At 42.0% G+C, this 235,914-nt stretch overlaps 4 protein-coding genes and 1 pseudogene across 16 annotated transcripts; 2 read left to right on the top strand and 3 right to left on the bottom strand.

Annotated features, from left to right (window-relative positions):
* The first annotated feature begins 35,110 nt into the window (after positions 1 to 35,110).
* Positions 35,111 to 101,424, top strand: RAF1 (Raf-1 proto-oncogene, serine/threonine kinase). The gene is made up of 17 exons (XM_081160050.1): positions 35,111 to 35,555; positions 74,445 to 74,677; positions 79,241 to 79,353; positions 81,158 to 81,260; positions 81,567 to 81,724; positions 83,645 to 83,743; positions 85,567 to 85,720; positions 89,203 to 89,230; positions 89,340 to 89,467; positions 89,826 to 89,943; positions 95,655 to 95,739; positions 96,539 to 96,715; positions 97,771 to 97,817; positions 99,223 to 99,341; positions 99,755 to 99,886; positions 100,028 to 100,162; positions 100,396 to 101,424. Exons 2-17 carry the CDS (start codon positions 74,471 to 74,473, stop codon positions 100,537 to 100,539), a joined length of 1,947 nt encoding a protein of 648 aa, XP_081016176.1. The 5' UTR covers positions 35,111 to 35,555; positions 74,445 to 74,470; the 3' UTR covers positions 100,540 to 101,424.
* LOC308567921 (ATP synthase F(0) complex subunit C2, mitochondrial pseudogene) lies at positions 47,280 to 47,762 on the bottom strand (annotated as a pseudogene). The gene has a single exon. The product of its transcript is annotated as an ATP synthase F(0) complex subunit C2, mitochondrial pseudogene (transcript).
* Positions 96,085 to 136,921, bottom strand: MKRN2 (makorin ring finger protein 2). 3 transcript variants are annotated; one of them, XR_014000399.1, is made up of 9 exons: positions 136,764 to 136,921; positions 117,820 to 117,948; positions 116,529 to 116,710; positions 114,757 to 115,058; positions 113,052 to 113,266; positions 111,245 to 111,355; positions 102,959 to 103,103; positions 102,559 to 102,785; positions 96,085 to 96,769 (listed from the first exon to the last, which is right to left on the bottom strand). XR_014000399.1 is itself a non-coding variant. In XM_081160055.1 (8 exons), exons 1-8 carry the CDS (start codon positions 136,787 to 136,789, stop codon positions 102,648 to 102,650), a joined length of 1,248 nt encoding a protein of 415 aa, XP_081016181.1. In that variant the 5' UTR covers positions 136,790 to 136,804; the 3' UTR covers positions 101,326 to 102,647. The 3 variants fall into 3 exon arrangements, 1 of the variants encoding a protein (XP_081016181.1); XR_014000400.1 differs by lacking the exon at positions 96,085 to 96,769 and adding an exon at positions 101,326 to 101,535; XM_081160055.1 differs by lacking the exon at positions 96,085 to 96,769 and having other exon boundaries at positions 101,326 to 102,785; positions 136,764 to 136,804.
* Positions 136,922 to 140,658: 3,737 nt separating this feature from the next.
* On the top strand, positions 140,659 to 148,559 carry MKRN2OS (MKRN2 opposite strand). 4 transcript variants are annotated; one of them, XM_081160334.1, is made up of 4 exons: positions 140,659 to 141,133; positions 143,575 to 143,624; positions 144,874 to 145,036; positions 145,810 to 148,559. In XM_081160334.1, the coding sequence occupies exons 1-4, from the start codon at positions 140,916 to 140,918 to the stop codon at positions 146,045 to 146,047; spliced, it is 669 nt and encodes a 222-aa protein (XP_081016460.1). In that variant the 5' UTR covers positions 140,659 to 140,915; the 3' UTR covers positions 146,048 to 148,559. The 4 variants fall into 4 exon arrangements, with proteins under 4 accessions (XP_081016460.1, XP_081016459.1, XP_081016458.1 ...); XM_081160333.1 differs by having other exon boundaries at positions 140,864 to 141,133; positions 144,826 to 145,043; positions 145,817 to 146,224; XM_081160332.1 differs by having other exon boundaries at positions 140,866 to 141,133; positions 144,826 to 145,036; positions 145,810 to 146,231.
* Positions 143,834 to 191,795, bottom strand: TSEN2 (tRNA splicing endonuclease subunit 2). Of its 7 annotated transcripts, none has more exons than XR_014000426.1 (13): positions 191,697 to 191,787; positions 184,775 to 184,961; positions 182,994 to 183,075; positions 179,238 to 179,274; positions 173,974 to 174,493; positions 172,843 to 172,920; positions 167,022 to 167,072; positions 164,600 to 164,738; positions 158,867 to 158,903; positions 158,045 to 158,156; positions 156,912 to 157,001; positions 155,786 to 155,921; positions 143,834 to 145,155 (listed from the first exon to the last, which is right to left on the bottom strand). XR_014000426.1 is itself a non-coding variant. In XM_081160327.1 (12 exons), the coding sequence occupies exons 2-12, from the start codon at positions 184,946 to 184,948 to the stop codon at positions 155,862 to 155,864; spliced, it is 1,380 nt and encodes a 459-aa protein (XP_081016453.1). In that variant the 5' UTR covers positions 184,949 to 184,966; positions 191,697 to 191,779; the 3' UTR covers positions 153,306 to 155,861. The 7 variants fall into 7 exon arrangements, 5 of the variants coding, with proteins under 5 accessions (XP_081016453.1, XP_081016454.1, XP_081016455.1 ...); XR_014000427.1 differs by having other exon boundaries at positions 184,775 to 184,966; positions 191,697 to 191,737; XM_081160327.1 differs by lacking the exon at positions 143,834 to 145,155 and having other exon boundaries at positions 153,306 to 155,921; positions 184,775 to 184,966; positions 191,697 to 191,779.
* Between the last annotated feature and the right edge of the window lie 44,119 nt (positions 191,796 to 235,914).

Below are 235,914 nucleotides of genomic sequence, written 5' to 3'. Positions count from 1 at the left end.
TCAGAGAAGGGGTTTAAGTGGGTCACGTTGTCGGAGCCCCTTGTGCCCTGGGAGAAAGCCCCACCCTCTCCAGATCTCAGCAGAGGGTCTGTCTCCCGTGGGGCCCTGGCCCCCAGCACTGCCCTTGGACCCTGTCACTGCTTCTCTGCCCAGCTAGAGCTCAAGGTCAGTGCCAGCCTGGGTCTGGTTACACCTCAGATGTCAAGTGGATTCCTGGACCTGTTGGAGCCCCAGTCCAACATGTGCACTAAAAATAAAGTGTTGAATCCTGAGCCGAGGAAGGCAGAGTGGCAAAGTGCAGGGGGGAGGTGGAAAGGGTTTGATTTGGGGGGGGGAGGCTTTTATCTCTGAATTCTCTGGACTCTGTGCACTGGATTTCTGCTTCAATCAGAGTGGACATTGGACAGGGGTATGAGAGTATTTTGAGACCATACGAAGCCAGCTTGCACTAAGAGGAAAGGCAAGAAGCCTGAGAAGACTGTGCCAGTTGCTTGCCCCGTTCTCTTGACACAGCCCCAGGAATCCTCTTGTCTACTCCGGGGTACCTCATCCTGGACCAGAGACAGAGCCGGACTATGCTGCTGACTGACCCTGGGAAGCTGGGGAAAGCATTTGACATTGAGCTAGGCTTTGATGGGGGGGATGGAGGAAGGGCTTTCCAGGTAGAGGGCACAGCATAGGCAAAGGCCTGGAAGAAGCAAAGAGGATACATGTCAACGGAGCAACAGGCAGCCAGTCCAGTGTGGCTGAGGCATAGAAGTTGCACCTGTGAGTGAGGATTAATGGGAAATGGAGCACAAAGGGTAAATTGTCCCCTCTCCTCCAGCAGAACCTTGAGACCTGGGATATGGAGCTGGATCTTTAGCCTGAAGACACTTGGGAGCCATGGAAGGTGTTTAAGCGGAGGAATAGCATAGTGAGATGGCATTTTAGAAAGATGACTCTGGTAGCCTGGTGGGGGCTGTGAGGGCATGAAAATGAGATTCACTGACCTCTAACTACAAGGGACTGTAACTGCCAAGGGCTGCTGGGCTCTGTTTTTGCCTTGAGGCCATGCTTCCCATGGGATGCTCCCAGTCAGTGACTTAACACTAAGGCAGGCCCATTCCTGGGAGACACAGGACTCCCCAGCACCTGCCTCACCTTCCTTAGACAACCTGGCAGACTAGATATTTCCACCCAACCTTCCTTCCCTTTCTTCTCCACCTGGGGCTAGACTTATGTCACAGCTTGATGGCAGCATTATTCACAATAGTTAAAATGTGGAGAAGACCCAAGCGTCCATCAACTAATGAATGAATGAATAAACAAAATGTGCTCTATCCATACAATGGAATATTATTCAGCCATAAAAAGAATGAAATTCTGACACATGCTACAACAGGGATGAAACTTAATTAAGGACATTATGCTAAGTGAAATAAACCAGTTGTAAAAGGACACATATTGTATGATTCCACTTATATGAAATTCTAGAATAAGCAAATTCATAGAGACAGAATGTCTAATAGAAGTTATCAGGGGCTGGGGGAAAAGTGGGATGGTGAGTTATTGCTTAATGGGTGCGGAGTTCTGTTTGGAGTGATAAGAAAGTTCTGGAAATGGATAATGGTAATGATTATAAGATCTTGTGAATTTACATAATGTCACTGAACTATATACTTAAAAATGATGAAATGGTAAATTTTATGTTATGTATTTTACCACAATAAAAAAAAAGTTTAAAAAACAAAACCTGGAGAGAACTCATGGACATGGACGACAGTGTGGTGATTATGAGGGTGGGGTGGGGAGTTGGACATGGAAGAGGGCAGAGAAGGGATAAATGGTGATGGAAAAAATAAAACAAAACAAAGCAAAACCTGTACCCAATGGATTTTGGAAGGGTTGACCCCACCTCTAGTTCTAGGGGTAGGTTATGATGGTCATTCAGCATATTTCAGTCACTGATTCAGGGAGGAGTATGTAGCAGTTATCCACGCCGCCTCCCCAATCTTTTCTTCCCATTTTCCTTTTTAGGTCTCTCAGCAGCATTTGTAAACCAACTAATTTAATCCAAGCTCAGAACTCAATAGAACCCACAGTCACCAAATGACTAGTCTTTCCAGATGGGCCCCAACCATCTCTCCCCTTCTTGTATGCATGCCCTGTTTCTACCATCAGGGGGTGGAGTCCATGGCCTTGCCCACCCCCCCAATCTCAGATGGAATTGTGACTTGCCTTGACCAATGAAATGTCGCAGAAGTGGCATGTGACTGTCCCTTCATTAAGAGGCCTGGCAGCTTTTGCTTTTCCTGCTGGAATTCAGCACCCACATAAGAATCTGACTATCCTAAGCTCCCGAACTATGAGAAAGCCCAAGCTAGGGGAAGCCAAGTAGAGAGAGGTCTGGACAGCCCTCAAGTTTTTCAGGCATCCCAGCTGAGACACCAAAAACATGTGAGTGAAAAAGTATCTTGGACTTTCCAGCCCCTACAGACACCACACGAAGCAGAAAAAACGCCCAGCTGAACTCAGACCATATTGACAAATGATGAAAAATAATAAACAGTTGTGGTTTTAAGCCACCAACCTTTGTGATGGTTTGTTATACTGCAACAAATAATTGAAACAGAGATTTTTGCTGAGCATATTAAGGTTCTCCAGAGAAAGAGAACCAATAGGAGATATATAAAGGGATTTATTATAATTAACTAGATTATGTGATTATGGAGGTCCGAAGTTGGCAAGCTGGAGACCCAGGAGAGCTGGTGATGTAGTTCCAGCTTGAGTTTGAAGGCCTAAGAACCAGGAGAACAGGTCAAGAGGGAGTAAAGCAGAGATGTCCTGGTCCCAGGAGGCAAATTTAAGGGGTATTTAAGGTTTCAAAAAGCAAAGTAAGTGCTGGTTTGGAATGGTTTAGAATTCCTGTGTGTAGCTGTATGTAACTTGCTCGTCTGATGCTGCACAGCAGCGGTTCTCTAAGTGTGGTCCTGGAACCATCCTCCTCCTCCTTTAGGAACCTGTTTAAAAGGGAAAGGCTTGGGCCCCGCCCCAGACCCACTGAATCAGAAACTCTGGGGGGTGGAACCCAAAGTCTGCATGTGTGATTTTTAAACAGCTTTATGGAGATATAATTCACATGTCATTTATTCATCCATTTAAAGTGTACGATTCAATGTTTTTATTATTTTATTTTATTATTATTTTTAAATATATCTTTATTGATTTCAGAGAGAGGAAAGGGAGAGATAGAAACATCAATGATGAAAGAGTCATTGATCGGCTGCCTCCTGCACACCCCCGACTGGGGATCAAGCCTGCAACCCGGGCATGTGCCCTGACCGGGAATCAAACCGAGATATCCTGAATCCTAGGTTGATGCTCGACCCCTCAGCCACGCCCTGCCAGGCCAATTCAACGTTTTTAGTATACAGAATTGTGCAACAACGATCACAATTTAATATAGAACATTTTTATCACCCCCCAAAGAAGCCCCCAGTAGCCGTCACTCTCCATTTCCCTTTCCTTTAGGCCCTGCAACCATTGATCGACTGTCTGTCTCTGTGAATTTGCCTATTCTAGATATTTCCTATAAATGAAAGCATACAATATGTAGCCTTTTGTGTCTGGCTTCTTTCACTTAACATATTTTCAAGGTTCATCTATGTTGTAGCGTGTGTCAGTACTTCTTTCCTTTTTATGGCAGAATAATAGATTGTGTAGATAGATCACATTTTGTTTTCCATTCATCTGCTGATGGAACGCTGGGTTGTTTCTACTTTTTGACTATAATGAACAGCACTGTCGTGAACATTCACGAACAAGTTTTTGTGTGGACACCAAGCCCCCAAGGTGATTCCGAAGCACGCTTAAATTTGAGAAACACTGCTGTAGAGTATTCTACTGGATAAATACATCACAATTTATTTATCCCTTCTCTCACTGATAAACAGCTTGGTTGTTTCCAGTGTTTTGTCATTACGACAATGATGTAATGAATACTATTGTGTGCCTGTACTTCCTGGTGCAGGAGTTTGCGTTGGTGGAATTGCTGGATCAGAAAGTGTGCATATCTCGAACTCTCCTAGTTTAAAGGAACACTTTTTCCTAAGTGGTTGACTAATTAAACTCTGGCTCATCCAGTAGCACTGCTACCTCACTAACACTTGGTATTGAAGTCCTTTTCATTTTGGCCATTATGTGACGCATATTATGTTATTTTGTTGTGTTTTAATTTGCATAAACGGGTTTATTAATGAAGTTGAGCACTTTTTTACATATTTAGTATCCGTTTGGATTTCCTTTCTTAGGAAGAGCTAGATGAAGTCTTTCGTCCATTTTTTCCCTATTGGGTTGTCTGCCTTTTTTCTCTTTTCTTTCTTTTTTTTTTAAATGTATCTTTATTGACTTCAGAGAGAGAAAGGAAGAAGGAGAGAGAGGGAGATAGAAACATCAATGATAAGAGTCATTGATCAGCTGCCTCCTGCAGGCCCCCGACTGGGGATCGAGCCCGCAACCCGGGCATGTGCCCTGACCGGGAAGCGAACCGCCATCTCCTGGATCCTAGGTAGATGCTCAACTGCTGAGCCACACCCCGCCGCGCTGTCTGCCTTTTTTTCTATTGATTTGTAAGAATTCTTGATTTTTCAAAAGAAATTTTTTTAAATTACAGTTTACATTCACTATTATTTTGTTTTAATTTCAGGTATATAGCATAGTGGTTAGACAATCATATACTTTACAAAATGATCCTCCCAATATTTAAATACCCACCTGGCACCATACATAGCTATTATAATGTTATTGACTATATTTCCTATACTGTAATTTACATCCCCATTTTTTATATCCTGTTTAATATTTGATGTCTAATATGCATGTTTCAATGATCTTCTCATATTCTGTGGCTCATCTTTTCACTTTTTATTATGTTATAATCCCTAATATTATACTCAATAATCACTTGTGTCTGAAAGAATAGATGAACAATGTATTAGGTTGATTTTAGGACTTAAGATAACGTTTGGAGCACAACATCTCTTCTGTGATATTCCTGCCTAAATGCATAAGCTGAATTTGATCATAAAGAAATATCTGACAAACTCAGATTGAGGGACGTTTAAAAAGTAACTGATCCATAATCTTTTTTTTTTTAACCCTCACCCAAAGATACTTTTTCCATTGATTTTTAGAGAGAGTGGGAGGGAAGGAGGAAAGGAGAGAGGGAGGGAGGGAGGGAGGGAGGGAGGGAGGGAGGGAGGGAGGGAGGGAGGGAGGGAGGGAGGGAGGGAGGGAGAGAAACATTCATGTGAGAGAAACACATAGATTGGTGGTTGCCTCCTGCTCGCGCCTGACTGGGGCCAGGATCGAACCTGCAACCCAGGTATGTGCCCTTGTCCGGAAATCAAACCCCTGCTCCTTCAGTGCTCAGCCAACGCTCTAACCACTGAGTAACACCGGCCAGGGCCATACTCTTAAAGGGTCAATGTCTTGAAAAACAAAGACAGAGGAGTTGTTAACAGATTAATAAATGATCAAAAGAGATATCATAAATGAATGTAAACGTGACCTCGAATTTTCTTCAGTTATAGAAGACATGATTAGGACAACCAGCAAAATCTGAATAAGGTCTGCAGAAAAAATATTAACTTGTCACTATTAAAACACTATTAATGTATCCAGGTCAGTTTCCTGGTTTTGACCATTGTACTGTGTCTATGTCAGAGAATGTCCTTGTTTTTAGTAAACACATACTGAAAAATTTAGGGCAAAGAGGCATCACGTCTGCAACTTGCCTTCAAATTTGGGGGGGAAAGGTAGTTACAGAGAGGGGAATAAAATAACTGTGGCAATATGCTAATATTTGGGAATCTAGTGAAAGGGTTATAGCTTTTTTGCTTCTATTCTTACAACTTTTTAAAATAAATTTTTAAATTACAGTTGATGTACAATATTATATTCATTTCAGGTGTACAACATAGTGATTAGACATTTATAGAACTTAACTTCTCTGTAAGTCTGAAATTACGTCAAATAAAAAGTTGTTTTTAAAAATTCGTTCACCATAATAGCTACTGAAATCAGAGATTAGCCAAGAGCAGAAACTAGAGGCTTCTCCTACAAACACAACCCAAAAGAAAACAGACAAAATTTTTGAATAGACACTTTGAATAATAGGAAATCCAACTGGCCCAATAAACATGAAAATGTGCTTGGCCTTATTAATGATCAGAAAATAAAAATTCAAATGGCAATGAAATGCCAGATTGGTGAAAATTAGTGTCTGACAATACCAACTGTATTGGCGGAGCCCCATGGAGCAGTAGGAATAAATAACCAATGCTGGGTGGGAGTGTACATTTATTTGTTCAACCACTTCACAAAGTTGTTTGGCATTACCTAGTAAAGTTAGAGATACACATTCTGTAGCCTGGCAGTTTTATCCTTAGATACACAACCTAGAGAAATGCATGCATATGCGCAGCCAAACGTGTACAGGAAGGTTCATAGCAGCACCGTTCAAAATAAGTTCAAGCTGGAAAAGAAAAATAGTTCCAAGCTGGAAACAGCCCAAATTTCCATCAACAGGAGAATGTATAAACTGTGGTGCAGTCATATAGTGGAACATTATGCAGCAATGAAAACAAATACACTATAGTCTTCTCGTATGCACCTACATGGATGAAACTTACAAACATGATATTGAGTAAAACCACAGGGCTTTTTTATATAAAGTTCCAAAGCAGATAAAACCAACGCTATATTTTTAAAGGTGCATATACAGGTAATAAAATCACGAAGGAAAGTGATAGAGGAATAACCAAAGCGACGGGAGAGTGTTTATCTGTAGAGAAGGTGTGTGATGTGGTGGAGGGTACTGGCTGTGCTCTATTTCTTTACCTGGCTGGTGGTTACTCGGGGGCTATTTTATAGCTATTTTTTGAGCTGTATGTAAATCTTGAATACGTTTCTGTATATTGTATTCCACAATAAAGAATGATTGAAAACAAAAAGTAATCTTTGCTCTTTGCTCAACTGAAGGTGCTATTACAGGCATGGACGCAAGGAGGCGCTCTAACCAATGAGCCTTGGGGAAGCGGCGTTGCCTAGCAACAGGAAAAACACCAAGGAGAAAACTTCCTGAGAGTGGTTAACTGATGCATTCTGGCTCTTGCACCTGCCAGGTTAGCATGAGGTCAGCTTCTGGCACCTGGAGCGTTTCTGTTGGGTCTAAGAGCGCCCTTGACCTTTCCTGATAAGAGGGGCTCTTCTTCCAAACGCAAGGTCGAGTCTGCAAAGAAGGGGAGGCTGCACCTCGGGTTGCTGAGCTTGCTTTTTCTGCTAGTGTCAGATAATGACACCCTCAAGCTTTGATGGAGGCCCTTCTCCGTAAAACTCCAGACACGTCTATTGTTTCCCCTCAAAATAAAAAAAAATAAAACTGAGGAAATTGAGAAGGGACTTTGCTCACAGCTTTCTAAGGCACAAGGTCACAAAATTTAATAATAATGCCTTCAAGAGTTCAGATGTGGTGGAAGTTTTCTGGATTGTTGACAAAACAGAGCTTTAATAAAAAGTAGGTAAGTAGGTATATTTGAGGCTAGATGGGTTGAGTAATGATATTGAATACATGCAAAATACAGCTTTCCCAGACTTTATTTCATTTGATTTCACAATTATTCTGGTGTCATTCCATTTTGTAGATGAAGAAAGAGATGTTAAATGGTGAGATGATATTAAATGGTGAGAAGTCCAGAGCTTCCCTCTCAACCCAATTTACAAAACTATTAATTTATTTTGAAAGGTGATTTATTTTGCCTTTAATTTTAAAAAGTGAAAATTAAAAAAACAGAGATAACTTACTTTCTCCATTAAGTTAGCAAAACTATTTAAAATCGTAATGCCTCATACTAGGAAGACTGGAAACTGACAGTCTTGTTCAATGTTAGTGGCAGTGGAAACTGGTAACTGCTCTTTGGGAGAGCAGTCTGGCAATACCTAGCAGGAACCATAAAAATATTTCTGTCCTTTTATCTAGCAACCACATTTCTGAGAACCTACTTGAAGGACATAATTTGAAATTTGAGAAAAGATGTATGTGTAAATATGGCAGTGTTATTTATAATGGCAAAAAATTGAAAACACAGGGGAACAGTTAGGTGACAAAGGAAACAGCCATTAAGTAGCATTACTGCTTGCATTAAAAAAATTCTGATTCTGAAGCCTTGGCATCATGGGAAATGCTGCTGTGTAATATTAAATGAAAAAAAGGAAAAATCAAAAAAGCAGCTACAAAATGGCCTAGATGCTAACCAAGCTTATAAATATATAACATCCAATTGATGGGAGCAGAGGGAGGGTAGAAGTAAAGTGGGGGAAAGAAAAAAATCATTTAGGAGTTGGGAATGTTTTTTTTTCTGTGTTTTTTAATGTACCTTTTTTCTCCCCTTTCACTGACCCTCAGAGTTCATTTTTTCTTCTTTTCTGTTTTTTTCTATTATTGGATATCTTTTTTCAAGTCAATTGGCAATGTAATGTTCGCTTGCTCCAGGAAAGTCAGAAAATATAAGAAAATTAAAATACTCCCCACTCACAAAGAAAATACACTCTAGTGACACCTCAGAGCAGTGGCTCAGAAACTTGAATGTGCATCAGCAGCACCTGGAGGGCTTGTTAAAACCCAGTTTTCTGTACCCTACCCCAGAATTTCTTTCTTCTTTTTTTTTTAATCCTCACCTGAGGATATGCTTTTATTGATTTTAGAGAGAGAGAGAAACATCCATGTGAGAGAGAAACAGCAATAGGTTGCCTCTCTACACGCCCCAACTGGGGATCGAACACACAACCTAGGGATATGCCCCGGCCGGGAATCAAACCCGAAAGCTTTTGTGTGTACTGCACCACGTTCCAATCAACTGAGCCACTTGGCCAGGGCCCAGGATTTCTGATCGGCAGATTCAGGGCGGGGCTCAGTAATCTGAGTGTTGAACAAGTTCCCAGGTGATGCCTATCCACAGACCACACTATTTATCATGGCAAAAACTGAAAACACGGAGGAACGGTTAGGCGACCAAGGGAACAAAGACCACTGCCTTAGTGTATAGCCTTAGGAAGTCTTTCTAAATTGAAAAATAAATTTTAAAAAATAATAAGTAAGGATAAGAGTGAAAAAAATAATGAAAGGGGGAAAAAATCCCAGCTCTACCACTAGTTATCTGCGTGATCCTGGGCAAATCATCTCTTCTCTCTATGCGTATTACCTCATCTGCAAGATGGGAATAATATTAATGCTTACCACAAAATTTGTTGGAAGGCTAAAAGGCATTTCCACACAGTAAGTGCTCAGTGCCCATTAGCTCTCACAAGAAAGGGAGTCGTGTTACTTTTGGCACCTAGATCCTTTTCAGAATCCTTATGATGTTTGAATAGTAATTTTATTTTCTCCTGATATATCAAATCCATGTCAAAATTAAAATACGGTGTTTCCTTAAAAAACAAGTCTTTTCTATGTGTCACACAGATTTCTCACCAAAAAATGATGGACATTTAGGCTGTTTTTCCATGAGAATTTTTGTAGCTAAATATTTGGTACATTTAAAATTATTAATTGTCTGAATAATTAAGCTGGTCATATTATTAATTCATTATCTTAATTATTAAAGTTAGTAGGGCACTGGGCAGTTTTTCTCAGTGGTTAGAGCATGGGCCCCTCGGACCTAAGGGTTGTGAGTTCGAGTCCCAGCCAAGGGCACATACCTGGGTTGCAGGTTTGCTCCCCAACCCCCAGGGGCCATGTGGTAGGCAACCAGGTGATCAGGCGATGTGTCTCTCTCACATCGATGTCTCTCTCTCTCCCCCCTTCCCTCCCCTCTACTCTCTCTAAGGAAATCAGTGGAAAAAATATCCTTGGGTGAGAGTAAAAAAAAAGAAAGAAAAGTTATTAGGATTAAGTTTTTCAGGTCCAGAAATAAAATTGTTGGGTCAAAAGACCTGTGTGCTTTTCAAGCTTTTAATATATATTGTAAAATTACCACTACAGAATCTAATATATGCCCTGTGCTATGCATATGTATTATCTCATTTAATCTTCAAAATTTATTCATTCATTCAGCATATATTCACCAAATGCTCCTTTGTGCCAGCTATGTTAGGGACTCAGAGATGAACAAGACCCAACAATCTGATGAGGTAGACACTATTATTAATTCCATTGCATGGATGAGGAAACTGAGACCCACGAGATGTCTCGCCTGCCGAGAGTAGCTATGCCTTAGAGCTGCTTCATCGTTTGCACAAGAAGGTCACTGTTGGCTCCAGGAGGCCTCATGCTCCATTGTTCCATATGAAAGGCCACATTTTAATTTTGGGTGGCGACTCTTTCCTCTTTCTTTTTTTTCCATCACGATCCTGGAAAAATTAAATGAGGAAACATCCTGGCATAAAGCTTAGGAAATAAAGCTCATCCAAAAGCTGCCAGGAATAAAAGCTAACAAAACTCTCTCCACTGAGTTTGATGTACCACTCTTAAGAAATTAGGTAGAACTGGCCCCCTTTGATCCCAAAGTTAGACTTGTCATGAAAGCTTGTAGCAAAAAGCATGATAGATGTTGGGGGACATGGAGCAATTCATTCAGGTTGTTTTTCACTTTCCTAGATTAGCTCTAATTACAATTATTGTCTGGGTAGCTTAGTGGTTAAGTGCAAAAAATTGTGAATTAAACAGATTTGACAAAGTGCAAAGTTTACAATAAATATACTATTTTAATGAATCTCTAAGCTTTAGTTTCCTTTTTGGCAAAATGGGTCCAGCAATACTTTCTTCAGAGATCTCCATATAAGATCTAAAGGAATCGAGAGCAGTGGTCACTACCATTCCCCTTTTAATTCACTAACCTGACCCATGCAAAAACCAGATGGTGGACTACTCCAAACTCAACCAAATAGTAGCTCCAATTGCAGTTGCTGCATTGGACATGGTAGCTTCGCTAGACAGATTAAGAAAGCTTCAAGTTAACGGTATTCAACCAGGGACCTGACATACATTCTTTTCCACCTCTAATAATGACCAGAAACAGTTCACTTTGATATGGGCAGACAACAAAACACACTTATGATCCACCTCAAGGCTATGTTAACTCTCCTGTTCTCTGTCATTACATATTCTGAATGGATTGAAACATCTGGACATTCTGCAAAACATCACATTAGTTCACTTTATTAATGAAATACTGTTATTAGGACTAGATGAACAGGTCATGGTTTTGGAGAGCAGGAGATAAAACCCTGCAAGGATTCAAGGGCTCCAGGGGATGGTCAATTAACCCTACTGTTAGGTGCTCACCACAACAGTGTAGTGATCTGGGGTATGCTGGAACAACCCCTGCAAAGTAAAGAACATATGATTGCATCTTGTACCTCCCTGGTAGACCTCTGCAGGCTGGAGTCAGCATATTTTATACTTGAGAATACTGATCCAACCTATTTTCTGAGTGACGTGGAAGGCTGCCAAGTTTAAGCAGGTCCTGGGCAGAAGAGAGCTCTGCAATAGATCCAGGCTGTACTGCAAATAGCTTTGCCTCTTGGGCAATATGATCTGGAAGACCCTGTGGTATTAGTGGTAGCTGTGGTGAGAAAAGATGTCATGTTTTTATGGCAAGCCCCAATGAGATAACTACAGTCTAGAGCAAGGCCATTCAATGTACAGCAAAGAATAATCACCTTTTGAGAAACTCCTCCTGGAGTGGGTCCTGGTAGAGATGGAGCACCTGGCTTTGGAATATTAAGTGACCCTATAGCCAAAACAGCCCATCATCACGAGCTGGGATCTGTCAGACCTACCAAGTCACAAGGTCAGGTGGGCTTAACATCAATCCAAATTAAGATGGTACATCTGGGGCCAGGCACAAATAGAGCAGAGGGCACAAGTAAGTGGCACAAGCAGTTGGCCTAAACCTCCATGTCATCCACCAATGTTGCACTAGCATCTATCCTTCATCTCACACCTGTGGCTGCATGGAACTTTTTTATGGCCAGATGACAAGGAGGGAAAATGCCAAGCTTGATTCACAGTTGCATGTTTGGTAGGTGGGTATAAGCTGAAAATAAACCTCACTCAGAAGTGACCTTTAATGACAGTGATGGGACGGAATCTTCCTAAAGGGCAAGGCTTTGGGCAATGCATCCAGGCATCCACTTTGTAGACAAGAGAAGTGGCCTGAGGTAAGAATAAATACAGACTTATGGGCAGTGGCAAAAACAGGAAAGATAAATATTAGAAGATTGGGGTCAAGGAGATCTAGAAAAGAGGGCTGTGTGGATCCATGGGAATAGGCACAAAGACTGAAGATCTTTTTGAATTACATGCTGGTTTCCACCAAAGAGCATCTATCATGGAAGAGGTACTAATCAACCAAGTAGACAGAGGGACTCAGCCAAGTCAGTAGTCAGCCTCTGTCATTGGCTGCCCCAATTTTGGCACAATGAACTCATAATGGAGAAGCTACGTGGCAGGGATAGAGGTTTGCATTCATTAAGAATGCCACAGCTGAATGTCCAATTTTCCAGCCATAAAGATCATCATGGAGATGTCAATGTGACATCATCCTTAGAGGAGCCTCACCAGCCACTTGGCAGCAAATTAATTACATTGAACCTCTTCTACCTGAAAGGAGAAGCAATTCATCTTAACTGTAACATCTATTTTGGTTTTTTGTTAAGCTTCACCCAAAGATATTTTTCCCATTGATTTTTAGAGAGAGTAGAATGGAGGGAGGGAGGGGGAGAGCAAGAGAAAGAGAGAGAGAGAAACATTGTTGTGAGAGAGACATATCGATTGGTTGCCCCCCGCATGGACCCTAACCAGGGCCAGAGATCCAACCTGCAACCCAGGTACATGCCCTTGACCGGGAAGTGAACCCACGACCCTTCAGTGCCAGGGCCAATGCCCTAACCACTGAACCGCACTGGCCAGGGCTGGAACATCTATTTTGGGTATGAGTTTGCCTTTCCTGGACACTGGGTCTCAGCCATACTAAAGACTTGCAGAGTGTTTGATCTGATGACATTTGGTCTCAGATAACATCACTTTAGACCAAGGAGCACACTTATAGCAAAGGAGGTACAGCAGTGGATGCATGACCATGGGATCCATGGGACTTATCACATTGTGCATTGCTCAGAAGCCACTAGCCTTTGGAGGACTTTGGACCTGAAACCTACATCTAAGCCAGTCAATCTGGGCCCCAAAGAGAGAAAAATTTTGGGTTTCTCTCAACCTCAGCCCAGAAGTATCATCTCAATTCTACCCCACAGACTTGTAAGAAGTAAGTACTTCTTAATTCTTTAGTTCTTAATTCTTTCTGACTTGTGTCCTTTCTCTCTTCCACACATGCAATAAATTCTGCCTGAAAGCTATTGTACTGCTATGCTCTCTTGAGTACTATTGGCCAAAAGCTGCTTCCCACAGACCTCCCTGGCCTGTCTGAAGTCTTTCTTGGTCAATAGCTGGCAAAGCTCCAGCCCCGTTGGGCCAAAGGCCCTGTCATTCCTTCCCTTTCCCAAACATCTGAGCCGATCCAAGACTCTAGCTTTCTAGAATCACAGGCAAGGAATCCTGGTAGGAGGTAGACTCAGATTCCATTTCTGTTCTTCTCCCAGGTGGCTTTTACCCCTTACCTATCTCCCAATCTCTAGAAAGCTCTAGTCTATGCCCCAAAAGTGTGATCCACAGAACACTGAGAAATGATAAAGTTCCTCTCAGTAACAACCACTTTCCTACTATCTCCTAACTGTATCTGGCTTTCCCTAGAAATGGAGATGAAGTCATGTTGGAGGTGTCTACTGCACTCACGCCACCTTAGAGCAGAGTCTAAGACCCCTATGCCTTTGGCTGCTGTGACTTCTCCTCTGTTAAGGCCATGTTCTCATTGGCAACCAGGGTGATAGCAGGGTCAGGGACCTGAAAATCTGCCCTTCCCTCTCATAACCCACCCCCACCCTCACTGTTCTGAGGATGCTGTTGTGATTGAAATTTGCACATTAAAGAATTCTGATATTAAAAACATTGGGTAGATCTAAAAATAAAAAGCACTTTAGCTAGAAAAAGAGATGCAACTGAGGCACCAACTGGGAAATGATAGCTGTATGGATAAAGCATCACCTTCCAGGATGCAGTATTCACCCTAGACCAGCAACTATGAGTGAGTGTTGTCTACAAAAAGTAGAATACAGGCATACCTTGGAGATATTTCAGTCCAGTTCCAGACCACGGCAATACAGTGGGTATCGAAATAAAGTGAGTCACATAAATTTTGGTTTCCTGGTGCATGTTATGTTTACACTATATTGTAATCTGTTAAGTGTGCAATAGCATTATGTCTAAAAAAGCAATGTGCAGCTGTGGCTGGTTTTGCTCAGTGGTTAGAGCACAGCTGGTTTTGCTCAGTCAGCCCACAGGCTGAAGGGTCCCGGGTTCGATTTTGGCTGAGGGCAGGTACCTCGGTTGCAGGCTCTCCCTGGCCCCCTCACTTCAATGTCTCTCTCTCTCTTTCTTTCTCTCTCTCTCTCTCCCTTCCCCTTTCCACTCTCTCTGAAAAAATATCCTCTGGTGAGGATTAAAAAAAAGCAATGTACATAATTAAAAATACTTTATTGCTTTAAAAAATGCTAATCATCATGTGAGCCTTCAGCGAGTCATCACCTTTTTGCTGGTGGAGGGTCTTAGCTTCAATCTGTAAAAAAATGCAGTATGAATCTGCAAAGCACCATTAAGAGAAGCACAATAAAACGAGGTATGATTGTAAATGGACCTGGGAACAGGGGGTAGAAGTAAGAATGATTCCTCTCACCGTACTCCCAGTGAGCCTCTGGGAGAAGCTGAGCTTCCCGCCCCCACAACTCTCCACTCTGTAGGTCTCAGAGATCTTGGTTCCCAGCAGACAATGCTTCCACCAGGAGACACAAGAGTCCCTTTATACCTTAAGCTATAGTTGCTACCTGACCTCCTGATGTTCCTTGTGCCAGGACACTAGCAGGCAAACAGAGGAGTCACCCTCCTGGCAGGTGAATTGACCATGACATCAGAGAAGGCAGGGCTGCTGTTACACAACAGGACAGGGAAGAATACATTTGACTCTGCAGGTGACCTACTCCAGTGTTTCTTTGTTCTTGTCTGACAAATTTTGAGGGTAAGTAGGCAGATACAGCAACCATGGCTAAGACAAGCATGGTGACCAGGGTCTTAGACCCCTTAGAGAGGGACGTCTGGGCCGTCTTGCTAGGTAGGCCACCTAGACCAGCAGAGGTGCTAGCTGAGCGTTAGGGGTCTGGAGTGGGAGGTAGAGGAGGGAGATAATGATAGACCAGCTGTAGCGTGAGAGCTGTAGCTCATTCCACCAACTCTTTCAAGTTTCCCAGAAAAAGGAAATGAATCAGAATCCAGGAGGAGCTGTTCTCAGACTGCGTTAACTTATTTTACAAAGCAGGGGGTTCAAATGCTACAGAACTGTAGTGAATGCTGTGGTGTGTGCCCAGATGTTCCCCTCCAGGCCTAAGGCAGGCACTTCCCAGCTGCCAGGAGTCTTGCCCTCTAATAGACGGCAAACCTCCTCTTTAGAGCTTGTTTCCCAGGGAACCTGGCCCAACACACTGTGCACATCCTCAGTCACACTGGTTAATGTCAGAGCGTTTCCCAAGAAGGTTGTACCAACTTAGACATTCCTACCAACAATGCACGAGAGCTCCGTTCGCTCAACATCCTTGCCAAATCCTGGCATTGTTAGGCTTTTTATTTTTAGCCAACCTGGTGGGTGTGAAATGGAATCCCATTGTGGTTTGGGTTTACATTTCCCTGATGACTAATGAGGCTGAGTACCTTTTCTTGGGGGTTCCTGGCCATTTGGTGTCACTCTTTGGGAACAGCCCCAGCTCCTTTGCCCATTCAGTGTCACAGACCCACTCATTTAGTGCTAATAAGAGAGTAAGTGCAGGGTTAAGCCCAAGTAGAATTTAAATGGCTTTCCTGAAGGCTACCAATCTTGACAAATCCTTTGGTTCTCTTCTCAGTTGACCTTGGAGCAGTGTGAGATTTGGTGGGCCACTGTCTCCTCCCATCACCTTCTTTTCTTGGCTTCCCTGACAATACACAATCCTCTACCTCTGTCTCCTTGGCAGCATCGACCTCCTGCAAAGGTGCAGCTGTTAAATTTTGGGGGGTCTTCAAGTCATAGTCCTTGGCGCTCTTCTCATCTTATTCTGACTTTCTGGGCAAGCTCACGCGTGCCCTCAACTACGCTTACCATAGTTATACACTGAGGATTCCCACATTCCCCTCCTTTGGTGCTTCCACATGACATTTCAAAGCTCCATCTCAATCTATCCAAACTGGAAATCATGACTTTACCTCTGTTGGGAAAATTTCCTGGGGCTGAGAGACAAGAGAAAGAGGCTGACAACTCCAGTTTTACATCAAGAGTTTATTAAGGGAACTACGTAACGTATGTAACAAAGCTTGTCTCAGGGAGCAGGGAGACGACACGTGGCAGGTGCTAAAGGGTTATATAGGGCAGGGTAGGATGAATGGTGTGGCCCACCCCAGATGAGGGAGAAAACGCCTTACATACTTGCTCATGGCAGAACAAGAGCCTGTTCCAGGGACCAGCACATCTGGGGCATAGGAAAGGGTTGGTCAGACACTCTTGGGTGGGATTTATGGGAAGCAATCTCTGTTCTGGCATGGATCTAGCTAGATCTAATTCCAGGGTTCAGCAGTGGCTACATCTTTGAACACGTATGTGTACTATTATTAGCTTCTATTCCATGGGTGAGGAAACAGAGGCACCGAGATGATAAATGAATTCCCCAAGGCCACACAGCTAGGAGTGGCAACGATATGATTTAAATCAGGTGGCCTGGTTCCCAAGTGTGACTGTAATCACTACACCACACTGCCCCTGCCAGAAACACTAAGCACTTTTCTCTATTTACTTTTCTCAAATTAGTGCTTGTTTTCTGATAATAAAAAGATACATGCTTATAAAATATATATATATATATTTTAAAGAAGCAAATAAAAAATATTTCAGACTTTCACTCCCCAGCCCTCCCCAGAAGTAGCATATTGGGTCATCTCCACAGATACACACAAATGTATGTTATACAAAATGAGACAATATTCATAGGTAATAAAAACCAACAACCATCTGAGAATGACCCAGAACTCATACTTGGGAGTCATTTAGTCTGGGTCCAGACCTTCCAGCTCATCCTCTGCCTGCGTGATCCTGGGCAGTTAATCTAAGTTTCTGTTTTCCCTTCTGTAAAATGGGATGGATGGTAGTCCAATCTCATAGAACAGGCCTTAAAATTCAGTGAGATAATAACTACAGGAGAAATGTGTAGTATGGTGCCTGGCATCCAGTGAGCGCTCAAAAAAATTTAGCTAGTGATGATTACTCACGGCTGATGAATGCTCTTTAGGTCAGTGAGCCTCAAGCCTAAGGAATATGTGAATTCTGGCCACCAAGAGAGAAGCAAAGGGTGAAGGCTGCAGACAGCCTGAGAGCTGAGGTGAGGCCCCTTAGGTAATCCTGACTGTGGTCAGTGATCCAGGAGCAGTTTAGAAAGTGAGGTGCACAAGGGGCCAAGGTATGGATTATGTACTAGGGTTTGGGGGTAAAAGGCTTGTGATGCTATTGGAGTGAAGACCAAACAGAACCTGCCCTCTCATGGGGAGGATTCTCTCCTATGTACTGAGTGTAATATTCTTCCGGTGCTGAAATTTGCCCTGCAGTCTCCTCCCTCCAAGTAAATAGGTGTTGCTATTCTGAGCAAGGCCTGTGATAAAAATACTTGCTTTGCTTTGGAGATTTTTTTTTTAAGCCATGAAAATAACAGGGCAGTAGGCTGTCTATTTTAGGTTGGGACCTTTGGCTCGCTTTCAAAGTCACGGCCCAAATGAGATCTATTTAGAAACAGGTCACTGCACACTTTGCACGCGTTGATCGTCCGGTAGAACAAGCCTGGATGGATGCACTCTGGGGCCTGTTCCTTAGGGGCAGCGTTGGAGGGAATTTCGGGCCATTGTTTACGCCAGAATGTAAATATGAGTCCTGGCATCTTTCCCTGGGCCTCAGAGCACGCCCTTCGGCCCTCCCACCCCGGCCCAGCTCCGGAGCTCTTAGGAGGCGGAGTCCGCCTGTCTGGTCTCTCTCCACTTTAAGAATCCTGGGTCAGGGTGGCGCTGGGGTACGGGAAATGCTCCCCAACTTCTCTATAAATCAGGAGGGCATGCTATAGCGTCAGAACCAAGCAGAAGCTCTGGTTGGGTTGAATTTTTACATCCTCAGTGGACTAAAGGGTGCCTTTGGGGACTGAGAAAGACAATCTGCAGAGAATGGTCTGGGATAGAGTGGAAAGAACCTGTGCACACTTGAATTTGAATCTTGGCCTTGGCCCTCACTAGCCACGTGATCTTGGGGAGGTAACTTCACCTCTCTGATCCCTTGTTTCCTTACTGAAATGGAGACAATAAAGCAAACCTTTCAGGACTCTAGGGAGAATTAAAGAAGATAATATATTTTAAAAAGCACCTAGCACATATAGAGTGGCCATCAAGTCTGAAAGCACAGAGGACTTTTCAGAATAAATGGCTTATTGATAATGTATAATGAAATTCTTTATATTTCCAAACTTTAAGGTCACCCTGTGATAATAATAATTGCTAGTACTTATATTGCTGGTAGGTACCATGTGCCAGGCACTGTTCTAAAGACTTTACATATATCAACTCATTAATTCTTCATAACAATCCCACATCATTCTCATTTGACAGATGAGAAAACTGAGGTTCAAACATTAAATGACTTAACCAAGGCCATGTGGCTAGTAAGTGGCAGAACCAAAAATCAAACCTAGGCAGTTAACCATTATCCTGTAGCTAAGTATTTTTGCTATAGTTGCTTTTTCTAATACAACTGATGTCTTGACACTCAGATAATGCTAATTGATAAAAATAAAAAATTAGAATGACCCTTATTATGGTCACAGAATCCCAGCATTGCAAAAGACTCTTAAGAGGTCTTAACCCGTCTGCATTTCTCAGTCAAGAATACTCCCAAAAAATCAAAATAAAATAAAATAATACTCCAAAAATACTTGGGAGGTAGTTAGCAAATTTGACTTTGCCCAATCTGATAGGTGAGAAGTGGACTCTGAGTGTGGTTTCTCTTATTATGATGGCTGCTACCTTTCAACAAGTTTGATTTATTTGCATGTTTCTTTCTCTGAATTGTCTTTTCATAACCTTTGATTATTTCTCAGTTGGGCACTCGGTGTTTTATTGATTTTTGGAGCGCCCTTTTTATATTATAGAAACCAATCCTTTGTTTGTGAATTGAACTGCAAATATTTTTTCCCAGTATGCTCTCTGACCTTTGGTTTTGTTTAAGGTATTTATTACCATGCAGAAAGTTGACTTTTATGTGGTTGAATTTATCAACCTTTTTTTCCTTTTACAGCTTCTGGCATTCATATCATGTTTAAAAATGTTTCCCCTGCACTGAAAAAAAAATTTTTTAAATTTTCACATGTTTTCCTCTAGTATGCATATGCTTTCATTTTTTATGTTTAAATTTTGAGTCATTTGCATTTCATTTTGGTGTAATTTACAAGCTAGATATCAAACTTTCCCCCCTTTTTCTAGGTGCCAGGAAAACAGCACTTTGAGTCCCATTCTTCTACACGCTGGGTACTTCCAAGTTCAGCATGGGATAATTTCTGTCCAGTTCTCCTTGGTTCCAATTTTAATAGGAAAATTTGACCATAATTTTGTGTGCTAGTTTCCAGGGCTGCCATAACAAAATAACAAAAACTGCATGGTTTTTTTAAAAAGAAATTTATTCTCTCACAGTTCTGGAGGCTAGAAGACCAAGATCAAGGTATCAGCAGGGCTGTGCTCCCTCTAAGACTCTGGGGAGAAACCTTCCCTGCCTTTCGCTTAGCTTCTGCTGGTGGCCTGCAATCCTTAGCGTCCCTTGGCTTGCAGCTCCACCATTCCAGTTTCTGCCTCTGTTGTCACATGGCATTCCCCCTATGTGTCTCTGTCTTCTCTTCTTATAAGGACATCAGTCATATTGGGCTAGCACCCACCCTACTTCAGTAAGACCTCATCTCTGCTTGATTACATCTACAAAGACGGCATTTCCAAATAAGGCCACATTAAGAGGTTGTGGGGCTTAGGACTTCAACATATCTTTTTTGAAGGGGGACACAATTCAGCCCATAAGAGTTGTTCTTCAAAGTATCTAACCTCCTTAAAAGTTATAAGATAAATCATAAAGAAAAACATCAAGCGGGAAGGGGGTGGGTGGAGGTGGAAGAGGGTATGGGGGATAAATGGTGATGGAAAACAATTAAACTTAATTTTAAAAAATGAAAGAAAAACATCGCCCTAGTCAGTTTTCTCAGTGGTTAGAGCATCGGCCCTCGGACTGAGGGGTCCTGGATTTGACTCTGGCCGATGGCACGTACGTCGGTTGCAGGCTTGATCCCCGGCCCCAGTTGGGGCATGTGCAAAAACATCTGTTTTCCTCTCTCTCTCTCTTCCCCTCTCCCCTTCCACTCCCTGTGAAAAGCAATGGAAAAAATGGTGAGGATTTAAAAAAGAAAAGAAAAACATCAAAATACAGATGAAAGGCTTCTGTGGCTTAAAAACATCCAAAACTACCACAACCACAACTATAACTACAAAATCACTAAAAATAAATAAAACAGTTTCAAAATGAAAAGGTAAACAAAAGACTAGAAACAAAAACTTGCAGTCAGCGTGCAAGACACTAATTGTTTTCTCATAAAAAATAATTCACACATATTGATAAGAAAAAATGCCAATACCCCAGATAAGTCAGAAAGCAGGGAATATATATGTGGGGAAATATTCACCTGCACAATTAATCAAAGAGATACAACTGAAAGCAGTAATAAGTACTTTTCTTTTTCTAATAACTAGCAGAAAAAAATTATAATATTTTGTGCTGACAAAGGGATAGTGAAACTGGCAATCTCAGATGCCACTGGTGGCAGCACCCTTTTGGGAAACAAATTGGCAATATAGATCGAGGGCCATAAAAAAGGTTTATTCCGGTAGATCCAGTGATTCTTCTTCTGGGACTCTGTTCTAGAGAAATAATCTAAAGTATTATAGCTATTTGAAAAGGTAGAGAAAGGGGACCAACACTTAGTAGATTCCTACTAGATGCCACGCTCTTTACATATCTTATTTCATTTAATTCTCTCAATAACCTCATGAGGTCTGTATTCTGTGCTCCATTTGCAGATAAGAAAACCAAGGCTCTGTGAGGTTAGGCCCCAGTCCAAGGCCACAGGGCTTATAAGTGACAGAGCTGGCCTTTGACCTGAGGTGATCCATTTCTAAAGCCACTGGGCTCTCAGTTCCCCTTGGCTTCTAGGGAGTCAGAGCACCCTGGCCCTTCCTTCAGGCCAACTCACCCATCTGCCGAATGTGGGGGGTGGGAGGCCCGAGGGTAGGGGGCAGTTTGCACTGAAGAGTCTCTAAGATTTCTGTAAGCTCTGCGCTTTTATGAATCTATTGCTGTAAGTAAACCTCAGGAAGGATAAATACAGACATGAGTAAGAATTGTGCAGAAAATATTAGACACACTTCATTTTCTCCTTCAGCTTAGTGACTTTCAGCCAAGATTAATCTTTGTTTTGGATTTTCATTTTGGGTATATTGATGTTTTCTTAATTAAAATTAGCTACTTACTATGTTTGACCACCTATTTATTTATTGAACAAATATATTGCAATGGTTAAAAGTGCAGGTTCTATATATGTGAGTTCATTATAGTACTATAGCATTTTCTCTTTAAAATTATATTAAAAATAAGTAGCCATTTTTAAAAAATTAAGGAGGTGGGGTTGAACTATTTGAATTAAATCCAGAGCTCACCCTTGTTAGCTGTGTATCCTTGCCTCAGTTCCCTCATCTGTGAAATGGCTGATGATGTTATCTATCTCACAGGGTTGTTATGTGAATCAATTAAACAATCTACTACCTACTACATGCCTCATGGCATTATGCCTGATATATAGTTAGCTCTCGATCACTGATAGCTATTGTTAATATTAACTTTCTTTCTATGTTAACCACATTGCTTTGGAGTTATTTGGTTTCTTTTTTAAAAAATATATCTTTATTAATTTCAGAGAGAGGAAGGGAGAGGGAGAGGGAGAGAGAGAAACATCTATGATGAAAGAGTCATTCTTGATCAGCTGCCTCTTGACCTCTGACTGGGGTCAAGCCCATAACCCGGGCATGTGCCCTGACCGGGAATCGAACCACAAACTCCTGGATCCTAGGTCGATGCTCAACCACTGAACCATGCCCAGCAGGGCTGGAGTTGTTTGTTTCTGAAAATGTTTTCTAACAGAAAACATTGCCTTTCCTGGTAGAGCAAATGTGGACAGGACCCCAACATTATTAGAAAGAATCTGGAGAAGAAGATAAAACCTAAGTTGCCCAGAACCATAATGAGGGAAGAAACTAAAACAATCTCCAGAATTTTGAAGGTGTAAACCATATCTGAGATTGAGAAAAGGGCTGCACAGATTAATATTAATCTGGTGTCAGAAGCTTCTAAGGTTGATCTCTTTTATCACCTCTAAGTTTCTCCCTTCTAGAGAGGTAGGTGAAGGGGTAAAATTTTAAGCTGAATCCCAGAGAATCCCATCCACACCTACTAAACAAAGTTCCTAAATTCTCACCTACTCAAAGTTATGGGGCTAATGCCTATTGTAAAGGATACAAATATTGCTAATAATTAGAAGAACACCCAAATTCTCACAATATAGTGAACTTAAGTCTGGTGAAGGTGGTCAGTTGGCCTCTCCAGTACCAAACTCTGTGAATCCACAAGAGCCTCGGAGGTTGGAGGGGTGAAAAAGGCCATCCAAGGGTACAGAGCTGCAGAAGGAAGGCTGAAAGTTATTGGGTAGACGTCTTCCAGGATAGCCCTTGGGGCCTGGAACACTCCTTCAGGTCAAAGACACTCACGCTCTGCAAGGGTGTGCATAGCTCCCCAGTGATTTCCATGTTCTATGAGATCTCTTTTTAGAAGAAGATAAAGAATGACCTCAACTGAATGTCAATATTGCCAGAGAGGAAATCAACAGGTGATCACCAGAACATCTTTTAGGACTCTGTTTCAAGTGATAGAAAAATTAGCTCGATGGTTTTAGGTTAAAAAAGAAAAAAAAAAAGGAATGTAATGCTGTATGAAACTGAAAAGCCTAGGTCTGGCTGGTTGCAGGTCTGCTGGTTTCAGTGCTCGACAGATGTCAACAGGACCCTGCATGACTTCAGGTTCAGCAACCATTGTGTAAAGGTAGCTGAGGCAGCCCCAGCTTCCTTCCCCTGAAGGTTCAAGTTCATGGGAAAACTCAGGAGACATTTGGGAGCTTCCTCAAAAATCCTGAGATTCACTTTGATTGAATCCAGTTGGGTATGTGTTCATCCCAGAACCAATTACAGTGACCAGGGACATGTGCACCCTTGGCCAGGTCTGAGTCACATACTCTGTGTAACACTAAGACCTGTATAGATTATTATGTTTGAGCTCCTTGTATATACTCCTTGTATGTACTTCATTTGTCTTCAAAGACCCCTCACACATAAGGGCAGGGACTGCTCTGGGCATCTCTACATCTCTAGTGGCTAGATCAGTGCCTGGCTCCCAGCATGCAATACACACTCAGTAAATGTTCTTTGAAATAAACTGAACTGTAGATAATGGAGTATGAACTGGAGAACTGAGATGATTGTCCATATGACTTATGCAAAGCAAAGCAAAGCAAAGCAACACAAGCACACCTTTGGCCCTGATCATCAGGCTTTCATTCTCCTTTTGGAATCATCCAACCCAAGCCAATGAAGGAAACTACCTGTTTTAGACGCTGGGTAATGGTAACAATGAAATAACCTGAAATTAAAGTTTTAGTCATCCATAAGTCTTGTTCCTTTAGAATTTGCCTCAAAGTCGGAACCATAGTTTCTCTTCTTTCTTAGCTAATAGTGAAATAAGTGTATATTAAGCACCAACTATATGCTCAGTTCTTCATGCTGGGGGATCATAGTGGTAGAATATTACAAAAATAAATCATAAGGCTCTCATTCCAGAGAATGAGAGAGGACAGAGACACTTCCTTTTTTTAATCTTCACCTGAGGATGTTTTTTCCGTTGCTTTTTCAGAGAGAGTGGAAGGGGGAGAGAGAGAGAGACCGATTTGTTGTTCCACCTGTTTATGTATTCATTGGTTGATTCTTATATGTGCCCTGTGTTGGCGTATTGGGACGATGCTCTAACCAACTGAGCTACCCAGCCAGGGTGCCACTTCCTTTTTTTTTTTTTTTAAATGTCTTTATTGATTTCAGAGAGAGGGAGAGGGAGAGAAATAGAATCATCAATGAGGAGAGAGTCATTGATCGGCTGCCTCCTGCACACCCCCTACTGGGAATTGAGCCCATAGCCCGGGCAAGTGCCCTGGTCGGGGATCAAACCTCGATCTTCTGGTTCATAGATTGATGCTCAACTACTGAAACCTGATGGCCGGGCACCACTTCCATTTTTTCAAGTTCCTGGTATATATACATATTTTTTAAATTTAACATTTTAAAATTTATTGCGTTTAGAAAGAGAAGAAGGGAGAGAGAGAAAAAAACCACACACATCGGTTTGTTGCTCCACTCATCCATGCACCCACTAGTTGACTCTTGCATTGCCCCAACCGGGGATTGAATCCACAGCCCTGGCACATCAGGATGATGCTCCAGCCAACTGAGCTACCAGGCCAGGGCTGCTCCTGATATATTTTTAAAAATATAGAATGCCAAAGCAGGTATTTAAAATGGCAATGATATATTTTAAATGTTTATATTCAACAAATTATTTTAAATCATAATCCCGTTACAACCACAACAGAAATTAATGATGCTTTTTGAAAGATAATTGCAGGATTTATTTTAAAACTTAATTCATAGTTGCAGCTGATTGCACTTTTTAAAGATGGCTGCAACAATATGTCCCTTCCCACAGGAGTTTCTGTAATCTTGACAGTTCCCCATCAAGAGACTGAATCTGTTTTCCCTGCCCTTGTTTCTGGGTGGGCTTGTGACTGCTTCAACCAGGAGAGTACACTATAAGTGACTCTGGGTGACTAGGTCTTAAATGACTGTGCACCTTCTGCATTGTTTGCTGGTGCTCTGAGTTGCCGTGTAGAAATTCTGACTACCCTGAGGCCATGCTGGAAAGGCCAGATGGAAGTGCTTTGTCAGATAGTCCTGGCTAATCATCACACACACACACACACACACACACACACACACACACACACACCCCTTCCAGCCAACCCCATGGATGCCAGGCATAGGAGTAGAGAAACCATCTTGGCAGTACCCCTCTAGCCTCAGCTGGTCCAGCCCCCAGCCATTAGAGTCCCTTCTTCTGAGGGCGCAGACATCATGAGGCAAACTGTCCCTGATAGGTTCTGTCTGCATTCCTAACCCATAGAGTTTGTGAGCATTATAAAATAGGTGATGTTTTATACCCCTGAGTTTGTGGTGACTTGTTATGCAACAATGGGCTATTGGAGGAATGGTCTACCATAGGCAGTGGGGGTCTTGTGACAAGGCTCCAGGGTAAAACTATGCTGGATGGTTTCTCCTTTTATTCTCATTAGTGTACTTCTGTAACCTTGTTTGGGGAGAGCTGGCAAATTTTAAGACCCTTCCAGGGCCACATAACCCTCCTGGCCTCTCTCGAGGGCCATCTATGTAATTTCTGGAGCCCAGTGCAAAGTGAAAATGTGGGGCCCCTTATTTATGAAGCAGGAAAAAAGTATTATTAAAAGTACTAAAAGTAGAACTTCTTCCTTTCTCTTGACCCGTCACAGTGTTTTGTATTTGCTATTTAATGCTGTGCTCTGTGAGGTGCAGGGATCTTCACAGGGTGAGTGCAAACCCCAATAGGGGCCCATGCGTGCCTGCTGGCTGCTAGGGTCCCTCCTAGGGCCCTTGGTTGGGGGAGAGAAAGGGAGGCTGGGCAGGACTTGGCAGGCAGGTTTCAGGTGAAGGGAAGTGCCAGAAAGGAAGGAGAGCAGGGAGCTGACGAGAACCCCTGGGAGGCAGGAGGCAGGACCATATGTGAGCAGAGGTTCCAAGCCCATTTGCATGCTCCATTGTCGCATCAGACTTAACTTACAAAACACAAATTCAGAGATAAAATTATCAAGAATTTCAAGACAGAGACCACAGAGCATTAACCTCCAAGTTTTGGGCCTTCTGAGTGCAGGGGTCTGCCCTGGTCTCATGCCCATGAAGCCCCCCTGCTTCTCACCAACACAAGACAAGATGCTTTAATAAGGATCTCAGGCTCACCAAAGCCCTGTGAGGTGGGCTTTATGATCCTCATTTCACAGATAAGAAAACCTCTCAGACAAGGTGTATTAGCTTGTTGGCCTGACCCGAATCACACAGCTAAGAGGAAAAGTAATGGAAACTCAGTGTCTGCCCTGGTCGGTGTTGCTCAGTTGGTTGGGCATTGTCCTGGGGAACTGAGGGGTTGCCCCTTTGGTTCTGGTTGGGATGTGGGCTCAGTCCCCGTTGGGGGGCATGCAGGAAGCAGTTGGTTAATGTGTCACTTTCACATCGATGTTTCTCTCTCTCCCTCTCCCTCTCCCTTCCTCTCTCTAAAAATCAATTAAAAAAAAAAAAAGGAATTCAATGTCTGATTCCAAAACGTGCCCTTTTCTGCCAGTTGAAGCAATGAAAGGCTGAGAAAAGGAAGCATAATGATCTGTGAGCTGAAGTGGGAAACACAAAAATTCAGAGAAAGGACAAACACCGTAGGCTGCAGCTGCCAGAGGAGGCTCCATGGAGATGTGATCCTTGAGCTGGGATTGGAAGTCGGGAAGAGCATTTTCAGCAGAGGGAATAGCATGAGCTGCTTCCTCAGGTGCACTGGGTTCTGCAGGCCTGAGAGGAGAACAGGCACCTTTCCTGGGACAGGAGGAGTCAGGCCAGTGAAATAGGCGAGAACCTCAGAGGCAGGATTTCAACGGGAAAGGGATGCCCTTTACCAAATGTCATAAAGGCTTGAGGCCTGGGCTTGGGAAACCCTCCTGGAGGGATGTTTCCATGAGGAGAGGCGTTCAGGGGTGGCTGTGGAAGGCAGGCTGTTGGGACTTAGTGGAGGGATGGGTGAGAAAATTAAGCCTGAGTCTACACTATTTTTAGACACATCTGGCCCTAAAAGGGAAGAAAAAATTAGGGTGGTAACTGAAAAGAGGAAAGAGATGTTTGAAAGTGCTGGCATTTTCTTCTTCAAGACCTGGCAGACTTGTTTACTTAGGGCAGAAAGCAGTAAGTCAGGGGGAGGTGTTGGAGAGGAAGGAGATGAGCAGCAAGACTCCCTGAGCACCTACTGCGTGCCAGGGCCTGTACTCCCCGGTTTCATTTCCTCCCAATAACCCCTGAAGGCAGGTGTTCCTACTCCTACATCACCTGAGGGAGAGGCCAAGAATCACAGTGGTGAGGGCCCAGCTGGCATTTGATCTCCTACTTGTCTGACTGCAGAGCCCATGCCTACTTCTCTGTGCAGAGGAGAGAAGAGGGATTTTAGCCACCCCTGGAATGCCTCTTTTCACCAAAATGTCCTCCAGGAGGGTTTCCCAAGCCCAGGCCTCAAGCCTTTGTGGTAAAGGGCATCCCTTTCCTGTTGAAATCCTGCCTCTGAGGTTCTCCCCTATTTCACTGGCCTGACTCCCCCTGTTCCAGGAAAGGTGCCTGTTCTCCTCTCAGGCCTGCAGAACCCAGTGCACCTGGAGAGGCAGCTCATGCTATTCCCTCTGCTGAAAATGCTCTTCCAAATTTTTAATCTCAGCTTAAGGACCATGTCTCCATGGAGCCTCCTCTGGCAGCTGCAGCCTGTTCTTCTCTGCAGCTGCTGAAGCAGGAATCCAGCGGAAAGGCGGCAGCTCAGGCTCCTGTTGGAGGCGCTCTTCAGGCTGCGGGTATGGTCTGGGGCTGGGAGGAAGCCAGAGGAGGTGAGCCATGGCGGTGGTGGCAGAGGCCCTCCCTGGCTCTGTGTCGGCCACGCCTGAGATGCAGGGGGACCTTTTCGGTCACTGTAAGTGGGGCTGCCTAGTCAGGGTTCTCATTTGCCTCTGGCTCTGCAGCTGAGGAGCTAGAATGGCAAAGGATGTGGTACCTGGATGCCTGGAGAGGCTGGCCGGGTGTCAGGGGCCCAGCCAGCCAGAGAGCATTGCCAGAGGACTAGCCCTTGGAGTCCTGGGAGGGTAGTGTCCTGGTGGGTAGTGTCACACTGAGTGTGTGGGTGAGGGGGGAACTGAACAATGGAGAAGGTGGTAGGGCTGGGGAGCAGACAATTAACCCCTGCTTCATCTCTTACTCCCCCATTCCCGATCTTCATTTCCAGTGTGGACCATTTCATTTGACTTCCAGGTCTATTTCTTTTTGTTTTAATTAAACTTAACATTTTATTTATTTATTTATTTATTTATTTATTTGAGAGATAGAGAAACATCAATTTATTGTTCTACTTATTTATGCATTCATTGGTTCTTTTTCTAAAAAAACAACAACAAAAAAACCACTTTTTTTTTTTTTTTTATTGATCTTAGAGAGAGGAAGGGAGAGAGAAACATCGATCAATTGCCTCCTTCATGTGCCCTGCCCAGGATTAAACCCACCACCTCTTGGTGCAAGTCGATGCTCCAACCAACTGAGCCACACTGGTCAGGGTGGTTGATTCTTGTATGTGCCTTGATTGGGGATCTAACCTGAAACCTTGGTGTATCAGGACGATGCTCTCACCAATGAGCTACCCAGCCAGGGCCTTTTTAAAAAAATAAACTTTTAAGTGGTTAACACACATAGGTTAACAATGAAAAATTATAAAGATTTAGCTTAAGAAAGAAAAAAGTTAGAAACTAAATGAAAAATAAAATATATAAAAACATTAAAATCAAATTAAAAAGAAAAGAAACAACAAAAATTAAATAAATAAAAATGAAAAGTTGGGTAGGGAAAACTATTTTTCCACTCCTGTGCTCCACCTACCCAGTTCCCACCCTCCTTGTGATTACTGTTAATAGCATTTTGTGTGTTCTTCAGACTTAATTTAAGCCTTTACAAGCAATATTTCCCTTCCTTTTCACAAAAAGTAGCAAGCATGCTATTTACAGTTTTGTCCCTTGGTTCTCTTTTTTCTTTCATGCAACAGTGTTCCTTGGACGTCTTTCCATATCAGTACGTACAGATTTCATCGTTCTTTCTTATAGCTACATGATATGTCTTTGTTTAGATTACAAGCAATGTTGCAAGGGAATAACCTTTTTACATATCATTTCACATATTTACAAGTGTACCTGTAGGATAAATCCCCAGAGGAAAATTTCTGGGGCAAAAGGTATACACATTCATAATTTTGATATTGCCACATTGACTTCCATATAGATTGTTTCAATTTATAGGCCCCAAGTAATTTATGACAGCCCAGGTCTGAATTTTTAACTGTTTTCCAAGATGACTGCACTGGACTTTTCCTGCATCTGACACCTCAGTAGCTGGCCCCTCACCCCCCATTATGGACTTCCCATTATGACTTGAGGAAGATTCCCTGGGTCAGACCTGTTTTGCCCCTCCAGACCCCTCCCAGGGAGGCAATCTCCAATCCTGGCAACAGCTTGCTGTTTCCCAAACATATGTTAAGTCATATCTCCTATGCCTTTGCCCATATTGTTCCCATCTCCTGTCCTGCTCTCCCTCCCTTCTCAGTCTGGAAAATTCTGACTCCTCCTTTAAGATTCAGCTTAAATGTTGCCTCTGCACAGACCTCTCTGACCCTCCTGGCAGAACTGGTCGCTCCCGCCCTCTTCTGGGTGCCCTCCCACAGAACTCAGCTATCAGAGCACATTTGGATTACCTGGTGGAGTAACTGTTTGTTTACCTGGCTCGCTCTCCAGCACTCAGTCCAGGCCAGGCCCACACTTCAAACCCACCTGTGACTAAAATTAAACCAGAGAGGGAGGATGGTATGGAAAGACCAGGGCATGGGAGTCAGCCTGGATATGACTCTGTCCTCTGTTCCCTTCCCCCCTCCCCAGCCTCATCTCCTCCCCACCGTTCTCTGTGCTCTAACCACACTGGCCTGCACGCCTTTCCCACTTTATGGCCCTTCAGTGCTGTTCCAACTGCTTAGAATGCTCTTCCCCTGGTTCTTTCTCATCCTTCAGTGCCTGGTATAACTACCACCTCCTAAGAGAGGCCTTGCTCTAGTCTACAGACATGCCCTTTCCCATTCTATCATTCTCCAGTCATTCCCTTTATTGATTTATCACAATTCTAACTCCGGTGTTGATATATTGGTTCACTTGTTTGCTGCTTGTCTCCCCTGCTAGACCTTGAGGGCAGGAACTCTGATTTGTTCACTGCAGGATCTGGCACATATTAGGCACAGCATTAATCTTTATGAGGAATAAACAAATGAACAGGTTCAGATCCCTGTTCCACCGCTTCCCAGCCTTGTCCTTGGATTAATTACCCTCTCAGAAGGCTTCCTCATTTGAAGATCAGGCCTTTCAAGTTGAGATGAGTAATGGAGATTGTGTAAAATGTCTGATTATATGAAGAGGTTCCATAAATGGTAACTATTATTTGTGAAGTTTTTCTTTCCTTCATCTGAAAAATGCACCCTTTTGCCAGGCTTAGAGACCTGGTGTTTTCCCAAAGAATTTTTAATTGAGGTGTAGCAAATGTATAGAAAAGTATACACACCAATTAGTAATATATATATGTAGATACATAGAACATACACACACCCATGTAACCACCTCCCAAATTAAGAACATTCCAACACCCAGGCAAGTTTCCATGTTTCCCCCATTCCCTCCTCCCACCCATGATACCTCCGGTTCTTTCCTCCGTTTGACCCGAGATCATAACATGTCCAGTATTCCTTCAAGCTGTTTCTGACTCATTCCTTTCCCCTTTTTCTCTCCTGAGACCTTTCTCAATAACTCTAGCTCTCCTGACCTCTCCTACCACTAGTGGTCAAAAAAAGGGGTTCTATGGGAAGTAACCTCACAGGGCATCCGATCATAAATTCCTAACTGGGCAGGTCACAGTGGGTAGTCATGCCCCAGGCTTATAACTTCTCTACTAAAAGGCTTATCTTTGCCTTAAGCAAGCCCTGTCCCTCGTTTCTGTGCATCTAGGTTAACACACCTTCGCAATGCCCCCTTTCAGACCCCTCCTGCTAATTTGAGTCCACCCTCAAAAGTTCAACAATCTTTTTTTTTAATCCTCACCGAAGGATATTTTTTTCCATTGCTTTTCAGAGAGAGTGGAAGGGGGGTGGGGGGGGAGAGAGAGAGAGAGAGAGAGAGAAACATCAATGTGAGAGGGACAAATCAACTGGTTGCCTCCTGCTTGCACGCTGACTGGGGGCCTGGGATTGAGCCTGCAACTGAGGTAAGTGCCCTTGGCTGCAGTCGAACCTGGGACACTCTAACCACTGAGCCAAACTGGCTAGGGCGAAAGTTCAACAATGTTTTAATCCAATCCCCACCTTGCTTTCTCCCTCCTTCATGTAATCTTCCTTACAGAATCTCCTTAATTTTTCAAATGCATAAAAAAAACTGCAAAACTGTTATTCACTGGAGCACTTGAGATCTTGCTCTCCTGTATATGTCTTCAGCTTGGCTCCAATAAACTCTTATAAAAATTCTTTACAGGTTTGGACGTTTCTTATGTCAACACACCAAACCAGAGGTTTCAAAGTGGGACATGCAACCCAGTAAAATGCAAGATAATCCCTGCTATTCTACTCTTGGGTATATGCCTAAAAAAATTGAAAAGGAGTCCTCAAACAAGTACATATACATGCATGCTCATAGCAGCACTATGCATAATAGCAAAAAGATGGAAACAGCCCAAATGCCCATCGATGAATGAATGGATAAACAAAGTGGTATATACTTACATATTCAGCTATAAAAAGGAATGAAGTACTGATACATGCAACCACGTGGATGAACCTTGAAAACATTGGGCTAAGTGAAAGAAGCCAGACACAAAAGGTCACATATTTTATGATTCCATTTATATGAAATATCTAGAACAGATAAAGCCGCAGTGATAGAACATATATTGGTGGCTGCCAGGGGCTGGGTGGGGCTGGGATGGGGAGAAACTGCTTAATGGGTAAGGGGTTTTACTTTGGAGTGATGGGAATGTTTTAGAATTGGTGGTGGTGGTTGCACAACATTGTGAAGGTACTGACTGCTACTATAAAATGGTTAGTTTCATGTTATGTGAATTTCATCTCAAAAATTATTTTTGAAAAAATGAAGTGCCACTCTTATTGGTCAGCTGAGAAGTTTGAATGAGGCACAAGCTCCTTAAGCTTTCTAAGCTGTGAAGTGTTGGGCAAATACCAGCTGGGTCAACTGAAAGAAATGGCCTAGGGGTCAGCAGGTGTGGCTTTGCTTCTCTGCCCTAAGTTGTAATGATGATGAGAGATAGCTATAGTAATTACAGCTGACACTTTTATGTTTAATATGAACCAGGCATTATTACAAGTGCTTTCCATCTTAAACTCACCAAAACCTTACAATGATAACAGGTGGGTATACCATGTTTTCATTACAGATGAGGAAGCTGAGGAACTGAGGTTTAAATTACTTGTTCCAAGTCACAGATGAGGAAGTGACAGAGTCCAAATTTAACGACCCTTCTAGGTTGTTAGACTCCACAAGCTGAAGTCTCAAACCTAAGGCTCTGTGCTAAGTGCTTTTCATGTTTTATCTCATTTAATCCTGTGAAGTAGGTGTTGCTGTTATGTTAAAAACAAAACAAAAACTACAGGCCCAAATGTGTCATTCCTGCTAAAAGCCCAAGATACCCAACCTAGATTTCATACTCAATCTAATTACAGATTCAACCTCTTTCAGGCAATCTTAATTAACCAGTCTGGAATTTTCTGGTCAAGCACCAGTAAGGTAAATCTGTCACATAGGCCTTCTCCATCCCCCCCCCGCCCCCCCCCATTGAAAGAAGAGGCAATCTGCATGAGAAAACCCTTCCCCTTTTCCTTCCCCTAAAGAAAAGATGTCCCTGCTTCAAAATAATCCTTTCTTTTCTTTCACTAGTAGCTCCCTTGCCCCACCCTTCTTCCTATAAAAAACCCTTCCATTTTGTACTCCTACAAACACCCTTCTAGTTGCTGGATATGATGCTGCCTGATTCATGATTCATTCAATAAGGTCAATTAGATCTTCATGATCACTCAGTTGAATTTTAAAAAAATATATGTTTTATTGATTTTTAGAGATAGAGGAAAGGAGAGGGAGAGAAGCATCAATGTGAGAGCTCAACATGGATAGGCTGCCTCCTGCACACCCCCTATTGGGGATTTGGTCTGCAACCTGGGTGGGAATCCAACTGGCCACCTTTTGGTGCATGGAAGGATGCCCACACTGGGCTGAATTTTGTTTTCTTAGTAATTCCTATTTTAAAAAAAATCCCTCATGGCTCCGCTATATTCAATGCCTTTGTCTTTCCCCTGCGTTTATTTTCTTGTTGGTCCACATACTTCTGTCATTATCTCCACATCTTGCTTCACTTCATTTTTCTTTATACTGCACATATTACTACCTGAATATTATTTATACTCCGTCTCTCATCACTAGGCTTTTGATTATTGTTTATTTCCCAATGCTGAGAACAATATGTGGTACACAATAGGCTCTTAAAAATTTAAATGAATATTGTATACAGTAATTGTGCTCCTTTCTTTGAATATCATACTGTGCATGTTCTACTTTTTAAAATATATTAATGTATTGGATTTTAAAAAAATCAGTACACAGATCTGTTTTTTAAAAAATGTTTTATTGATTTTAGAGAGAGAAGGAGGGAGAGAGAGAGAGAGAGAAAAACAATTGGTTGCCTCCTACAGGCCAACTCAAACCGCTGCCTAGGTGTGTGCCCAGGCAGGGAATCAAACAGGCCATCTTCTAGTGCAGAGCAGAGGCTCCAACCAACGGAGCCACGCTGGCCAGGGCTAGCTCAGTCTTTTTCAGCAGATTAAATGACAGCTCTTCCATACTGTGGAGGCGGCTCTGTTTCTTTAACCAGTTTCCTACTTAATCCACATTTTCCCAAGTGTATCTCTAATGCAAACAATATGGCAATAAACATCTTGGCACATGCCTTTTTGTGCAATGTGTACATTATTTCTCTAGAATTAGTGCCTAGGAGTGGAATCGCTGGGAGGAAGGGTATGTACATTAAAAATGTCAATAGCGCCCTAGCCAGGTTGGCGCGGTGATTAAGGCGCAGGCCCTCGGCCTGGAGGGTCTCGGTTGGACTGTGGTCAAGGGCAAGTACCGGGTCGCAGGTTCCATCCCCTCCCCGGTCAGGGTGAGTGCGGACGGCGACCGATGGAGGCGTCTCTCTCACCCGATGTTTCTTCCTCGCTCTCCCTTCCACTCTCTCTGAAAAGCAGTGGGAAAAAAATATCCTTGGGTGAGGATTAAAAAAAAGGCAATAGATAATCAATGCCCTCCCGGCACCCATCCCTGCCCTCGCTGACTGAGGGAGGATACACAGGAGGATTTCATCTACTTTGGACCAGACTGGATATTATCAGTCTTTTTAACTTTTTGCTAACCTGACGGGGGATAAGGAACCACCAATTTACAGATGAGGAAACTGAGGCTCAGATGTTTAGGGACTTTCCGCACATAACCAGTATCCCAAGTGTCGGACTCCCGAGAGGATGCGCCAAAGCCGGACAGTCCACGCTGAGCATCCCGCGGTACTTCTGGGCCGTGTCACGCTGGCAGGCTGGCCTTCGTCCCCTCTAGGCCTCAGACCCCTTGGAGGCGGCCAATCGCTGGCCCTTCTCAACTACCCACAGCTTCTCCCCAGCGCCGGTCAGGGTTCGCCCTTCCGCCTGCCCCTCTCCGAAATGGCGACCGGCTCCAGGGGGAGGCCACGCCCCTCCCGGGAGGCGGGGCCTAACTTCAGGCCAGAGAGATAGATGCCGGAGCCAGGTTTGAAGCCGGCGGCCAGGCGGGCTCGCGCAGAAGCAGAGAGCCTGTGGCGCCGCAGGCCGAAAGGAGGAGCGCCGAGCGGAGGGCAAGCTTGCCGGGGCAGCCCAAGAGTTTCTTCATCGCGGGCTCTGGGGCCGCCATCTTAGATGGCGGGAGTAAGAAGAGAACGAGCGTGAGACGGGAAGGGTTCCCTGCCGCTCTCCTTGGGCCCCAAAGAGGGCCAGCTGGCCGGGCTTTGGGGCGTGTGCCCTGAGGCGCGGAGCGCGAGTGCGACAATGCGGGGGCTGCCCGGGGCCCCGTCCCCTGGGCTGGGGACGCGCCGAATGTGACCGCCTCCCGCTCCCTCACCCGGCGCGGGGAGGAGGAGCGGGCCAGACACTGCCCCCGGACGACGGGACACGGAGGCGGCCCGGCTCCTTCAGGTAGGCGGCAGGGCCGGGGCCTGGATGCCGGGGACGCGGGGCTGAAGGGGTCGGTTCCCCAGCGGCCGGGACTGGGCGGTGCTGACGGAGTGGCCCCACGGCTGGTGGGTGGAGGGCCCGAGGCAGGCCGCTGTCACCCAGGTGGCGCTGGCGGGCGGGGACCCCGGGGCCCGGTGTCATGGCCGGCGAGCAGAGTTCCCACATCTCCACTCAGATTTCCTTGTGTTACGGGGAAACGTGCCAGCGCCACCCCTGTACCTGGTGCACGTTCCTCATATTTTGGCAAGGGGAAAATCCGCCCAGAGCTGCCCCGGATTGTGTTGTCACTAAGATGGGCTAATTCCCCCCCCCTTTTTTTTTTCTGGCCGCGGAGTGTGGGACCCGAGCTCGCATCTTCTCTCAAGGTTTGTCACTCAAGTGACACCCTTTTTAGGGAAGACGAGAGGAACCCGGGACAAGAGGAGGATATGGGTCACTGCCCCGCCACAAAGGCATAGGCACCTCGCCTTGGGTTTCAGGACTCTCTGGCTTACTAACGAAAGACGTGGGATGTTCATACTGACCGTGGGCCTCGGGATGCTTTGCAGTGAAGGTCCGCGGCTGTCTTTTGTGTGGCGTGAGAGCCGCCAGGACGTTTCAGTTCTGCAGCTGCATCATCGGCTCTGCAGCGCTAGGCGATACCCAGAGAGGAGTTTGGACATCAGGAGAGGCGAGGCGGCTGTGTTCATTCATTGTTCTCTTTCCAGGGCTCTGGGTGTGCCTCTGGTATTCATTCTCTGGTGGGAAGAATGATAGGATCTCCTCTGTCTCCTTGAGACGTGGCCAGGCTCTAGAGGATCACCTAATCTTTGTAGGGATGAATTCAGCGCACGTTCATTGAGTATTTCTGCTTGCCTTGTCCTTTGTGGGCCGAGTGGAGGGAGTCTGCCCTCCATTGGCCCCCAAGGCGTGAAAACTGCGCTGTGATAGGGGTGGACTTAACCTAAGTGTTGCGGGAATTTGGAACAACTGGTTTTTCCTTGGGGGGATTGAGGAAGCTTGTCCACTGGAGGGGACTTTGGCGCTGAGTTTTGGACTGATGAGTAAGTGCTCACCAGGTGAGGAGGGCAGAGCCTTCCAAAAAGAGGGAACAGCTGGTACAAAGGCATAGAGAGACAGGCGGGGTTGGGATGAGTTTGGGGAGCAGCAAATAGTCTGGGGTGCTGGAAGGAAGTGGTGAGAGATGAGAGCCTAAAAGAAAAGTTGTCTAGACTGTGAAGGATCTTTGTTGAAGATAGTGAACTAGTTTATTTAATTTGGATTATTTTAAACGTGTTGCTTATTCTTGGAGAGCATCACCTTCGGCGGGACAAGGAAAGCCTGCCCAGCCGTGTTCTCTTACTCTTTTCTTCTTGTTGATTACTAATCTCCCCCCTTTTCTTGATAATGTTGACACTGATAGTAATAGAAAAGATTTACTTTGTTAAACCCAGTTAGGAGTATTTTTGATAAGTGCTTTACACAGTGAATAAACTGAACTCATATTCCTAAGCGATTCTCGAAGATTTTTCTAAAGCAGTGATTTTCAGCCGGTATGCCATGGCACACTGTTGTGTCTCAAGAATTTTAAAAACTTGCCATCGCTGGGTAGCTCAGTTGGTTAGAGCATCATTCCCATACCTAAGGTTGCCATTCTTTCCATCCCCTGTCAAGGGCACACACAGGAGCCAACCAATGAATGCATAGATAAGTGGAACAAGTAGTCTATGTCTGTCTGTCTCTCTCCCCCCCTCCCTTCTCCACCTCCCACCTCCCTACCTCCTTTCTTCTCTCTCTAAAATCAATTAAAAAAAAAAAAAGCAATACCTGACTATTTAGTCAGGGGTACTGTCCCTTAGATTGTCAAATAAAAAAGACAACAGCCAACACAATAGCTGTCCTGTGTGAATGAATCAAAATCATACCTATTTTTTTTTGTCAGATCGGCAAAAATTATGATGTATTTTTTGGTGTGCCTCAGAATTTTAGTAGTTTATGTGTGCCATGAGATGAAAAAGGTTGAAAATCACTGTTCTAAATTTATACTTGCTCACAAAAATGTTGACTTTATAAATGTAGTACATAAATGTAGTACACTGCACTCATACTACATTTTAAATGGCTGTTGACAATAAAAACCATGCTCCACAGTCATAGAAATTGGCAGGTTATGTAAAGCATCTGAAAAAATGTAGAATTGCAAGTGAGTACTTTTAGTTTAGTAAGTGTGTTTTTTACAGTAAACTGTTTTTTTGAATTGATTCCATGAATTCCAATTCTGTTATAAAGTCTTTAGCTTTATAAACATGATTTCTTCAAAATAGCTGTATTGTGATTAATTCTATGCGAAACTGATGACTATTATAATACTAGACTTCAGCTAACACTTCCTAAATCTTTCTTGGGTTGTGATGCTTATATACCACTGAAGAATATTAGGGTTCTTTTGATGTTGATGGAAGGAGAGTAGACTTTGGGTGGTGAGCACACAGTGGAATATATAGATGATGGATTATAATATTGTATACCTGAAACTTATAATATTATTAACCAATGTTATCCCCAAAAATTTAACTTAAAAAAAAGACTTTTGACTTGTTTTCACTTTTATCACTTCAAGGACTAAACTGTTTAAATTGCAACAGAAGCCTTTGACCCATCTGAACACTGAATACTTGAGAAAATAAACCTGTTAGTTTCTGCTGTAACAGCTTATCTTTTAGGTATGTGGTGTTGATGAGTACAAATTGTAGTGGAATTGCTTAGTCTTGTTAAACTCTTGTCAATAGTTGGGGGCGGGGGGGAAGTATATGCTTTCAAAGTAGAAGGCTTGAGTGAAATCCTTTAAAACATTTTATGGGATTTGGTTTAGTAGAAGACCGTGAGAAGCAGATTAAGCTGGTCATTTATGATGTAAAGTATCTAAAAGATGAAATGGAGAGTGGTTAAACATCAAGTGTTGTATACAACTGCTCTGAAACTAGTTGCTTTCAGTTTAAAACATGCAATTTGTGAAATCCACAGTAGGTGGTTTGCTCTGAAGATTAAACAACTTTGTGGAAGTTAAATTTGACTTTTCCAGAAGCACTAGATTACTTATTAAATGGAAAATATAATTAATAACTTCAAATTACTATTTCAAGTAATCTGTTAGTGGATGTATGATTCTATTGCACTTTTAATTTCAGATAAAACTTTGTTGGTAACTTACTGCCTAAAAATAGAAAAATGTTACATGAGGGAGTGCTTTTGTTTGCATGTTAGGAACGTAATAGGCCATACATAATAATCCTGGTCTTGGGAGGAGCTTGTTAGCCAAACAGCATGCCTTAACGTTGACTTGCAGAAGAGAATTTTAAATATTGCTTTTGAAAGGCAGTGGACTGATGTGACAGTAGGGGGTTTATGAAACCACAAAATCGTGCTTTGATTTGAAAAGTTTTTGTTTTTTAAATTGTGCAGGTCATGGAAGTTTGTTTTCTTCAAAACAAATGACTATAGTTGGTAAATTGCTCACCTTGACTAAATTAATTGGAAATCAAGGAGCACTGGGCTCATTTAGGATGGGTTTGTAGGATTTAGGTTGTCTTATTTTGTGTATATGTGTGTTCATGTATGTGTATGGCTGCATAAGAATTACTGTTTAACAGACAGACTAGGTTCAAAATGTAATACCAAATATTTATGTTAAATTCAGTTAGTATTTCATGTGTAGGGCTAAATTAACCTTGCCTATAATCTTCATGATATTAATGGCTGGGTATGTTATTCTTGCCTTAAAGTTGTGAGTAAAAATTCCTTAATTATGTATTAAAGTTTTCATCTTTAATTTTACAGTGGTTGAGTCATCTGTTCCTTCATTTCTCCCAGAATGCTTGTGTAGCTCTCAGTGATTTTAATAGTTAACTTCAGATGTTAGCCTTTCTTCAAAAATTACTCCTAGGATCTCATTTTAACCAGGGAAACTGTCAAGTGGGTGTTGTTTCTTTGTTACTGGTTTTGGCCCAGGCTATCTGAAGTCTCTGGCAAATCACTCACAAAGTGTATTAATTGCTTCACATTCCAATCAGTGTACATAGTTTTTCTTGAGGAACACTTGACACATAGTTTTATTTTTAGACCAGATTCTAAGGGATTTTACTGGGTGGGGATTAACAATTCTGAAACTTAATTTAGAATTTTAAAACTTTTGTGATTTAGAAATTGTTTACATTTTTGGTTAATGAATGAGAAGCAGCAGGCATTGGTAATCAATGGCAATCAAAACCCAGTGTGTCTGATTGCTTATGAGGACCATGTGGACTACACCGGTGTCATTTTTCTCTTTCTACTTGTTGGAGGATTTCATTTACTGTCATTTAGTAGCAAGAGTAAGTACATCTTTACTGTTTTAGTTAAGATGTGTTTTATTTCTATTTGCTTTCAATCTGCTATGGAAAGCAAAAGTTTTCTAATTTCTTTGAAGCTACTTAATACTAGGCAGCACATTTGGACAAAGTATATACCTTTTTCCATACATGTACATTTCTTATGGAAGAGTTAGGCTAGTAATGTTTAACTATGCTAATATGTCTTTAAATTTATGAGTTTTCATTATTAAAATAGATATTTTTGGAGGCGTCCATTTTGGCCTCAGATAGCTTTTAACATTTGTCCTTTACCTAGGCTTGGGATAGATGAAACCCTGAGTTTTTCTTGGAAGAACGTGACTCTTATCTGTGGCAAATCTCATTAGGAAGCTCAGTTTCTGGGAGAGGCATTTCTCTGGATCCAGATAGATCATTCATAAAGGAGCTCCCATTTGATTTAACAAAGTTTGTTTACAATAGAAAAGACTGGAAAGAGTTCAAATATTCAACAATAATAAAATGATTACGTAAACTGTGATATAGCCACTTGATGGGGCATTATGCTTTTCATTAAATATGGCATATATGAAGCATTTCTGATATGGAAAATGCTGAACAGAAAATGATATATCTGGAATATAAAAACAATACAGTGGAATATTATTTAGGAACAAAAGAAATTATGTGCTGATATATTCTCCAACATGTGTAAACCTTACAAACATTGTTAAATGAAAGAATCCACTCAGAAAAGACCACATATTGTATGATTCCATTTATATGAAATGTCCAGAATAGGCAGATCTACAGAGACAGTAAATTAGTGGTTGTCAGGAGCCAGAGGGAGTGGGGAATGGGCAATGATTGTGATAGGAGTTTCTTTTTGGGGTGATGAAAATGTTCTAAAATGACTGTGGAGATGGATGTACAACTCTGTGAATATAATAACAACCATTGAATTGTACAGTTCAAATGTGTGATTTGTATGATATGTGAATTATATCTTAAGCTGTTAAAAAAAATTTAAAACCTACACATAGGAAGAAAATATATGTAGGCGTTAACAATGGTTGTTAAACAGTAGACATAAGGATAATGTTCTTCTTTATACTTTCCATATTCTCTGAATATATTGCTTTTATAATAGAAAAATACATTTAATAAAGTTAAATCAATTCAGTTTATGGTATGGGCCCTTACCTCACTCCAGACATTCACTGTCAGATTACATTGACAACTATATTTTTGAACTTTCAACTGCTTCCTACTTCAGATTAGTTCAGGCTTTTATTACTATTTGCCTTGATTGTTAAACCTCTGAAATGAACTCCTTTTTCTTTATGTTTTTAATCCTCACCCGAGGACATGTTTCTCTCTCACATCAATGTTTCTCTTTCTCTCTCCCTCTCTCTCTAAAAATCAATTTAAAAAAAAACATCTATCTGCTGCCTACCATACAGGCATCGACTGGGGACAGAACCTGAAACCTGGGTATGTGCCCTGACTAGGACTTGAACCAGGATGACACTCCAACCAACTGAGCCATCTGGCCAGTTGGACTCCTTTTTATTTTTCCTCATACCAGTGCATTATCCATACTACTGCCAGATTCACTTTCTTAATGTGTAGATTTTTAAAAATTAAGTTTTAGTAATTTTTTTTTTTAATCCTTGCCAAGGATTTTTTTCCATTGTTTTTCAGAAAGAGTAGAAGGGAGAGAGAAACGTCAACGTGAGAGAGATACATCGGTTGGTTGCCTCCTGCACAAGACCCAATGGCCCGGGGATGGAGCCTGCAACCAAAGTATATGTGCCCTTGGCTGAAATCAAACCTGGGACCCTTCAGTCCGCAGGCCGGTGCTCTAACCCCGGAGCAAAATCAGCCAGGGCAGTTTTAGTAATTTTTTGAATAGATAGTCGTAATGCCACAAAATTAAAGGGATACAGGAAGTTATGCTGTGCAGAGCAATGCTACCTTTTTGTTCCCCAGTTGCCCAGCTTTTTTTCATGGAGGGAAATGTTGTGGGATAATCTTATGTATCCTTTTTATGATAATACAAGAATATTCAAGTGTAGATGTCCTGGCCTTCCTTCTTTGTGCAAATCTTCCAAGAGTCTCCTCTGTTGCCTATCAGACTAAGCACAGACAGTTCTTGCTTCTATGTCTTACTAACATGGATTCCTCACACTATCTTTAGTGAAATTCAGAAACCATTTTTTAGCCCATAAGTAGGTGCAGGCTACTGTGCTTGGTGCAGGGCAAATAAGGCAAGCTCCTGCCTTCAATGACTTTAATGAAGAGACTGGCATGATTTCCTCGCTTTTATCTGTTCCTCCTTTAAGAGCCATTTTGAACACTCTTCTAAATATCATTTCCTGATCTTTTTCTCCTCTTCTCACTTGTTACTATTTACTTGACCTCTGCCTTAAAACCCTTTGCATTTACTTTTTTATGGCCTTTATCATATAGTCATTTGTGAGTTTACCATTCCATTAGATTCCGTTAGATTATAAGCTCAAATTAATGCTTCCAACTCAATGTTCAACTCCTTATTTATTGATATTTGTGAAAAAATTTTTCCTTTGAGAGGCTGAGGGACCAGACCTGTGGGTTTTGAAAGTGTTGAATCTAAATTCCAACACTTAGCCCTGGCCCATGTCACTTAGTGGTTAGAGCGTCAGCCTTCCCTCCAAAGGGTTGAAGGTTTGATTCCTGGTCAAGGGCATGTACTTGGGTTGAAGATTCAATCCCTGCCCAGTCCAGGCACATGAGGGAGGCAACCAATCGATGGGTCTCTCTCACGTGGATGTTCCCCTTTCTTTCTCTCTCCCTCCCTTCCTCCCTTCCACTCTCTCTAAAAAATCAATGGAAAAAATCTTCTCCGGTGAAGATTAACAAAAATAAAATAAATTCCAACACTTAATAGTAGGTTTTACAAGACCTTTTATTTAAACTTAAGCGGTTTGTATAAGTACTTTTTTGGTACTCTGTACTGTAGGCTTTATATGTATTTATTGTGGCACATATTTTGTTAAGTATTTACGTCTCTCCTTTTCATAGAGGACTGTATGTAAATCACCTTTGAATACCCACAGTTTAGTACAGTGGCTAGCCCCGATTGCAGCTCAATTTGTTGAATGTAAGATGCTAATAATGTTTATTGAATTGAATTTTTTGTATAGATGTCTTACATCTCTGGCTAGATTAAGCTCCTTAAAGGTGGAGCATGTCTTACTATTTTTTTTTTTTTTTAAATCGTTACCAGAGCATATTTTCCCATTGATTTTAGAGAGAGTGGAAGGGAGAGGGGAAGAGAGCGTCAGCAGGCTGGTGGGCAGGCTGACACTCTTTAACGATTGAATAACACTGGCCAGGGCTAAGTGTTGGAATTTAGATTCAACACTTTGAAAACACACAAGCCTGGTCCCTCAGCCTCTCAAGGGGGGGAGAGAGAGAAAGAGAAACACTGATGCATTGCCTCCCACATGTGCTCCAATCCGGGCTGGGAATCGAACCTGCAAACCAGGTACATGCCCTTGACTGGGAATTGAACCTGTGATCCTTCAGTCCTTGGGCTGCTGCTCTAACCACTGAACCACACCGGGCAGGGCCATGTCTCCAAGTCTTAAAAGTTTGTCTTGATTATATAACAAACATTAATTGAATGAGTGGAGATTGCAGAAATTAATCACCTGTGAATTTAGTTCCCTCCTACTGCCCATCACACACAAATGCTTACAATTAAGAGGATATACCTACTAAACTCATACTCAGAACTCTAACTCAGGACATCTCTTGAAAGTTACCTTGCTTAGTTAGCTTCCCCTCTTTTGGGCATTATCTGTAGAGTGCTCTGGGTTTTTACTATCAGCTCCTGAGGACATTTGGCGGCTTTAGCAGCTCCCTGACTAATCATTGGCCCTAGCTGCTGGCTATTTCCTTCTGCATTCATAGACTTTATACATGGAAAAACATTTTAACCAGAAATAATGAGGGGGATAAATGATACTTTTCGATCTTCCTTGATTTTATTCTGGACTGGAATTAGAGTGGGGATGTGAATGGTGAGAGTAGAGATCACTACCTTCATGACTAGTACTTATCTAGCTGTTTGACACTACAGAATGGCCCCTAAAAGCTTTTTTTTTTTTTTTTGGTGGTGGTGGTGGGGTAAACTATACACAACATAAAATTTACCATATTAATCATATTTATGTGTACTGTTCAGTGGCATTAAGTACATTCACAATATTGTGCAACCATCACCACTATTTCTACAACTTTTTTGTCATCCCAAACAGAACCCTGTACCCATTAAACAATAACTCGCCATTCTTACCCCAGCCTCTGGTAAACTCTTCTACATTCTCTCTTATGAATTTGCCTATTCCAAGTGCCTCATGTAAGGGGAATAACACAGTATTTGTAATTTTGTGTCTGGCTTATTTCACTTAGCATGTTTTCAAGGGTCATTCATATTGTACCATATGTCAGAATTTCATTATTTTTAATTAAAAATTAAAAAAAAAGTTTTTATTGATTTCAAAGAGAGGAAGGGAGAAGGAGAGAGAGATAGGAACATCAATGATGAGAGTCATTGATTAGCTGCCTCCTGCACAGCCCCTACTGAGGATCGAGCCCGCAACCCAGGTATGTTCCCTGACCTGGAATAGAACCAGGACCTCCTGGTTCATGGGTCGATGGTCAACCATTGAGTCACGTTGACCAGGCGGAATTTCATTATTTTTTATGACTAAATAGTATTTCTCTGTATGTGTATATAATATTTTGTTTATCCACTTATCTGTTGATGGACTCATGTTGTTTCTACCTTTTGGCTGTTGTGAATAATGCTACTATGAACATTGGTTTATAGGTGCCTGTTTATAATTTCTGCTTTCCTTTGAGTATATTCCTAGGAGTGGAATTGCTGGATCATATGGTAGTTCTGTTTAACCTTTCAAGGAAGTGCCAAACTTTTCACAGCAACTGCACCATTGTACATTCCCACCAGCAATGCATGAAAGTTCCAATTTCTCCACATCCTTGCCACCACTTGTTGTTTTCATTTTTAAGAATACTAACTGTCCTAATAATGAAGCGATCCTAGGCTTTTTTCTTTCTGCTAGATTTAATAGGCAAACCAGTAGCTTAGGTGTTGGCTATATTTGCATCTGATGGACTCTTTTCTCCATTATGAATATATCTGTATATAATATTCTTTAAAGGGATAAATTAATTAACACAATTAATGACTCGTCTTTTTTGAAAAGAATAAAGTTTTTTGATAAACTGGTACATGTAGTTGTTTTAACCACCTTTCTTTATTTCCTCACACCCCCCCTCATTTTTTTTTTTAAAATCATCACCTGAGGATATGTTTTTATTGATTTTAGAGAGAATGGAGGGAGAGAGAGAGAAACATCTGTGTGAGAGAGAAACGTTGGTTTGTTGCCTCCCTTATACACCCTGGGATGGAACCTCCAACTTAGGTTAATATTGGCAAGAGCCATCTATAGGTTATTTATTTATTTTTGTATTTTCCCACTCCCTATCCCCCGTGAACATATATTCTTTAATTAGTGTAATCAGTCAGTGTATCTTTTTAAAGATTAGTAGATTGGGAAATATAAATTACTGCTAACCTTTATATGTGTATATGACATTTGTATGGGATTACAAGCCTGGAGAAAATCCCCAAAGAATAATATTAGGCTGTTAATATAATATAGATTACTTGATGGGGTTAGACAGGAGAGGAAAGGGAAGGGTAAAGTAAAGAAGGGGTTAAAAAAATAAAGACCAGTAATTTATATATCATTTAGGTCCTAAAGAAAAAAATAAAGCAGGGCAAAAGTTTTATAGGGAACTGAGGATGGGGACAGGTTGTTATTTATAATGGGTGTTTTTATAAAGTCATTAAATTTGAAGATTTAAAGTAAAAGGAAAACAAAGTTGTATAAAAAGTAAAAATGCCTGTGCTCTTTATCATTAGGTTCATTTCCTTCGAGACTTTTCCTCTACTGTCATTCCCTGTAAAGCAGTGACTGATTTGGAGATGAAAAGCAAAACTTGGGTTAAAAAAGAGTTCAGACAGAGTGACTTAAAATAAAAATAGTTACAGACATCTTTCACTGTAGAGCTGATTACTTTTAACATAATTGTTTTGAACTAGCTGATTTTTAACTTATAATTTAAAATTGATCACCTTTTTAAACAGAATCTTTTCAAAACTTGGGCAGCCCTGCTTGTTAATTTTTAGAAGGGTAGCGTGTCACATTTCTCCATGTGCGTTTATGCTGGCAAGTCATCTGATGAAGTTACCAGTTTGTGGTCAGAAATTGAGAAAGAAGAGTAAGGAAACTCAAAATATTGACACATACACACACACGCACTGCTTTGCAGTGCATCAGAGTGCCCTTTTGGACTGGTTGGGAAACTGTAGCCTAACCCTTTTCCAAACTAGACATACTATTGTTTCCTAGCTTGGATGAGATGACATTTGATTTTTAAGTCTTTAAGCATGTCTGTTCAGCAGAAACTGTTCATATATGAGGGCGATTTTTCCCCCCACGGTGTTGTGTGACCAATTGAATTTTAAAAACAACAACAACACTTATTTCCTAAAGAAAATTGGGGCAATCTTGAAAAATTGATTATCCAGTCTCTCAGATGGACCAGGGCTGAACTGAAGAAAGGGATGAGCTTAACGGAGAAGTAAATAGTGAAGTTGCATGACAGGCACATTCAAATACTGTGAATATTCAACCATGTTTTTGCTCTGTCCCAAAACAGTGTTTTTTAATAGGACAGGCAATTTTAGCCACCATTCCTCATACTGAATATATATTTTTGTGAGATTTTGATTGCACTTGAAGAAAATGAATCTGTTTTTTCATCCTCACTTCTCACAAGCCCTACAGTTTGACCATCATCTTACAGTTGAGTGTGATTCTTTTGTTTGGGGTGGGGAACATCTGGCCCTCGGGTCATATACAGCCTGAGAAATCATTTGGTCTGGCCCTGCCAAGGCAACCGCAGGCTGGACTTGAAATTCAATAAATCTAGCAGCTTTTTTCATAGCTAATTTTTAAGTTGATAATTTTGTATGGCCCGCAAATGATGTTATAAATATCCAAATGGCCCTTGGCAGAAAAAAGGTTCCCTACCCCTGGTTTAAAGAAACATTTTTTTAAAAAGTGATCCCTAAAGATAATAGCTTATCTTTTTTTTCTTTTCTTATTAATACAGTGTTTATTTGTCTTCCTTCCGTCAAACCCTGAGCCAACCACTCTCCCCAGGCTGCCTGGGGAGGTATAGGAAAAGGAACATACAGGGCAGACAAGACACAGGAGAAAGAACTATAGGAGGTGGAGACAGCTCCTTCACATGGCGAATAGGATGAGAAAGGCCACCATCAGGCAAAAGAGCTTCATGGCCTCTGAGAGGGCAAAGCCCAGAATGGCATAGGAGAAGAGCTGTTGCTTCAGAGAAGGGTTCTTGGCATAACCAATGATGAGGCTCCCAAACACAGTCCCAATTCCAGTACCAGAGCCTGCCACCCCTATTGTGGCAGCCCCAGCGCCAATGAACTTGGCTGCTGTGTCGATGTCCCTTGAAATGGTGCTGATTTGGAAGCTGCAGCTAGAAGTAAGCAACGTCAAGGGATGTGGGGCTGCCAAGCTGCTGAGGCTCTCATCTGTCAGTGTCTCTGGTCTTTTCGGCACCACTGCAGACAGTGACTGGCTCAGCTGAGACTGCTCCTGACCAAGGAGCGGGTGGAGACAATCTTGGTGTAGGCGTACATATTCAGGGGATGAGGGGAGCTGCTACCAGGGCAGAGAAGACAGAGCAATAGCTTATCTTTATTGACTGACTACATTTAAGATTTTTTCTTAATACCCTTAATCTTCCCAACAACCTGGTGATGTAGCCACGTACATTATGATCCTATTTTAAAGAGGAAGAAATAGGCACTGCAGAGGATCTCTGGGAATATGGAGACAGTTTACAAAGAACAAATGAGTAAGATAGTGCCAGTCATTCCTCCAAGTAATGTGAGAGCTAAACAAGGTCTTTCAAAGTTGATCTGTACTTTGGAACCTAGAATGTAGTTTTTGGTATACAGTAATATAGTGGTTAAGAGTTTTAGGCTTTGGACTCAGAAAAACCTGGGCTGGAGGTTTAAGGGCCATCTAAAAGAGCTCCTGATTATTTTAATCGATAGAACCATCATGGTTGTGTAACATGATAATAGGTAGCATTTACTATCTCAGGCTAACACTGTGTGCTTCCCAAGTATTATTTAATCCTCACATGTTTTAAACTTGTCAAGTAGAGGAGGAGAAATAGAAGTAAGTCTTAAACTTAGATGTCAATAAGTAAAATGCTATTTAAAAATACAGGCATCTTAGTGTATTCAGGTCATTTATGCCATACATAAATGAAGGAGAAACTCAGTGCAGCTAGATAATATTACAACAGAACTTTAACTGGAGGGCAGTGCCAGGTTATTTTGATGTATAGTAATTCTTTTATATTGACTAACATTCAGAATTAGTGAGTTTTTAGTTGAGCAGCCTTCTAATTGCATGGAAATTTTATTTAATCTGTATTACCAACTCTGGGGGAAGATTTTTTATAATGAGGATATAAAAGAGCTGCTTAAAAGAAATTTATAGAATCTTCATTGTATTTGTCTTAAGTCCTTTTCCATTTACTGCGGATTATAAGAATTAGCTTTCTGAATAAGATATTTTTCATACACCCTCTATTCTATATTATTTAGTGGATAAGAAGAAAGACCAAGTTAGAAAAAGCATTGGGAATGCTAGGGTAATGAATTTTGACGAAATCATTTATTATTTGGAAATGAAATAAACATCAGATATGAAGGAAAATGTAAATTTATGATATATAAGACATGGTGTATACCCAGCCGGGCGTGGCTCAGTGGTTGAGCATCGACCTAGGATCCAGGCAATCGGGGTTCGATTCCTTGTCAGGGCACATGCCCGGGTTGTGGGCTCAATCAATGACTCATCATTGATGTTTCTATCTCTCTCTTCCTCTCCTTTCCTCTCTCTGAAATCAATAAAGATATATTAAAAAAAAAAGAAAAAAAAGACATGGTGTAAATGTTCCTTATCTCCACATACAGGTCTGATGCATTACTTATAAACTGTTTAAAAGGACTACAATAGTAACATCACATAATTAAATCAGTGTGTTATAATAGAGTCACAATTTAATGAGGATCTGAATTTTTTATTTGTTTTGCTTCTCTTGAATTGTCACTAAACCTTTTTAACTTCACATTTTCTTTATCTAAAAAAGAAGTAGGAATACTACCTTGCTTTACCCTGTTTAACAGCTCCGTGAAATAGTGGTGAGGAGAGCTGAATAAACTGTAAAGTTCTGTAAAATTGTAAGTTCTCTTGACTAAAGTAAACTTTCTGGAATCTATCCTAACCACACAGAAAGCATTGCTACATTGTCAGAAACTAGGTTTTAGGTAGATTGAGTCTCTGAAAACTGCATTTAAATACCAAAGTTCTGGCTACCTTAGGTGTTTTCGTTCTACCACTTTAATGTAAGTGAAATATAATATTTGAAGAAAAACTAAAAAGGAGATTTTTCAGATTATCTTAATTATAAACACTGATTTACTGAGGCATTTTTGAGGAAAATTTAAAATGCCTGTGTGTAAAGTATTTACATTGTTTGGTGTGTATGTGTTTCCCTACGCAGAAATGGTCAGTAATAAGATTTACATATCTGCTTCACCTGGCTGAGGTAGGCAGAGGGTGAAACAAAGTCAACCTTAACCCTAAATTTGTGAACTGCTTCTTGACTCTTTTAGGCAGAAGTTTTAGGACGTTTTGGTTCTTGTACATTGACCTCCTGAAAAGCTTCATGGATTAATCAGGATTGCTATAATTGTGTTTTGTGTGTGTGTTTTTTGTTTGTTTGTTTTTTTTTCCACCGAAAGATGGGGTCATCTTTTAGGAGAGGAGCTATGTGACTAGAAAATCAATGAGAAATGTTGAGTGAGTGCTCTAGTATGGTCTTTATCTCCAGAAGTTGGTAGAGTAGCATTAGGCTTTAAAGTGGGAGATAGAACTTAAAGCATAGGGCTCAAATCACTTAAAATTATACACTGAATACTGCTAGTTACATTTACATAATTGTAGTCTTAACAGATTTGACTTGTCCTGAGGCTACTTAATAGTATTTTGTATGTGTTCTGTTCCCTAGTAATATTGCACCTTAAATGTAATCCTGCTTTCAGAACTTCTTTTTGTAGCATTTGGTAAACTCAAGCAAAAATAACCAGACCCTCCTTAGGTTTTTGAAAAGTTTATTTTGTTTTCCAACTTATATTTTATTAATCTGGCACTAGTAATTCATTTTTAGAAATGCCTCTGAATGCAGCAATTCACTGAAATTATTACTAGAGCTGGGCCACAGTTTGAGCAGGCTGAAATGAATGTGTTGAGTTTAAAATGTCTTTATCACAACTCTGTGTTCTCCTGGATTATGAGCATCAGAATAAGTTATACAAATGTAACATAGTATGGCCTCTATATTTACTACCCTCTTACTTGGTTCGATCCATCACACGTTTGCATACTTGAGTGTTCTTACGTGCTATAACCGGTTTCTCAGCCACATGGTGTTTTGTGTAGATTGGGGCACGCAGATTGTGGGAACAGTTTTCAGAACTCTGCAGACTCTGGAAATGCAGTACAGCTTTTTGCCTTAGCCAACAAAATGTATGTGACTTCTCTGCTAATGCCTGGGGGTTGAGTGGTAGTACTCTGCTCTTACTGGCCATTTGATTTGTTGCCTGAGGATGGAAGTGCAATATTATGGGAGATCTCGTACCTTGCCTTACCAGTATTTAGACTTAAAGATAATTCATCTTATTTCTTGAAAGTAAGGTGATGAAAATCACTGGCCTCCTGCTTCTATTCTTTTTTCCTCAGAGCTTTCCACTGGGCATGTAACAGAAAACTCATTGGCTGTACTGGTGCATGCTGTTTGTGGAAACCCTCAGGAATGCATTCCTGGTTTTAAAAAAATCTGATTTACAGTGAAAGTTGAGTGTTACTTAACATTTCTATATTTTTGAGTTATTCAAGAAGGAGTTTGAGAAATTTATGCTGCACCATAGAAATCAGCTAATTAGCTGTGGCCTATAAAACTTGTTGACATTCAGCAGTCCCTGTTTTTATTTATTGAGAAATTGGCTTCACTCTTTTACTAGAATGGAGAATTATTCTTAGGGCTACATTGTGGCCTGTGATGGCCATAACAAATACAGAGGAAGTAGTGACTGCCGTTACGTTATAGAATTATTTGTAAACATGATGTGAACATGTAGCAGTTCTCTCATTATTTAGCTTTTGCTAGTTTTGGAAATTACTGAAAGCATTAACAAAATTTTAAGCTTGTTTTACAGAATTACTCCTGTTGTTTACTCCTTTATTTTACTGTATTACTTTTTAATTATTTATTAATCTTACTCCTTAATTATTTACTCTGTTAATTTTACTGAATGTCTGGTTTGTCTCATGGTGGACAGTTTATGTACATGAATCATATTTCAAATTTATACCTAAGAATCTAAACTCTAACCAGCATAATGCTTAAAGCATTTCTGTTTTGAGACATGTACCCAAAATATTTGGGAATTATTGTATTTCCTTTAAAATGAACTATCCTCCCAGAATCTGAAATTCTTTTCTTTCTACACATCTTTTTGCATTGTACATAATCTTATTCATGTTTAAAAACACATTTCTACATTTCTTGAGTAGGGGCACTGTGGTTTAAAACCACTTTTTATTTTCAGCACTGTATATTTAAGACAGATTGGATATGTGTGTGCGTAGGTGGAAAATGTTTACAGTTTCATGTGACAGAGCAACTGAACAGAAGTGGTGCTTAGTTTTATTTTTAAAATTAAAAAAACAAAACCTATGGAGGGAAATGCCAAATACTAATAAGTCAAACTTTGGAAATAACTCCAGCATATTTGAATTCTATAATGGCTTCAGTTGGGTATTATCTGGTTTTTGTCTGTGATTTGTCTGATGAGTTGTTAAATGACTATTTAGCTGTCAGTTAACAGTTGTACTGTGCCGATTGTACAGTTGTAGAATTTCACAGTTTTATTAGTACTCTAATTCTAGAGTATAGTCCTTCAGCATAGTGTGGTTCCTAAATGACTACACTGAAGATTTCTGTTAGAACTCAGCACTCATGGGACACAGATGACAGTATTTGTTATTCATTCAGGAAATATCTCAAGGACCTACTGTATGCTAGACACTGTTAAAGGCAAAGGGGTTATAAGGGTGAAATGAACTTAGCTTCTTGGAGCATACTATCTGTAGTGGGGTAGGAGACAATAAACAATAAGTAGGCAGATATCTAATACAATTTCAAAGTATTAGATGGTGTAAAGTATTATGAAAACCATAAAGCTGAGTACAGAGAAAAGAATGATGGGCAGGGGCAGGATACACTTGAACAGGATGGTCAATGAGGTCACCTTAGGGGAGTGACATTTGAGTGGAAACATGATTGATAAGAAGTGAGCTAGCAGCAAGAAGACCAGTATGACAGAAATAAAGTGAACGAGAGAGAGGGGTAGGAAATAGGTGGGAAAGGGAGACAGGGGCCAGTTCATTGTGTTATAGGTCAGAGTTAAAGAATTTGGGTTTTATTTTGAGTGTGATGGGGAACCTGTGGAGGATTTTGGGAGAGGAATAATGTGATCAGATTTGTGTTTTAAGATGACTCTGAGATTAGATTTAGAGGGGTTGGAAGTGAACATAGTGACATTTGGAGTTATCTAGGCAAGAGATGATGGTTGGCTGGGGTTAGGTTAAAGCAGTTGGATTTAATTTTTTTTTAAAGAGTATGTTTTTATTGATTTCAGAGAGAGGAAGAGAGAGGAAGAGAGAGATAGAAACACTGATGAGAGAGAAACATCGATGGGCTGCCTCCTGCACACCCCCTACTAGGGATCGAGCCAGAAATCCGGGCATGTGCTCTGACCAGGAATCGAACCATCAGCTTCCTGGTGCTTTCGACAATGTTCAACCGACTGAGCCACACAGGCCGGACTAAAAGTGATTGGATTTTGAGGGAGGAACTGGCAGGACATGATGGATGATTCAATGTGGTGGGTGAGGAAAATAAAGGAATCATGGATAATATCTTGGTTACTTTTTTGTGCTGATAAGCACTGTTATATTATCATCAATAATGGTAATATAGCTAATCACATAGTAATAGCTATCATGGATTAAGTCCCTTCTGTGTATCAGACATTGAGGTTTGCATTCTTTGTAGTTTTTCATTTACTTCTCACAACAACCTCTTAAATATAGTTGCGCTCATTTTACAGGTGAAATTGAGGCTTAGGTGTGATTTGCCCAGGTCCACACAGCCAAGAAGTTTATTTAACTATAGGTTTTTTTTACTTCAAAGTACATGCTCAGTTTATGTAGTCATTCAACAACTACTTGCCAGGTATTTTAGGAGTTAAGTTTACAGAGGTTAGCAAAACTGAGTCACTGCTCTCACAGAGTTTAAATAAATTGTATTTTGTGTGTTAAAAAAAAACAGACTTGCTCGGCTGGTGTGGCTCAGTGGTTGAGTGTCAGCCCATGAACCAAGAGGTCTCTAGTTTGATTCCCAGTCAGGGCACATGCATGAGTTGTAGACTCGATCCCAGCGGGGGAGGGGTGCAGGAGACAACCAATTGATGGTGTTTCCATGTCATTGGTGTTTCTCTCTATCCCTCTCCCTTAGGCTGTCTCTAAAATCTATAAAAACATATTTAATTTTAAAAAAAGTCCTCACCTGAGGACATTTTCTCCATCGATTTCTAGAGATAGTGAGAGGGGGAAAGAGAGAGAGAAACATTGGTGTGAGAGTGACACATTGATTGGTTGCTTCCCACATGTGCCCTGACCAGGGCGGGGAACCTGCAACTGATGAGGTACATGCCCTTGACTGGGAATTGACTGGGAATCGAACCTGCGACCCTTCGGTCCACGGGCCGACACCCTAACCACTGAGACAACCGGCCAGGGCAATAAAAATTTACCAAAAAAACCCAAAAATCTTGCCCTGGCTGGGTGGTTCTATTGGTTGGAGTGTTGTCTCATACACTAAAAGGTTGCGGGTTTGATTGCCACTCAGGGCACATAACCTAGGTTGTAGGTTCAATCCCCAGTTAGGGCGTGTGTAGGAGGCAACTGATCGATGTTTCTTTCTTTCTCCTTACCCCTGTTCCTCTCTCTCTTGAAAATCAGTAAAAACTTGTCCTTGGATAGTGATTTAAAAAATAATAATTTTACCATAACAGTGTTTGCAGTTTTGTGGTCCAGTTGTGTGTAGGGAGGACCTTGCTTACCTGAATGTTGGATTTTTGGTAGCCTTAATCTTCTGGAATAATAGCTCTGATCTTGCAAGCAAGCCCATACTAAAGCCTTTTCTCTTCCTGTTGTGCTCCTTATACACAAACTTGATTATCCCTTTTTCTGAAATCAGGTTGTCATTAGCATATGCTGAGTAGGCGAATCCACAGAGGCAAATACAACAGCGGTAGTCAGAAGTGGCACTGGCAGCCAGGTTGCAAGAAGTAGCTAAGAATACAAAGGAGACACAGAACTCTGTGTGTTACGTTATTATTGTTTTTGAAACTTTTCCACTAAATAGTAAAGAAGATTAAATGCCTACTCTTTAAGCCTGAAAGTTCTTTGAAGTCATGACTTATCTTAAATATTTGGTTCTTGGATTTTACTTCATAATAGGTATATTTTAAAAATAGTAGTTTACCTTATTAGCCTCCCTCACTAAAGTCTGAGTAAAATTTTTAGAAATAACAAATTAATCTAAAATCTATATATTGTCAGTAACCAGAGTTTACTCATTATAGTAATTTATAAATCATTTAGAAAAGGTTGCTTGGAAAGCTAGGGAAGGAGTATTCTGTATGAGAAAATTTTAATATATGTTAGATTTTTATAACACTAGAATTAAAATAAGAGTTTAGAGCTAGAAGGATCGTTACAGGTCACCTCATCCTTATTTTGCAGAGGAGGTAACTTGAGGTCCAAAAAGGTAGTGACTTATTTGTAGTTGGTTGTAGAGCCTGGATTTAAACTCAGGAAAGGCAAGTTATGTAACTTTTTTGAGTCTTATCTTTATCTACCTCAGAGTTATGTGGATTACGTGAAATAGCATATAAACACCTATATGCTCAGGGCCTAGCTCATGGTAGATACCTAAAAGGTGCTGGTTTTCTTTTTCTTTCTTTCTGTTTTTTTTTTTTTTAACATAATTTTCTTTATATTCAATATAAGGAAATCAGGTATATACTTGTCTTGTTCAAACTCTCTGTTCCCCAGCTAAGAAATGTAATCTTTACTAAATCAATCTTCAAGCCCACCCCTTTCTCATTATTTTTACTGCCATTTATTAATTGAATTTATTGGGGTGACATTGATTAATAAAATTATATAGGTTTCAGGTATACAATTCTGTAATACATTATCTGTATATTGTATTGAATTCACCACCCCAAATCAAGTCTTCCATCACCGTTTATCCCCCAATTACACCCCCCCCCCTTGGTCCTAGTGATAGATGTATTTCTGAGAAGAAACTGAACAAGAAAACTGGTGTCATGTACCCTGTCTGCTTATCAGTTTATAGTCTTGCAAGGATTCCTCCTTGAGTTTTGCTAAAGAAGGAAGAGAGTGCTACAAGGGCTTAAGATCCATGTTGTTTGCATGATTTTTCATGGGTAGGTGTTGTATGAACAGTAGCAATGCCTGAAAAGTTTGAAGTTAAATGTATTAACCTGAGTTTTGATTGTACTTTGTAAGAGTATGTTCACTAGGCCAATTTAAAGATATCTCTGTGTTGTGTCTGCCCCGCACACCCACCCTCTGTCTGCCCATGGTTTTGCTGTTAACTACTTTTTTCCCTGAGGAACTGTCAACCCTTATTCCCTATTACATAGTCATTCTGTTTTAATGAGATCGACCTCATCAGGTTCTATAGGAAAATTAGCTTAAACCAATGAGTAAAGCCCAGCCCTTTCAACATTATGATGATCTGTTCACAGTGACTCACTAAAGGCCAGTGAGATGTAAAGTCATGTTTGGTGCTTCCTTACTCCAAAGAACTTCCCTGAGAAATGCTCTTTACCTGCTAGACTTAAATGAGAACACATGTAGCTCTCAAAATCTGCTTTTAGTCATCCATGTTGTGACTTGTGGGTGTGGGAGATTGCCAGCCTTAGAACCAAGTGAACTCCAAGGAAGGCAGAGAGGAGAAAAAAAAAGAAATCAGATCTTTAGTGACATCATTGGGCCTTGGAACCAAGCCTTCCTGAAAGCCAGCCAGTCTACCTTTGGTCTTGTCAGTTGAGAACCATTACATTTTTTTTTATTTATGCAGTTCAAATCGGGTTTTCTGTTACTTGCAACCCCAAAACTTAAATAATAACACTCAGCTTACCCGTAAACCACTTACACTTCACTTCAAATATCCAGGAGCCTAGACTTAGGAAAATCAGCAAAAAACATTCTTCCAGATGAAATTAAATTTGTCAGCAAGCATTGGTTGAGCTTCTTATCCATTCATTTATTGAATACATATTTGAGTCCTGCTCTGTACTAGACTCCGTGCAAGGTGAGGGAGCTGAAGATTAGTTCTTGCCTTCAAGGAACTTACAGTTTAGAGGAGGCAAGCTGCATTCAAGTAATAATTAAATATAATTTTTCTTAAAATAAGCTCCTCCAATTGCTTTAATCTTTGTTTTAGAATGTGCTGTTGTGTGTCTCATTTGTATTTATTATATTTCTACCTTACGGTATAGTATATAATTTTACTACAGTTATGTATATATGTCTCTCCTACCTCATTTTATTACAATGTACAAGAGTTCCAGTTTCTTCATTCTTGCCAACACTTATATATATATAAAAACAGTCATCCTAGTGGATGTGAAGTGGTATCTCATTGTGGTTTTGATTAATTTCCCTAATGATTAGTGATGTGTACTTTCTCTTGATGTTATTGGCCGTTCCTATATCTTCTTTGGAAAAATGTCTATTCAAATCTTTTGCCCATTTTTAAATTGGGTTGTCTTTTTTATTATTGAGTTGTAAGAGTTCTTTATTATATATTCTACAGAATATTTATATTCTAGATGGAAGTCCCTTAGGTATATGATTTGCAAATATTTTCTCCCATTCTTTGGGGGTGTCCTTTTACTTTCTTGGTGATGTCCTTTCTAGCACAAAAGTTTTATATTTTGATGAAGTCCAGTTTATCTGTTTTTCTTTTGTTGCTTGTGCTTTTGGTGTTATTAAAAAGCTACTGCCAAATTCAAGATCATGATGATTTATTTAATCCTATGTTTTCTTTTAAGCATTTTATAGTTTTTAGTTTTAGCTCTTACAAAAGGGTCTTGATCCACTGGGTTAATTCTTGTACATGCTGTGAACTAGGGTTTCAGTTTAATTCTTTTGCATGTAGATAATTCAGTTGTCTCAGCACCATTTTTGCTCGGACCGTTGTTTGGCACCCTTCTTAGTTCTGTTCCATTGAACTATATGTCTATCCTTATTCCAGTACGATACTGTCTTGAATAAGTTCAAAATTGGGAAGTGTGAGTCCGCAAACTTTGTTCTTTTTCAAGATTCTTTGGGCTATTCAGAGTCCTTTGGTTTACATATGAATTTCAGAGTTAACTTGTCAATTTCTACAGATAAACCAGCAACGAAGGCTGTTCTGATAGAGATTGTGTTGAAACTATATATCAGTTTGGAGAATATTGCCATCTTAATAGCAAAGTTGCTTTTACTGCTTTGGACATATACTTGGAATGACATTCTCCTCTTATAGCTCCTGAGTTTACATGTTTCATTTCATAGGACCATTCAGTCTATCTCTATTTCAAATCAAATTGCCTAGCTTGGATCATTGTTCCATTCCATTATAGTGGGGCCTGGAGGGTAGGATCATGAATAAATATATAAACATCGCTGCTTGGGGCTTATTCCTATGGTGAGGGAAGGAAGCTCTCAAAAGAGGAGTAGTGTGAGTTTGTGATATTGTCTGTTCATCTTGGAAATGCCAAGCAGCTCTTTGTTGTTCAGTTGAAAGCTGTTCATCAGGCACTGTCATTGTGGTAGTTGGTTCCAGCAGCTCTGTGGGTGGCTCCAAAGACAGTTCTAGAAGAAAAGAGGTTACCTACTTGTGGGTACGGTGGTTGCCTTCTTGCATCCCCTAGGCAGCATGCTCCTTTAGAAACCATTTCCATTTTATTATGGAACTCTTATGGGCACTGCCTTCTTCATTAGTGTGTTTCTTCAACATCACCCAAGACATTATGGATATCTCATGTTTCATGATTATTTTATATCCGTCAGTCACTGAGGCAGTCTTAATTCCCAAGCAGGCTAATACTGTAATTGTCTCTCAAATGGTGTGTACCTAGTTGGCAGCATCTTGGAATTTTCTTGTCCAAAATTCCAGCAGTCACCGCTGGGAGGCACTCAAGGGCTTTTGCCATAAGCTTTAGTCTGTATGAGCGGATGACAGACACTTCCAAAATCATAAATGAGTGGTGGTCATAAGGTCCCAAAGGTGTTGAGAGCTACAGCCTTTTGTAATTCAGACATGGCCTGCTTTTGTTCAGGTATCCACCCCAATATAATGTTCTTTTGGGTAGTCTTATAGGTGAGAGCTCACAGTACTCCCAAATGTGGTATATGCATTCTCTAAAATCCAGATGAACCAATCAAACACTGGTCTTCTTGTTTGGGCCTAGGGGTGGGTAGCGACAGCAATTTACTTTTAGTCTGTTGTGAGATATCCCTGGTGGCTCCTGCTCAGGATATTCCTCAGAATTTCACTGTTGAGGCAGGCCCTCAGATTTTTGCTGGATTTATTAACCAGCCCTGGTTGGTCTTGTGCAGCACCATTGCATTCAAATCAGTTAGCTTGCTCTTCAGTTTCCAATATTATCATGTCTTCAATATAGTGTACTGTCAGACTTGAGACCTGCATCAAGTCCAAATCCCTTCAGACCAAATTATGACAATAAACTGGGGAGTTCAGATAACCCTGGGCAGCATAGTAAAAAAAATTTGGGGTCCTTCCTGTGTGCAGGCAAGTTGCGGTTGGCTCTCTTTAGAAAAAGATGGTGAAGCATTTGCAAGGTCAGTGACTGAGTAGCAGCCTCCTTTAGCCTGATGTATTTTCTGTATGGTTGAGACCATGTCTAGAACTACTGAGGCTATGGGCCTTATAACTTTATTTAAGCCTCCGTAGTCTACTGTTAATCACTGTGAGCAATCCACCTTTTTCACAGGCCACACAGGGCTATTTATGCCCAATTCGTTGATACCAGCACTCCAGCTTCTAGCATGTCATTAATTAAAGCGATACTCTTTTTTTGTCCACCAAGTATTCTATATTGCTTTTAAGTTAACTACCTGTGTGGGCTCGGGCACTTCCAGTGGTTCCCATTTAGCATGCCCAATTAAAATTTGCCCCCAAGAGCAGACTTACATGCTTTCTGTTTTACAATATCATATTAAGCAAGGGAAGCAATCCTTAGTCAGACATAATATCCATCCCAGTAATACATTGAGGTAATGGTGATGTGACCACTTCACACAAAACCTGTTTAAAAAACCCAGTTTTTCTACAAACTTAATTCTGTCATCCCTTATATTCCTAACTGTAGCCTTCTTACATTCCAAATGTAACTTCATAAACAGGTTTTGGTTTTACAGTTCACTGGGCTCCTGTATCATGGAGTTTCAGAAAAGTTCCTTCTTCCCCTGGCCATTTTACCCACTTATGCACAAATGGCCTTGCTTCCCTGGCTGGCGGTGGGCCTGAAGACCCTGGCCTTGATTAATCTTCCTAGCCATCGCCTCGGAGTTCCTGGTCAGATTCCTCATCTCACTGAGATAAATAGAACGGACTTGTTTGGGGCCCTGTGATGTTGGGGTCCCATTGGTTCACCCAATCTCATGTAGTGCTGCATCAACACCTTTGTTTCAACTTCATCAGTGTCCCCTTTATTCATCCTGCTTTTCAATAACCATCTGAAGATTTCTACTCTGCTGGATCTGTCAGCGGTTTTGAGTTTGAAATCTGTTCTTTTCTTTTAATTAAAAAAGGAGTTTAGGAAGTATTAAAGAGTAATATACTAGACAGACATTTTCCTTATTATAATCGTTGTCTGATTGATTCAGTGTTATTTTATGTCTTGTTCACAAATCCTCTAAAATCATTTTGTGAACCATGAACTAATATATGGGCCTATGCTTTGGGAAACCCCATGCTGCTAGACTATTTTTTTTTTCTTTATTTTTATGGTTGACACTATTACAGATGTCCACGTTCCCCTCCCCCCACCTTTGCTTGCCTCCACCCAGCCCTACCCCCGTCCCTCTGGCCACTGGTAGACTATTTTATTCATGCTGTTCAACCACCTAGAATATCTCAAGATCCAGAACTGATCTTACTACCTCCCTCTTCAAGGAATAGTGTACTTAAAGGGGGTGGGGGTGGGTAATAGGATCATGTTAAACTTTTTATTTTTAAATATATTTTTTATTGATTTCAGAGAGAGGAAGGGAGATGGAGAGAGAGATAGAAACATCAATGATGAGAGTCATTGATCGGCTGCCTCCTGCATGCCCCCTACTGGGGATTGAGCCTGCAACCCAGGCATGTGCCCTGACCAGGAATCAAACCAGTGACCTCTTGGTTCACCATCAGTTGACCCTCAACCACTGAGCCACGGTGGCAGGGCCAGTCTGCTTATTTTTAAAAGGATAGTATTAAACAGCTGATTGGAATCTTTGAGTGCTTGGGTTAGGCTTGTCTTTGAGCTTCGTTTTAAGGTAGGGGAACTCGTGTCAGTTTCTTTAGTGTGGTTGCCCAGCTATAGAAGAGGCTGTTGGTCTCTGCATTTGAGCATTTAGTTAACATAGTTTTTAGAATGAGATTTATGCTTTAAACTGTAAACCAGTCTAGAAACTTTCTGTTTGACCTTTTCCAGTAATAAAAGGTATCGGGCCTTTTTATTAGAAGCATTTCAGGCCCTGACCAGTATAGCTCAGTTGGCTGGAACGTCATCCCAATACCGAAAGGTCATGGGTTTGATTCTCGGATTTATTTATTAATTTACATACATACATATATATATATATATATATATATATATATATATATATATATATACACTTTTTTTTAAAGAAGCATTTCAGAGAGCTTTTGGGGATTAGGCTATTGAGTTATATTTTTCTTTGAAGGAGTATAAAAAACACAAAATAAGCTCACTTAACCTACTGATGGAAAGTTGACCTGATGTGAAATTCTTATAAAAGTTATACCCACTGGTGTTGCCTTTATCAATCTGTGTCTTTACCCTTTCAAAACTTTTAGAACTCTTTGTTACTTCTTAGAAGATGAAGTAGTAGCACAACCTGCCTTTTCCGGGTTAACCTCCCCCCCCGCAATAAAAAGATCAGAGAAAATAGATAGCAACCAATTGCTTTTAGAAAAACAAGCTTATATTAAAAACAAAAATTCACCCAAGTCCAGTTTAAAAATATTAAAAACATGACAGTAGCAACACTCACATAATTCTTACCTTTTGACCCAGTATAATCCCAAGCCTAGGGTGTGAAGCACAATGCCTGTATTCCAGAAGGTATTTATTTCAGGTTCTCTCTTAGAACAAATAAGATGATTTGAGAAATTTTAAAATTTGAAAAAATGTAAAACTGTGTGATAATAGGTAAAAATAGGTAAGAATAAATTACATCCAACACAACAGAGTATGATTAGGCAAACAATTATCAAATATTTAAAATTAAATTGGAAGAATAATGGAGCACAGGATTTAGATTATGAATGTAGTTGTGCATACATGTGGATAAGGGTTAAGGCCACACTAGCCCCATCGGCTCCATTGCCAAGTAACAAAAGGTCCATGGCTCAACTATCAGGACTGCCTCCATGTGAATTAGGAGAATCCCCTTCCTCTAGGCTCATGGTGTCTGTGTACCAGGCACATGGCTGGATTTCTACCCTGTCTCATTTTCTATGCTGGGTGCCCTTGTATAAGTCAGAAGTTATAACAGTATCATTTCATATGTGTCAGGCATAGTAATAAGTGCCTTACAAACATTTTTGAACAATTTTCATAACAATGAGGTATTATGCCTTTTTTTTTTTTTTTTAACAGTTAATTCTTCAGCCCAGACATTCTCTGAACTCCATAATTCTGTATCTATTTTCTATACAGCTTATTTGGAAAAGCAGCTGGAGCAATCCTTGTCTCTTCTGCTCAAAACCTTTCCATGGCTTTTTGTTTCACTCAGTAAAAGGCAAAGTCCTTAGAGTGATCTACAAGGCAAGGCAGTGTGTTATCTGCATTGCCTCCCTTGCCCCCAACTGTGCTCTCAGTTCACTGAACTCCATGATCTCTTTAGTATTCCTTGTATACAGGACACTCCTGCTCTAGGGTTTTCACTGGCTGTCCTCCTAGATATCTGCAAGTTGAACTCCCTTACTTCCAAGTCTTGGCTCAACTGTTACCTTCTTACCGAAGCCTACTCTGACCTCACTTTGTAAAGTGCAACCTGCCTTTCTTCAGGACTTATCACACACTGTTGTATTATTATATAACTTACTTTATTGTGTGTTTCTCTGCTAGAATATATGCTTCTCCTGAAATCAGGGATTTTTGTCTCTATTTTACTGAGGTACTGAAGCATCTAGAACAGTGTCTGGTACATAGTAGGTACTCAGTAATGTTTATTATTGCATGAATAATCAAGTGAGAAAATTGGCATGGGGAAGTCAAGCAATTAAGCAAAAGGCCATACAGCTAATAAAAGATGGAGGTAGATTTTGAACTGATATCCATGTATTGTGCTTCTAATATTAGAAGATATTTTTAAACTGTTGTTACAATGAGTAAGATTATGGGTAACTTTTTCCCTTTACCCTTCTTCCCAAATTTAATTCTTATTATATCATATTTTAAATAAAAGTATAATTTTTAAAAAGTTCCCTGAGTGGAAGGAAAGAGCCAGCTATCAGGAAGCTAGAACACGCAGGCCACATGGTTGAAATCTGGCACCTCATCTGAGCAACAGCTTGTCTCACAAATGCACTGATCTTATTTCCCTTGAGAATAAAGAATGATGGTGTGATAAAACCCTACTAAAACTTGTGAGTGCTTTTGCCCTTAGGTATTCTCTCAGTAATATTGGTTGTTCCCTGTCTGACTATGTAACCTTGGACAATTTTATTTAACCTTTTTGGTCCTTAGTTGCCTAGTTATCAAAATACAGTAATCGTCTTTTTCATAGAGTTGTTGAGAATATTAAATGAGATATTGTATATAAACTTCTTATGTACATATTGAAAAAAGAACTCAATATTATTGCCCAGCAGGTGTGGCTCAGTGCTTGAGTGTTGACGTAGGAACCATGAGATCACACTTTGATTCCCAGTCAGGGCACATGCCCAGGCTGCAGGCTTGTTTCTCAGTAGGGGGCATGCAGGAGGCAGCCGATCAGTGATGTTTCTCTCTCATTAATGTTTCTATCTCTCTATCCCTCTCCCTTCCTCTCTAAAAACCAGTAAGAACATATTTAAAAGAAAAGAGGGTAGACCCTTAAATAACACATTATTAATGCTGCTGCTTAGTTGGTACAGAATTTTAAGAAAATTTTTTTGTGTGGTTGTATCTTGTTGCATAATGAGTTGGCAGGTGTTAAAATAGAGAGCAAACCAGTATTGTTATTGTTTAGGTAGCCAAACAGTCTTTGTTAAATATTTGTGTTTTTTAATGGATGCTTGCTTTTGGTTATAATTTTATATTACCAGGTTTCAAGATGGCAGCAGAGTAGGTGACTCTTTCTTGCACCTCCTCCCAGAACCAAACTAGAAATAAAACTAAATTGGGGCACATTCACCCTGAATTACCAACTGAAGACTAGCTGAAGAGGAGACTTTTAAAAACAGAGAAGGGCAGAAACCATCTCGAGACTGCACCTGCATAACAGCTCACACATTGTGGTCAGTACTGAGCCTCACAGTTAGCTAGCCTGAGGGGAGATCCCACCCATGAATGGAACAACAACAATCAAGACCCTGTTACAACAGAAGAGCCCAAATAACCTATACAAGGGACATTCCTAGAGCATCCACCTCAGGAGATCAAATGACTGTACCACTGTGTCCCACAGGACACTTACTACATAAGGCACCCCATGAAGACTGGGAGTCATAGCAGTTCTATCTAATCCATAGAATCAAACACAGAGAGACAGCAACAATGCAGAGACAACCCCCAAATAAAAGGGAAAAAAGGCATCTCTAGAAAAACAGTAAAATGAAATGGAGGCAAGCAATTTATCAAACATAGAGTTCGGAGTAATTTTTATAAGGATGCTCAAGGAACTTAGTGAGAACTATAAGGTACGTAATGGGAATTATAAGGAGCTTAGTAGGAACTATATCAGCATGAAAAAGGACATAGAAACCATGAAAAAGAAACAGTCGGAAATGAAGAATACCATATATGACATGAAGAATACACTGGAAGGAATTAAAAGTAGGCTGAATGAAACAGCGGATAGAATCAGCGATTTGGAAGGCAAGGTAGAAAAAACACCTAATTGGAACAACAGAAAGAAAAATTTTAAAAACAAACCGGCTAGTTTAAGGGAACTTTGGGACAACATGAAATGCAACAATATCCGCATCATAGGGGTACCAGGAGGAGATGAAAGTGAGCTAGAGATAGAAAACCTGTTTGAATAAATAACAACAGAAAACTTCCCTAACCTGGTGAAGGAAAAAGTTACACAAGTTCAGGAAGCACATAGAGTCCCAATCAAGATGAACCCAAAGAGACTCACACCATGACACATCATAATTAAAATGGCAAAGATTAAAGACAAAGAGAATCTTAAAGACAGCAAGAGAGAAACAGCTACCTACAAGGGAGTTCCCATAAGGCTTTCAGCTGATTTTTCAACAGAAACAATTCAGGCCAGAAGGGATTGGCATGAAGTATTCAAAGAACGAAAAGCAAGGATCTGAAACCAAGAGTACTGTATTCAGCAAGGCTAGTACTTAAAATTGGTGGTGAAATAAAGAGCTTCCCAGACAAAAAAAGGCGAAAGAAGTTCATTACCACCAAACCAGCATTGCAAGAAATGTTAAAGGGACTGCTTTAAGAAGAAGAAAGAGAGAGAGGAACATAGGTATAAAGAAAAAAATGGCAATAAATAAGTACCTATCAGTAATAACCTTAAATGTAAATGAATTAAATGCTCTAATCAAAAGACATAGGGTAGCTTAATGGGTAAGAAAACATGACCTATATATATGCTGTCTACAAGAGACACACCTCAGGACAAAAGAGTCACATAAACTAGAAGTGAAGAGATGGAAAAAAATATTCCATGCAAATGGAAAAGAAAAGCTGGGGTAGCAATACTCATATCTGACAAAACAGACTTCAAAACAGAGGCCGTATCAAGAGACAAAGAAGGTCACTACATAATATTAAAGGGATCTATCTAACAAGAGGTCATAATCCTTGTAAACATATATGCACCCAATATAGGAGCACCTAAATATATAAAAAAAACTCTTGGACTTTAAGGGAGAGATTGGCAGCAATACACTCATAATAGGGAACTTTTAACACCCCACAGTCATCACTGGATAGATCTTCCAGACAAAAAAATCAATAAGGAAACAACTACCTTGAGCTACACATAGGATTAAATGGATTTAATTGATATTTACAGAACATTTCATCCCAGAGCAGCAGAATATGCATTCCTTTCAAGTGCACATGGAACATTCTCAAAGATAGACCACATGTTAGGACACAAAGTAAGGCTTAACAAAATCAAGAAGATTGAAATCATGCCAAGCATCTTCTCGGATCACAAGAGCATGAAAGTAGAAATCAATTTCAATAAAAAACAAAACAAAACAAAACATGGAGGCTAAATAACATGTTATTAAACAGTGAATGGGTTACCAAGGAGATCAAGGAAGAAATAAAAAATTACCTGGGATTAAACGAAAATTAAAAGGCAACAACCCAAATTCTATGGGACACAGCTAAAGCAGTCCTGAGAGGGAAGTTCATAGCGTTATAGACCTACCTTAAAGCAAGAAAAATCTAAAATAAACATATAATTTTATATTGTATCTTAAAAATAGCCATTTTACTTAATAATTTACGTAAATTTTAATATATTGTGTATTCTACAACTACCATTCCATTGGTTTTGAAGTCTTGGTTGAATAATGCCTGTGGGTCAGGTATCATGCTAAATTCTGGGAGAACAAAGAAGGCATGTATTCCATCCTCAAGGAACTTGTAGTAGTGGGGAAGCAGACATGTAAATAAGTAAATTATGGCACAGGGTGAGAAGTGCTGTTAATATACATGTAAATAAAATAAATGTGAAAAAGAGGAGGGAGCAATAAATTTTTTATGAGTAGGGAGCAAAGAAGGGAGATTTTATGAGGGAGAATTTCAGGTGCTTTAACCTGAATGACCTTGCAGAGGACCCAAAGCCTCATTAAAGGCATACAGAATTCTACTTAAGGGGATGCCCTCAAAGAAGGACTTCCAGAAACCCATTTTGTACATTTTCAGACTTTTGTACTGTTTAAAGATTGGATCTCTCAAACCATCTAGAAAGAAGGTAAAAAGTTGCTAGACTAAATAAGCACTGCAATCTTTGTTGTGTACGCTTTAGACAAGGGTTTAAATTGGGGAGGGAACTACATTAAGTTCAGTGAAATGGAGTTAACACCACCCTCTCATTTGGTATTTCATTTGAAAGCAGAAAAGAAAATCCTCTCATTAGGCAGGAAACACAAGGCCCTGCAGCAACAAAGATCTTAAATGGTAAATGAGAAAGTAAAGGAAGGCCTAATATTGAGAGACAGATAATATTAGAACTACACATAGGGCAAAATAATTTAGTAAAGAGACTATATATATAATGTAAGAACCATGGGTATGTAAGTTCCATGCCTTAAAAATGTCATTGTTTAAGTTAGCGAACAGTGTAACCTAATCAAGTGTTGGAGAATGGTCTCAGGTTACTGTCAGTGTATCCATTTAAGTCGATATCTTCACAGTAAATTTGAGTGATAAATAAGGTTATAGAATAATTGATGTACTTGAGGAAAAGAAAGAAAACAATATACCATTTTTTTATTTTTTTTAGTCCAGATAGAAATGGAATACATGAAACTGGAAGAATTACATGAAGTAGGGGAAATAACTATTTTCTAAAAATGTAACATAAAATGAAATTAGCACATACATGGAGAGAGTTCATTGGTAGGACTAATAAAGACACTTTAAGACTAGATGGATCTTTAAAAAAGTATTTTGTATGGATAACTGTGTTTGGAGAAGTTGATTACAATTCTCTTTGGGATTCTAGGCTTGAGAATGAACATTGGTAGCTTTCAAATTTAGTAATGATCCACACTAAGAAATACATTTTATAATGTATGTACCTAAATCATACTTCTCAAAATAGTACTTACTTGTCCTATGCGAGATACATTCTGCCCTAATTTTTAAACAAAGCTGGTCATAACTCACCAAAATGATTTCCTAAGCAGTAATGGGTCATTATCCCATAGTTTGAAAGAAAGACTTGAGTATTTTAAGCCTCTTCCCTGAAGAAGCTGACTGTTAGGAAGGTACCTACTCTGTCTTTGTTTGTAACCGTATTGGGTGCTATTTTATACCACCAAAAGGGCTCAAAGAAGGCAGCTGACATGGATCTCAAGATCGAGCCTATCAGATTACTCAGGGGCTTGGCCAACTTCTACTCTTTGTGGAGCCCCTTGCTGCAGAATTCAGGGCTGTGTGTCTTTATACTATACTTACTTTGTTTGCTCCGAAACTCAGTACTATTTAGAATTTATAAACCTCTTTTAACTTAGATATAGAAAGTAGGATGTATCTCTAGCTTTCTAAAAAGGAATATCCACATAGAGGATAAATGAGGTTGAGCAGTTATGACAAGTGAACTGTGATAATAAAAACGGACATTTTTGTGTAGAAACATAAAGCTTTAAAAAAACAGTTTAGACTATAAAAATCTTGAATTATGTGACTAAAGTGAACATATCTTCAAACTCCAGTATGGGAGAATGAAGCATAAAGCCAATGAAAGGCAAACTTTGGTGAACCTATGGAATCTACCACCCTCAGAAATAATGTAGGCTAGAAATAATAGATTCAGAGAAATATAGAGAAATTGATGATGGACAAATATAGAGTGAATGACTACAGAAAGCTAAGATATCTAGCAGTAAATGAGTTCTCTCCTTTCTCTATTGTAAAATATCCGTACTCTGGTGTCTTCCAGAAACTGGCTTTGGGGTTAGGCCCATTGTGGCAGTTCTTTAATGGAATAGTAGCTAAAGTGGAGGAAGCAGAGTAGAGTTAGGATCTAGGTTTTTAATTTCTGAGGTGTTCTTTGATGCTGTGGGTGGGTTAGGAGGGAGGGGGTCTGGAATGCAGAAGGAAGCAGCTTAGAACCAGTTGAACCTGAATTCTAGAATAGGCTAGAAGAATTCATATTAAATAAATTGTAAGCTTCCTAAATAATTTATGGAATGTAGCTATCACAGTAAATTATGAGTATGCTGAGTCTTTTCTGGTGAAAGGTAAATGTTTAGTTTGTAGAACACAGATTGTCAGGCTGTTTTACCAAGTAAGTGTTTAAGGTCAGGGAACTTTTGCAATAATAAATGCTACTGTTTTATTAGGGGGTGGGGGGGATTTATTTATTTTTTCCTTTTTATTGAATTTATTGGGGTGACACTGGTTAACATAAATATACAGGTTTCGGGTACACAGTTCCACAACAGCAAAGCTACTGTTTTGTATATGTGAAGAGTGTCATCTAAAAAAAAGATTAGTCATCTATCATTGGACTTTTATAATTGGATTATCTATAAACTTTTTGTCACCAAAGTTATCTTCAAATGGCGTATTTAACAATCTTCTTTTAAACAACACACTTTTATGTAAAGATTGAATACCAAGAAGTACTTTGAACATTTTAAACTTATTTTGATATTTGATTTACTTTTGATACTACACAACATGTATAGTTCTTTAAAAGTATTTTTGACGGATAGATGACATTGGCCCCATTCTTACATTATGGAAAGTAATTTACAATTTTAGCAGTGACATCCAATAGTTTTTCTACTTTACTATAAAAGTATAAAACACTCCCTAATTAAAACTTAAAAAGTTTTTTGTTTTATTTTTAATAAACCAAAGTATGGTTTTTCATAACTTTAGGTAATACTTTTTCTAGACCAAAAAAGTCTAGCTAAATATTCTTTAAATTAGACCTTTAGCCAGTGTGTTGGAGCAGCATCCTTTCCTGGGAGGTGGTGTTTTTGTAAACCAGTCTTGCTTTAAATTGTGCCTAGTTTAGTTCCACAACTTTGGCTCTAAAGTAGTTTACAGTTTATTGATATTACAAACGATGCTGCAGTAAATATCCCAGTGTTCAGGTCTTCCCACCCCAACACCCCCTTCCCCCCAGGATAGATTGTCAAATGGTATGTGAATTTAAATCTTTAAATAGTTAATAGACACTATTAGATTGTTAGACTGTTGCGGTTTATACTATTACCAACAAGTATAATGAGAGGTAGATTTCTTCAAATGCTTATGATGGATGTTTTCAGTCTTTTAAGTTTTATAAATCTGATATTAAAAGCAGTACTTTATTTAAAAATTTTTCATCTCTCTTAATACATATATATATACACACACGTCTATGTTTATGGCCTTTGTGTTTCTAGTCTGCGAATTTAATTCCCTGGGTTTTTTCTGTATCATTTTTCATCTTATTGTTTTTCAGGAGTTCTTTGTGTATTATGAATAGCAGTCCCTTATAGGGGGATATATATGTCTTTTTAAAAAGGATTGCTTTCTTCCAACATAGTGAATTTCTCCATTTGCAAGAGAATGCCTTTGCATTGAAACTTTTCTTTGGAACTGTGAAAGACCTTTCACATTCAGAAGCTGATTTGTACTTTGGAGTATCTAGTTGTAGTATGTCTCTAGGTGTGTACGTGTTGGTGTATGTATATTTTTTTTACTTAGAGCATTAGTCAACAGGTTAGAGAGATCACAGTACTAGTAGATTGATTTACATTTATGTCACATCTATGTTTATATTTGAGAGTACTGTAAATGGGGTATCTGAGTGTCTCCATTGAAGATTGAGTGTTGCTGCTGTATGGTTTTTCAGATGTGTACCCTTTAGTAAATTGATTAAGGAATACCCTAGCATAGAGCTTCCTATGATGAACAGGTTAGAGGTGTACCCATTAGCCCTGGGGGCCCTTGGCCTTTCTGGGCTTGTCTGCTTACCTCAGTGTGCCTTTACAAGTATCTTTTTTTTTTTTTTTAATATATTTTTATTGATTTCAGAGAGAGGAAGGGAGAGGGAGAGATAGATAGAAACATCAGTGATGAGAGAGAGTCATTGATTGGCTGCCTCCTGCACTCTCCCTGCTGGGGAGCAAGCCCACAACCCAGGCATGTGCCCTGACTGGGCAGTGAACTTCGATCTTCTGGGTCATAGATCAGTGCTCAACCACTGAGCCACAAGTATCATTTTGTATGAGTGACACGAAAAAGGTTGGTAAGAACTGACGTAGCATGCTTCTTAGCTTGTAAGTGGTCTTGATACAGCATGGGAAAAGAAAAATTATGAATGATAAATAATCTAAACTGGAGAATTAAAGTGGATTTGCTTTTATTTCGTCACTTTTTATTAACAGTTATTGTAGTATGTTCTCTACTAAGCATGAGCACTGTTATTTTCTAAGTGCCTACAAGACTTAGACTTCATCATAAAATAACTGTTCTTGGATGTAAGCTACATTTAAGTCTCATAAGTGGGTTCTTTAGCCAATAGGTTATATAGGGTGGGGCAAAAGTAGGTTTATATTTGTTCATATGGCAAATAATACAATAATTAATAAATAAAAATGCAAGAATAAACTGTTTCTCATACTTACAACTGTAAACCTACTTTTGCCCTCCCCTGTAATGCAGTCCTCACCCACAATTTAATACAGAATGCAATTTGTTGCCGTTTTGTCTTTTGCTCAGTAGTAGGTGTTTTTTAAAGGTATACTACCAAATGGAGATTTAATTCACATTTCCTAGTTCTTGAAAGATCTTTTCTATAAAAAATTATATTTTTACAGCATTATTCTGGTTCCTGTCTTAATTCATTTAATAAATATTTGCATGCCTTCATGTTCTAGGTACTGTAATTTAGGACTAAGAATACAGCAGTAACCAAGATTGGCAGAGTGTTGCCCTCATGAAGCTGAAGGAGGGGTGGTGTATTGACCAAAATCTATAAACAGTCTAGCATAGTAGTAAGTGTCATGAAGAAAATAATACAGTATTATTTGATGGGGCTAGGGTGGCTAGGGAAAGTATCTCTAAAGAGGTCCTTTAGGTGAAGAACTTAGTAATGGGAAAAGGCCAACTTGCTTATTTCTGGAGGTTTCAACCTCCAGGTGAAGGGAACAGGAAGTTCCAAAGTCCCAAGGTGTGAAGCTTGGCATATTCAGAGAGAAGTAGTTTAGCTCTTCTTACCCTGAGTCTAAAATGGGAGAGATGAGTTGCATTATAAAAATTGCTCTGGCTGCTTGATAGCTATAGGAGTAGGAGCAGCATCATTTTAGACTAGTGAGGTACTCAAATGAGTCTTCTCTCTCTCATCTGGTTGTAAACTCCTTTATCTCTTCCTCATTAGTTGGGGGGAAAAGATCGAGGGAAAACAGGAGCTGTCGGTGGCCCTAAAAAGAGACCTCATGATAACCAAGGGATAGAGTTAGGAAGGTGTTGGGACTCAGGTTTAAGTGCCAGAGGTGGAGGCAGTATGTCATGGCCTTGCCACTTGAAGGCTGTGGGATCTTGGCCCACGCTTCCCCCCTTACAGAAATAAAATAGGCATGTAGAAGTTGATAGTGTAACAGTAAAATATTAAGAGCAAGAAGTAAATAGATAATGTATAAAAGTAAAAATTCCTTACAATTCTGCTGAAATAATCACTTTTAATATTTATTCTAGATTTTCTCACCTCTTTATGATTTCCTCCCTCTTTCTGGATTAATATAAAAAGATTCACACTATATTTTTCATTTTTTGTCTGTCTTGAGTAGTGTTATCCATCTGTGCACATATAAGGGTACTTCATTTATCACATGGATATTAATATGATTTAATTCCCTATTGTTAGGTATTTTGTCTCTTTTTCATTTTCAAGGATATGAACGCTGTTATAATAAAGATTCCTGTACATATATCTTTAGACACTTACACTGCTGTAGGATAACTTCCTAGAGTAGAATTGAATTACTAGATCAGTCTTTAGGACCATTTCATAAGTTTAATAGTTATGACCACATTCTGCTCCAAAAAAGTTATACTAAGACTGTGAGAGTAAATGCCGTGTGATATTGAGTAAGTCAGTAAACCTCTTTGGTTTTCTCAACTGTCAGCTAAGAATAATGGTTAATATCTATCATCCCCTTTTGATTTAGACATGTGATATAAGAGAGAGCTTAGCATATAGTGGGTATTAAGGTAAAAACTTCTGGTTGAAAACAAGAGGTTGAATTAAATGGTCTTTAATTCTAGGCCCATTTCAGCTCTGACTAAATGATTTCAAATGTCATTGTTATATGTGAGAAGGTAAGGGCTCTGGAGTCAAGGCTGCCAGTTTTGAATCCTAAAGCTGTGTGAGAATTTTCTCAACTGTAAAATAGGGATGTAATTCCTGCCTAGTGTATCGTTCAGGATCAGATTGGATAATATGAGTGGAATGTAAGCATACTGCCTCATAATAGTAGGCACGTGGTGAATGATAGCTATTGTTAATAATAAGACAAAACAAGTTCCCAAGGAGGAACACTTGAGAAGGATGGGGTTCTCTTTCGGCCTCACTGTTTTCTGCAGGAGGAAACGGACCTCTCATTTTTGCATAATTTCTGACTCCCTGTCAGTGTCAGGGCACTGTGTCCTCACTGCAGAGTATCTGACTTAACTGTCATCGTGTGACTACCCATGGACTTCTATTGCAGATTTCTTGTTGCCTGAATAAAACAAATGGTTATTTTTGTTTAGGTGACTGTCTCTGCTTGCTTCTGTTTATAAGCTTTGTTTCTGTAACAAAACTGAAGTCTGAATAGTATGGTGGAAAGTTCATGGACTTTAAACAGATATAGAACCTGTTGTACTTATCACCTTGGTGCTCTTGGGCAAGTAGCATGATTCTTCTGTGCCTTATTTGTTTTTTAAAAAAAAGAGGGTGGCTAGGTAAGAGATTTAAAATTTAGGGGGTTCTTATTACAAATTAAATGAAGTAGTTTATATATAAAGCGTCTAACACATCCTAGAAGTACTAATTTCTTTTCCTTCCTTGAGGGCAGAAAATTATGGCTTACACTTTAAAAATAATTTCTCATAGTACTAATGTGTTACTCATACTTAAGTGTAGTTGCTCTTACTTAATATTCAGTAACTAAAGAAGAGAAATGTAATTGTAAAAGCATTAGACTAAGAGGAGACCTTGGCACATGTTCCTGGTTGGCTTTTAACTGATGGTATAACCCTTGATAAATCTTTTGATCTCTATTCCCCACTTTGCTAATTTTTTTAGTTATCTATGAAATATTTTATAGAAATACACTAACATAGAAGTTTTCTGATTATTTAAGCAGAAAATATCACTTATAAGAAAGCTCTAAAATAGTCAAATATATAGAATAAAAAACGGAGTGGTGTTTGCTAGAGGCTGGAGGAAGGGGTAAATGGGGAGTTGCTAATCAAAGGGCAAGTTTTACTTAAACAAGATGATGAATAAGATCTAGAGATTTGTACAACTCTGAACCTGTAGTCAACAATATTGTATTGTACACTTAAAAATTGTCGAGCTTGGCTCAGCGGTTGAGCGTTGACCTAGGATCCAGGCGATTGGGGTTCGATTCCCGGTCAGGGCACATGCCCAGGCTGCAGGCTCGATCCCCAGTTGGGGGTGTTCAGGAGGCAGCCAATCAATGACTCTCTCATCATTGATGTTTCTATCTCTGCCTCTCCCTCTCCTTTCCTCTCTCTGAAATCAATAAAGATATATTTTTTTAAAAAAATTGTCGAGAGTAGTATCTCATGATGTGTTCTCACCACAGTAAAATAAAAATGAGTAAAATGAAGTGCTTAAAAAAAAAGCCTACATACCACTATTTCTACAATTTATATATTGTGTTGTTGAGTTAATTCCTTATGTTTTAGAATTATAATTGTCTTTTTTTTTTTTTTTTTTTTTTTAACCAGGTTTAAATATTGTGTAAGCTGCATCAATGGAGCACATACAGGGGGCCTGGAAGACGATCAGCAATGGTTTTGGATTCAAAGACGCAGTGTTTGACGGCCCCAGCTGCATTTCCCCCACAATAGTTCAGCAGTTTGGCTATCAGCGCCGAGCATCAGATGATGGCAAACTTACGGATTCCTCTAAGACAAGCAGTACTATCCGTGTTTTCTTGCCAAACAAGCAGAGAACAGTGGTACGTGAACATTCCTCTCAGAAAATTTAGTTTTCCATCTGCCTATAGGAAACATTATGGATCACGTTGCCCACCTTCTAAACAGGCAAAATCTTCACTGTCACTTAGGATCTTTATTAATTGGCTTTCCAGTTGCAGATTTTATTACTTTATATGGCTGTGTTCCTTCCACACTCCCTATTTTTTCCCAACCCTTGGCCTTTCTTCTATTATCTCTTGCCTGGTATGTCTCCTTTTCTGTGGTTCATTCAAACTGATAGTACATTCTTAATGGGGATATATTTCAAAGACTTTCAAAGCTCCCTTAGACCTTTCTAGCTAATTTTAAATCATTAATAATTAAAAAATTATTTTTTCCTGAATATTAAAACAAAATATTCACTTAAATTTTTTTTGATTTTACAGTCAAGTATTTACAAGAAAATAAAATTACCTAGAAAAAATTATTTTGTTAGAGTTCATAAGCTCTGGGACAAAGCTGGAGGTAGCTTAGAAATCAGAGCATCATCATCTTTTCCAGAGCACTGACACTAGCCAGTTATTTCTGCAGAGCTTATTTTTGTAGTACCAGTGACAGATCTCTATTGTCATCATGGCAAGACACTGCCGCTGTTTTTTGACGAAAACTCCAACTTAAAAAAAAAAAAAGACTGTTCATAAAAGTTTCCTACTATCCTGGGGAGGGGAAAAACCCCCAGTTAAAATAGAAAAATGAAGTTGTGCTAATTTTGCTTGGTGGGACATTTGAGAAAACCTTAGTTCAAACTTCTACACCTTCTCCTTTCCCACCCTCCATTCTTTGTGTAAAATCAGCGCACTGTGTTTTACTCTTTGTCCTTAGGGAGAGGCAGGGTTCTGAGATTGGGAGGTCCAGTCCAGAGTTTTCTCAGTTTGTTCTAACAGTTCCACTCTCCCCAGTTTACTAATAAATTCCTTTATACTTCTTTTGTGAACCTAAGGAGCCTCCCAGTTATATTACAGTGGTGCCTCGGTTTTCGAATGTAATCCATTCTGGAAGACCATTCAAGTTCTGAAACATTCGAAAACTGAGGGATCCACAGCCAACACCTAGGCCTCAGGATCTTCCCCTCAGTGGAAGCCGTGTGGCATGTTCGACTTCCAAGGCATGTTTGATAACCGGAGCATTTCCTTCTGGGTTTACGGCATTTGTAAACTAAAATGTTTGTCAACTGAGACGTTTGAAAACCGAGGTACCCCTGTATTTTATTTAGGTACATTTGAACTGAAGGCAAAACTCAAAATGCATTTAAAGTTTAAGTAAACTTTTTTGTTTCCTTTCCTAAAAATGAAAGTTTAATGACTGGCAAAATAAATAGTAATAATCCCCTTATATTTCAACAGTGGTCTTTTATTTGCAAAGTGATTTTTACCTACTATTTCAATTTTCTAACTTTAAATGGAAAGCCCAGGTGGGAAGTAGGAATGTGATGGGAAGCTGAAGATCATTTGTTGCTGCTTCTGGATGTTACTGTAGCTATCTTCTCTATCCCCGTCTACTATTAGTTTGCCTGGGAGACTGGGAAACTTAGTTGGCACAATGATTAAGTATATGGACCTTTAAGACAAGCAGGCCCAAATTTAAATCCCCGTGTTGCCTTTTATTAGCTGTGTCATTTAGACAGGTTACATAATATTTTGAGCCTCTGTTTCCTGACCCTTATGAAATGAGGCTCATACTGAATACAGTGGCTAATTCATAAGTAAAATTGTAGCTATGATTATTTCTGAGTTTTTTCTACATCTGTGTAGTCCTTGGCAGTCTTCATTTGAGCACAGCTGGTAGTTGGGAACCAGTGATTTGGACACTTGATTTTAGTTTCTATTTCTTTGACCAGAGATGGACCATCTATCTCTGGAAGAACCAACTTCTTTAACCAGGCACCCAGCTTTTGGGGAAGCACTGAAGAGGAAAGGAGCCGCTTGCTGGCCAGCACCATCAGTCAGCTGTTTCTAATCATCTCCAGGTTGCTTCATTGCTGGAACCCAAAATAACTCTCATTATTACTTAGTGGGCTCCAGAAATTAGTCTGATTTAACCGATTTCAACATGTATCTGTGGGGAGTTGTAGAGAGGAGAATGACAGAAGATGTAAATAATTTTAGAAGCAATAATTAGTAGTTGCTTATATTTTTTCTTGTCATTTGTTTTATAAACATATGTCTCTTTGACTAAGTGCTGCTTATTGTTGGATGAGTGATTGGACCATAGCTGAGGACTAGTGTTTACAGTTAGAATCACCTGACAAAGCAGGTTAAAATGCAGATTCCTGGGCTTCATTCAAGATTAATTGAATCAGAATCCTTGGATGTGTTTTGGAGGGAAGAGGCCTGGAATCTGTATTTTACAAGCCCCTCATATGATTCCAGTGGAAGCCACATTTGGACCCCACTAGATTAGAAGATATTTAAAGAACTGTCTAGTTCTTGGAGTCTGTTACTTTTAATGAAGATTAATGACCTAATACAGGCATCACTTTGCAGCTTTCAGAGCACTGCTGTGCAGTATTTGATGCAGGTCACAATACTGCTGGGTGTGTGTATTGCTCTTTGTGGTGCTCATTCTTGCTGTCTTGTCCTCATAGTTTAGCTCATTATGTTTCTTCTAGCATTTTGTCCTTTTTTCCTTTCAGTCCTCACCTGGGGACGTGCCTTCATAGATCCGAGAGAGAGACACCAGTGTGAGAGTGAAACATCAGCTGGTTTGCCTCCTGCGCTTTCCCTGCCTGGGAATCGAGCCCGCAACCTGGGCATGCGCCCTGACCAAGAATTGAACCCTTGACCTTTCGGTGTGTGGGAAGATGCTCCAAAGACTGAGCTACGCTGGTCAGGGCTCAGGCTTATTATATTTCACTTGTTTTGTTCTGAAAAGCTGGAAGTTAGTTAATGTGATCTTTTTAAGGGTATCACTGCTTCAGGAAACCTTTAAAATAAACTTGTTATGGAACATTTTAAATGAGTGTTTTAAAATACTTTAAACCTTTAAAATAGATACAAAATACGCTCACACCCCTCTGAAAAGAGGCTGACTGGCATGTTACACTTTCACCTAGTGGGGGAGCTCTACTTTAGGCTGTTCACAAACCCTGCAAATTTACATTCTGCTCTCCTTACTGGCCATACTGCCTCTAGTTGCCTTACGTTTTGTTAACTTTATTGGCTTTAAAAATAAAGTGTATAGGGCTATTATAAAAACTCTTAAGGTTTTAGCCCAGCCAGTGTGACTCAGCAATTGAGCATCTACCTATGATCCAGGAGATCGAGGTTCGATTCCCAGTCAGGAGACCCATGCCCAGGTTGTGGGCTCCATCCCCAGTAGGGGGCGTGCAGGAGGCAGCTGATCAATGACTCTCATCATTGATGTTTCTATCTCTCCCTCTTCCGTCCTCTCTCTGAAATCAATAAAGATACATTAAAAAACAACAAACAACTCAAGATTTTAGTTGAAATTTTTATATAGCTGCCATTATTAGCAGCCTGGGCACTCACACTTTCTACTAGGCCTCTAAATGCCTGCCTAGCTTTTGAGGATTAGGTACAGGGGGATGTGGAGGGGCATATAATGCTAAGGCTACCTGACATGTCGTAGTGGTGTTTGTCCTTACGGCAGGGCAGAATCTATCCCTTCCACTTCCTGCTTGCCCTCACTAGTGTGAAGTGCATGTGAGATGGAAATTTTTGTTTTTTAATCCTTACCGGAGAATACATTTTTATTAACTTGAGAGAGAAACATTGAGAGAGAAACATTGATCTGTTGCCTCTCTCACATGGCCAGGGTCAAACCTGCAATCTAGGTATGTGCCCCAGCCGAGAATTGAACCCCCAGCCTCTTGGTGCACGTGATGACGCTCCAACCAACTGAGCCACCTGGCCAGGGCGAGATGGAGATTTTTTTTTTACGAAGATCAACTATTTGGTTGAAATACAAATTTTTAATAAGAAAAATTCATGTTTGCTTATAGATTAGATTAGTTTATTTTTCTTTCTGGTGGATATTTATGCTTGCATGTACATTTTAGTGAGTCAGACAAATTAGAGATGTGTAAACGTAAAGTTTATTATTTTATCTTTCCCAGCCTCTCAATGTTAAAAACTAGGTGTATATCTTTTCACATAGATATACATATATATGTACACACACACACTCACACACACATATATACATATATACACACATGTATGTATGCATGCATGCAGCATATGGTCCCTACCCTTTAAATAACCTTACTCTTTGTATTATTCTGAAAAATATTTCTCCTCAGTTAACATATCATGGGCACCCTTCCCTCCAGGTCATTATGAGTAATGTAGTGGCATAATGTGACATATACAGATTTTCCATGCTTTATTCAAGCACTCACCTATTGCTGGACTGTGTGTGTGTGTGTGTGTGTGTGTGTGTGTGTGTGTACACCATTATAAGCAATGCTGTCATAAATCTCTTTCTGCCTGCACCCTTACAGACTGGTGCATTTATTTCTGTGCTCACCTTTCCAAGGGGGTATGCAGCCTGTGTTGGTCCTAAAGATGGTCCTTTGTTTGTAGGTCAATGTACGAAATGGAATGAGCTTGCATGACTGCCTTATGAAAGCACTCAAGGTGAGGGGCCTGCAACCAGAGTGCTGTGCAGTGTTCAGACTTCTCCACGAACACAAAGGGTAAGAACTCAAAAGTTAGTCAGCTCCTCATTCATACTAGTAAGGATCTCCAAGCTTCAAATAATAACTATTTTCCATTTAAAAAAAATTTACTAGCTTGCTATAAAATATTGTGTATTTGCATATTCTTGTGTATAAAGCGGAAATTGAGAAAAATAAAATACTAAGAGCTTGAAATTATTGTTTGAAAACATTGCATTGAAAAATAAAATACATTTAGGTATTTCCATAGATGGAAACAGTAATGTCAGATGGTGTATTTCTTGAGAGCAGTTTTCTGTGTTTGCCATAATGAAGGGCACACATTAGGCACAAAGTGTTTGCATTATTGTTCATTGTTAAAGAATGCTATTCTTAAGAGATTGATTCATGTAACTCACTCATTTATTTTTATTCAGTTAATGTTTATTGACTCCCTACAGTTTTACTGACACAAGGCTAAAAGATGCAGAAGAATTTCTGCTTCAAGGAAGATCCATAGTGGCAAGATAGAGGCATCCTCTCCAAGGCTAGGAGTAATACACCAGAATATCAGAGCCACTCATAATTATTCGTTATGTTATTATCCTCCCAAATGTGGATAAATAACCTTATCTTTACCTTCTTGGAAAGTGCTAGTTCTGTTACTGAGCTTCAACTTACATCTGTTATATTTCAAGGAGTCCCCCAGTTTGAGAGTATAGCCCAGGGAATGAGTCTCCTCAAAGAGAGGAGTATAAATTTCTGTATTTATGCTCTTCCTCTCAGCTTAGGAGGCAGTGCTGAAATGTGAATCTTCAAAGCAATTGTCATCTTTATCTGGGTTTAGCCCCAGGTTGGTCCCCAAGCCAATCTGTAGTGCTTCTTAAAGACTAGAGATTCCACCTATGCAAGGATACAGTGAGAAGGCAACCACCTTCAAGCCAGGAAGAGGGCTCTTACGAGAACCTAACCATTCTGGCACCCGGATCTTAAGACTTCTAGCCTCCAAAAGAAAAATCTCTCGTTTAAGAAAAAGGCCAGAGAGATTCTGAGACAATGAGGAGCTTGGTTCATTCTCATCTAAGGCTGCATTGTTTTAGACCTATCCTAGGTTCTTTCTTGGATAGATAGCACCTGACGACTGATCGGAAAATAGGGCTGCCCCTCTTTTTTATTAGGGCAAAACAAGACTTCCCAGATCTTGTATAGGGAATTATATTAAGGGATCAATTGCTTACTATTGGATAACAAAAATGAAAACAAAAAGGCTGGAATAGTTTTCTGGTAAAGGGAGAAGTTTGAATGATGCTATATTATGTATTCTCTTCCTACTTGAAAGTATTCATCATTCAGGACAATGGACCTGATTAATTAGAAAAGACATGAGAAAGGAGCTGGGCATTACATTTTACTTCCATGTATCGATTTTTCTGTCTTGTATACTCTAGGCACAGAAAGAGTGGTCTCAGAGTAAATATTAAGACAGTCAAGTCTCCTGTCAACTTACAGACTTTGCAAACTACAGATTTGAGCCTATTATTTTTTAATAGAAAATTGCATTTTACTTGTGATTCCTTTCTTTCTTCTAGATTGAAGTAGGCAAGTGAAGAGTAAATTTTGCACTTAGTAGTATTTATAACCTGTTTTATAGGATTTTTAATAGGATTTTAATATCACAAAGTTCAGTTTATTGCATATTTACATTATCATGAGATTGTTCTATTTCATTGTTTAAACCAACCAATCTGGATTCCAATAATAGGCCCTATTGTTACTATTGGTATTGAACTCTTACCTTGTTTAAACATTTCCCTTTCATACTGTTTTTTTTAATCCTCTTTAGTAAAAAAGCACGTTTAGATTGGAATACTGATGCTGCCTCATTGATTGGAGAAGAACTTCAAGTAGATTTCTTGGATCATGTTCCTCTCACAACACACAACTTTGTAAGTTGCAGATCTCTTCTCTCTGTGTGGCATGTTTAGTGTTTTGGCCAGCAGGAATTTCTCAAAGGCAATAAGCATATATGTTGTTGGATTGTTTAAAGCTCTAGTTATGCCAGTGTTTTATAGTAAGGCAATTTAGGCTTCATTAGTCACAGATATACTTTAATTTCTATGTATGAATTTTACAAATGGAAGTATGATTCTTTATTCTGTGAAACTGCTTGGGGGTCAAGAAGGAAATTCTTTTGCCTTTTGTCACCTTTCATTTATTCAGCATAATTTATACCAGTGTTCTTGTTGCTCCAGGCTCGGAAGACCTTCCTGAAGCTTGCCTTCTGTGACATGTGTCAGAAGTTCCTGCTAAATGGATTTCGATGTCAGACTTGTGGCTACAAATTTCATGAGCACTGTAGCACTAAAGTACCTACTATGTGTGTGGACTGGAGTAATGTCAGGCAACTCTTGTAAGGCATCATTCTTTTTTAAAATAATATAAGGGGTGGGAGGTATAACATCTTTGGAGGGTGCTTATTGTATATTTGACCAACAAGTCGGGGTTTTAGACTTGGTAAATGAATTGTCATGATCCGGAAACCATCTACTTTAGAAACATGACATTTCTGAAACCAGTGAGTTTTAGTGTGGCATAACTCTTTAAAATGAGCAGGTAGCCTGGCTGGACGTGGCTCAGCGGTTAAGCTTCAACCTAGGTTCGATTCCTGGGCAGGGCACACACCCGGGTTGTGGGCTTGATCCCCCAGTCGGGGGCGTGCAGGAGGCAGCCGATCAGTGACTCTCTCATCATTGATGTTTCTATCTCTCTCTCTCCCTCTCCTTTCCTCTCTCTGAAATAAATAAAGATATATTTTTAAAAAAATTAAAATTAAATGAGCAGGTAGGACTGTTACCTGTCATACAGAGATTGTCCTACTGTGACTGAGTACAAAGGGATATAAAAACCAAAAAGACAGTATCAGCTCTTAATTCGCTAGTAGACACTATCTTCACCTCAAACTGCAGAAACAGTCTTGAAATGATTTGAATGTAAAACCTTAAAAGACATTTGTATCCCTCAGGAGATCAGTTACCAAAATATATTTCATATATCAAATAACTTTTAGTAATGTTTAAATTAAAAGTACATATTCCTGCCTGGCCTGCATGGCTCAGCGGTTGAGCATCGACCTAGGATCCAGGAGATCACGGTTCGATTCTTGGTCAGGGCACATGCCCAGGTTGCAGGCTCAATCCCCAGTAGGGGGCGTGCAGGAGGCAGCTGATCAATGACTCTCATCACTGATGGGTTTTTTTGTTTGTTTTTGTTTTAAATATATCTTTATTGATTTCAGAGAGAGGAAGGGAGAAGGAGAGAGAGAGAGAAAAACATCAACGATGAGAGTGTCATTGATCAAGCCCACAACCCGGGCATGTGCCCTGACTGGGAATTGAACCGTAGTCTCCTGGATCCTAGGTCGATGCTCAACTGCTAAGCGACACCTGGCCGGGCATCACTGATGTTTCTATCTCTCTCCCTCTCCCTCCTCTCTGAACTCAATAAAGACATATTTTAAAAAGTAAGTACGTATTCCAAAGTGCCTTTTTAAAACTGTTAAGAGGGATATGAAAAGTCAAAATCTTACCCTTTTTTGAGCGATAAGCTAAGGCAGTATTATTAAGCCACAATGGGAACATCTTTATTACTTTTGTGGTAGTGACATGTTGTTTTTGCAGAGACCCTGTGTAGGATAAATGGCACAAGCTTTGGAGTCCAGCAGACATGGGTCAAAATTTCAGTGTTGTCGTTAGCTAACTATATAGCCTCCTCTGAGCCCCTTAGTTTACTTGTCTGAAAAAACAAGGTTATTTCCTTCCTTGCAGTGTTCTTGTGAGGATTACCTAAGGTAACATGAAATTGGGGAGCACAAGTGCTCATCTCATGGAAAGAAGATGCCCAATTAATGTCAATATCATTTTTCCTCTTATTTATGACTTTTGGTGCTGAGTGACTTATTCTTCATATTTCAGTCTTTTCATATATGTGTTTCCAAGACAAAATGTTTCCAAAAAAGCTCTTCATGATTTATGTTATAAAGTGCCCTACTGGAGCTTTAAAAAATGTTATTTTGGCATAGCCGGACATTGGGCCAGTATGTCCTAGAAACACATAGAGCCTCTATGTTCATTGGCAGGTCACTGTTGTTCACAATATGTAGTCACTCAAATCAAGTCATTTGGGTTGGTGGTCTCTTTACTCTGGGTAGCCTAAAGTGGTTGAAGAAAATGTGAAGAGTTCACTTTGAGGAGCTGTTAATTTACAAGGCAAGGCAGGCTGACTGTAAAATTACTGCAAGTCTATAAACTAGTCTTTCTCTGATTTCATTTAGATTGTTTCCAAATTCCACTATTGGTGATAGTGGGGTCCCAGCACTGCCTTCTTTGCCAGTGCGTCGGATGCGAGAGCCTGTTTGCCGGATGCCTGTTAGGTAATTTTTTTTTTACCTATAGCTTTCTTTTTGGGAAAATTACATTGGGGATTTGGGGAGTGGGATTGAATCCTGAATACAAAAGAAAAGGGTTATGTTGCATTCTCTTCTTTTTCTGTGTAAACCCTTTGCTGCTTTATTGGTGTTACAACAAAACATCGAACTTACTTTTTGTGGTCCTGTAGTTCTTACATACTGGAAAGTGAGTCTGACTAGAGGTTTCTTCTATTATCATAGTATGCCCCTTAATATCTCGTCATATTTTTAAAACCTTGAGATTTTGCCTTCTTCAGTATATAGTGAGGTGAGCCTCAGGGAAAGGGTCCCAAAACTTTGGAGTGTGATGTAATAAAAATGAAACTTTGAAATGCTTATTATGGCCTTGCTTTGCTAAGACCATGATATTTAATAGACTGCTATCTTTAAAAATAATCTAGTTATATTTTTAATATAAATATTCTTTGTAATGTAGCTGTGCATTTGAACATACCTTGTCTTTACTACTTTCCAGCTTTAAAATGAGAGTTTTGTTGACTTCACATCTTGCTTTAGTGTTACACGTGAATTTGGAACCTAAAATAAAATCTACATCTTTGTCCAAAATCTGACTTTAAATGTATATATAATTGTATAATATTTAATGGCCTTTATGAAACTGCCATAGAATTGTTAAAAGCAGATTTTAGAACAAGGAATTTGTATTGGAACAGTATCTGAATATATACTTTGTGTACGATTTTATTTTTCTTGATAATTTGAAAAGGAAGTCTGACCAAAAAATCTGTACTTGCTTCTGAAGATTTCAGTGAAAAAACCAGGCCTCTGAGGGCATAAACATGGAATTACCTGGGAAGGCCATTTTTCAAGGCAATGGAACAATTTCCATTAGAAAAACTAGCCTTTTATCCCTTGAAGTCATGCATGGTGTTACTTGAGTCTGAACAAAACATGTTAAGAGCAAATAGTGAAAATATTATATTTAATGTGTGTTTGCAGTCTGGTTTGTGGGGAGTGGCATTGTAAGAGGCCAGTTAGGTATTGCAACCTAAAAACTGAAATCACATTAATAGAGACTTTGTGAGCTAGTTACGGGAGGAGAGGATGCACAGTAGATAAAATGCTGGCCTTTTTGTAGACATGCTTAGCAGGTCTAACCATCTGTTAAATAATTTTCCTTGAAGTTCTCTGATTTAGTCTCTAAACTGGGCAAGTTCCAGCTAGCTTAGTAGGTTGGCAAATGCTAATATGTTCTTCCTCATAGATGATCTAAAGATTTAGAGTATTCATTCTCTAGAGGTGATTTATTAAAAAAGAAAACTTACAATGTGTTGTTCTTTTCATGTGAATTCCAAGAGCATATATTATTTCCTTTTCAAAAATTTGCATGCAGAATTACCTAGACAGAAGAAAAATTTTAAATGGTGCATATTGAAAGAAAAGAACATTTTGTAAAAGGTGTTGTATGTAGTAGAAGTAGGGATTGCCCCAGAGTATCTTTCCTTAAAAATATTTTTTTAATGATTTTTTTTTTTTTTTTAGAGAGAGAGGAAGGGAGAGGGAGAGAGAGAAACATTAATGTGAGAGCTCATCATTGATTGGCTGCCTCCTGCATGCCCCTTACTGGGGATCAAGCCCAAAACCCAGGCATGTGCCCTGACCAGGAGTACATTCTGCCACCTTTCAGTGCACGGGATGATGCCCAGCCAACTGAGCTACACCAGCTAGGGCGCCCCAGAGTATCTTAATGAAGTAGGTAGTTAGGACTTTTCTAGCGGGGAGGCATGAATGTCAGTCATGGAATTGTCTTTCTCCTCCTCACCTAGTTCCCAGCACAGATACTCCACGCCCCACGCCTTCACATTCAACACCTCCAGCCCCTCCTCTGAAGGTTCCCTCTCCCAGAGGCAGAGGTCGACGTCCACACCTAATGTCCACATGGTCAGCACCACCCTGCCTGTGGACAGCAGGATGATCGAGGTAATTGGGCCCTTTGGGGTGGTGATGGGAATCAGTCAGCTTATTTGGGTGGGATCGACTGTTGTGCCAGAGAGTTTTGGGTTTCAAACCTGGTAAGGAATGTTGCAGCACTTTCTCAGATCTCTAGACTTTGAATGTCTTTTTTATCCACTACATCTTTAGACTGGTGAACAATCCGGTTGGTGTGTCATCAAATGGAGAGTTAAGATTTCCTGAAGTGATGCTAACACTTGAATTCATTTTTTCCATGTCAGATTTGAGTGGGATTTCAGTGAGCTAGTGAATAAGCTACATAAAGAGTAGTTTCATTTTGCTGTGGGAAAGGAAATAACAGTGATGGAGAACTACAGACTCTCTGAAAGACTTTAAATGTTTTTATTTAGAAATCAAAGGGTGGAGTCATAGGATTTTAATAAGCAGGTATTTAGGGAGATGGGAAAGTGCCTAAAGCTAGTGTTTTCAAACTGCTTTTTCTTTTCTTGGCTTTTTGGTATGTTCTGTTTGTTTGGTTTGCTTTCTAGTTCATCTTTAATAACAACTGAATACACTTAAAAAATACTTCCTTTGTTCTTTCTTCTTCTTTATTTCTCATTGCTTTGGACTAGCATAACAGCCTGAATGCTTCTCCCAGGGCGTGGTCCAGAGGATTTTGTTTGAGGGGAAGAGTAGGTATTCTTCTTCATGCCTTTGCTTTCTTGTCAATTAACAGGATTGCTAAGACTGTCAGATAGTAGACTATCAAAAATGAAACAATCATTAAGTTAAATTTTATATTTATTGTCAGACTTGTTTTCATGGTTTATTTTCTTTTTTTGGTAGTAGAGTACGTAGGAGTAAAAAGAAATACTGTTTGTGGTATTGCTGATGGGTGAAATAAGTTTCTCAAAGTGTGATTTTGAGGCTAAAGGCATTTAAAATTTTTTCTTAAAAATCAATTCCAACCCAAGACCAATGCTAGATTTATTCGGTTGGTACAACATCACTGTTCTCTTTATTATCCTTGTTTAGACACCAAATGTGTCAGTTTGGTGATATGCCCTGAAAATCCTTTGTTAAAAGCTTATCAGACACAACTGTGCTCTCTCTATATCATGATTTGTTCCTTGAAAAACCTCCGGGACACCTGCCATTTCAGGCACAGTTTACTTCACTCAACCCTCAAACCACTTAGGCGTACTTGTGCTACCAATCAGAGGTGGCAGAGACTCAAAAAGTTGGCTTCTGAATATGGAGTCTATAGTAGTCATTTGTTGAGCGAGAGGGGCACTTTGAATATCACAGTATTATTGTGAGGAGGTCATGTGCATGTAAGTTATGACTTTAATTTCTATTTATCATAATTAGCCCTGATAATCATACAGTAATATACCAGTTACTTTTTTTCTATTATATGACTTATTCCTGTGTAATTATTCTTAGAGGAAACATTAAGAGTGAAAAATCTTGAGTTTTTACTATAAAATGACTAGCACTACTGTTATGTTTAATCCTCCCTGTACTTTATTTAATCCTCACCCAAGGATATGTTTTTATTGATTTGGGGTTGTTTTGTTTTGCTTTGTTTTTATTGATTTCAGAGGGGGAGAGAGAGAAACATCAATCGGCTGCCTCCTGCACTCCCCCTGCTGGGAATCAAGCCCACATCCCAGGCATGTGCCCTGACTGGGAATCGAACCTCAGTCTCCTGGATCACAGGTCGATGTTCAACCGCTGAGCCATGCCGGCTGCGCTGTTTTTATTGATTTTAGAAAGAGAGTAAGGGAGAGGGAGAGAGAAACATCAATTGGTTGCCTCCCATATATGCTCCAACAGGGGATCAAACGCCTAACCTGGGTATGTGCCCTCACTGGGAATCGAACCCTCTCTGCACTTTAGAGACAGAGCACATTTTGATTTGTTTTTTTAATCACAATTCAGCATTTTTTAAGTATACATTCTTGTTTTAAGCCATTTATATTTCTCTTTAATATTTAGATTCCAAGATGACTGAAAATCCCTTCTAGGATAAATCAGTCCAACTGTAGAAATTAGCACAGAATAAAATATGAGGTATATAATAGATACAGGAAAAAAATTACTGTGACATTAAGAAAAAATCCTAGTGCATGGGAATATAATTCTGGTCAATAAAAATAGATTGTGTCATGCTTTGACTAAAAACAAGTAAGAGATTAATTGGATAATAAAGCATAGCTCCTGTGCATTCTAATAAAATTCAGGTTTATTTTTGGCCAGTGTTTTTTCCACCTGGCAGTCATTTCTACTTAAAAACATAGAAATTCCTGGACTTGCCACCTGCTCTCTCAGACATGCTTATTCAATCCTAGTGGGGGTAGGAAGGGGTGGGAATCTGTAATCTTAAACACCTCTCTAAGTGATTCTTGAAGACCCACCAGGTGTGGGAACCCCAGAACCAGGCTTTACTGTAAATTCTGAAGATGCTTTGGTGGGGCTACCAAAGGCAGGGAGGGGCAGCTTGGTTTATGATTTTTCTTTTAATCTTGTAAAGATGTCATAGAGTGGGAGCATTCCAGTAATAGTTTTGTGAAAAAAGTATCTTGTCTTTACTGTGGTGACACAAAGAAAATAAAGAGAATAGGACTTCCCAGAAAAATATCCTTTTTGAGGATGTGAGGCCAAGTGGTTTTATATTGTAATTATTTATATACTTTTAAGTGAAGATATATAAAATGATGATTTAGGTGTTGTGGAGGGCCTTGTAACTTAAACTGTTTCACCCAAACAGTTTGTAATAAATTCTAAAGACAGCATTTGACTTCTTACCTGAGTAGAATGTAACTAATTTCAGAGCTTGCCCATAAGGTCTGAGGAGCATTTTGTGGTGAACAAAGCTGAGATCCATGCCTATGGTTTCTTGTTCTATTTCTGCCACCTACTGTCAGTATTACCCTGGCCAAGTCTCATGACCTGCTCTAATATATTTTCTTATATGTAAAATGTAGGTGTTCGACTAGGAGATTATGATCCTTTCATCTTTCCGTGATTTTAGGCTCGGAAAAAAGTGATATAGTCATGGTGTTCACCCATATCAAATCCATCTTCTGGTCAATGTGCCCTAATGAACTCCCAGAAGAGTAAAAGTGAGCTTGTCAGCGAATCCCCCACTTTTTTTTGAGCCTCACTGGAGCAAGATCCCCAATCATTGGAAAGATCTGAGCTGATAGTAACTTTGCTAGTCTTCCTAAAGAGTATGTTTGCTGTGTGCATTGCTTTCTTCTGAGATAATTTGGTTTTCATTGTATATGAAAAATTAACATCAGTCCTCCTAATATTTGATGATAACAATCTTAGAGATATTAGTCACTGACATTTGATGAATTTAATCAAAGGGAAGTGTGTAATTAGACTGTTTGTGTTTTAGAGGTTTTGTAATCTTTGTTCCTGCAAATCCTCCCTATCCCCTTCCCCAGAGAACATCTTTTTCCGTGCAGAAATTGACCAGCTTTCCTTTTCTGTTTCAGGATGCAATTCGAAGTCACAGTGAATCAGGTACTTGTCCAAAGTCATTTAGCGAATAGTAATGGGCTTTTTCTCTTTATGCTGTGTATTTTCTCTTGGCTTATCCACGTGTGGATTCTGTTTGTCTTGTCCATTAAAGCCTCACCGTCAGCCTTGTCCAGCAGCCCCAACAATCTGAGCCCAACAGGCTGGTCACAGCCCAAAACCCCTGTGCCGGCACAGAGAGAACGGGCACCGGGATCTGGGACCCAGGAGAAAAACAAAATTGTGAGTATGACCAACTGTATCTCCTTTAGGTTAGGGTTCAGTAAGAAAAACTTAAGTCAGAAATGAGAATGCTTTTAATTTGGGGAAGGAGGGGACTCTAATGAAAAAACATTTGATGAATCGTATTGTAAATGTCTGTGCCATTTTTGGTGTGCTTGCATTGGGAAAACTTGCTGGTTTGTTGTAAGGGAGGGTGCAACTAAAATGATATTTTCGGAAAAACAAAAATTGGAATTATAGTTAATATGTCTATCTTTAAAAGGTATGAAAATGTATGGAGTTGATCTTTTCTTTGAAACCCTTGTTAAACAGACCTTTACCATTCCGTGGAATAGATTTAATGACCTGATTGTTTCAGAGGCCTCGTGGACAGAGAGATTCAAGCTATTACTGGGAAATAGAAGCCAGTGAAGTGATGCTGTCTACTCGGATTGGGTCAGGCTCCTTTGGAACTGTTTATAAGGGCAAGTGGCATGGTAAGTTGGGCCTTTACGTCAAGGGGTAAAATCAAGTTTCAGTCCAGAGAGCATCAAGGGGGGAGGATTCGATTCTGCGGCTCACAGCAGCACTCTCCAGGGATACTGGAGTGCATCTGAAGATTGAACTTAACGTTTCAGTGAGATTTCATAGCATTCTTTTCAGACTCCACAATGCTATAGTTGGTTATAAGGGTTTCAGGATAATTGAAAACTGGTGAGTTGAGCCCTAAATGTCAAGTACTCTTATAAACTGACTAGATACAGGTTGCACGTGGGACATGCTTTGAAGCTTCTTAAATGAGTAAGAGTCTGCTGCTGTGAGGGGAGCATGGATTCTAGAAACTTAAAGCTGGAAAGCACCTTAGAGATTTTACATGCAAGAAAACTGAGGTCCCTAGAGGGGAACCAGCATACCCATGGTCAAACAGTTGGGCACAGGAGAGCCAGAAGCTGCCTGCAACAGCTTCTCTTTGCTCTGCTCTGGGATTGGCTATGGGAATCCCTATCAAATAGGGAAGACACAGGCTTAATTCTTGAATCTGTGGAGTGTTAGTGTTCTTATTCTAGAATCGCTTTGTCACTTGGAAGAAATGTACCATTGTAATGTCTGTAGCCACAGCTTGTGTATTTGGCAACTAAATACTTAGCATTTTTTGTCAGGTTTTTAATGCTCCTGGCTTTAGGATGTTAGCATTATAGGGAGTATTGCCTTGAAAATGCTACATGTTCCTAAGAAGACATCTCTTATAAATTCAGATTTTAATAAAGCAAAAAAATCAAAACAAAAACTAAAAATACCTAAAGTGCCTAGGTGCCTATATTTCTACTTTGAATGCTACCATATTATCTTTATTTGTAAATGGGCAAAGATTGAGAGAAGGGTCTCACATGAATGGAACATTATAATTAAAAGTTCTGAAAACTGAGAAATGCCTCCAATATTACGTGTACCTTACGTTCATGAATATATGGGTTTGCCACTTGTAACTAATCATCTGACAAATTTCTGGTTCTTTAAGGGACTAGTACAGGATTGAACATTTATAAATTACACGGAGGATGATTCCTTTTCCTTTGAAAATTCCATCTAGTACACTAGTGGCCTGCCTGTGGGTCTCTGAGAAATTATACTATTGCAGAATATTATCCAAATAGATGTCACGAATGTCTAGGTGACCCCTTAGGAAAAAGAGTACAGTTATGTGGGATGCTGTATAATATAGAGGTGCTTGTATCTGAGACAAAAGGCTGATAGTAATTGTAGGAGGTGGAGCAGTGAATATTGCTTTTAATGCTTCCATTAGGAGCATTTAATCATTTTTATACCACATTTCTAAAAGCTTCAGCTAAAAGCCAATAGATGTATGCCCAAATTTAAGTTTCCTCTGATCGAGCACATGTTAGATTTGCCACAATACTGCTTATGAGCTTGTGTTTATTCTCAATGTGTGAGCTTTTAGACTGTGACAAGATGTATTTGTTACAGTGTTACTGTCATAAAGACTCCTGTTAGAAGATAGATAACACTCTAATGCTTTTAAGATTCTAATTTTTTAAGGAGTCTCAAGTCGGAGGAACGAGGAGCAATGGACTTTCATGTTAGCCCCTCAGAGTGAGCTATGGTCTCTGAATAAAGAAAAATGGGAGAGTCACGGAAACCATAACTTCTAGATTGAGGTTCTGTGGTATACCTCCCCCGCCCCCTTTGTTACTGCTTTTCTGGTTCCTGTATACAGTGTTTTATTCAGTTTGTTAGTCAGAACTGTTTTGGTGATTTTTAAATTTTTTATTCTGGCTAGCAGCTGTGAAAGTAAACAGAAGGATCTCAAAGCAGCTGAGATGGAGACCTCAGTTCCATGAACTAAAGCTCACCTTATGTAAAGAGGCCCTTGAGCTCAAGCACAGAGGCTCCTTTTAAGCATAAGTTTGGGATCTGATTTGCTAGTCTCCACTAATTACAAACAACACGTTAAAAGGAATGAAGACAGCAGTAGAGGCTGTCAGACTAATGGCAGGGACGATCACTGACAGCGTGAGAAGGCAGCAAAACCCTGGAGCAGATCTACTTAGTGTGAGGCAAGCAGTCTGGTGTAACCCTTGTCTGGGGATCCCCATCTCAGCTTAAGGCTGAAGTTTGTAACTTTAACTGAGTCAGTAAAGAGGTGGGATGGTGTTCATTGTATTCTGTTACAGAAAGCAGGGTATGGATAAGTTGTAGACAATCCCAGTGGTTAACCGGGGAAATGAATTGTTTACAAAGGTTACAAACATTCACAGTTTACCAGTGAGAGCAGCTCTTCCTTCTTCACTGATGATGAAAGAGATATCAACATCTCATTAAAAACACAATAACCAATAGGAACATGTCTTAACTTGTTGGTACTATTTTTACTTCTGACTTGACTGTTAAGGGAAAGGAAGAAGTTCTGGTTAACTACTACCTGTAGCTACCCTCCATAAAAAGTTCCCTGGCTGTTTACCTTTGTCATTTATATTACTTGCTAAAGTAAATAAGTACCATTCTTTAGATGTTGTATGATTGCCAGCTACAAAGGTATTTGGATAGTTTGGAGAGCAGCCTTTGTTTTGGGCCCAGACCTAATTCTACAAATTGGGGGCTAGGCAAGGCCTGGGGACCTCAGGCTGGGCACTGAGTCCTGACTCATCCTCCCAGAAATGGATTCTGGACCTGGGCTGCATACAGCTAAGTCTTCAGTATTCCCCACCAGAGGCTGTACCCACTCCCCACTCCAGAGCCTCGGACAGCTTATTGAGTCATAACTTATCTCGCTGACAGTTGCATTTTAAAATTCATTCCTTTGCAGTGCTTTCTGAGCATTCTTCTAATACCAAGCATTCTTTAGAGGTTAGAAATGAAGCAGTGAACAAAAGAGATAAAAATCCTCTTAATGGAATTTATATTCTGGTGGGGACAATAACCAAAAAAAGTATATAATGTATTTTAAGTGCTAAGCAGAAAAATGGAGGAAAGCAGGTATGGAGTGGCAGGCCCAGTTCAGTGTTTGCAGATTGGAAAGGGAGGAGTCTGCCGAGGAAGTGGCATTTGTATGAGGCCTGATGGTGGTGCAACTTGGGGAAGAAGCAACAGCAGGTGCAAAGTGGATCACTCACCTGCCCTGTTAGAGGAACTCAAGGAGGTCTTGTTGGCGTCAGTAGAGTTAATGAGGGGAAAGGCTAATAAGAGTGAGGTCTGGGGGTAGGGGTTGTAGGATCCCATGAGAAATCATTTTAGCTCTGAGCAGTTTGACCAAGTAGAAAACTGTTCTTTATATGAGTTGAAATGAGTTTTCCTATGTTTGCCTATTGTTCCTAACAGAATGAGTGCCTATCATGGCAGTTCTCTGAATATTTACATGTAAATGAGGAAGTGGGGTCATATGGAGTGTGGGTTTCAGTGAGAAATTGCATATAATTGTTGTTATAACTGTTCACTGTAAGCCAGCTGGCAGATGGGTCCCTGTGGGGGCCATAGGGCTCTGTCCTTGGTTTGACTCTGTTTAGTCTTCCTATCAGGGACTTGCATGACGACTCTGGTATTGTGGATGACACGAGGAGTTGTAATGTTTTTTTGTAATGTATCTTTGGTTAATAGGATTTAGATGAGAGGATTTGAACTGGCTGTGATGACAGAACAAAGAAAAGATAAGCTTTTTAATAGGGATAAGTCCTGTTCACTCTTCCAAAAAATGGAGTCTAGAGGTGGAAGAAGTTCAGCTGACTACCGGGCCAGAGTGAGTCACTGTGAGCAGCAGGCTTTGGCTCCCAGTGAAGCCTCTGAGTTCTGAGGTTGCATCATTGATTAGGTCCAAAAGTGGTTCCACTGGGGATGAGTTCAGTGACAACTGGAGCATGTCCAGAGGAAAGCTGTAAGAAGGGGAAGGGCTCATGAACTAGGAAGTTCCTGAGAAGCCACCCCTTCTGAGGAACAATCCAGCATCTCCCCAAGCCTTCCTCCTGCACCCCCACCCTGGCCTGTCCCTTTAAAGCTCTGCACAGTGCCTGGGCCACCAGCATCCTAGCCCCACTGCTCAGTTGACTGCCACATTGGGTCATTTTACCTTCATAGGGTTTCTTGCCTCCACCCCCTCCTTTCTGTTCCCATGTCACCACTATGCCTGCATCTTACCTGGGCTCTTGCAGCAGGCTTCTCCTTGGCTTCCTTCCTATCCTGCAGGCACCCAAATCCCATGCCAGAGTTTTCCAAGCACAGCTAGTATTCTCCTCCCCCCCCCCCACCCCCCCCCGGCCTCACCTCACCTTTGTTAATCCTTCCCTCGGCGTCTATCCCATTCCCTTTAGACCTTTCTGCATCCTCTCTCCCAAGAGACTTAACCCTCCCCATCTTGGCTCAGACTGCTCCAGAATGAGCAGTTATGCTGAAGACTGTCCTACTCCATCATAAGGAACTTGAGGCTGGGGCTGCATCTAGCTCCATCTTCCTAGATAGAAGGCAGCTCTGAATATAGTGTGCATCTCCCATCCCAGGTCAGCAGCCCTGGGCCCTTGGTAAATACATGTGCCATTGAATTGGATGAGAACCTACTGTGGAAGGTGTTAAGTGGGGACTTTAGTTTTAGTTGATAAACCAGAGATCACAGTACAACAATTTAGGACCTATCATAAGAACTATCAGTTGGTGCTCCCCAAAAATGAAGTGAGGAATGCGCCAGTAGAGGTTGCAAGGATATAACGTACTTGATATGTGGAGGAACTGTCACCTCCAAGGTGCCTTTCCACGAACTCCTACTTCATTTGATCACCAGAAAGCTGTTTTAGTAAATTCGCTTGCCATGAAAATCTGAGCTCCTAAAAGGGCTTCAATTTATTATAATTTCTATGATAAATGACATAAAAGCACTTCTGAAATTGGCTTCTAAATTGGTAGCACATATAAAGTAGAATTGATCCATGGATATTCTAAGGTTGTATAAAGAGGCGCCTAGCAATTGACAGTGATGAACAGCCACTTGTCAGTGTTGTGGTTAGAAGTAGCCATTGGAGTCAGACTGGGGTTCTAATCTTGGTTCTAGCACTTTGGTTTGTGGTTATGTGACCTGTGACTAAACTTTATTTTCTGTAAAATGAGGCTAACTGTACTTATGTCATAGGGCAGCCATGAGGATTAAATGAGATAATGCCTGTGAAAACACAGACTGTCAGGGTATAGTAAGCAATGACTATTAATCCTAAGAAGTCTTTTGAATGGTACTGAAAGCAAAGCAGCTTAATTTCAATATATATATTTGATTTTGTACAGTGGACCATCTTAGGTCTTATTGAAATGTAGCTGCTGAGTTTAACAACTGCTTGCTAAGTGGGTTCCTTCCTAGCACCAGCCTTCTGGCCCCAAAGATTCAGTATCTGCTGGGACATTCATGTCCACCCACTGATGTCATCCTCATAGGCCCAGGCTGTGACCTGTCACACATCACCTTACCTCAGGATGCCAGATTTAATAGGAATAGTTTAAACCAAGTCTGTTCAAGCCTGTGGTGTGGTATTTTAAGGACAGGAGTGTAACTTCTGTAACTTTTTTCAGCTACTTGAATAATTTAGAAATTTGCATATTTGTTCCATCTGTTTAGGCACAAGATTCTTAAATGATTCACTATATTTCAAAACTAGGGTATATGAAAAATAAAGTAATATCATTCAACTGATTGTACTGACTACACACTAATTTGCAGGAGACGTTGCAGTAAAGATCCTAAAGGTGGTTGACCCTACACCAGAGCAGTTGCAGGCCTTCAGGAACGAGGTGGCTGTCCTGCGGTGAGTAGAAAGCTGGCCTGTCCGGCTCCCCTGGAGTGGCAGGTGTGGGGCATGGGTGGGGCATGGGTGGTGGTACACAAACCACAGAGTAAGTGGGCTTGCACTGTGCAGACCTGTCTCTGAAGACCTATGGCTGGGACTAGTGGTTAGTGATGTTCACTGTGGAGGCCTGTGGTTGAAACTCCTCCCTTACAAGTGAAAGGGAGTGGAAGGTTTCCTTCCAGTGTATGTGGTTGTGAAACATTTAGAAGAGCCCCTTTTGGTGAACAGACCCCCTTCCACTGCTTTAGTTCTCTGGGCATACTACACTCAGTAGCCCAGGTTCTCTCTCTTGAGTTTTGGTTTGAGGTTGGGAGAAATAGGTTTTATTTTCACATTTATTTCCATGAACTCTTTTTATGGCCAAGTTGACTTATTCTGGATGTCAGACTTTAAGTTTTCAAATCTTTGAGTCGCTATTTAGACTTGTAGCAGGAAGTTGAATAATGATGAATTCCACCAATGACGGGTCCTGCTGACCCCTGTGGGGAAAACCGTGATTGTACACTGATAAAGAGAATGTCCTCTCTACAAACAAGGCAGCACCGAGGTGAATCGTGAATCATGGTGGGCTCCTTTGACAGCCCAGAATACCAATTGGATTATCTGTAGTCATGTGTGTTTGCTTTGCCAGCCACTCAGATTGTAAGCACCGGTGGTGTCAAGAACACACAGGATTTGTCGTCAGTGGGGAAGCAGAGTAGATCTCTCTATTCTGAAACAAGGGAAAGTTCAGAGCCTTCTCTCCTCCCTCATCCAGCAAAACACGGCACGTGAACATCCTGCTCTTCATGGGGTACATGACGAAGGACAACCTGGCCATTGTGACCCAGTGGTGCGAGGGTAGCAGCCTCTACAAACACCTGCATGTCCAAGAGACCAAGTTCCAGATGTTCCAGTTGATTGACATTGCCCGGCAGACTGCTCAGGGAATGGAGTGAGTAGATAGTCTGATGACTACAACGTCTGGGCTCCAAGCATCAACTTGTCCCTAAATTGGGATCAGGGTTAGGAAAAGCCAAGTCTGTTAAGTGATTTCTGTGATATTTTTGCACAGCTGAAAATAAGCCTCTGGTATGGGCGGAAGTGACACTTCCATGTCCCTCGCCCAAGCTGAGGCTGCTCCCTTGGGGCTCAGATTCAGTTTCCAGGCACTCCCCTCAAAACCCAGCCAGATACCCAGCCTTACAGCTATGGCAGTGCCCTCTGTGGGCATCAGATGTCACTTTTTGGATAATGCTTAAAGGTCATCCTCACGCTTCCATTAAATACTACTTTTGTGTGTGTCTGTGCTTGTCACATTTCTTTGTGAAAGGTGTGTGTGTTCCTTCCATTCTCTGCTAGCCCAGAGCAGTGCTTCTGAAACTCTTCCTTATGTGGAGGAGCGAGAACTCTTCACACCACCACATGTCTGGGAGTTGAAGCTAAGCTGTGCTTGAAAGTGCTATATAAAATCTCATTTTCTGCCTTAACATTTTAGGAAATAACTAGTCACAATTACTTTTTAGGAAAAAATTAAAGAGATAGTCACATATCAAATTTGCTGCTTTAAAGTGTACAGTTCAGGTGGTGTTTTTTAGTATATTCAAAGTTGTGCAACCATCACTAATTTTAGAACATTTTCAAGATATGAGGGTTTTTGTGTCGGACTGCTTTCACTTAGCATGTTTTTGAGAGGTTCATCCATATTATAGTATATATCAGTATTTCATTCTTTTCTGTGGCTGAATAATATTCCATTGTATGGATATATGCCGCATTTCATTTATTTGTTAATCGGTTGATGGACATTTTGGTTGTGAGAATTACTTCTTGAGTAAAATTGATGCTTAAAGAAGTGTCACTCCATTTTGCTGTAGCACAATGTGGCCCCCCACCGAACCAGTGCAGTGGGAGCCAGGCCTTTAGGTGCTTTGCTTTGTAGCTGGAGTTGGAAGCTGCTTTCTAGCTATGCCCCATAAACTGTTTTTAATTGTTATTTTCCCTTCACAGCTATTTGCATGCAAAGAACATCATCCACAGAGACATGAAATCCAACAGTATCCTTTGGTGGTGGTTTCATTTGACTGCTCAATTCTAAATTTAGGGAAACAGAAGGGAGACTTTGAAAGTTATCTCAGCGAAAAATGGCCTTGGGAAGATTTCCACAAGAGTTGAGATAAGTGTTTGGGTTATGCTTGAAATAGGTCGTTTTATTATGCTGTTTATTACTAATTTAACTTGGCGTGGGGGGGGTGGCGCTTTTTTGCCTTTCATGTTTTTTTTCCTAGTTTGTGGAGTGTGTGTGTGTATCTGGTCAGAATGCAGCTGTAAACCAAATACAAGATTTTAAAAATTACCACGTATAATTGTCTGTCTTAAATGTACAGAAATAGTTTCCTTTAGAGGTTACTATTAGAATCAACCCTTCCCCTCTCTAAGACTTCATGTGCTTTTGTAGAAATAATGAATTAAGGTATTTTACATCTCCCTCCCTTGGAAAGGAGTGTGGCATTACAGCTGAACTTTGCTTCTTGGCCATGACAGGCACAACAGTTGTGTTGAGGTCGATTGTGGGACATGGCTTACTTGGGGTACATGTCTGAGGCATGGAATACTTTAGTAGTTTTTTTGGGGACCAACACATGCCATGAAAGCGGACACCATAGACTTTAAGGAGGTGTGAATTACTGAGCAGCAGCAGATCATAAGACAGCCTTAAACTGACTGACTCCTTTCCCTAGAAATGAAGGGAGTTTGGTTCTGATTTTGAAGTGACTAAGTGTCTTAGGACAGCATTCAGCACTCACTGAGGGATTTTCTATTTTGCTATTCACATGTCATTTGAGGGCAGAATGCAGGCAGAAGTGAATGTAAGCAACCAGCAGGCTGTGCGCACTGGAAGGCAGCCTGCACTCTTACAAGTCTTGGGTTTAAGGCACCTACATTACGTGGGAAGGTCACAGGCCAGGGACCTGGCACCTAGATGTGTAAATGGGGAGAAGCAGCAGGGGGAAAATGGCCGTTTCGGGCTGGAGCCAAGTCATCTTGCACTCCCGAGCATTCCTTGTGTATGAAGAAGGGACATTCCAAAGGCACTTAGATTTTATTGATTTTTAGAGCGAGAGGAAAGGAGAGGGATAGAAACATCGATGAGAAACATCATTGATCAGCTCCCTCCTGCACACAACCCCACTGAGGATTGAGCCCTAAACCCAGGCATGTGCTGACTGGGAATTGAACCAGTGACCTCTTGGTTCCTGGGTCGACACTCAACTGCTGAGCCATACTGCCCAGGCTCAAAAGCACTTTTTAAAACTTCAGAAATCCTAGCAAATCCAGTGCAGAGAAGGCTTGGGGGGCAGGTGGGAAGTGGAGAGATGCTGTGCTAATAAGAACTTTGGTAAGTTTTTCAAAATTAACTTGACCAGTGTTTTGAAACCAGAGTCCTTAACAAGCATTGAGATATATTTCTCCATGAAGGCCTGACAGTGAAAATTGGAGATTTTGGTTTGGCAACAGTAAAGTCACGCTGGAGTGGTTCTCAGCAGGTTGAACAACCCACCGGCTCTATCCTGTGGATGGTGAGGAGGCGAGGCTCCCACTAGGAGGGTGCAGGGAAGAAGGGGTACCCTGGAGATCTGTGTGTGTGCAAAACTTAAAGCATTGCTCCACATTTCTCCCAAGTCCAGGCCACCTCAGTGATGCTTTCGATGATGTCAGACAGGCTGGGGTGAATTTGGGTTTCCTGGAGGAAGCTGATCAGAACCATGCTGAAGCATAGCTTGGAGGAGAGTTAGGTGAAAGTGCTGGATCCCAGAGACTAGGATTCCTGAGCTCGAATAAGCCAGCCCCTGAGGGCGTTGGTGGGCCCTTTAGGGACAAGGTATAGAGGGCAGAGGAAAGGACTCATACAAAATGGAATGGAAGGGAAGGGAAAGTTTGGCCCCTGGATGTGAGGGGCCCAGATAGTGACAAATGCACTTTGTCCTTGTAGGCCCCAGAGGTGATCCGAATGCAGGATAATAACCCATTCAGCTTCCAGTCTGACGTCTACTCCTATGGCATTGTGCTGTATGAGCTCATGACAGGGGAGCTACCTTACTCCCACATCAACAACCGAGATCAGGTATGCGCACTGTCACTAAAGGAACGAACTTGCTGTGGAAGCCCCTGGGCCTCCTGCCAGTCTGAGCAACTAGAGGGTTGGAAGCTGCTGCTTTCAGTGTTGTTTAATCATCCCTTCCCTCAACTGTTTTCGCTCCCTTAGATCATCTTCATGGTGGGCCGAGGGTATGCATCCCCAGACCTTAGTAAGCTGTACAAGAACTGCCCCAAAGCAATGAAGCGGCTTGTAGCCGACTGTGTGAAGAAAGTTAAGGAAGAGAGGCCCCTTTTTCCCCAGGTAAGACTCAGCTCAAAGATGCTGGGACTGATTAAATTAAAGCAGGAGTTCTTAATTACGCGGAGGAAGTATGGTGTTTGTTGTTTTTTCAAATAGGGAGGGGCTCGTGTTCTCCACAAGATGTTACAGGTGGGGTGAAGAGAACAGCCTGTCTTTGGATTCCTGATGGAAAACTGCTGCTATGGAAACGCCAAGGCCCACATAAGGAGACCATTTTTGTGGCTTTGTTTCAGATCCTGTCTTCCATTGAGCTGCTCCAACACTCTCTACCGAAAATCAACCGGAGCGCTTCTGAGCCATCCCTGCATCGGGCGGCCCACACTGAGGATATCAATGCCTGCACGCTGACCACGTCTCCTAGACTGCCTGTCTTCTAGCTGACTTTGCACCTGCACTCAGGCCACCGGGGGAGGAAGGAAAGTCAGCAGGCACCACCTTTCTGTTCCCTTTCTGTGGGAGCAGAAAGCTTGTTTCCAGAGAAGCTGCTGCTAAGGACCTCTAGACTACTCACAGGGCCTTACTTCATGTTGCCTTTTCTACCCTTTCTGGTCCTGGGAGAAGGAAGCCATTCACCATGCTGGTTTGTCCTGTGTCCTCCATGCTCATGAGCTGAGCCTTCTTCAAATATACCAGTGGCTGCTGATGGCAATATATGATCTGGGACCCCGGCCATTGGCTAAATGAGTATTTTTAGGGCAAGAAAAAGCCCTCGGAGGTGAAATGAAGGTAGGCAAACCAGCCCTGATGGGGGGACACACGGATTTTGGATTTTGAATATCAGCTCCTATGAGGAATGCTTATCACAGAAAGGACTTTTTCTTCAGAGATAGTGGTGTGGCGCCAAACAGGTAGTTTTGCACATAATGCACCAAACAGCCCAGGACTGTCGAGACCACGGCCGCCTAAAGGAGTCTGCTTTGGTACTATGGAACTTGAGTTTGGGGACCCTTCCTTTTCTTGGAGGTCTCCAGTGCATTGGATGGTTTTCCAGAAGAGATGCCTGGCCTGCCCCTCCCGGTCTCCGCTCTCTCAGGGAGCAGTCTTCCATCATGCTGAATTTTGTCTTCCAGGAGCTGCCCCTATGGGGCGGGGCCACCGGCCAGCTTTGTATCTCAACAGCCACGTCATGTGTATGCAAGGAAGCCAAGAATACAGGTTTTCTTGATGATTTGGGTTTTAATTTTGTTTTTATTGCGCCTGACAAAATACAGTTATCCAATGGTTCCTCAATTATGTTATTTTAATAAAATAAATTAAATGTAGGCTTACTGGCTGTTTCTTCCTTTTAGAATAATATTAAGCTCACAGCTTGAACTCTCCATTTGTTCATCCCTTCTGGAACAGGACTCAAGCAGGAAATGGGCCCAGAGCCTCTGCCGGGAGTGAATTTAATTCAGCCTTTGCCTGTGCTCTTTGTCACCCTTCACTAAAGAGTTAACTATAAAAATTATGCATAAAGCACTCTTAAACTCAGGTAAGAATAGACCTTTTTTTCTACCCACACTTTAATGCATTTTACAAAATATCTGATATCTATAGCTGTTTTATAAAAATAGGTAATTCCGGCTTAGAGTGAGTTTGTTCTGATTCACAAGACTATGTTCCTTCACTTAAAACCATAACTGATGATAAAAGTCATGCTCAGGACCAGTGTTGTTGGGTCAGAACAAGAAATTTTTTTACAGCTTAAGATTAGATGGCTTGGGCAGGAAGCGCACACAAGAGCATGTGTGTACGAAGCCCTCAGTAGGATTACCTTGGAGCCCGTGCCCACAGGGGAGAGCTAGGGACATGTTTCCCTGGAGGCACGCGTGCAAGGTTTCCTCCAATCGTGGCCACGCCAACCAGAAATGAGGAGCTGTACTTCCTGCTACTTCAAGAGCCTCCACCTCACCCCCACCCCCACCCCCAAGGAAGAAGGTTTATATTTTGCTTACTGACTATACGACAACAAGACTCCTGCTCTGATTTGGGACACTAAGGGGTACAGTGCCCATTTTTTGTTTCTGAAAAAGCCCTGTATAGATCAAGTTTTGACCACACACTAGTTAAGTACTATGGAAATTCACTATAGGAATCATTTTTAGGTGTGAAGAATCCTTTGGTAAGAAAAAGAAATCTACTTTAGGGGCAACTGCAAGTTGACTAGTTTCTAGTGAGCTAAGGCTCATAAAAGACAAGAGCCAAGTTTGTTTTAAAAGCAATCAATCAAAACTCAGTCTGACTATTTAGCTGGTCCCCCTGAGGAGCCTGAGGTGCAACTAAAATATCAACTATAAAAGTAGTGATTCCATATACTTGTTATTTTACATCCTTCACTCTTTGCATGGATGTAATGGAGAATGGATGAGACCAAGGTTAAATACAACCCCACTCCAATCCAATCAACACACTACCTGGGGCTGCAGTAAAGGAAGCTCTGCACACCCTAGTTGGGAAAGGCTCTGCTGCCGGAGCCCAAAATGCAGGGGCGACCATCTGTTCTTCAGGGTTCTGATGACTCTACTCCAGACAGGTGCATGAAGAGGTCCCCAAGCTCTGTCATGTCGACATCTTCAGTATTGGGGACATGCTGGCTTTCTCGGTTCTCGATGAAATCCCAGAGCCGCACTGAATTGAAGAACTGCAGAAATAGCCAGCAAACATGCCTGCTTATTAAAAATGGCAATATGAAGGCTGGGTAGCTTCTTTTTTCTTTTATTTCTGGTTGCCAAAACTATTAGAAAAAGGGCCAGGAGCAGTAACTAGAAATGCCCACAGGTAAGTGTTCCTGACTAGAGACGGCAAAGTCCTTACCCTCACAGTGCCTTCAGAACTGAGCTGTTTCCGAGGTTTCTCAGGCTCTGCTAGCCGCCCATCAGGGTAAGCGTGGCGGTAAAGACATTTGCTTCCAAATGGGCAGGTCCCCTTGCCTTGCTCAAAGTACTTACAAGCTTTTTTCCTGAAAAACAAAAAATCCAAGATGTTGGGAGAATCTAGGGTCCCACTGAACCACTGCCTTCCTCCATCCCTGCCTACCATGCTAGTACTGGGTCAACGTCATGTTATAGGTAGGGAAGCTGAAGCTCAGAGGTTGGGATGCTGATTTCCAAGCTGGATAATATACCCATATGGGAATACGGCTTCACACAGAACTTAACCTGCGCGGAGACTCTTGTTTTGAGCCTGCAGTGTTCCAAAAAGGTCACAGGAAACGTAGGCTTGACTGTTCGGTGCTGAAGCTGGGCTACCTGCCTCAGTCCCAAGTCCCCAATGGTAGCTTCCCCCAGGGAAGTTTTCCTTCCTCCGGGCCAGCAATGATAGGAGCCACAGAAAAGCAGTGAATTTTAGCAGCCGCCTAAAGTTACAGGTCTCATTCTAATTGTCGTTGGGCCCCACCCTCTCGAGCTATGGACCCCTATGTTAAGAACCCCTGCTCCAGAGGAAAATCACAACCAAATGGAGAATTTCCATTTCTTACTTTCACAAATGATCCCAAGTTGAAGAAGAGGAAGAGCCCTCCAAAACCCAGAGGGCCAGCTGGGAGTGCTGAGGAAGGGAAGTTGCAGGAAAAACAAATTACAGCAGAAAGGGTAGGCTGCTGCCAGAGGGCAGCCAGGGTATGTGATAGTGCCAGATGACAAAGAAGGGGGACTCCTTAATTCCTTTTGTTTTTCTGCAAAAGACCAGTGGTGAAGGGCCCTTAGGCCCTAACAACTCCCCACAGAAAAGGAAGGAACTACCTGATTGCCTGGGTGCTACTCCCACCAGGTATGAATCCAGTATAGGTGGCTGGGGAGTACATTCAAGCAGAGGTGTGTGAACCAGACACCTTCCATGGCCCCCCTGCTCCCAAGGTTCTGAGCAGATCTAGAAATGACTGCTCAGGCAGTGCATTCTTATGAGTCTGTTAGACACAGGCTTTAATAAACTCATCTGGTTAAAAAAATTACTCTCTAGTCCCCACCCCAAAAATAAGTGTTTTTCTTCCCCCAGCCTTACCTGGTCACCTACAGCAAAAGCCTCTACTTTACTTTCACTCCTTTTGTTCTCAGCTGTCAGATCCAACTATTCTGCTTACAGAGCACCTCCCAAATCGGCCTGTCCTTTCAGTTCCCACACTGTTAAAGCTAGTAGGGGTGCCATCCTCTGGTGCCTGCCTGCCTTTTTTTTTTTTTTTTAAATACATACATCTATTGATGTCAGAGAAAATAAAAGAGAGGGATAGAGGGATAGAAACATCAATGATGAGAGAGTCATTGATCAGCCGCCCCCTGCACACCCCCGACCAGGGATGGGGCATGTGCCCTGACCAGGAATTGAACCCTGATCACCTGGATCCTAGCTTGACACTCAACTGCTGAGCCACGCCCAGCCGGGCTGCTGGTCATTTCTTAATTGGCCTCCCCTCCCACCAGGTTCCAACCTCTTTACACTACCACGGTAACATCTCCAAACAGTGGGTTACCTGTTTTGCCACCTTAGATTTGACTCCAATCTGTCTCCTAATTCCCTTGTGGTGGTAGATCCTACCTACCGCATCCTTCTACATACCTCTTTCAACCTCAGTGACCACTCCCACTGCTCCCCAAACACAAAATTTGTGCCATTCTGCACCCATGTCATTCTGTGCACCACCCCCAGCCTCCAACACACATGGAGACGCTATTCATACTTCACAGCTTTCCCCAACACTCCTACCCAGGTGGATCCAAGTGCATCCTCTTGTGACATCTGGTTTGGGCCTCTCATGAAGATTTGTTACCAGAAAACCTGTATCATAATTGCCTTTTGGCAATTTCCCATGAAATTCTCCTTACTAATCTACAGCCTCCATTGGTGCTTAGCTTGAAGGTGCCTGATCTGTAGTGCGTACTCAATAAATGTCTGTGGAATGCATAAAAACACTGTCATCAATGGAAACTAAAGCCAGGGAAGATAGAAACAGTGATAATGAGAATTTTTGGACAACTCCAGTAGAGCTCCTTCCTACAGGCTGAACCCGTTTGCCTTGCCAATCCTGCCCTCTGGTGGACACATGGTAACATCACATGAGGAAAAAATGGGAAAATACCAAGCCTTTAGTAATTAATGTACAACTTAAAGGAACCATTAAAAAGGGTAACATATAGTTCTGTTTTCAGTAAGTTTCTCCTAGACCTGACCTTCCTGCAGATATCTAGAAACACAAATATTTTAAAAAGACCTGAAGGCACTGGAGAATGAACAGTAGCAGGAGGATTCTTCAAGAGATTATACACCTGGAAGAAGGAATGGCAGAGGTGATTTATCTTTATAGGAAAAATAGCTTTTAGCCAAGAGGCCAAAACCGGGTATGTCTATGCAGGGTGGTTAAAATTGCCATGGGAAAATCCAGTCCTTCTGGCCTGAAGAACCAAAAGACAGAGCTGGAAGAAATCAGCCACTGGAAAGTGAGGAAGCCATCCCACAAAGAAAGGGGCTGAGAAGCAGTGCTCCAAATGCTATGCATTAACTCTGCCCCCAAAAAGAATGAAAAGAAATGAACAGAGCCTGAGACCTGTGGGACAATATTCAAAAGTCCCAGGGGGGAAAAAAGAATGTAGAGAAAATATTTGATGACCAAAACTTTTCTAAATTTGGTGAATGACATAAACTTACAGATGCAGAGAACAATGACCAGTATAATATGAAGAAAACCACTCCTAGGTAAAATATATAACTGAAGAAACCCAGGAGAAAATACTGAAAGAAACCCCAGAGATATGATATATTACAATCTGAATTACCACTGACTTATCAGAAACTACAGGGGGTAATAAGCTCCTAGACACGGGTCTTGCCAATAATCTTTTTGCATTTGGCAACAAAAGCAAAAAGTAAACAAGTGGGGTTACCTCATACTAAAAGCTTCTGCACAGCAAAGGAAACCATCAACAAAATGAAAAGGCAACCTGCTGAATGTAACAAAATATTTGCAAATTATATCTGATAAGGAGTTAATATCCAGACTATATAAAGAACTAATACAACTCAGCAACAAGAACAATCCATTTAAAAATGGGCAGAAGGGGTGGGAAGAGATTAACCAAAGAACTTATACGCATAACCCATGACACACAATAGTGTGGTGAAGACCTCGGTGGGCCCAGGGAGGGGGGTTGTCAATGGGGAGAAAGAAAGGGGGACATCTGTAATACTTTCAACAATAAAGATAAATTTAAAAAAATTTTTAAATTGACAAAACATTCTTGTTACTACTCAAACTGCTAGTCTAATTATGATTTTTTAAAGAAAGATAAGATCTATTTTTATAAGTGCCTTGCTCTTGGGGAGAGAAAAGCAATGTCCTATGTACTTTTTTAAAATTGCAACTGAAGTCATATTAACTCAGAAAAATAAATAAAAATGGGCAGAGGAACTAACTAGACATTTTCTCAAAGAAAACATACGAATGTCCAACAGGCCCATGAAAAGGTGCTCAACATCACTAATCAGCGAAATACAAACCAAAATCACAATGAGATATCACCTCACGCCTGTTAGAAGAGACATCTGCACTAAGAAGTTCACTGCAGCTTTATTCACAATAGCCAAGATACAGAAATAACCTAAGTATACAATGCAGTATTATTCAACCATGAGAACAAAGGAAGTCCTGTCCTCTTGTGACAAGATGGATGGTCCTTGAGGGCATTATACTAAGTGGAATAAGAACGACAAATACTGTGTGGTATCACATGTAGAATCTAAAAAATAAAAGTCCCACTCGTTAGAAAAATGGTTGCCAGAGCTGGGGTAGCAACTGGGGGGTAGGAGGAGGTTGGTAAGAGGCCTAATCATAGTGGAACAATATTTGCAAAGTGCTAAAAGAAAAGAAACATCTATTAAACCAGAATTCTATTCACTGAAAGAGGAGGCAAACTGATCAGACCAATACCAGGTGGGGCAAAAGTAAGTTTAATAATCAATAAATAATACAAGAATAAACTATTTTGCGTACTCATGACTGTAAACCTAATTTTCCCCTACTCTGCATATTTTTTGAAAATATAGTTTAAGTTGAAAAATATTTCTGATAAGTAGAAAAGAATTCATCACCAGCAGATCAACGAAATGCTAACGGCAGTTCTTGAGGCTGAAGAGAATTACACCACTTGGAAGGAATTATGTACCAAAGAAAGATAGTTACTATTTCCAATGCCCTAAGTATAAACAACTTTTTTCCTCTTTAAAAAAACATACATGTTTTTAAAGGTAAAAATCATATTAGTAACTTGCAGGGTTCTAATGTATATACAACATTACACCCATACATTATAACAGTAAAGTTGCAGGGTATACAATATACAAATATTAGTTGACTTTCTATATACTAACAATGAACTATCAGAAAGAGAAGTTAAAAAAATAATTGCATTTACAATTGCATCAAAAAGAATAAAATATCTAGGAATAAATTTAGCCAAGGTGGTGAGAGACCTGTACACTGAAAACTATTAGGATACTGATGAAATAAAGACCCAAATAAATGGAAAGATAGCATGTATTCATGGATTAGGAGAATAAATATTATTAAAATGTCCATACTATTCAAAGCAATCTACAGGTTCAGTGAAATCCCTAAGGCACTCTTCACAGAACAAACATTCCTAAAGTTTGTATGGAATCAAATAGTCAAAGCAATCTTGAGACTCTTGAGAAAGAACAACAAACCTGGAGGCATCACACTTTCTGATTTCAAGCTATATTACAAAGCTACGGTAATCAAAATGGTACAGAACTAGCATAGAAACAGACACATAGATCAATGGAACAGAATAGAGAGCTCAGACATAAACTCACACATATATGGTCAATTAATCTATGACAAAGGAGCCAAGGATATACAATGGGAAAAGAACAGTATCTTCGATAAACAGTGTTGGGAAAACTGGACAGCCACATGCAAAAGAATGAAACTGGACTACTCTCTTACACCATGCACAAAAATCAATTCAAAACAGACTAAAGACTTGAACATAAGACCTGAAAAAATAAACATAGGGGGTAATAAGTTTTCAGCTATGAGATGGATATAATATAAAACATGGTGACTGACTATAGTTGATAACACTGTATATATCATTGACACTTGCTATCAGAGTAGAGCAAAGTTCTCACACACATACACACAAAAAGATATATGGGATGATGAAGTGTTAATTAACTAGATGGGGGAAATCCCTTCACAACATATATTCAATCACCATGATGTACACTTTAAACATCTTACGATTTTGTCAATTATACCTAAATAAAGTTGAAATTTTAAAAAATTACATTGCTACCTTCTGGGGTTCTAACGTATATAAATATAACATATGCTCATTATATCTGTAGTGCAAAGGATGGTAATGAGGTAACTGCATATTACATAAGACAATAGGAATATTAATTCTGCCTGTGAAAAAATTTAAGATTATATTGTAGCCCCAAGAAAAACCATTAAAAAAAAGAAAAAGCTAAAAAGCTGTAAGTTAAAATGGAATTCTAAAAAATATTCAGAATAGCCAACAGCTAGAAATAGCATGGATATCCATCAAAATGGTACAGGCAGCCCTGCTTTACAGTCCTGATATGCATAATTTCAGTTACCATGTGCTATGGTTTGAATGTTTGCATCCCCCTAAAATTGACAAGATAGGATTAGGAGGTGGGTCCTTTAGGGATGCTTTAAGTCAAAAGCATAGAGCCCTCACCAACAGGATTAGTGTTCTTATAAAAGAGACCCCAGAAAGCTCCCTTGCACCTTCTACCGAGTAATGACACAATGAAGAAGGCACCAGCTATGAATCAGGAAGTGGGTCTTCACCAAAATCCAACCACGTTGACACCTTGATCTTGGAATTCCCAGCCACCAGAACTGTGAAAAATAAATTTCTGCTGTTTATAAGCCACCCATCTAGAATGTTCTTCTCACTAACATCATGGCTTGTTGCCTCATCATCTTTAGGTCTTTGCTCAAATGTTACCACACTGAGGCATTCTCTGGTCTCCCACACTAAAATTGCAGCCCCCTTACTTCCTGTCCCCCACTTCTGGGTATATTTCACTGTGGTATTTTGTTATAGCAACCAGAATGGACTAAGACACCATGTACAAGGAGTTAAATAGTGGCCCTCAAGAAGATAAATCCTAAGACCTGGTACCTGTGAATGTGTCTTTATTTGGGAAAAGGTGCTCTGCAGATGAAGGATCTCAAGATGAGATCATCCTGGATCAATTGGAGGGTCCTAAAACCAATCACACTAGTCTTACAAGGGACGGGGGGGGGGGGTACGGGACTGGGGGTACGGGACAGAAGAATACAGGGTGGGGCAAAGGTAGGTTTACAGTTCATTTAGAAAATAATACAATAATAAATAATAATACAAGAATAAACACTGTCTTTCAGGTACTCACAACTGTAAACCTACTTTTGTCCCACCCTGTATAAAGGGAGAGATGGGAGTTACATTGCCACCTGCAAAGGAACGCCAAGAATTGCCAGCAGCCACTAGAGGCTAGTAGAAAGGCATGGAACAAATTCTCCCTCAGCCTCCAGAAGGAACCAATCCTGCCCATATCTTGATTTTGGACTTCCAATCTTCAGAACTGTATGAGATTAAATTTCTATCATTTTAAGCCACCCTGTTTGTGGTAATTTGTTATAGCACCCTAGGAAACAAATCTACCATGGTTTAGTTAAATAACACTAATTCTTCAACAACACAGTTCAAATTTCAATGACCACAATACATTAACTGTGAGTACCTGCATATAGTACATACTCTGCTGTTAGCTCCTCAGTCCACATCACTATAAATAACAAACAGGCACCATGGTCAGTGACCAACCATGTAACTTTCTTCCAAAGTCTGTGGGTGACTGGTCACTGCATCTGTAATAACAGTTTACAGGCAGCAAAATGTGTAGTTGTGTTGCCTCGTCCCCCAGTGATAAGCCCACAAGACATTTTACAAAAATATATTTGAAAGAAGAAAGTGGCCAACAAATATGAAGTGCAGCAAAGAATGCTGAAGTGAAATTTGGATCCTCAAGCTCTCTGCTCTCACACTTGTGCCATATCCAACACATCAGCGATTCTAAACATATCCAGAATCCAACCACCTCTCATCACCTCCACACCTACTGCCCTGTCATATCTTGCCTGGATTATTATAATAGCCTAACTAGTCTTCCTATTTCCACCTGTGCCTCCTTTTTCAATATATTCTCAATGGATCCACCAGATTGATCCTTTCAGAATATCAATCAGTTCATATCACTCTTCTGATTAAAACTCCTATCTCATTCAGAATGAAAAGCCTAGTCCACCCAATGACCTACAAAGCCCTACACAATCTGCCCCTCCTCCTGCCCCAGTACCCCTGACCCCTGCCTTGTTTCCAGTATTCTCTCCAATTTGCTCCTCTCACCCAGCCATTCCTTGCTGTTCTTCAAACAAGGTGCACATGCTTCAGCCTCAGAATCTTTGCAAGTGACTATCTCCTCCATCTAGAATAATGTTCTCACTCACATCATGGCTTGTTGCCTCATCTTCTCTAAGTCTTTGCTCAAATGTCACCACACTGAGACACTCTTGGGTCTCCCACACTAAAAATGCAACCCCCTCATTTCCTGTCCCCCATTTCTGGGCATATTTCCCTCCCGAGCCCTTGCTCACCATTTAACATATTTTTTCCTTATGTCTTTTTTGCTTATTATTCTTATTTTCCTCCACTAAAATATCAGCTGTGTGATTTGTTTCATGCTGTATCCCAAGCAACTAGAAAAGGCCTATCATATAGATCTTTAATTGGTATCTGTTGAAAGAATGAACAGATAACAAGTCAACCTCAGCACCAGAAACAGGATTTCTAGGAGCTAGTGCTCAGCTTAGAAACAAACAAGTCCACTGCACCATGGCTCCGCTCATCTCTGCATCTTCAAAGTCCAACATGATGCCTAAGAAAAGAGCTGAGTGGCCTCAGCCCCCAAGACCACATTCCCAGTGGGAAGGGGAGGCTCTGCAGTTGACGCAAAGACCAAAACAAGAGCCAAGGCAGGTATCAGGATCATGCCCAAACTCAAAGCACTTACCCCATTCCCTGTTTGAAAGCTTCAATCAACTCGTTCTTTTTATTCTGATCTTCTACCCAATACACACTTGGAATTACAAACTCTGATATCACACGGCATTCTGGACAAGACCTGAAATAAGAATCAGATTAGTATGGAACAGATTAAGTTACAAATCCTGTGCACAATATACCACTAAACCCCTTGCTCAAATGCATGACCATTCCAGATGTTTCCCAACCAATATATTTACTATTAAAAACATGTTTTACACAACAATAAAAAGACCACTCAATTTTAAAGTGGGCAAAGGATTTGAGTAGGCATTTCTCCAAAATGGCCACAAAGCATAGAAAAAGAGGCACAATAATCACTGGTTATCAGAAATGTAAATCTAAGCTACAATACAATATCATTTCACACCTACTATAGAATGGCTAAAATCAGAAATAAAAACAATAACAAGTGTTAATGTGCATGTGGGAAAACTGGAATCTTCATGCACTGCTGGTGGGAATGTAAAATGATTCAGACACTTTGGAAAACAGTCCGGCAGTTTCTGAAAATATTAGATGTAGAGCTACCATATGATCCAACAACTCTACTCCTAGGTATCTACCCAAGAGAAATGAAAACATGACAAAAAAACTTGTACATGAATATTTACAGCAGCACCACTCACAATAACCAGAAGGTGGAAGCAGCCCAATGCCCATCACCTGATGAATAAACAAAATGTGGACATCCATACAATGCGGTATTTGGCCATAAAAAACAATGCAGCACTGGTACATGCCATAACACGGCTGAACTCCAAAACCACCATGCTAAGTATAAAATTTAGCCAGACATAAAAAGGCGAAATACTGGAAGATTCCACTTATTTGAAATGTCTAAGACAAATCCATAGGATAGAAGGTAAACTAGTGGTTGCCGGGGGCTGGAAGTAAGGAGAGATGAGCAATGACTGCAAATAGAGGTTTCTTTTTGAGATAATAAAAATACTCTAAAATCAGATTGTAGTAATGGTTGTACAAACTGTGGATACACTAAAAACCACTAAGTTGTACACTTTTATCTCAATAAAGCTGTTATTTTACCTCACAAATGTGTAACTTTAGGCAAGTTATTTGATCTCATCATACCTCAGCTTCCTTCTCTGTAAAATGCAGATCGTAGGGTCTCTGAGAGAAGTGTAAGTTAATGTGTGTGAAGGGTTTCTAAAACAGTTCACAGCATGCAGTGACTTCTCAATATGAGTTAGCTCTTCCCCCTACCCTGTCCTACTGTAGAATGTAAGAATCCTGTGTTGTTATATGTCGATTATATCTCAGTACAGCCTGAGGGGGGGAGAACTGTGTTGGCTCCATGGAGCACATCCCGTTTGCCAGACATGTGAAATGTTTTATGTGCATTAGTCCATTTAATCATCAAATTACCCTATTTTACAGATAGAAAATAAAGCTTAAAAAGGGGAATAAGCAATCAGCCTAAGGGCAGCCACCTGTAACTGTTAGTACTGGAGTCAAACAGGCCATTGCCATTAACCTCACACAAATGATCCCTGCTGAGTGTCCCTCCAATACCCTGAAGCTTGGCAGGAATTGTTACCATATGTCAAAGGAAAAGGTACTTGGGCTCAGGAAGGGTAGTGATGTGCCCAAGTTCACACACCAAGGGGCCAGCACTCACAACTTAACTTATCCTCTGCACTGAAACACCTCTGGAAGACAAGGGAGGGATTAAGAGCAGATGAAAGGTTCCAAATCAAACTCCACCCCCCCCCCCACCCCCCGCTTCTACAGCTAAGACTCCTTGCTGTACTTACTTAATGATTGGGTTCTCAAATTGCTTAGCACACCTCCACTGTCGGATGCAGGACAAGCAGTATGTGTGATTGCAGTTGGAGAGAATCCCAAATCTCCTCTCAGAAGCAGACGCCTTCTCGAGGATCACTTCCATGCAGATACTGCACACTTTGTCCTGACTTGCTTGGAAGGCGAAGGCCTTTTCCATCTCATGTTCAAATGTTGACATGCAGATCTGAAGTACCGAGAGGGAGGAGGAAAACCTTAGGTTCTGGGCTGCTGGGTAGTGCCGAGAGCTGGCAGCAGCTGCCAGCCACACTGCCACAACCAAGATCAGGAAGGAACACAGACCGTGACTGCTTTAGGCAGGGCCCAGCAATCCCTGGATTCAGGACACAAAGCTTTCTCAGACCACAAAAAGGACTTTATTAAAAGCCATTACAGGCCCAGCCCCTTGTGTTCCTAGCATGATATGGTCTCCTCCAATTTAGAGCTGAGACAGAGGAGGTCCCAAAAGGTTAGAAGACCACTGTGGGACCACAGAGTTCACAAGAACTGGGACCCTGATCTCCTGGCTCCTCTAGGTACCAGCTTTCCCCACTCTGAACCACACTGATACCAGAAATGCCGAATAATCCTTAACTTGAAACATCAGGCTGGCAGTCCAGAGTCAGAGGTAAGCAGCACCACTTCTCAAGAGAACAAATTACTTAATGAATTCACTTACTCAGTAAGCAGGTGATGTACAGTACTGTGTACCAGGGATTAGAGTCAATGAAAAGAATACAAAGACCTCGGCTCTGCCCTTGGGAACTCACAGTGGACACAGATGTGAGATAAGTCAGCATGCAGAGCGCAAAGACCCCAGCACACCTGAGTGAAGAAGGAAGCTCTAATTCTGTGCTCACCTGAATACTCCCCTAGGAAAACAATGGAGGGTGGCAGACTCCACCTCCACATACCAGGAGCTTCTCCTCATGGGTTCTACACTGCAGCCTTGGGCTCCTCCCCTGCTCTCTTACCCATCTTCAGAGCCCTGAACCAAGCATAGGGCCCACTCTGAGGCAGTGCCTCCTAAACACTGGGACCTAATGACCGGAAAGGCCCTTTCCAACACTTGGCTCCTCAGATTCTATGATTTGGGGTCCTCAAATTCTCCAGAACTCAGCCTGGCTAGATTGCAGCCACAATGATATGGAAACCTAGAAAGAAGGGTGTGTATGTTATGTGTGTGACAGACACACATACACACTAGGCTCCTGAGCTAGATTTATTCTCTGAACTTTGCATAGCTTTATGTTTCTGATGTCTCTCCTTTTTCTTTTATTCTAAATAATCAAGAATTGTCAGCCCAGCTGGGCGTGGCTCAGTGGTTGAGCATCGAGCTAGGATCCAGGTCAGGGCACATGCCCGGGCTGCAGGCTCCATTCCCACTGGGAGGGTGTGCAGGAGGCTCTCCATCAAGATTCTCTCATCATTGATGTTTCTCTCTCTCTCTCTCCTTTCTTCTCTCTCTGAAATCAATAAAGATATTACTTAAAAACACACACAAAAACATTGCACACAAAAAAAGAACTGTCAAATGACAATAGGAAAAAAGGGTATAAATATTCCAGGTACATAATATAGGTATTATTGGCAGACACATACTTGCAGAAATACCAACAATTTTGTCACTTAGTGCATTTCAAATTTCTTAAAACAAGTTTATACAAAGGCTTGTACCTTCTCGTGAGCTTTCCTTTGTTCTGGGTCGAAGGGGTGCAGGACTTGTAACCTACAGATTTCACACATCTCCCCATGCAGGTAGACACAAGCATCCCCAAATCGGCACTCCCCGGCGGCTGCATAGGGGCACAGCTGCTGCTCGCTGCTGTAGGAGCTGCTGGCTTCTAAGTAATCAAGACCACTCCTTATTGCATCTAGGTAGGAATTCGGCTTCATCTCTGGGCTACTCTGGGCGTCATTGCCTCCAGGATTACTCACCACACTTGGGCAAGCCTTTTCTTCAGCCATGCCAGAGAGATCTTAATACAAAACACACAGCACACACATAAATGAAAACTGGCCCAACCACTCTGGTAAACTGCTAGTCAAAACCTAACAGATTAAGCAACTCTGACCTCAGGAATTTCACTCTTGGGAACATATAGGAAGAAACGGGCCAAGAGGGAAAAATAAAAGGAACGGCAAAAATGTTCATAGTGACATTAACTTAAAAATATAATTAGCAACATAGGGAAATAGCAACAACAGACCATGATATACTTATACAAAAGAACACTAAAGTTGCTATTTAAAAATAGCAAGTATGAAAATGTCAACATTTGGACCTGTTAATACTAAAATATGTATATCAGTATGTGTGTGTGTGTATATATATATATCTATCCATATATATATATTCATACATATATACAGTCAAAAGGAATTTAGAATGTGGTCAATAGAATACAGTGGTTTCCTTTATACCAGTAAAGTTACCTATCATTTTAAAGTGAACTAGAGCCCGGCCGGGTATGGCTCAGTGGCTGAGCGTCGACCCAGGATCCAGGCAATCGGGGGTCAATTCCCGGTCGGGGCACCTGCCTGGGTTGCAGGCTCAATCCCCAGTCAGGGGTGTGCAGCAGGCAGCCGATCAATGACTCATCATTGATGTTTCTATCTCTCTCTCCCCCTCTCCTTTCCTCTCTCTGAAATCAATAAAGATATATTTTTAAAAATTAAAAAAAAAAAAAAGTGAACTAGAATTAATGAAAATCTGGAGTGAGTCTTGGGGTCCTGAGGTCAGTGTTAAATTGTCCTATGGCCTCCCCTTCTCACACCTAGAACCCTTCCCTTCCGATCACACACACTTCTGCCTTTTAGAGGGGCCTTATTTAACTGGATCAATTACTCGTTGCTTAGGGTGGTATCTGCCTATCTTATTTCCCACAGTTCCGAGAACTAGAAATCCGTTCACCTTCTAAGGACCAGCCAACAAAAACAACTTTTATGATTTGTAGCCTTCTTCCTCCCCAAATCCTTTTCCAGGGTACAGACCACTCCCCAAACCCCAACATGCTATTCTTATTACCAAAGGTACAACCTAAAATGGCAAACACTGGCTCAGCATAAGAACTTAGACTATGAACTGACCTAGAAGTAAAACAGTGATATATGCTCTTTATCAAAATATGTAGCTTTGAAATGAACAGTCTGGTGCTTCTCAGAACTGAGCAACCACCCTATGCAGATGGCAGTTACACACTGAAAAAAAGCCACTAAAAAACTTGGGGCTCAGTCCAGACTTGGGCACAAGACCAAATGCACCATCCAAATACTCCGCAGGAAAATGAAGCCCATTTTCAGGACAGATCTGGTGTCTCTACATTCAGATAGGTTGGTGGGGTATTAGGTTATCAACCCTCTTGTCAAGAGAAGACCAGAAAGGAACATGAAAAACGAGACAAGACTGCTTTTCAAAAAGAGGAAACAAAAGGATTCTGCTCACTCACTTCGGTCTCTAAGTACCAATGTTCTTTTCTCATGTTTCCCAGGCTCGTGTAAGTTAGTTTTCACAATGGGTGCAGTGAGGTCAGAAGGAGGGTGAGGACTGTGGAAGCCCGGGGAAGGCACACTGTGGGGCACGGAGCCCACAGCACCACCAGCTGCAGCAGAGGGCCTTGTGTGATCATATCTAAACAAAACACACAACAGATGTATTATGGACACACTACAAGCACATGTCTCCCACATTACCCAGACATGGAAAGTCCTTCCTTGAGCTCCATTTGCGGAGGTAGAGAGTGAAACAATCTTTCCCCATATTTTAATTGATAAAAGGCTCATCAATAAGTAAGAACTGCCTGGCAATTCAGACTGAGTGGTACACTGCTGTCTACCTCCTATACTTAAGTGTCCTTGTAGGACTTGTGTGGCACAGACATACTGCCCCAGACCACACAAAGAAACCCTGAAAATTCCAGACAGATGTTGAAATGAAATCTGACATCCAATCCAGTGTTCTTTCAGGCAGGGGCCCCCACAATGTTAATAATGGCCAATGTAACAGCTGGAGACCAGCCTTTCCTGGGCTCTCTCTCTGGGGCACTCACTGGCAGGAGTAGGGCAAGGTGGGCCAACTTCCATTATCCCCTAGGCAGCCAGAGGAAAGACTGAAGGGAGCTTTGCAGCCCAGGAAAGAGCACAGCAGCTATTCATTATAAAAGGACAGAAACAGGTTTTTGGAATATTTCCTTGTTTAGAAGTTACAAAATTGCCTACAGATGTCAGTGATAAAAAGGAAGACTCTACGCACATGAATGTTCACTGTAGGGGTACTCATAGCAAAAAACTGGAAGCCACTTAAATTTTTAATGGAGGCATAGTTAATAAAATTATGGTTACTCACTTCGGTCTTGAAGTACCAGTGTTCTTTTCTCACGTTTCCCAGGCTCATTTTAGTTGTAATGTTAACAATATGTAACATTATATAAAGAGCAGCATAGGAAAAAACTTAATACATGTTAAATGTGGGGAAAAAGCAAGATATAAAATCTTATATATACTATGAGTGCAAATTTATAACTAGAGACTCATAAGAATAAGGCCTGAAAAGTGATTCTGAAAAATTAGTTTTTGGGTACCAAAACTGAGGTTTCAAAATCATTTGCTATACTTCTTGTATTGTCAGATTACTTTTAAATTTAAATTTTCCCCTCAACACCCATGTTCCACATGAAGGATCCGAATCCCCTATAGTATTCAACTCAGTGTAACAGTTCGGAGCAGTGGCAGAGTTCTTGCCTGCAACGAGTTCCATAGGCGCAGTAGCCCTTCTGATAATACTTGCAGATGGTGGATGGCTTGCTGTTTGCCAAGTCATGTGAGAACAGGCATTGGTTTCCTTCCCGACACACGCCATGCATAAAATACCTGAAGAGACAAGCAGAGGCATCAAACTTTTAGAAGCACACTTTGCTGTATAAAATCGCTGTACTTTGTAATCTAGTATACAAATATTATGCATAAATTATGTATCAAGGCTCTATTTAGCACTAGAGATATATTTCATTGATTCTAAGACACACTGATTTTTAGATGCACCACAACTGATTCAATGACAGCTTTTCTGAAAGAAAAATGACCCCATAAATTTCTATTTTAAGATATAGCCTCTTGATTTGAGGGAGCTTACAGGGTATGGTTATAATGGAATCAAAGAGATCTGGGCCCAGCCAGGCGTGGCTCAGCGGTTGAGCATCAACCTAGGATCCAGGCGATCGGGGTTCGATTCCTGGTCAGGGCACATGCCCGGGTTGTGGGCTCGATCCCCAGTCTGGGGTGTGCAGGAGGCAGCCGATCGATGACTCTCTCATCATTGATGTTTCTATCTCTCTCTCTCTTTTCCTCTCTCTGAAATCAATAAAGATATATTTAAAAAAAAAAAAAAGAGATCTGGGCCCAAGATCCAGCCTGCCACCTTTGAGCAAGTCACAAAATCAGCTTCCCTGGGCCTCGCTATCTTTATCTATAAAATGAAAATCACACTACCTACTTTACTGGGTTGTGGTGAGGATCAAATAAGATAGTATAGCACCAAAAGATACACACACACACACACACACACAATCTCAGAAAGCTTGAAGACATAGCAATAGCACGGAAGGATGGAGGGAGGGAGGGAACAGATTTTTGCTTCTAGCTATGAAGGAGTATGGAACTTGCCCTTCAAAATAAAAAGCTAGAAAACAGAACAAAATACATCAAACAGCAGCTTTCGGACATGGAAAAAGGCAACATAATACTGGTCCTTGAGAGAAGAGAAACAAGGAGGTGAGCCCCATGTTCAGCTTGACTTTCTGCCTGGAGGCATATTCTGGACCTTGGTGTAGGGAGGGGAACCCCAAATAAAGAACAGCAGGACTGCTGAGCTAAAGAGTCAGAGTGTGGAGTTCAAGGAGGCTGACAGAAGCTTTTGAGGAGCCAGCAAACAGAATCACACATTCATGATAAACTGACTCCTAATAAAGGTGTCAAGGTAATTCAATGGGGGAAAAGAACAGTCTTTTTAACAAATCATGCTGGGAGGATGCTTGCTGCTTGCCCTTCATGGTCCTAGTTGCTGTGCCACAGCGTCTCTCCTGCTGTGATATGTATAGGAAGGATTCAGGGAGGCCCAGGAAACCTAGAAGTGGACTTAGTGGCCTTTGAAGATGCAGCTGTGAAATTCACTCTGGAGGGGTGGGCTTTACAGGATCCTTCATATAAGGAACTCTATAGAGATGTGATGGGAGAAAACTTCAGGAACCTGGCCTCAGTAGGAAAAAAACAGGAAGATCACGACATTAAAGATTAATACAAAAACCAGGGCAGAAAACTAAGAAATCATATGGTAGAATCTGTGACAGGAAAGAGGATAGTCAATGTAAAGAAAACTTCGGCTTCATTCCAAATTTCAACCTGAGCAAAAACACTCTTCTAGAGTAAAACCATGGGAATATAGTGGGTGTGCAAAAGTCTTTATGCATTATTCATCCCATAATATGCACATCAGATGTCAAACTGGACACAAGCCGTGAGTACCAGAGTTATGGAGAGAAGCCATATAAATGCAGCATATGTGGGAAAATCCTCAGTTATCTCCAGTGTTTTCAAAAACAAGAAAGAAATCACAAAAGAGGAAAAAACCTATACATGTAAGGAATGTGGGAAAACCATTAGTTCTTCAATTTCACCTCAAATACATGAAAGAACCCATACTGGAGAGAAACTCTATCAATGTAAACAATGTGGAAAAGTCTATGGATATGATCAAAGTTTTCAAACACATGAAAGGACTCACACATGAGAAACCCTACGAATGTAAAAAATGTAGTAAAGCCTTCAGTTTCTCAGTCTTCTCTCTTTTTAAAGATCAGTATTTTAACGTCGTAAATAATCTCTTATCCAATCCCCTACAAATCTGTGTCCTTGGGGGCATCTAACATAATGTGCAGGGCAAAGAGGTCCTTACTAATTTCCCTATTGGATTAGATTGGACTTAAACAGCTTCAAGCATATAGCCTATGCTTTCCCTTTACTTGGCATCTCCCTGAGACCTGCTATACTGATACCTACATAACAGTGCCTCCATGAATACACTTTGAACAGGGGAAGGGTTCACAGTTGATATAGCAGACTGAAACGGCTTCGGCGATGAGAGTGATAAACCACAGACAGCCCTAGAAATCACTGTTACATAGGGTTGCTAACCCAGAGCAAGACCATTTAGCTGAGGGCGTGTGGGAGGGCTGGAGAGTTGGTTTCCTTTTTCTTTAAATTCTATTTTATTGTTGATACTATTACAGATGTCCCCGAATTCCCCCGCTTACCCTCTTCCTCCCAGATCCTGCCCCCCCCTCCCCCGGCCTTCATCACACTACTGTCTGTGTCCATTGGTTATGCATATATGTATGTGAGTTCTCTGGTTAATCCTCCTCCCACCTCCCCGAGATGTCGGTTTGTTCCATGTCTCTGGATCTATTTTGTTCATCAGTTTATTATGTTCATTAGATTCCACTTATAAGTGAGATCATGTGATATTTGTGTTTTTTCTGACTGGCTTATTTCACTCAGCATAATAATCTCCAGGTCCACCCATACTGTCTCAAAGGGTAAGAAATTCTTTTTTACAGCTGCGTAGTATTCCATTGTGTAAATGTACCACAGTTTTTTTATCCACTCATCTAGTGATGGGCATTTGGACTGTTTCCAGATCTAAGCTATTGTAAATAACACTGCTACGAACACAGGGGTGCATATATTCTTTCTGATTGGTGCCTTGGGCTTCTTAGGATATATTCCTAGAAGTGGGATCACTGGGTCAAATGGTAGTTCCATTTTTAACTTTTTGAGTAAATTTTCATACTGTGTTCCATAGTGGCTGCACCAATCTGCATTCCCACCAGCAGTGTACTAGCATTTCCTTTTCTTCAGTTCTCTTTGAATACATGAAAGAACTCATGCTGCAGAAAGCCTTATGAATGTCAACAATGTGGTAAAGCCTACATATATTGTAGTGTCCTACCAACACCCCAAAGGTGAGTCACAGGCAAGAACCCTATGAATATAAGGGATGTGGTTTTAGCCTACAGAGATCACATTTCCTTAAAAAGACACAAAATAATTCATACTGGAGAGAAACCTTATGAATGTAAGGAATGTGGGAAAGGCTTCAGATATTATCAAAGGTTTCAAACACATGAATCACAGTGGAGAGAAACCATATAAATAAAAAATATAGTGAAGCATTTAGGCATCCCAGTGATCTTCAAAAACAGAAGAAATCTCACTGGTGAGAAACCCTTTGAATGTAAAAAAAATGTGGTAAAGCCTACAGAGGTCCCAGTTCCTTACAAACACATGAAATAACTCATATTGGAGAGAAACCCTATGAATGTAAGGAACATGGAAAAACTTTCATTTATCACACAATTTTTTGAAGACATGACAATGCACACTGAAGAGAGACCATTTAAAATTTCAGCATTTGGGAGTTTTCAGTTATCCCAATTTCTTTTGAACACATGAAAGGACTCATTGGATAAAACCTCTTAAATGTAAATGACTTGAACTGGCTCAGACCATTACATGTGAAGACTCCCATGGAAAAAAAAAAAAAATGGAAGTAATGTGAGAATGCCTGATAGAAATTAATCCATGGGTATACAGGATGGGGCAAAAGTAGGTTTACAGTTGTTTGTATGGAAAATAATACAGTAATTAATAAATAATAATACAAAAATAAACTCTGTGCTTCACAGACAACTATAAACCTACTTTTGCCCCATCCTGTATAATGGACCAGGGATACAAAAGGCTGCCACAAGGTTGTTAGGAAAATTCAAATACCGAACTGTTAGTTTTAAATGGCCCCTTAACACAAAACAACAAAACATTATAAAAAGATACTTAACCTAACTTGATATAAAAAAATATACTTCAGTTCACCCATGGGTCTCACAGACTTCAAAATGGAGAGAAAATATTATTAAACATTTTAAGGAAAAAACCATTATTGATCTTGTTTTATTATTTTATTTTTTTAAATAAAACACTATTAATCTTATGTACTATTGTTGAAAGACAATTCTTAGAATTATCTCACATGAATATTTGCTTCTTAAACTAATTAGTAGAAATCCACAGTCCAATGATATACTATAAACAGAGCTCAATAAACACAATATATTTACAACATTAATAAGAACTCTTTCAGGCTGTAAGTTTTCTGGCACATTACAGTGTAATAGCATGTTAACAGTGGCAATCTGTGATGGTAAGGTTTATGGTATTTTCATTTTCTTATTTTTGCTGATCTGTACTTTCTAACATTTCTACCATAAACATAAACTGATTTTGTAATAATAAATGGCTGTTTTAGATTTTAAAAATTATAAATACCATTCAATACTGGTGATATGGTTAAAAAAATACATAAAATGCTCCGTACAGTACCTATCACACAGTAGGTACCCCCCAAAGTTCAGCTCTTATTAAAGTCTAGTAAAGAATACTGACAAACTGACAGTTACAAGAGTGACCTATGCCTTACCACATGTATGCAGAGTGCTGAGGGACAATAGAGGGCAATGTCCCAGTGGAGGCCATGCCTAAGCTGAGTCTGCACAATGGAGGGGGTGCCAGTTGGCGAGAGGAGTATGTGACAGAAGAGAGGACAGCAAGAAAAAAGGCAGGGAAGGGAGATGTGGTGGGGCAAGGACAGGCCTGTTGAGAGATGAGACTGGAGTATCATTACCCTAATTGTGCTCCAAGATACCTCGGTATCAGCTGTAATATTGATGAGTGCATGCTCAAAATAAGAGATAAAGGGCCCACAGTCAAGTCAGCTTAGGAAACCACAGTCTAGTCTGTCTTAGAGATTTACAACAGACAGCAGAGGAAAAGCTATGAGTGTCCTGTTGTAAAGAAAACTGTTTACTCTTATTCAACACACCGCTTCCCAGGTGTTTTTTTTGTTTGTTTTCAGAAAAAGCCACTTGAGCTATAGGATGGAAGACAGATTGGAGAAGGCTGAAAATGTAGGTGAGAAGCTTATTATGAGGTTGCTTTGTAAAGAAGCTTTATCCATGAGCTATCTTTTAACTTATTTAAAAAACATTATGGAGGACAGGAAACAAGATGGCGGCATAGGTAACAGCTGTACCTGCCACCTCCCGCAACCACATCAAAATTACAACTAAAATACAGAACGACCATCAGAATCTCCTGAAATCTAGCTGAACAGAAGCCCTATAACCAGGGAACTAAAGAAGTATCGAGATCGGTAGGAGGGGCGGATCGGGGCTGAACTGTGGAGATGCAGCCACGGGCCCACACCCCGTGCTGCTTAAACCCGGGAGGGACATCTCGGCGGTGGAGGTTTCCTGGAGGAATGAGGGGCCCCAGCCCAGGGCTCCAGGGCCGGGAAGAGAAATCCCCACAACTTCCAGCTGTGAAAACTAGTGGGACTGTTGCTGAGGGTCGTGCAGGCTGCAGGAGCCCCAGCAGCTCCTCTTACAGGGCCCCCGCACAGACTCACTCTGACGTGCTCCCTCTGAGCCCAGCGCCGAGCAGCAGCTTGAAAGGACCTGGGATATTTGGGAGGAGCTAATCTGCCTGAAATTGGGGTGAGAGGTGGAGGGGCAGCTTCCTCCCAGGAAGAAGAGCTGGCAGAGGCCACTGCTGCTTTGGGGAGTCCTTCCCCCACAAAGCCGGCAGGCAGGTGCCGTATTTGAATCACCAGCACCTGACTCCCACCTTTGGCCTCGCCCTGGTGATTCCTAGAGGCCCGGCCCCTCCCCACCTGCAGCTCATCCAGGCCATTTCCAGGGGCTTTTCTCTGCAAGTGACCTCTCAAGCCTCATGCTTAGGACTTTCCTAAAATCTCTCAAACAAGCAGCAGCGTGCCCCATACAGCTTGATAAGCGGCCCCAGGCCTGGCACTAGCGGCAGCCTGCATTGGTTCATAGCTTGGCCTCTTCTGGACAACGCCAAGCCCAGCACAAGTAGCAGCCAACTATGGTTTGCTGTGTAACTCATGCTGGGTGGCCCTGGGAAATGCACTAGCACAGGTTGACTTTGCACCTCCCGGGAGGCCCCAGAGACAGTGCACCTGGTGCCCAGACTCGACCATGCTGGATTACAACCCTACCACAGCCACAAGTGACACTCAAGGGGCGCACTTGGTGAACACCAAACTCTACTGAAGTAAATCATGCTCCATAGGGGTGTCTCCAGCACAGCAGCTCTTTGGCTGTAGTTGCAGCTGGTCGTCACAGCCGATTGGCCAGGGGTCAATTCCTCCCAGGGACGCCAACAGCAGCCAAGGCTCAACTATAACAGGACAGTGCACACAGCCCACACAGGGGAGCACCTAGAAGGCCCGGCTCAGGTGACTGGGGAGGCTGAGCCACTGGACCCTACAGGACACCTACTACACAAAGCCACTCTACAAATTCCAGGAGATATAGCAGCTCTACCCAATACCTAGAAACAAACACCTGGAAGCAGCCAAAATGGGGAGGCAAAGAAACATGTCACAAAGGAAAGAACAGAAGAAACCTCTAGAAAAGGAACTAAATGAAATAGAACCAAGCAAGCTACTAGATACAGAGTTCAGAATTTTGTTTATAAGGATGCTCAAGCATATTAGTAAGAGTATTACAAAAACAACTGAGAAAATCGATGACATAATAAGTACCAATTTGAAATGAAGGCTACATGAACTGAAATAAAGAATTTACAGGGTTTCAACAGTACAGTAGAGGACGCCAAGAATCAAATCAGTGATTTGGAACATGAAGAAACAAAAAACACCCAACCAGAAGAGCAAAAAGAAAAAAGAATCCAGAAATATGAAGATAGTATAAGGATCCCCTGGGACAACTTCAAGCAGCCAAACATTCATATTATTGGGGTGCCAGAAGGAAAAAGAGAGCAAGAAATTGAAAAACTATTTGAAAAAATAATTACAGAAAACTTCCCCTACCTGGATAAAGAAATAGACTTAAAAGTCCAGGAAGCACAGAGGGTCCCAAAGAGGCCCACAGCAAGACACATCATAATTAAAATGCCAAAGGTTAAAGACAAAGAAAGATTCTTAAGAGCAGCAAGAGAAAAGCAGTTAGTTACCTACAAGGGAGTACCCATACAAATATCAGCTGATTTCTCAACAGAAACTTTGCAGGCAAGAAGGGAGTGGCAAATATTCAAAGTGATGAAAAACATGGAACTATAACCAAGACTGCTCTACCCAGCAAAGCTATCATTTAGAACTGAAGGTCAGATAAAACAGCTTCACAGATAAGAAAAAGCTAAAGGAGTTCATCACCACCAGACCAGCACTACAGGATATGTTGAAGGCTCTTCTTTACGAAGAAGCTAATGAACAAAAGAATCTGAAGAACTAAATAGATCCAGAGACACTGATGCATGCAACAGACGATCATATTTCAGAGGAAAGAGGGAAGGGGGATGGAGGATGGGAAGAGATTAACCAAAGAAGTTATATGCATATATGCATAACCCATGGAAATAGACAATAACAGGGTGAAGGCCTGGGAGGCGGTGTGGGAGCGAGGGAGCGGGAGTGAGGTGGAGGGAGTCAATTGGGGGATCAAATGGGACACCTGTAATACTCTCAATAATAAAGATAAATTAAAAAAAAAAAAAACATTATGGAAAACTGCAAACATATACAAAAGTAAACAGAATGGTAGAATGAACTCTCAAGATGTACCAGCACCATCTTTCACATTATCAACTCACAATCATTCTTGTTTGACCCCTTCCTCCTGCTCTGACCCTATATGATCTTGACAATTTATCTTTTTTTAAAAAGAGGGATAACTCACATATCCCTTGAATAAAGATTTTGGGGCAAGGTGTTCCCTCACCCCTGCCACCAAACAAGTGTATTATGAGAAATATATAAAACGAGAAAAAAACCCAAAAGATCTGATGAACAATACTATCAACACTCCAGCACTTTCACTTCTTTATCTCATTTAATCCAAACAATACCGAGGAGTATTATTATGCCCATGATGTAGAGAGAAAAGGTGAGGTTGAGAGAGATGTGATTTATAGAAGATCTAATTGCCAGGTAGGGGACCCCAACTCTGGTCTTCCCAGATAGCCCTGAATCATTTCCCACCAAAACTGACTTCCCTGTCACTCGGACCTTGTTCATGTGTCCCCTGTGTAAAACACTGTACCCCATCTTTCACTGCACTAAATTGTAATAATCCACCTCCCTTCATGGTCTAGTGTGAGTGAAGCCCAGGATTCTTTTCTTCCTCCAACCCCACTGATTCACTGGTGGCAGCCACTGGTATGAAACTTTCCAGTATGAGGCCCCTAAACCAAGCAAGCTAGTGCTCTTAACACAAAGTCGGGAACATCTGATCACTAATGAAGAATGCCTGGGAATAACTTCAGGAAGGCTCAATCAGAAAATTATTAAATGCCACTGAATGCAGAAAGTGTAAATCTAACCATTATATGGTTCTGCCAGGAACTGGATAAAGGACTGACAACAGAAGGCAGGGAATGGTCTCTAAGGTAGGCCAGGAAGACCTAAGAGGCCCAGACTGCCCTTTCCAGAGAAAGGGTGCTAGAGGATACAAGTAACAATTTATGCTGCACATCAGCCCCCTACAATGGGTGTGGGAGGCTGCCTCAACTGGAGGCCATAAGGCTTAAAGACTTTCTATCCTTCCCTGCTCTCCAAGCATACTTCTTTCTTCACCTTTTCATCTCCCCAAAAGCAGAGAAACCGTTGACTAGAACCTGACAGTTTCTTTTCTCCCAGGAAGATGAAAATGATAGTTTTTATGGCAGTCTTTCCTGCATTTGGCTAACATGTACCATCTTTAAGGACACCAACAGAATCAAATTTCTGAGCCTACAAAGGTAAGAACTGGACCCTGAGACTTAAGTGACTATATGGGGGTGATACCCTATAGAGTCTTTTCTAGGTGTTCAGCTAGGCTTTTCCCAGGCAACACCCTGGCTTCCTCTAGATCAGAGACTGTACAGTAACTTGCTATAAGTCTGTTGTAGGTAAAGAAAGGAAGAGAAGGGAAGGGGGGAGGAAAGGAGGAAGGAAATAGCACAGAGTCTGAAAAACTAAGGTATTCTTTGTTAGAAACCTAAGAGGAGTCTGGTCAAGATAGTAGGCAAAAGCATGACTGCCTCCTCCCATGACCACATCAAAATTACAAGTAAATTATGGAATAACCATCATTGAGAACCACCTGAAGAGTTAGCTGAACAGAAGTCCTGTAACTAAGGATAGACAAAAGAAGCTACAACGACACAGGCAGGAGGGGTGGAGATGCAGAATAGGTAGATCTCACACCCATGGTGTGGCAATTAAGTACTGGGAGGGATATCTTGGTTGTGAGAGCCCCACACCGAGCTCCCAGGCGGAACATGAGTGCTGGGAAGGTGTCCCCATAACATCTAGCTGTGAAAACCAGCAGGGATTGTGTCTAAGTGAGACAGAGATCTAAGAGCGCTGGAGATCTAAGAGCTCACTCTAAGCCCCCCCCCCCCCCCGCACAGGGGCAGCAGCTCAAAAAGCAGCAGGGACATACGAGGAGGAACTAAACAGACCAGCTTCAGGATGAGGGCAGGACGACTAGGGGTCAGGATAGCTCTCCCCCCATGGAAGTGCTGGCAGGGGTCATAGTCCCTTTGTTGAACTCTCCTCCCACCCAGTCAGGTGCCAAATCTGAGGTCTCCATTAACCTGGCCAACATTGTTTGTCCTACCCTGGTGATTCTGGGACTCTGACCCACCCAACTCGTGCACCCAGCCCACCACTTCCAGCATCTTTTCCACAAAAGTAGCCTGCCTCAACTTGTACTGTGGACTTACCTAAAACCTCTAGAAGGTCCACAAACCCCAGACAAGCAGCAGTTGGCTTTGGTGTGCCCTCTTGCTAAGCAGCCCCCAAGCCCAGCACAAGTGGTGACTGACTCAACTTTCATTGTAATTCCCATCAGATGACCCCAAGCATGACATAAACAGCGGCCAGTCTTGGCTTAGAACATGCTTCAATTAAGTGGCCACAAGCCTGGCATGAATGGAGGCTGACCTTGAGGCAGGATAAGAGGGAAAAGGGAAACTGAGGCAGATGGTTAGACAAATGGGGCCAAACAATTTGAGTAATTTACAGCCAGCTAGTAAATCACAAGATCTCAACCAAGGACACTTGAGACCAAATAGCTTCCACCTCTCCTCCTAAACCAGAGAATAAATAGCTTAAATCACTCTAGTCAGGGTGACAGATAACAGAGACTCAATTAGTGCCATTTGTGCCAGCCAAACCCAAGGACAGATGAAGTCAAGGGAATAAATAAAAAAATCTCAATTAGAACCAAACAAATCCAGGACAGAGGTAAAGCTTACCAGAAAATGACCGTGGTCCCTCCATGTGCTCATTTTGGCACATCTGCATATTAAAGAACCTGGAAAGCTGATGAACATTCTGCTGAGACCCTCCCCGAGGGTTCCCACCTTTAAGAAACAGACAAGAACCCTCAAAATAAAGAACCCAATGTGCTCTCCTTGGAGCATGCCTGCACCCCTCCTTTTCTTGGGCATGAACTTTTACTTTGTCCTAATATCTAAATGTCCTCAAAAGACTTGAAAACAGGGGGAAGAATGGGCAGCAGCAGCTCATCCTGGGCTAACCCCTTGAACCTGTCTCCAAAGTTCTCTTTTTTTCTAACTTTTCAGCAGCCCCACCTTGGCTCACTTCTATCACTGCGACTTTTACTTCTCAGTGAGTCCATGCAGCCAGCATGGCTCACTTCTTTCCTATAACATTTCTAGAGGGCCAAAGCAGTGCACTGTCTAGGCTCTCTCCTGTTGCTTCTTCTAGCCTAAGCCCTTCCTTTGTTTCACTGTCTCCAGATCTAATAAGCATACTCTCAAAATCATCTGGACTCACCCTGGCCAGTGTTGCTTGATGGTTAGAGCATCAGCCCACACACTGAAGCGTTACAGGTTCAATTTCTGGTCAAGGGCATGTGCCTGGGTTGCAGGTTCAATCCCTGCCCTGGTCAGGGCGTATGTGGAAGGCAACCAATCAATGTGTATCTCTCTCATATCGATGTTTCTCTCTCTATCACCATTAAACCTGTATTACAAAAATTGTGGGGGTTTTTGTTTTGTTTTTAAATATATCTTTATTGATTTCAGAGAGAGGAAGGGAGAGGGTGATAGAAACATCAATGATGAGAGACTCATTGATTGGCTGCAGCCCGCAACCCAGGCATGTACCCTGACTGGAAATCGAACCCCGATCTCCTGGATCCTAGGTCGATGCTCAACCGCTAAGCCATGCCTTGTTGGGCTACAAGAATTGTTAAAGGGAGTTCTTTAAGAAGAAAAGATAAAAAATACGAATAAAAAAATATAGGAAAGAAAAAATCCTCAAAGGCAAACAATAAAAGCAGTAGATCAGTCAACTATAAAGCTAATACAAAGTTTAAAAAGTAAAAGTGGGAAGATTATGTATAATTAAAATAAATTAAGGGATACACACAAACACATGCACAGAAGAATTAAAAAATGACAAAAACATAAATGTGTAGTGAGTGAGCAAAAATTGTAGTGATTTTTAAGATACATTTGAAATTAAGTGACCACCAACTTAAAATAGACTGCTATAAATATAGCTAGATATATATGAAACACATGGTAACCACAAATCAAAAATCTACAGAAGATATACAAAAAATAAAGAGAAAGGAATCCAAACACAACACTTCAGAGTTGTCAATACACAAGAGAGCAAGAAAACAAAAAACTAAAAAACAGAGAACTACAAAAACAATCAGAAAAACAAATTAATAAAATGGCAATAGCTATATTCAATAATTACTTTAAATGTAAATGGACTAAAGGCTCTAATCACCCTAAGACATAGGGTAGCTAATATCCTACTTAAACAATTAATGAATGGGTTAACAACGAGATCAGGGAATAAATCAAAAGATACCTTGAGACGAATGAAAATAAAACAACCCAAAATCTATGGGACACAACAAAAGCAGCACTAACAGGGAAATTCATAGTAATACATGCCTACCTCAAGAAACAAAAAAAATCTCAAATCAACAATCTAATCTTACACCTAAATGAACTAGAAAAAGAACAAACAAATCCCAAAGTGAGCAGAAGGAAGGAAATAATAAAGATCAGAGCAGAAATAAACAAAACAGAGTTTAAAAAAACAAAAGATCTCTTCCCCCTTCCTCTCTCTGAAATCAATAAGATAAAAAAAAAAAAAAGAAATCTTGCCATTTGAGGCAACATGGACAGACCTAGAGGGTATTAAGCTAAGTGAAATAAGTCAGACAGAGAAAGACAAATACCATATGATTTCACATATGGAATGTAAAAAATAAAATAAACAAACAAAACTCATAGATACAGAGAACAAATTGATGGTCGCCAGATGGGAGGGGGTAGTGGGGATAGGTAAAAAAGGTGAGGGGATTAAGAATTACAAAAAAGCAATTATAAAAATAGTCAGAGGGATGTAAAGTACAGTGTAGGGAATATAGTCAATAATACTATAATAACTATGTATGGTGTCAGATGGTACTAGACTTATCAGGTTGATCACTCTGTAAATTATATAAGCATTTAATCACTATGTTGTACACTTGAAACTAATATAATATTGTACATCAAGTGTAATTGAAAAACGAAAAATTTTAAAAACAGAAACTTAAGAGGAACTTTATTTAAAAAGGCCTATCTCAAAGGGATCTTGTTATTCACAATATTGCTTTTAAGTGTGCAGAAAAGAGTTAACACAGCAGGTCTGAGCCTGCTATCCTTAGAAAGGCATGTTTACAAGGCTGGTCCCTGCTAGCATCTGGAATGTGGCTGGTAAACTGTGATATAAAATTTCCCTAAGTGATAAGACTGGCTCACTGTGTCTTAACTGTACAATGTAGTTTATGCTGAACATCTGCCTTCCTTCTAGGAGTCTAGAATTTTGGTAGATGCTAAGTAGAGGGTGACCAGTTAGGGTAATGAATCTCTAATGGGCTTCCCAGGACACATGTTGCAGCATTTCTGTTGCTGGGGGCAAAGTATGCTGCGTGACCTTTCATAGGAGAGAGTGAAGTAGGAAGCCTGCACATGGGTTCCTCCAGATGCTGCCTGTCTTTTTCCCTTGTGATCCAGCTGTGACTCCTTACAACATCACTGTCATAAATCTTAGCCCTGAATACAGCTATATGCTGAGTCCTGTGGGTCTTTCTAGCCAATCTACAGACATAGGGGTGGCCTTGGGAATTCTGGACACACAAGTGTATTACACTTCTAAACAGTTTAATAATTCTTTCTGAAAAATTCTACTCAAAATCAAGACTGAAATACTATTTCAATAGTCCTCAAATATGGTAATCTCTGATCTTTGAAGACATAAAAGTTAAAAAAAAAAAAAAAATCAGTGCCAAGAGCCAAGCCTGAAAGGCAGTTATCAGAATTAGTAAACTCATAAATACTAGAAGAGAACAGGCTCAAAGTGGGTATACAAACAGTTGCACAAAAGTGAGATCTAACAAATACTTCATTAATAGTTTCTTTTGGAGAAACAAGACAAGATGATTTCCTGGAAAAAAAAGCAAACCAGGGTAGAAGATGGCCAGATGTCCTCTACCAGATACTATTTGTTAACCAGGCACGTAAGAGGGAAGTTTTTTTGCACTGGTTATACAAGGATGCATTTTATAATTCTACCACCACATCCCACAAGTCATATTCAGAAAATCTGCCTTCCAAATTGTATTCACTAATTATTTCCCATTAAGAAAACAAATATTTAACTACCAACCAGAGCCTCTAGTGAGTTTTACTACTAATAAGCTGGTGACTTCATGCAGCCATTTCACTTCGGCAAGTGACTGAGCTCAAATTTAAAGAGGTTCAAAAATAACTTCCAAACCACCATCACTGCCTTCAAGAAAGGTGAGTATGAAACTAGTTATGTAAGAGGCAAAGCCAGCCCAGTCTTCTTTTTGTAGCGTATGTTACCATTTCCACTCCCCAGTGACAAGCACAAAACTACCTTGACTACATCCTGCCTGACCTTTGGGGCATCTTTGTCAACCACTTATAGCCATTCCTCCCCATCTATGTTATACTAAACTTAATACAGGCCTCTTTCATATTATACCTTATAGTGAATTTCCCACTGTCCACCCTTCCTGATGGCCAAATCATCCATCCCTTATATCTTCCTTAGAGATATGAAGTGGGGTGGAGGATGGGGGGTGGGTAGTACCAGGGCTGGGAAGTACATAGCTGGAGACTCAAAAAGAGGAGGGAGATTCTTTCTGGGGGACACTCCAAAGGGGTCTGCTATTCTGGGTGATCCCAAAAGACTGTTTCAGACAGTATGGCTATTATATGTTGCAAAGGATATCAGTTCACTATGAGCCCAGAACAGCCAGACATGCTAGCTATGGCTGAAGGCTGAAAAAAACAGAATCAAATCTGGTTTCTTTTTTTTTTTTTAAATAGACTTTATTTTTTTTAATCCTTACCAGAGGATATTTTCTCCATTGCTTTTCAGAGAGAGTGGAAGGGAGAAAGAGAGACAGACAGAGAGAGACAGAGAAACTGACTGGTTGCCTCCCACACACACCCCGACCTGGCCAGGGAACCTGCAACCCAGGTACGAGTCCTTGACTGGAATCGAACCAGAGACCCTTTGGTCTGCAGGCTGATACTCTAACCACTGAGCAACCCCGGCTAGAGTCACTCTGGTTTCTTGAAGGCCTTTCAATGGTGCCTCTCTGCAGTAGAACACTTTTGCAAATCATCTCCAAGTAAATGGATAATTTGCATTCTCCCTTTATATTTTCCTACATATTTTTCCAGGCTTAAAATTTCTGGCTGTACTGCTTGTAACAACAGATCTGTCAAGGGGGAAAGGAGGTAGCTAATGCTAGGCATGGTAAAAGGCTTGAAATAAACATACTAGAATACTGTGTAGTGGTTCAGTGAAGACTATGAAGTCAGACAGCTTGCTATGTGACCTTGAGCAAATTAAGTCTCCAAGCCTCAGTTTCCCCATCTGCAATATGATTATAATAATTGTACTTCATAGACTGCTGTGAGGTTTAGCTAAGACAATGCATGCAACTGCTTATCCTAACACGTTATAATTGCTCCAAGATGGTTTGTTGTTATTATGTAGTATTTTAACCAACCCTGCCGGTCAGGCATTACTATCCTTATTTTACAGATGAGGAAACTGTGGCACAGATGGTATCAGGATCAGAATCCGGAATTGTCCAACTCTGGAGCTCACAATGTTCCTACCCCTTACTGAACAAGGTGCCCCATGTTTTGTGACTTTCAAAGAATAAAAAACTCTAGGCTTGACTCAGGAAATTGAAATTCTAGGTCAACTAGTAATAAGTCAGAGGGACTCGAGGAGGAAAAAGTGGTTATCAAGCTATAATAAAGGCCTGCACCAGTGCTTTGAAAACAGATTGGAAGACATATGAGATGGTTAGGAAGGAAAATCAGTAAAAATGGTCCTCAGATGAGATTTTTGGATAGAGCAGCATGTCAAGGAATCATTGGGGAGAGCTGACTAACAAAACTATGAGCTGCCATTCTTGCCATTCCAGACAATAAACATATAGTCTTTGTCAGTAAGTTTGGGAATTCTAGCACTTCACATTCATCTCTTGGAGATATAATGCGTATGGAAGCAAAACTAACACTTTGTCCTGCTGTCATTCAGAATAAGTACACCACATTCCACAGTCAATAACACAATCCGCAAAACACTTTGCACCCTGAGATAAATCAAAGCAATCTGTTTAGGTCTGTCTTCCAAATAAATAATACCTATAACATTTCCTATAAGTTACTAATGTCTGGAGAGAAGACATTTGTGATTAAAGCCCTGACGAGGTCGCTCAGTTGGTTAGAGCTTTGTTTGGATACGCCAAGGTTGTGGATTTGATCCCCGGTAAAGGCACATACATGAATCAACCAATGAATGCATAAATAAGTGGAACAACAAACTGATGTTTCTCTCTCTCTCTCTCTCTCTCTCTCTCTCAAATCAATTTAAAAAAAAAATACTTTAGTGAATAAGATAATAAGCCGAGAAAAGCTTTTCCACCACGGACACACTAATGTAAACTTGGAACTCTTGGTAATACTGCAGTTTTCTTCCATTTAAACATGTGTTCTGTTTTTACTTGGTTGAGCAGTCCTTACAAGGGCTGATTCCTTCACACCCATTTGGAAAGTAAATTTCCTTTACTTCCTATATGTTTTCCTTTCATATTAAAAGCTTTGAAAATTCCTACAGTAAAGAAACTTTCATTTAGCATTTCCCTAACTTATTTGGAAGCCATGCAGTCTACAAGAACAGGGACTCTGATGCCACAGCTCTGCCACTTGGAAGCCGAATGACATGAGCCATCTCTTCAAAGCTGAGGCTTAGTTTCACGATCTATGGAATAGTCCTGGTTGCTGGACTACACGCAACATGGATGGTAGAGCAACTCAAAGAGCACCCAGCACATTGTAAACCCAACAAAATCGGATTGTACTTAAACAGAAGTGATCCCTTCTCAACATTCCAACCCTCTTAGTTTACATGCAACATCCTGCAGGACATCACTGTTTGGGAAACACAGACTAAAGCTTTCAGGTCAGGCCATCTGGTGCAGAAGGAAATTACCAAGATGATGCTGATTTAAGTTCTTGTCCCTGCAATTAGATGTGAAGTTTGGGGCACATATCAAGTCTTTCTGAGCATAAGATTTCCATATCTGTATAATGAGATACTACAGAGTTGAGATTCGATTATAAAGCATACATAAAGGTGTATTTTTTTTTGTGGACCCATCTTAGGAGCAGTAGCCAGAATCTGCTACAGTCCACAATGACTAAGAAATTGCTCCAACAGGGGTGTAAAAATATATAAATAGAGCCACTTTAAACTAGAACTGGAGCTGCCACCCCAGAGGAACTGCCTTGCAAGTTTTATGCCACAAGCCTTTGTAATGTTAAAACAGGGCAAAATAACCTTTATTGGGCCTAAAGCAACACTGTGCCCCAAGGAACTGTTTGCAAGGATAACAAGAAAGCAGATATGACTAACGACTTAAAATTAAAAACACTGTCTAGAATTAGCATCACTGTTAGCTTACCTGCATCACTAGAAATGCCTTCCTTCTACAGATGTAATTGTTCCCCTTCTCTTTTTCCTAAATACCCCTTGTCTGTTTCCTAACAGAAACACTACTTGGGTTTCTGCCTGAATCAGTGCTTCCTGAACAGCAATTCTTCCTTTTTAAAAATCTCAAATAAATGCGTATTGCCTCTCGCTCTGAAAAGGCATTTTAATTTTAGGTTAACACAAAACTTTATACAAATAAAAATAAATACACACAAATCTTCACAAAACACTTCCTAGTAAAAGTCTTTTGTGAAGACGTGTATGTGTGCGTATATACAAGTCTTTCCTATAGACACTAAGTGCAAATTTCTGATGACTGCTTAACACAAGTCATCTGAGCCTTGGATAAACTGATTGAACAGTTAATTATACACTAATGCTAAAAGGAAAACTTTTTCATAGTCACTTTTCAATTACTCATACTAATGAAGAGAAATAACATAAATGATACCTAAATAATCAGTTTATTACATAATCAAACTAACTTTTTTTAGCAATGTTTCCCAGACAAGTTTTACTGAAAATAGTTATTAAAATAAAATTTGCACCTTCCAAGTATCAGTTCAATCAGACTAGGATCCCAATACTGGTAAGCCACAAGCTTACCAAGAAATAAGGGTGTTACACAACCAAGCTATTTCTATTCCACGGCAGCAATCACAGTGTAGTCATCCGTTCTGAATTTTCTACAGCCATCCATCCATTATCGTTATATTTCTCCACGAAAATGGGTGTCTCACTAAGAGAACAGTACCACTTAACTTCTGTTTCCTGCACTGTAAAATGGGAATATCTGCCTAATAGTGTTATTGTAAAGTCTAAAGACAATGAATATGAAGGACTTGGAAATATGCGGAGCACGTAAACTTTCAAAAAAATCCTACCTGCCGTTATTATTTTCCGCACAATGCTTACTTGCTTATTTTCTGTAAGTTTAGGTTGCATCGGTGTTCTTCTAATTTTCGGGAAACGAAGGCCGCTTTTGGGCCTCAGCTTCTTTGAGGCTCTCATCATCGATTAACGACCTACTCCTGCGTCGCATTCCCATTTGTAAACGACCTTTTAGCGTACCCTTACTCAAATCAATTCCAAATCTCCTTTTCCAGATAAACTTTAAGTTCCAAGAGCCCTTCTCCCAGGGCCCAAGCATCCCGCACGGCCCTGGCTAGCACGTCCTTCCAGCCCACGGGAGCCACGCTTCCAACTCGCAGCACAGCCCCCGCGCTGGCCTCATCCCGGGTCTCGGTTACGAAACACGGCCACACACCGCCGGGCCCCGGCTCGGGCCGCAGCGCTAGCTCCCCCTGGAAAAGCCCGACCACGAAGAGCCGAGCAACCTTCCACAAATCCGCTCCAGCCTCAGTTTCCCTGGCGGCAGCACCAGCGCGCACCGGTCGTCCAAGGGCCCCGGGGAGAGGCCCCAAATGACCCGGCGCTCCGAGACCCCGCAGAGCCGCACACTCACCTGCAAGTGACCTGCTTGGTGCTCATGGTGGTCGAGATACAGGCCGTGGGCGCACTGCAGCCTCTCGCTCCGGTCGCCGCCGTCGCCGCCTCAGCCCTGCCCCTCCCGCGCAGCAGCGTCACGACCGCGCACACCGCCCCCGCGTGTTGCACCTTTGTAGCGCCGGCCGGAAACCTCGCCGCCGTCACAATTGGTTCCGCCCCGGGAGGGAGGAGGAGCCGACCCCCAATCCCCGCGCTCCTTGTCCCGCATTTCCAAGCCTCCTGGGCCTGGCCTAGCGAGCTGCTTAGATCCGCGGGTCTCATCCCCGGTGCCCGCTGTTAGTTCCTGCGGGTCTGCCCCCATCGCCGAGGGCATTACTCCGACCGGTATCTAGATGCACACTCTCTGAGGCCCTGTCTCCACTGTTCCCGCCCAGGCCTCACCTCCCAAGTGCGGAATTCCGTCGTCCTCTCTCGGTTGCTCTTTTCAACATCTCTATTCCCATCCCGAGTTTTAGTCATTTTCTTTCCAGGCATTCCTCTGCTACCTGTCTTCTATTTCCTTCCAGAAGTATACAGGGTGGGGCAAAAGTAGGTTTACAGTTGTGCGTATGGAAAATAATACACTAGTTAATAAGTAAGAATATAAGAATAAACTCTGTGTTTCGCATACGCACAACTGTAAACCTGCTTTTGCCCGACGCTGGACTCTGGACCCTTTCCCCTGGTTCTCTACATCCTGCAGATCCTGCTTTCCAACGCATCCCCTCGTCTCCATTTCCACCTTCATCGTTCCAGTCTGAGCCCTAATCAGCCCTCCTTGCCTGGGCCCCTGCAAGGGCCTTTTAACTGCTCTTCTAGTCTGTTGCTAAACGAAACCTATTTTTAAAATGTCAGATGTCATTAACCTCCTCTAACCCTGGCTCCCTATTGCTTTTTAAAATATTCTTTAAAAAAATTATTAACATTGAGATATAACAGAAAAAACACATATGCCTGTATGAATTTTTACATATGTTTACACTCATAAACCACCACCCAGATCAAAGAACATTATCAATACCCCAGAGGGCTCTCTATGCCCCTTCCCAATCAATATCTCCCAAAGGTGACTGTTATTCTCACCTCTATCACCACACATTAGATTGTTCTTGACCTTGATATAAATGAAATAATTCAATATGTACTGTTTTGTCTGTCTTCTTTTGACCAACACTGTATCTGTGAGATATATACGTGTTGTGAGAACAACATATACCTGCGTGTTGTTCTTTTGCTGTGATGTAAAAATATTGGCTTCCAATGAATGAGCACAGTATATACTTCCAACTAGAACTTTTGAAATTTTTCTCAAATTTAGGAAATACATTGGGAAATTTGTAGTTTTCAGTGTATAGGTCTTCGACAACTTTTATTAGATGCATTCCTAGGTATCTAGATTTTTTTTGTATGCTATTTTAAATGATATTTTTTAAATGTCCTGTTTGTTGCTTGTTCCACGCTAAATTCATGTATTAATTCAAATGGTTTGTTTGTTGATTGTTTTGGATTTTCTACACATACAATATGCCACCGGCAAATGATGACAGTTTTACCTCATTTTCAACCTTTTTATCTTTTACTTCTTTTTTAAAAATTTTATTTATCGATTTTAGAGAGAGAATTGAAGGGAGGGAGAAGAGAGAAACATCATTTTGTTGTTTCACTTATGTATGCATCCATTGGTTGATTCTTGTGAGCTCCAACCGGGGATCAAACCCACAACCCTGCTGTGTCAGGATGAAGCTCTAACCACCTGAGCTACCCAGCCAGGGCACACCCTTTCTTTCTTTTTCTTGGCTTACTGCGCTGCTGAGAATCCTCACTGTAACCCTAAATAGAAGATGGTAATAGTGGACAACCTTGTCTTGTTCCTGAATTCAGGGGAATTACATAATATTTCACCATTAATTAAAATGTTGGCTCTAGGATTTTTGAAGCTATACATTATCAAATTAAGGAAGTTTCTTTCTCTTTCGAGTTTTCTTAGAGTTTTTATTATGAACATGTCTTTTGATTTTTTTAAAAAAATCAAATCCTTTCTTTCCCATATATTGAGAAAACTGTATTGTTTTATCCTTTGTTCTGTTAGTGTGTTGAATTATATTATTGATTTTTTAATGTTAAGTCAACCTTGAATTTCTCAGATAGAACCCATTTGGCATGATATATTATTTTTTTTATAAATCATATACTGTATTCTATTTGTTAATATTGTGTTTAGGATTTCTATATCCTTTGTCTGTAGTGCTCCTTCCTTGGAATGTCCATGACTGGCTTTGGTATCTGAGATATGCATGAGTTTGGAAGTCTTCCTTCTTTTCTATTCTCTGGAAATGTCTGTAATATAGGTATTAATTTTTTCTTAAATGTTTGGAAAAATTTACCACTGAAGCCATCTCAGCCTGCAGTTTACTTTAGCTTGGTTTAGTTTCTGTATTATACATGTGATTGTCATTTCAGATTTCTGCTCTTATCCTTACTATGTCTCTTTTTATATTTTTTTTAGTTTAAATTGTTCTTGTTTTCTAGCTTCCTTTTTAAGTAAAGCTATAATTTTCCCTCTAAGCCCTTTAGTTGTATTCCACAGAAATATTTTTCTAATTTCCACTGTTATTTATTCTTTGATCTGTAAGTTATTTAGCAGTGTGCTGCTTAATTTCCAGACTACTGAGAATTTTCTAGTTAGCTTGTTCTTATTGATTTCTAGTGCAATCCCACTGTGGAATTGTCTATTCACCTTTTAGTTTGGCCAACATTTGATATATATTTTTTGAGGCCATGTTTTTAGTTAGGCTCAAATAAATTTGAGGTTGGCTAATGTGTTTTGCCAACACATTATAACTAATAAATGTCCCTCTTTGTGCTGGTTGCAATGTGATTCAAGACAGTGTTATATCAGTGAAGGAATCTATTTACCTCACTATTGTGCACATAATACACTATGTAAATTCATGTACAAAATCTGTTTCTAAGAATGCTAGTTGTTCATTACATCAGGGTACTGTTTTCAGTGAAAGAATGCACTGACCCCAGACAGAACGGTGCATGTAATACGCTATGTGAAAGATGTTTCTGAGGGTGCTAGTTCAAAAAAGGAAATGTCTCTAGAAGCATAGAACAGACTGACGAATCTCAGAGGGAAAGTGGGGGTGGGTGGGGAGAGATTAACATAAGAATTTATATGCATATATGCATAACCCATGGACTCAGACAATAGTGGGGTGAAGGCCTGAGGGGAGGGGGTACTAGGGGGAGGGGATCAATGGGGGAAAAAAGGAGTCAACTGTAATCCTTTCAACAATAAAGTTAAATTTTAAAAAAAAGGAAATGTCTCAGAATTATTATTCTTTTGAAGTGTACTTTGTCTGATACTAATATAATTACATCAGCTTTCTTTCAGGTATATTTTTTCCAACTTTTTATTTTCAACTTACTTGGTATTTTTGTATTTCAACTGTATCTCTTGTAAGTGGCATATAGTTGATTGATGTTAAAATACAGTCCGAGAATCCCTCATACCCTCTCCCAATCAGTAACCCCCACCAAGGGTAACCACTATCCTTTTATTTTTCTTACTGTGCTATTTTTTTATAAGCAAGATTATTTCTATAATATAAAACATCAAAAGAGAATAGTCTCAAAGTAAGAATTTACTTATTCAAAACCAAAACAATATAACCTTTTGTAGAAACACAAAAATAAGTGTAGGTCCCTAATTCCAAGAGGCTCACAGGCTTATGACTAATTAAAGAACAGAGCTCTGGCAGAAACTTGAATCCAGCGCTGCTAGGGCAAGGGGATGCTGGAGGAAGTGAAGAAAGTTTTTACAGAAACCTAGGGCTTTAAAGGATGTGTTGGAGCTGGCTGCCAACAGTTGCAAAATGTACAAAGGCTCGGGAAGAAATTTGCAAGCAAGCACAAATGAAAATGAAAACGAAAGCGCCTTTGGATACTAGTTTATGGGGCGGCCTGGTTACTGGTTAATTCTATCCGATTTGGCTTCTGTGGCCGTCAATCAGAATGACGTCATTGCTGATCAGGTTACTCAGACCGCCTGAATTTGCTACCTGTGCAATCAGGAAAAGGAAGCCTGGGGAAACGGCCCCCGGTTGTGCAGCAGGGGAGAGCCATGCAGTGCGCAGAGGCCGGAAAGCCTCTAATTAAATTCAACCACTGCAGAAAATGCATCTACAGCTTCAGCGTGCCCAGACGCTGCCCCCTCTGCCGGCAGGACGTGGGCTCCAGGAAGCTGGAGGAGGCACCTGTGAGCATCTCCAACCCGTTTACCAACGGGCATCAAGAAAAATGTTCATTCCTCCTCAGACCAACTCAAGGGACGTTTCTTAGGTACAGTGTTTTTTGTGTTACATTGAATTGTGCAAACTTTGCTTCTGTGTTGTAGTCACTAAAACCTTCCTTTACAGTGAGGTGTGGTGCATAATTCTTTCGTTTTTTGGGGGTATTAAATTCTAAAAGGCAGGCCTACTTTCCCAGAGCGATAAGTGTATATGAAGGTCAAACCTACATATACAATTTTAAGAGAGAAAAATCCATAGTCTGGAGATTGTTTTACCCATAGATTTTGAGCTAAGAAGCTAATTGGAAAAATTACCCAGCAGCCAATCTCACCAAAATATTTTTATTGTGAGTTTGTAATTTCTGTGACAAACAAGTACAATGTAGAGGGCCTGAAGGATGACCACTTATAGGCTATTTTGCATGGAGGTGAATTAAATCGAAGACTAGAGCTGGTCTATTTCAGTTGCAGGCACCACCTGACTTTAAGATTTCAGAAATCAAAAGAAAGGATTGTACCTCCTTAGAGTCCTCGTGGGGTTTACAAATGGAATTGGGACTGGCTCTGCACAAGCCAGATTGTGAGAGAGCAGGGACGCTGCCGAAGGACGGCACGTTTCAGGAAGCGCATCCATGCCTATCGTCCTGATCTAGCGCAGAGAACTTGCCGCCTTGAAATCCACCCTCCCAACTCTCTCATGCCCTCAAGAGTGCTTGGGATGAGAAAAATTAGAGTTGGCTATTCACTCCCCTGCTAAGTAACTTTTCTTTTTTTTAATCCTCAGCAGAGGATATTTTTTCCATTGCTTTTCCTAGAGGGGGTGGGAGGGCACACATCTGTTGGTTGCCTCCTGCACGTGCCCCTGGCCTGAGTCATTGAGCCTGCAACCGAGGTATGCGCCCCTGGTGGGAATCGAACCCAGGGCCCTTCAGTCTGCATGCCAGTGCTCTAACCACTGAGCCAAACTGGCCAGGCCTAAGTAATTTCTTTAATCGATTTCCTTCCTGTCCCTATGAGGCTGAAATGAACCAAAGTGTGTAAAAGGTGCTGCCCCAAACTGTTTTATAAGAGCCCCTCATTCATGCTGGCCTGAGGTCATTAACTGGTTGGATTCCAAAAGCTTTTGAATAAAGTGGCTAAAGTTTGGAATTCATCTGCCATCATAACATGGTTCATTCAACAAATACTGAGCGGCTCTGTGTGGAAGACTAGCGATGTCACAGTGAACAGACCACAGCCCGCACTCAAAGGACACACGACAGGCTTTCTGGTTGGCCCCTAATGACCTTTACTTACTCTACAATGTGGAGGTGGTACTGGTGGCCCTGGCCCTGGGTGGTGTTGAAACAAGTCATATGTTTTGGCACCCTTCCACCCCCTTAACCTCTCAGGTCAGGATCTGCAGTCTTTAAGTAGCCCCCTGCCCACCAGACCCTCTAAGGCCAACTTCCAAACTATTTCCTTCCTTTCCATCCAATTTCCAAGCCCTCAGGATTGACTCTCACAATCACTTTGAGACGATCTCACCTACTTCATAAAAGAGAACCAGCAGTGACCAAAAGGAATCACTAGGGCTCTGATCTAACTAGGTTAGGATCCCTTGGGGCTGCCACAAGATGACCTGGGGGGACTGCTCTGAAGAAGGCGGGGTAGCCATTTTTGTCCTCGGTCATTTAAAAACCTGCAACTGCTTGCTTTAATGAGGAACCAAATATCCAGACCTGTGGTCTGATAAAGGAGCTTTATCATTTAAAAATAACCTCTGATTTATTCAACACCTCTGTGTGGCAAGCACTCAACAGACATTTTATTCGTACAACCAGCTCACTAAGAGGCTTATGATATTCCTATTTTATAGATGAGGAAACAGATCAGAGAGTAAGTGACTTGCCCAATGTCCCAGGGATAGTAAGTGATGGCTTGGGACTGTAAATGAAGGTTAAATTATATGGACTTATACATCTAATGTCCAGTCTCAGGTAAATAACTTCAGGAAACAAGGGCTGTCCAAGAGGAATGAGTGTGGTCACATGCTACGAGACCAAAATGGGCTATAATACTTCGGAAGGTAGCGGTCTGCTGAGATGCATTCAGGACCCTCACCCACATTTGCCTGAGGAACAGAATGTCACCTCACATAACAGGAGGAAAGAGTAAGGAGCTCCAACAACTGACCGCTGGGTGGGCTCCTCTGCCAGGTGTTACGCTGGCTTTCTGCTCTAGCAGGACTGGCCTTCTGGCGCATTCACCTTTAGTATTGGGGGTGGGGTGTGTGTGCTGGCAACAAAATCCAGACTGGGGGCGGGGGAAATTTTAGGTTTCAAATGTAGTCTTGGCCTAACCAGCTTTGAAACAGGGCTTTCACTACCCTGGACACTGATGGAAGGTCTGGCACCAACCAAGAGAGGAGGCCCATCACTCTCCCGCTCTAAGTAGCAACTCTTCATGCCAAACATATGCAAACGAGAGAAAAAATACTTGTTTCTTTCAGGGAGTATGACGGAAGGTCTGATCTTCATGTTGGAATAGCCAACACAAATGGTAAGTGCTTTTTCATATATTGTTTTAGCTTAAAAAGTCCCCAAAGTACCCAGAGGAGAGCAGTATTTCTAAAGTGATCATGCAACAATTAGTAATCCCTCTGGTCCCTGGGATCTCCTGCTGCATCATGAGGTAAGCGATGCACCATGAGGTAAGCGATGCTAATACTTGACTTTAGAGCAAAGTATTACTAATAAGACTAAGTATTTGAAAAAAGGTCTTTAATATTTTCTCAGCCAAGAGCAACAGAAACCTTTTAGTTTTTTGGTGTTTAAAAGGGGAAGAAACAGAATTCTGAAGAGACTGAGTTGCCTAAGACCTCATCTTGTGTGGGACCAGACTCTGGACCCAGGCCTTCTGCTTCCCAATCATATTCTCACTCAGCCCACTGTGCTCCTGGGTCTCCAGGAGGTAGGCAGGAACCTCATGGATAAGTCAGGGGACATAACTCCTAAGTAAGTGGTGGGGCCTGCAGTGGCTTGCTTTAAAAAAACTTTTTTTAAAAAAGAAGCATGTTTAAATAAAAGTTCCTTTGGCCAGATTTAGTTCTGAGGGCACAGAGTCCGCAGCACTTGAACCCAGAACATTCTTGTCTGCAGGAAAAGGGCTCGGGTGAGCCACTTGCAGGAAGTTTCAGGCCTGGGAATGGTGAGCAAGGCCAGCCAGGTGAGGTATTGCTCACCTCCTTGAGGCAGGAGAAGTTGACATTGTGAACAGAAACCTGGGACCGGGTTTTTGAACTCAGAGTTATCCACATGAGCAGTAAAATTTACCACCAATCTGATCAATGGAAATTTATTGCTGATTTAAGGGACGATAGGCCCATTTATAAATAGAGAACTTCAACAAAAATATTTGGAGATGATTATCCTGGTGCCTGATATTGTCCGTTTCCTGGGGGTGACTTCAGAGTGCTGAAGAGCAGGTGGAGCAAGAACTGGGTTTCCCTGAAGGAACTGCTTTGCAGAGAGCAGGGACGTGGGGGCAGGAGCTCCATAGCCTCTCAACTCCAGGCAAGACCCTCTCTAAACCTCCTAGGTGGGTGGCTGCCTCCTGAACTTGATGATCCTGGAGGGAGGAGGTTCTGGAGCCTCTCATGGCCTATTGCTAACTGGCAGTAATCAGAAAGTGCAATTGTAGTTTCTGATATGTAAAGTTACTGTGGTGGCTGCTTTCATTTTCTGACGTCCCCTTTTCACAGAGGTGCACTTCCCCTCAAGCTTCTGCACGACTCTGGTTTTGGTTGCAGGAGTCGTCTATAATTACACCATGCACGGTGTCCAGCGAGATGAAGCAGGCTGGGAGCAGAGTATAAGTATCCCATTATTGCAGCCCGGCATGTTTGGACTGATGGACCAGTGGGACAAGTACCTGGAAGACTTCTCCACCACGGGGGCCTGGCTGCCTCACAGGTATGAGGCTGCAGAGACCACCTGCTCCCTGGCCCTCATTTGCCATGCAAGTGTGATCTCAACTCACAGAGGACTCTAAGCTGCATTTAGTTGATCCCATACCAAGATAGTAGTAGCACCTGTAACAAAATTTAAGCAGGGGTTGATTTACTTTAGGGTTTCTGCAGAGGTGAGCCAGTTTACATTACATAATAGAATCAGAGTATTTTAAGAACTGAAAGGACCAGAACTTAGAACTCCAGTTATTTTAGTTATTTGACACTTAATAATCATATCTACAGTCATAGTATATTCCCTAAAACAAAAAAATTTTAAATGGTATTCAAAATTTATAAATATTTCAAGGTCCTTTTTTTGGTTTAAGCAATTTTGAAATGACTTTCTCAATTCCTTGCTCCCTTCACACTTTACATGCGTATTTGTCAATTTAAATTGTTTTCAGGCTACGCTTCAGGTAAGTTTAGACACTGTGGAATATCCTAAAATTTAAGGTATGAAATTCTACTTCTAGAGTCTAGAATTTCAGTGAAATTAAGTTCCCTAAGTTGGGGTTTATATGCACCTTCACTCACCACTCTGAACATTTAGTTGAGTCTCATCTGTACTTAAGTTGAAAGCAGAAATAGCCCAAGATGCCAAGTGTCCCTGCACAGGGTGGGGCCCAGCTCGCCGAGTGCGCCCAATTTCAATTATGAAAGGCCTTCGGCAGCTTTGTGGCTTGCTGCTGAGCAGCTTCTAAAGCTAAGCCTCTTCTCCATGTCCTTGTTTTGAAGGTATGAGGAAGACAGCCACAACTGCTACAGTTACACCCTCACATTCATTAACTGCATTCTGACCACAGAAGGAAAGGAGCAACTGGACAAGAATGAATTCACGGAGAAATTTGTGGTCCCAAGGACTAGGAAGGCTTCTAAGTACATAACACTCTACCGGGCGATAGAAGAGCGTGGCTTCTATGCAATTGACCATCCAGACCAAGAGTCAAGCCCTCCTCCGGGAAGTGGTTTGTGATGAGAACGCTATGTAATTGCAGAAGGGACAGGACATTTGGGGGCAGCTACCTTTAGTAGATAATAGGGATTTCTAAATACATTAAACTGTGCTTAATAAAAAAAGTGATAGGGCTTTCCTTTAAGCATACTTCAGCACAAGAATTTGCAAAATTAATAAATATTGCCCTAAGTTTTCAAAATTCTTTTCATAGCAGTATGGTTTTCAAACTGAGAATCCATGTTAAAGCATAAAGTGGCAGCATCTTTTATTCCCAGAACAATGAAAACTCTTCCTATAAATTAATCAGAGCTGAATAAATTCACCTTTCAATATGAATCCAGAAGGTGGCGGGGTTTGTAACAAGGTGAACAACATATTTACAATGTATGAAGTAATGAGTATTTTCACGTCACTATTTTTCTTTAAAAAGCATAGGGTGGCCTCTTGATGGTCAACAGTAGGGAAAAAAAGAAAAAGAGAAAGGAAAGGTCTTAGACTCTAAGTCAGGAAATGGGCCCTCCTGAATTAGCCTTCCTAATCCATATGCACAAAATGGACTGCCAATTCCTGGGAAGTGGAACACCAGTCTGTTTCCTCATTCTGGCTGACCTGACACGAGGAGATCGGCTGGGTTTACTATAGCACCTTCTCTTCCCATGTTTTCTTTCTTTTTAAAAAAATTTATCTTTATTCTTGAAAGTATTACAGATGTCCCCTTTCCACCCTGCCTCTGCCCCACTCCACCCTGCCTCCGCCCCTCTCCAGGCCTTCACCACACTATTGTCTGTGTCCATGGGTTATGCATATATGCATATAAATTCTTTGGTTAATATCTCTTCCCACTTTACTTTTATTATTACTATTATTTTTAATCCTCACCAGAGGATATTTTTTTCCATTGCTTTTCAGATAGTGTGGAAGGGAGGGAGAGGGGGGGAGAGAGAGACAGACAGACAGACAGACAGATAGAGACACAGAGAGAAACATACATCAATGTGAGAGAGACACATAGATTGGTTGCCTCCTGCATGCGCCACGACCAGGGCCAGGGATTGAGACCGCAACTGAGGTATGTGCCCTTGGCTAGAATCGAACCCAGTCCCTTTCAGTCCGAGGGCCAACACTCTAAGCACTGAGCAAAACTGGCTATTAGGGCTCTCTTCCCACTTCAAATGCAGACTTCAGAAAGGACTTAATGAAGGGTTGTCTTGTTTCTCTAATACTCAGGAGAAGGAAGGGGAAAGCTGGAGTGGACAACCATAAAGAAATGAGGTGACTTTAACAAGCATGTCAGAATCTGTACACCCAAATAATCATGAACCTTTAAACTGCCAGTCAGCAAAACATTTCAGAATTCCTCTTTGGCGCCTGCTTCCAGAACTCACATTTTGGCCAAATGTGATACACGACTCCACCTAATCTTATTCTCCAGCCTGGCCACCAAGTGACGTCTAACTCCAAAAGCTAAACCTACCCTCAAGGTACTCAACCTCAAAGCACCAAGCCCATCTTCAATGTTACCACCATCAAAGTACCAATCATTACTGAGTAATACAGATATTCAGAAAACTTGCTACAGATCCTTAAAGCTTGTTCAAAAGAGGTGTTTGGTCAACATTTCAGCACTGGCAGCTGCAGTGGGAAAAAACGCAGGGCACACTAATGTTTGTACTTGTAAGTTCTGGTACTTTTCTCTAAGAAAAGCGAAACTTCCCATGGGGAACATGATACCACTTTAAACAGCACTGTGACTGCTATTCTGTAGTGTTCAAGAATTCGTGACGATCTCAGCAGGTAAAGATAAAAATGTGTTGAGTTTGGGGAAGAGTATTCCAATTTGCCCACATGCTCTTAGGACTGCCCTTCTCTGGTCCCATTCTTTACCTGGCTACTGGTAATCACAGTAGCTGCAGTTAGCAAGTATTCATACAGGTCTCCACACCAGAATAAACACTCCCTATTCTTCCCTTTCACTCAAGACCACCCTGAGAAGTAGTACTAACATTATGCAGACGAAAAGGGAAACTGAGGAAATGACTTGCCCAAAGTCGCACAATGGCAAAACCAGTGTTTAAAGATGTTTGACTGCAAAGTCCATGCACTTAATTCCTGGGCCACCTGGTAACCTGAAAGAGACCAGTGGTACCTAGGACGTGTGCTGCAACTGGGTCAGCAGTTTTTGTACTAGATAAGATAAAAAAGACAGTAAGGATTTTGCTTTCATCAATATTCAAATATAGAGAGGAAGTAAGTAATATGTCACAAAACAATGCAAATAAAATAAGAATAAGAATTGTTAATATCAGGAATGCCAATTTCATGCTACTTTTTCTTAGTGCTGCATCCCTTCCTTTTCAAAGCGTCAACAGTCCTCTTTTTCTATTTTAGGGGCTGCTACCCAACCTGGAGGTGACACTGGCAGTAGTCGACCTGTTATATCTTCATTTTAGCAGGCTATAAATTTCCTACTCATAAAATCACAGTACTAGGTTTTACCCCTAATAAAGGAAATTAAACATCTCATAACACCAATAGATGGCAATGTTGTTCTGTTTTCAGAATTATAAACTGAGAATTTGATTGTTTCCTGTATCATACCAGACAAGGGCTAACTGAAGGACATGGAGATTCAGCACTGGCACCAGCTCTGTTTCCCAGATGAAATCTGAGTTCTCCCTGGCACCTCCCAAAACACACTTCTTCATCTCAGCACTTAGCACTGCCCCATGCACACAGGTGGTCCTCCATCAATGCTCACGGAATGACAGACCACTGGGCTCCTTTTCAGAGAGGTCAGAGTTTGCCTCAGTGTTACTGATTTGAAAGACTAAAATGACCCACACGAAGGTATTTTTCCAAAGCCTCTATAGTATGCATGGATTAGTATTATAACCAGGAAAATAAAAAAAAAACATTACTTTTTAAAAACTCCACAATGGCCATATCTACCTCCCTTTATTCAGGAAGTGCTTACTGCCTCATCTCCCCATCTTTAGAGCTGTCTTCAATGACTTTACCTCAAACTATTTTTCTATCATCTCCATTGTGTTACCTACCAGGGCATAAACTAGGCTTTGCAATCCCTAGAAAGAATGGTTATAGCAATGCTTACACTTTTGGTTTATCTGAAAGGGGAAAAAGTATACCTACCATGTGCCAGACACTTTCATATGTCATCTCATTTAGTCTGCAAAACAAACTCAGGAGGTAGTAATCATTTCCATTTCACAGTTGAGGAAACTAAGGCTCAGAGTGATTAGGCAGTGCTTCCAAGGTTGCCACTGTTTTGCTAAGCTAGACTTGGAATTTGGACCAAGTTTTCCTGATTCCACTGTTTCTACCCTATCAGAATGTACATTTAAGTTAGGAAGATCTACCTTTGCAATATTGTTTCAGAATATGTAAACATTCCAAAATATTTAAATACTTAAGGCTTTTTGCTTAAAAGAAATAGACTGAATTGCTTTGAAATAAAAAATATTACCTCTTAATTTAACAATTTCACAAATGTGCTCTTCCATATCATGTATTCTTAAGTGAGGCATCCCTGTATTTTGCAAAATGGTAATAAGACTTAAAATTTTTTTAGTATATATCTATATCTATATCTATATGTATATAGCAAAGATTTAAGCTAAATTGATGGGTTTAGACATTTCAATCCATTTTAGAAATGGGCCTCAGTTACAGTTTTAAGGAAGTTAACATTCATGGGGTAATTATTTGAGTTTGTAATCAGATTTCTAAAAATTCAATTTGGTTGGTGAAATCATAAATGGAAGGTGGGTGGAGGAGAGGAGAGACATTTCTTTTTAACCCAAGAACTCCTTAACAAGGGGAAAACTAAATTAAAAAACACATTCAAGTAAATGATAGCTTTTTTAAAAAAAGAAAATGAAAATGCTTTAACAATAAAGGCAAAATAATTATGATAAAATGAAAACTAATAAATAACAAAGAACTTTCAGATTAGTATACTATGTTCAAAATCATAGGGAAACATGATAAACCTGGTAAACCCGCCTAAAACCATTTCCCATTCACGTTGGTTTATCCCTGCCAAGTGTTGCGTTTGAATCAATTACAGAAGTGAATCCCTGTATGAGAGAACTCTGGATGCCACCATTTCCCCTCACAGTTTGGGGATGAGGTCAGAAAACGTTAGCCTCTAAAACTGAAGCTAAGAGAATCAACATACAATAACCAACTGCACAAGTAACTGCCTTAATAGATGACAGGTATCTGTGGTTCTTAGGACACAAGTGCTTCCTCATTCCCCTCCATAACGAATCACCACAGCTGCAAATTACTAAAAGTACACTATGAGCCAGACACTGTGCTAATAAGCACCTTGTAAGGACCAACGCACATAATCCTCCCGCAACCCTCTGGGGTTGATAACGTTATTATTTTTTATTGAGTTGAGATTCATATTACACCAACCTGCTTTAAAGTGAAAAACTCGGTGGCATTTGGTATGTTGTGCAACCACCTCTGCCGAGTTCCAAATCATTTCATTGTCCCGAAAGGCAACTCTGTACCCACGAGGCAGTTGCTCTGCAGTCCTCCCTCCCCACTGCCCCTGGTAACCACCAATCTGCGTTCTCTCTCCATGGATTTACCTACTTGGGGTATACAATTGGAATCAAACAATATGTAACATTTTGTGCCTGGCGTCTTTCACTTGGCATGTTTTCGAGATTCATTCACGTCGTAGCATGTCAATACTTCTTTTTGTGTGTGTGTGGCTGAATAGTATTCCATTGTATGTGTATGTTGATAACACTAACTTCATTTCGTTGTTGTTGTTGTTAATCCTCACCTGAGGATGTTTTTCCATTGATTTTTTTAGAGAGAAGGGAGGGAGGGAAGGGGGGAGAGGGAGAAACATTGATGTGAGAGAAACACATCCATTGGTTGCCTTCTGCACCCGCTCCGACTAGGGCCGGGGATCAAACCTGCACCTCAGGTATGTGCCCTTGACCAGGAATCAAACCCACGACCCTTCAATTCACAGGCCAACACTCTAACCACTGAACACACTGGTCAGGGCACATTAACTTCATTTGATAGATGAGGGAAACTAAGGTTAAGATCGTATAGCTAGCCTGGCTGGCGTGGCTCAGCAGCTGAGCACTGACCTATGATCCAGGAGGTCAAGGATCGATTCCTGGTCAGGGCACATGCCCAGGTTTTGGGCTCGATACCCAGTAGGGGGCGCGTAGGAGGCAGCTGATCAATGACTCTCTCATCATTGATTTTCTATCTCTCTCCCTCTCCCTTCCTCGCTCTGAAATCAATAAAGATACATATATATATGTATATATATACATACATAAAAAGATTGTATAGCTAGCCTTGGCCTGTTTGGCTCAGTGGTTGGAGCGTCAGGCTACAGATCGAAGGGTTGTGGGTTCAATTCCCAGTCAAGGGCACATACCTGGGTTGTGGGTTCTCCCCGCCCCCAGTCAGGGCATGGGCGGGAGGCAACCAGTCAATGTGGCTCTCTCACATCGATGTTTCTCTCTCCCTCCTTCCTTTCCATTCTCTCTGAAAAAGCAATGGGGGAAAAATATCAAGTGAGGATTTAAAAAAAAAAAAAATCGTATAGCTAATAAGTGGGTGCAAACCTAGGTCTGACTCCAGACTAAGGAGCTCTTAGCCATCCTGCCCTCCACCCAACGCTGATCAGAGAGACCAAGGAATTGCTGAAACTTAATACCAAAACCAGAGTCATAAGCACTTCAAAAATCCTGAAAACTGTAAGCTACGGACTCTGAGGTGGTGGTGCCTTAAAGGCAGGAAAGGTCTGCAGTTACAGAACCACACACAGGTGCCCTGCTGCTCCCTGGGCACTTCCAACGGTGACTGCCTAATTCTAGCCACAGGCTCTTCAGAAGGCAGGCTAAAGGCAACTCAACTCACTCCAAGGACAAATAGCCCTTGGCACACAGAGGCTCTCCTTGAAGTCCTCTCACCTCTCCACTTTTTCTGTGTACAATGTTTGCATTTGTTATCAGATGAGCCCAACTTCCACAAACACATTTCAGTTCTCAACCCAGATTTAGCTTTGAGCATGGACACTGTCTTCTTGGTCTCTTGCTAGTTTGGGTTTGAGCCACCCCTTCCAGGAAGGGAGGGGAAACTCCTGTGTCAGGTGTTTTTTCGTTCTCCTTTGTTCATATAACCACGACAGAAATATTACCATCGGCCCCATTTTAGAGGTATGGAAACTGAAGCTCATAAAGGGCAAGTTGTCCAAGGTCACATAACCACTGAGAGGCAGAGCTGAGATCTAAATGGGTCCTTTCTAGAGGCTCATTCCACAACCTAGCCTTCAATAAAATTATCTCCAGGGAAACTAATTAAAAGCTAAGAACTGTCCGTCCGGGTGTGGCTCAGCAGCTGAGCAAAGACCTAGGATCCAGGAGATTGTGGTTTGATTCCTGGTCAGGGCACATGCCCAGATTGCGGGCTTGATCCCCAGTCGGGGGTGTGCAGGAGGGAGCTGATCAATGATGACTCTTTCATCATTGATGTTTCTCTCTCTCTGAAATCAATAAAGGTAAATTAAAAAAGAAAAAGAAAAAAAAAGCTAAGACCCACACATTGTTCCCAGGTTCTCAATCCTGGATCCACAGATAGTCCTCACAGAATCTGTGAAGCTCCTGAAGATGTATGCAGAATTACATGTACAAGGGGGTTCTTGGTGAGAGGGATCTCAGGTTTCACCCCTACCTTTGAGGTAAGAGACCACCACCCAACTGTGCCAGCACATACCCAGCCCTGTGTGGAGTGGAGGGCAGCCTTCCTCTTTAGCCTCCAAATGGACAAGCCCTACTGGGGCTGGATTTCTGACGTCATGTGATTTTCTAGGCTGGTGTCACTTCAGTGATGGAGATCACGTAAAGGCACTGAACGCTGGAGCTCTCAGGCCAAGTCTTCTGCTTGCACTTCTGCCAGTGGCCATATCTCTGAGCCTCAAACCTTACTTTTGTGGAGGGACTCACCACCTAAACTCAAAAGGCTGTTGTGGGATAAACAAGAACATGGGTGTCTGCCCCATCTCAACTCTCACTATCTGAATATTTACTGTAACAATTTGCAAAAAATGTTATCCTACATTGGTTATCTAAATTAAAAAAACAACAACACCAATATGCAAGAGTGTGCAGCAAAATCATTCAAGCTGTGTATGGACCGGAAAGAGGACAGGGCACGCGCTGCTGTTTTAGGTGACTGATGCTTGCGCTGTTTGGGAGGGTGGTCTATTATCACATCATTTTCCCAACTTTATTAAGTAAAAATGTCTCCTGTGGAAGTGGAAAAGCCTATGAAGAAGTAGGTGTTACAGAGGCCTAGGAAATACCACTGCATTAGGAAAAAAACAGTTGGAAGTGATAGTGTATTGAGAAAAGTGATCATGTAAAAAGTAGGATCTTGGCCAAGCAGGTGTCTGCCTTTGTTTTTTCGCACTAGGTTGACAAGATTTAGCTGTGAAAAATGTTGGTTCCACAAAGTTTCATGGTGTTCTTGAACGTGGTGTGCTATTTTTAGTGAGATTCTTGTGCAGCTGCTCAGCCTGATGCCATTTGAATACATCCTGGTACAGCGGGTGACTTTGAACGCTTTGGGAGAACTGGAAAGTGATGGAGGAAAGAGAGGATGGGTGGAAGGATTTCAGTTTGAAAGCAAGTCTGGAAGGTTTGAGAGATTTAAGGACCATGTAAGACTGACTCTTTGAGGGGTGTGGGTGAAGCAACTTCTGCTCAGTGAGGCTGTAGCATCTCCCCTGGTGAACTGGAGAATCTCCGAAAGGTGGTTTTATTGCTGAGTAAATTTCCAATCTTGATGAACTTGCGTGTTTTCTTTTTTTTAAAAACAACTGCCATCTGGTACATTTATTTCAGAAGGTAGGAAAAAACTGCTAGGAACTAATACTTCCAAAGATAAGCTAATACTGCTTTTAGCTGGGAACTGTGAGGGTGATGTAAACCAAAACTGTTGCTGGTGTACCATTCCAGAACCCCCAGGGCCCTCCGGTAATGCTGAAGAGGGTATGGCCTGCTACATGGTGTCCAAACTTATACATAAGGAAGGAAAATTTTCCATACAAGGCTTCTTTGATTAAAGATGTTGTTTTGGACATTCTTCTAGAGCTTTCAGTTACAAATATCTGTGTGATCTTTGGCTTCTCTATGTCTTTATTGTAGCCTTTATATCAAGGAGTCACCACAGCCTTCAATTCACCTTAGTTGATGACAAAGCACCTGAGGTGCAGTGTTGACAGGAGTACTGAACTTGGATGAAGGATTCATGGAAGAGTTTTTACCATAAAGGCACTTGATGCACTGATTAGGCTTTGAAAGAAGTATCACTACAAATGACAAATGAAATAGGGAAGAAATGCTTCCTGAAATTTTTTGCCAACATTAGTTTTGAGAAAGTGATGATTCAAAGTGAAGTCTTTCACTTTGCTAAGGAGCCTGGAGTAAGCAAAGTGAACAGTAAAAATGTTGAAGAACTATTGGTATCTCTAGTAAAGAGCAAAGAAGTTACTAAGATGACTGGTCTGAGGCAGGGGAGGAAGGGGAGCTCCATTAAAATGTAGAGCATGCAGACACAATGACTGTTGCGAGAGCAGGAGTATGATGTGAACGGAAGCACCGCAGAAAAGCACAACTATAGGCAGAATCTTAGGCTGTCAGGGGCTCTAAGATCACCCACCAAGGCAATGCAAACAAGTGCCCATTTGGTGTGTTTTTCATCTCAGCTTCCAAAGAGTTCTTAACCATCTACTTCTGGAGTATTTAGTGCCAAGCAGAGGACTGTCCATCAGTGTCTTGAATTTGGAAAGTGGATGAGTCTCAGATGATGGTTCCCTCACTCCTGCACTGGCTCCCTCTTGCTCGTTCCCCCACCCCCATGCCCTCTGTCCGTTTCCCTCCTCTTGCCTCCAAATGCCACTCCTCAGGCAACTCTCCATTGGGATATCACCAATTAAAAAAAGGTTTTAACTAAATGTTAACTGCACTCATTATGTATCTTCCTTCATATACTACTTCACCACCTATTTTTACTTTGTAACAAGTTCACTAAAGCAAGGTGCAATTTTTATCTAATACTGCATGATAGTGTTGTGTATTCTGCACAAATATGCCCACCAATTAGTTCACTGGCAAATAATTAGGTAACTGATGTTTTAAATGCTTTCTATGATACAGAAACCCTTGTTAAATATTAAATGGATTGTTATGTGTTTGAGTAATTGGTTGCAGTTCTTGGACAAGCAGAGACACATCATTTTTTCCATTTAAAACAATGGAACATAGCATCCTGCAACCCCAGACATGTTCTCCAGCTCTCGCCCAGGAACGGATTGGAAGTGGGCAACAAGAGATGCCTGAGTATGAAAGTGCTGCTTTGGAAACTGTAGAGTGCCACATAAACGTAAACTATTACCATTTTCAAGTAAAATCGGAGTGAAACAGACTTTCCCTGTTGCTGGACCAGTCTTCTTGGGACTCATCTACCCAACCTCCTCCCTGAGCAGGCGAGGACACGATGGGGCCTGGGGGCGAGGAGCTACGGCCAGTCCCGGCCAGTGCCGGTTCAAGGACAGAATCTGAAGTCCCGCACAGGGCTCTTCTCCTGTGTAATTTTATCTTTTAAAACACTAACAGTTTTCTGGTTCTGGGAGCGCCATGCCCTTTAAAACTTTTAAATTAATGGCCAATTACAATAAAAGGACTCTACCTCATCCTGAACTTGGCTTATTGTAGGAGACTTAATAAATATTTGTTGGTGAAATTGGAAATCTGAGGTTGAATTATTAAAGTTCGTCTTGGTCACTCCTCTCTCGTGAAGAAACCCAACGGCTTAGAATCACCTCCTGTAACCAAACCAAGCAAAAAAGGGGAATGAATTTCAAAAACAGAAATAAAAGAACATGCTAGGCATGGGACATCGCAGCTACATTTCACAAAAAGCTGTCTATATAATGAGGATACCTGTTTCCACCTTATAACTGAACATTTGGAGGAAATGTGAATGTAGCAATACATACACCTTACATGCAAATAGTATCTACCACAACCGTGCAAAGGTTTTAAAAGCTGAACTGGCCTCAGCTGTGGATTTCCACTAGCACTTTCCAGGACTGGGCGTACCAGTACAAAGGCTCATATTTAACATCAGAACTAGGTCTATGATGGTGCTGCTATATCCAAGTCAGCACTGAGAGGACTGAAGTGGATCTGGATTGCATTCTGTAAAAAGCTAATCTAGGGGGAATGGCAGGGCAAATTGAGGGGATGGGGAGCTGGGGCTCTCGAGCAGGTCTGCAGTGGGATGGGGCAGTGAGACCGAGAAGGAAGGGTGCAATGTCAGAGAAAAACAATGAGGTGCTGGATGTGCTGGAGGGGTCAAAGTAAGGGCAATGGATGGGAATATTAAACACTGAGTGACTTGACAATGAACCTGGCAGCACTGGCAGTGAAAATCCTGCCGGGAAGATGAGGAGATTGAGCTCAACACAGAGCCCCAGAAGCCAGAGGAGAAGTTCAAGGAAGGAATGTCAACAGTGACACTTCCAGTCTCTGGGAATCAGACTGAGAGGTCCTGGCCTGGCCAGAAGGTCCTAGGACATCTGGGAAAGCAGTTTCAGCCGAGTGGTGAGGACAGAAACAAATCATATCGCAGGTAAGGAAGCAGCAGGAATTGAGGGGAGTGAGAGTGGGTTTAGCAGGGAAAGGCTTGAGAAGACCTTCTTTACCAAGGCAAGATGGTTTTCACTTGTTTTCTTGAGAGCACATGTTCAAGAGGACACAACACAATGGAAAGAATCTTTGGGATAACATGAATTATCTCTGAGCTTACGCACCTGAACTTTAATTCTTTTCATACATTCTGGTGACTCCATTTCTTTGTCAGTCATGGTAGAAGGTTTAATCAAATAGCACAGCATGAGTTCCTATTGAGAAATGAAAAACAATCTCCATATCCCACAAAATAAGAGTATAAATCTGGGTGTGTCAGCAGGAAATGCAGACAATCTCCATTCCTGCCCACTGTGTGCCCCTGGGAACATCATAGCTGGGCTCACACTCTAGACTAAGGAACTGCCATTTAGACACTGTTGACATGTCAAGAGAATGCAAATAAAGTAGATATACTGGTTATAAACATATAATTTAAAATATTAAATATATGCTAGAAGTCTCAAAAAGTGGGCATAAAAACACTAGAAACAGTAGCTAAAGCCTAAGCAACTTAACTGGCACTCAAGACAGCTGTTGCCTGGCCCCTCTGGATCCAGTCTCAGCTCCCATACCTCCAGCAGCAGTGGGACAGAGAGGGAGGGGGCCCACAATTCATTTTAGTTAGCAAATTACTGAATCACAGAGAACACTCAAAGCTTTCATCCTTTATAGTCCTGGTGACTTCCCTCCTATCTTGATGGCAGCAGGAAACAGAACACAGCCAGGCAGTTAGCAGGCTCTGGGTTGAATCCCAGTTCTGCATTTGAGCTGCATGATCATGGGTTTCTCACTCAACATCTCTGACCCTTCAATTCCTTGCTCTTAGGATGAAGATAATAAATGGGTGGTGAGAAAACATGTAAAGTGTTTAGCAATAAATATTCCCTTCCTGCCTTTTCAAGAGATCTGCGAACTTTGGAAAGAAATGTGTCAATGTTTGGATTCCTTTGTGAATGTGTGGGTGAATTTTGAGCAGGTGCTGGCTGTGCTTACCAAGGGCACCCAAAGAAGAAAGGCAATGCCCACCAACATCAACCACTACAGGAAACTTCAAAGCTCAACTCCTGGTGCTTAGTACCAATTGGTGGTGGGAGGGGACATGAGAGGAAGAGAGCTTCTAGCCCAATCTTCCAGAACTTCACTGGTAGAAACACCTTGAAGTTTCTACAAATGACTTTTCTATTTCTACTACATTAAAAAAAAAAAAAAAAGCAACCATTTAAGTGATAGGTAGTGTCAGAGCTGATGTTGTTACCTTGGAGACATTTACTGAAACTCTGCTCAAAGTAGCCAGTGACTTCCAACTGAAAGGTCTTCGAAGAGAGCCCTCAAAATGGTCATCAACTAACTCAGTAATGACAGAGTAACTGAAAAACACACAAAAGGTATTTTAAAGTACTGTTTGTCCTACCAAGAACAAAGAAACAGAAAAAATAAAATGTACATCATCTGATCCTAAATTCCCCTAGACTGCTAAGAAAATATTAATGAAAAACTCATACTTTATGTTATAAAATTTTAGACTGATTTCAACATGTATAAGAAAGGAATAGAAATATTCTTCTGCCTGGCCTGTGGTTGAGCATCGAGCTATGAACCAGAAGATGGAGGTTCGATTCCCGGTCAGGGCACACGCCTGGATTGTGGGCTCGATCCCTAGAAGGGGGGGTGCAGGAGGCAGACTCTCTCTCATCATTGATGTTTCTCTCTCCCTCCCCCTTTCTTTCTGAAATCAAAAACATAAAAATTTTTTTAAAAAAGAAATATTTCTCCCAATATGAAAGCTGAGAATTCACTCAACTGTTTTAGATACTAATGTTCATTGATATTAAGATGAACAGTTACTACACAGATTAACTGAATGTTTAATACTAAAAGACAGATTATCGTAACCTATTTATTATTTTATATATAATGTAACAACGCTGGTGTGTCAAAAGGCACAGACATACAGTACTTATCCTTATCAGGCCAATAGGAACATGACTAATTGTTTCTGTGGCACTGAAAATTAAAGTGGAGGCCAAAAATTTCATATCCCTTTAAGCCATTAACTTATTTAAAAATCACTCCAAACCTTGCATGGTAAAATGGAGGTCCTTTTCGATACAGCACTGCAAAGAAAAAGAAAGAAAATGTATAACCACCCGAAATAAAAATCTTATTTTATTACTTAAGTTTTTTCTTCTCCACAGAGACATAAACACCCAATTATCCGTATGTGGGTAATCTGCAATATGCCCTGTAGTCTATTTTTAAAACCCAAACTGTTTTTCCCCCTGGGACAAAATGCAATTAGTAAAGCAAGTCTGTTGCCAAGACCCTAACACCCTCCTCCCACCCTCACCCCCACCCCACAAATGAATTCCAAAGTCAAGTACAAGTGATTCTTGTCTTGCTGCTTCTCTTATACTCTCTGGGGTCAGAGCTTAAAAGTGTATCAAGAATGTGAAGTTTGTGTAAAGTGGAGGAACATTTTGTTATTCATGTTGAATCAATGTAATTCAAAGTGTCTGAGCTAATTTGGCCAGGTACTGATTTAGGTGTTGGTGCTAGAGATGAATAAGGCTCATGCCTATTTTTAAAAAAATTCAAAGTCAAGTGGGGAAAAGAAAGTACATAACCGTACACACCACTCAGAGACCGGTCTGCCCTACTACAGGAGTCCTCCCACTTATGCATGAAGGATATGTTCCAAGACCCCCAGTGGATGCCTGAAACTGTAGACAGTACTAAACATTTCTACATGTTTTTTCTTATACATACATACCTATATTAAAGTTTAATTTATAAATTAGGCACAGTAAGAGATTAATGACAATAACTAATAATAAAATAGAACCATTATAATGGCTTTGGGCCATTATTAAGGTAAAATAAGTGTTACTTGAACACAAGCACTACGATATCCCAACAGTTAGTCTGATAACCTAGACAGCTACTAAGTGACTAATGGATGGGGATCATCTACAGCATGGAGATGCTAGACAAAGGAATGATTCACACTTTGGGTGAGATGGAGCGGGACAGGAAGAGACTTTATCATGCTACTCAGAATGATAACTTAAAACTTATGAATTGTTTATTTCTGGAAATTTCCATTTAATATTTTTAGACTAACAATGACCACACATAACTGAAACCAAGAAAAGTGAAAGATCGGATAATTCAGTCTGTGGCGGTCAAGAGCTGCTGCCGAAAGCATGAAGCTAGGGACTCTGCCATGTGGTCCCTGGAACTGAACAGGGAACCCTTCAGAGGCACAGCCTATGGCAGGAAGGAGAACACCACACACCTCCCAGAAGAATAAAGATTAAATAAAACGAGAGCAGAAAAGCACCAAGGCAAGAAGCCTGGTTGCCAAAGGAGCCAGCAGTCACGGGAGCCTCTGGGTGGGAATGTGAAGAAAGGCTCCCCTTAGTTTCTAGTCTCCCTTCACCAGTGGGTGATCAAGGTCAACCAGCTCCACAGCTGCACTTGATTTGAGATCCCTATCACTTGTTCCAAATACTGCTCCTGGAATGAAATGTGATTGACAAGATTTATTCAAGGAAGAGTTTCTCTGATAAGATGTGAATTTCATAATGGCCCTTTGTCATGAGTCATTAGCTCTGTAAGCAGAAACAACTGTTAAGAGAATGTCCTGGATTTAACCCATGTTGGCAGATCCAAGGTACATGTGATTAGGTCACCAGCCTTCAAAACTAAAATAATATTGTTAAAAACCAGTGGCACTGAGCAGCTGTGCCTGGAGAAGGTAGTTTAGGAAGCCGTTCCTCCCGTTCCAGGCTCGCACCGCTTGTGAACTCTTGCTAAGCAGGAACTGGGAAGACACTGTCATGTGGCTGCTGGGCCAGAGGCCTGGCCTCACATTAATTACGCAGGCAGCTCCAAGTGCATGATATGCCCCAGCTGTGGCAGAGGCCTCCGGGGAGTTGGGAAATAGCAGCTGATTTTTTTTTTTCTTTTCAGAAAATCTGTCTGCTTGTTCATTCCTTCATTCATCCTTATAAGGCAGTTTATTTTTAAATTAGGAAAGTTCTCTCTACTCAACATCCACAAATATGGCTTGAATACTGAAAATACGTGAGTAAGGCAGACTTAGAAGGCACTCAACAAAGGTCTCATTCCCCTGAAGCTCATCTTTTTTTTTTTTTTTTAATTTTTATTTATTTTATATCTTTATTGCTTTCAGAGAGAGGAAAGGAGAGGGAGAGAGAGAGATAGAAACATCAATGATGAGAGAGTCATTGATTGAGCTCGCAACCCGGGCATGTGCCCTGACCGGGAATCGAACCCCGATCGCCTGGATGCCAGGTCGACGCTAACCACTGAGCCACGCCCGGCCGGGCTGAAGCTCATTTTTAAATAAAGATGTTTTTTAAAAACAAGGTATTGTTATCCATGTGATATGATGAGCAAATGAAAGCTCAGAGAGAAGAAATTTGCCTGAGGTCACACACTCACACACCTCATAGGAGTATAAAGATTAAATAAGAAGTAGAGCCAGCTGTGAACCCAAAGAGTACTCTTTCCATCACCCCATGCCATCTCTTAAATGTTTTTTTTTTAAAATTGATTTTGGGGAGAAAGAAAGGGAGAGGGAGAGAGAGTGAAACATGGATGAGAGAGAAACATCATCCATCTCCTGCCTCTTGCACGCCCTGACTGGGAATCGAATCAGTGACCTCATGGTGCATGGGTCGACAACTCAACCACTGAACCACACCGGCCAGGCTCATGCCACCTCTTAATGCATCACTGTAGCCTTACCCACTGGAAAAATCTACTCAAATTTCACCCATACAATGAGAAAGTTGGAGAAGACCTAACAAGCATTTGCACTGAGTGGCAATTCTTTTTTTTTTAACCCTCACCTGGTATGATTTTATTGATTTTAGAGAGAGAGAGAGAAACATTTATGTGAGAGAGAAACATTAATCAGTTGCCTCCCATATTCACCCGACTACGGATCAATCCCTCAACCTGGGTATGTGCCCTGACTGGGAATGGAACTCTTGACCTTTCAGTGTGGGGGATGATGCTCCAACCAACTGAGTCACACTGGCCAGGGCCTGAGAGGCTATCCTTACAGGAACATGAAAAGAAGAACAGGGCAGGAAGCCAATGAGGAAAAATGAAACTGGCATGTCACTTATTTAAGCTACATGACCTGTGGCCAACACAATTATCTGGAAACCTAGCAAACTAATCTCAGGCTAATCCTAATCATTTGTAAAGGTAAGTCTGAGTTAGGATATCTGTACTGAAATCCAGGCATGGAAGAAACAAAATAAACCATTTATCTTAGAGAGAGGGGTGATACCTAACCTTTATTTTAAATTGCTCACAATCTACAAACATAGTATTTTGAGTAAAATTTCAGGGGGTACAAGGGGCCCCTTGAAGACTATCCTATAAGTCTAGGTAAAGCACACTCAATTTTAGAGCATTTAAAGATTTAAAAGCTTGAATTGGCTTTCTTTGGGTACTTAAGGCTCAAAAATATATGGAACAAGTAAGTGACAGAGCTCAAAAGACCTCAAGGGCCATGACTTCTCAGAAGGCCTCTCGAATACATTGAAATGTTTGTTTTAACCTCAGTAACAATTCTGAAAAGCATCCAGGAAGCACCCTCACTTGGCAGATGAGGAAACGAGTTTGGGGACTTACTGAAGGAGTGACACTAGTGTGGATCATATTCACTCACCCAGGCCTGTGGCCTTAGGTTCCAGTTACATATTGATGACTCCACATTTGTATCTCAGTGGTCTCCTGTGCTCCAGAACTATCTTCGCAGTATCTCCAGTGTGCTTACTTAATACATCCAAAACATTAAGCCAAATATCTAGGCACTATCCCTGATTCCTCTCTTACCCACAAGTCTCGCATCCACTCCATCTGCAGGGCTGGCTGGGCTCAGCTTCCCTAACTAGTCACTCTGCTTCCATTTTTGCCCTCCAGCAGTCTATTAGTAAGAGAGCAGAGGGTCTTGTTATATTAAATCATTAAATTTAAGTCACTCCCTTGCTCTAAATCTCCTAAGACATCCAATCAGCAGAATAACATCCAAAGTCTCTGCCAGGCCCTATGTGACCTGGCCCCAGCCTCAGACCTCACTTATTGTCACTCTTCCCTGGATCTCTAAGTTCTAGACACACTGTCTTTCTGTTGTTCCTGTGACCTGCCAAGCTTGTTCCTGCTTCAGGGCTTTGCACTTCCTGTTTTCACTTTACCTATCAGGTTCTTCCCCAAATTCTCAAATGACCTGCTCCCTCACTATGGTCACATATTTGCAGAGAGTGCTTTCCTGTCCCCTTTACTAACTTCCTATATTCTCCCTTTACTCTGTTCTGTTTTTCTCATAGTACCTATCAGCACCTGAGACTGCATCATGTACGTATCTGTTTGCTTGACTGTCTTCCCCTCCAGAAAGTAAGCTGCCCCATTAAGGTGGCTGTGTGTCTGCCTTACTTACCTTGGCATTCTTGGCACCTAGAAAGACCTGGCCCATAGGAGACCACAGCAACTCTGTTGAATTAAGTGCTCACCTAGCTAAGACTCCTCACTTTAAGTAAGGATCAGTGGAGGAAGAACTGTGTAAAAGTTTCTAAGAGTCTGGGGTTCAAAATTCAAAGTCCAGCTCTATAAGTTACTGGCCCTGAAAACTGTTCAGGGCAAATGACCCATTCTCCTAAAACAGCAGTCTCCCTCAGAAAAACAGGGGGAACAAGTATCTCCTGCACAGGACTACTGTACGGACTGAATGAGATAATGAATGGAAAACACTACAGCCCTGGGCAGTCTTGCTCAGTGGTTAGAGAGTTGGCCCGAGGACTGACGGGTCCCCGGTTTGATTCCAGCCAAGGGCATGTACCTTGGCTGCAGGCTTGAACCCTTGCCCTGGTTGGGGCCTGTGCTGGAGGGAACCAATCGATATCTCTCTCTCATGGACGTCTCTCTCTCTCCCCCTTCCACTCTCTCTGGAAAGCAATGGAAAAAAAATCCTCGGGTAAGGATTAAAATAAATAAATAAATAAAAGTAAAAACACTTAGTACAATGCTTGGTATATACTAAATGCTCAATAAATGAGAGCTGTAATTACCATTACAATGATTATTCTCATTTGCGAGGGGAGGCAACTGAGGCCCAGAGGACAAGGAACTGCCCAATATCACATGATCACATGGCTAATGAGAGGTGGCGGTGGGAGGGTGCTGTAAAACTCTTTTCTTTTTTGTTTTTAAATATGAGTGGCTACTATGTACCAGACATTTTTATTTTTGAAAATATATCTTTATTGATTTCAGAGAGAGGAAGGAAGAGAGAGAGAGAGACAAAAACATCAATGATGAGAGAGTCACTGATCGGCTGCCTCCTGCACACCCCCTACTGGTTATTGAGCCTGAAACCCAGGCATGTGCCCTGACAGGGAATCGAATCGAGATCTCCTGGGTCATACAGAGGTTGATGCTCAACTGCTGAGACACACCGGCCAGGCTACAGAACTACTCTTTCTAAGATTCCAGGGCAGATGAGAGGAAAAGCCTGAATTGGGACTGCAAGCTTCTACTCCTGGGCTTTTCTCCTAGATTACCTTTTCATTCATTCTGGACATACCCTAAATCTAATCCAAATATCCAATATTCTTCCCTAAACCCAATCCAAATATCCACTATCCTTACCTAACCCAGAAGGAAGAACTTCTTAGCAAAGATCAGCAACAGCACATATAATCAAATCTGATTTTCATCCTAGGATCTGATGCAAACCTTGGTTCTCACACCTACCAAGCCATGAATTACTTACATAAATCTGTTCCGTACTTAAGTCCCACTTTGGGCACCCAGCCCTTGCTTCGGAAGTAATGATATGCCATGTAGGTAGTCTTGAATGTGGGCTGAACCACGGTGAAAACTTTCCAGAGTTTTACAATTGTTAAAGGCTCCTAAAGTTATTGAACAAAAATAGGCATTATTATGTTGTACTCCTCTGTGAATCAACATCTGTAAGTGTGAAGCTGAAGCAGTGACTAAAATAAACCCGGTACCCATCACAGAGGGATTTAACTAGATCTAGACCTGTGCTGTCCAATGATGTGCCTGGACTGAGACGTGCTACACGTGTAAAATATACGGAATTTCAAATCTTAATATATATATAAAAAAAACTATCTCAATAATTTCAGATATGTTGGGTTAAATAAACTATGTAATACATTATAAATTAATTTCACCTGACTTTTTTTTTAAAAAAAAACCTTTAAATGTGGCTACCAGAAAATTTTAGATTATACACATGGCTCCTGTCTGAGGTTCCCATTACATTTCCAGTGGACAGCACTGCTCTAAAGGACTTGGGAAAGGCTGCCCTGAGATAGTGACATTTGAGATGAGAAAGAAGTAGCCAAGTGAAAGGGGGTGGTGGAGGGCTCAGGAGGAGGTGGTGGTGGAGGCTGGGGAAGAACATTCTGGGCAGAGGAAAGAGTGTGTGCCTAGGTGCTCAAATGTAACAAGTCCACAAGGGAAGCATGTTCCAAAAGACCCTAAAGAATAGCTAATGTATGTCAGGCCATGCTCAGAAAAGCCACAAATAATTTTGTAAAAGCTTTAAAAATATGCTCCATTTAGTTTTGGAACTAGAGGATTTGTTATCTGATGGCACAAATTAATAATCCACTGCTTATAAGAGAATTTTGTTTCTAATGTAGGACTTGAAAAGACAGACTGGTTCGGTTCAGAGAACATTTTGATGTATCAATACAAAAAAATACAACAAAAACTAGGTAAGTTTGGAAAATTTTCTGCTTCATTTCAGTGCTTAGTAAAATGGTCAATTCTTCAGTTGGTTTAGGGTTCAGTCACTAGAAAAGATTTGCTCAGTTGGCTCAGATGAAGATTTTAATACCATAAATATGAGTTAGAGTTGTGGCTTTTTTTCTTCTTTCTTTTACTTTTCTGGAGTTGTTCCTAAAGTGGAAGCTCCATATGTGTGTGGCCTTCAAATCCCACTGCGAGGAAATACTGTACTCAGCTCCTCCTCTGAGAAGCAAGTCTTACAGAGAAGGCTAAACTTCCAATATGGATAGCTCACCATGTTTCAGATTTGAGGTTTCTATGTAACAGCTGGAATATTCTGACAAATTTCAGCTAAGGCCCAGGAGAAGAGGCAGGGTGGGCTAAGAATGGCCACCATCTGGAATAATGAGTCACTCATCAGCCAGACACCCATTTCCAAACCAATGGAATACTCGTGAAAAAGACTTATATAATTAGAATCTGATGATGATAAAATTATGTACTTCCAAGAACGGAATAAAATATGCTTTCTCTGGTCTATTTACAGTTCTGCTTACATTTTTCTTTTTAATTTAAGTTTCATTTTAATTATTTTGAATATGTATTATAATCACATGGTTCAAAATTCAAACAGTAAAAAAAGTGTACAGTGGAGCCTTTGCTGGTGTGGCTCAGTTGGTTGGGTGTCCTGTGCACCGAAAGGTTGCTGGTTCGATTCCCAGTCAGGGCACATGCCTGGGATGGGGGCTCAATCACCAGTAGGAGGCATGTAGGTGGCAGCCAACTGATGTTTCCTCTCACATCAATGTTTCTCTCTCCCTCTCCCTCTCCCTTCCATATTCTCTAAAAAATAAAAAACTATTCTTTAAAAAAAAAAAAAAATGTACCCAGAGCTCCACTTCCTCTACTAGAGGGCAAGTGATGGTATCAACTTCTTATGGGGTGACCTTTCTTCTAAGGGAAGCAAGCTATTGTAAAATCATGGGCTTTGGAGCTACCCTGGCCTTGGGCGACTTATTTAATTTCTCTGAGCCTCAGTTACCTTTTCTATAAAATTCTTACCAGATGGAAGTGAGGATTAGAAGTATTGTATGTAAAGTGCCTAATACACAGGCTAAAGTAGTGCTAAAAGCTGGTAGCTTTTATTTTTGTTGTTATTTTTAGTACTGTCCTGACACAGATTTCCTGGTCATCATGTAAGATACTGCTCTTCTCCTAACCTATGGGAATAAAATTCAACCTAAAAAGGTCAAAGCTGGCTTTTGCCTGAGCAGTTCCAATTCAGGACCAAAAGCTGAACTTAGAGAAGAAGCCAATTCCTGTTTTATCTAGTGAAAGTAGACACATTTGTATTGAAGCAATTGAAATGACTACAATCTGCTTTTAACATCAGGAAAGTTTAAAGTAGAATACACCTAAATAAAACTTCTTACCTTTTCATAGTAAATACTTAGACATCCCAGAGCATAGACCAGGAAGAAGGCCTAAAACAGAGCAAGCAAAAAATGCTCATTAGAAATTATTTCACATTGCTGAGAAATTATTTTATAGATTGATATGTCTTTGCCACAATACAAATTAATGTCCTTGAGTCAACATCAAAATGGTCACATATTTTTAACAGAAAGTTTGTATAATTTTTCAAGGATTTAAAAAAATCTAAGAAAATATAAATGTCACAAACTGGTTTAAAATCAGTAATAAACACCCACTTTCACCACTTTTACTCAACATAGTACTGGAAGTCCTAGCCAGAATAATTAGGCAAGAGAAAGAAATTAAAGGCACATAAATTGGAAAAGAAGAGGTAAAACTGTTGCTATTTGCAGATGACATGATATTATAATAGAAAACCCTAAAGAATTCACCAAAAAACTATTTAAGCTAACAAATTCATCAAAGTTACAATATAAAATACCTATAAAAAAATCTGCTGAGTTTCTATACACTAATAAAGAACTATCAGAAAGAGAAATTTTTTTAAAATCCCATTTACAATTGCATCAAAAGAATAAAATAACTAGGAATAAATTTAATCAAGGAGGTGACTTGGTAAACATTGACAGATATAATCCACATAACAATGTTCCTTGGAATCCTCGATAATTTTTAAGAGAATAAAGTGGTTTGAGAACTATTATAGTTTTACCCAGATCCAAATTTAGAGCTTCTCTGAAGGTGAAGGTGGTTATTTGCTGGTCCCAATCACCGTGTCCAGCAACCACTTCCTGCCCAGACTTCTGCCAAGGCCTCTCTGCTCTTATTTAGCCCCTTACAGTCTATTTTCCACAGGAGCCAAAGCCATCTTCTCAAAACACGAAGAGGTGGCCCCCATGACTAAAACTCTCCAAAGGGCTTTATTGCATTCTTGCTTCTCACCATCTGTAGCCCCTGTGTCTGACCACCACTCACTCTCTAGCCACCTTGGCTTCACTTCTGTCCCCTGAACACACTAAGCTCGTTTCTGCTTTTGTAATTGCTACTCCTACATCTGGCATAATCTGCCTCAGACTTAAAGGTCACTTCTCAGAGAGGTCTTCCCCAACCACATGGTTTAAGTAACCCCTATCTTGACTGTCTTCTTCAAAAGAGCACTTATTTTAGTCTGAAAGTATCCTTTTTATATGTGTTTCTACGAATAGAGCGTAAACTCTGTGAGAGCAGGAAGCTACAGAAAAGGAGCTAGCACACTGTGGGCCCTCAATGCCTGTGCTGAAAGAATAAAGAAATAGGTCTCTGGATCCTGCCCTTGGTTTAGGCCCAAACTGCCAGAGCCACCTAGAGCAGGCCGAGCCCTTTCAACTCCTTTCTCCTCAGTGTGGACAGTACTGTTGACAGCCTTCCTGGTGTCCTACAATCTTATTTTGACCTTTCCCTTCCCATGGCGCAATACTTATTAATACAGAATACTTTTTTTTCTCAGATGGACACCTATGGTAGCCAAAAGATGCAATGGAAAAGAAAGTTGGTTCCTCAAACAGCCAACTCCTTTTTTTCCTTTCATTTTCTCACTTCTTGGTTCAGAATGGTATAACAGGAAGAATGAACTTTGAGATATGACAGATCTAGGATGGAATCTTCATTAGTGGCCAGGGCCTTGGAAGTCTCACTTAAACTCTCCTACCTCACCTATAAAATGGATTAATAATGCCTTCTTAAAGATTTAATGAGATTAAATCTCATAAAGATTTAAAAGGCTATGAAATCTAATTGCTCGATTCATTTTAGTTTCGTTCCCTTTCTAAAAATCATTTAGATATTTTAATCTGGGAAAGTTCAATCCAATTGTTGCCTAGCAAGAAATGCCTGCCTGCTATCAGTTAGAAGTTAAGTTCTTCAGAAACTTTCCATTATTTGCAAACATATATTTCCCTAAGAACTGATGAAACCAATGCCTCATTTTAACTGGCCTTAGATGGCTTTATGAATCAATGCAAACTGCTCTTAGGCACTTGTTACAGATGGAGAGGATCTCAATTCAATTGAATTTATTTTATTTAGAATTAAAGCATCAGTAGACTGGGGAGGTCTGTGGAGGCTGGCGATTATGTCCCTTGAGATCTCATTGATAAGTTTTTGCTTTGACAGTACTAATAAGATAGAGGGATGAATTTAACAATGATTTTGATGTCATATCACTAAATCTTCTTAGGGCCCAAATCATTATAACAGAAAAATAGCTCTCAGTAACAGACCTCTAAGAAGCAGATCTTTAAGTCAGCTGTTGTACTACCATTCTCAGTCCCTAAAAAGAACTGCTCTGAGTCACCACAGCAGGGCTGCTTGTGTTCCTTATAGACATTTACGAAAATACATTACACTGTGCAAGTGGTGCACCAAACACCAGTGATTCTTTCAAAGGCAATCTGCCAAACAGAACTGAGAAGCAGAGCCAGGTTTAACTGCGTGCTCCTTGAAAACTTCTACAACACATTTCTGGAATGTTCTCAGGAGCCAAGCAGCTTCCAAGAATACAGAGCAATCTCATCTGCTATCTCCTATTACTCTTCCCTTTCTTCAGGGAGTATTTGGGGGGAGGCTTTTTTTCATTAAAAGCAGCAACTGACCAGCCTCCTGGAACAGTAAGGTTGAACCCCCAGGTTCTACACCTGATGCTCTCTCCAGCCCTACTGCTGCTGCCTACTGGAGCTGAGAGCTGGGAGGGTCTTCATGGCCTCAGCTCTCCAGCCCACACTCATACTTATGCCAACTCTAGTCCCTGCTACTCCCCTACATCACTGCCTGCAATGGCCTGGTGCCACCATGACCAGGTCACACCCCTACCCATAGATATGCCAGCCACAATCTAGCCATCCTGTGTTGTGTTGCCACTTCCAGGACTGAGCTGCATGAGAGTCTGTGCTGTCCCCTGAGTCCATCTGGCAATCCCTATTTATCCTTTAACATCTGCAGATATCACCAACTCTGTAAAGTCTTTCCAGCTAGTGCGTGTCCCTTTGGACTCCAGAAGTTCCTGTGAAAATTCCATACCTCGTACATATCCATTTAACAAATAATTTTTAAGCACCTAATAAATGTCAGGCATTGGGTACAAGGACACAAGAGAAGGAACACTAGGACAATACATATATATCACACTGTGCTTATCACATAGAATTGTAATTATTTTGGGGCTATCTCTATGATCAGAGCCATATTCTATTTATTTCTGTATTATTAGCACTTAGCCCAGCGCCTGGGACATAGTAAATACCCAGTGAATATTTTTGCAAAATACTGATTGCATATACCTGAAACTGAAGAGAAAGAATGAAAATACATACAGAACAGAAAGCACTATATGTTATACAGAGATCACATTTTTTAAATAATTTTTTTAAATCCTTACCTGAGGATATGTTTTTATTGATTTAAGAGAGAAAGGGAAGGGGAGAGGGAAACATCGATGTGAGAGAGAAACACAGATTGGCTGCGTCCTGCCACGGCCAGGATTAAACCGAAACCTAGGCTGGTCTGCCCTGAATGGGAATCAAGCCTCTTGATTTCTGGTTGAGGCTCCAACTGTGTCACCGGGCCAGGGCAGGAAATCACATTTTAGAATAAACAATTTTCTGCCCAGCTGGGCATGGCTCAGCGGTTAAGCATCGACCGAGGATCCAAGCGATTGGGGTTCGATTCCTGGTAAAGGCACATGCTTGGGTTGTGGGCTTGATCAATGACTCTCTCATCATTGATGTTTCTGTCTCTCTCCCTCTCCTTTCCTCTCTCTGAAATCAATAAAGATATATTTAAAAAAAAAACACAAAAAAACAAAAAATTTTCTTACAAATATCACAGATTTATACTTGTTGGATTCATGCTGTTAAAAAATAATTTTTTATTAATATAATATTATATACCAACTATACTTAAATTTAAAAAAATATTGCTTGTGCCTTGGCCAGTGTGACTTGGTTGGAGCACTGTCCCATGCACCGAAGGATTGAGGGTTCGATTCCCAGTCAGGTCACATACCCAGGCTTTAGATTAGATCCCTGGTCAGGGTGTGTACAGGAGGCAACCGATTGATGTTTCTCTCTCTCTCTCTCTCTCTCTCCCTTCTTCTCTCTCTAAAATCAATAAAAGTACATTCTCGGGTGAGGAGTAAAAAAAATGCTGATTGTGAAAGAAAGAGTTCCAATTAGCTACTAAACAGCGTTTCTAAGGAACTAAATGATGATGATAATGACAAGAACAGCAGGTGCTAACACTTACTGAGTATTTACTATATACCAGGCACTGTGCTGAACCCATTACATGAGTGATTTAATTTCCAGAACATCTTATAAATAAGGTGCTATATTCGGCTTTTACAGAAGAAAGCTGAGACTCAGAGAGGTCAAAGACCTGGAGAACAGGCATACACAGTCTGACCAACAGGGAGTATTCTACACGTGTGCTATCCAGTACAGTAGTCACATGTGGCTGTTGAATGTTTTAAATGCAGGTGACATGACGGAGAAACAGAATTTTGAATTTTGTTCAGCTTTAATTAGTTTAAATTAAATAGCCACACACAGCTAGTGTCTACTGTATTCAACAGTAGACTAAGCTGTCTCATTTGTAAAATGAAATGAAGTAAATAATTCGAAACATCCTTTCCTACTCTGAAAGTCTGTTCTTTGTACCACTGGCTTCACTGCAAGGAAGGAAGTGCAGACCAGGAGATCAAGAGGCTATGGAAACACAATTACTTCTCTGTGAACACATCTATGAAATGACCCACGTGGGTGCATTTAACAAGCACTCCTTGACACCTACATATACTCCAAGAACTGTGCCAGGCACTGCAGAAGGGATCTAAGACAGGCTGGAGTGCTCCTGGAGAGGAGACACACCCATGGAAATGAGCCTGAGGAAGGGGTGCTACCCTCAAGGGCAGAAAGGATATTTCTGTGTACAGTATAAATGTAAGCAAAAAAGGAAGGACTGAATGTTACATGAACACAGGCTAGAGGAACTCCAAATCAGAGGAAAAACATGATGCAGTTGTTTAGTCAACTTTTGAGAAAGCAGCTATGTCTTAAATAAAGAGAGCAAGTATTGGTAGTTCTGCAGAAGGAAATACCTAAAGTGCCTTTAATAATTATCAGTCTTTACATAACTTGAAGTACGCATCACAGCTTACTAAAAGTTGGTGAAACTCCACAAATACACTAAAAATCACTGAACTGTACACTTTAAATGGGTGAATGGTATGGTATGTGAAGTCTATCTCAACAACCTTTTTTTAGGACTTGGTAAAAACTAGTAACATAATATTTGGCCAACCTGAAACCTTGATGAAAAGAAGTGCTTAGCCTTGGCCAGGTAGCTCAGCTGGTTAGAGCATCATCCCGATATGCCAAAATTGTGGGTTCAATCTCTGGTCAGTGCACATATAAGAATCAACCAATGAAGGCATAAATACGTTGAACAACAAATTGATGTCTCTCTCTCTCTCTCTTTCAAATCAATCAAACAATAAATTTTTTAAACAAAGAAGTACTTAGACAAACTCCTTGATACCTCTGTGGAATGATATAGGTAAGGTCCCCAAAATGCACATCTTAGAATTGATCAAATGCAGGCTAAGGAATGAAATGTAGGCAGGCCTACTTTGGAAGCTGCCTAGGGTGATCTCAATACCTAATTGTGATATTCAATTACTGAATACTCAGTTACTGAATTACATACAGAACTGCATTTAGAGGTATACAGTGTTGCCCAGTCCCAGAGACCAATAGCTGAAAAGGGAACAAGCTGGAAACATACCTCTTCTAGGCTGAGTTGCAAATACTCGAAGATTCTATATGGATTTCTTCTGCATCTTAGTCTCTTCTTTTGTACCAACTGAAGAAAAAAAGAAAAAACATATAGAACAAATGGGAGCACTACGTTATACAGAGAAAACTGCATTTTAAAATGAACAACTTTCTTATAAATTGCCCAAATTCACATTTGTTGGATTCATACTGTTAAAAAGTAACTTTTTATTACTTATATGGAAAAGGTTGCTTTTCTACTATTAACATTTTATTTCTTTTTGACCCGTGAATATTCCCATAGTAATCATTTTGTTGGTTGATTTTACGTGCTTTTTTTCACAGTACCTCACAAGCATGTGTCTAGGTTCTTAATGAGACATCATAAACCTCATTCAAAAGGTTAGATAAGCCTGGCTGGTGTTGTTCAGTGATTGTCGACCCATGAACCAGGAGGTCATGGTTCGATTCCTGGTCAGGGCACATGCCTGGGTTGCGGCTAAATCCCCAGTATGGGGCATGCAGGAGGCAGCTGACTGATGATGTTTCTCTCATCAATGTTTCTCTCTCTCCCTCCCTCCCTCCCTCCATTCCTCTCTCTAAAAGTCAATAAAAACATATATTTTTAAAAAAGGTTAGATAATATTTCTCCAAGTAGGTGTTTCACATACCACTTAGCCATTAGATTGTTTCTCATTTTCAGCTATTACAGACAATTCTAGGGTAACTCTGACAGTGCATCCCTTAATGAAGTGGCTGTTCATCTGCTTCCCATGTGACAGCTGACTTCTATATGCAGGACCCGCCCCTTGGCTGTGCTCCAGACTATGTGCAATCACCACTACATTTCTTTTCCTCCTTGAACCTGCTTTAATTTATACATTTAAAAAAAGTTATTCACAAACTTCAAGGTTTTAGCTGAAACAGCCCTCACAACTACTCAGACACCAGGGCAGGACCCAGTGCCTGCTGGTAACCTTGGAGTGTCTGCAGTGTGGTGTCCTGACCACCTCTCTCATAAGCTGGGTGCTTAATATGGGCCTGCTACCAGTTCCAAGCAAGGGACATCCAATTAGCCAACATCTCCTATGGGCCACAAACAGATGGCTTTGGAGGAAGTGATTCATTTTCTTCTACTTACTTCCTTGTTTAGGGCATCTTCCTTCTCACTCCCATCACACACAACTTCCTCCACCAGCACATACTCATCATCAGGCCCTCTCTCTCTGGCACAGACGAGACCCGCTGGTTGGCTGCTGTCCGGAGTGTCACACTGGGGGAGGAGAACATCTTGTTTGCTACAATGGACTTGGGGCAGAGGTACAGTGCCCTCTAACAGGTGTTCATCCAAGCCATTTGCAGTTAGTGGGTCATGCCCAGAGCCTTCCTGCAGGCAGTGTGATGGCTTGCTGGGATCCTCCATATCGTCTGACTTTCCTGAGTCCCCATTCATCACAGACAGTTTCTCTCTATCTGCTGTGGCTTCCATGTTGGAAACTATTTCAGAGTTCAGTTCATCATGCAATGGAACCTTTTCGTTCCATTTTATGCAAGGATGCTCAAGTGGTTTTGTGTAATCTTCAAGGATTCTATGCACTGTACTCTCATCCTGCCCCTGTCTTCTCATGAGCTTTGTGGCCCATTCTACACTATGTTGATACCTGCAAAATAGAAATAGTGTTAGTTACAACACTTGAATTTCAGTATTTAAAAGACAACAGAGCACATAAAAAAGATGGGAAGGTAGTATGCCAAAATGTTTGCAGTGGTTTTTCTCAATGGTGGGTTATAGGTAAATGTTTTCTTTATACCTTTCTGCATTTTTTAACTGTTCTGCAATGAGCAAGTATTACTTTTTGTTTGCTTTTATTATAGAGCTTCATTTAACTTGCTGAATTTGAAAAAAAAATTAACCTCAGTTTAACAAAGTATGGAAATGTATGCAAATTTATGCAACCCCCCCCCCACCAAAGTATGCAATTTAAATCTGGTGGAACAAATGATTTTGGTAAATATAAAGAGAAAATGGCCATCCTTTGTCAGAATCTGTATTATTTTCAATTTTAGGCATCATATTTTCAGATATATATCCCATTCATACCATAAAGAGCCCTTGCTTAGTATTAGAAAGCAAAAATGAAAATTTCAATATTTTTCACAGTACTTCCTAATGTCTCCACTACACATGGAAAAAAATGATGATGGTTATGTACATACAGCCAAGCATCCTAATAGAAGTGGCCCCTTTTTCCATAAGAATTTTAAAACTATATTTTAATGAGAAAATACATGCTTAGTCTCTTAAACTTGAAGACAAGCTCTGAACACTTCCCAGTTTCAAAAAGTTACGACAAGACAACAGGGCTCTGCCCCAGTAAAGAAGTGTCAGCACCTAATGATGCTGCTGGGATACATTCATGGAATGTGAGATCACTGCCACATGTGGGAAATCTAATCAGTGGAAGGAAAAGACACTGTGAAACTCAAGCACTTTGGCCTCTACCTACAGCAATTAGTGTAAAAAGCACCTAAGAAAACACATAGCTTCTGAAAAGACAGATGTAATTTCACTCTTCACTTGAGTCCTTTGTCTGTGTATGGATGACTGAGTATGTCATAGCTTATAAACTGCTACATCTCACACACAGTTAAACAAGGAAGGTTGCTTCTGCTGCATTTAAAAAAAGAGACCTGTGGCTGCTTAATCCTGATTCATCAGTAGAATCTCCAACCTGCCAACATCCTGTTTATCCTACATGGGGATAAACATGCATTCCTATATATTGGGAACAGTCTCTTGGATATAAAAATTAAAACTTGGCAAGACTTCTTTAACACTGAAGGATGATGCACTGACTACATGTATGGACTCCCCAACACTGCACATTTTGTGTTCAGCCCTGACTCTGTGACTTATAACTGTGTGACAAAGCCAGTTACTTAACTTCTCTGTGCTTCTCAGTTTTTCCACCCATAAAAAGGGGAAAATGGTACTACTGCCTCAGAAGGGTCATGTTATGTACCACTTTTTTTTTTAAAATGTTTTTATTGATTTTAGAGAGAGAGGAATGGAGAGGGAGAGATAGAAACATTGATGAGAGAGAAACATCAATCTGCTGCCTCCTGCATGCCCCCTACTGAGGATTGAGCCTGCAGCCTGGGCATGTGGCCTGATAGGGAATCAAACCAGCAACCTCTTGGTTCATGGGATCACGAAAAAAATGTAGCTGCCCATATAACAGCAAGATGTCTTTCATCTGTATGAAAAGTATGGCCACTGTTGCATGCAGTTAAAAGACCTTTCACTTGAGATATCTAAGAAGAATCTTTGTTCTTCATATCACCTAAAGCTTTATGGGTTCTATGGCTTTATGGGTCTATGAATATTCTTCATTTGAATACAAATTTTTGTGTCAATGTGTATTTTTCTGAGGAAGGGATCCACAACTTTTATCATATTCCTTGACTCAAAATATATGAAAGAATCACCAAATTAAAGATTCAACAGTTCCCCCTTTGAGCAGATGATCTGGAGTTGAGAGAGCGAGCACACACAGGTCACTACTCTGATCTTTGCAAAAGAGTGGTCAAGGCAGATGTGAGTTCAAAACCCTCACTCCATCATGTTCTCATACTAGCTATATACCCTCCTCTCTAAGGCTCAGTTCTTCCTCTGTGAACCAGGGATAACTACCTGCCTCATGGGGTTGTTGCAAGGATTAAAGAAGATAACACATGTAAAGTGCTCAGAATGTAGAAAGTACTCAATAAATACTTGTTACTATATGATTGTGGGATTTTTAGGGAGACTCGAAAAATAAAAACATTTTGACTCAATATATATCATATTAAAATGCAAATGACATTTTAATGAATGGAAATGTGCACCTTAATTAACTGCTCTCTGAGAGCAGGGGCAGCCATGTGGGGACAAGCGCTAAACCACGTGGGTTCTGGAGTTGGCTCTTCTGTGATTCTCAGCTAAGCCACTTAGCACCTCTAGTCTCTTTTTGCTTTTCTGCCAAATGCCAGAATCATGCCTGCATTTCTGTCTCATAATGACCTCAGATGTTCATTTATGAAAGCGCAAATGAGACTGTGGCCACAAAAGTATGTAGAAGAAAGCCTCTAAATAAGACTGGTGATGAAAACAGACAGATGCACAAATGACTAAGACATATGGGTTATATAACAGGTGTCCTCTAAAGGGCTGGCAATCCAAAAGCCAAGTCCTACCGCCATTAACTCCAAACACTGCTGGAGAGAAATGGCAGGAAGACAAAAGTGAAAGTCAGAAAACATAAGGGGGAGAGTGGCAGAAAGAAAAGGTGGCGACGGCTCTGATTAGAAACAGTAACAAGACTGATGAAAAGCAGACTCATTTTAGGGCAGCAGGAACACAGATGATACCACTTGACCACGCATCAGCTGCTCATGTTTCTACGCCTTGATCACACCTCTTCCATTTACATAGAATGACCTTCTCCACCACCTTATTAATTAATACCCATTTATCATTGGAAGTTCACAGCAAAATTTTGAGTCAGTTTGCTTAGGTTCAGGTATTGGCTTTGAGCAAGTTACTTAACCTCCTCTGATCCTCTGGTTGTTTCCTCATCTGTCAAAGACAGATAATAACAGGACCTAGCTCACGGGGGTGGTGAAGGACTTAAGGAGACAACCCATAAACCTGTTATCAGCATAGTATCTAGCACAAGGAATGCCCGCATATAAAACTATGTTATTATTCTCATTATGTGTCAATTCCTCTCAGGCTCTGGAGCTGAACTTCCTGGTTTAAGCTCACGTAATCTTGGGCAAGATAATTACAGATTCCCATGTACAGATGGAAATGACTATACCTACTTGAAGATTTCTTACGAAGATGAACGGAGATGATAGAGGTATACAGACCAGTAACCGGCACTGTTGGAACAATCCGTATCACTGGCTATAATGATGATGATAGTGATGTTGGCTATCACCAGAAGCTAACATGGAAGGATCCTAGAGCTGCTAGAGGGAGCATAGCCCTACTGTACCTTGATTTGGGATTTCTGGCCTCCAGAACGGTGAAAATAAATTCCTGTTCTTCTAAGCCACCCAAGTTTGTGGTACTTTGTTAAGGCAGCCCTAGGAAACTAATATAAGGATCAATAAAATTCTAGGAATATTACATTGCAGAGCTTTTAAATGGATAACCTAGCTTACAAAAGGATAACCTTCAGGCAGGCAACAATCTTACATATTCAAACTAGCTTGACATCGTGTCGTCATTACTGCCAGCCGGATCAGGATGCAGTTCTGAGGGGCAGGCTTCTCTTTTGTTTCTGAGTCTTAGTGTTGGTTGCAGCAACCTGCCTATACTGCACCCTCCTGTGATGGAGGTTCTGCCAGGTTCTTTGCAGGCCCCTCCCACAGACTGGGACTCTAACCCTATGCCCAGCCTGTGGTTTTAGCCAAAGCAGCCACTGAGATCTCCCTGGTGCCACTGCCTCCTGGACACTCCTCTGGCCCTGGGGTTACTGGGCATGTAAACAAAAGGACCTATCAGATTCTGCCAGTACATGCAGAAGCAAGATGAGATATCATTGTGAACATGAGTGGTTTTAAAAGGCTTCCTGGAAGAATTGCGACTGAAGCTGCACCTTAGGGATGATAGGATTTAGATGGGTGAAGATTAGCCAACAAGATCCTACCAAAGGGCCACTAAGTGTTGGGGCTGCCAAGAAGAACCAGGCATGGTCCCTGCTCTCCAAGACCTGACATTCTAAATCTATGTGTACGACAAACAGTACAGTGAGGGGCTCTGAAGCAGACTCCACGGGAGCTGGAGGAATGACCCACAACTCAGCGGAGGGAAGGGCGGTGGTGAGGAGAGAAACTCCGAGAGAGCAGCAAGTAAACTATATGTGGAATGTGCAGAAATAGGCAGTGTGCATTTTTCGGGGTCAGGGAGAAATGATCCAGGAAACAGGTATAGCATAAACAAGAGCCCAGGGGAAGAAGTTACACTATATGAGTGGACCGGAAGAGCCTGTGAAAGCCTCTTTCTCTAACCCTATTAGTATAGAGCAATGAAGGGGGTCAGGGTGTGTATGCCCACACAGCCCAGGAGGCCAGGTCTAAATCTAAGTCTAAGCATCTTAGCACTTAAAGACATATACATTACAGGGTAGTTGTTCATATTTGGGAAGGAATCCAACTTGCAAAAGATTTGGTTTAGGATTATTTTAAAACATAAACTTAGTACATTTCAAATATGATTTGATTCACTTCAAGAACTCATCTACTCAAAAAAAAAAAAAAAAAAAGGTATAGACTATCACATTAGAAAAGCTTATCTAAAAATAGACCTGACTTCAACTATAATTTTGACCAAGGCCACAGTTCAGCATGACTTACTTCTTTGATGTGATTATAGGCATATTTGTCTTCACATCTGTAACAACAAAGAAGTTCCATTAATTCAGACACATTTTCCTTAAGGAGAAAAAACACTGAAAACCTAGAAAAGACTAAGAATTTCAAAATTCACAAAATCATACACCTAGAAGATTGACTGTCCAACCAGCAATGGCAAACGTGCTTTATATTGCCATCACTCCCTACACCCAAACCCTGCACCAAACCAATCAGTGCTCTTGCTGGACTCAGGTGTGACCTCAGAATGCTTCTCAACTCAATTCTCCAGCAGCAATGGCATGCAAGAGGAATTCTTTCTGCCACCTCTGAATGCTCACGCTCTCAACTGTCAGATGAGAATACTGAGGCCCTAAAGTTTCACACTTTACCCTCATTGTCCCGTGCTCCATAAAGCATTTTCAGTGAAAGCTGTACCTATAAGAAAGGGTTGTTAAAGTAAGTTTCATGGCAGTGTTTGGGTGTGAATTTGGCATATCGGAACAATGCTCTAACCAACTAACATAGCTGGCCAGGGCTTTGGGTGTGGATTTAGGAGTTCTGAGCTCTACTTCTAGCTCTGGGCATCTGGCTGGAGAAGTCTTTCCACTTAAAATATTTACTGGGTCACCTAATGGTGTGGGTTTTAGACAACATGGAGGGATCTAGAGGGTATTATGCTAAGTAAAATACGTCAGACAGAGAAAGACAAATACCATATGATTTCGCTTATATGTGGAATCTAAAAAACAAAATAAGTGAAAAAACAAAACAGATACAAACTCATAGATACAGAGAATAAGTTGATGGTTGCCAGGTGGGAGGGGTGTTGCAGGGCTGGGTGGAAAAAGTGAAGGGATTAAGCAGCACAAATTGGAAGTTACAGAAGAGTCATGGGGATGTAAAGTACAGCACAGGGAATACAGTCAACAATACTATAATAACTATGTGTGGTGCCAGCTGGGTACTAGACTTATCGGGGGGATCAGTTTGTAAGTTATATAAATATCTAACCGCTATGCTGTATATCTGAAACTAATATAATATTGAATGTCAACTCTAATTGAGAAATAAATACACACACACACACACACACAAAGGACTTTGGGCAAGTCATCTCTCCTCTCCCAAATTTGGCCTTCTCTCTGGTGGATTAAAGGCTTGAAATAGATGATGTTCAGCTTTAAAACCCAAATAAGGCCCATACACTGTAACTGATTGATGTATCTTCAGTTGATTCTAATATAGGTTTCTCTGAAATTCATTTGTTGCAGATCTGGGTCCTCTGTCCTGCAGAACTTTCCCCGGTCTGGCTTCAGATGAACACATCCCCATTGTGCTGTTAACAAAGTGCCACTCAAAGGTGGCCACAGGCCCGCCGGTTCAAGAAGACATGAAGTAACTGACTCACTCAGCACACTGCTTGTTTGTTCAGCTCACCTTGTTTTCATAGCCAGATTTTCATGGAGAAGGAAGTTGCAGGTAAATAGGTAAATAGCTGTAGCTAAATGAAATGGGATCTATTTCCATTCTGTGCAAAGGTCTTACCTTGCTGCACCTGAGTACTTTGAGCAGCACGGGCTTAACACATTCCTCTGTTTCCTGCATCTCCTGTGAATTGGTGGAACTAGAGCCTTGATTAGACCCAGGTTCGATTTTGGGGGAAGCTTACTTGATAGGTGGTGCTGTGTGTTTTCATCAGAAGACACAAAGTGTCTTGTTGGCTCTTCTTATGTCATCAGCACCACTGCTGAACAATGCCTAGATCTAATAATTCATGAGAGGTTGCAAAATGGTAATATTCTAATCCAATTATTTCTTCTTTATTAGTGAGATTCTTCTATAAAGAGAAATCCCTCACTATTTGGCTACCACATATTCCAGTTTTCAAAATGATGAATCCCCCACAGGTGAACAATGAATTTCTTCTGGCATGTATCAGTATGAACTAAAGGATTCAAGCATTTTGGGGGTATTATTATGAATAAATTTTAAAATAAATTGTAGTATTCTTATTGATGTTCAAATGCTTCCACGGCCAGTGGAAGCCTCTTTTGAAACAAGCCTAGTAGTTTTTCATAGCTTCCTTGCTTCCTGGTACAAGGAGTTTCATCTAAAAAATCCTGGCTGCTCTCAGCCACACCATCAAAATTATTCATTTGCTTAATCATACAGTATAGATATAACAGTCTCAGCATAACAGTAACAACACTACCAGCCATAAAATAATTGCTGAAAACAATGAAAAGATTATTTTGTAGCTCTTTCTTTCTTTAGAGTATATGGCAGGTTGACTGCCCCAGTTCTTCAGGTCTCCCACCGGCCAAGCCCCTGACTCTGGGCCAGTGAAATATTAGCAAACACAATGACAGCAGAGGCCTGGAAAGTACCGGCACACTGGGGTGTGCTCTTGATCCTTCACCATAACCACGAGGACGAACCTGGGCTAGCCTGCTGGAGGGCTGGGGCACACGCGGTGCCCGCCCTCATCCCAGTCAAGGCCCTCCTAGGCCAGCTGACAGCCAACCGACAGCCAGGCACCAGTGCGTCCAGCTAGATCCAGTACTAGACTCGGCCCATGAGACCAGCCAGCTGACCTCTGACTAACCAGATGGATGAGCACATCCAGCCAAGATCAGCAGACCTACCCAGCAAACCTGTAGACTTGTGAGCAATTTGGTTGCTAGTGAAAGCCACTGAAATTTGGGGTGGTTTGTGAGATAACACTGTGGCAGGAGATAACTGGCACAAAGTCTATCGGTCAAATGATCATGCTTTGAAGTCACTCAAAACAGTTTACCCCTTGTGGCTATACCACCAACGTGATATACAGGTTCCTTTTTTTTTTTTAAGAATTACCTTTTAAAATTTAACTTTGTTTTATAATCATGCAATATATTTACAAAGTTCCAAAGTCAAATCTATAAAGTCTCACCTCTCTCCATCCTATTCCACCCCTCCCCCATAGGCATTAAAAAAATTATAGTTTATCCTTCCTTATATTTTAAACACATATTTATGCCCTGGCAGGGTGGCTCAGTTGGCTGGGGTGTCATATGGTACACCAAAAGGCTGTGGGTTCTATTCCTGGTCAGGGCACATACCTAGGTTGCGGGTTTAATCCCCAGTTGAGGCGCCTATGAGAGGCAACTGATCAATGTTTCTCTCTCGCATCGATGTTTCTCTCTTTCTCTCTCTCCCTTCCTTTCTCTCAAAAGTCAATGAAAAGCATATCCTTGGGTGAGAATTAAAAAAAACAACCCATTCGTTTTAACCTGCTGATGGTGCTTATTTAATTACCATGAGACTAGAGAAATACACTAAGATAAAAGATTTATAAATTAAAGAGGATCAGCAAGTGAGAACTAAACACATTACTATGTTTTAAAATATCCATCAATGTCATAGTTAATGTTATAAATTCTAATTCTAGAAATGAAACTCATTTTGCATATAGGTGAGCAGGAACCTAATTATCAGTACCTTCCACATGCATAGTATTCTTCTAGGCAATGCTTAGCAACAGAAAAGCCGAATAACACTTTTGATAATTCCAGAAATTAGATAAAACATATTTTCACCCATTGTAAGAACACTTTTACCTTCATCAGAATTATCCTAGTTACTACTTTTAGTAGTAAAATTGTCAGTGTGCATTTTACTTCTCCACTAAAATTTTACTATGTAATCTGAGGTGGAAGATCAAAACTGAAAGAAAATAATAATTTGCCAAAAGAACTGAGTGATGGTCAAGTTTACCTTTCCATTTAGCAACCAGCTTAGGATCTGAAATTGTGAAGTTAGGACGGCTTCGAGACAGGATTCCTTTTCCAAAATAACCCTTCCAGGAAGAGAGAAAATAAAGTTAGTTCACCTTTAGTTACCAATTTTTTAGTTAAGGAAGAATCACTATTTGAGTTAATAAGAAATTTATTCCACTTTTCACAGCTTTACATCTTCCCTCTGATTATCTAATGAATACTAATGAAGATCTTAGCATTTTCTCTCTCTGACTGAAGAGAGCTAGTAAGTTTTTAGTACTTCGTTTGTCTCATAACTAATGACTTCATTCTTGGTCTGATAAGCTGAAGGCAACAGGGTAGGCAGAGGCAGGGATTCTCCTTCACACGGGGGTCAGGAGTAGTGTGTCTAAAAGCAGGAGCCAAGTCTGCCAGGTATAAAAAGCTTCCTGGATTCTCCTGTACTCCCTTCCTGTTGACACAGATTCCCCCCCTCCACTTCTTAATTTAAGCCCATAGAAATTTGAGAGAATAATAAAATGAACATCTTTCACCCTCACCTAGATTTAAAAATCAGAATAAATAATGTGTATAGCACTTTACGAAGCTCTTGTTTAATGTTATGTATTGCGACTGTGGAGAGGCTGCCTTGACCTAGACTGCCATCTCACCAGGGTCAATGCCACCCACTGTATCCCACTTTGGGAAGGTGGTTAAAACCTACATGTTTCATAAAAATGTCAAGACAGGGCATATTTGAAGAGACAGAAGTGGATTGGTGGGTGCCTCAGGCTGGGAGTGGGAGCAGGGATTAAGTGCAATGGACATGAGGGAACACTCTGGGCCGATGGGAAGGCTCTAAAACAGGATTGTGGTGGTGGTTGTACAACTCTATGAATTTATTGCAATCACTGAATTGTACACTAAGAATGGTTGAATTTTACGGATGTAAATTATACCTCAATAAAGCTGTTTAAAAAGTGCCCCAGTGGCCCAGGTCAGGTAGCTCAGTTAGTTGGAGCATCATCCCATGCACAAAAAAGGTTGTGGGTTTGATTCCTGGTTAGGGCACATACCTAGATTGCAGGTTTGATCCCCAGTTGGGGTGCATATGGGAGGCAACTGATCGATATTTGTCTCACATTGATGTTTCTCTCTCTCTCTCTCTCTCTCTCTCTCTCTCTCTCTCTCAGGTAAGGATTAAAAAACAAAAAGTGCCCCAATGATGAATTGGCTATGGAGAGGGGGTGTGGGGTGGACTACACTACCAATCTCAACCCAAACCTATTATCAATGCAAAACAACAAAACTATAACTTGTCCTCATCTAAAAAGAGGTCCCCAACTTGGAGAGAGAGCAGATAAGGAGCCAGAGTACATGCTAAAGCCTCATCTGATCTGTCCATGAGCCTGAAGAACATGCCACTCTGTGGTTACCTCTGGGGATGGAACAGTTACTTTTTACCCATTAATTTAATTTCTGTAAATTGCTTGAATTTTTTATTTATTTATTTATTTATTTTTACAATGAACATGCATTGCTTTTATAACTGAAAGACAAGAAAGGTCAATGTTACTGACCCTACTCCACTGCTGAAATGTGGGTTCAGGGTGGGGGAGTTATCCTCATGATATATGGCTTCAGGGCAACTGAGTCAAACTGTAGTGTTCCTATATGAGACTCAACAGCAAGGAGAGAATATGGGTCATTTATGGTTTGTTTTGGGAGTGGAGGAGGAAAAGAAGGATGGCTGGACCTAGCCTGTCAGGAAGCAGTCGTGCCAGGGTCACCTATACTTACTTTCCCATACAGCTGCTCAATATCTTCTGCGTTCCTCACAATTACACTGTTGTTTATCATTTCAGCGCGGAATATTTTGAAGTCTTTCTGACCAAAAGGGATCGGAAATGGAGACTCATAATTCTCATACACTCTTCTTTTCCTCTTTGGGGCATGGAAAACTGCTTCCGCCATTTTTCAAGTGTAACTGTTCTTTAAAGAGTATAATAAAGATAAAGAAACAAGATAGTCAATCAATAACTTCATTGATAAAAAATGCAAGTACATTTATACCTAGGCTCAGAAAACTTTGTGGTCTGTGGGAAAAATAAAATATTTATAACGCAGTGAACTAAAAGACACAGAGTCATGAGAACATTTTGTAAAAGCAGTGAAAATCTCATTCACCTAGAATATCTCAATTAATTCCCACAACAATGCCCAAGAAGTCAGTGGCATTATTTCTAACTACAGCTGACAAGACTGTGGCCTAGTGACATGCCCTAAAAGTTACAATGCTATATAAGCACAATAGGATTTCTGCCTGTTACTCCTATTCTTTCACTCAGCCAATAGACTTTTACTGTGTACCTACCAGGGGCTCCTAATATCAGGGGTGCTGGGAATATAAAGATAAAAGAAACTTAAAATACATTCCAAACATTATGTCAATCGTCTTCCAATTTTAAGGCACTGATAAATAAAAATGACAGCAGCAGTTCCTCAGAACAGAAACCCCAGAAATCGATCCACCTCATTATGGTCAATTAATATTTGACAAAGGAGGCAAGAGCATATAATGGAGTAAAGACAGTCTCTTCAATAAGTGGTATTGGGAAAATTGGACAGATACATGCAAAAAAAATGAAACTACATCACCAACTTACTCCATACACAAGAATAAATTCAAAATGGATAAAAGACTTAAATGTAAGTCGTGAAACCATACAAATCCTGGAAGAAAACATACGAAGTAAAGTCACAGACATCTCACATAGCGGAATTTTCACCGATACATCTCCTAGGGCAAGAGAAACAAAGGAAAAAATAAACAAATGGGACTACATCAAACTAAAAAGCTGCTGCACAGCAAAAGAAATCATCCTCAAAATACAAAGGAACCCCACGGTATGGGAGAACATATCCACCAAGGATACATCTGATAAGGGGCTAATCTCCAAAATATACAAAGAACTCATACAACTCAACAAGAGGAAGACAAATAATCCAATTAAAAAATTGGCTAAGGACCTGAATAGACACTTCACCAAGAGGACATACAGATGACCAAGAGACGTATGAAAAAATGCTCAATGTCACTAATCATCAGAGAGATGCAAATTAAAACCACAATGAGGTATCACTTCACACCTGTCGGAATGGCTACCATGAACAAATCAACAAATGACATGTGCTGGTGACCATGTGGAGAAAGGGGATCCCTGATACACTGCTGGTGGGAATGCAAACTGGGGCAGCCACTATGGAAAACAGTATGGAGTTTTCTCAAAAAATTGAAAATGGAACTGCCTTTTGACCCAGTGATCCCACTTCTAGGAATATATCCTAAGAAACCCAAAACACTTATCAAAAAGAAATTATGCACCCCTATGTTCATAGCAGTGTTATTTACAATAGCTAAGATCTGGAAACAGCCCATCAGTATATGAGTGGATAAAAAGCTGTGGTACATTTACACCATGGAATACTATGCAGCTGTAAAGAAGAAGGATCTCTTACCCTTTGGGTCAGCATGGATGGGCCTGGAGAATATTATGCTACTCAAAATAAGCCAGGCAGAGAAAGACAAATATCACATGATCTCACTTATATGTGGAATCTAAAGAACAAAATAAACTGATGAACAAAATAGACCCAGTGACATAGAAGCATGGAACAGACTGACTAATCTCAGAGAGAAGGTGGGGGTGGGTGGGTTGCAGGGAGAGAGATTAACTAAAGAATTTATATGCATAAATGCACAACCCATGGACACAGACAATAGTGTGGCGAAGGCCTGGGGCAGGGGGTGGGTGTAGGGTAGAAGGGGTCAATTAGGAAAAAAAGGGGCCACCTGTAATTCTTTCAACAATAAAAAAAAATTTTTTAAAAAATGACAGCAGCAGTTCCCAATTAAGGGTCTATTATGTACCTCCAAGTGGCTAAGAACTGTAAAGCAGAGTGCCAGGATAGGAATCAGCTTCACTACTTCCTAGCTGTGTGATTGTGGACAAAGGTTACTTAATCTCTCTGTGCTTTGGTTTCCTCATCTAAAAAATAAGAATAAAAATAAATTCTATCTTATAGTTAAGACTCATAAAGTGCTCAGAAGAATACCCGGTTCATACTGAGCGCTATGCATGTTCGCTGTAATTATTATGATGGGGTAGGCCCTACTAACACTATACAGATGAGGAGTCAGATTCAGGTTTGAGAGACTATATAAAAGGCCCCAGAGAGTTGGGCACTAGACCATCCCAGGTCTGCTGAATGCCAAAGCCCATGTTCTTCTTTCTAGCTTCTGCTGCAAGCACAGGTAGCATCTGTCCCCCTTTGTCTGAAGGCTATTTCTCAAGGTTAGAAGCTAAAGGGTTATTGTGGAATTACTTACTGTGCACCCAGCACTAGGAGGGCGTAAAGGAAGCTGAAGTCAGTACCTCTCCCTTCCAGGCCTTATACTCAGCTTGAGGAGACAAAACAGGCACCTAACGCACAACAGGCTGCAATTCAATAACGGCTAAAGGAAGGAAGTGGAGTTGAGTGTATTGTGCGATAAAACATAGAGCCATGGTAGATGCATTGAATTTAGGAAAACTCAACCATACGCAAGGGGGTAAAAATGTAAACAGTGCAAGAGATTGGGCCAGCCGCTCCAAGTGACGAGCAGACGCCCTAGAATGAGACAGAAGACTTGAACCTGCTGCTCCCTCCGTCCTGGGTCTAGACTCCATTTAAGCTGAGAGCGTATCTGTGCTTGAAGATACAGTGGAGCTGTATCACACGTTTAAACTACATGGCTCCAAACCCTCACAAAGAAAGAAGGAGGACTGATTATTGAGGTGCCTCCTGCATTCAATACCAGCATCCCACTGGGCAGGGGATGTAACCAAGCCTGACACCAGCCAACAGAGGTGGCCAAAGCTGAGAAAGGAGGGTGAGTGGTTGTAACTGCTCATGACCATTCAAAAAATTAAAAGCTTTGTCCACTGTGCGATGTCTTTATCTACCCGCTCAAAGAAGTTGAGGAGTTAAATGAGGATAAAGAAAAACATAGACCAAGGAAGAGTTAGAGAAATTGAAAGATCAGTTACAAAGATAACTATGAAAAATAAAAAAATAAGTTGGAACCTCCATAAAATTGCCAAAGTATTCCAAGCAGCAAAATGCTAGAGTAATTTCTAAGTTAGATCCCTCAATATAATCACATACTGAGCATGACTGTACATATTACACACACACACACACACACACACACACACACACACACACACACACGGTATAGCATTCATAACAAAACTATGTATACTGCATGCTAATGGGCAATTAAGAGATTTTCTTCCAAGGGCATTTTAACTGGATTTTCACTTGCTGACCTATCCCTCAACCCAAGCATTTACTATTTAGTTGTCGAAGTAACTATTCTAAAGCTTAAACAATGCTGTGCTGGCTTTTTTTGAGGCAGGACATTGATCTCCAGTGAGGAACTTCCTAGGGATTTCCAGGAACAATTCAGACTTTTATGAGATTTTCACTTTTATAACTTAACCTCTGGTTAGTATTTGATTTGCATATATTACATATGGAATTGTTTTTAAAAGAAAATATTTAATGGCTAACTTCAAGAACTTCCTATTTAAACTCTCAAACAAGCAAAAATGAAAAGTTATGTCTTAATTTGCCTGGTTTGTTTAGGATATTTCCTTTTCTGATGGCTAATGTACTCTAAAAAAAAAAAAAAAAAAAGCAATACTGAGCTATGACACTTGATGGCAAGAACTCTGTACTCCAACCCAAGTGTGTGTGATAGGTTTCTTGCCACAAAAACAACAAACAAAACAGTTTTTTACAAGACCTCAAAATCAAGAATCTAGTGTCATCTCTCCCCATGTGACAGCATGTACATGAAGAATTTGACTCATTAGTAGGCCTTCCATATATAAAAGATGCCAATATTATCCTGTGACCTACACAACCCATTTAAGCTCTCTGAGCCGTTTCTTCATCTTCGAACTGGAGTAGATACCCAGCCTGGAAGTTACTCAATGGTAGCCACAGAGTAACCATATGATCCAGCAATTCCACTATAAGGTATAGATACAAAAAAAGTAGAAATACGTTCACGTAAAAATCTGTACATGACTGTTAACAGTAATATTATTCATAAAAGCCAAAAAGTAAAAACCACCTAAATGCTCATCAACAGATAAATGAATCAACAAAATGTGGGATATCCACATAATGACATATTATCAGCAATAATAAAAGAATGAAGTACTGATATATACTACAATGTGCATGATGAACCACGAAACCATTATACTAAGTAAAAGAGGCCAGTCACAAAAGACCACATACTGCATGTATAAGACCATTAATATGAAATGTCCAGAATAAGCAAATCCATACAGACACAAAGTACAGTGGTACCTTGGTTTTCGAATGTAATCGGTTCCAGAAAACCATTCGAGTTCTGAAATGTTGGAAAACGGAGGGATCATCAACAGCTGACAGCTAGGCCTCAGAATCTTGCCCTCAGCGGAAGCCGTATGGCATGTTCGACTTCCAAGGCGTGTTCGAAAACCGAAGCATTTACTTCTGGGTTTGCGTATTCAGGATAGCAGTACCCACCATGCTAGCATGTTGTACCTACCAATGATGGTTACCTCCTTTAATTTTACTCACATCCCACATCTTACATCTCCTGTCATGGCACTAATGTTCGAAATGTTCATCAACACAGACATTCGAAAACTGAGGTACCACTGTAGATTAGCAATTGTAAGTGCTGGGGGAAAGGAAAAATGTTGGAGTGACTTCTAATATGTATGGAATTTATTTCGGGGATTATGAAAATGTTTAGATTGCAGTGATGATGATGGTTGCACAACTCTGTGAATATATTAAAATCACTGAATTGTACATTTTACAAAGGTGAATTTTACGGTATGCGAATGATCTCTCAATAAAGCTGTTATTTAAAAAATTAAATAGGATGAACTAGATGTTCTCTAGTTTCATAGTTTTGTGGAAGAGTTGCCTTGTGCTGAACTTGGAAGGCAAAGAAGGGGAGAAAGGATTGAATTTTATATTCTCCGTATCTGCAACAGGCATTTAGGATATGTTTCTTTAGTGCCATGACAGGAGATGTAAGATGTGGGATGTGAGTAAAATTAAAGGAGGTAACCATCATTGGTAGGTACAACATGCTAGCACGGTGGGTACTGCTATCCTGAATACGCAAACAAGGAAACCCAGGCGTAGAGAGCGCAAGTCATTTTCCCAAAGCCCCATTGTTAGGGAAGATGTGAGGTTAGTAAGGCGGGGAGACAGGGCATGGTAAGAAGATGGGCTAGATGAGGACCCATGTCTGAAGCACACACAGATGTATAGGAAGGACTGGGTCAGTTGCCAGGGTTTGGGATGTGAAGGCTGGTTCAGACTTGGAGACAGTGTAGGTTATGACAACTGAAAAGAGATCGAGAAAATTAACCTGGGTTGCCATATAACAGTGGTTCTCAAGCTTGGCTGCCCTTAGAATCACCCGGGGAAAATTAAAACTCCTAATGCCCAGGCCTTACCTGCAATTATATCAGAAATTCTGGGGTGGAACCCAGGTGATTTCAACCTGTAGCCAAAGATGCCAACCACTGGTTACAGGATGGCCTATTCAAACACAATTAATCCCAACAGCCCCCTATCGTACAGATGAGGAAAGGGACTCAGAGGGGCTCAATGCTATGTACCTGTGAGGTTGTTACTTTTCCTTTCCCAAAACGCCGGCAGTCTTAAGTACATTTACTTGTCTATTAAAAGCAGGGCTTGTTCTTTCTTCTTCCTTTGAGCAGATAAGCTAACACCTTTTAGGTGATCAATAAATGTTCATTCCAAACAAAACAAAGCAAAACCAAAAGCGGGTTGGTAGCTACATTTAATTTTCCAATTCCCTGGGTCCACCTTGCCTTAACAAGCCCGATTAAAACCTCCCACCCAACAAATCTTCTCCCAATTAAAACGTTTGAAACTCCAACTGCTTACCTCCCGGGCTAGGGGAGGCAGGGATAAAAGGGACAAGACAGGCAATCGTGCCTCTGGGGAGCTTTCAAGTTGGAACCGAAGACTAAGACAGTATAAACAAACGATAAACCTTTGAAGGCTGTGCGAGGATTAAATGGGTAATTGTGCGAAGGCGCGCAGTACTGGGCCAACCACGGGAAGTGCTAGCCAGACGGTAGATGCAACTGCAACACACGATGGCACACAGGCCCCAAAATGCTAAGGGGCCCAACAGGTTCCTAACTGTCTCAGCTTATCCCTTTGCTGGTTTCCTTGAGTCCCGCCACCCTCCAGCAGCCTCACTAGCGGCTGAGGCTCCTCTCGGGCAGACAGAGGTCGGACGCACCCCAACATCCCCAGCCCCGGGACGTCGTGTTAATATTTCCAGAAAGAAGAAAGAGAAGTACGAAGGGCTACAGGTGCACGAGTAGGAAGAGAGGAGTTAACTCCGGAAGAACTAGGAGGCCTAGCTCCTCCTCCCGGCCCAGTCAGTCCGGCTGCGGAACCGGGGGAAAGTCTCCGGGTCCTTTTCACTCCCGGCCGGGAGGGCTTTCGGAGGCGGCTGCCTCCTCCAGCGGTCAGCGGTCAAACCCCGCCCCGGCGCGGCGCGCTGCAGACCGCCAAGCTCAGCGCCCCAGCGCGCCTCCCGCCTCTTGCGCGGGCGCCTTACCTTCATCGACCCCACGCGCTGGCCGTTACCCCGACAACGCCGGTCAGGGGGCGGACGCTGCTGCCGTCAAGTAGTGCGGCCGCAAAGCCGCGCGTGTGCGCAGCCGCAGAGCCCGTGGGCACGCCCGCAGGGTCTTGGCGGAGCGCGCCTGCGTACAGCCTGAAGGCGGGGGCGGGGGCCGGGGCGTTCTGTGCTACGGCTGGCCCCTGGCGCGCGGCTGAGACTGCGCGCCCTAGTGTGATGCGGCAGCCTGCTGCGCGGTTGCTCTTCTCGTTTAAGTCTCACGACCGTCCCGCATGACCCATTTTACAGATGAGATCCGAAGTTACTTGTTCAATGTCACATGGCTGGGAGGTAGTGGAGCTTAGACTTACGTCCAGTCTAAAGACTTAGAGGCCTCGCCCCTGCGAGATGGGAAGTTTGAGGCTACCTGGCCCTGAACTGATGTCAGCTTTCTCAGTGCCTACGTATAAGATGCAGCGTGCAGGGTGTAGGGAAGCAATCTCGCGGACACAGCTGACCGAAAGCCACTGCGCACTGGCTGCCCTGTGCAGTGTAAAGGACAACAGGCCAGGAGTCAGACCTGCATTTTAATCCCCACTTCCTACCTCGCTGGCTGTCTTCAGTGAGTGACTTAACCTTTCTGAGCCTCAGTTCCCTCTACTGAAAAATGGGTCATCAGGATGATGTGGGATGAGTGAAACAAAAGTGCGTTGGGAAGTGTAAAAGTTTCTCTTGACCTGGTTATTTTAAAGGAGGCCTGGTAGGAAGTACAATACATACCTTCCCAAATGTGAACCCCAGGGTCCCCAGCGCACATGCTGGGCAGTTGGGGAAGGTAGGTGACAGGGAAAGGTGGGGCTAGGTGTGACTATCTTTGAAATTTGGACCTTTCCCAACTGTCTCGTCTCCGGGCCTTTGAACACGCTGTTGCCTCTGTCCTTCCCCATTCTGTTTGCAGCAGTAATTCCTGGTCACCCTTTAGGTCTCAGTTCAGATATCTCTTCCTCCGGAAGACTTCCTCTTGCCTCCCCAGGCTGGCTTGGGTGACTTTCCTCTGTGTTCCCTGTTTCCTGGTCCTCCTTAACTGGACTTTGAGCTGTTACTAGAAAGAGCACAAGACACCATGTGCCTTAACTGCTCAGCTAAGGAGTTCAGATTTTAGACAGACCAAAATCAGAAAAGCTTCCTTTTGGAGTGTTGCAAAAAAGAATTTTAGCAAGATTCAGAGAAGAGTGGTATCAGGATGGATTGGGCAGGGAAGAAAGAGCTATGGGGAGGCTATAATATTGCACCAGAACATGCCAATTTAGGAAATATTGGTTTTAGAATTAGAGGGTTTTAACAATAAAAGGCAACTCATGGGTTGTCTAGTTTGACTTCCTTATTTAACTGATAAGAAAAAAGGTTCAGAGGCACTGTGTGTTGCCAGAGGTAGCCAAGCAAGTCAGGGGGATTGCTGAGGCTACAGCCAGTCCCCTGAAACTCAGCGGGGCGCTCCACACTCAGGGGCTTGGGATTCCCCCATAATGGGAATCTCAGGTAGCATCATCTGGAGCCCTGTCCCCACAGCAGGTCCAGAATAGACGTTACTGAATAAGATCTTTTTCTCCCAAGATTTTCTCTCAATGTGTATTTTAAACCTTTTGTTATGGTCTTTTCAAACATATACAAAGTAGAAAGAATTATGTAATAAATCGTCTCTTCCACAATCTTCAGTCTTTGGTATCTTGTTTCTTTTACATTCTCCACACACACACACCTTTATCCCACTGCTGGAGAATTTTAAAGCGATCTCGGACATAATAATTTTACTCAGAATATTTCAGTATGTATCTCTAATCTTTAAATCTTACTACACACATACATACCTACAGAGAATTATATATACACATATTTAATAAGAATTATATATACACAGTAGTTCTACAGAGTCACTGTGAACACTGAACCATTGCTCCTAGGGGAAATACAGGGTTAGGTTCCTGCCAGTCTCTGGCCACAACATTTTCATCAACCAATCAATACATAACTTTCTTTTATGTGTGTTTCTGTTTAAAGATAATTCATTTAACATTTGCTGTTGATTCATTAATATTGAACTCACGGCCAATAGCACTATAATGCACAATCCTGGGGCACAAAAGGGAGTCAACTGATTGATGTTTCTCTCGCTGTCTCTGTCTCTCTGTCTCTCTCCTCCCCCCTTTCTCTCTCTCTAAAATCAATAAACATATTCTTGGGTGAGGATTTTTAAAAATGTGACACTAAAGAGACTGATAAAAAGCATACTTGTTGCCCTAGTCAGGTTCACTCAGTGGTTAGAGCATCCATCCAGGGACTGAAAGGTCTGAGTTCGATTCCAGCCAAGGGCGTGCACCTTGGTTGCCTCGGAGGGCTTTACTTTAGTTGAGAACGTGCACCAATTTGCAAATGCAGAATCCACCAATAATGAGGATTGATTGTATATGTGTGTGTATATATATCTCTCCCCATATTATTAGCACATCTAACAAAATAAAAAATAATATCATTTATCTGTGAAATGTTAAACAGAACTGCAGTGACCACCGTTAGGACAATTTATTGGGGGTTAATAATATGTGCCGGCCACCTCGCATCCTATCTTATTTAATTCTTACCACAGCCTTGTGAAATAGGCGTTTTCACTTCTATTTCACAGTTGAGGTTCCCTCCCTCATCCAAGTTTTCAGAGCTAGGAAGTAGTGGAGACCAGATGAGGATCCAGATCCAGGGACTATGGGGCTGGCATTTATTTTAATCCATCACGCTGGCTACGAAAGGGCAGTGCATTGACAAAACAAAGCTTTAAATATGTAAATACAAAAATGACGCAAGTGTTGGGGGGAAGTCAGGGGCGCCTGGGATGGGTGGAAGGACCCAGGAGGCTTCCCGGAAGAGGTGGCCTTTGAGCTGAGCCTGGAAGGAGGCTCAGCCTCGGGAGAAGCGGAGAGGCCGAGGGCAGGCGGGGTGTGGGCACACGCCGCTCCATGTGCCAGGCAGGTGTGGACTTTGAGGTCCCGGAGCCGGGAGGGGCTGACCCGGCGGGGCTGGAGGTCGAAGCCGCCGATAAGGCCGATAGGCAGGGCGGGGCGGGGCCGGGCTGCGCGCCCCGATTCCAGGCTCGCCTTTGGACTTTACACCACAGACAATGGGGAGCCGCCGGCGTTTCTGAGTCGGGCAGGGCGGCCCCAGCTGTCACCCCATTGTTTTTCCCCAGCCTGGGCCGAACCCCGCAGTATTTCAGCGAGTCCACTAGATGGAGATATTTTAGCAAATTTAAACCACAGAGCGTCTGCGGGCAGCGCGGCCAGGCAGGCGCGGGGACGGCGCGAAGCCTCCGCGCGTTTTCTCCGGGCACACGCAACGGAAAATGCAGGGGCCTTGAAGCCGAAGTTAAATTAGGAGCATAGCCCCGCTTTACCCTGCCGGGGAGCCGCAGATAATTTCACAGCTTTGAAGGAGAAAAGAGTTCAGGGTGAGCGGGAAAGGTCAGACGGTTTTAATAAGTGCCCTGCATACATGACTAGCATTTAATGCTCACTACAGCCCTTCCCATTTCACAGGTGAGAAAACTGAGACGCGGAGGGATACATGTGCTCAAGTATTTGCCTCGCTGACACCATGTGGTAATAGGTGGGCTGGGCAAGCTCTCCAGGCATTGCTTTTGCTGGGCCCAGGGCCCCTTTTGCAAAGGGTTGGACCAACGTGGCTTTAGATTCGTTTTTGGTTGCTAGGAAAATCTGTAGCATGGATGATGAGAGCTACTGGACTACCATTTGCATGATTTCAGGTGCTTTTTAGAAGTAGTCTCAATTCTTCCATAATCTAGTGAGTTAGGGATTGAGTTGCCCAAGGTCACACACCAGGGAGTAAGCACCAGAGGGGGAGCGGATCTCAGGTATGCCTGCTTCTGCCTGTGACTAACAATAAAACACGTTTCACTCCTGGGTAAATTTCCTAGAACAATGTGGGCATAGATGCCTGAAGAGAGTCATACGAAGATTTTTAAAATCTAAGAATGGTGGTTTATAATTTAAAAAAAAAAGAAACAACCTAAATGACCATCCCTAGAAGAATGGACATATAAAATTATAAAAAGTTCACAGAGAGGAATACTATGCGGCTTAAATAAAAAGGCATAAACTAGCTCTTATATACATATCAACATGCATAGATTTAAAAAACATAATGTTGGTGATAAAGGCAAGACCCAGAACAATATAAATCCTATGTATCACTTATGTAAATTAAAATACACACAAAACAATATAAAATACTGAATGTATGTATAGGTAAAATAAACTAAAATTAACAGGAAAGCTAAACACCAAATTCATTAGTTATCTGTGGGACTTGGGTAATAGATAAAGGAACTTTAGCTCCCTTCCCTTCCTTCTTCCCTTCCCTCTTCCCTTCCCCTTCCTTCTTTCCTTCTTTCCTTCTTTCCTTCTTTCCTTCCTTCCTTCCTTCCTTCCTTCCTTCCTTCCTTCCTTCCTTCCTTCCTTCCTTCCTTCCTTCCTTCCTCTTTCTTTTGACTTGGAAGAAAGGGAAAGAGAGAGAGAGAGAGACTGATTTGCTGTTTCACTTATTTATGCATTCATTGGTTGTTTCTGGTATGAGCCCTGACCAGGGATTGAACCCTCAAGCTTGGTGTATTTGGCCGACACTCCAACCAAGCTACCCAGCCAGGGCTTATGCTTTATTTCTTTAAAAAAAAAAAAATCTAGAATCAAATAGGGGAGTGGGAATACAGATTACTTGTATTTCTTTACCTGTTTTAATTTTTGCACAAGATGCTTTGGGCAAATAAATAAATACAAACTACAAAAACGAAAAAACCCCAAATGATTTTTTGGTTTGAAGATGGGAGTTGCCAGTACTCCAGGGTGGCCTGAGAGAAACACAGATGGTAGCAGGGGGAAGCACGGGCCTAGACTTGGTTGCTATGGGAATGTGGCTGGTGGGATCCAACTCCTGGTATCCCACTAGAGACCCCACTGCCTGTGACTGCCCTCCCCAGCAGGGAGAAGCCGTGGGAACCCCACAAGGAGGAGAGAGAGAACTAGGAGGAGGCATGGGGACCTGGGGAAGATACGCCTCCACTGTGGGAGCAAGATGGCTGGATGTGGCCACACCCTCTGGTTTCTCTTCCTCCCTCCCTTTCCTTTCATCATTTTCTCAGAACTCGTGGTCACATAAGAACATTTAATGTGTGTCCTTGAGTGGCCACACCTGCTCTCCAGCACCGGGTGCTCCAACTGGAAACTGCACTTTGCCCATCTCCCCGGCTGAGGTGACTAGCATGTAAAGTCATCAGTGCTAATGTTCTTTGCGAACTGTCAATCACGGCAATGAAACAGAGAGAAATAAAGCCTTGCCGCTTTTTCTCTTTTCCCTCTCCCTTTACATTTGCCATATCACACAGCTAATATGGGATACATATAGAATCTAGCACTTGCCTTGCATTGGCTCAATTTCCCACTGATTTACTGCTCATGACAGCTCTATTAGTAAGTACATTTATTTCCCCTTTCTGAAGGTGAGGAAAGTGACTCAGAGAAGTTAAGTAATTTGTCCAAGGTTACCCAGCTAAGAGGTGACAGGCAGGAATTAAACCCAGGTCTGCCTGACTGTAGGGCCTCTATGTTGCATTAATATGGTATGTTTTATGATCTCATATCTTATCCTAAAAAGGAGGTGCAGAGAACCTTTTGTGTTTTGTTCTCTCTCGCTCGCTCATAAAGATCTTCTTTGTTTGAAGTTGCTTTTGTCTTGTGTGTGACCCCACAAGTCCCCACCACTGAGGTCAGGATCATAAATCCTGAGTGGCTGAAGAACTCTTTGGCTTGCTCACTAGAGAGAGGGGAGAATAGGCCAACATGGCCCAAACCTGGCTTTCCTGCCTGCCTGGGTACATCCACCTCAGATGTCAAAAGGTCTGAATTCCATGCAAACCAGGAATAATGCCCCAGTCATCAAATTTGAAACCAAAATTCAGCAAAGACATGTATTTGCTGCCAGAAAGCAAATAGCTTTTTCTTTACTTTCTCATTTTTTTTCGCCCAAACAAAACATCCTCTTATGAAATATGTCCAATTTGCAATATTTACTTTCCCTTTATTTAATAACAGGAAAGGGTTTGCTGGACTTTTGTTGATTTTTGCATTTCTTATTAAAATTCTTAAGGGGGTTTTGGGGGAACTTAATCAGCAAAAAAGGAGGAGGGAAAAAAATCTCATCTGCATTCCACAGGCCTTATTAATGAAGGAAACTTGCTGTTTGTTTAAGAGCATTTTCTGATGGGAGAGGCAATCATCACGTGTTCCAGAGCCTTCCTCTGACTCTTTTTCTTGACTGTGCTTCCTTCTTAGCTGTCTCCAGAGCTCTGAATTCCTTGTTCCAAGCTTTCTGCCCAAGAAGATGGAGCCTGGGGTTTATGCTACGCTGCCAGGCTGGGAGGGAAGTTAAAATTTATGGAACATCCCAGCACAGTTTTCTGCACCCATGATCTCCCAGCTGTCATGTGGCGGATGGGGACAGTGAGGCTTAGAAGGATGAAGTCCCTTGTTCAAGCTCCCTTTCCTTGTAGTTTATATTCCTTGGGATTAAAAGGAAAGGATTCCTAGTATTCATGGAGTCCTATATCCAACAGAGTCCTCACAGTAACTTTCTGAGACAATCTCCAATTTTTAAGACTTAGAAAGGTAAAGAGACTTGCTAAAGGTCGCACAGCTGCAGGGTTGCAGAGCTGGGATTTGAGCACTGCCTCTCACACCCAGGTTTATTTCGCTTCACCACACCACCTCTTTGGGGCCAAGTGCGGCCTAATGTTTCTTGTAATTAAATACACCTCTCCCCCCCAATTTAAAACCTCTCCCCCTAAGAGGTCTTGGTCTTCCCTTCCTTGGTTCCAGAACTAGACTACAAATAACTTCAAGGACTTTGTTTTATATTTTCATGCTACCAGAAATATTTACATACCTTATATAATTAGCATTATGTTTATTTGTAAAATAGTGCCTTGTCCAGAGTAAGTCTTAATAAATAGCATCACAGATAGTCATGTCTCAATGCTCCCCTTCTACAGAGAAGAGAATCGAGGTCTAGAGAGAATAAAAAAATTGCCCAAGGCCCCAGAGGGCCAGAGCCAGAGTCCATATCTCTGATTTTCTCTGCATGGTGCTTCCTCATGAGCAAGTCTACAACAGCGACCGTGTGGTTCATCCAGCCCCTACTACACGTGGCACCATTCTGGATGGAGGTTAGGACACCCAGATAAACCAAACATGATATTTGAGGTCAGAGTTCTCAGGGGCTAGCAGGGGAAGATGCTTGGAAAAGTTACACTCTCATAAATGTGGTAAATGCTACAATTAAGGGTTTCAAGGAGGGAGGGGCTCAGGAAAGACTTGAGGGAGGAGTGGACATTTGAGCTGGGTCTTAAAGAATGAGGAGGCATTGGTAAGTCAGGGAGGGCACCCCAGACAGAAGGCCCTGCCCGAGGTGTGAACACACATGGCATATTCAGGAACCATCCAGCAGTCTTCTGGGGAAGGGAAGCAAGCCTAGACAGGAAAGTTGTTTACTGTGAAGGACCTTGAATGCTGGCTGTCCTTAGGAATTTGAATTTTATCCCATGAGTGGTGGGGACACAGGAGGGTTGAAGGAGGGGAGTGACTTTGTCAGATTTGGTTTAGGAAGGTCACTCTGGAGGCCTGGAGTAAAGGGGACTGAGGGCTAAGGGCCACCAGGAAGGGGGATGCTGCATGTTCTAGGCTAGAGATGCCCAGCCTTTGCCCACCTAAAATCCTCTTTCTCCTCTGGTCCTTGAATGAAACATTTATTAATTTTTTAAAATTCTCACCCGAAAACATCCCCCCCCATTGCATTTTAGAGAGAGTAGGAGGGAGGGAGGGAGAGAGAGAGAGAAACATAGATGTGGGAGAGAGTCATCAATTGGTTGCCTCCCCCACGTGCCCCGACCTGGGCTGGGAATTGAACCTGAGACCCTTTGATGTGCGGGCCAACACTCTAACCACTAAACCACACTGACCAGGGTCTTGGATGAAACCTTTCCTGTCCTTCCTACTCCAGGCACTCTCCCAGACCACACACCTACCCGGAGCCATTCTTCCTGGTTCCTCTAGTTTTTGTGTGTGTGTTTTTTAAAGAAGGCTGGTGGGGTTTTTAAATTTGGTATTTAAGTATGTTTTTATTGATTTCTGAGAGTGGAAGGGAGAGGGAGAGAGAGATAGAAACATCAATGATGAGAGAGTCATTGATCAACGGCCTCCTGTTTGTCCCCTGCTGGGGATCGAGCCTGAAACCCGGGCATGTGCCCTGACCGGGAATTGAACCGCAATCTCCTGGTTCCTAAGTCGATGCTCAGCCACTGAGCCACGCTGGCCAGGCCCTCTAGTTCCTATTCTTTGGGCTCTGCCATCCTCACCTTCCTCTCCACTCTCAAAGTCCTCACTGCAATGGATCTTTTTTTTTCTTTTTTTTAATTTTTAAATTTTTTATTATTTATTTATTTATTTTTAAATTTTATTTTTGTTTAAAATATTACAGATGTCCCTTTTCCTCCCCAATGACCCATTGCACCCCGTCCCATCCCCCACCCCAGTCCCTCTCCCCACCATTGTCCGGTCCTTGGGTTGTGCATATATGCATATAATGCAATGGATCTTAACCTTGTGGAGGTCAGAGACCCTCGGGAGGGGCTAAGGTAAAGCTTGAAAACTGCACAAGTACGTGACCATTCCCAATGTGGGATGCGTTGTGGAGACCCCCTGCAGCTGCTCTCACTTACGGAAAGGGGCAATTCCAGACGGTGAGGGAGGCAGACATCCCACCAAGTATCAGCTACACTGTAAATCCACCCGAAACGGGAAGGCAGTCCAAGGAGGCAAAGGAACTAGGAATAAAGATTGCCTTGAGCGATCAAGCACACAAACCAGGAGGGAATCCTAAATGAATGTGGTAATGTTTCTAAAGAAAGCACATATCCATCTGAAAAGGAGTTGGGTAGCCAGGGAGGCAGAGAAAAGAGAAAAAGGGAGGATGTTCTGGCCAAGGCTGTCGTGATCCCAGCGGTAGGTCTAGCTTGTCCTGACGCCGTTAAACCCTGGAATCCCAAAACCAACCCCTCCCTATTTTCATTCTGTGCTCGCCAAGCACCGTCCTGATTAGAATTTTGCTTCCCCTGGGGTGCGCCTATAGGGAGCTGGTGTGTTGGCTGGAGGACACGTGTATCCGGTCCCTTTGGCAGTTATATTTCTCGTTGTAAATTAGTAAATTGGGAACAGACAATTCGCAGAAGCAATACAAATGACTAATAAGCACATGAAAAAAATGTTCCTCCTCACCAGTAGTCAAAGAAATGTAAATTCAAACCAAAACTGAGATTGTTTTCTACCTATTAAATTAGAAAGGATTTCTTTTTTGTAAATTAATACATGTTGCTGGGAAAGGGGTGGTGCAAGGGGCACCCTCATGTGCTGCTGACGGAAACATAATGCTACCTGCTGGGATGGATACCTCTTGGTCTCATTGTGCGTGTTCTTTAAACTCCTAAGACTAGATCCACACAGTCTCATCTGCCTGGAAGGAATGGCTGGAGAGGTCTCATCATGAATTTATTCACCAAACGTTTACTGAGCACCTATTATATGCTAGGCTTACAAGACACCGTGTGGGGTAGGAGCCACATAGAAATCTTATCCCAAAGGCACAATAGTCTCAGAGTGAGAGGGAGGCTAGAGGCTAGTTCTGGGTGGGCTGGAAAAGGAGGAGATGGAAGAAGGGAAGGCGAGGGGAAGAAGAATCTGCTAAACGTCATCTCTTCTTCACCACAACCCAACTCTCCATTTAGTTCCAGGTCAAACTGAAGCTCTTGGTAGAACACCAGGAATTTCCTAGAGCCAATGTCTTCAAGCTGTATCCACTCCTCGAGCATCCCATTAAATTGGTCTGGAATGGGTCTAGCCAAAGTATTTTTTTTTAATCTTCACCCAGAGTGAAGATATTTTTTCTATTGATTTTTAGAGAGAGTGTGGAAAGGAGAGGGGAGGAGAGAGAGAAAGAGACATCGATAATCGATATGAGAGAGACACATTGATTGGTTGTCTCACACATGCACCAGAACCAGGGGCAGGGATCAAACCTGCAACCCAGGTACGTGCCCTCAACCAGGAATTGAACCCTTGACCCTCTGGTGTGCAGGCCGACGCCCTAACCACTGAGCAACGCCGGTCAGGGCTAGCCAAAGTATTTTTTAAAAAGTACCTTAGGCATTTCAGATGTCCAGCCTGGGTTGAGAACCACTGAAAAAACGAAAAGTAAGAAACACCTACAGGTAACAGCTAAGAAGAGCACATGGTTTAGCACCACCAGGCCTGGTTCAAGGGCCAGTCACTTACTGCCTGGGTCACCTCTGGCAAGACACTTCCCCTCTTTGAGCCTTGGTTCTCATCTCTGTAAAACAGAGATCAAATATCTGCCACTTGTGGTGGCAAGGGTTAAATGAGGCAATGCATGTAAAGTGCTTGCCAGTACTCAATGATATTCATGGTTATGATCGCTATTGATCAGCCAGATACCATCCCATGCGACGTTTAGGAGGAACAAGGGACACTGGACTCTCAAAGTTCCTGAAAACTGCACAGGAGAATAACTCCCAACTGAAACAGCTCTGACTCTTTACTTATTTTTTTCTGTGAATTGGGAGATGATCCCCATGGCTTTACTTGAGCTCCAGAAATTCTTGTCCCAGCTGACTGGGCAGATGGGGAAACAATGTGTGATTCTAGCCCAAGAAGCATAATGTAGGAAGAGACAGAGCTTAGCAGCATCAGGACAAAACTGATATTTCAAAACCAAGATTTACCGGCCTCACTTCTGTGATGACAGCAATTTAGAACATGGGCCCTCAGCCCTAATTCTGCCAGATTCCATCACTACTAGCTGTGTGACCTTGGGCAAGTGACTTTACCTCTCTGAGCCTCAGTTTCCTTGTCTCTACCGTGGGAATAATACTGTTCCTGCCCAAGTGGCTTTGTGGGAGGGTTAAATGGGTTAATGCTGGTAAAGCTCTGAGCCCGGGATCTGGCTTATGTTAAGGTCTCTGTGAATGGCCGCCATATGGGCCTCTCCCCAGCCAGGAATGGCCCTTCCCACAATAGTTTGATTGCCTTATGACATTTACCCCCCCACACATGGGGCTTTGGGGTGTAATTGCTTATGTGTGTGTCTTATCCAGGGCAGGGCCTGATTCACCCGTTTTCTTCAGCTCCGTGGTTCACTGTTATATTCAGCCACTGCTCAGGGAATGTGTGTGGAACTGAACTGAGTCCTCTCCCTTCCCAGATAAGAAAACTGAGGCTCACAGAAGGGCGATTATTGGGTAGCTGAGGTCATGCACTGGGTGCAGTGTCCCGAGGCCACCGGCTGAGGAAGGACTCTCAAAGGGGGCCCACACCTGGGTAAAGGGGCTGGGGCCTTCTTAGGTAGTGAACTTTAATGGGGAGGGGGTGGAGGAAAAGCCAGCTGTAGACACCCCCTGGGGACTCCCACCAGAGGTGGGTGAGACTTTGCAGGTGGCCGGAGGACCAGGGTGAGCAAGGGGAGGGAGAGGGTGGGGCGAGAGAGTCAAATTCACCCTGTTACGGGTAGGATGACTCATCTGTGCCAACAGGCTGGTGAGACATAGAGAAACTCTGGGTACAGGAAGATCAGATGGGATAACGCTTTTGAAAGTTCTTTGAAAATGGTAAATTTGGAGAGGGGGGAGGAATGGGGACATATGTAATAGTGTCAATAATTTTAAAACAACAATTAAAAAAAGTAAAAAAAGAAAATGGTAAATCAACCTAAGAGCAGGAGCTCTGGCTTCAAATAGACCTGGATTCAAAGTCCACTTCTAGAACTTTCCTGTGACCTTGGGCAAGTGGCTTAAACTCTTGGAGCTTCGGTTTCTCCTCTGAAAGGAGGGGGCGGTAGTAGTAACTGCCGCACTGGTTGCTCTAAGGATTAGATACCACAGTGTAGATAACGTGTGGGCCCAGAGCCTGGCACGTGGCCATCCATGAGAACCACAGTGATGGTGAGGAAGAAGCTCGGAGGAAGGAAGCTCTTTCTCACTGTGTCTTCCTATCCAGTTCCTACCCGCCCTTCAGCCTGGCCCCATTCCCCAGACAGAAAGGCCTCTCAATTCACACGCTTTTGGCATCTTATCTAAGCCTTTCCCACAGCACTTATCAGATTAGGCCTGGCACCCACTGCTATTTAATGAGCATGCCTTATCGCCCCCAGTGGCCTGGGTCTTACTCATCTGTGCCCACTGTGCCCTTGACCCTCTCCAGAAAGGTGCCAGTGAACACCTGTGGACTGGCCAGAAGGTAGAAACAGCAGCTGGGTGGTAGCTGTCTTGGTCTTGATACCAGAAAAGAGTACGTCATTTGCACTAATGAAGTGCAAAGGAGAAAGGAATTTGTAAATACACTGAAAAAAATGTACAGACTTCTCTTGATTGGTACAATTTAATTCATATTTTTTATGAGTATAGTTCCCTGTTTGTTTTGTTTTTAGGTTGTGATACGAATTAAATGAATGAGAACTTCCTATATAACTCACAGGACGATAAGTCCCCGTGGAATGTTTATTAAAGAGCAGAGCAGGGAAAGTTGGCCCAGTTGTAGAAAACGCTATAGCTAGTCATCAGCAAAGGTCAAAACAGATAAAAAGAAAAAGCATCTACTCCCAAAGCTTTGAGAATTCGAGAGCTCGGACTTAAGTGCTTTGTGTGACATGACACCCCTAAGCCCCAGGTTGGTCACCTCTAAAATGGAGGAGGCAGAGCTAACTCTGCAGGGACCTTGAGGGGTCTGATGTTAATGTGTGTAGAGCCTCACAGCGATGCCAGCTACTCTTTCTTGCATTACTACTTGGACTAGTTACCTGAAGTTTGAAATGAGTTGTATCTAAGAAAATGACCTGTAGCTATGTCTAAGGGTGAGCCCAACCCATTATCCTTAAGCGGATAAACCTTTCAAAATCAAGAGTTTGATTTTGAGTCTATTAAATGGGAAGTAGAGTAGAAGACACAGAGGGGTGGTTGTCAAAGAAGAATTAGGCCGGGTAGGATCTTGGGGAAGCTGCTAAATGCTTGGCTGCTGGGGTTTTCTTCAACAAGAAAGTTCAGGAACTACTTATTTATTTATTTATTTAGTTAGTTAGTTATTTAAATCCTCAACCAAAGATATTTTTTCCATTGATTTTTTTAGAGAGAGTGGAAGGGAGAGAGGAGGGGGGAGAAAGAGAGGTAAATATCCACATGAGAGACGCACACCGATTGGTTGCCTCCCGCTTGAACCTGCATCAGAGGTATATACCCTTGACCGGGAATCAAACCCTTGACGGAGAACTGAACCCCTTGACCCTTTGGTCCAACGGCCAAGACTCTAACCACTGAGCCAAACTGGCCAGGACTCAGCCACTACTCTGAACAGGCAACTAAACCTATGCTTTGTCAGCTATTAATGACCCAGAAAAACGACCAACCAAGAAATAAAACCACTCACTTATTAAATATTCATTGGGCTGAGAAGACTTCCTTTCTTCCTTCCCTCCCCCTTCCCTCCCCTCCTGTCTCTCAATGCAAAGCCCTCTTTCTACCTAGTAATTTCACAAATTGAACTCTTCAAGACAAACGCCCACAGTGTTTCTCTCTCTTTCTCACCTGTCACAGGGTAAATGCCCAGCTCCTCTGCTCCTGAGAGTCGGGGGCTGAAGAGCCCAGTTGCAGCTGTCTCACCCTCGGACAAGCCCTGTGTCCTCCCCACCCTATGCTTTCTCCTGGTTCAGGTGCAGTAGCAGAAACTTCAGGCCCCTCGTGTGACCCTGTGAGGCCACCCGTGGCTCTGGAGCCTGACTGACTAGAGTTATAAGCCCTGCTCCATCACTTATAGACAGGTGGCCTTGAGCAAGGTACATATCTACCACTGGGTATAGTGGAGGTAATGCTGGAATGTCCCCTTTTGGGTCATGGTGGGGATTAAATGAAGTGCTACACCCTAAAGTTGATGCTTGGGCCGGCAAACAATAAGCACTCCATGAATGTCTTACTATTGCTCTTACACAAAAGAGGGTGCAATGACACATCAGACCAGTCTCACCCTGATGCGGGGCCCCATCCCAGATCCACTCTCTGCCAGTTCAGAAACGTGGCAGCCCTACTCGCCAGTATTGTGGCATCTCATGATACAACACTAGTGAAAGTGGGAGGTACAGCGGCTTCCAAAGGAGCTCATTCCAGGTCAGGACCATGTCCCCCCCTGGGCTTTCAGGGGTCCCTCCTTGTTGCATGTCAAGCCATGCAGGTTGTGTAAATGAGCAAATCCTGTGTGTCTAACAGGACCAGAGAGCACATGCCCAGCCTACAGGCACAGAGACCAAACAATGTTTTTAAAACGCTGCCAAGCCAAACAAGATTCCACAACCCAATCCAATCTTCAAGTCTAATTATGAGGTTCCTTGTGCTGTGTGCTGCTTGCATCGGGCTTGGGTCACGGTCCTCATCACCCCTATGCATGTATGTGTGTGTGTAACAGCTTCATTGAGATATAATTCACATACCATACAAGTCACCTTTTTAAAGTGTACAACTGAGTGTTTTTAAATATATTCACAGACTTGAGCAGCCACCACTGCAATAAATTTTAGAACATTTTTAGCACCCCAAAAAGCAACTCCTTACCCTTTAGTAGCTACTCCTCATTCCCCTCTTGCTCCAGTCCCTGGCAACCTACTCATTTACTTTCTGTCTTTATAGATTTGCCTATTCTCGACATTTCACATATATGAAATCTTATAATATGTGGTCTTTTGTCACTCCCTTCTTTCATTTTGCATAATGTTTTCAAGGCTCATCCATGTTATAATATCCATCAGTATTTCATTCCTTTTTTATGGCCAAATAATATTCCATTGCATGGCTAGACCACATGTTGATTCACTCATCTGCTGATGGACATTCTGGTTGTTTCCAGTTTGGGGCTTACATGAATAATGCTGCTCTGAACATTCATGTACAAGTCTTTGTGGAGATATATGTTTTCATTTCACTTTTGAAAGTACCTGGAGGGAGGCTGGGTCATATGGTAAAGGGTATATTTAGCTTTATAATGAACTGCCAAAGTGTTTCCCCAAGTGTGTATTTTACCACATTGCATTCCCATCAGAAGTGTATGAGTTATCCAGTTGCATACATCCTCAACAACACTTGCTATGGTCAGTCTTTTTGGTTTTGTTCTGGTTGAGGAATAGAGGTGTGTAGTAGTTTTAATTTGCATTTCCCTATCCTCACTCTAAACTACTATGGTCAGCTGGCTGGCCCTGCATGAAACACAGTATGAGGAAGGTACAGAGCCAGCCCTTGAGGGGTCCACAGTTGGCATCAGCGGCCCCAGTTACTGCATTAACCTCTGCTCCAAAGGTTGTCTTTGCTGATCCCTCCAAGTAAACAGAAAAGAGAACATGTCGGTAGTGAAAAGTCTGCAAAATCAGACCAAGAAAAGAGTGTTTGGGTGGAGGGTGCGGGGAGCCAGGCAGGAGCACAGCAGAGAGCTGACTTAGCAGCTTGCAGGTTGGATGCCTTTGTTTTTTCAGCACGTTGGAATCTCCTGGCTACTAGTCTTTTATTTCCTTTAATTAGCCTTCCCCACTGACGGTGACAGGTCAAGATTTCTAGGACGTGCTCCAGATGACAGACATACATTCCCAAGTTCATTCATTCCTTAGGGCTGAAATGCATCCTATTTCTCATCCTTGGAGCTGACTTAGAGGCTGGCAAGACAGTTGTACTTCTTCTGGAGCTTTGACTTTTTATTCCCTGCTTTACCTCCAACACGAAAGAAGTGTATTATTTACAAAATATCTCTATCCCCCAGAAAATATCTCCCTGGGAAGAATTAAACAGTTACACATTAATACCTTTTTAAAATGCAGGCATGCATCAGCTGCCATTAGTGCACTGGCCACTGCAGACCCGTTTGGAGTCTATTTGGTAGAAAAATAAGCTACTGAAGCTTCAAAGAGAAGTTGGCTCCCTTGAAGGACACTTGGTTGTAAATCTGGGCACCATCAGAGATTCCTTAAACAGCAACAACCACACAGTTGCTATTTTCGGAGGGCAATTTCCTAAATGTGGTATGGAAATTTTAAGAGGTCAGAGCAAAATCAATTTAGAAATCAATTCCTAACCTATTAAGCTTGTGGTCCCAAGTAGGAGACGGATCTATAAAGAAGTAAATGATAAGATGGCATGAAAGTTATTGTGAAAGAGAGGTGGAAAGGGCACTGTGAAAGCATAGAGGAGAGAGCAACTGTTTGGAGAATGGTTTAGAAAAGGGGACACTGAAGCTGGGCTTTGAAGGATGAATAGGAGTTTGTTGGAAAATAACAGAAGGAAAAACCTATCAGTCAGAAGAGCATTCATAAGGCTCTAAGATGTGAAACTGTTTCAGGTTCAGGAAACTGGATCCTTGAGTGAGTCTGGAGCATAGGGTGGGTGAGAGAAATGGTAAGAGGGCAGCTGGTGAGCTCAGCAGAGGCCAGACTCCAAAGAACCTTGACAACTAAGATAAGGAGTGTGGCCTGATTTGAGTATGTTCTTGAGAGAGCACCATAGTCACCACCAGGGGAATGGATGGACAGAGCAAGGCTGGGAGTGATTTCATGAGGGCCTCAGTCAGTGCTAGGCATGGCCCATGGACGTGTGATGTGCTAACTACCTGCCAGGTACCTGGGATCGGAAGCCCGCTGACAGCACTCTCAGGGGAAGCTGCAGTCTGCTGCGGCCTGAAGGAGGGGTGCCTTTTGCACCACCAATGACCCCTTCCCAGTGGTCACCCAGCTCAATCTTCACAACTAGAAAGGGGATGTTGACTGTTCCTTTCTCAGCACAGTCCTGAGTTACCATGTATCACTCTACCCTCTAATTCCGTGACGGAAAAATGGCTAGGGCTCAGCTGGGATTGCAACAACTCAAACACTGCAGGCACCATCTCCTTGGTACCTGAACCCCTCACAACCCGATGTCCTAAGCCTGGTTGGCAATCTAGTTCCTCTAACAGTCACACCACACGGGGGAGGAAGGCAGCCAGGGCTAGTTATACCCCTTACTTTTCCAGAGGAGGAAATCAAAGTACAGAGAGGGGCAAGGGGTGCCAAAGCTTCCAGGGTTAACAAAGGGTAGAGTCACTTTTTCGGGCTGCTTCTCACGAAGGGTCAGGAAGATGAACACCATGCTATGTGCTATACATGCATTTTCTTAATTTAATTCTCATGACTGCTCCCATTTTGCAGATGTGGAAACTGAGGCTCCAAACAAGTAGATTACATGTAGTAAGAGGACGGTCCATCTGATGTCTGGCAGCTGCTCCAAGCTGCCTTCCCAAATCTGAATACAAACTTGGAGCAAAATCTTTTTGTACAAGCCTGCTTTGCTAAGCAAGGACTGATGGAGACACAGTCCTCTGGAGACAGTAATATTTTCCGCGTTGACATGGCAGATGACTTGCAAAATACCACGGTATTAAGAGGGGTTTTTGCAACAGAGCTCTTGTGACAAGGCAAAGAGGCCATAGTGTTTTGGGACTTGTGTTTTTAAAAAAATTTTTTTTTTTCCTCTTTTTGACAAATAATTCAGATCCTGGGCAAGTGTCAGAGTAGCCAACACACGTTGCCCTTCCCCCCGGCAGCACCCACTTCCTCCGGGGCCCAGGAGCAAGCTCCCTGGCTGCTATCTCCCAGGCAGCTGCTCTCTGAGCAGCCCCAGGTACCCGGAGTTTGTTTTATGGATGGGTCTGTCGTGAGTCAATATGATAATGTTTCCTGTGAGAACTTTATTTCCCTGCATTGTTTGCAAAGTCTGTGTGTGTGTGTGTCTGAGCACGTACTCCTAATCACTGTGCCCCGGTTACAGGACACCCCTGGGGGTGGGGGTAGGGGCCCAGGGGGCCCAGACAGGGGTTGTTACCGTCCCCTCTGGTGGCAGGGAGAAGTGGGTGGAGTGACTCACATGCTTAGGTCTTGCCTCCAGCCCGTAGTGGGCTGGCTCTCCTCCTGCGGAAAGTCACTTAAACCAGTCATCTCCAGCAGGGACGGACTCATTGGGGGCCCAGGCCACGCCAGCTGCACTACCCCACAGGGCTGCACCCGCCCATGGCCCTCTGAGGCCGTCTGGAACACTTTTGAATAGTCTCTTTAGGGCAGGAGATGACCCTGTCTTTTAGGCCCTGGATTTGCAGATGGGGAAACCCAGAGAGGTTACATGACTTGTCTAAGCTGAAACAACCAGTGGGCAGGCACCTGGTACAGCAAGAAAGCAGGGTTGTTGGAGTTAGCTGGTCCTAGGTTCAAATGCTGACTTTGCCACTTGTCACTGGGCAAGTCACTTTGTCGGTCTCAGTTGTCTCAACTGCCAAGTGGGATTAATAATACCTCGCCGACAAGCTGGGAGCATTAAACAAGAAAATAGACGTACAACATGAGCCACACAAGGAGTCTGGACAGTATTATTTCTTTCCCCCATTTTCGCTGAAATAAAAGTTGGAGCTTGGACCTGGAGGCAAGTGCCTCGGGATCTGGCCCAGTAGGATCTCAGCCCATCAACGCACCTTACTCAGAACGGTTCTCGGACCATTTAATCAAAGTCTCCTGAAGTTTCCAAAACAGAAAGGAAATGGCCCTGGTGCTAAGAGATGCCTATCAGCATTAGTCAGTAGCTCAGCCAAGAGTTTTAAAAGAAGAAACTATAAGTTGCCCCAGTTTTTCTCAGCTTCTTAGCCCATTGCTTAATTCTTTCTCTGCTCCTTGCCCCCTGTGGCACTCAGGGGTAGTCCTCACATTCGTAGTTCTGAGCTTACCTGCCTTGGTGACATCTCTCTTAATTCTTTCAACTCTCATCTCCATCTTTTGCTGTTATGGAACTTTCGGTGGACATTGGTTGTTTTCATCTGGCCAGCACTTATTTCTCCTTTCAGAATGAGAACCCACTTTTGATTTTGAACCACCCCCCTTCACTAAATGCAGTCTTTATAGACTGTCCATAAAAATGCCCAACTATTTTTGGCCAAGGGAGGGCATCTGACCCCGGCCACACCAATCAGACGGTTAGAGCTGCTTTATCCTACGAGGCCTTCTAAACAGATGAGCCAGGTCTGCTGCCTCGACCCTGGGAAATGTTTCTGATGCAGCTTTCCATGGCATGATCTGTGGGCCCTCTCCCTCACACCTTCCCAGTAAATTTCGTTTGCCTCAAGTTCGTTCTTTGTTGATCGCACCCAAAGCATCCTAAATAATACACAGTGAGCATAAAAGCACTGATATCTTGCTTCCTCAACTCGCCTCATGAGCAGGACTAAGCCATTTATTCATTCACTCATTTATTTATTCAACAAACCCTTGCCAAGTACCTACTCTTCACCAGGTCCATGCTGGGGGTTGGAGGTTCAGAAATGAAAACACAGTATCTGCCTCCAAGCAACCCAAAGTGTGAAATATCCTTGTAAAAAATGTATAAGTCATCCTTCAGTCATTCCTTCATTCGCTCAACAAATGATCAGGCACCTATTCTGGGACAGATGCTCTGCTGGGGCTGGGCTGACAGTGTAGAAGATGGAATCCCTGTCCACATATAACCCATAACAATTGCACATCATGTGAGAAATGAATTCAGAATTCCAAAAGGTCGGAGTCTGAAGGTCATCCAGAATCCACACAGTCCACTGGCTTTTAAACACTGGTGGGGTCCTGGAGGGTGAGTATCGATGTTTCATATAATGTTCTATAAGTTACAGCTTTATTGAGGTATAATTTACATACCATAAAACATACCCATTCAAGGGTTTTTAGAAAGTATATGTGGTTGTGTAACCATCACCACAATCCAGTTTTAGAATGTTTCCATCACTCTACAAAGTTCTCTCGTGTCCATTTGTAGTCAATCCCTGCTCAGAGCATTCTATTTTTTTAAAAAAGCTAAAGCAAAATTTAAGAACCAGTGATCTGTTCTAACCCACTTATTCTACAGATGGGGAAATGAAGGCCCAGAGAGGAGAAAGGGCCTGCTGAAGACATTTAGTGAGCCATAGCATTGCTAAGATTCATCCAGAGCAGCCTGATTTCAAGGCCCACATTTTTTTCACTCATAGGAGGCAGTGAAGAGTCCAGAAATCATACAGTGTGAGCTCAAATCCCGGCTCCACCATTTATAAGCTGTGTGGCCACCAGCAAGTTGCTTAACCTTTCTGGGCCTCAGTTTCTTCATTGGCAAAAGTAGAGAGGAATAATGCCTATCTCAGAGGGTTGGTGTGGATTCTAGGAGATCAAGTCTATAAGGCACTTAGCACAGGACAGGGTGCAGAGTAAGTATTCAGGGAAAGTTGGCTAATAATAATCATTTCACCACATTGCTCTCTCCCAATTTGCCCTCAGAAATTTGGAAGTGAAAAAGGCAGTGATTAAACAAAACCAGTCCAGGCCCCCAATGGAAATGCATGTAGGGAGGCAGCTTTCTAAGAATGTGGTGCAACATCCCCCCCGGGCATCATCACCCTGGTTGGCAGATGGAGCAACTGCCGGGGGGCTTGCTCAAGCCGCCTCGGACACAGCCGGGAGACACAACGGCTGCTGTTCCTTCCTCCCCAGTTTCAGCATTTCCCAACAAGCCCACAACAGACACATTGCATCAGCATCCAGGGAGCCTGGCTCCCTTCCCCCTCCCACCCAGAGGAACCAGATGTGTGATTCTGCAGGACAATCAGGAGGAACCCAGTCCTGCCCTCCTGCCCTGCGCCAGCCAGCACTTCTCAGCCATCTATGAAGCTTCTGAGCTTCATGGAGATGGGGCAGGGCACCCAGGAAGGAAGACGACTTATCACAAGGTCGCATGCTTTGTGCTGTTATCTCCCTCAGCCTAAGAAGGAAGCTATTAATATCATGCCCCTTGACAGTTGAGGAAATTGAAATTCAGAGAAGGGGGGTGTGTGCCTTGGTAGGGAGTTCCAAAAACCATGCGGGCCCAAGAAACAAGAGATGGTATTAGGTCCAGGTAATGCAGCTCCTACGAAGCAGTGGTGTATATGTGTGTGTGTGTGTGTTTATTTTAGCACTCACACATTAGACATATTTAAACACACATTGGAAAGAGTTCTGGCTCTGAAGCTAAGCAAATATGACTTTGGGCAAGTTATTTAACCTAAGACTTCATTTGGGGGAAAGCACTGCCTAATTTGCTGAGTTGTCATAGAGATTAGAGATCCTGTATGAAAACGCACCTAGCACAGGGTCTAGGTATTCACTGAGCATCTCCTGAGTGCAGGGCCTCAAGGATACATTGATCGCTAGAACAACACTGAAATGCCACCAAGTTCCAGTCTATGTGAGGGGCAGACAAAATCCTGTAGTAATCGAAGTTTGATTTTGATGAGAGTTGGAATAAAAGTGCTTCGGGAGAACTAAGGAGGGAACCAGGGAGGCTTCTGCCTTGAATGATGAATGGCTGTTGACAAGTGGAGAAGGCTGTGTGGTCCTTATGTAGCAGGAAGTCAGGGTGTGAGATGGGGAGGTGGGGAGTGAGAGCAGAAGCTGGAAAAATCAGCTGAAGTTAGACCGTGAGGACCTTCATTGGAGATTTTTAACCTTATTCTGTAGGTCAGAGGGAGCCACTGAAGGTATTTGAACAAGGGAATGTCCCACCCAGAGGGGCTCTGATCTGAGGGCAGCTACACTGGAATTGACAGGGAAACTGGGTCTCCTTTAGGTTCCTTCCTTGGGCTCCCTGGCTGAATGGAAGAGCAAACACGAACTGAGTGCCTGTCTTATGTGTTAGGCACCTGTTGAATTTAGAAATGACTTAAATACATGTACTGCTTTAATAAGGTGGTTGCTCAGTTACAGAGAGCAGGTGATAATTTGGGGAGCAAGGAGCAATGCTGAAACCCAACACTAATGAGAGAGGCCAGCCCCCAATGCAGAAAGAAACAGAAGTACCATAGGACAGTCAGGGAAACAGTCAAATTCAGTAGTTGGGGGCTTTGTCTAGGAGCAAATAGCTCTGCAGATGCCACTCTGTTACAGTTCGTAATGATGATACTGGCAGTGAGAAAATGTCACCGAAGGTCTGGATACCCTGTTTGCCAGGGAATCGCTCATTTTATCACTAATGTGAATGAACATGCAATGAGCACATACAAAACATAGCTTCCTCTGGGTCCTCCTTGGCTATCTGGGACAGCCGGTATTATGCTTCTGCTAAACCAGATCAATTAGGTGAAGCCACAGGTGGGGCTGGGCACTGAAGAGAACACTATTATTCTTTTTAAAAAATTTTTTTAAATTTATTTTTAATCCTCACCTGAGGATATTTTTTCCAATTGCTTTTCAGAGAGAGTGGAGGGGAGAGAGAGAAACATAGATGTGAGAGAGACACATCGATTGGTTGCCTACAACCAAGGTACATGCCCTTGGCCAGAATCAAACCCGAGGCCCTTTAGTCCATTGGCCCACACTCTAACCACTGAACCAAACCGGCTAGGACACCACTCTTTTATTCTTGAGGTCACTGGGTCAGCTACTGTGTACCCATTGTCCACCTTTACTTACTGCAGACACCCCACCCTCACCCCACCTCTTTACCGCCTGGTCTCAGGTCATGTTGCCACTAACCAGGCAACTGGCCGCCAGCCTTGGGCTTGCCCATAACCCAGCCGTGGAAGATGACACTGAAGCTTCCAGGTTTTCCCCACTGTTCCATAAACACCAGCTTTACCCTTAAGCTCAGGCCAGCGCTTGCTGCTCTGGCCCTACAGACTCATCCTAGGAGGGGCCCTACAGACTCATCCTCTATGTTGCACTGGTGGCGATAAGGTTTGAGGACAGATGTCCACTGTCCAACTTCCTAACTCTCGGTCAGGAGTTGCTCCTGCTTAGCCCTGGCTGCTTCCTCTGAGCACGACCAAGGACAGATGCAGACCCTGACCCCACGGTTCTCAAAGACTAACCACACCCAACTCATGCAGCAATGTCCTGAGTCACCCCCATCTGGGGACCCTAAGATCCACGGTCTTGACGCCTTAGACGTTCAAAAGAGGATGAGGTCACTGAAGGCTGGGATGATCAGGAAAGTGAACCCAGAGAAGAAGGGCTTGAGTAGGAGAGAAAATATTATGAAGAGAGGGAAGGAAAAGGTTACAAGAGTGTACTTGCTCTTCTGCTTAGGGTAGGAGTATGCCTTTGGCAGGATAATTTGTTGGCATCTTAATTTCTGACTTCTTGCTAACGTAAAAGACTCAAGGAAGAAAGAGAGGTATCATCTCTATCCCTCCACATCAGCTTTCTTCCAGAATATAATTTACCAGCCTTTCCCCCTGAAGCCTGTGCTCCCAGAGGTGAGGGCACCGGATAGTTCTGGATGAAGAAGGGTTCAAGAGTCAGAGGGAACAAGTGGAAAAGAAAGGGCTGTGTCCACGGAGTCAGGGTGTGGGGGCTGGGAGATGGCCTGCAGGTGGCTGAGCCACGGACGGGTATGTCAGCCCCCGGGAGTCGACACTGGAGCCATGATTTGTGACCCTTGCTTGGCTTGCCGGGGTGGAGCCACCTGCTCCTGAATGGCCAGTGGGTCCTACAAAGGCGGCCACTAGGGACTACCGCTTAGAGGCTCTTGTTCGACTTTCCAGATTGCTCCCACCCTGAAGACGTACTTGTCTGATTCAAAAAGAAATATATTTACTTTTAAACTCAAGTGCTGTGGAACAATGTCATACCTCATTCTATGGGCATAGAAAATTGATTAAGGAGAAATCGCTTTGGAACATTTGAACTGGGCAAAATAACCTTTGGACTGGGCCAAACCAACATTGTCTTACAAACAACTGTTTGCAAAACTAACAGGAAAGCAGACATCCTGACCACAGGACTGCTGATTATGGACACTCTTTCTGAAGATAGAATCAGTAATCAGCCATGTATTGCTAAAGAATAACCCAACTTGTTAGCACCAAAAGAAATTCCTCTGTTCATGTAATCATTTCCCTTCCTTTTCTCATAAAAGCCTATTGCCTTCACCCCGTAATTTGAGCACAGTTTGAGTTTCTATCTGAATCAGTGTCCCTGAATTGCAATTCTGTGATCTGAAATAAATGCTTGTTGCCTCTCAAAAAAAAAACCAACACGAAGGAGGGAGAGTCGGGGGCAGGAGGGGGAGGAGGAGGGGAGAGCAGGAGGAGAGGAAGAAATCACCACCAAATATTGGCAGTAGCGGTGATTTTGGTTTTTGGCCTGTGTCATCCACAGTTTGTACTTTGTTCATAATGAACAGGAATAATTTTAAAAATATGTTTTTATTGATTTTAGAGAGAGAGGAAGGGAGAGGGAAAGAGAGAGAGAAACATCGACGAGAGAGAAACATCATGGATCAGCTGCCTCCTGCACGCCTCCTCCTGGGGAAGGAGCCCACAACCTGGGCATGTGCCCTGACTGGGAATGGAACTGGCAACCTCTTAGTATATGGGTCATCGCTCAACCACTGAGCCACAAGAGCCAGGCAGAAATTATTTTTGTCGTAACAATTTTGGCAGTTGATGAAGCAGGTTTCCAAACAGCATTTTGGTTTAAAAGAAAATGTATGTAAAAAAGTTTAGGAGATATTAATGGCACTTGCAGGTGGATCTTTCTTTCTTTCTTTCTTTCTTTCTTTTTGAGGATTTTTATAAGAGTTTATTTGAGCCAACTGACAACATATGCCAGGGGAACAAGATCTCAAATGCTCCCAAGATTCTTAATTTCTCATTTTAAAAAGAATAGAGCATTTCATTCTCTATTGACTATATATTTTTCTACACTAAAATAAATTGTATAGTCAAGAAAAAAATAAATAAAATAGTTTTGAAAAGAAGGTAGGAAGGGCCCTAGCTGGGTAGCTCAGTTGGTTAGAGTATCATCCCGATAAATCAAGGTTGTGGGTTCGATCCCTGGTCAGGGCACATACAAGAATCAACCAAAATGAATGCATAAATAAGTGAAACAACAAATCATGTTCCTCTCTCTCTCTCTCTCTCTCTCTCCCCCTTCCTCCCTTTCTAAAAATCAATAAATACATTTTTAAAAAGGTGGGGTGGGGAGGTAGGGAGCCACTGCCCTCATCCTCACTCCTGCCCCTCCTGGATAAATGAGAAGGAAGGACGTTCAGGTGGGGGGTGGTCTAAGCAAAGGCCTGGAGGGAATATGGAGTCCAGCTGGGGCTGAGCTGAGGACAGTCCCCACGGGAGCCTGTGTTGAGTAATGAGGTTGGGCTGGGCAGGGAGAGAGGGACTGGATTCCAAAGGCTGTCCATCAAACCCTCATCCATCCCCACATTAGCATTGCATCAAACTTTGGCGAAAGCACCCTTATCTATCCCTGCAAAGTATACAGCCCGGAGGCCTGATACATGGAGGTGAGCCTCTCATGCGTCATTCAGCGTGAGCCTGGATTGTGATTATTCATTCAACAAGCATTTATAGGCCTTGGGATACAAAGATGAATGTGATAGGTGTGGTGGAAGGAGCATGTGCTTCTTCAGGCAGACCTGGATTAGAGTACCAATGCCACCTCTTTGTGACTGTGCAGCTTTAGGTAAATTACTTAACCTCTCTGGGCTTCAGCTCATCTCTCTGTAAGAATGAGGTGAATGTCACCTGCCCTGAAGGAGTCTGTCACCCAGGTTAAATGGGGGTGACATCAAAAGCCCCTAGGTGGAGTCTGGTACATAAAAGATGCTCAATAGATGTCCTGCTCCACTGCCTTTCTCTTGAGTCTCTTGCAATTTACTCAGAGCCAGAGGGGAGAGGCAGATGGACAATAGTAATAATGATGGCAATAATAATGATGATGACCCTACCATTTATTAAGCATTTATTTTGTGTCTTTTCATATGCTAAGAGCATGAACAACGTTTCATTCTCATAATCATTCCAAAAGGATGGGGTTACCGTTCCAATTTTACAGAAAAGAATCTTGAAGATCAAAGAGTCTGACTAATTTGTCCAAGGCCACACAAGTAGAAAGTGACAGAGGTAAATGTGACTCTAGATCTGTCTTGCTCTTGGCCATAACAATATATTCTTCTCCAATCTGATAAATGCCAACACAGAGGTCTGTCCAGGGTGTTAAAAGAACACAGAAAGGAGAACATGGTGATGCGGGCCAGAGGAAGCAAGAGCAGCTTATCAGAGGTGGTGAAATCTGTGTGGGGCCTTGAGCCATCTGAAGGAGTTCGTCAGTCCCTGGGTTCAAGAGATGCAAAGTAAGATGGTGACTGTACTATTGTAAGGGTTTCCAGGCTCATGTGGACCTCAAAGTCTCTGTTACAGAGCCCTTGGTTCCTCATCTGCATTTCAGAACATTAGCTAAATTGATTAAAAAATACCCATTGGGGTGATGAGTGTTTACTAACTGCTTGTAACTCCAGAGGTATCATCTTGAATTCTCACAGTGACCAACAACTCTGGAGATTCTCACCCTATGCTAGGTATGAGGAAATTGAAACACACAGGCCAAGGGACTTGCCCGAAGCTACAGAACTCACAAGTGGCAGATCAGGACTTGAATGCAGGCCTGTCAGGCACCTGGCCCCATGCTTAACCCTGGGCTACACTGCAAATCTGGACAGTTGCTGCAAAAGGCATCCTGTTGTGAATGCCTTTTGGTCTCCCATTTCTTTGTGTTCCCCAACCATGCATCCTCAGTGCAGAGAGCCCATCTTTAGAATGGAGGTGGCAGTCTGGGGTAGAGGGGTCTGAAAGTTGTGTAATCCTGAATTTGAATTCTGCCTTGAGCACTTAGTAAATCTGCAAACTTTGGGGTCATTTCCCCTTTCTGGGCCTTCATTTCTCCATCTTCAAGGGGGAGTAATGATACCTCCCCATCCCAGGAATTCTGTGAAAATATGAAATAGTGTGTATTTAGTGCCTGTTATGTGGCTGTCACTCAATGGATACCCAAGAGAAACTTGTTGTGTTTGTATCTAAGGAACCCAGCATTGTTTATTGGGGCCTCTGACTGGCAAACCCTTGACCCAAACCATTGCACAACACTGGTCCTGATCATATGAGCCTTTGCACCAGAGCTCAGGTCCCCTAAGTCCCCATGGCCTTATCCTAAGATGCTGAGCCCTGTGAGTGTGGCAATAATTGTCTCACGTGGTGGCTGCCCTTCTTGCAATGGGGAGCATGGAGACAGCCAAGACCTCAGTGGTGTCACCACCGCGTGTTCTGTCCCAGAGCGGGCCTACTCTAGTTAGGGATTGCTAAACATGGCCATGTGTCCCTGGCACCATTCAGAAAGCTCATGCCAGGGCTGGAGATAGACACGGTCCACAGAGTCCACCATTGGTAGGGGCACAGATGTTCGGCCTTACCTTCTCTTCCATTTGTACAGCTCCTACCCTGTAAGACCATGGCCTTAAGGGTCAGAGAGACTAGGGTTCAAATCTAGGCTCCACTAATTCTTAGCCTTGCAACTATGAGCAGTTTCTTCCCTTCTCTGACCTTTAGTTTCCTCATCTGTGAAATGAGGTTTATCATTCCTATAGTTCAGGGCTACTGTTAAGATTAAATGGCATGATGGATGTGGGGGTTCCAACACAAGGCCTGGCCCAAAGTGAGTGCTGAGTATGTGTTAGTTTCCCAGTGCCCTTAAATACTCCCTTTTCTCTCTGGACTTCAGTATTTCACATCCAACATGAGACCTGATGGCCTCTCGGGGCCTTTCTAGCTCTCATAGCCTCTAGGCTTGACTCAGACTAAAACAAGTCTTGGGTGCTGTTAGCCATTGGTCAGCTCATTGTCACTTGGCCACTCAGCTAGAGGCTCAGTGCAAGTCATTAAAGAGGCTTACGGCTTCTTGCCCCTAGCTTCCAAGCAGTAAGGAACATCCCCTTGCAGGGCCAGAATAGGGATTCAGCTGGCTCTCAGCCCACCATTAGGGTGTACGGATACTCTCCTGGGCCATTTTTAGCTACTATGCCTATTTGATTTCCGGTTATCTTGAGCACCAGCTTGTACTGGCCTCCTCTATTCAATCTCTATCTTAACTTTCCAAAAATAAGATAAGTTCTTGGGGGAAGGTGCTGTGGGTCAGGCCTTGCACAGTGCTAGGGCACCGTCTATACTCACCAAATACTAATTGAGTCACCTCCACATGCCAGGCTCTGTGTTAACACTTGGCCTCCCATGATACTAGCCTCCTGGTATTCACACCCCTCCATAGCGAATAGGGCTGACCTGTATGACCAACAGGACCTTGTGGAAATGATGAAATTTGACTTCCAAGGCTAGGTCGTAAAAAGCATTGTGGATTCTGCTTTCCTCTTTTGGATCACTCACTCCGAGGAAAGCCAGCTGCCATGTTGTAATGACACTCAAGCAGGTAAGTCTATGTAGTAAGGAGCTGAGGCCTCCTGCCAGTAGCCATGTCAGTGGGCCATCTTAGAAGCAGATTCTATGGCCCCAATCAAGCCTTGAGATGATGCAGTCCCAGCCGACATCTTGTTTATTTATTTATTTTTAAATAATTTATTTTCAATTACAGTTGACATACAATATTATATTAGTTTCAGGTTACTCCAGTACTTAGATATTATATTACTAAGTGATCATCTCAATATATCTTGTACCCATCTGACACCATACATAGTTATTAGAATATTATTGACTATATTCCCTATGCTATACTTTATATCCCTATTACTATTCCATAACTATCAATTTGTACTTCTTAATCTCTTCATCTTTTTCACCCATCCCCCCAACCCCCTCCCATCTGGCAACTGTCAAAATGGTCTCTGTATCTATGAGCATGTTTATGTTCTGCTTGTTCATTTTGTTTTTTAGATTCAATTGTTGATAGATAAGTACAGCGTGTCCCCCCAAAATGTATAAACGCTTTTTTCTGATAGCTCAATTGACATTTCTTTCTTTTCAGATTTAACCCATTGGAATTAATAATTATTCAAAGTGTGTATACATTTTTTTGGGATACCCTATATTTACTGCCATTTTATTGTTCATACTTTTTATCTTGTTTTTTCTTCTTCTTAAAGAAGATCCTTTAACATTTCATATAATACTGGTTTGGTGGTGATAAACTCCTTTAGCTTTTTCTTTTCTGGGAAGCTCTGTATCTGTCCTTTCATTCTAAATAGCTTTTCTGGGTACAATAATCTTGGTTGTAGGTCCTTGCTTTGTATAATTTTGAATATTTCTTGCCAATCCCTTCTATTGAGAAGCCAGCTGACAGTCTTGTGGGAGCTCTCTTGTAGGTAACTAACTGTTTTTCTCTTGCTGCTTTTAAGATACTCTTTGGTTTTTGTTGTTTTTTTTTTAAATATGTTTTTATTGATTTTCAGCGAGAGTAAAAGGAGGGAGAGAGAGAGAGAAACATCAATGTGAGAGAGACATATTGGCTGGTTGCCTACCTACCGCATGCCTCCCTACTGGGCCCTGGGACTGAGCCTGTGACTGAGGTACATGCCCTTGGCTGGAATTGAACAAGGGACCCTTCAGTCCCAGGTTGACAATCTAACCACTGAGCCAACCTGGCTAGGGCTAAGATATTCTCTTTGTCTTTAACCTTTTGCATTTTAATTATGATGTGTCTTAGTGTGGGCCTCTTTGGGTTTATCTTGTTTGGGACTCTCTACTTCCTGTACTTGTATGTCTATTTCCTTCACCAGGTTAGGGAAGTTTTCTGTTATTATGTTTTCAATTCCTTGCTCTTTCTCTTCTCCTTCCAGCACTCCCATGATGCAAATATTGGTACACCTGAAGTTGTCCCAGAGGCTCCTTACACAATCCTCATTTTTTTGGATTCTTTTTTTTCTATCCTGATTGGGTGTTTTTTGCTTCCTTATATTCCAAATCGCTGATTTGATTCTTGTCTTCATCTAGTCTACTATTGATTCCCGGTAAATTCTTTTTTATTTCAGTTAGTGTATCCTTCATTTCTGACTGGTTCTTTTTTATGGTTTCCATGTCCTTTTTTCATGCTATTGAAGTTCTCACTAAGTTCACTGAGCATTTTTATAACCAGTGTTTTGAACACTGCATCTCCATTTTGTTTAGCTATTTTTCTGGAGTTTTGTTCTCTTCTTTCATTTGGGACATGTTTCTTTGTCTTCTCATTTTGGCAGCCTCCCTGTGTTTGTTTCTATGTATTAGGTGGAGCTGCTATGTCACCTGGGCTGGGTAAAGTGGCCAACTATAGTAGGTGTACTGTAGGGTTCAGTGGCACAGCCTCCCTGTTCCCCCAAGATGGGTATGCCAGGTGTATTCCTCCCCCTCCCCCCATGTGGGTTGTGTACACAGTCCTGTTGTAGTTGAGCCTTGATTGCTATTGGCATGTTGATGGGAGAGATTTACCACCTGGCTGATCAGCTGCAAGGACTGGCTGCAACCACTGTGGAGGATCAGATGTGCAGGGGACCACCCCACAGAGCAGGACTTACTTCAGTGGGGCTCTGGTGACTGCTGAGTTCACCCCTTGAGTGTGTCCCTGGTGGAGGTGGTTGGGTGGTGCTTTGATGTAGTCTGAAGCTGTACACTGGGTGCAGTGGCTCTGGGGCATCCAGGGAGGTGCAGGCCAAGGTCAGCTGCCATCTGTGTTCTGCCTGGGGCCCCCTAGCATGAGCTACACAGTGATCTGCAGATGGCTGTTTCTTGTGCTGGGCTTGGAGGTGCCCAAGAGAGGCCAAGCTGTGAACCAAGGCCCACTGCTGCTAGTGCAAGGCCTGGGGCCACTTAGAGAGAGGTATGGGGCATGCTGAGGCTAGATGCTGCTTGTTTGAGAGATTTTAGGAAAGTCTGAAACATGAGCCAAGGTAGGCCATTCTTATGGAAAAGCCATCGAAAACAGCTTGGGTGGGCCTGAAAGTTGGGTGGGGTGGGGTCTAAGGGAATCACCAGGGAAGGGCAAGCAGTGAAAGCCATGTTGATGGAGACTCAGATATGGTGCCCAACTGTAGGCTCTGAGGGGGGAGGACTCAGCAAGGGAACAATGGCCTCTGACAGCACTTCTGTCTGGGAGAAAGCCATCCCTTCTGCCTTCACCCGGATGCCAGACAATTCAGTTTCTCCTCATATATCCCTGGTGCTCTTTGAGCTGCTGCCCCAGTGTTAGAGCTCAGAGAGAGTGAGTCCATGGGCTCTTTAAGAGAAATGCCTGGGACTCTAGCAGTCCTCTGTTTCACTCAGCCACAATCCCTGCTGGTTTTTACAGCCAGAAGTTGTGGGGACTTCTCTTCCTGGCACTCAAACCCTGGGCTGGGGGGCCTGGTGTGGGGCTGGGAATACTGGCTCCTCAGGGGACGTCTGTAGCCAAGATATCCCTCCTGGTTTTTATCCACCACAGGTGAATGTGGGACCAGACCTTTCCATGTCTCCACTCCTCCTACAGTCTTGATGTGGCTTCTTCTATAGAGTATATCCTTAATTGTAGGACTTCCATTCAGCTAGATTTCAGGTGGTTTTGAATAACGGCTGTTCTGTAGTTTAGTTGTAATTTTGATGTGTTTGTGGGAGGATGCAAGTACCGCATTTACTTATGCCACCATCTTGACTGGAAGCCCCCAGCTGACATTTTTTTTTTTTAATAAATGTTTTTATTTATTCTTAGAGAGGAAGGGAGAGGTAGAGAGAGAAGAAAGCATCGATGAGAAAGATCAGCTTCCTCCTGCATGCCCCTACTGGGGATTGAGCCCACAACCCGGCATGTGCCTTGACCAGGAATGAACTGTGACCTCCTGGTTCCTGGGTTGATGCTCAATCACTGAGCCATACCAGCTGGGCCCCCAGCTGATATCTTTTTTTTTTTTTAAGTGCAATTTATAAACTTTCTCCTTGAAAATGGGCTGGCTTTTTTTTTTTTTTTTTTAAATGTTTTTATTGATTTTTACAGAGAAGAAGGGAGAGGGAGAGAGAGAGAGAAACATCAATGAGAAAGAAAGATCATCTACCTCCTGCACACCTCCCACCTGGGATTGAGCCCACAACTTGGGCATGTGCTCTGACCAGGAATTGAAATATGACCTCCTGGTTTATATGTTGATGCTCAACCGCTGAGCCATGCCAAATGGGCTCCCAGCTGAAATATATATATTTTAATAATTATTATTTTTAAAATATGTCTTTTATTTATTTCAGAGAGAGGAAGGGAGAGGGAGAGAGAAACATCAATGATGAGTCATTGATCGGCTGCCTCCTGCAAAACCCCTACTGGGGATGGAGCCCACAACCTGGGCATGTGCCCTGACCAGGAATCAAACCTCAACCTCCTGGATCGTAGGTCAATGCTCAACCACTGGGGCCCAGCTGACATCTTGTTGCCACTTCATGAGACACACAGAGCCAAAACCTCTCAGCTAAGCCATCTAAAATTTCTGACACACTGTCACTGTATGAGATAAGTGATTATCATTGTTTTTGGCCACCAGATTTTGGGGTAATTTGTTATACAACAGTAGATAACTGATATACTCAAAGTACAAAATGATACATCAACACAATTAACCACTCATTCCCTCTTCTAAGAGACTCTCACTTGCTCATAACCCCCAGTGCCTAAAACATGATATTTCATTCTGCATGGAAGTTTCCCCAATTGTGGTTTACGACTCATGTCTTTCAGGAGCACCTGGTATGTTTGTCTACAGTACAGATTGTTGGGATCCACAATGATAATGCTGAGATGTTCTCAATAACATTGAGATACTGCTTGAAATAGTTTCCCAGTTAACCTGCTTCCAAGAGTTGCTGAGTTGTCAGATGTGCTGACCACCTTCCATTTGCTTCTCTAAGTCCATGTCCCACCTTTCTCCTCAATGCCTGGCACCCTGGAGACTAATCTGAATGGTTTGCTTCAACAGGCATTCTTGTCCTCTGGTTTCTGGCCTGCTTCAATCAATAGGACACATGCAGGAGACCAGAGGGAGAAGGAGAGAGGGATCTGGGGATCACTCCCCTGCTTTCCTCCCTGTGGGGTCCCTATGAGTTGAGCTGGCTACCTCCCTAGACCAAGGCTATTGCTCCTGTTAGGCTGTGTTCTTTCCACAGCCCTTTCTCTCTCTCGAGGTTGTGGTGACTGCTATCTCTCTTTGTCACTGTGAATAGCCTCGGGTTATGCCCTATCCCTGTGGTTTCTCTGCACCCTGCCCATGCCTTTGTAAGACAATACCTTTATTAAACTCTCTTCAAATTACCTAATCTGAATGTGACTGTTGTTTCTTGGTGGGAACCTGACACAGTTCTGTATGTACTCCATGCCTTATTGTGGATGGAATAAATCACATTTCCCTCATGTGACTGTAGTGGTTATAAGGTATTTGCTCCTCCAGAATCCATTTCTTTTCTCTCTGATATTTGTTTGGAGATGTTCTCACCTCTCCAACATGGTGGAGGTGGGGTTCCACTCTCTGCTTCAGTGATGGGTGTGTGATGTAGAGGGAAGCCCATTGGCTTTCTGTGTTCCTCTGGAAACAGTAATTGGTTAGGAAGTATATCATGTGACTTTGGCTGGTGTAATCAGGTTGAAGTTCTGGACATTGGAATGTGGTACCTGAAAAGATCAGCAGTTCCTGGTCTGGGGCCTCTTGGACTTCTATGGGGTATCAGAGCTTCATCTGGTAGAAGTGCAGAGTGGGAAACTGGCTCCCTCCCTTCTCTGCTGACTTAAAGATGGTGTGCCCTTGGGCAAATGACTTAGCAATTTTGAGCTTCACTTATTTCTTCTTAAAAAGGGGTATAAAACTTTCATAAGAGCCTCATTGGGTTCTTCTAAGACTAAACCAGAGAACTCATAAGAACTCGGAAGAGAGATTTTATTAAAACAGCTCTTTCAGATTTTACTCAGAGGCCTCTTCTTTCCTAGGATATGTCAATGGAGCTGGGCAGGGAAGAGATTTAAGTGCCAGGCTCTTGCTGTGACTGGAATTGAACCTCCCTCCACTGCTCAATCCCAATTCACAGGCTTCTCAGTTTCCCAAGGGGACTGGCTTTGGGTCGCTCCATTCTACTGGCTCACCTGAGGTACCTAGGCATGTCTGAATCACACCTCCCCTGAACCCACACAAATTATTACCAAAACATGATTTTCGCATATTTTCATTAGACAGGGATCTCTGAGAAGCATGGGAGCTGGACTTACAAGGTGTTCTGCCAGTCACAGGCTTTAATGGCTGGCTTTGGCTGCCTGGAGAGGGGAAGCTGGATGCTGCCTTACTGGTGTCCTGGTCTAACCTGTCCTCCACAGATTGTGAGTCCTTGCTGCAAAGATGCCCTCAGTACCCTCTGCAAACTGCGATCTGGTTACACCAGGCCTGGAATACCAATGAAGCAGGACAAGGAGGAGTGAAGGACCTTGCTTGGCACAACTGTTCCTCAGGTGTCTGAAATACACCTGTTAGAGCTTCATTTCTTGTGATTAAACACTGCTCTATTCAGATTTCCGTTTTAGAAATGCAAATGTTGGGCCCTGCTGGGCGTGGCTCAGCAGTTGAGCATGGACCTAGGATCCAGGAGATCGAGGTTCGATTCCTGGTCAGGGCATATGCCCGGGTTGTCGGCTCGATCCCCAGTCGGGGCCATGCAGCCGATCAATGACTCTCATCACTGAAGTTTCAACTCTCTCTCTCCCTCTCCCTTTCTCTCTCTGAAACCAGTAAAGATATATTTTAAAACATAAAAGTGCAAATGTTGGAAATATAAGAGGCCTTTTAGGATCTAAATTCTGTCTTATTTCCTATTATTCTTTCCTATGAGCCCAGTGTTCCATCCTCAGTGGATTACTTTGTGTTTCCAGAACTAGGCCACCTATATCTTTCCTTTACCTGGAACACCCTTCCACACTCCTCCGATGGACTCCTATTGGACTTTTAAGACAGCTTAGTGGTTGCCTCCTCTATCTCCCAGGCTGAGTTAGGGGCTCCCCTTTGTGTATTCATAACATCCTGGACCAAGTTGCGTTATTGCTCACATCATTCTGACTGGTAACTGTTGGTTTACTTGTCTGCCTCACTAGACAGTGCATTTCTTGTGACAGGGTCACTCCCAGTGTCTCCAGCACCTAGGATCTGGCATCCAGTAGGTGCTCAGGGCATTCTCACTGTCTATATGAACGGGTGAATGCCATTGTCCTAATTCTGGCTACTGTTATTGCTATGCTGGTGTTTGAGTTTGGGCTCCCCCACAAGCAGTCCCTGAGCAAGGATCTGAGTATAAATAGTTTATTGGGAAGGTGAAGAGAACACCAGTAGGGGAGTGAAAAAGTGAGACCTGGAAGAGAAATCAGCCAAAAAAGTGTGTTCGTAGACTGGTTACCACTGTGGGAGACTGGATCTTAATCTCACTGGAAACTCTGGGAATCAGTATAGATTGTACCCTATCTGGGGAATGAGGGAGCTGGGGTGTTTACCCCAGTTCCATCTGCTCCTGGGGGAGCATTAAGAGCCTAGCAAACCAATCAGGCAAAACAATGCAGGGGTTGACAGCTGAAGTCAGGCTGTGTGCACTTGAGTGGCAAGAGTGAGGGAGATGGGTGGTGGCCTCCCAAATGGTCTCTCAATCTCCACCCTTCCAATGCTGACAATGCACTTTTTTTTTTTTTTTAAATCCTCACTTGAGGGTATTATTTTCCATTGCTTTTCAGAGAGAGTGGAAAAGAGAGTACCAGAGAGAGAGAGAGCTAGAGAGAGAAAAACATCGATGTGAGAGAGACACATCGATTGGTTGCCCTCCCCAACTGCCCAGACCAGGGCCGGGTACTGAGCCTGCAACCGAGGTACATGCCCGTGGTGGGAATTGAACCTGGGACCCTTCAGTCTGCGGGCCGATGCTCTAACTACTGAGCAAAACTGGTTAGGGCTGACTAGGCACTTTTTCAAAACAGCAACTGTCTCATTCATCTTTATGTCCCCAGCATTCAGCAACAGGGCCTGGCTCAGAGAAGAGGCTTGGAGAGTACTGAATGAATGAGTGAATAAACAAGGAATTCAATGGAGTTCTATCAGGTTAGCAACTTTCTTCTTCCCTGATAGGGGAGATGAAAGGGTCTTGAGATTCCTGGGAGCTGAGAGAACACAGGTGGGTTATAGGGCCAGGGCAGAAGGGATGGAGGTGGGCAGTAATTGGGAAGAGGGAAGACTGCTCTATGGCTTTGAGGCTGGCTGGCCAGGTGGCCACGAAGAAAGGCTCATTTCATGTGTTTTATGGGGTGGGGAGGCTCCCTCGCTCATGCCTTCCTGCTGTGGGAATCAGTTTCCGCCCTGGGCCTGTGGGTTGCGTGACTCCTGGAATGCTGGGCCCAGGGCGTGGAGGCGAGCAAACGCCATTAGCCCTATCAGTGATCTCCCAGTGCAGATATGGAAGTTTGAGGAGGCCCAGCCGGCTCTGCCTGACTATAAAGAGAAGTGATTGAGGCGGGTCATGGGGAGGTGGCGGTGATTAAGGGGGGTTGAGTCCCTCAGACTTCCTGTCCAGCAGGTAGTGGCGACTTGGGGAATGAGAGGATGGGCTATTAGTCATAGTGTAAACCCTCTCTGAGCTCATAAAACCTGGGCAGAGAGTTGGTTTGGGAGCCTCCCATAGCTCCAGGGAGAAAAGTTGATTCCCTGGGGTGGAATTTAGAGTCCAGAGCTTATCTTACTAGTCTCAGACTGAAGTGTGGGCTTTAGTCTTGGGTGTACCTGCCCTGAGGCCTGACTCAAGGAGGCAGGTGGAGATAATAGCTATAATAACAGTGACAATAACTCTGGCCCCATGATTTCTAGTTTACAGTGTTTGCAAAGCACTTTCTCTTCCCATTATCTCACTCAATCCTCCAATCAGCCTTGCTAAAATGTGAAATTTTAATGTAAAATGGCTGTCACCTCCATTTTATTGATGACAAAACTGAGACCCCAAGGTTTCAGGCCTGAAGAAAATGGGGGTTGAAAGGAAGCATACCCAGAGAATAGGGCCAGGAGGCTGAATTTCAACCACAGCAAGTAGCTTTGGGTCCTGGCTGAGGTATAGGCACATAGGTTGGGGTGAGAGAGGTCTCCTGGGCTGGAAACCAGAGGCAGGAGCTTATAGGAAGAGGAATGTAAGAGTGAAAGGACTCTGACCTGGGCCCCACCCCTGTCTGGGCAACTGCTTCCTGATAATAAAACTCTTGCTCTAAAAGGAGAAACAGGAGTTCAGGGGAGTTTTCTGTTGAGTTACAGGAGAAAATAGAGTCCTACAAAGTAGTCAGAGCAGGACACACCTCTGAAATGGGGTGTGTGTGTCAGTGTGCGTCTGTGTGTGTAGAAACGGGATTGAAACACCCATGGGGACCCATTTAGGCAGGTCTCTAACACCCAGTTCTTAGAAGTGATAGTGAAATGAAAGAATACTATTCATCTCAGATGGTCATTGTGTAGAAGAAATGAGATGACATATGTTCTTGCCCATGGGAGGCTCTTAAGAGCTGGCAGTTGAATGGAATTCTATTTCTCCAACAGTTTCTAGCATGTAGAAACCACTAAATATTTAGCGAACCAATGGAAAAGAAGACAGAGGAAGCCTCCTATTGACCTTGGTGGGAAAACTGGGCCACAGTTTGGAATATTTTTTGATCTTTACTTCGCTATCCTGTGACTGACCTTCTTTCGTCACTCTGACCATCTGTCTTAACAGCCAACTAGACCCCTCACCTGGATATCAAACAGGTTCCCACTCTTGCCCTCTCTAAAGCAGAACTTGTTATCCTACCCTCAAACAGCCCCCATCTCAGTAATCAGCATGTCCCTGTCCTGCCCTTTGCCCAGTCAAACCTCAGGAATCACCTGGAGTTCTCACCCCCACACTAAGCAGACCCTGGACCGTTTCCCAAAGCTATCTGCTCCTCTGACCCCATTGCCAACGCCCTCCCCTCACTCAGGCTGCCATCACCGCTTGTCTGAAAGACTGTCATAGCCTTCCAGTCTTTTCACCTCTCATCAAGTCCTTTCTCCTTTCTGGCTGGCAGAAGGATCGGTAGAGTAAATGCTCTCTACTCCCCCTCGGATAAAGACCAAACCTCTCTGTGCATTAGTATAGGCCCCCACCCTAATTTGATTCCATTCTACTGTTCCAGCCCTTTCCCTTCCTCCCAACACCCTTCTGTTCCAGTTACACCAAAATATTCATCCTTCTCAATATACCATGTGCCTTTGCATATGAGCCCACTGCTTGGACAATCCTGTCCACCTGGACAACCCTTATAAATGCTCTCAGTCCATTTCAAATGTCACTTCCTCTGTGAAGCCTTCCCTTACCCCTGACCTCAGGCAGTGTTAAACCTCTCCTGTGCTCCCACAGCAACAAAAACCAGAGTGCTAAGATTATCTGGGAAATTTAAGATAAGCTATTTTGATGTCGGATTTTACATGCAAATTTACATGGCATGTGTAGTCCTCTGTCCTCACATTTATTATAGTAAGGAGACAATAATTAGTTCCCATTTGCTGAGGCAAAGGGCTGTGTGTGCTTTCATACTTCCATCTCATTTTTCCTCACCATAACTTGTGAGGTAGTTATGATCTTTCCTAATTATAAAAGAAGAAACTGAAACCTAGAAAGTTAAATGGCTTTGCCCAAGGTCATACAGCCAAGACATGGCAGGGTTGGGGCTTTGAACCCACCTGACTGGCTCCAGCCCCTCCACTTCCTTCCCCTTGTCAGGTGGTGTTGGCACTGCCAGCTTGTATGCCTACCTCCTCTAGGAGGGTGTGAGCTCCCTGATGGTGTGTCATGCCAGGCTTACCTGAGTATCCCCAGAGTTGGGGACAGAGAGTGTCAGTGAACATTTGCTGACACTGAGCTCAAATCTCTTCCTCCTTTCTTCTCTCGGGCTGACCACTGGTGACTCCCTATGGAAGCTCTCTCCTGGGTTCTATTTTGGACAGATTTCCTGTGTCTCAATCATGCAGGGAGCAGGGGAATGGAACTCAACGTTTGATTATTAGCTGTGTGATGTTGGGCAAGTAACTTCTTTCACTATAGGACACTAGGTCCTGTGCTTCTCAGAGTGGGGCACATGGCACTTTCTTAGGGGTACTTGAAGCCATAGAAAAACTGTAGCACCTTCCACTGGAGGATCTTTTTCTCCCTTTTTGGGGGTAGGTAGAAATAAAAAAGTAATTTCTAAGTGATATTTTAAACAATTTAAATCATATATATGTGTGTGTATGTATATATGTATGTATGTATATACGTTTGGGAGTAAACTACAAAGCTTGCATTAACTTTCAGGATAAAACATGCATGGGCTGCTACACTCCTCAGGTCTCCAGGGAACATGATGGAAATATGTGGGAAGCACCCGATAAGATTGTGCCACGTTCCCTGGCTAGGGGGCCCAAGGAGATGTTGAATGAATCAACCCTCTCTCCTTCTTGCCCTGGTCCCCTAGATCTGTTCCTACAGCTAGTCGAACACAGTGGAAAGAACTATGGCTTTGGAGTTAGACAGACCTAGTTTGAATCCCAGAGTGGATAGTTACCGGTCTGTGACCTGAGACTTGAGATTCTCTGTTTCCTTTTCAAGTGTTACTGGCTTACGAATGCCACTTACCCACGCTGCCCCTGCAGGTTGACCCTCCACCCTTCTCTATTCTGCTTGGTGCCCCCATAAGCTGAATCAAATGGATGGTGTCAGTGGGCTCTTTCGTTCTCGCTTCCCGTAGGATTTGGCCAATGAGAGATCGGACGGGAGAATGGGAGGAGAGAGGGTGGGATGTTTATCCCCCAATTCTCTGCTGCCTGGAGCACAGCAGTGATGGTGTTCCTCAGTTCCTCGGGCCACAGCCCCTCTTCTATGGCTACAGCTCTCTGGAGTTCTGTAACCTTTCCTTCCCTTGCCCTCAGTGTGTAGGGCTAGGAAAGGTTTTCTGCGGTGGCTAGCCTTCGGGTATCTCACCATCCTTACTGGTTTCCCTCGCATCCCCCCCCCACCCCGCCCCCTTTGTAAATAGTCCCTGCACTACACTCTCTCCAATGGTCTGTTTTGAGTGAGCCAGTTATTTCCTGTGGGACCCTAACCCATAAACAACCTCCCTGGGTTTTTGGAAGGATTAAATGACTGCTAAATAAAGCTAGTATTTGCTGTTTGAGAGGAATAATGACTATCATTGGGGACCGAGTGGGGAGACCAGGGAGGGCAGAGGCAACCCTGGCTAGAATCTTCCCTGAAGGAGGCAACTCCTTCACCAACAGCCGGTCCCCACCCCAGAGCCCTGGGAGGCCTGGCTGGGGATAAGCTTTTTCAGGGCACAGTTCCTGCCGCTGTGGCAGCCGCGGCAGCATCACTGATAACACGCTGGGCTCCTCAGAGGCCCTCCTGGCTGCATCTCATTTGGCAGGCTCAGGAGGCCAGGGAGCCCCAGTGCCTGGCTGCCAGAGCGCTGACTCAGCACAACGCCCCTCTCAGCGGCTTGGCTTGGGTGGGAACCAACCAGCCATCCGATGGCCCTTCCCCTCCCCTTGGAGGCGTTGCCCCCTCTGGCTGGAGCAGCCCCAGGCCCTAATGAGTGCTGGCTGTTGTCCTGTCCAGGCCCAGGCCCGTGGAGGGGAGAACGTTTTCAGGCAACAGAGAACACAGGCCTCTGATGGTCAGCCAGAGAACTCTGTCTCTCTTCCAGACTCCCCTAGAGGCTCCCAAGATCCTGGGGTGTCAGAGCGGAAAGGGCAGAACAGAGCCTCTGTGTAGATGGGGAAACTGAGGCCCAGTGAAAGTGACCTCCCAAGGGCCATAGCAAATCATTGTTAGAACCCAGGCGAACACTCGACAATTCCCCACAGGCCGGAATCTCATGGTTTCTTCTCTGGTTGAGGACATTGATCACTAATGTTCCAGGTCAGGACAAGTGCCTAACAAATTGTGTCAGGTTGGAGGTACATGTCTTTAGAAGATTTTAATTGTTTAGGGGTTCTAAGCATATCACCTATATATGACCTTTTGTCCTTAGAACCCTACAAGGTAGGAACTAGGATTTTCAGAAACTAGATGAAGAAGCTGCAGCCCAGAGACAGGAAGCAACTTGCCTGAAGTCACACAGCTAGTATGTGGCAGAGCCAAAATTCAAACTGAAGTCTTTCATGCCATAAGCTTGTGTTCTGACTACCAGGCACCAAGTCTTTGGTTCTTCCGGAGACAGCAGTGCATAGTAGAAAACAGCCCTAAATGGAGTGGGTCTTAGGAAGCCCCAGGTCTAGCCTAAGCTCTGCATCGACCTTTCTTTTGTGTAATCTTGGGCTAGTTCCTTCCCCTCATCAAACCTCACTTTCTTCTCTGTATAATGGTGATCAGGCTTGCCCTGCTTCCTTTATGTGATATTCTATGAGACATGCAGGGTATGTCTCATCCCCATTTGACAAACAGGGAAACTGAGACTCATTCCTTTATTCATGATGAATGCATTTTCTTTATTCATAATGAGTAAAAATAGGTGTAATTTGCTGAGGGACTTCTATAGGCCAGGCTCTATGTCCCCAGAGAGGAAGGTGACTTGCCCAAGGCCACATACTTATAAGGTGGCAGGGCTACCTCACACTGACAGTGGATGCTCTCATATACACTTCATGGCCCCTGGTATTGTGGAGAAGTGGCCAGAGAATCAGTTTTCCAACTCTTGCAGAAAGCCACTTGGATCCTCTCTGAGCCCAGCCCATGGCACTGAATAGATCCCAGGAATGACACTCTCCTGGGAACTTTTGGCCTGGAACATATTTACAAAACTCCAGAGGGGATGGAAATATCCCAACCTACTCCCAACAGACCCAAATTAGCAATTTTCTTGTTCTTCATAACCCCTCTGGAAATGTAAACTATGTAATATTGGTCTAAAATTAGGAGCAGAAGTCACAAGAGAAAAGTCCCACTACTTCTGGAGAAAATGTTTTCTTAGCCTCATCCCTTCATTTGTTCTAAATTAGAACACAGCAGTTGTCTATCAAATAATTACTTTCTTCTAATACTTATGGATTGGGAGCAAAATGCTTTTGAGAGAACGTATTTTTACTGTACTGCCAAATACTGAAATCCAACCCCTTTTCCTGATTTGAATCTACAGGATATTCAGGTGAAGGTCCAGAAATCTTGAATAGGAAGAGCCTGTTTCATGGGCCTAAGATGCCCCCTTAAATGAAGGACACTTCAATAAAAACAATTGCAATAATGTTCTCTGTGGCCAGCACAGATTGACTGGCTAAGACGTGCAAGAAACTGTGAAGTGTTTTACAAACACTATTACATCTGATCTTCAGAATAACCCTGTAAATGGGTATTATTATCCCATTTTACATGAGGGCAATTAAGGCCTAAAGGAGTTAAGAGACTGCCCAAGAGCCATATGGTTATAGAATGAGTAGGCGGTAGAGTTAGAATTTTAACCCAAATAAGTCTAACTCTAAAGCCCACACTACGATATCATCTCCCATTACAGTTGTACCTACTATGGGTCAGACATAGTCCTAAGTAATTTTTATAATAATCTCTTGATTGTCACAATAATCCCTCCCAGAACTTTATTCCATCTTTTTCCTTTACTGCCCAGTGCAGATACTCATACTAGCTTAAAGTCTGTCATACATTTTGAGATTTTCTTGTTAAACTGCCAACCCCCCTGGTGGCAGTATGAGTGTTGATAAGAGTATATGTGTCATACAACATCTTTGACTAAATTGATCCTACAAGCAGACTTGTAGGACCTTGGGCATGTTACTTAACTTCTTTGTTCCTCAGGGTTCTCATCTGTCATTTGAGTTGATTGGCTCCTTTGAGCTTTAATTGTCTAGAATTCTATGATAACTGCAGGGACAGTCTGGAATTGGGTGTAGGATGGACAAGTTTTGATGTATGGCTGTAGAAATGACTTTGTCATGAAGGCAAAGGGGGGAAGACAAGTTAGGGGGATGTGAGGCCCTGGCTCTTAGGAGCAGTCGGGAATGGACAGCAAGAGGGGGGAGGGAGCCAGGGTTCTTCAGCCAGCCAAAAGATTGTCACCTGGTTGAAGAGAATGAGGTGAGTCACAATCTCCAGGGTGCAGGAACAAGCATGTGGTATGTGTGACCCCAGGGGCAGAGCTAGGCCTACAAGATGGAAATCACCAAGGGGCTGAAAAAGGAGAGAGCTTCCTGACCCTTTAGGTACTTCTTCTGGGGGCTAGACAGCCATTGGAAGCATTGTAAAGGGGATGTGACTTTTACAGAGCTGACTTTCTAAAATGCAAATCTGATTCTGTCCCTCTCCTGGCTGGCAACATCTACCAGAAACCAACTGCTTATGAATCCTGTCCAAGGCAGCTCCTTCCTATGGAGAATGAGGCTTGTCACAATCTGCTGCTGACTTGGTTACATCACTGCTCAGCCCCTAAGCTATCGCAACCATACCTTCTTGCTGTCTTTTGAACACATCGTGCATTGTTACACTTCTGTGTCTACCCACATCCTCTGTGATTCCTTTTTCACATCTAATGGCAGTTCATGCTTGGGCTGAGTTGTAATTATGCATCTGACTTCATCAACAGACTGTGATACCCTTGAGGGCAGGGACTAGTCATACTCATTTTCATATGGTGGCAGACTTGACTGGAGTATGAACTGAATATATATTTGATGAATGAGGTGGGAGTAGATGACATTTGATGGTCTTTTAAACTGTTAAGTTCCTGCTGTTTTATTTCATTTCAATAAGCATTAACTGGAAGGCCTAACATGTACAATCATATGGTGAGGGTTGGGGATACATTGATAATAATAGTGATAATAATGTGAACAGAGATGACAAGAGCCAGGGCCAAGAACCAGGGTGAGAGGAGGGAAGAGAAAGACAGGAAGATGGCTACCTAGTGAAAAACAGGTATCTTGGTCCCTTTGTCTCATAGCCCCAAATTCTTCCAGTGAGTGTATGGGAAAAGAGGAGAAAAGAGAAAGTAATGGGGATGTTCCTGTTGGAAATGAACTTTGGTTCTTTCTCTCAGGATTTAGAACCAAAATTGTCTTTCTTTAGGAGTCCCCACTCCCACCCCAGCTCCCCAGCAGGTATTTCCAAGGGAATAGGTATCTGGGGGCCAAATTCCAACGCCTCTCATCCTGACTTGCTTTATC

This window comes from Miniopterus schreibersii, assembly GCF_964146895.1.
Source record: "Miniopterus schreibersii genome assembly, chromosome: 15".
NCBI lineage: Eukaryota > Metazoa > Chordata > Mammalia > Chiroptera > Miniopteridae > Miniopterus > Miniopterus schreibersii.
This window is presented reverse-complemented; position numbering and strand designations above follow the sequence as displayed.

Bases quoted from the DNA above. Each gene is read 5' to 3' on its own strand.
- RAF1 (XM_081160050.1), top strand. From the start codon at position 74,471: ATGGAGCACATACAGGGGGCCTGGAAGACGATCAGCAATGGTTTTGGA. The intron at 83,744-85,566 runs GTAATTTTTTTT...CTCCTCACCTAG, and splicing joins GTTTGCCGGATGCCTGTTAG to TTCCCAGCACAGATACTCCA. The intron at 97,818-99,222 runs GTATCCTTTGGT...ACAAGCATTGAG, and splicing joins CAGAGACATGAAATCCAACA to ATATATTTCTCCATGAAGGC.
- MKRN2 (XM_081160055.1), bottom strand. From the start codon at position 136,789: ATGAGCACCAAGCAGGTCACTTGCAG. The intron at 116,711-117,819 runs GCAAGAACTCTG...TGTTTTGTTTAG, and splicing joins GCCTATGGAACTCGTTGCAG to ATATGATCACACAAGGCCCT. The intron at 102,786-102,958 runs GTAAGGACTTTG...CTATTTCTGCAG, and splicing joins GTTCTGAAGGCACTGTGAGG to TTCTTCAATTCAGTGCGGCT.
- MKRN2OS (XM_081160332.1), top strand. From the start codon at position 140,916: ATGCAGTGCGCAGAGGCCGGAAAGCCTCTAATTAAATTCAACCACTGC. The intron at 143,625-144,825 runs GTAAGTGCTTTT...CCCTTTTCACAG, and splicing joins TGGAATAGCCAACACAAATG to AGGTGCACTTCCCCTCAAGC. The intron at 145,037-145,809 runs GTATGAGGCTGC...CTTGTTTTGAAG, and splicing joins GGGGCCTGGCTGCCTCACAG to GTATGAGGAAGACAGCCACA.
- TSEN2 (XM_081160328.1), bottom strand. From the start codon at position 184,948: ATGGCGGAAGCAGTTTTCCATGCCCCAAAGAGGAAAAGAAGAGTGTAT. The intron at 167,073-172,842 runs GTATGTTTCCAG...GCTCTGTTTTAG, and splicing joins TGCAACTCAGCCTAGAAGAG to GCCTTCTTCCTGGTCTATGC. The intron at 164,739-167,021 runs GTAAGAAGTTTT...CAATAACTTTAG, and splicing joins TAAGTATTTACTATGAAAAG to GAGCCTTTAACAATTGTAAA.